Below are 224,840 nucleotides of genomic sequence, written 5' to 3'. Positions count from 1 at the left end.
CGTCTGGGCAGCCTTAGAAATCCATCCCGCGCCCCCCCCCCCCTCTCCCTCGGCCGCCTCCTCCCCTCGAGTGGCGACAGCTGCCGGGTCCCTGGTGCGAGGAGCGGGTACAATCACTCAAAGTACATCCATGGAAGGGAGCACACAAGGGGAAGCTACAAGGGTCCTCCCCCCGCTGACCGCCGCGACGGTTATCCGCTGCAGCGTCTCACGGCGCCTATTTTTTTTGGGGGGGGGGGGCTGAGCTGGTGCCTCTCTCTTTTTTTTTTTTTAAAGTTACGCGGCGTCCACGGGTGTCCCTTTCTTGTCGTCTTCCTGAGCGGACCTCCGCCAAGGCTCGGCTGGCTCGGTCGACTTTTGGGAGAGAGCGTCCGCGTGCGTCCGCGCTGCAGCTCGGCTCCGACTGCACTGCCGCCACCCCAGCAGCCGGCGCGCACTCGCAGCCACAACAACAATGGTCCGAGTGGCTGGGGGAGGGCGCGTGTGTGTGGGCGGGGGGTGAACTTCTGCCCCCCCTTCTCCCCTCGATGCACTCCCCCCTCATCGTCTTCAAATCAAGAAAAACAAAAACGCCTAAAACACCTTGTGAACTCATCTTTTATATCCAACACCCCCACCCCCCACAATTATTTTGACTTTTGATTAGTTTTTTCATCTAGCCACATCCGTCGTAAATCGGGTTATCAAAACATTACCCATTTATGGCGCCTTAATTGGCCTTTTATGCAAATATGCCATCGAGGGGGGGGCGCCTCCAATGAAGTGGCTTTATTGAGTGAATCTTTTGCGAATTTTTAATTACAGGCGAGGAGGAGTAATCACATTAGCACCCCCCTCCCCTTTTGCTTTTTTTTTTGAATGTGCAACAATTGCTTTTAAAAAAAATGTCGTTTAGTCAAACATTTTTTTTGGGACAATGCGGGATAAAAAAACGATGTGGATGATGGTGCTCAAGTTCTTACATAGTTGGGGAGGGACATCTAAGTTCATCAGCGGGCGTTGTTTTAACCGTGTGCCACCCCCGCCATTAGAAAAATTCCAAAAACGGTTCAATGCTAGCTCGCCACAAGTCAGCGCAAGCTAGTTGTTGGTCTTTGTGCATTTCCGGCGGGAATCTTTCAACGCGTTCCCTTGGAACGTATTTTGAAACACTTGTCGCATTTTACTCCGCAGGCTCTGGAAGCCGCAATGCATCATGGGGCATCGTTCCTTCTCATCGCCGACAGACGCTCGTCCCGGAGACAAGACGATGGTCATAAATCCCTCGCCGCCATTACGACGTGTCCTCGTTTGGAGTACGTCTCAAAGGTCAGTGGATAAAAAAAAAAAAAAATGGCATGTTGTGTTCGGGACAGCAACGCAACACACGTTTGTGTATGACAAACACGAGAAGCCGCCCGAGCGTGATCCGTGCCAGTGGCCATTAAGCGGGGGGCGGGGGGGGGCCTTATCTGCTTTATGACTTCCTTTATTTGTGTACTTTGACTTTCACCATAAAGCGCCGTCTGACCCCGAGTGGTCCACCAAGGCCAAAGCCCGAAATTGATGTCAACACTCAAGCAAAACTGCGCGCATGGCGTCTTTCCCTTTCCGCCGAGTTATTTGGCGCCCCCGTGCAAAGTGGGAGTGCCCCCCCCCCCCACAACCCCTTTCCCGTCCTGAAGTGGAGTTTGTTTGTCGGAGCGTGGCAGGCACTCACTCGCTTGCGTTGTGTAACCGCCGTTTGAATCGGGGTCGGGACCTTTGGACCCTTATGATTCATGTACACCAAGATATATACGCCGGCCAAAATTGGTGAGTTGCAGGCACTTTGAGGGCCCCCCCACCCCCGCCGGCCCCCCCCAAAAAAGACGATAGGAAGCACACGAGTCCTTCGATTGATTTTTGGTGCCGCGTGACAGGTCATCTGCCCTCATTAAATCTGTCGAATGCAAATGGCGTCAAAAAGCTTCTGAAAGAAGATGCGGGGGGGGGGGCGCTGGGGGGGCTTTAAATGTGAAAGGGACCTGATGTTGCCCTCATGCGCTCCCTCATGCTGTGACGGCGACTAATGAGCGAGCAGCCACACCTCACGTATTCTTCCTGACCTTTCGCCCACCTCACTTTCCCCCCCCCACGTCACCTCCACCCAGTCATCAAGAACACCCCTCACCCCAACCTACCCCCCACCCGCTCAGTTTGTTATCAGTTGTTAGGCACCAGCCATTGCTGCTCCCCCCCACTCCGAGACCATTAGCATAAGTATGTGAGTTATCATTCCTATCTGGGCCCCCGGGGGTCAGGGGGGGGGTGGATCAGCGGGAGTGGAACCGGCCCGTGTTACCGATGGCATCAGATAAAAGCGAAGGGACGCCGCAGGAATCTGATTCTACCGCAGCCCCCGTTGGGGCTAACCCCCAAATATTCTGATTGGGGGGGGGGGGTCTTCATTGTCACACACCTGAAATCATGTGGCTCCGACCAATCAGTGGAAACTCGGAGAAGGAAATGTTCAAGGCTATTTTCTTTGACGTCGATATCCGAGCGCTATTTTATATCGACTTTTTTAAGTCAAGTTGTAAAGTTGTATTTTTTTGGTGGGGGTGGGGGGCAGTTCACGGAATTAATGTGAAGCTTTGCGTTAATCATTAGATGGCAACAAAAGGGCCGAGCTGCCGGTACGGGACTTTGTGATGCAAACTCGGGCGGGGATGGGTGTGGGGTGTGGGGGGGTGTGGGGGGGGCGCTTCCAAAGAAGAGTGATCGGTCCGATTCGGTGAGTCGGGGGTGCTGCTGTGAAAACGCGTCGGCTTGATGCGGTCCTGGCAAGACCAACGCATGTTGAGCAGAACCGCAAAATAAGTTGAGCGAGTTATCGAGAAAGTCACCGGGCCCCCCCCCCCCCAAATCAATGACAATCAAGGCGTGATATAACAGCTCAACGAGAAGGCCGCCTTCTATCACTTTGGCCTTAGCCAGTGTGTGCTGAACATATTGGCAGGTGTGTGTGTGCGTGTGTGTGTGTGGGGGGGGTCCCCCTCCCCCCCCCCCCCCCCACCACATCACATACAGAAGAGTGAACCCTGTTTGAACCTCGCTGCTTTCATGAATCTCCCTCGCCCACTTTGCGAATGATTTGTTTGGTCCGCCTTTGAGGAACGTGGCCCGGGTGGCACGCTTGAACTCTGCTCACCTGTCGTGCGACACCGGCAAAACCAGGGGGTGTTTATCATACCCGGCGGGGAAGCCGGCCGCCGTCGGCCATGCGGGGGTCATGAGTGACGTGTCCTCACCGGCACATTCTGAGAAAAAGTCATTAATTTGTCAACTTTTGGGAATTTTCCGGGGGAAAAAAACGCCCACACCCGAACCAAAAATGGCCGACTTCCTGTTCAATTTCATTCAGAGGCTTTTTTTGTTGGTCATGCATTAATGGACATGTCCGCAGAATGTTGTTTTGATCGGGGGAACTACTTTTAGGGGTGATTTTTTTTTCCAAACAAGAAAATGCACCCCAAATTTCATTTCCCAACCAAAATTGGCAAATTTCCTGTTCAGTTTTCCGCACGGGTCCTTGAGATATTATGATGATGATTAAAAAAAAATTTTTTTTGCATCTTGTTACGATAAACCACCCAAATTTGTTTCGATTGGTCAAACTAGTTTTAGTTTAGTTTTAGACCACCCAATTTTCATTTTTAATTAGCCGAACTTTCCGTTTACCATCAATTTTCGAAAATTTTCATGACCATACGGCCACCTGCCAAAACATCCTCATTTTCCGACATATTAAGGCCCCCAAAAGCTACGAAGAACACCCATTTTTTTTTCTCCTCGTCTCCAAAGTGCCAATTAATCGCCGCTCGGAGTGCGACGTTCCAGATAGTTGGCAGCGGCGGGGCGCGACCGGAGCAGATTAGTGCCCTCCAAACACGGCGTGACGTGCGCAGGATGTCCATCGAGAGGCATGTTTGGTTAAAGTCAACGCTGAGCCGTGAGTGAATGCAGACGCCCGCTCGCACTGCGCCACAGGAAATCCTGTTAACGGGTTACACATGCGGAGCCGCAGCGTTAGTCATCATTACACTTCGATAAACACCCGAGAGAGGACGGAAAGAGTTTGGCGGAACGACTCTTCACCTCCTGACGTGATTCATCGTAGCGCCTTTCTTATTTTTTTTTTTTTAGGACCGCGCTACCGCAGCCAATTTTTTTTTTCACCCGCAAACAAATCGTTTGATTGGATTTTGTTCCATAACACATCTATTCTCGCATCGAATGAGTTTGTTGACATTGATTATAATGACTTTACGAACAAATCTCAAATCTATCGATGTATATATACGATCAAATGCTCAGTGCGAGCATGTTCAGCAAAAATGATGTCAAGATCAACAACAACAACAAAAAAAAGTCTTATCTCATTTTTTGTCATGGGGCAGCGGGGGGGGGGGTAATATAGGCTGAAAGAGTTCCAAAATATACGGGAGTTAAATCAGCTTGATTTTAAGATATCTCATTTTTGGAACAGCACAGAGTCCTTCCTTTGGGGGAAACTGAGCCCAATCCCAACTAAGACCTTCACGCATGCCTTCGGCAGCCATCGAAGGCACAAAAGCTTTCCACTATAAAGGAACATCCCTCGCCATTGGTTCGCGGAAGCAACCCCTCGATCATGATCAAGAACAGGACAGTCCTCAGACCAACGGACTCAGTCCCAGAGGACTTGGTCCACGCTTTACGTCCACGGAATGGATTCCACCTGCCCCCGAGATTGCGGCAGACTCTGAGCTCTGGGAGGGGTTTGGGACGGATCCAAAATCATCAGGTCAAAGCGCACAAGCGGTTAGAAGGGACGGGGCCTCAGGGGTTGATGGCTGGGTTAAGAGGTGACGAAGCTCCGGGGATGAAGGGAGGCTTGAAGACGGAGAGGCCGCGGTGGAAAAAAAAAATCAAAGGGGGGGGAGCTGGAGGCCTGCCTGAAAGCGGCTGGCCTCCAGTGTCCCGTCCTGTCGGCCAATGAGACTTCAGCCTGATATCCGTCCATCCAGCCAGCCACCGTTCCTGAACAGGAGTCTATCCCAAACGACTTCATTTGAAAGGCGGACGAGACTTTGGACCGGTTGCCGGTGCATCCGTCCGTGACCTGATCTGCTTCTCCTCAGGAGGGTCGCGGGCGTGCCAGAGCCCATCCCAGCATTGCTTCCTACGAACCAAGACTCGGTCTGTTCTTACCATTCCCTACCCGCGAATCTCTTCTTGCTCCCACCGGTTCAAAGTACGAAACCTTCCAAATCCTCCAAAGGGGACGAATCGCTAATACAGCAGCCGAGAATACTTTTCATTGGGAAGGACTTTCACCTCCAAGCATTGCTGATCGATTCCATTCCTTCATTCTAAGCTTTTCTCTGGCCAAATCTTTCCCAGTAATCCCTTAGATCAGGGCACCAGCACCCCCCCCCCCCACCCCACTTATCCCTGCTCTGCTTATTAGATCAGGGGCCCCTGTCAAGGAGAAGCAAGGATCTGGGGGCCTCATTGTTTGGCCCCTGATTAAGAGCTTCTCACAGTGGAGGATCAGGCTGAAGGAGTGGGAGTCGAGGCCATCTCTTTCTTTGTCCGGAGGGAGGCGGGGGGTGCGGGGGGTCTTACTGGCCACATTGTTGCTAGTCTTCTTCTAAAGGTGGACTGGATTTGGTGTGGGATGGGGGCAAGGGGGACGTGGGGGACAATGAGACCTTAGACGATGAGGGCTTTAAACCTTAAGCTTGTACTTTCAGGGCCAGGGTGATGTCCCAATCCATCTTTAGATGTGAAGTGAGCAGCTTTGGGAGACAATGGCCGTCTAAATGCGGCAACGGGTTAATTATCTCCTCGCTATGGTGACTGAAAGTCCCTACCAAACTGCTTTTAAAAAAAAAGTGCATTTGTAGTTCTTTGGCCCATTAATTCGAGCAACAGAAAAGTCAATTAAGTCCCTCTGTGACTTAATTGATGCCATCATGTCTGAATTCCACCTCCGTAGTTTAGAATCAAGCTACCCACTGAAGTGGGACATGTTTACTCGTAGTGCCGTCAGAGATCTCTGAGGCTTTTGTCAGCCGCTGCCGAAATCAAGTTGAGGTGGCCCATCAGGTTCCTGCGGATGTCCTCATCGCTCCTCCGCCGTCCTTGCCCCAAATGGCCCCCCTTTTCAATCTCAATTGTTTTGTCTTCTCCAGACTGGCCACCTACCCTGGTCCCCGTTGAAAGACGGACTGGTCAGTGCCAAACTTGATTTCCGTTAATGGCTTCTTCTTGAGTCCGAGGACACTGTTGACTTTTGTCTGTTCCTTTGACTTCTCCACAGGCTGTCGTTGGGTTTTCTTCAGCGACTATTTTGACAAACCTCGGAATGTATCAGAATTTCCTTCGTGTTCCGTTATTGGCCGATATTTCTGGGGTGGATGTTTTCATGGTCCGCCATGTCCAGCGGACTTCCAAAAAGACTGCAATGTCGGCGCGTATAACGGTAAAGGGAGACGTCGGTGGCGGGCGCGGGGAATACGGCATTCCAAAGGGATTTGAGAGCCTGCATGGGAAAAACCAAACGGAGGTGTTAATCTCAACCGAGTGACCCCTCCCCCCCAAGCCACCCTCCTCTTCGTGTCCCATCAGCCTCCAAAGGGATCCTCTTAATCCCGCAGTCTCCCCACATGGACCAGGTCTTTCTTCAGCGTCGGTATTTGCACAAAGGCCCCGATCAAAGCCGGTCAATGCGGAATGCGAGAAGACATGTTTTGTTTTTTTTTAGGAGTGGATGGGAGTGACGACGATTGGCCGGCCATCAAATAATATGCGCAGGAATGTTATTGTGCTTCCGCGCGATAGTAAAAACAGGCTTTGCTGCTAATGCCTCAATGTTGTCGGAGGATGTCTTTCAGTGTCTTTGCCGGCCGATAAGCGAGCGGCCGGTCCGTTCGCTGCGGTTCCCGCAGGTTAGCGTTTTCTATGCTAACCTGTTTGGAACAGATTTCTGCATCGGGCCAAAAAGGGGGATCTCCTTCCTCAGTTTTGCCCAATTGAAGACGAGTCAACGGTGGCGCAGCACTATAATTGCGATTTCATCCGCGATTGTCCGCATTTGACGGGTGCGGCTCCATTCAATTCGTCGGCGGCGTGTCAAAAGCAATTGTCAAAGGTCCCTCGGCGGGATTCCCGCCTCTGCTCTCCTCCTGAGAGGCGTCTGCTGTCAAGACTGCTCGGATGATTTTTCCGCTCGGTGTCCGGGGGTGTCCGCATCTGTGGCTAATTTGCACAACAAAAAAAAAAGAATAATAATAAAAGAAGGGCCTCCAGCAGCTCTGACTTAATTAGAAGCCATCTTCAGCTGCGTACAAGCTACGCTAACAAGTGTTTGCCTTCGCGTGAAGTGAGAGAATATGAGGCATGTCGGGAGCAATCTTTCTAGTGGAAAATAGCGAAATAAATGATGGTGTTGGCCACCCGGGGGGGGGGGGGGGGGGTGTCGGGGGTGGTGTGCCGTGGTCAGGCTCCTTGGTTTCGGGGGAAAGGGGGAGGGGACGGGGGCCTGATTTGGTGGTAAAAAGTGATCAGATCTTTCCGGAGTCCCTCAGATCAACAGGGCTCTGAAATCAGCCCACTCACATTTGCCCGCGTATGCGTGCACGTCGTCCAACGGCGCAGTGCCGCTCGCTGTCATCCTGAGTGTCAAGCTCTGCTGAAAGGACTGACACTCACTCGCACGCAAACCAAGAAAATAAATTGCGCAAGGCCACGCGATAGGCCGGTCAGGTGACACGGTGGTCATATGATTTCATAAAGCGTCTCCTGATTCCAAAGTCTGCAACAACATTCCAGTCGTCGTAAGTCTTAAAGCCACATAGCGACTATTCTGTGCTATGTGCTGCGTTAAGACCCATCGTGTGTTGCCCAATCGACTCTGAAAACACTCATTGGCCCCCAAACGGTGACTGTTGGACCCGTTTGAAACGATTTCAGTGGGCTGCACAAACACCCGTAATGGCTTTGACTTTAAACGATTATCCTGGATGATTATCCCGCGTTCAGAGTCATTTTCCGGGTCGGCAGCGGAGGTCGCGCGCGCAGGAATCAGATGTTAGCAGCCGCAAAAGCTCGATCGGCGACGTTTCAAGTCGCGTTCTAAACGGTCTCGTCAAAGAACAAAGCTGGGGCACATGGTGGGTATCTTCACTTCTCCCCAATTTCATTTCATCCTGGCATGACTTCCCCAATCAAGGACTTTGTTGTTCACTCGCCGGCGCCCCCTCTGGTCCGTGACCCGACCCCGTGAAAATCAAGTGGCCTGCCCAGTGTACACAGGCAGGCTTTTGTGGCTTTATTTGGGGGGGTGGTGGGGGGAGTAGCTTTTGTCTTGAGAGAGATAAAGCGGGGAGGGGGTCTGCCACACATACACACACACACACACACACACACACACATACTGATAACGCATAAACCTTTGATGTCAGTCCTGCAGGGAAGAAGATGGAAGAAGGAGATGGGGGGGGGGGCTGTTGCAAGATTACAGGAATAGCTTCAGGGACTGAAAGTTTTTGTGATGGGTTACACACACACACATACACACACACACACACACACACACACACACACACACAAACATGCACCTCCAAAGTCCGTCCCCTCTTCTCATGTCATACCTTCATCCATCCATCCTTCCATTTCAACTTTTTTCCTTTCCGTCCTTCCTCTGTCGTCTGTCCCTTCTTTCCTTTCTTTTACGCCTGTCTTGATTGCTCGCTTGAAAATTGTCTTCTTTTTTTTTATGTAATTGATTCCAATGTAAATTCTTCGAGCAAAAGTGTCCATGTGTGTGTGTGTGTGTGTGTGTGTGTGTGTGTGTGTATGCCGCGTGCGCACGTGCGAATATACTTCCTGCAGGATGTTATGCCGTGACCCCCCCGAGGATGAATCTAGAGTGTGGAGGCTCTTCGGTGCATCCTGATGCTAACAAGTATGTGTGTGTGTGTGTGCGTGTTTGTGCGTGTGTGTGTGTGTGTGTTTGTGTGTGAGACCGCACAATGCACATAACCCTTCATTCATGTCCAGAATCCCGCTTCACTCTTCCACTGGCTGTTGGCATCCCCCGCCCCCTCCCGGCAGGAAAAATAAACTTGACCCCTGGCATCCGGGCGCGACGTGACCTCTGAACCCCCCACTTCCCCCCCCCCCTCCTCTCCGACGAGGCCTGGGCGCAATGAGCTCCTCATTCCATCCATCGCGCTTCCTCCTCGAGGAATTCCTCAAATGTTCTCGGAGGCAAGCGGGCACACGCCGCGCGTCTCAGGTCAGTGGGCCGCCCCTCAACCGCTTCGCCGGCGAATGCCGCGCCTTTTTTTTCGTGTCTGTTCGCAATCGCCGCGCGGTGGCGCCTTGAGATAAAAGTTCAGCCGACTTTGGGGTATTTTGCGAGACGGTTCAGCGTCGAGGCTTCCGCTTCTTTTTTGCTACAGCCTCCCATGACTTACCTCCGTTTAGCTTAATGCTAACAAACAATGAAAAAGGCCATAGACAGGCTAACGGATTGTTATGAGGCTTTCGGCAACGCAGACTCGTAAGCGGCGTCAGCGGGTTGGAACGTAGTGACGGAATGACGCCTATGCGCGGACGTGGTCACCCACGGAAATGTTCATGGAAGTCAGCTTGCTGGTACCTAGCAAAAGCCCAACGTCCCAAACTATTTGAGAGGAACTTAAAAAAAAAAAAAAAAAATTTAAGCTAGTTGCATATTATTCCCCTTGCAGGCTTCCAAACAGAAGTTAGCTTGTCTGGCGTATTTTGTACAAAGTGAAGATTAATTTCCTCGAGCTCAGATGTACGGGTGGTGCCGCCACATGGTCTCGCGTTGGGTCCCATCCAACCACAAAACACACACACACACACTTTTCAGTGGCTGCCCTTTAATCCGCCGCACAGGCACAAATCCGCCCTCTGAGGCGACTCGGGATGAAAATAGGCTGCAATCAGTGAGCGGCTCTGAAGTCGTCCTCCAAGAAAAATATTTGGCCCTTTTTTTTTTTCTTCGCTTGTTTACGATGGAGACGGCGAGATGTGCCACCTGCACTTACGGCATCTTGATTTGCTCTTTTTGACCCCCCCCCCCCCCCACCCCTCAATAGGAGACTTGTCTTCAGAGCCTGCCCGATTTCAAACGATCCACTCGTTAGCTTTTGGCGGCTAACGTTAGCGTTTTGCCAAACTAGCAGCGGCTACAACGTCCCCTTTTTAACTCGCGTGGGCGATGAAATAAGATTGACAAAAGGAAGACGTGGCTTCTTGACTGCCCGCTTCCACTTCACGTATCAAGTCAACGTAACTGGGGACAGAAAAGAAGGCCGAAAATCGATTCCGAAATATGCGTCGATCGAGGAGGGAGATTTTGGACTTGGGAATGACGCTGACGGTCCGACACAAGGACGTCTGACTCTTAATTTACAGCCCTAATAAATCCCCACCCTCTTTAACCTCTGACCCTCCAAAGCAGCCAGGCAGTGTCCCAAAATCTTAATCACTCTTGCCCCCCCCCCCTCCCGAGCACCCCTCTGTGTATCCTGGTGGGGGCTTGGGAGAGAAAGTGGCAAGAGAGCACGCACACAGCTCGTATTCTTCTGCCGTGAAAGCCAATGGCCGCCTTTGTCATCACCCGACGGCCCCCTTCGGCGCGGGTCATCGGATGGTCAGGGAGACGGCCCCCCCGTGGCTCAGTCAGGCAGACTTGCGCGTTGGGCCGCACGGTAAAAGCGGTGAAAACGTTTGGAACCTCTTTCTTGGCAAATGTTTCAAATCCTTGCCGGGGGAGCGCGCGTCAGCCCGGCCCGTCGAGCGGCTCGTCATGCTGACTTCCGGGTCGTGTGTCGGCGTCGGGGCAGATTTATGTCGCCTGGCCCGGGTGATAACTCAGGTCAGACATGGGAGGTGGGGGGGGGGAGTCGGTTGGATGGGGCTTGCGGTCGGCTTGCATTTTTTTTCCCTCTCATTTGAATTCAAATGCCACGAGTCCGAAAATTCAAAATGGCATCGTTTAAAATAATAAGAAGAAGAAACAAATCGATCCATTGAGAAGACTGTGTGAAAGGGGCGTGGCCTAGTGAGTGACATCAAGACCCGCGGTCGGGTTGGCCTTCAAGCGAGCATCTGGCCGTGAGTCTCGCAGCCCCTGGCAAGTGTGGGCATTTTCTATTTGTCGGATTCAACTGTTTATCTCCCCCCCCCCCCCAAAAAAAAACGCTGACCGCGCACAGGCCAGGCCATCACAGTACCCTCATCGCTCCATTTTCTTACCACTTTAAATATCGGTCCCCCCCCAAAAAATTGACCCAAACGCGTACGTTGGGTGGATTGGACCTGCGATGCATTCAAGGGCAAACGGGACAAAAGGACGCCTGTGCTTACGAGCGCCGCGTCCAAGAGACACCGGCGCAGGAATGCCAGGCTGTAAAGACAACACACAAAGACAGACTCTCTTAAAAAAAAATAAAGTAAAAAAAAGACGTTTGGAGGGGGCGGGGCTGAGAAATACGGAAATCACCGCGAGAACCAATAACAAACTTAAAAAGTCCAGTTTGTTTTTGTCATCGACTGACTGATACAAATAACCCCATTTTTCCCCCGCCCCCCCCTCCCTTTTGAGTTCAAAGCATTCTCGCTTCCAGATGAATCCCGATAACGGCGGCGCTGATTAAAACGCTGAAACGCTGCGGCCTGTAATTGGGCGTCGTGAAGCGGGGGAACGTGCGTCAAACGGCCTTATCGCCATCCGACAACTGCGGCCCAGATTTCGTCTCTCGCCAAACAAAGTGGAACGCGCCGCATGTTTACACGCCGTCAATCAGTCCAAGGGACAGATAAGGCTTTCTCGGGGCTCCCCATCGCCCCAACACTCAGAATGTGTGTTTTTTTTAAATGAAAAGCGCACTTTAAGATCGCAGATTTTTAAAATGATCCGTAACAATGAATAATTCACAGTTAAAATGTCATTATGTCATCCGAGGATTTTACTGAATAATAATTCTTAATTTTTTATTGTTTTTTTTTTCTTCTTTTGGATTTGCCATCTCTGCTGAGCACAATTAATGCGTGGCATCGTGATAAAAGAGCTTCCAAATGTTGTGGTGGGGGCAACCGCAATGTTCAACGACTAAAACAAAAAAATAACAAGCCCAAAAAAACATTCATGTCGTTTTTAATACACACGCGGGCGCCTTTTCGTCAACATTTGCATTTACACGACCTCAGACCTCAGGCTCCCGTCCGTCTGTCTGTCTGGCGGCACCGTGGGGGGGGTGAGAGACAGCGTGGCGAGGGCCCCGGTGACCGCGAGGATTCATGCTGCAAGCACAGCTCCACGTCAGCCCACGGACAGGCAAAATATCATGCAGAGAGACGCGTAGACAGGCAGACGGACAGACAGGTGGACGCGCATAAAATGTCCCCAATGAGTGCAAACAGAGTTCTCGGGATCCCTCTTATAGTGTCTAAAATAATAAACATTTTTTTTGGAGTGTAAAAATTCAATTGTTAATCCCTCCTATCGCCACCAAAAGATGTTTCAGTAAGAAAAACAGTGCTTTGTAGGATTATACAATCGTAAATAACGATTATTGTACATTTTCAATGCCTATTGACGTCGAGCTTGACTTCTAGTTGGGTATCTTTGCCACTAGGGGGCAGTATAATAAGACACGCACATACATAAGGACGCGAAGAGTAGAAATCCGCCAATAATTGATGGCCATTCACTCACATTTAATATCTATTTTTTTTTCAAGGAGCAGCGCCATACTGCAGATAAAGACTCACCACAAAAATAATAATGGAAGGTTTCCTCGAATAAGTGAATCGGCTTGTGCCGTTTTAACACGTTGTGTTTATTTTTACCCTCAAAGGCCACCATACTGTGAGATATAAGCGCCGAGGTGAAGCGGCAGTGCATTCTGGGACTTGTATTCATCACGTGGGGGGTATGTTGACGGTAATGGCCTTAAACATGGTCTCTAAATATGAACGCGCTGCCAAAAGGACGATGATATTTGTTTAAAATGTAAAAACGGCACCGCATTATTTGGCAGTCAAATACAGTGGACGGTAGCCGGTGAAAAGCCGAGAGGGGCCATTTGCATTCAGCGGACAACCAACAGATGACCTCAGCAAGACACCCCCCCGATGGTAAGCGAGCCTTCACTTTGAGAGCATTTTCAGATAACGACACTACAGTGCTGCCTTCGTGACCACACTTGGAACTCACAACACTTTTACGTCAAATCATATTCAAAAGAGATGAAAATTAATCTGAAAAAAAAGCACTGCCAAGTATTGTGATTTATATAAAGATACATTTATTCTATAATGAAATTGAATGTAAAGAATCCAACAGTTTTTGCATCATGATTTCATAATGTATTATTATTATTATTATTGACATTGTGTTGCTCCTTCTTGGTGTCTACATCTCGGCCACCATGCAGCGATATAACACTTCAACAAAACAAAGAAAATGGCCGTTTCTTGTCCATTCATAAGATGATTTTTTTATGGCTTCAAATAACTTTGTAAATTGGGGAGGTGGGGGGACAGCGACGACACCACCGTGTGAGGCCTCTCTTTGTTCCGCGCGGTTGGAAAATGCGCAGTGCGTATTTTTAAAACGGATCCTGGTTTGTTTGAGCAGGAGGTGAAAGTAGCCAAGCTGCAGGCAGCCCGCTTGTTTGGGCCGCCAATGCAACGGAAGCTCTTGTCAATAAAGGGAAAGTCGTGAGGCTATGACACTGATTAACGGTGGAGCGGCCAGGCCAGACCTCACCACCGCACCAAATAATCATAATTCCTTTCAGGATGGCACAGCTTGAAAAACAGGAGGCGTATTTGGACCCTTGTGGCTTTGGTGCATCATACAGGCCGCAAAAAACATCCTAATTAAAGACTCGGATGAAGCTCCCCGTGTGTTCTTGGCTTGTTGAGTACGAAAGCTAACGGACACCAATTGCAACCCATGTGCAAGTGTCACATGGAAACAAGAATACCAAATTTGGCAACAAAAGATGAAGTCAAATTGGATTTTGTAGGTCTTGGGCAAGAACTGATTTTTGATTGTTTGTTTCCTTTTGAATCACGAGCACTGCAAAAATGCCAAACGCCTTAAGAAACCCCCCAAAAACTGTCAAAACACATGTCCGGAAGTAATCATTCCCGTGAAAAAAAATGTATTCCCCCTTCTGTCAACTGATGACAAAAGCTTTCTTCAAATCCTAAACGGTCAACAGGAAACAATCTTCCTGGATCTCCGTTGAGGTTTCTCGCAGTCGCGGGTCACGTCAAATTGACACGTAAGCTTTGAATAAGGGATGCGGCACCCCTTTGCCCCAATGGGTGGCGGCGTGTCATCTGGCTGACGGACAGAGACGTCAAGTCATCAACGGGGACGCCGTCAAAGAGACAAAAAGAGAAGAGGCTTGGACTTGGGTCAGTGGGCGGAGCCTCTTGCGTGAGGGGTGAAATTTGGCATTCTTTTTTGACAGCTTCACACTCGAGAAAGAGTCTCGGAGTGGACCGGAGACACAATCTGCTGAATTGGTCGACGCCTGCGGGGACCCGCCGGGCCGATTGACAACTCAATGAGACCTGCAGCGGCGGCGTAGCCCCTCCCTTCGCATGGACATGAGACCCTTCTATTCGACAAAGGAAAAACCCACAATGCTGGAATAACTTCAAACCGAGAGACGAGACGTCTGGAATCTGTGCAGCGGCAAATGAAATCTCAACACAACACTCTCACTTTCGGCCTCCAACAGGGATAAAAGTTTCTGCTTTGGGGGCTGCATCCGGCCGGCAAAGGTGGTCTTGATTTGCTACAGTGAAATCTCAAGACGGACAAGTCATTTTGGATGGAAAGGCCATAGCTCCGACTCTTAATGTGTCATGTGGTGTTCCACAGGGCTCAATTCTGGGGCCTCTGCTATTCTCGCTGTATTCTTTGGCGTTCGACTCAGAAAACGGACGTTGCTTCAGATGAAGCGAGCTTGAAAATATCTCATTCATGTGCTTTGAAGCAGGCCGGTGTAACTTTCCATCGACTCGATAGCATTTTTTTTCTTTCTTTCTTGGTTTGACCTAAAATGACTCCGTGCAAGCCACATCTCACGTCTCAAATCCCTAATCCCGCGCGCAGGCGGCACCGAGGTCCTGCGGAATGCGGGAGGTGGGGGAGGGCGACCCACCCCGGGCACCGGGCTAAACGCGGGCGCAGTGAGAAAATGAAGACCCCCGCGCCCCCTCGAAAGCAGCAGGAATGTGTCATTAAGCGTAGATTTGGGACTCTTTTCACCCCCTCCAGCGAGGGGGTCACCCTCCCTGGCCCTTCGCCAGCCGGCAGCGCCTCTCCTTCACCTTTTCTCGTTTTCAATCGTGCTTGTAAAGCTCCTCGCCACTTCCTCTCGCTTTCATTGCCACTCCTTACACACCTTTTTTGTGGGAATTCCCCTTTTGAGGCCCCAAAAGAAGTGATTAAATACTGTTTAGATGTTATCTTGAAGCAAGACTTATTTTTTATGATTAGCCACAATTATTTATTTAAATTCGGAAATAAGCTATAAGTTAAAGTTATTTATGTAGTCCAATAGATAAAAAATAATACTAAATGCGTTTAGATGAGTAAAACGGTGTATTCGTCATTTAATAAATGCCTAATGCCTCGCTGAGCGTCGAGTCAGGTGTTCCCGTATGCATCCTACGGCCACTAGGGGGCCCCCTCGTCACACTGGCGAAACGTGCTGCCGTGCCTTAGCTGCGATGAGAGACTTTATGAGCTCAGCTCAGCATTCCCGTAAAAAAAACTTGTCGAAAAGTCACATGTCTCGTCGATTTACTGTGGAAGCAAATGACGGAATGAGACGATGGAATGAGTGAAAGTTGAGCGAGAGAGAGAAAGAACTACAGCGAGAGAGTGGTCCCACGCTGGCCGGGACAGCTGACAGCTGGGTTCAGCTGAGGTCAGAGGGCACGCATAAGCGGTGGGGGAATGAAGCAGAATCTAAAACAACAGGAAGACACGCACGCGCACGCACACACACACACACTGTGTAGTCATCAATGACATGTCCCGTCCACTTGCTTCCACAACAACCGCAATGGCCAAAGTGGCAAAAAAGTCATCACACTCACAACTTTAAGACCCTGTTGAGTCAATTCAAGTTGTTAGTTTCTGTACAAAGTAAAGTAGTAGAAACCACCCTCTGTGTGGGAGATTTTGGGGGCGGGGGGGCAGTCATAACTCACTCAGGGAAGGAAATATACACACCTTGCCGAAAGTGTTTGTATTTTCTTTATTTGACACGCGAATAAAATACGTTTAAAATGTGTTTGGATTAATAATCCGGTTTAAAAAATGAAGACATTTTGCGACCGCCCTCAAAAAGTCCACAGTATCTCACTAGAGGTGCTGTGGCTCCCTCTAGAGTCAATGTGCGGTAAATGCAAACTCGGGACCAAAGAAGACGACACAGATTCTATACTGTAGAACTAACACTGTAGAATCTCTGGAGTAGTTACAGAGGTTACGTTGACATTAAGGAGCCATTATTGATGGGTTCTGCTTTCATTTCAGGTGAGATAGTTCTGACGACATGATGCAGACAAATGTTTGGAGGTTACAAGAGCGCATTTCTAATTTCATTCTTACTAATGAAATGCGCATGTTTTGCCTCTCTCGGGCTGAGTGGTACATCCATGCGCTACACACTGTAGCACTTTTGCCGTAGGGGCAGAAAACGGCGTGAAGACGTCGCGGAGAAATCAATGTATTCAACGTAGGCCCACTTAGCGAGTGGCAACACAAGATGGCCACCGGTGGCCTCACTTCTTGCAAAAGTGTTGTTAGCCATAATATAGAAGTCTGTGGCATTAGAGTGATCAGTTTTTTTGTGATGGGCAGACACTGATTGATATATACCAATCACGTACGTTTCCATGAAAGTCGGACCATCCCCATTCCGACTTTTAATCTAACGTATTGAGCTAATTCTAGCGTTCAAGCAAAGTAGCAAACAAATATGCTTTGCATTTGACCAATCCTGCGAGCCACCTTTAGTTATTAGCTAGCGTGATGACCAGCAACCTCTGCCAGCCCGCTTTGACCTCAAGAACAAGTCCAGTAAGCTGAGGCCTGCACAAAGGGCGACTCGCCTGCAGCTGCGGGGGTCTACCAAGAGGGGGGCGCTGATGCACCCAGCACACTCCCCCATGTGACGGTGGTGTGGGCCCTTTCTTATCCGCCTGTGCGCGGCGGCGGCGGATACTTTTCTACCTTCTTCTGTCTTGCCCTACCTTTCTCGTTTCTCGTCGCAAATGCCCCCCCCCCCATAAAATGTCTCAAAACGTGCGCATTTCGTCACGGCGGCGGCGAATAACCACAGTTGCTGGCGGCGCGGACGACGTTTCACTCGTGTCGTCGTGTTTTTGTTTTTTTTCCCCACCCCACCGAGGTTCGAGTTTGAGAGGGGGAAGGTTGCCATTTTGCGCTATTCATTGTCGCGCGCGCGTGGATTCCCCATGAATTCACGTTAGTTGCAGGGTTACATTTTGTCAGGACAACCCCACCACAAGAGCCCCGCCGTAAAAACCCACGCGCGGCAACTCTTCGTGGGCCTATTTCGTCCCTTGTCGTTCCCATCTCCGCCTCCACCGCCACCTCTCGTGAGAGTGTCTGTGGAGGACTCCATTTTGAAAGGTTGTGGAGCCACTGAACTCAAGTCCCCGTCACGGGAAAAGAAAAGGGAGGCGAAACACCATCTGGCCCCACGCGTGTTTTCTTCTTGAGTGAGAATCTTGATAGTTTTTTTGTTTTTGGCGTAGGTAGAACATGACGGCGAGGTGGAAGTTCGGCGCGTGACGTCACAGCCGCCGCCGACTGCGAGTGATTGACGGCTCGTTATGGCGAGGTGGCCACATGTGGGAAGGGGCACTTCTAAGGCAGGAAATGGACGTTTAAGCCAGATAAAATCCACGTTTACGGTATAAAGTTGTGTACAGATAGAAAATGGGGCTATATTGCCCTTGCGGGAGCATATATTAGAGGGGAGGTGTTGGAGGAAGAGGAGGGGGGGTGGAAGAAGAGGCGGAGGAGGGGAGGGGGTGAGTGCTCCTCGGGATCCGGGCCTAGCAGTGCCGCCGCCGGGACTGTGCTGTCGCTCTCATCTGCTGTCAAAAATCCGGGAATTGCCTCATTTGGGGGGCACAATGGAGGCGGCGGGGCTCGCGTGGAAGCTGCTCGACGGGGGAATGGTAAGAATCTCGTCACGGATGCCGCGTTCGGCGGCGTTTTGTGTGATTTTTTTTTTTTTTTTACGTGCCTCTCAAACCATACTGATGCGCGTGCACACAGACACAAGCCTACCGTATTTGTGTGCGCGTGCGCGTGTATTACTGGTGTCGACCTCTGTTGCATGTTTTGTTCTATTTTGACAACGCACACTGCACACACAGTGTCAAACGCGCATTTGTACACGCAGTGTGACGCGCACACGCACGACGAGGGCCATTTTAATACCTCTGTGAGTGTGTGTCCTCATGCAGCAACACACGCACACTATACTAGTCATACAAATGCATGCATGACAGGATCTTCATCACATCCCGGAATGGCTACAAGAGCCACAAAAAGATGTCTCCCAAGATGTCAGCCATTCCAGTTGTCATTTGGCACACAATGATGGCTTTTCTAGCAATGTTCACCCAAAGGCAAGGCTTCCCAAGCCGCGCACCGCCAAGGAAAACAAGACGATCTCATCGGCAGTGCCACAGTTTCATCCTCGAATTAGCCATTTCAAATAGATTGTATATTTTCATATTGTTTTCATTAAAAAAAAAATATTTTAACCTTATAGTTGTTTTTAAGACAGGCGCCCCCTTCGAGATCATTGACGCAACCCCTCGGAGACCGTAGTGTAAACTGCTTTTTAATTGAAACATGTAAATAATTTTCTTTTGCGAATGTATCAAACAGACATTTCTCAAGATCCCGAGTAGACGTTAAAAATCGATTTTATACAGTATATATACACACAGTTTTCTTGTTTGTTTTTTACTAGGGATCTCAGCTTACTTTGGACAGTAGGCAGGGTAGACCCAGAAGTGGTTCCCAGGGCACACATCGACTAATGACCATTCGCACTCACAATCATACTTTGGGACAATTTAGAGCATTCAATTACCGTATTTTCACGACTATTCGACGCATCGTACTAATGGCCGCAGTCTCATTAATGCGTGACATTTCTGTATTTTACACATACACAGGACGCATCGTACGAATAGCCGCAGTTTTACAGTGGTAAAACATACGCCAGCTTAAACAAGCACGCTAAAAACACGTTAGCTTGAAGCATACGGTAGCATGCCAAAACATACAAATAAGATAAAAACACGTTTTTAAAAAGGCAACGAAAGCAGAACTGAGTTCGGGTGTATTTTATTTAGCCATCGTACAATGTTCTCACGTTTTTCGATCAATCATCACCTAGAAATCCATCAAAGTCCTCATCCTCTGTATCAGAAGCAGAGGACTGCACATCTCAGTTGTCATTGAATGCATCACATGCTAGTGTGAGTTGCTACGCATTGCCGAGCGGAAAGAGTAGCAACAGCAAAGTCAACATTTCCCTCGTGTGAAGCTTTCCCACATTTGAAAGTAAAGAACAGAGAGAAACATGGTGGCAGCGCGTGTGTGTAGAAAGAATTGAACAATTGTGCAAGTACCGTAATCCGTCAAAAACGCCGCGTTCCCTCTCGTTGTTGCGAATTGTGGCGTAACTCGCCAAGCGCTGCCTCTCACTCTTTGTAAAGTTGTGTTTGCCACCGATCATCCATTGTTCCCATGCCGTTTGCAACTTTACTTTGAACGCCCGGTTGATGCCAATGTCCAGTGGTTGGAGTTCTTTAGTCAAGCCTCCGGGAATAACGGCAAGCTCAGAGTTCATTTGCTTGACTTGTTTTTTCACCGCTGCTGTGAGATGGGCACGCATGCCAAAAGCATAACCGGTGGCTTTAAGTTTGAACTGAGCTTCGTAGGCGTGTCTTTTTGTCGAATTTATTTTCAGGGGTTCTTAGAAACCAAAACCGGAGTTGTTTTGCAACAATGCACATTGCCACACGCTATACAAGTGTTGGTACTGGCTTGAGGCGTCCACTTACACGCCCACCCTTCACCATTGGCGGACTAGCTTGTCTGTCCTCTCTCTCCCTCTCTCTCTCTCTCTCCCTCTCCATATATGTATATATACACGCCCACCCTTCCCTGATTGGCCGACTTCTTTCACAGTCACTTCCGCCTTTTCTCTATATAAACAGCGTGTCGGCTGTCAGTCAGATTTTGGAACTCAGCGCATATAAAGGACGCTCCGCACCATAAGGCGTCCTGTCCATTTTGGAGAAAATTTAAGACTTTTAATGGCGCCTTATAGTCGTGAAAATACGGTAACTGAACCCTAGCAGGCAAGTAGCAGGACAAGCAAACTCCACACAGGAATCGAATCCATGACCTCTGCTCTGTGAAGTGGTCATTTGAGCGACGTGCTGCCGAAAGTTTAAATTATTCATGTCAACTGTTTTTCATTTATAAATTGCCAAACCATCGTTTTTCGTCCTCCGCAAACTCCAGGCAGGCATAGGCTGCAGTTTTTGACTCAAGATCCAAATTTGTCACCTGAATTGGATTCATTTTTGTATTGCGTAGGTTATAAAAGTGGCAAACCACCATTGTATTTTAAATTGTACCGACCCCACACCACAATTTTCCGCTTAAGAGCCAAACTAGTCTTTTGAAATGAATGATAGACAATGTTTACCAAGTATTTGCGGAAAGTAGGGACCCCAGGCCCTTCCATTTATCGTGAGAATCCTTAAATAATTAACCCTTAGCCAAAAAGGTTTGTGATTTAGCACCAGAGCGCTTTCGCTCCCATTAGAAAATGTTATGACCTCTTACCCCTCACTTCAACATAGTTCCTTGGTCCTAAGATGGCATAAAGCAATATTGGGGGACAAATAAAAAAGACAATAGACAATTACCCCCTTGGTGAATAGTGAGGATATCCCCCCCCCCCCAAAAAAAATAAATCTGAATGCCCAACTGGACATACAGTATGCGGAGGTTCATTGAATTTCCATCACCCCATTGAGTGACAAAGAATACAGGAGACATTGGTTTACTACAACAAACAGGCCCTTTGTCTGCATTACTACCAAAGGTATAAATCATAAACAGGAGTGTAGCCAGAGATTTTTTTTTTTTGGAAGCGGGGGGGTACATTATACCAATGACATACTAATGACATTGTTCCTGTTCCAGGGAGACAGCATGCCAGCATGAGTGGGCTACATGCAGGCCCAAGCCGGGAGTCCAGCCGCCCGATAAGCCCCGCCCGTGACCTGTCCCGCTACTCCCGATCCGACTACAATAAAGATCTCGGCGCAACCATGTCCGCCGCCGCCTCCTCCCTACAGCACGCGTCCATTTACGGCTTTGCGCAGAGGGACCCATCGCCCCCCTCGTCCACCTACAGCCCCCTGAGGAGGCTGCAGCATCTCACCACCATGGTGAGCCAGCCCGACTTGGTTTTGCCCGCCCGGCCAGGTAAGAGCTGGGAGTGGGCCGCCTCGGATCCAAACGAGTCGGAGCGGGACTCCTGGGTGGACTGTGCCGGCAGGGATTACTGCGATGCTACTTTTGCGAAACAAGGCGAGGTCCAAAGTGGCAGCGCTAACCAGGAGCCGGCAGCCAGCTGTAGCAGTCCCAGCGTGTCGGAGAGGAAGACGGACAGTTGTTTCTCCTGCCCGCCCAGCCCGGCCTTCTCTCTCGATAGCAACAGCCCCTTTGCAAATGGCCTCCTTCATTTTGAATCCTCTTTGTTCGAGGACGAGGAGCACCACAACTGTGACAAAGAGCAGCAGCAGCAGCAGCAGCAGCAGGAGGAGACGACGTACTTTGCCGTCACAGACTCGCGGGATAAACGCAAGAGCCCAGAGAAAGAGCTTCAGTCTGCCACTGTGGATTTGCAATCCGAATCCAAGGACGCAAATGTCCCATCAGCAAAAGTCATCACCCGATCCCAGTCGTCGGGTTTTCGCCGAAGGTACTGGGATGTTTCCGACGACGAGTGGGAGAGCGACACGGATCTCTTCCTTTTTGGCGATAGCCCCTCCAGGAATTTAATGGCAAGTCTTATTCCAATTACATGAGGGTATAGCGGGTCCTTGGTTTGCATCCGAATTGGGGCGCCGCAGCGCAACTTGAATTTAATGCGAGGTGGAATATCGTGTATCGCGAATCTCAAGCATTCGCAAATGAATTACTCGCCTCCACATTATTTTTAGACTCCTTTATAAACCACTATCGCTAGGTACAAAGTCGCGTCTGGTTAGCTGACCTGAGGTATGACGGGGTGGAGGAGCTCAGGGGGAGGTAAGGTGAGGTGAAACCATTTTAAGATTTAAAAACAAATGAAAGACGCTTAAAATGAACCCGAGCGAGTACAGAGCCTCTAATGGGAGGCCGGAATTGGAACTCTGTGCTCCCTCCTATGATCTGCACTTTGGAGCTCCTGCATTTTGGACCAATTAGAGTCGCTCGAGGAAGGACTGGTGAACTCCAAAGTAAAGTGAACCAAAATTACAGTTCATATTTTTCTGAAAATCGCTTGAAGAAATAAAATGAAAAGATGTAGAGTAAGTAGCGCGGTCAACTGTTAGCATGACTTCTTGTGACACCGCTCGACACACTCAAGATGGCTCTCTCTTTTTTAAATATTGTCGACAGCAGAGCGACATGAAACGAAGCGCCGTGCCACCTGTCAAGTTTCTGGAGGGCGAGGTCATTTGGGCAAAGTTCAACCGACGGCCGTGGTGGCCGTGCGAGGTGATTGTTGACCCCGCCCAGGGAGTCTATCACAAGGTTAAAGGTGCGCCAATAACACTGTTGGCTGGATGCAAATGTCTCGTGGTTTTGTCGCTAACCGATGATTGTGACTACCTTTAGAGCCCAGCGATCGGCCCTGTCGACTCTACCACATCAGGACTTTCGGGGACCAGGAGGAGCAAGCCTGGGTGGAGGACAAATCGACTCATATTTTTCACGGAGGCTTTCAGTTTGAGCAGCTCGCGCAAATGCGCAGGAAGGGGAAGCAAAGAGGGCCGAACCACAAATACACCGTAATTCCCTTCTTTGCGTTGAATTGATTGCTGCATGTAATAATCGGATGTTGATCTGGATCTTCAATGACTTTGTGTTTCCGCAGATCGCCAAACGCTATGAAGCGTCTTGGAAATTGAGTGTGGCTGAAGCGGAAACTATTCTCCAGCAAAGGCCCAACATAGACTCTTTAACCATGGACACTAGCTTCCAAGACAGTTCACCGATGATGACCAAGCCCTGTCCACCTATTTCCCCATCTTCCCCGGCTGCCTCTAATCTTCTGGAAAAGTCGCACGCAATCAGCGGATCGATATCTTGCCAGACATCATCCCCAGTAGAAAATAAGCAAGGCACTTTAAAGAAGTCTTCCGACAAGAGGGAAGACTTCAACTCCTCAAATAAGCAGTCTAAAAAGGTCCGACATCACAACCCCAACCAATCACATAAGAATGTAGAGTGCCCTTATTCGGACCTTGAGTCGGTCCCTAAGATTTTGTGTCCAAAAGCACTTGAACGCCAAACCACGTGGACTCAGTCACCTGCTAATCTCGCCAAGGAAGAAAAGAGACAACCGGAGACGCAAAGTGGTCTTTGGTTTAGTAAATCGGGCAAAGACAGACGACCAAAATCTGTTACTCCAGAACGGTCAGATCGTACGCTTGTCACCAATGTACTCGGCAAGAAAAAGACTTTGGCTGTGACTAAAAACTTGACGGCTCAAGGGGATAATGCCTCCTCGGCCGGACAAGGTGACCAGGGTGGATTGGTAAATCCCGAACCAAAGCTTGTGTCTGAGCAGTCATGGCAGTTGGACTCTAAAAACAGTGTAGCTAGCGACCCCGCCGAAAGTAGTCCTGAGCTGTTCTCTCAACATCAGCTGTCGATCGATTCTTCTGACCCTCTTGGATTGTCACACCTGCAAGAGTCGGTGGTCTTCGCTGAACCTTTTCAATCTTCAGAAAACAACCAGTCTGTGGCTCCTTTTGACTCAGAAGAATTGGTACAGAAGCAGGCGTTCACCGATTTTTCTGACTCTCGGGCATTGTCACAAAAACAAGAGTCAATGTTATCTTCTGACCCTGCAGGACTGTCTCAAAAGCAGAAATCTGTGGATTCCTCTTACCCTCTAGGCATATCACAAAACCGCGAGTCTCGGAATTGTTCTGACCCTCGAGCATCTTCTCACAAGCGCAAATTAGTGGTTTTATCAGACTCCCGAGGATTGTCCCAAAAGTGCAAATCAGTTGATTCTTCTGACGCTGAAGGGTCATCACAAAAACATAAATCTGTGGATTCCTGTTACCCTCAAGGATCATCAAAAAAGCTGAAATTTGTGGCCCCTTCTGACCCTCAAGGAGTGTCCCAAAAGAAGGAGTTAGTCGATTCTTTGGAACCTCGAGGATCATCCAAAAAACAGAAGTCAGTGGATTGTTTCAGTACTGAAGCATTGTCACAGAAGGACTCCAGGGATTCTCCTGAGCCCCAAATGTTCCCACCAAAGCAGAGGTGTGTGGACTTTGCATACCCAAGGCAGAAGGATGTGGATGTTTCTGATCGACTGTCTCACAAGCAGAAATCGGTGGATTCTTCTGACCTTCTAGGATTGTCACCACAGCGGGAGTCCAAGGGTTGTTCTGACCTTCCAGTATCATCGCAAAAGCAGAAGTTGGTAGATTCTTCATCTTCTCAAAGATTGCCACAGGATTCTTCCATTCCTGCAACATTGTCACAAAAGCAGAAGTCCACGAATTCCTCAAATCTTCAAAGATCATCGCAAAAGATGGAGTCTATGCATGGGTCTGATTCTCGAGGACCATCGCAACAGCAGACGTTTGTGGATTCTTATGACTGTCAAGGAGTGTCACAAAAACAGGAGACTAAGGATTCTTCTGACCCTCAAAGGGTGTCCCAAAAGCAAAAGTCGGTCGAATATTTTAAGCCACAAGGATTGTCAAAAAGCGGCGCATGGCATTCTTTTCACCACCAAACATTGTCACAAAAGCAGAAGTTATTTGATTCTTCTAACCCCCGAGAATCGTCCCAGAAGAAGTCAATGGATTCTTTTTGCTCGAAAGAACCCTCACAAAAGCAGGAATCCAGAGATGCATCAGACCCCCAAAGATCATCACAAAAGGAGAAGTCGGTGAATTCTTTTCAACCCCAAGGAGCATCACAAAAGCCAAAGTTGGTGGATTTTTCAGTACCTCAACTATTGTCACAAAAACGGAAATCAGGGGATTCTCCTGGCCCTCGAGGTACGTCACAAAAGCAGAAGTCCAGGCATTCGCCTGATCATCGAGGATCATCACAAAAGCCGAATTCCAGAGATTCTTCTGACTCCTGCGGACTGTCAAAAAAGCAGGAGTTCAAGGCTTCCTCTGACCATCGGGTATTGTCACAAAAGCAAGCGTCCAAGTATTCTTCTGACCACCGAGTTTCATCACAAAAGCTGAAGCCAAAGGATTCTTCTAAACCTCAAGGATCGTCGCAAAAACAGGAGTCCAGGGATTCTTCTGACCCTCAAGTTTCATCCGAACAGCTGAAGTTGGTGGACATTTCTTACCATGGTGGGTCAGTACAGAAGCAGGTGTCCATGAATTCACCCGACCACCAAGGATCCTCACAAAAGCTGAAAGCTTTTGACTCCTGTGGATTGTCAAAAAAGCCAGACTCCACGGCTTCTTCTGACCAACGACGATTATCTCAAAAGCAGAAGTGCAAGTATTCTTCTGACCCTGAAATTTCGTCACAAAAGCTGAAGTTAATGGATTCTTCTGAACCTCGAGGATCATCACAAAGGCACGAGTCCAGGAAGTCTTCTGACCCTCAGGTTTCATCTGAAAAGCTGAAGCCGGTGGAATCTTCTGACACTCGTGGGGCATCACAGAAGCACGGGCCCAAGGATGCCCCTGATCAAGGATCATCACAAAAGTCGCATTCCATGGATTCTTGTGACTCCCGTGGACTGTCAAAAATTCAGGAGTCCACAGGTTCTTCTGGCCAACGAGGACTGTCACAAAAGCAAGAGTCCAAGTATTCTTCGGATCCTCGAGTTTCATCTCAAAAGGTGAAGTCAAAGGATTCTTCTCAACCTCGAGGAATGTCACAGGGTCAGGAGTCCAGGATGTCTTCTGCTCTTCAAGTTTTGTCAGAAAAGCTGAAGTCGGTGCATACTTCTGACTCGTGCGGGTCATCATGGAAGGAAATGTCCAGGGACCCTCGTGGAACATCCCATAAGCAGAAGTCATTGGATTCATTTGAGCTCCGAAGATCATCACATAAACATAAGTTATTGGATTCTTCTCACCCTCCAGTATCCTCTCAAAAACTGTACTCTATGGACTCCTCTGACCCTCAGGCATCATCGCAAGTGTCTGTTGATTCCTGCAGGTCCTCTAAGAAGTGTGGTTCCTTGAAGGCTCGGCAAATTATCCTTAATTCTAAACACTCTGCCAAACGGTCTACTCCTCAAAGCGACGCACAAGTCAAGAAGTTCAAGAAGAGGGCCGGTGTAAAGCACAGCAGTCAAAGTGATCAGTGTAAAAGAGAGGCTCCATGCGGTTTGTACCAGATGGAAGAAAGAGAAAGTAATACCAAGGCTAAGTCCAGTTTAAGTGAAGTATCAACAGACCTTCAAAAAGCTTTGATCGCTATGTGCAAGCTACCATTCATTAAGTTGATGCGCGGCGACATAAATATTCAGAATTATTGGAAGTCTAAAATTGCTTTTAGTTACAACGACAAAACTGGGTGTCCGAACGGTAATGCACTCCAAAGAACCACGGCTCACTCCTCGTCGAAGTCAGACTCGACCCACGCAGCAGAAACTATCTCTAACGACGGTGTAGACAAAAAAGTTTCCCAAAACAGCGGAGACGATACCGTTTCTGGGAACGTTGAAGACGAGAGGCTTTCTGGAAATTGTGAAGTCAAAATCATGCCCAGAGATGGTGAAGACAAAAGTGTGTCTAGAAACGGCGAGGTCCAAAGTGTTTCTAGAAAGAGTGACGACGAAGGGATTTTCAGAAAAAATGACGAGAAAGGCGTGTCCAGACACGGTGAAGAAAAAAATCTTTCCCGAATTGGCAAAAACAGGAAAATTGAGGACAACAGTGTTTCGAGAAAAACGGTGGACCAAGTTGCCCCCAACAGTGAACACAAAGCTGTTTCCAGGCTCACTGAAGACAAACATGTTTTCAGAAAAACCGAGGACAAAATCGCGGGCCGAAAAAACGAGGACAAAATATTTTCCACAAGTAACGGACACGACCCCGTTTTCAGAAGAAAAGAGGGAAGAAATGCATCTGGAAGTGCTGACGACAAAGGCGTGTCTACAAATTGTGAAAACAAAAGTGTGTCCAGAAATTTCGGAGATAAAAGTGCGTCTCAAAATAGCGGGGACAAAATAGTTTCCAGAATCGGTGAAGGCAAAACTGTTTTCCGAAAAAGCGAAGACAAAAGTGTTTCAAGAAATCCTGATGCCAAAAGTGTTTCGGGACGTTGTGAAGACGGAAACGCATTTGAAAATGTTTCAGGAAAATGCGATGAGGCAATTGTTTCCAGAAAGTCCAGGAATGATCCCGCCGGCTCTTCCGACTCCCGTCCGGCAGAGACTGAAGCAAAGTGTCCCACTGGTGCCCCCAAAGGTACCACAATTTCTTGCGATCTTTCAGAAGGTTCACAGCAACGTGACACTTGCGCCTCGAGCTCGCCGCCCGTCACAACCCCCGAGCCCTCTCGGTACGATAGAAATTCAGTATCTGGCACTGGTCGGGTGTCCCGAGAGCCATCATCCCCCAAGACCAATGCCCTTAAATCAAAGCACATCCCCGATAAATTACCCGACGTCCTACCACAAGAACAGCCCGCCCATCTCCCAGCTAGCAATCGGCTGATGACCGGAGCCCTGAAAACCATGAAGGTTCTGCAAAAGCTGAAGCACAGAAAAGCCAAAAAGAAAGCCGCTCAGAATGAAGTCTTGGGTCACGGCCAAAACCAGGCCGACCCGGATCACCGTGCTAAGAACTCCGCTTGGAACAAAGAAAGCGATTTGGACGTTTGCACTAAAGTCAAACCGGTCGAGTCTGGATATAGCGCCACTTGTTCCGACGATCGGGACGCGGTATCCAGTTGTCGTGGCCCTCGTTTGCTGTTGCATGACTGCACTGAAGTCAAGAGTGAAGAGGAAGTCCTTTCGGTATCTTCAACCCCACCGATGGACTTCATACCACTCACCTCCAACGTCAGGACAAAGGTGGTGGACCGAAGGACCTCCTCGCCTTCCCCTCCCTCGCCGTTTTCCTTCATGAATGCTTTGAAAAACGCCAAAGAGGTGTCCTTCCAATCTTTGACCAACGAGGCCAACGGCAAAGTGCTCACCTTCAAACCAGACCTGAATTACAAGTTCAGCACTTTTCTTATGATGATGAAAGACATGCATGACACTCGAGAGCGTGACGGGGCCCCCTTAGAACTGGAAATTGGACCACCGAGTGCCCACGTCAAGCAGGAGCCCATGGTCATGCCTGGGGCGGCCGCACCCGCCGGCCTTGAACAAGACGTTGTGAATGGTGATCCAGATTTTAGCCCGTGCGTGGACGCAAGTCGAAGTCACATGTCCAAGCGGCCTTACAAGAGAAGAAGCAGCTCCGCTTGGATGAAGAGCAAAAACGGCCGCAAAGTGCCGCCAAGTCGTCCCGCCGGGTCTGGACCCGGGTACCCGGGCGTGGGGTCCTTGCTTGGAATTGACTTTTCCTCTGTCCTGGATTACTCCGCAAAAGTCCGGTCCCTGTTGGATATGCAGGCCTCCCCCTGGGAGGGCCAGCCCGCCAGCGACGGAGGATTGTTGACGTGGGGCGGAGATTTTGAACAGATGAATGGCTTTGCTTCCAACTGCACCCAAGCCAAGGCCGGAGAAGGCGACGGCGAGTCCTCTGGTAAGTCGTGACCGTCTAGATCGGGGTAGGCAACTCCAGACCTGGACGGCCGGTATTCTGGATGTTTGATGAGATGTATCTATCAATATATCTCGCAGTCTTGTAAAATTCTGGAGCGATGTATGTGAAAATTGCAGTCCGTGTTTCATAAATGTAAATGGTTTTACGTCTTTTAGCCAATAAACGAGTACGCAAGCCAAGCAAAAGGCTCCTTGAATGGACGGAAGAGTACGACCACATATTTTCTTCAAGGAAGAAAACCAAAAAGCCTCTTCAGACAATTACCATGGTAAGGAAAGAAAAAATATATATATTCTATATATCATGACTACATAACTGTACAAATGAACATGAAATATGCCGCCGCGTTAGGCCAACCGAGCACTTTCACCCCAACCACCCGTACTGGACAAACGCGTCCTGGAGCCGCCATCGTTGAGCACGCTTCCGGAAATGCAGACGCCGCCTCCGGAGGAAATCACCCTGACCACAGAACTCCAAATCCCCAGCGCTGAAAACGCATCGCCGCAGGAAGCGCAGCCGCTTTCCATCGACACCTTGACTCCGCCCCCCGAGGCTGAAGCGGAACCGCCGCCGATTGAAGACCTGGCTGGAGACGACTGTGAGATGACGATGCGCCTTGGTCACAGTCATAATCATCTCTCATACTTTTTTGGGGGGGGTTTCTGTGACCTTTGATTTTTCAGGCAACGCTGCTTTGCTGCAAAAGAAGCGAAAGAGGAAACCTACTCCGAAGATCCTGGAATATTGTCTTGAAGCCGAGGCCTCCGTGGGCCCGAAGAAGAAGGTACGAGAGCCGCAAAGCTCTGGGAAATAATTTATTACATGTCGCTGCTATCCAATGACATGGTGTTTTTTTGGGGGGCGTGGGGGGGTTCTGTAACGGATTATAGTTATTTTTTTAGCAGCGGGATTTTGACCGCATGATGCTGGTCCATGACTTTTTGTTTTTGTCGCAGATCAAAATTGTGAAGAACTCCTATGAAGATCCTCAAACAGGTCAGTGAAGAAGCCAACCCCCCCCCCCCCCCCCCCGACCCCCCCACACCCTTTCATAGCTTGGTGGTAAAACTGCTTGAGCTCAACCGGGGTCTGTCTGACAGCGCTTCCAGATCCTGACCCTCCTGCTTTGAAACCAATGAGCCCGGCGGTTCCCACGCCATCGCCGGCGGCGACCCACCCGACTCCACCCAGCCCTCCCGGTCCCCCCGTGCTGGCACCGGCGGTGTCCGAGCGGGCGGATGACAAGGTTGCAGACGTCCACCTTCCTCAAGCGGACGACGGGTTCAAGTACACCACAGAGTCCGAGGTATTGCCAGTCACGTTCGCGTGACTAGGACTCAGTGAGGGGGAGTCACGCTCCTCCTGCGGACGTTGTATCGGTCTGTCGTGGTAAAGAAGGAGCTGAGCCAAAGGGCGAAGCTCTCAATTTACCGGTCGATCTACCGAAGAACGAGATCCCGGTTACAAGCGTCCGAAATTAGTTTTCTCCGCAGGGTGTCCGGGCTCTCCCTTAGAGATAAGGTGAGAAGCTCGGTCATCCGGGAGGGTCTCAGAGTCGAGCCGCTTCTCCATATCGAGAGGAGCCAGATGAGGTGGCTTGGGCATCTTATTCGGATGCCTCCTAAGCGCCTCCCCGGTGAGGTGTTCCGGTCATGTCCCACCGGGAGGAGACCCCGAGGAAGACCCAGGACACGCTGGAGAGACTATGTCACCCAGCTTACCTGGGAACGACTCGGGATCCCCCGGGGAGAGCTGGAAGAAGTAGCTAGGGAGAGGGAAGTCTGGGCTTCCCTGCTAAACCTGTTGCCCCCGCGACCCGGCCCCGGATAAGCGGTTGATAATGGATGGATTCGCGTGACTACAAAATGTGACGATGTCTTGGTAAAAGGGACTTTGTTTTTGTCCCCAGGGTGAAACCTCCACATTGGACCAGAGCTTCTCCTCCACTCGAGATGACTCGTCGCCGTGCGACGATGCGCTCGGACAAGGCCGGAGGATCATCGGGGACCGAGGGGGCCCCGCCTCCTTGAAGGAGAACGTCTGTCAGGTGAGCTCACGTTCGCGCTCGTACACTAATTTTTAGTGGACAATCTCGGGAAGTTGCACTTTAACTCCACCGTTGAGACTCGCAAGTTAGTTATCTGACTTTTTTGCGATTTGTATCCTTTTCCGAGGATTGAAAAGCGCACGGGAGCAGGCTTGAGTTGAAAATAGCAAGTGTGTCGCCTTGGTGTGTCTTCTTTGTTGTCAGGTGTGCGAGAAGACAGGGGAGCTGCTTCTCTGCGAGGGTCAATGCTGTGGCGCCTTTCACTTATCCTGCATCTCCCTGGCCGAGGCCCCCAGAGGGAAATTTGTGTGCCCGGAATGCAAGTCGGGTAAGAACAATGGATTGGCTTCAACAGGATCACTTTTTTTAGAGCCTCGGTGTGGTATCGAAACTGCTATTTGAACACAAACGGTGGCGCAACCGCACACGCAGTCGGACAATATAGCATGCATATATTCCTTATCCTCCTGTGAAAAACAAGTAGTATTACTGCATCCTACGGGAGTCCCTTAGTTGTGAAAAAACTCTTCTTCGGTTGTGCCTCTATGGACAGTACTGGCAGTACCGTCCCCTGGTGGTCACAAGAGCTGGATTCATGTCATTTTAAAGATGGCAGATCGCAAAGCCTGGCGTGAGCGGTGTCCATTTTGTCGCGCAGGCGTCCACACCTGCTTTGTGTGCAAGAAGCGCAGCGAGGACGTGCGGCGCTGCATGATCCCCGTGTGCGGCAAGTTCTACCACGGCGAGTGTATCGCCACCTACGGGCCCACCGCGCCCGTCAGCCGCGGGTTCCGCTGCTCCATCCACGTCTGCCTCACCTGCTTCATCGCCAACCCCGCCAGTCCCTCCATCTCCAAAGGTGAGTGGCCAGGTCGCGTTCCGAGCCACCTCGTCGACCCCCCCCCACCCACGGTTTACAGGTGTCGTTTGGGTTCGGCCAGGTCGTCTGGTGCGTTGCGTGCGCTGCCCGGTGGCTTATCACGCCAACGACCTGTGCATGGTGGCCGGCTGCGTGGTCCTCTCCAGCAATAGCATCATCTGCCCCAACCACTTCACGCCGCGGCGCGGTGTCAAGAACCACGAGCACGTGAACGTCAGCTGGTGCTTTGTGTGCACCGAAGGTAACCGCAAACGCCTCTCTGCAATTTGGAACGTCGTCTCATCTGTATCGCCCAAGCTTTTGGTCAGCTTTCTAAAATTGCGTCCCGCAGGGGGCAGCCTGCTGTGCTGCGAGTCGTGCCCGGCCGCCTTCCACCGAGAGTGTCTGAACATGGAGATGCCCAAAGGCAGCTGGTACTGCAACGATTGCAAAGCCGGCAAGAAGCCTCGCTACAAGGACATCCTGTGGGTCAAGGTGGGACGCTACAGGTCAGTAACGGAGAACGTTTCCGTCCCCCGCGTTCTGAGCACGGGTCGTACCCGTTTTGTAATTTGCGATGAATCTCGACTCCAATTCAACTGGCCAGATGGTGGCCCGCCGAGGTCAGCCACCCCAAAAGCATCCCGGACAACATCCTGCGCATGAGGCACGACGTGGGCGAGTTCCCGGTCCACTTCTTTGGCTCCAACGACTACCTGTGGACCTACCAGGCGCGCGTCTTTCCTTATATGGACGTGGATGCCAACAGCAAGGAGAAGATGGGCAAAGGCGTGGACGCCACTTACAAGAAAGGTCAGAAAATGACACCCAGGGGCGTACGTCCGGACACCTTCTGACGGCTTCCCCAACCTGCTCGCCCCGCAGCTCTGGAGGAGGCGGCGGCGCGCTTCCGCGAGCTTCAGGCCGAGAAGGAGCTCCGCCAGCTGCAAGAGGACAGAAAGAACGACAGGAAGCCGCCGCCGTACAAACACATCAAGGTCAGGTCGTCGTATGGGACGTATGGGGGGGGGGGCGCTTTAAATGTTCATTTGTAAGATCATCACGGGTCTTGACTCCGCCTCCTGCAGGTGAACCGGCCAATAGGGAAGGTCCAGATCGTCACGGCCGACCTGTCGGAGATCCCGCGCTGCAACTGCAAGGCGGCGGACGAGAGCCCGTGCGGCGTGGACTCGGAGTGCATCAACCGCATGCTGCTCTACGAATGTCACCCGCAGGTACCAAGAAAAAGCACGGCGGCGGGTGGCCGTGCGCTTGGCGTTTTCAGGACCGCCCCCTTTGTTGACTCGCTCGCAGGTTTGCCCGGCCGGCGAGCGCTGCCTCAACCAGACGTTCAGCAGGCGTCAGTACAGCCAGGTGGAGATCTTCAGGACGCTGTCTCGAGGTTGGGGCCTCCGATGCGTCCACGATATCAAGAAGGTACAAAAAGAACCCCCCCCCCCCAAAATGGCCGCCGCACGCACGGCTGGACGGGTTTCCGCACGTTTGCCAACAGGGTCAGTTTGTGAGCGAATACGTCGGGGAGGTGATCGACGAGGAGGAGTGCCGGAGCAGGATCAGACACGCCCAGGAGCACGACATCTGCAACTTCTACATGCTCACTCTGGACAAGGTGCGGGGGGGGAACTCGAAACCATTCGAATATGACAATCGGAATTCTTTCAACGGATGTCTTTGCGACTCGTTAGGATCGCATCATCGACGCCGGTCCGAAGGGCAACGAGGCTCGCTTCATGAACCACTGCTGCCAGCCCAACTGCGAGACGCAGAAGTGGACGGTGAGCGGCGACACGCGCGTCGGACTCTTCGCCTTGGTGGACATCGCTGCCGGTAGGCTGCCCCGCAAGAAGAAGAAGAAGAAAAACTAAATCTAAAGCTCTGGAAGAACTCTGGCGGCATGTTTCTGTGCTCAGGCACGGAACTGACTTTCAACTACAACCTGGAATGTTTGGGCAACGGCAAGACGGTGTGCAAGTGCGGCGCGCCCAACTGCAGCGGCTTTCTCGGTGTGAGGCCCAAGGTACGCTTCCGTCTTGGACCGATTGGTCTTTTCTGTTAATCGAAGGATTTAACTCATTCGGTAGCAGCCGATTCCGGTCCAAGTCTGAAAAGACGTTTAAAAACGTCTTTGGCAGCGAATGAGTTAAGTGACACGCTCGATTGTCGGGAACGCTCTCGTCCAATCAGAACAACCCGCCGTCGGACGACAAAGGGCGCAAGCCCAAGCGCCGCGGCCACGGCCGGCGGAAGAAGAAGGTGGTGGTGACCAAAGAGCGCGAGGACGAGTGTTTCAGCTGCGGCGACGGCGGCCAGATGGTCTCCTGCAAGAAGCCCGGCTGCCCCAAGGTCTACCACGCCGACTGCCTCAACCTCACCAGGAGGCCCGCCGGTCAGTATTCGCCGGTCACGATTGATGCGATCTCGTGCTTGCGCTCGACCGAGAAGACGGAAGGATTTGAGCCCGGCGTCACGTCCGCCGTCTCGAGAATTGATTTACAGTTTGATAGGCAACATTAAAAACAAACGCCGTGCCGAGGATTTTCAAGGAACAGCAAGTGGGGAGATGAGCTTAGCCGCCCGAAGGAGGCTCTGCTTTTGTCTCGGCCCTTTGCGATTCTCGGCCAGGCGCAGGCAGTGCTGTGGTGGCCGTTATGTGCACCACGGGGGTGTGGGGGGGGGGGGTATTGCGTTCTTGTCAACAAGTATTGTCAATCGTAAGGTAGGTGACTATTTATGTGCAGACGGTCGACTTTGGCGCCGTCACAGAAAGTTGTTTGTTTGTTCATTGATTACCCCCCCCCCCCCCCCCAGGCCGCTGGGAGTGTCCGCGCCACCAGTGCGACATCTGCGGCAAGGAGGCGCTGTCCTTCTGCGAGATGTGTCCCAGCTCCTTCTGCGGGCAGCACCGCGAGGGCCTGCTCTTCATCTCCAAGCTGGACGGCAAGCTGTGCTGCACCGAGCACGACCCGTGCGGACCCCACCCGCTGGAGCCGGGCGAGATCCGCGAATACGACCCCCAGCCACCCCGGGCCTTGACGTCATGCCTGGGAATGGCCGTCATCACGCCCTCGTCGGCCGCGCCCGGCGTCCCCGCCTCTGCCGGCGCGCGCCCCGCCCCCGCCCTCGCCAGGCTCCAGGACGTCGGCCAGGACCCCTTTCCCGCTTTTGCCATCCCGGTGCCCATCACCATTCCCGTTTCGGCGCCCGCCGCCTCGCCCCCTGCGGTCGGCGGCGGCAGCGGCGCCTTCGACCTCCCGCAGTACTCGCCCATCTCCTCCTACGAGGAGGACAGAGACGTACTGGAGGAGGACGAGGATGAGGAGGAGATGATGGATGAGGAGGATGAGGAAGAGGCTCTGGAATATCTTGAGATCAGAGATGACGATGATGAAGAGGAGGAAGAGGAAGAAGAAGAAGAGGAGTGACGCAGTGGTTTGTTCATATCGACTTTATTGAATCTCACTCGCGAGTTCCGTGACAGGAAGCACTTGTGACGCAAGCTCCGGACCCTTTTGCGCACACTCACCGGTGACGACAAAAGTTCAACGGGCGCGGTGGAGCGCCATGACTTCATTTCCGGCGTCTTTGGGTGCTCGCCGGCCATAACATTAGGTACACCGCCGGAGAGTCAATATGAGAGCTGTCGCCACCATTTTCTAGAAGCTTGGTCTTCTAGAAAGACGAGATTTCGCCCATCTTGTGACTTCTTTGGGCAGTTACAAACGTTTTGAACCGTTTTTTTTTTCCTTCTCTTTTGTGTCGTCGTCGTGCTAATTCGATTGAAAGAAGTGACGCAGCAGCGGCACAAATGAACAAAATGACGATCAAAGCAAATACCTCTTGCACTCACTTTTGCACTAAGTGGAGGTACGCATACTTGGTTTTGAACGACTCGTAATGTTCAGTTTCGTAAAAAAAAAAAAAAAAAAAACAAGCCTACGTATAATCGGATACATTTCTAGTTAGCTTAAACTACTGCGAACTTATTTGCGAGTTTCAGAATTCTCATATTCATCAGAAGTTGCTCATTTTTAGATTGTATGACACATCACATTAAAAAGAAGAACATTACAATCGTTTGAACGTGCTTCTATGCATTTGCTGGGAGCGCTAAACGTTTTTTTTTTTTTTTTCGGTGTGCGACAACATATTTATTTCATGTTTAAAGGCACTTTTAAAATTTTTTTTTCTTTTTTTTAAGCCAGCTCTCATATCGAATCTCCCGGGTCCACTTCATAATCCACTTGAGTAGCAGTCAACCTCCCCGTCAGCCTCGATCGGAGCCTCCTTTGCCGCGTCCCGTTTTACTGTACGCTTGTTGCTTCCTCAGACGCCGTCGCCCGGCGGACATTTTGGACCTGCGGACCAATGGCGGGGAGTGACGCGCCTCCGACGGTGCTTTGGGAGAAACGCAAAGGTGACGAATTGTGTAGGCCTCACCGGTGGTGCGCTTGAGTCGGAAAGACATTTCTTGAAGGGTGGGGGGGGGCATGACACATGGACTAAAGTATTGGGACGCAGCCCTCCATCAGTTAATGGTTCATTGGCTGGAATGAGATGCCTTTCAGTTCGCTTTTTTTTTTTTTTTGGTCCTCATTTTGACTTGACACACTGGATGGGTTGGCAGCCCATCGCAGTGCACAACTGCGAACGATTTAGTCTTCAGTTAAATCGAGCAGAAAGGTCCCAAGCCACAATTTAAAGCCAGTATGTTTGGCACAATAAACTAGGGCTGTCCCATTCAAATTTTTTTTCTTTTTTTTCTCCAGACTGATATCACACTTTGTGTACTTGGCGATCCCCTCCAGTATTTTGGCTGTTATCAAATTTTAGTTATCACAGTGACACAAAATAGCAAACAGCCTTTGTGGTGCAGATGATGATTCGCCGACGTATCAAACTGCCACAGTATATAGCGCCATCTACTGCTGAGGAGGACTTAGTAAATGCCTTTTTTCCCCCCTTTTAAGCTAAAATATGGGGCAGCCAATATCATCAAAAAAAAAAAATTGGTTCGATACTGATCAAGAGGCAGCCTTGACCGGTCACCGGTTAATTGCTGGGCAAAGCTGACTCTGTGAGAGAAGCGGGGTCGTCAGGCTTCACATTCACGTTGATGTCGAATTTCAAATATTCACGGAACCTTTTTCGATCTAGCCTTGAATCTGAACAAGACATTGTCAACAATTGGGTGCTTCCAACTTCCGATTTTGTTGGGTTTCTCGTGTCCCGATGCTTTGGTCCAGATGAGAAACTGCCATCAAGACGCGTAAAAGGGGCGGGGGCAAAAAAAACAACAAAAAAAATGGTCTTAACACTGAAGGGATGGCACTAAGTCGCAGTGTGTAAGCTGTAGTCATTTATTTATATTACTGTAAATGTGACGCACAACCGCCACCATGTTGCTTGTGTGTGTGTGTGTGTGTGTGTGTGTGCGCGCGAGAGATGGTTCTGCCTTAAAGTGTCTTCTCCCTCGAGCTATTTTGAAGGAATGAATTAGGCGCCACCTGACTAACACGTCTCATTCTAGCCCGTTCCGTCCGTCTGTCTCGCCGCCTTCCATACACACAAATCTACAAAAAAAAAAATATACAGTAAATATATAAATATATATATATAGAGAGAAATGTTGTGAGATAAGCACTTTGTACTGGCCTCATTTTTGTTTTGTTTTTTTCTGCTCCAACATGAAGCCAAAATAAAAAACGTAGAACTGCGCATGGCCAACTCCCGTTTTTAATCATGTCTTATGTTCATATTGTCCATTTTGATGTGTGAAGTGATTCTCGTGGGGACAACGTTCGCATTTGAGCATGTATTCCCTTTGTTTAATTTAATTGTAAAATATTTCAATCTTTTGGGGGGGAAAAAAAAAGTTTGACATTTTGCTTTCAAATGTAGATCGTTAAAAATACTACAATTGTGACTCATGTTGTGATGCTAATTTTAAACACCCCCAAAAGCGAGGTTCTCAGTGGCCCTGAAACAAAAGTCTAACCTAAAAAAAAAATTTAAAAAAAGGACATTTCCTGTCAAATTGTCAAGAGTCAAGGTGTGTGTGTGAAACAACCAATTTTTTTTATTTAGAATCGAAATGTCCAGTAGTTTCCATTCATAGTCCGTGAATTGCACATGATTTCCACTTTATTTTGTATATTCCACGTTTGCATCCAAGAGCTGAGGATGAGTCACGAAACATCATTTGATGAAGCTTCGCGATTCCCCCTGAATGCGTTATGATACGAAACTCGGACAGCTCAGATTTTAAAAGAAAAACATTCGAGCGGTTGTTTGAAGCGTAATCCGACACTGTGGTAATAAATAGGTGCGCAAACGCGAAGGCTAAATATCATTCCCAGGTGTCAGTTTGGACCATTTTGAAATCCTTTTTTTCTTTCCCCATCAGCTGACCGCATTGTCCACTTGAGGCAACCCGAGCGAAAAGAAAAAATGTTCACTTTCTCAGTGGGGGGTGGGGGGGGGGGCGGGGCTCTGACCGTGCAAATTAAGGGGCCAATCATGTCCTCCGGCGGTACAAGATATTGTGCGACAGATTCACTTGCCGGTGGTCTTTTGTGCAGGCGCCATTCATGGGCAGTCCGGACACGACAAGGGGGGTGGGGGTGGGGGGGACTTTAAACCAAAGTGAAAAGGTAAGCAGCCCTGCATGAATGCACAGGAAATATAATCCACTTTTTTCTTTGGGGGGGTGGCTTGTGTATCACATTTGACACTTTTGGGGCGGGGGGGGGAACAGGGGTCTGAGTCACCATGGTAACAAAATCCGTACTCGCTACTGGCACAGTTTGTGGGGTGGGCGACCAGCACGGGGTGACGCCGCGCCAACAAAACAAATTGACGTCGTTTATTGAGTGTGCTCTAATTTTTGATCCTTTTGGCTATTTTTGGTGGAAACGAGCCAAAAACATCGACCCCGCCCCAACCCAAAAGAAAAAAAAAAAAGTGACAGCAGCTCAGTTGTCTTCACCCAGCACAGGCGTGGCGATCCCCTTCCGGATGAAATGTTTGTTCCTAAATTGAAGCCTTCGCTTGGCACAAACGCCTCCGAATGATTTGTTCATGGCGCAAAAGAAAAAAAAAAAGAAATGTCCATTTGCTGTCGTTTTCTTTTTCTCGCTTCTCTTCCGCCGGCGTCCCGTGTTCAGCTGCGGCGCGTTCCTCCATTCGCCGGTGCGGCATCAGTTGCCGTTGCAGCACGAGTAGAAGTAGGATTCTTTCTTCTGGCCCAGGTTCACTCCGCTTTCTTCTGCCAAAACACAGGTCAGGTTTGGGATTTTTTTTTTCTTTCTTTTCAACGTGAAAAAAAAAAGTCCAAACGGATCAAACGCGGTTTTGAGTTCAGTGAAAAACAGGCGAGCTAAAAGCTGCAAATAAAAGGCATGTCGGTTTTGTTTTTTTTATGGTGCTTATCCGTCCGTTAGCGACGGTGAAAACTCACCCGTCATATACTGGAAAGTGGCGTTGTTGTAGTCCTCGGCCACCTTGTGGAACAGCTCGTCTGTGGCGGTAAGAGGCGTCGATGATTTCAATTCGACTCTCCACGCGACTATTCGTGCAGTTGACAGACGATGACTAAATCGACGCGAGCGCGTCTCCACTCACCCACGTTGCTTCCCGTTTTACTGGAGGTCTCAAAATGCTGCGCTCCGATCTCTGCAAAGAAACAAAATGAGTCATTCAGGGAACGTTTTGCAATCGGGACATTTGACTCCTTGTTTGGTTTGTCGAGCCCCAAAGTCATTTTTTTTTGTCATTTCAGCCCTATTGCAAACCGAAACTGCGGGGATGACTTCAGTGGTCACCTTCAGCAAAGTCCTGAGTGTCGTGATAGTCGATCTGACGAAGACTTCGGTCTCCTTGGATCAGGTCGCTTTTGGTGCCGCACAGGTAGATCTTGCAGTGCTGGAGACGGTTAAAAAAAAACGGTAAAACGCAGTACGAGCACGTCAGCCTCTGAAAAGCTGGCGTACCTCTTCGCAGTTTTGCAGTTCTTTCACCCAAAAACGAGCTCGCTCGAAGCTGCTGCTGTCGGTCAGATCTAAAAATGAGCAAAAGACGCAAATGAAAGACGATAAAATGCATTTTGTTTTGACTGACTTCAATGTTTCATAGCCCCTCCCCCGCCCGCCCCAGAAAAACTACCAAAAAAAAAGGTTAAAATGAATGAAAATACAAAAAAAAAATTATATTCAATGATCGGGTCCAAGTATGAACATAAAAATAATATTTATGGAATACCGTTCATTAAAGTTGACACGCAGGAATCCGTTTAAAAAAAATGGACTTGATTTTTAATTTTTTAATTCAACTAAATGAATCTCATCCGGCGGACATCCAACACAAAATGGCTACCAGCACACCCGCGCGATTTACCGTAGCAGACGACGGCCGCCCGGGCTCCTCTGTAGTAGATTCTGCTCATGGCTTCGTAGCGTTCGGACCCGGCCGTGTCCTGGTAGTGCCAGAGACCAAAAAAACAATTTTTAAATCCCTCCTTATGATTAGAACGATTTAAATAAAAGCACCGCGGCAGGCCGCAATGGTTCAAGATTGTTCGGTACCCCTGACTCACCCATATTCCCAAGGTGATCACTTTCTCTCCCACCTGGATTGGTTTGGCCACAAAAGCGGCGCCGATAGTCTGCACAGAGATCAAATTTTATCCAATTTGTTCTCATATTGCGAGTGCATATCGGCAACAAAATCTCAAATGGTGTTTTTTGCGGTGAATCTCACGTTCTGATAGGGTCCGACCAGGAAGCGGTGATGGACGTATCTCTCCACCAGGCTGGTCTTGCCTACGCTCTCCTTGCCCAACATCACCACCTTGGCATCCACGCGCATGCCACTCATATTCCCCCCCAAAAATTGTATGTGTGTGTGTGTGGGGTGGGGGGTGGGGTGACAAAATTGGGAGGAAGGAAGAAAAAGCTGGCCTGGGAAAAGGGAAAAAAAATGCAGCACACTATTTGTCATCCTAATACATTCTGGGATGGAATTGTACAAAACAAGCAGATTTGTGTGAACATTTAACTTTAATCTTGAACATAAATTCTTCAACTAAAAACCACTTTATGAACGTGAAATGATAGCTTTCGTCTTGAGAAGATAAGACCGCTTCGGGAATGCTGTAAACAACTTTTTTTTCTGATATAATCCAACTTTCACTTCCTTGCGTCATATTTATGTATTTAGTTGTATGTTTTCATCATTTCCGGGTGGCTTTATACTCATTTGAAACAAACTACTCCGTGTATGCTGTCCATTTTATTTAACTGGCTAAAAAAAATAAAATAAATCAAATCTATACATGATTCAATTCTAGTGGCTATGGGTAAAATTGGAGATCTTACTTGGCAGCGAGCAGGACTCAACACGTCTCCATCAACAACAACAGCAAGAGAAAGCCGAAAAACGTCAAATGGACATCGGCGGCGACGAATTGTTTTGAACGGGCGACAAAGGGGCAGTGAAGGCGCTTGTCATCTCTGTCCGGCACGAGTGAGCTAAAGCTAAGCTAAGCCGGCTGCTATTGGCGAACGTGCCCTCCCATGTTGCGCAATGGCAGAAAACGCCAAAGCTCCAAAAGGTTCCAGAAAGACGACATGAGCATAGTTTCCAATTGATCAAACCGGAGCTCTTATGAAATGGTGGATGAGCGTTCTAAAAGAAGAACCGAGCGACGCATTCGGGAAGCTGGTTGGGGTGGGGGACGGGGGGAATTCAGCTTTGTTTTTTTTGGGGGGTGGGAACTACCCACAAACGTCACTGCGGCTTGTATGAGGACGGAAGAAACAAGCGTGCACTCCAGTTATTTTTAGTTTGTGAAACTGAAAGTCTCTTTTGGAATCAGATTATTATATTCGTTATTAAATAATAATCATGATAATCCGCGTTATATTGTATATTATATGTTGAATAAATCCAGCTATTTTACCATAGGAAAAATATTCACGTCTATATGAATTGCATGAAAGTACGTTTGACGCTTTGTTGACCGCGTTTGGTTTACCCAACACACACACACGTCCAAAATCAATTAAATTTGTTTGAGTGTACGTATTTGATGTAAGTTAGTGTAATGTGATTGGATGAGCTCGATAAGGCGTCACAGATCCGTGCTCTTTGATTGGCTAAAAGCTCTTCACTTCTCCCACTCTTCCAGACACGCCCACACAGCGAAAAACACGGCCAGACTCAAACATGGCTGAAGTAGATGAGCCCGAAACCACTTCAGACGGAATCTTACAGGAGATTTTCACGTCCCCTTTGAACCTGACCCTGCTCGCTTTGTGTCTTTACCTGCTGTACAAAATCTTCCGCGGCGACAAGCCGCCGGACGCTGGCCCGGCGGAGCAACAGCTGCCCAAACTGAAGAAGCGAGACTTCACCCTGGACGAGTTGAAGCCTTACGATGGGCTGCGCAGTCCCAGAATCCTCATGGCTGTCAATGGCAAAGTCTTCGACGTGACCAGGGGGAGCAAGTTCTACGGGCCGGGTTAGCGCCAACTTTCACAAAAGCCGAATGGCCTTATCGCTGCTATTTTGTCGTCTGATGTTTCGTAGTGCGGCGAACAACGAGATGAAATTTCGTGTCGACTTGACAAATCATATTAAGTGCGTTGCGATACTACACGTTGTCTTTGTTTTGGTTTGTTTGGGCCGCAACTCGACCGACGACTTGATGGCACTCGGTGCGGAGTCGGGTTCTCCAAAATATTAGGAACGGCGCTCAGCGTGCTTTCATGCCAAGTTGCGCTACTTGACAATTCCCCCCAAACCTGAAAATTCGCACCCGCCTTTACCTCATCTGAGCTTTGCAACCTCTGCTCCGTGTAACCTCTGACCAGCATTGACATCACACCGCTGTCATGCACCGACTCTTTTTTTTTTCTTCGTTCGTTGCAGTACACGCCCAGCCAAAGAATCACTTAATGAATAATAAAGATAAAGTGTGGAAGGAGGCATGTTTTGACATTTTAGAACTTTTGGAAAGCTTAATTTACTGTAGAAAAGTTTTCATTTCACTTTATGAGACTTGTTGCTGATTGGTGGAGCTTAATTTTTTTTAATGATTTTTTTTTGTTTTTACGCCAATATTTTCCATTCTATTGCCAATGAACGTCTGTTCTCCCTTGACTTCAAGAAATTGCTATCGGCAGGGGTCCGATTTCGCGAGTTAAACAAAGCAAGCGGACCTTTTTCACTCATAGTGGCAGCACTTCAAACACTTGGCAATCAATGTGCAGATCCGTGCACTTGGCGCATGCAGCCCACACACACATTGTGTTCCCGACGCTGCAATCAAGTATGTGTGTGCACCACTTACAGTACCTCCGCATCCAAGAAAACTCAATCCACCCTAAAAAAAAAAAGAGGAGAGTTTTTCCACTCACAAAGGCAGCACTTCATACACTCGCTGTGTACATTAAATGAGCCCAAAATCAGACAGACTGACTTGCAGACACATTCTTAGAATTGTTTGCGGTTGTTTCGTTCTACGTGTCTCGGTCCAATGTCCATCCTACGTTTCCCCCTAGACGGTCCGTACGGCGTTTTCGCCGGCAGGGACGCGTCCCGAGGCCTGGCCACCTTCTGCCTGGGTCAGGAGGCCCTGAAAGACGAGCACGACGACTTGTCCGACCTGAGCGCCGCGCAGCAGGAGAGCCTCTCCGAGTGGGAGGCGCAGTTCACGTGTGAGTGCCCGCAAGGATCTCGCCGTCTTCACGTAGCAACCCTTTTTTTTTTTAAATTTTCTTCCGGTGAAGCTGCTATTGACTGTCAAAGCTGTACGGGGGACATTTCAAAACATCTGTCCCGTTTTCTGCCCTTCCAGTTAAATACGACTACATCGGCAAGCTGTTGAAGCCCGGCGAGGAGCCGACGGAGTACACAGACGACGAAGAAGGGAAGGACAAGAAAGCGGACTAAAGAACGCCACACGCGCGTGCTCGTCGGGCGGTAAAGGACGCGGGATGCCTTCATGCTAAATCTTCGCCAAAGGTTCCCTTAGGTTGCGTCATGGCGACCGCGTCTTTCTGCTGCCTCGAGGTGTCGTCGGCGTCGAGCGATATACAAATCATATTTTTGCAACCCCGGATGTCAAAATAAGTTTGTGGTGATTAAGGCGGCACACGCGATTGGGGGGGGGGGGGGGGGGGGTTAAATCAAAATGAATGTAAGTTGTGAAGCGAAGATTTTTTTTTTTTAAAGAGATGGACCAAGTACTCCTTCCTTATAAAATGATGCTTCTCTCTTTCCACTGTCATTCCCGTTCAAATACGCCACACTACGATCCATTCCGTTAAACTGCTTTATCCTCACATGGGTCACGAGGGGGTCGGGGGGGCTGCTGAAGCCTATGCTTGGTTGTCTTCGGGCAGGCGGCTGGGGGACACCCTGAACCGCTTGCCAGCCAATCACAGGACGCACAGAGACCAACAACCATCTGCGCTCACACTCGCACCGCGGGACAATTGCGGGAATTAAGCCCGGTTACCTCTACACAGTGAGCTCGATGCACTAACCACTCGACCACCGGACCGCCTTGAATCGAGGTCACAACTGTCATTTGCTAAGCTTTGTACATGCGGACTGAATGTGGTAATACTGTCAGTCTGGAAATGATATCCGCTTAAGAAATAAAGCTTTGGGAGGGGGAAAAAAGCAATTTCTCTTTTTTTTGTCCTCTATTGTTGACTTGTGATACCCAAAAAATGTATAACACATTTTTTATGTAAAAAAATTAGCACAATGTAATATTTTACTTTCTTGTGAAGTGAGTTGAACGGCAGCTGAGGCAAACAATTCACTGCTAATCCCTCAAACAATCATGAAATGATCATTGAAATCACATCAGATCACAATGTGTAACGATGTAATAAAAGAAGCAAGTCGCACTTGTAACATGACTTAGTACATTGAAAAATAAAAGTTGCAGTATTCAGCGTTACTACCGCATCTGTATCGCAACCACAGCTATCGAAATATGTAATTCAGAATCCTCCGCAAAAAGTTATGTGTCAGAAGTGGGATTCGAACCCACGCCTCCATTCAGAGACCAGAATACCCGTTTGACGGAAGGAGGTTCATCCTTGAGTCTGGCGCCTTAGACCACTCGGCCATCCTGACACTGACAATCAAGTCGTTCATTATTGTAGTTTTATACTTTAATTAACCGAAGTAGCAAACACCCGAGATAATTTTTTAACATTCGTTCATGTTTTTAATGTCCACAGGCGTACATTTTTTTTGCTGCATTCGTCTTTTGCACATGTTCCACGAGACGACAACGAAACCGACTGCGCATGCTCACATTACATCACTTCCGCCACACACACAAAAAAAACCCCGACCTGCTTCATTTGCTCCGTTCAAGGGTATCTACAAGTATCGTCATGTACAGGTTCGCGAAGGCCGCCGTGAACATCAGCGGTAAGACGACCTGGAATTATCAAATACGTGTTGATGGGCTTTCAAGAAATCGTGCTCGCTATTAAGCGTCTGAGATTCCTTAGACGCGTCTCCGGCGGGTCACCCTGGCCAGCCTGCTAACATGCAAGCTAATGCTAACAACTCTGGTTTTCCATGTCTTTCAGCATTCATCGTTAATACGGGTTTTAAGAGCTTTAATATTGGAGTCAGATTGACAAGTCCTAAACTCAGGACCCACCCGTGTGTTAAAGTGGCCGTTCTCTTTCAAAGAAATCATAAATACTAACAAAAGTAAAACGCCATTATGTCAATGTGATCGTTTCACAATACAAATAAAATATTTTTGCTTATAGAAGATGTACAGCATGCCGCACAATTCCGAGGTTCTGTGTTCAAATCTCGCCTTACTTTTGGTGAAAACTGTTCAAAGATGACAAATGCTGTATTACAGGTCAGGCTGCACGCCAAATGAGGCACGGGTCCAGTGCTCCACAGGACTTCCACTCCAAGTATGGCACCGGTGTGTTGGTTGGTGGCATTGTCTTCTGCACAGCAGTGTGGTCATATGTAAGTGGACTTTGTCTGTTATTCGGGAAGGTGGCAAGAGTCCCCCAAAATGACTCTGCCGCCACGCTCGTTCTAGCCGGAATGGCAACTTCACCTGCGATACAACGCAACAATACTTCTGAAAAACACTATCACTTCTGTCTTCTTTTCATTGAAATCCACGACATTTAGTGCCATCCAGGTTTTGATTTCCTCCAGTCAGGATAAAAGTATCGTGAGAGCATGCTTTTTTTTTTTCCTTTTTCTTACAGGTGGTGACTCAGACGGGAATCACTTGGAATCTGTCCCCTGTTGGGAAGGTGATGCCCAAACCATGGAGGGAGGCTGATGAATAATACAAGAAAACATAAAAAGCCACCATGGTTGAGGTCCAAACAAAAATCTTGCAACTGTACAGATGAACAGTAAAGTTTGTTTCAATATTGTCCAAATAAATTAAATGTGATTCTAGATGTGTGTTGTTTTTTGTAATTTGTGTGCTTTATGCATAGAAAATATCATTTGCACCAATGCATTTCACTAATAATAATTTGAGCAGGAATTTTACTTTTTATTAATGATTTTTTTAAGATTGTTTGATAATGTTAAAGTAATTAGAACGTTTGCTCATGAATATAGAAAGTCTCATTTTAAAACCGTGTTTTGTTACTTGGTTTTCTCTATTGTGCCCACAACACTTAATCTTTTGGAAAAATATAACCCAAATATTGCAGTTGTATTTAACATTAGTCACTCTTTTTGGTACTATTATATATATATTTTACTAATATACACCAAAATAAATGTACAGTTTAGATGTGGAAGATGGACGAACTGAGTAAATGTCTTTAAAAACGCGCATACTCTTGTCTTGAAATCTCATTTAACGTAATCTGAAGCGAGTTTCTGCTTATAAGTGTGATGTTGTATAAATGACATCTTTGCTAGCCAATCAAACGCAAGGGGCCCTCTTTCCACGTTTCAGCCAATCATTTTAAGGGGGGCGTGTCTTCGCTCAACCTTATCCCGGCGCGCTGTTAAGGTCACCGCCGTCTTTCTGGAGCTCGCCAGCCACCCAGAAACCAGCGAAGCCGCCGAAGCGGAGGCGACACAGCGACGAACCAGCAGAAAGACGAGCAAAGATGTCTCTGTCGAACAAACTCACTCTGGACAAGGTGGACGTCAAGGGGAAGCGAGTCATCATGAGGTGAGTGCTTCACGGAAATTGGATTAGCTCGCTGTAGCTAACGCTTCGATATTTATATTTTGCTGTTATAATTGTATAACTACTACTGCAAGTAGTTTCATGATAATTCTTATCATTTCAATTTTGGGGGTGTCACGACAAGGTGGAGAAATAACGCGAGGGGCGTGATGGTCCATAATTGACGAAACCGGAAGTGTTTTTTTTCTCCCTTTTGTACTGACGTCATGTGCCAGTACACTGCTATTAATAGTGTTGCAAATTGCCACCAAGTACATTTAACCTCTCGAATATTTCAATTTTGCACCATTAAGTGTTTTTCTTTGTGCTCTCCTCAAATGTACGTGATAATGTGCACGCACAAACCAACTGCCATAAAACCACTACAGATCAATATATTTGGGGGGGGGGGGGTTCAGCTTGAAAACCTCATTCATCTCTAATCAAATCTTCAGTCAATTTCAGGGTGCCAACGATGCCAGTTATTTCCATCTTTTTGTAATGAGAACAAATATATTAAGAATTGTTTTTCGGATGATAAATAGTAGCATGATGCGGCTTGGGCGATGTTTAGTCAGTGTCCAGATCGAACATAATCATCATTGAGCTAAACTTTTTTTCATGAACCAAACGGGTCCGTTCGGTTGGTCCGTCGGCACACTTGAACCTGACACCTGTCCACTGCGGAAATGTCAAAGGTCCCAGTTGGCATAGGCCAAAGGTCACTGTCAGCTACGGTTTGTGATTTGACCGAATAGCGTGCTAGCGCCAAGCGTGTCACAGCCATTGCTTGCCCCGGCGAGCATTTCATTCGAAATGAGGGCCCGAATGAAAACGAGGCAATATGGGGAGGTTACCGTGGCAACAGTGGGCCGAGCACCCAAGAATCTGCTTGCCCCCCCCCCCCCCCCCTAAAACGAGCTAACGGCTGCCCATTTGTTAGGCCGGATCAGAAGACAACAATAACACGGCTCTCCGCCACTATCAAAAGTGCTGCGTTTGTAAGGCAGCGGATCATGAAATGCTCGCCTCGGGCTGCCAAAAAATGCCGCTGAAAAGCTGACTGCTGTGCTTCCGGACCAGACGTTGCTTTCACAGTACTGTACGGCATTGTCTGCACGCCGGTGTCGGCTTAGGGCGCATCAGGTGGGGAGGAGGGAACTTATGCAACGCTGGCGTACGAGGGAGGTGGCACGTTGGCTTATGCGGCCGTTGCTGCATCAGAGCAACTCTGCTCTCGTCTCGTTCATTCCGACGGTCAAATAATGAGGGGGGGGGGGGGGGGGATAGTCCCCTATGAGGAAGAGAATGGGCCACATTCACTCATTTGATCAGTTTACACTTGGCCTTAATAAGCTATACCTGATCATGGGTCCACCCCCTTTTCTTCTGCAAATAATTACAAGCGCATTCTGAAAATATTCCCGTTTATTGATTATTATCTTATTCCAGATCTTGTAACAAATCGTCTGAGTGATCTGAATCTCCTAAATACGAATAAGTGCACATTTTGCAATCAAATTCTGAGGTTCCAGTCAGTTGCGTTTCACTTGTCCATCTGCGCCCTCTAGTGGACAATATTAACAACACCCTTTGAGAGTGAATATTTGCAGTTTGTGTCCAATCCCCAAATAAAACTCCAAACGGTTTTCTTGTATGCATTTAGAAACCCCCACCTCATAAGGCCCATTTATTTTTCCTGTTGTTTTTTTTTTCTTTTCTTTTCTGCCAGGGTTGACTTCAACGTTCCCATGAAGGACAAGCACATCACCAACAACCAGAGGTACGCTTTGCATCCTCTGCATTTGCCGACTCGAGAGAGCTGACGTCCCTTCCCTCATCTCGCTTTAGGATCAAGGCTGCCGTTCCCAGCATCAAGCACTGCCTGGATCACGGCGCCAAGTCGGTGGTTCTCATGAGCCACCTGGGCCGCCCCGACGGCAACTTTGTGCCGGAGAAGTACTCGCTGGAGCCCGTCGCCGCCGAGCTCAAGTCCCTGTTGGGAAAGTGAGGGGCATTTCAGTGAAGGCAAAAGTCATGTCGGCGGTCAGCCACTTTACAAACCGCCCCCCCAACCCCCTTTCCTCCCCGTGCGCAGGGACGTGACCTTCCTGAAGGACTGCGTGGGCGCAGAGGTGGAGGCCGCCTGCGCCAACCCCGCCGCCGGCTCCGTCATCCTGCTGGAGAACCTCCGCTTCCACGTGGCCGAGGAGGGGAAGGGCAAGGACGCCGCTGGAAACAAGGTGAAGCTCACTGACGCGCGCGCAAAAAGATGCTCATGAATCAATAAGGTGAAATCAAAGATCGGGGCTTCCGGGGCCCGCTGCTGACATTTATTTTGAAGGTCACTGTTGCTTTTCCTGTCCCCCGAGAGGCGTGCTCGGTATGCACTCTTGCGTGGATTCATTTCTACCGTCCAAGCTTCTGTCCGGCATCGTTAGAAGCATCTACAGAGCGCGCAGTGCCTATAACCACAATAATGAATGTGTTACCCGGGTTATATCCCCCCCCCCCCCCCCCCCCAAAAATATGAGGGCCACACTAGGTGAAAATATGAAACTCACTCAAGAGACGTGGAGCGTTATCATTTAAATATTGCTGCTGCTTTATTGTGTGAAATGTTCTCATAAAGCCTTTACCCCCCCCCCCCCCCCCAAGTTAAAATACTTTCAGAATCATTCCACCCCCGGCCCCAAAAAGTTAAAAAAAAAACTCTTCTGACGTCAATACAAGCAGGAAGTGGTCCAAAAAGTCCCAAGTTGAATGGATGAAAGATTTGCAAAGTTCCAATCAAACATACAATTTATTTATGTATTAAATCGAGTTTTTCAGGTCATTTTTTTTTCTGAAAACATGTTTTTTTTTGGGTGGGGGGCGGTGGGGGGTACGTTTCATCGACATTGTGGGTTTTGATATGGAGAAAATTTGGCAAGCTATGAGGCATGAAGACTCTTAACATTAGTCGGCACTCCTTAGCCAATCAGAGTGCAGAACACAATGGGCTGTTTTAAAAACAAAAACAAACAAAAAAAAAACAATAAAACAACAAAGAAGGATGATTATGTTTTATTGTTATTTTTTTTCCCCTCCCCAACGTGATAGACGAAGGCTTCCCAGGAGCAGATCGACTCCTTCCGGGCGTCCCTGTCCAAACTGGGCGACGTCTACGTCAACGACGCCTTCGGCACGGCTCACAGAGCCCACAGGTGAGCCCCCCCCCGCACCGCTAATGATCGACGGCGACCGCATTTGACGCACCGTGGCCTCCCCCCCCCCCCCCCTCCAGCTCCATGGTGGGCGTCAACCTGCCCCAGAAGGCGGCCGGCTTCCTGATGAAGAAGGAGCTGGACTACTTCGCCATGGCTCTGGAGAAACCGCAGAGGCCCTTCCTGGCCATCCTGGGCGGGTGAGACCCGGCGCCCCCCCCCCGCCGTTTGCTTGCCTTCCGCTCGCATTGACTTTGCGGTCGCCTCGTTATCGGCGATGGGCTCAGAGTCCACTTGTTCTTGTTCTTGGGCGGTCCACGTGGAGGACATTCATCAACGAAAAATATCTTGGCTGGGGAGTCGATTAAAAAAAAAAAAAAGCACCAAGGATTGAGCTGTCTTGACATTTTAAGGCGAGCTCGGCTTTCATCCGTTTTGTTTTGTTTTGAAAGCGCCAAGGTGAAAGATAAGATCCAGCTGATCAACAACATGCTGGATAAGGTGGACGAGATGATCATCGGCGGCGGCATGGCCTTCACCTTCCTCAAAGTGCTCAACAACATGGAGGTGAGGGGACGGGGTGGGGGGGGGCCGGGGGGGGGGGGGCTCTTTCATTCTGGAGGCCCTCTTTCAAACCGATACACTTTAGTCCTTCCGACCGATGCGGAAGGACCTCTTGATGAACCTGGCCTTGCTCAACACACCCCCGGCAGCCTCCTAACAAAAGTGTTTCTCCCCTCCTGGCGCCAAGACTGTAATCTCAAGCGCAGTTCAGAAATCCGCAAACAATTTCACACCCCCACCAGTATTTGCTCAGCCAGATGACCCATTTCAACATCGGATGACAGAAAGGAGAAAAAAGCAGGATTTTATTTTAATTTTTTTTCTGCCTTCCTCCCCCCCAGATCGGCAACTCCCTGTACGACGAGGAGGGCGCCGGCATCGTCAAGGACCTGATGGCCAAGGCCGAGAAGAACGGCGTCAAGATCACGCTGCCCGTCGACTTTGTCACCGCCGACAAGTTCGACGAGAAGGCCGCCACGGGTGTCGCCACCGTCGCCGCCGGCATCCCCGCTGGCTGGATGGTGAGAGCCGAATTGGAATAGCAGACCCCCCCCCCCCCCCCACCACCACCACCCGCCCTCAATAAATGTGATTTAGGATTAGAAGAGAAAAAAATGGCCGCCTTTCACCATCCAATCCGTTAACCGTCTCCTCCTCCTCCAGGGCTTGGACTGCGGCCCCGAGAGCTCCAAGGCGTACGGCGAGGCCGTCGGCCGAGCCAAGCAGATTGTGTGGAACGGCCCGGTGGGCGTCTTCGAATGGGACAACTTTGCCAAGGGCACCAAGAACCTGATGGACAAGGTGGTGGAGGTCACCAAGTCGGGTTGCGTCACAATCATCGGTAAGAAGCGGCACCTAGTTCGGGGAACGTATCGCCACGGTTCCTGAAACCGCCCCGCAGTTGTCAATTGGCACGCGATTGTCTCTCCGATGTCCAGGTGGGGGCGACACCGCCACCTGCTGTGCCAAGTGGAACACTGAGGACAAGGTCAGCCACGTGAGCACAGGAGGCGGAGCCAGCCTGGAACTGCTGGAAGGTGAGTGAAGGACTTAAACCAGGGGTGTCCAAACTTTTTGCCAAGGGGGCTAGATTTTATGTGGTAAAATGTCGAGGGGCCGACCTTGGCTGACATTCTTTACATTGAACAACAATATTGTTCAGCAAATTTTAGTAAGCCAGTCTGTTTCACATTTCCATTTTTATTTTAATTTCAACAATCTTAAGAATTTCTTTTGGTTCATTTGAAACAGGAATTTGAAATATGACATATCAGTCAATATAAACACGGAGTGATGTCCTGTTAACTCGTGAGTGATGCCCTCTAGTGTCTAAATGCTATTACTCATTTAGTGAATGCTATTACTCATTTAGCCACTAGAGGGAAGCAGTACTCTATGAAACATCACTCACCAGTCTACGAGACCTCAGTCAATGCAACACGTGTTCCATTGCGCCCAAACTGCGGGCCAGACGGCACTGATTTTCTGACGGGGGCCGAGGGCCGGATGAAATTCGACCGCGGGCCGGATTTGGCCCCCGGGCCGGATATTGGACATGCCTGACTTAAACCATCAATTGAATCAGATCCACGTTTCTATTTATTAGCGTTTGTTTGTCCTCCCAATGCAATTGATCAATTCTCGTGCCGGTATGTTTTTTTTTTTTTTTTCCCCCCCAGGCAAAGTTCTTCCCGGAGTGGACGCCCTGAGCAACGTCTAAACTTCCTTCCCATCGACCCGCCGACGTGTGTGTGAGCGCACGCGTGCGTGTTTGTGAGACGGAAAGAGAGAGCATGTGAATGTGTGTATGCTGAGAGGTGAGTAGCAACTAAAACCAGACTGGTGTTCAACTTGTGCAACCCTACAAAAAAAAAGAAAAGAAAAAAAAAAGACGCACACAGCCAGCGAGGCTTTATTAAAAACTGTGACGAGTCGCACTTGTGCCTTATCGGGACACGACTCGGCAACTACTAGAGTAGAGGGATCATTAAGGTGGAGGTTGTTTTTTTTTTTTTTTTTTTGCTGTGATGAAAACTTGACATCACTCCAGACTTCAGAAAGTGCGTGTTACTCTCCTCCAGTCACCCCCCCCCCCCCCCCCCCGCTGCTAACTTGTGTGTATTCGCGGCATCACGACTGATACACGAGCAACGGTTCGTGTGGCGTTTGTGTACCTTCTGACCTCGGGTCGCTTATGGTCGCCAGTTCAAGTTAATAAATGTCCCTAAAACCATTGCGCTACTCTTGTGTTCCTTCGCAGCTTGCACAATGGCAACCCCAATTTTTTTGGTGGGGGTGGAGATGAAGTACAGCAAAACATTTGATTGTTTTCCAATATGTTGTCCTTTTAGTATACTTTTTAGGGGGGGGCGAGGGACGATCCTATTATTGGCAAACTAAAGTTCTGATAAACTATTCCTCACACAATTAAAAAAAAAAAAGACAATGAATGAAATTTACATGGCAGAAAAATCAGTTTTTTGGGGGTGCGGTTAATATTTTTTCATTTTTTTGAAGAATCCAGGCATGCAATACCAAGTTCGTCTTTATGTATTTAAAACAAAATAATAAAATCACCTGGTAGGTTTGAAAATGGCTTAATTTGTTCCAGCCTGCCCCCCCCCCCCCAAAAAAAGAAACAAACGTTCATAATACTTTTATTTGGTGTGCTAGAATACTGTAACTTATAAAAAAACAAAACATAGTCGTGACAATTAATTAAATAGAACGTAAAGACTCGTTTGATGAACAAAGCTGCATGATTTGTCGTCAATAAATAATTTTCAGCCCCACGAGGTGAAATCTGATCCTTTGCGGTGTCACGGGTGATGACCTCTCACGACAGGAAAGGGGGCGTGTCCCCTTCCGCTTCTTGTTGGTTCTCGTACAACAAATCTACTCCGAAAGAAACGGGGGGGGGGGGGGGGGCACTTGAAAATCAACGCGCACCCGCGCCGCCTTCGGCAAATTCTCTGCTTACCGTTCTCTAGCCCGCAGGCCTTTTGCACCAGGAAATCCGAATTTTCATAGTCGTCGGCGTCTGTGCGGTGAGGCGACACGGCGCGTTTTGTTAAGCGCGAGACCCGCCGGCTCGAGACCCGGCTCGCCTCAAAACCAAAGCCACCGTCTCCTTACCGTCGTCTGTCGGCGCCGCGTCGGCCACGTTTACGTAGTGAGGCTCGGTGGGATCGTCATCTGAAGGCGAGATCGTCTTAGCCTACGCCGGCTCAAATTGATTTCTCTCGTTTTTTTTTTTTTTTTTTTTTTTTGGATCACCCACCTCTGATCCTCGAAGCCATCTGCTCGTTTTCATACACCGTGGTGGGGAGCGGATCGCTGCAAAGACAAAACCTTTGGATCCATGAAATCACGACTTTTTAAAAAATATATACAGATGCTTATGTTAACATTTAATTTTTTTTTTATGAACCGATGGCACTATTTGAGGAGGAATGGTCAATTTTGTCGATGAGAAATCAATACTTACACATAAATATGTTCCCAAATCTTGGGCGGTGACCCCGCTATCGCGTATAGAGCTGCGAGCGTAAAGATTGCATCAGTTGATACGTTGGCGACCGTGGACGTCTTGCAAAGTGTACATTGAATAGTCAGAAATTGTACAAAACTGACCTGGACATGCGCCCTCACTAGAAAATACAAATGACGACTGTTAAGGCAGAGCTCGCAGTTTTTTGTTTTTTTTTTGCGATTGAATGGAGAAAAAAAAAAGGGCCTACTTTGAGGAAAGGGTCATTTGATTGGCTTTCATGACTGAGGAATAAAAGGACAAATTGTTAGAATGTGCCAAAAATAAATGAAAATCTGTCAATTGATCCAACAATTGTTATGCATTTTCTACATGCTAGCTGCGGGAGGATTTATTTACCCGTTTTGGATCGCGTGACAGCAAATCTGCTTCCCCCACGCTGGCTGTCAAAAATGTCAAACCAAAAAAAAAAAAAAAATGTCATAGTCTAAATGCGGCATACGATTTTTAGAATGTCACAAAAGCTGATACTCACAACGTGTGCGGGTTGTATATTTGAGCTTCTTCGTGTATGGTCTCTGTGGGAAAAATAAATCGATTAAAAAAGGGCTTGAGTGCCATTTGTTGCCAAAAAGTAAATAAATAATGACAACAAAACATTTTTTTTAAGGAAAATTACCCCAACTCTAATTTGTTTTAAGTCCATCAGAAGAAAAAGAGAAATACAATTTGAAATTAAATATTAATGAATTATTAATATTTGAAATCTAATGAAGAAGGACGCACAAATTTCAAGTAAAAGCAGCCTAACTATCTCTATGTTGTCCCATTTCGTAAAATGGATTTCAGCGCAGTTGATTTTAGTTCTCGTTTTCGCATTTCGCCGAGACCCATCTGGAAAACCGTGTGGGGCCCCGGCAATGATCCTTGTGGCACGCCACTGATCCTAAATGCCGTTCAAAAATGTGGAATTGTCATTCGTCGAAGACGATATCGGTCAAAACGGTTCGACGCACTGATGATGGAATTGAAATGAATGTACTTGGAATCCTGATGCCACCAAAACAAAATCCAGTTCGGGGAACTTACTCGGCTTCCTCTTGCATCTCAGACACAGAAGGCTCAGCAAACTGAGCGAGGCCAGCGACGCGGTCGTCGCAATCGCACACTGCACGATGGAATTTCCCAGCATATCTGAAAGCAGCACTTGTTCAAACTTAGAACACATCAAAAACGGCATCTGCAATTGGGTTGTTGGGTTTTTTTTTCTTCATTTTTTTTTATCCTGATAAAGTCACACATCTGCAGCTCCAGGAAGTGGTTGGTCAAAGCGACTAGAGTTTGCGGGCGCACATCTGAAAGCAAAAGCGAATTCTTGTTCTGGATTATTAATTGAACAATTTCTGTTGCGTTTGAGAGCGATGTGAAATCGCTGTTGACGTTTAAACTGCCTTGTTTGTGTAATTGGCAATAAATCAATACAATTAATATAGTACATGACAAAAGCCAAGAAAACTGGCTAAAATAAAAACCAGAGTATCGCCATAATTAAAACATGATGTGTTTTTTTTTCTATTTCAAACAATGATATTCATTTAAAATTCATGATCAAAAACAAAAACGTCTGTTGACAATTCTCACAAATGAGTTTGGTAACGTTCATCAGATAAAACCTCTCCGGCAATGTCAGTTTTGTTCATTTGAAGACATTTAGGTGGGAATATCCTAATTTGGAGCACAGGATATGGAAAAGCAAGGAGCCTGGCCAGATCCCTGAGGTGCGCCATGTAAGGTGATCATATTAGGATCCAATGCTGGCTTTTGAACATTCATTGGCGTTTCTTGAGAACAATTAAGAATTCAAATATTTTTCCAACAGCCCAACCATGCCCGATTTTTGTTCGCCCGATATTCCGTTTCTCTATCGAGCAAAAAGATCCTTCCATTTGATTTATAATTTGTACTGCTGTAACAGGAAATGGAAGTGAAGCACAATGGCGCTTTTTAATTTCCGTAAGTATTTTTGTGTCTTCTTGTTTTCATCACATGATGTTTTTGCTTCAAAGGTTAAAAGCCAAAGACACGTCCACGCTGCGATACAATCCAAGGCACAAAAAGCGATCTAAAATCCTTCCTCAACTCACCCAAATCCAAATGATGACAACAGCATTGGCAAGCGCGTCGCCGCCGCGTTACCTTGCGAGGTCCGGCTGCTTCCTGCGTCGGCTGGAGTCAACATGAGCGGTGAAGCGTGCGCGTTGGCTTCCTTTTTACAACAATTCGCCACATCCGTCACACCCTCAAGATACACGAGAGACCTCACGGCGACCTAAAAAGTTTTTGCAATTTCAGGTGGGCACGCAAGACATGTCAAATCATGATTGAAAGTCAAAATGTCAACACACCAACACACCAATTTGTGGTTTTCAGTGCCCATGAATTGAACTTGACTGAAAGGTGGCTGATTGATACTTGGTTAAATTTTTTTTGTGGTAAATTCAGTTAATCGGAGATGATTTGGAGATGGACACACGTGTCTGTGTAAGGCCCCACATTTGGGCAAAATAGCAGAACAAGTGAAGTGCTGTGAATATTGTGTGTCAGGTGTTTTTTTGGAGATGCCGACTCTCATTTTTGGCAAGCCCTCCTTGAAAATAACCCTCAGTTGAATTCGCATTGAAACAAACCTGCCTGTCAATCAAAAATAGTTATACGCCGAATTTCTTCATACAATTCGAAATTGAGGTCATGCCATCCTCTACTACTAGCTAGTATATTTTGGCAAGGTACCTAGATTTTCACTTGAGTACGTTGACATTTTTTTCCAGAAGTTGTAACAGTAAAAAAGCCATTCTTAAGTTGCCGGAGTAGTTTAAATTAATTGTTATACATTTATTCTGGAAATGTCTGAGTTGTAACTCATGCTCTTTCGACGCGATAATTTGCAGGCTAGTTAGGCCATTTTAAAATTGTATTTTGTTTTTTTACATTCAGCCAAACATTTTAATTCGCATAATAATGGTTGTTCTGTTTATCGTTGTCATTAAAAACGATTGTCGCGACGCTTGTTTTGGTGTGAAAATAAAGCAGAACTGTACTGTATTTTTTTAAAAACGGATTAGCTGGTCGTACCCGCGACGTGACGTCATGACGTCACACAACAGGCTCGTTTTCGAGTTAGCAACAATTTTCCCCAAAAGACTTTCGCATATTGTTGAGCGTTGGAGTCAAAATACAGACACCACGACCCGGTGTGGTACTTTAAACGCATTCCAAAAATAAAAATAATAATAATAATTCCAGGAATCTCTGCGTCGACTCTCCCACGCTCTCGACGTCATGACGTAGGCTCTTAGCCAACGTCGTAGTAGGTAGGAGCGAAAACAGTTCGAAGGATACACGCCCCCCCCTGTCAAGCTAGCGGCGCCTTAACATATTTTGAAATAAACGGAACCCGGATGTGGAAAGATATCGATTGGGCACCGTATGAAGGAGCGGAGTGTTAGTGAAGCCTCTTGGCTGACTTGTCATCGCTCGCCGTTTTGTTGATGCTCGGCAGCGGTTTTCCGCGCGCATGCAACAGAATGGCGCGAGCAGCTCCAACGGCTCGGGTGTCGGCGGCGGAGAGCGAGAGTCTCCGTCCCGAAGCCCCCTGCTACCGGCGGCGACGACTCGGGTGAGACGGTTTATCCAGGAGCGGCGCACCCTGCCGCTGCCCAAAGTCATGGTGGTCTTCTCGACCGTGGGTGACGCCGAGAAAGCCAGCGATGCCATGGCCGACGATGACTCGCGGAAGCCGGCCTCCCCAGCCGTGGCGGCGACGGCAGCGGCGAACGTCTGCCGGGGCAAGCCGTCTCGCTACCCGCTGGACGCCAGACAGGAGCAGGAGGTAGGCCGAAGGTCCGACATTGACCCAAAACGGTTTGTTTTCATTTAATTGCAAGCAGTACCGAATAGGGATAACACGTGACGTCATAACCAAGCGCCAAACTTGGATTGTTTGGCGGACCGCTGCGTTGTGATTGGCCAAGGTTGGGTCACGTGGCGAGCTATGGACTTCATCCTGAATCCAGACCTAAACACGGCAGAATAATCCCTCTGTCAGGTTTAATTTAATATAAAATAATATAATATATATATATATTTAATATAAAGGGCCTTGCTCGGAACATTAACACATAACAAGGTTAATGGACATAAAAATAGGTTCGAATTGCCTATATTCCTCATTCAAACCATAAACGTACTGCACACTACAAAGCCAGACGAGTTTAATATTGGACAAATGTCAAGTTTCCCGAGGTGATCTCTCTGAACGTGGGGGGCTCCCTCTTCACCACCCGGCTGTCCACGCTGCGCCGCTACGACGACACCATGCTGGCCGCCATGTTCAGCGGGCGCCACCACATCCCGCGCGACGCAGACGGACGCTTCTTCATCGACCGCGACGGCGCCTACTTTGGGTGAGTTGCGCCGACGCGATTGTGCGCGTCACATTTCAACGCTTCGCGTTGTCCGCGAAGGGACATCCTGAACTTCCTGCGTGAGGGCGAGCTGCCCCAGCGCGAGCGCGTCAGGGCGGTGCACCGCGAGGCGCAGTACTACTCCATCCCAACCCTGCTGGAGCTCCTGGAGGACACGCAGCCGCTCACCGGAGAGAAAGTGCGGCAGGCCTTTCTCGACCTGCTGCCCTACTACAAAGGTAAGCACGGAGGCCCGCCCGTGACGCGACTACTTTTGTCCCCCAAAGCAATTGAGTCGAAGGAGCGCCGTGTGTGCTCCGGCAGACAATCTGGAGCGCATCGTGGAGATTGCCAAGCTGCGCGCCACGCAGAAGAAGGCGCGCTTCGCCAAGCTGAAGGTGTGCGTCTACAAGGAGGAGATGCCCATCACGCCGTACGAGCGTCCGCTCTTCAACTCGCTGCGCTCGGAGCGCGCCGAGGGCGAGGCCAAGCTCTTTGAGCACCACTGCGACGTGGACGTCTCCTTCGGGCCCTGGGAGGCGGTGGCCGACGTCTACGACCTGCTGCACTGCATCGTGGGCGACCTGGCGCACCGCGGCATCGCCGCCGAGCAGCAGTGCATCGGCGTGTGTGACAAGCACCTCATCAACCACTACTACTGCAAGAGGCCCATCTACGAGTTCAAGATCACCTGGTGGTGAAAGGCGGGCCCCCCCAACCCCCCCCCCCCCCCCTCCCCATTTCCGGGCCCCTTTTGGGAGCCCTCGCGTCCTTTCCGCTCAAGGCACGCTCGCGTTTTACCGCTGGCCGATGGGACTCCAAAGAGTCCCTCCTTTAACATGGCTGAAAGCCGCAAAGGTCACGGGTCACACACGACCTTAGCATTTCTGCTCCCTCGCCATCCAAGCCGTACTCCGCGTTGGCCCTGCGGTCCAGGAGGACGAGCCACCCGATCGAAACGGGCCCATTTCGGTGAGATTGACAAAACCAATCTGCTATAATTCCATTTGGAAGTATAATTTGGGGGGGGGGGGGGGGAAGATTATTCCTCCCTGTAAAAAGACAACATTAGCCTTGAGCCAGAGGGGAATTTTGATTTTCTTGAATCATTTTTGAGTTGGAGTCTCAGCGCCGTCCCCCAAGAAGGTCCCTACTTGTTCGTTCCACGTGGGACGGTCATATGACGACATTGTTTTCTGGATTCCTTGTTGCATTATGCACGTTTTCCCCCCCGCGGGGAGTGTGAATGTGCTGAACTCCTGTTTCCGCGCCGTTTCCCGCTTGGATATATCAACACGGCAGTCCGGCCCGCTTTCGACGGCAAACTCGCCTTGATCCATTGCAGACTCAATGAATCGTGAATGTCGTGATTGCTGTGCCCATCCCTGCTATTGCAATTTCCGCCATCGAACTTATTTCAAGCATTCCGCTCGTTGGAACGTAGCACTTGACGCTAAGCTAACGGGACCCCCCCCCCCCCCCCCCGGTGTCCTTGTACCTGATGAAGTCTGAGCACCTTGCGATTGTAGCCGAGAAAGTGTATCTTTTGTAGCTCACTGCGTAGACGCTATAGAAAGTCCCACTTTAGTTTTGGTTGTCTTCGTAGCACTACGTTGTGTTGTTTCTATCATGGATCATCAGGAAAAAAAAAACCTGTTGGCTTCTAGGAAGCTGTCGTTTTTTTTTTTTTTTTTTCTTTGCTTTGTATTTATTGTACTATTTTATGACAGACACTAATTGAAGTAAATCTATAAATATGTATATATATATAAAATATAAGAATCCCTTGTGCTTAAAATGGCCATCTTTTTATTTGCACACCGCAAATTTTCTTTTGAAATGAATGGCAATGCCAGGAATCCGTTTCAGACACACGCCCTCCTCCAAAAGAACCCCCCCCCCCTCCCCCCAATTTTTTTTTTCACTTTTTACCAGTAAAATAGTACCTGCTCACTTCTGCGTTCTTGAACAAACTGCTGTGGAACAGGCGAATTTGGACCAAATCATCGGCTAATTATTAGCTATATTATAAGCGATAAAAATCTGCCATTTTTTTTCTTGTAATATTTATTTAGTTATTTTTTACGGATTAACACATTACAATATAGGGAAAAAATAATACCACCCCCCAAAAAAAGAAAAAAAAATCTTAACCGATTACTCTTTGTTGTAAATTGAAACCAATACAATAAGACAGTATTGTAAAGCAGTCAAAGCAGTTTGGTTTCTAATTTTTATCGTCGTTAGCACGAAGGGACACAGAAAAACAAAAGGTGTTTTATTCATTATGTATTTTTTTCTAATTCATCTGCCTATTATTCACCTGTGGGAATTTAAGAATCAGATTCAGAATCGGCATTGGACTGGAAAAAAAAAAAATTAGACCGAATACAAATGGAGACCAATCTTTTCAGATTTATATTGCTTCAAATGTTTTCAATTTCCTTCCACTTTCCAATTTATTATTTTTTTTTTCTTTTGCCACAAGCAAGTTTCTGACAAACAGGTGGCAAAAGTAGAAGGGGTAGGCCTGTTTTTTATTTTAATTTTTTTTTTTAAAGCGGCACGCACATCTCTCACTTTCCTCGCATTTACCTTTGCCCGCTATTCTTTGCCTTTCCCTGTCCCCTGACGTTCAGAGTGTCTGTCGCCCACCCGGGAGGAGGGCCACGGTCGCCGGTCCTGCTGCTGGAGGAGGAGGAGAAGGAGAAGGGGGAGGAGGAGGAGGAGGGCGGTGGGAGGAGGCTGGCGGGCCAACCAGCTCTCGCTTCTTCTTCTTCGCAGCGGCAGCAAGCAGGAAGGATGGAGGCAGAGGAAAAAGGCCGTTTCTAAGCCGTCCGCTCACAAGCTCGCCGCCGGTCCGGGAAAGGAAGCGAATGGGAAGCATCCGGGCCGCCCGTTTGCTGCAGGTGAGCATCTTGGAAGCCATTCGTCCGATGAGAACGCGTGGGGGTGCGGAAAGGGTACGGATGGACGCTAGGAAGGAAGGGGGGTGGGGGTTGCATAACAAGACGAGGATGCTATTAATGCTACCGACGTTAGTTAGGAGGGATGGTGGGAGGCAGGCGGGGAGAGGGGGGTTGGGGGGGGGGGGGTGAAGACAAATGTTGCCGGCTGTGCAGGGCAGGCCCGCCGCGGCCTGCGTGCGCCGCTTTCTACGCACGGCGCAAATATTCAGCGGACCTCGGAGCGTTCGTCGTCTGAGCAGTCATAGAGCGGGTCGCCTCCATCTCCATGACAACAGCCTCTTCCTGTACAAGCCCCCCCACCCCCGCCCCCGACTTGCCGCCTCGGAATAGTTTTGCCCGTTTTGTAACGCGAGCTCCATTGTTGACAAGCGTGTTTTAAAGAGACACGCAAGTGAAAAGGGATGAGAAGGTGTTCAAGAAGGAGCTCGCGTGCGATTACCTGCGGAAAGCACCCGTGGGGTCGAGGACGGGTCATGGGGGGCTGGGGGGGGGGGGGGGGGGGGGAATCTGGAAACGGTTAAGACTCCCGTGCCTGGAAACTGAAATTGGACAACGGCGTAAAAAGGGATGCCGCCTTTGTAAACATAGCCAACAGAGGTCACGCAAAAGGTCAGAGGTCGCGCCGGCGAGATCCAAAAGGAGGACGCGCAACGTTTTTGTTGATTCGCCAGCCGTTGAACGATTTTAGACAGGCCGTCGCTACATTTTGGAAATATCTGCGGCGCGGAGTTTGATGGAGATCATTCCGAATCGTCATATGTTACTGTCACGTCATGCCGGCGCCGTATGGCTCCCGTTCGCATGGCGGACCAGGCCCTCCGATCTCTCATTTCATTTGAAAAAGCGATCCAGGGAGAAACATTGACGTTAGGATGAGCCTGCGTCGGCCATTGTGGCGCGCACCTGCTTAAACAATCCCATTTTCTGTTTGCTCAAGCCCATTCCCCAAACAATGGTCGCCAAGCAACGGCCGCCAGATGCTCCGTCGGGCTTTAGGATTTTTTTTTTTTTTTTAATGACGCCACAAAATGACACCCCCCGTTGTGATGGCCGGCCGTCAATTTATAGAAATGGCGCCAAAGACAAGCGGCAAAAATGGACGCTAACGTGAGCAATGCTGTGCTAACTCTCTCGTACCTTTTCCCATCGAAAACTATGCTGATCTTCTTCTAAAGCTGCTACGGCTAACATCATAGCAGTAGCGAGAACGGATTTCACTCAGCCTGACAAATCTAAATCCGTTGGATTTAGATTTAGATTCATTGGATTTAATCCAATATTGACGTATCGACGAGTTATATGAGACATCTTGTGGTTTGCTTTAGCGTTCGCCGCTAGCAGTTAGCCTTTATCGAGCGACAGCGTGCTCATTGCCGTTAGCTCCTTGTCAGTCCACGATCCCATGGATGTGATTTATTTGGCCAAAAAGCTTTTCCTAGTTAGCTCGCTTTCGGGAAGATCTCGTGAAGATCGCGTCTGAATTAAGAAGAAGAAAACATTTGAAGGAAATTCGCGCTCGCTTTATTGTGCCGTGTTCACTGGCTACTACCTTCATTCAAGTTATTTGCCATCTACCGTTTTTTTTTTTTTCTTTTTTAAGGCTGAAAAAGCAAATGAATCTTGATTTGAACTTCTACTTTTCACTCGGATGCCAATTTTACCATTCGGTATGCTTGGCTTTACGGTATGTGGCTCTTAAGGAGTCTCTTTGGACTACTTTTTGCTTCACTGCTAATATTTGCTCTCCTTTAAGAGTACACGACTCAAAAAAATGTAATCGATTGCCAAAATGGACCATCCAATGCTACGAATTACCCCACCCCCCACCCCACCCCGATTGAAAATAACAAGACCCATGTTATCCAATGCTGCAGCCTGTTCCAGAACATTCCCGCTATATTGTGAGCACTTGATAGACAGAGCCGCCCGTTGCCATGGATACCGGCGCTGCTCAAGCTCCAAATATTCCCTTGCGAATGGAGTGCGCAACGGCTTCAACGCGCTCGTTTGTTCTGCCGGTAAATCCGCCGATGGGGTCGAAAGGCTCATGGGGGATGGGGAGGGTGGGGGGGGGGGACAAGAAAAATATCACAGTCAAGTCAGGGGTGCAAATTCAGTTTTCCGACAGATCCTACAGAGGTGGCAAAAGTTTTTGCAGTCTCTTTTGAGTATAAGTACAGATCCTTACTTACGTAAAAATGACTTGACTTGAATGAAATTTCAATCGTGTAAATACCTGTTTGATATCTTGGTACAACAAAAACAGTATATCATTTCCCTTGTTTATTATTCATTCATTCATTCATCTTCCGAGCCGCTTGATCCTCACGAGGGTCGCAGGGGGTGCTGGAGCCTATCCCAGCCGTCTTCGGGCAGTAGGCGGGGGACACCCTGAATCGGTTGCCAGCCAATCGCAGGGCACACAGAGACGAACAACCATTCGCACTCACACTCACACCTAGGGACAATTTGGAGTGTTCAATCAGGCTGCCATGCATATTTTTGGAATGTGGGAGGAAACCGGAGCACCCGGAGAAAACCCACGCAGGCCCGGGGAGAACATGCAAACTCCACACAGGGAGGCCGGAGCTGGAATCGAACCCGGTACCTCTGCACTGTGAAGCCCACGTGCTAACCACTGGACTACCGGGCCGCCCCCCCTCGTTTATTAAATTTCTTTTTTTTTTTTTTTAACCAAAATAAAGTTTTGCTGAAGTCACTCAGTAGACAAAAAAATTATTAAAAAAAACAAAAAATATACAGTTATTTTTTTGTGTGTGGTGGGGCCAGAACAACTTAATGGAATTTTTAAAAAAATTAAAAAAAATATGTGATATATACGGTGAACTCCAAAAATCACCGATTCCTTCCAAAAAGTCGCATCAAAATAGGCAAATTTTTCAGCTGCCGACCCGCAAATACGCAACGTGCAAGTCAACGTGCCAGCGTAGTCGCCGTAACGTGGAGAAAAATGTCGCCGGGTACGGGAAGGTTTTTTTTTTTTTTTTTTTGCCACCGACGGCGTTTGCGTCTCTCCGCAGCCTTGAATCCGTCCGGGAATCCTCATGGAGCAGGACGTGGAGAGCCCGGCCCTCGGCAAAAGCTCCGAGGTCCACAAGGCTGGCGGCAAGGATCCGCCCAAAGAGCCGCCGGCGGCGGCGGAGCGCGGCCGCAAGGTCCAGCGCTACGTGCAGAAAGACGGCAAGTGCAACGTCCGCCACGGCAACGTGCGGGAGACCTACCGCTACCTGACGGACATCTTCACCACCCTGGTGGACCTCAAGTGGCACTTCAACATCTTCATCTTCGTGCTGGTCTACACGGTGACGTGGCTCTTCTTCGGCTTCATGTGGTGGCTCATCGCGTACCTGCGCGGCGACCTGGACCACCTCGCCGACAACCTCTGGACTCCCTGCGTCAACAATCTCAACGGCTTCGTGTCGGCCTTCCTGTTCTCCATCGAGACGGAAACCACCATCGGCTACGGCTACCGGGTCATTACGGACAAGTGCCCCGAGGGGATCCTCCTGCTCCTGATTCAGTCGGTGCTGGGCTCCATCGTCAACGCCTTCATGGTGGGCTGCATGTTCGTCAAGATCTCGCAACCCAAGAAGCGCGCCGAGACGCTGGTGTTTTCCACCAACGCCGTCGTCTCCATGAGAGACGGCCGCCTGTGCCTGATGTTCCGGGTGGGCGACCTGCGCAACTCGCACATCGTGGAGGCCTCCATCCGGGCCAAGCTGATCAAGTCCAAGCAGACCAAGGAGGGCGAGTTCATCGCCCTCAACCAGACGGACATCAACGTGGGCTACAACACGGGCGACGACCGGCTCTTCCTCGTCTCGCCGCTCATCATCTGCCACGAGATCAACCGGAACAGTCCCTTTTGGGAGATCTCCCCGGACCACCTGGCCAAGGAGGAGCTGGAGATTGTTGTCATTTTGGAGGGCATGGTCGAGGCCACGGGTAAGTCGGGGCGTCCCTGGGGGGGGACGGATAGACGGGACGGACGCCGCGCGCGGTCGCCGCCAACCCTTGCCGCTGTTCGCAGGCATGACGTGCCAGGCGCGCAGCTCGTACGTGAGCAGCGAGATCAAGTGGGGCTACCGCTTCACGCCCGTGCTCACGCTGGAGGACGGCTTCTACGAGGTGGACTACAACAGCTTCCACGACATCTACGAGACCAACACGCCCGCCTGCAGCGCCCGGCAGCTGGCCGACATGAGCGGCCGCGCCCGCCTGCCTCTCACCTGGTCCATGGGCAGCAAGCTGAGCCAGCAGGGCCTGGCCCCCGAGGCCCAGCGCCGAGACTCGCGGACCGAGCGCAACGGAGACGTCGCCAACGCCGAGAGCGAGTCCAAAGTGTAGCTCTCCTGCTCCTGGTTCCTGTTCCTGTTCCGCACGGACACCGCACACGCGCGCTTTGGCCGGCAGTGAGAGAAAAAAAAAAAACCCGAGACGGTGTGTCGCGGTCTCACCCACCGCCAGATCCTTCTTTATTTTTTCTATTCCAATCTTCCCATAGGGACGTTTTCATATCAAGTATTTTTGTACATAATCGGACATGTTTCGGACTCCTCCTGGTTTCTCGGGTTTGCCGTGTGAATATTCGACGCTAACGCGCTGGTTTAGCTTAGCCCTGTACATAATCAATGCCTTACTTCGGCCTTGTCTGACGCCAGCAAACTTCTGTCTCCGAGCATTCAAAAACGGTGTGTTTGCGCCGTTCAAAAAAAAAAAATTGATCATAAAACAACGGTCGCCATTTTGACACGCGCCATAAAACAACGGTCGCCATTTTGACGCGCCTGAACGATTTGCTCCCGGAATCGATGTTTCCGTTTCAGTGGCACGTGTTGCCGGAAACAAACGTGACGTTTGCAAGGCTTTCACTGTCCACCCACCATCCAGCTTTTATCTTTTTGATTTTCCTTCCAGAAATGTACACGAATGCAGCTGCACAATCGAAGGAGGTCCAAAGACATCATTTCACGTTTTCAAAAATGTCAATCTCTCTCTCTCTCTCTCTTACAAAATGAAAAATACAGAAACATTAAAAATAGAGATGTACTTTTTAATGAATTTTTAAAAAGCGGCTACCCCGGCACTTTTTACTTGTCAACTGCGCCCTTTTGTCCACGTCGTTCGCACGCTGCGTCCTCCGAAGGTCGCAGTTTCGGACGGATGACGTCACTTCTGGCACAGCTCGACCGCGTGTGGAACACTTCGCTCGGTCCTTCCACGTCTCCTCGTACAAGTTCCGCGGCTGAAAACGCTGCGGACGTGACGTCACGCGGTCGAGGAAAAAGAACGCAGGCTTCGGAGGACGCAGCCTGTGAATTTGGACACAAAGCCTCTCTGGCCCCGTCGAAAGCTGCTTTGTGGTTCCGCGGCCTCGCACGCGACACTTCCTGCGGAAAGCCATGACTTTCAACTGCCCTTTAAAAGTACAAACCACGACGCTTTTTCACTTCTTTTGCACATCGGAGTAAGAGAGACAATCACTGTTGCAGTAAAAGCCCCGAAGCCTGAAACCACTCACACACTCAAGTCACACGTCACCTAACAGAATAAAAACAACTATAATAAATAAACTGTTAATTGCAGTTCTGTTTTTGTAAGGCTGCGTTTTTCCAAGTTAATATCGTTTGACGTTTTAATAAAAAAACAGCATTTCATTTAGCGTCAACGAGAATACTGCAGTTTCATGCCAATGTAAAGTCAAGCGCGGCACGTTGACGCGTTGAAATAATATGACGAGTAAAATTTCCATATTTATTTTGCAGTCACTCGAAGGGTGTTTTTTTCGAATACAAAGTAAGTATTCCCACTTATAGACATCTGTCAAAAGGAAATTCCTTCACCCAAAATATAAAACTGCGTTAAAAATTCGACTATGATATTACATTAACAATCGCGTATGGCTTCCGGGTTCGGCTTCCGGGTTCACGAACCCGGAAGAGCCATACGGAAGCCCGCAGGAGCGCAAACTCAAGAAAATCGCGCGGAGTAACTCTGTCTGCGACGCTATTTACTCTCACTGGATCCAAAACGGTGACATGTAAGTGACTCTATTGGCATGAGTGTTACTGGAATCGCGAACGATTTTCTGTTTCATGCATTTACATTTAGGTACTGAAGATCGTGGCATCCAAACGGTCTAAATTGTAATGCAACGCATCCGATTAGTTGCTCAAACTGAATTGCTTGTGGCTGGACGGTCAGTCCAGTAAACAAACATTTCCTGCAACGCTTTATCTGTTATCGTGCTAAAAAACCTTCCGTTAACTATAACGCTAATTAGAGAAGGCGCCAAATATGGGCATAGAGGACTTTGAAACGTTCCGTGGCTGGCTTCAAAAGTTTGTTGCACGACATCAATTCATGGAGCAATGCTGCGTTGTGTGGTGATCGAGGGGAGGTCAAGTTCGACATAGTGAATGGGTGGAAAGAAAAGCCACCAAGGTCTGTAACTAGTCTCATTTTGGAGCAAATAGTCCTAATTTTGTGACGCGTCTTGTTATATACTGTATTTGATTCATATACCTGTACTGTATGCTGCAGTTTTAGTGTTCTTAACAGTTTTTGGACCATATATTTTGTGCATTTTATTGCTTGTGTTGTTACACGTGTATTTTGTTAACATACCTGCATGTTCATAAAGGATATGTACCATAGTTTTTTTTCCCCCCACATAGGGAAATTGTGTTCCTGTATAAGGAAAGATTGGACAACGCAAATATGGTTCCTCACTAGAGAATACTTACCTGTATATATATTATATTTGAGCAATAACTCTCTGTCTCTTTCTCTCTCTCTGTATATATATACGGATATATTATATTTGCATTTAAAAATAATAAACACCCGCCTTTAAAAATGTTGAGTGCATTTAGAAACGGAAACAAAATATATAAACTCATGAAAATACTATGTAAGTAAACAGCAAACATTTCTCTCAATGAGAAAGTGTACTTAATCAGGTGGCCTTTATGGAGTGATACTAAAAAAATATTTTAACATGCAGAAGTTGAATAAAAGTCCAAAATGTCATCTGTTTATTTAAAAAAAAAAAGAAATAGCAGCGTTGACTCGATGCCACGTTCAAGTTTTGTATAGTTTGGAGTGAGGCTACGGAACATGGAGTGGAGTTCATCACAAAAGCTTACAAAGATAAATACATGGAATGCGTGGACTTGTGTCAAGTTTGTAGCGCATTAGTCAGCCAAAACTTGGGCCGCCAGATCTTTGGGGGGGGCAGTGGGCATCGTCCGTGACGGCGGGCCGACTCGGTGTCAGCGGCTGTTTCTGGAGGGCGTCCCGCACCTCCCGCCGCACGCTCTCGGACCACGCCGGCAGCTCGGCGTGCAGCTTGCGGGCCGCCTCCATCAGCGCCTCTTGGCGGGCGTCCAGATCCGACAGGAGGTCCAGGTTGCGCCGGAGCCGGGCCAGCGCCGGGTCGGTGGCCGCCGGATCCGAGTCGGCGGCGAGGCGGCTCCGGTCCAACTGCGGCGAGGCCTGGCCCGACATGTAGGACTGGAACTCCTCCGGGGTGAGGTTGAGGGATTGGGCGTCCAGCTTCTCGATGAAGGCCGCCGCGCAGCACTGGACGCAAAAAAAAAAAAAAAAAAACAAGACAAAGACGCACGTTGAGGAGAATCTCACCTTTGGCCGCCATCTTTGGGGAGTGGGTTGCATCATCTTTGTGGCTATTCGGTTTAATAGTCCGATATGTCTGTGGCCTTTTTTTTTTTTTTTTTTCTTTTTACATCCTGTCCACCAACCAGGTTGGTGAAGTAGTAGCCGTCCTCGCCGGTCATCAGCCTGCTGGGGTTGCAGAAGCGCGTGATGTACTGGATGTTGGACTGCAGTCTGGGCGGGTTGGCCTTGAGCACGACGTAGATGAGCGCCGGCAGGAAGTCGTCGGCCGACGCCGGCTCGCGCTTGGTGCCGCCGATGGCGGCGAAGATGTGCTTGCTGCAGCGCGTCACGCACGCCAGCTTGTCGCGGGGAACCTTCTTCGAATCCATCTCGATGATGTCTGGAGCGGGTGGGGGGGTGGTTGGAGACTTTAGCGAGGGGGGAAGGTGTTCCAAAAAGGAAGGCGTTTTTTTTTTTTTTTTTTTTGCAGATACTGAAAATTGAGCTCTTTGATCTTTGAGACGACTTTTTTTTTGCAGATATTGAAAATTGAGCTCTTTGATCTTTGAGACGACTTTTTTTTTTGCAGATATTGAAAATTGAGCTCTTTGATCTGAGACGACTTTTTTTTTTTGCAGATATTTGAAATTGAGCTCTTTGATCTTTCAGACTCCTTTTTTTTTGTTGCAGATACTGAAAATTGAGCTCTTTGATCTTTGAGACGACTTTTTTTTTGCAGATACTGAAAATTGAGCTCTTTGATCTTTCAGACTTTTTTTTTGCAGATATTGAAAATTGAGGTCTTTGATCTTTCAGACGACTTTTTTTGCAGATATTGAAAATTGAGCTCTTTGATCTTTGAGACACTTTTTTTTGCAGATACTGAAAATTGAGCTCTTTGATCTTTCAGACGACTTTTTTTTTTTTGCAGATACTGAAAATTGAGCTCTTTGATCTTTCAGAAGACTTTTTTTGCCAGATATTGAAAATTGAGCTCTTTGATCTTTGAGACGACTTTTTTTGCCAGATATTTGAAAATTGAGCTCTTTGATCTTTCAGACGACTTTTTTTTTTGCAGATACTGAAAATTGAGCTCTTTGATCTTTCAGACTCCTTTTTTTTTTTTTTTTTTTTTTAAAGACCGATACCAGTACAAGTACCTTTTGAGTACTCTCCGATACCGAGTACTAGTACTCGCTTTCATTTTACACAATGATTAAAAAAAAAAAAAAAGGTGTCCAAAGACCTTTCTTTCTGGTGGAGATGGGATCGGCCATTTTGTCAATCTGCCGCAGTACAGCGGCCAACTACTATTCCGGCTCATTTGCGTAAACAAGGGGGGAGGAAGGGGGTGGGGCAATATATTGCAAAAGAAAGGGATGAAAAGCGGCCACGGGTACCCGTGATGGCTTGGACCACGCTCTCGGAGACTTCGGGGATCTCCTCGTCCACGGGCACGCAAAGCATCTGGATGTTGACCCAGTGGAGGGCTCTGCAAGGCCGAGCGCAAACCGGCGTCCAGTTGAGCCGCATAAACGTCGGCGAAGCACGCAAGACGGGCGACGCGCACCTGATGCGGTTCTGCATGGACAAGTCCTTCTTCTCGTCGTCGGTGCTTTCCGGGCAGAAGACGCTTTTGTACAGACGGGACATGATGTACTTTTCCACCTGGTCCATCACCTGCTCCACCGACTCGGACGAACCTGGGGGAACGCCACAATCCCGCCTCCCTCACTTTTTTTTTTTTTTAATGGATGAGAAGTGGTCCGGGACTCTCCCCACCTTTAAAGTGACTCGTCAAGCGGTCGGCCAAACCCTGATAGAAGTCCTGAACGCACTCCGACACTTCTTCTGCGTTCAGGTCCTGAAACCAAAGCGGTTGGTGCGTGACGGCATTATTTCCTGCGCGGAATGCGTTTGCAGCATGTCGGCCTCTGAGGAAGGACTTTTTTTTCCCCCCCCCGAAGCGATCACCTTCTTGCCGGACATGCCGAGCAGGAAGCTGCGACACTGCTTGTGGATCTCTCGGCCGGGCCGCTGCATGCTCTTCAGGAAGTCCGCAAAGTCCTTGGACGCCTGGTCTGAGTCGAAGCTGGCGTGGCGACTCGCGGACGGGCTGCTCGTCTTCACCTCCGGCGAGTCTGATGATGATGAGGTGAAAAAAAAAAATAATTGCGTTGGTTCGAGACTTTAAACTCCGATTTGTGGACCGAGCGTTGTGCCTTCTTGCAATCTTCTCGTCGTTGTTGCACTGCGTACTGAATTTGAACGTTCTCCTTACAATTGTACCTTTCTTGGAAGAGGTGCGCGACGAAGGGCTGAAGAACTTCTTGACGGTCGTGACCTTGCGCGTCTTCTCGTTGGTTTTCTTCTCCTCAAACTTGGAAAAGGGTCCCAGCGAGGACTGGGACGAAGGCGGAGGCGGCGTGGACTGGGCCTGGGCTGGAGCGCCATGACTGCTGGCGAAGGCGGCCGCTTCCTCCTCTCGCTGCAACCTGGCGAAATGACAAGAGCGTGATTTTCTCCGCTTTCGGACAACTGCTCCTCAAACAACACGCAGCCCCGAAAATGAACAGCTCACCTTGAATTAATAAAAGGTGAAGTTAAAAAAAAAACAATTAACTGGACCACACACACACCCACGCGCACGTATTACTTTTCGGCCAAGGCCCAGTCATCCTGGATCTGCTTCTGGCGCACCCGTTGGTACTCCTCCCTCCAGCACTTGGAGCACAGGCCTTGCCAGGCGGTGTTGCCGTAGTAACCGCATCCCTTCTTGCATAGCAGCTCCGATTGGTCCACGTGGATGCCGCGACGCTCCGTCTTCTGACTCATGCTGCGAAAAAGAAAATTATTATTATTATGGGGAATTTTTTTGTTGGGAGTTTTTTTCTTTTTTTGGAGAGGGGGGGGGTAACTTGAAATCCCACGAGCATGCAAATGAGGGGGAAACTGAATGCACAACCTGATCTGGAGTCAAACACGCTACCATAGCGCCACAGAGTCCTGTCATTTATTTGTCCAAGCACAATCCAGAAAAACCTCACAGCCATGCCACAAATTGCAAGAAATCCTGCATTAATGCCTCAAGATGATGGCAAAAGACTACTTTTGTCTCGGAAAAAAAACAATATATATATATATACAGTGTTGTATACACACGCGGGCACGAACGATGAACAACGTTAAAGCGGGGGAACTTTAGTTTCACATTTTTCTCCCAACAGATGCTGCCGTTAAGTGACAGGACGCCCCGTTGTTCACAGCGTTGCTATAATACGCTGTGATGTACTGAGCAGCATTCTTTCCCCAATGCCATTTTTGTATCTACAAGCATTATTATGGTTTAATTACACCGTTGGTGGCATGTCGCTAACGTTAGCCCCATGCAGCAGCTAAACCGTGTAGGACCACCATTAAGAGAACTGCATCGCGTGCGATTTAAACTCAAGTTACTTACTGCAAAAACGTCCATGTGAAGTGCTCACCTGTTTTGTTTTTTTTTGTTTTTTTTTTTTAACGCACAAATGTAGAAGACCTTCTTTTCTTTCAGCTACGATAGCGGGCAACTGTGCGACGAGTAGCTTTTTCGAGGTTCTTGTGGTATGGTCGCAAGTTTAAAGAATGGTCCAAAAAATAAAATCGCAGGCTCTTTTTAATGAGAAATATAGCAGGAGGCGCGCCATTGTACTGTACTTATTTTATTGGGTCCATCGGCTTTCAGACAAGGGGGCGGAGGGGGGAATTTGAGCGTGACGTCACCGGTCGCCGGAAAGCGTTAGGACCATGGTGTCACGTGATTGTCGGCATTTGTCGGGTGTCTTTTCGTTTGGATTTTTTTTTTCCTCTTCTGCGGTTTGACGAAAGAAATATGAATAATTCTACAGTACAGCCAGGATAAAGTCTCAACGTCAAGAAAACAACGCGTTAAAAAAAAATGCCGTGTACATTTCAATGTATTTTTTCTGTAACGTCGACGTTTATCGCTAATGATACCACGAATCTACAATTCTAAAATTACGAAGGATTTTCTTTTGAAAGAAAATACACTTTATTCCCATTTTCCTTAAAAAAAATCCCCAAGATGGCAGTCAGTACACGCATGCGCAGTACTAGAGACTACGAAAACGAAGCACTTGATCATTCGTTTGTGTGTTTTTAACCCAAAACTCTGGCGATAAGAAACTACAAGTATGAATTGGCAATTTTTTTAAAAAATGCTGAATTTTTCCAAGGAAAGTAATGCTTTCCACAGTTAGCGTTCTCCTTTCGAACAACATGGCAAGTCTGTGCATTATCTCTTAAAACAAAGCAAATCGTTACTGGTTGTGTGTTTTTCTGACCTTTTTACGTTTACAATATCAAAACTACACCATCGCTGCAATTCATTTTGTCGCAAGTTGGCTGTTTGCGTTGGTTTCAAAAGGGTTTTGTCTCCATAGTTAGCCTACACCCTGAGAAAGGCATCTTCCAATGTGCCTTGTGGCTAGCTGCGAGTGTGTGCCCATCACAGAGAAAAGGCAAAAGAGTGAGGGGGGAAAAACAGTATTCGGGCACTTCCCACCACTGTTTGCCGCTGGACTTGTGTGGCGTTCCAATGGCCGACTGGTTGAGCTGACGTCACTGACTGTAAGTAAACACACACAAGGTCAGTAATACCGTGGACTAAAACAAGCGTGTTATTACACACAGGCAGTCAGCCATGATCCTGCTGGAACCCGGTCTGTGTCTTCCCTCACAGGCGACCGTCCAGGAACTCTTTGCGGCGGCCCGTGACGCCAACATGGTCCCGAACATCTCCCTGGACCCGGTCCTCAACTCCTTCCTGTCTCTGGACTCGTCGGCCGCGCTGCAGCACCAGTACTCGTCGCTGCAGAGGAGCCTAAGCGAGGAGCAGCGGGCGGCGTTGGGCCTCCATCTTAACCGAGAGCTGGGAGGCGCCAGGGTCACGCACGGCGGCGTCGGTGTGGTCGCACTGGCTTTGTCATTGCTGTTGGACCACGTTGCCCAACAGGTCGTTTTTGTTGTATTATGACAAAGGTTTTTTTGTGAGATGACAACACGTTGCATAACTTTAAGGTCATTGTTTTGTAAGATTGTGACTTTCCTTTTCGGATGTAATGCTAATTCACACATTTTGTTTATTTGTCTATTTCTGTTGAGACTACTAAGCTGTATTTTTTATTCCTTTAATAGGTGAGGGGCAACAGTTCAGGACATCCTGGCCAATGGCCTCTGACAAAACCGCCCAAAAAGATTTTTGGCCTCGCAATCTCTTCGCGAATCGGCCGTATTGCGCACAACTACCTGCGCTCGATCCCGGGCCTGGCCAACGACCAGGACACGATGGCCGAGACCACGGAGATCTACGATACCTGTCTGAAACTGGAAATGCTGGACCATTACCAGAGGATGACCAAGAAGAAGAGGATGAGTTCAGTGTCCATGCAGCAGTGGTTGACTGGAGCCGCACTTCATCTCCATATGAGGATACACCAGGTCAGTCAACATTTTGGGAAAATGTATTTCCTGCCTTGTTTTATTTTATTTTATTTTTTTGCACTTTGCACCGGGGGGTCTCATATCGATTGCAATTTAGCTTTTTGTTTGCGCAGGTTCGTCTTCATTCTGTGCCAATTGGGTCAGTGGAGTCTCTTCGGTTGTCCTACAAGACGGCGTTAAACCGCCTGGTGCAAGGTTACACCATCTACCTCCACAGGAACATTTGGGAGAGTGCAGCATCTGCACCGCGGCGTGGCAGTAACGGTACCTGCTCCAGTGGGTGGCCCTTTAACGTCAGCCAGGCAGAGACGTTCAACGAGACGAGCCACGGCGGAGCTTGTAGAACCGATGAAGTGGCTTCCAAAAAGGGGCTCTTGGTCATTGAGCCGGGCAGAAATGTCAGTCACAACGTGCTGCATCACCCCTGCGAATCTCCGGCCATCCAGCGAGCTTTGGTGATGCGCATCATAAACGCGCAAGACCTGGAGCACAGCAGAAGCTTTTTCTTGCACTCCAAAAAAGTCTTCCAGCAACTGCTCGCACAGGAGGATGCTTTTGAGCTCAGTCCAATCTAGATGGGTTTGGAACTTTTTTTTTTTTTTTTAATATGTAATGTTTGGAAGATTGGCCACAGAGCCCAATCACAATATTTTTTTTTTGTGTCCATCGTACAGTTAATTCAACTTACATAGCACCCTTTTTGTAGCATTATATAATAAGATAAAAGAGGCAAAGATCGGCAACAAAGCAATAGTCCTTTAATAACAACGGCACATAACTGTTCAAAAAAGGTTCATCACAATTATATCGAGTAATAACTAAATATTGTACAACGCAAGTGTCATATGCAACAACAACAAAAAGAATCACTGCCCACTTACATTTTTGTGTGCTATACAAGTTAAGTCAATCCTTTATTACACACAAATATATATTTAAGCCGAATGTAAACGTTCATCAAACTCTGCATGATGTTACTGTGACTTACAATAGTACGAAATATACATTTTAGGAATAAAACTCGTTTTAGATGAACATTTGGGGCTGCTGCTCTACTGTATTTTTGTTCCGTTTGCTGTATCTTTTCGCTGAGACTGATGTTTTTTTTAATCGCATATGAATTTGAAATGTTACACTGTCCAACGTGCTTACTAATATTGAGAAAATTGAATGACAGGAACAATGAATCCCTTTTTTAATCAGCGTTTATCTGTGACGTGTGTTGTTTTGAAGATGTCAACGTGTAAAGGAGAAAATGAAGACAAAATACATCTCAAATAAGTATTATTCTGTACTTTTTAAAACCGCTTTTGTCAAGAATATAAAATGACATGATATTTTACTCGGTTCGGGGGAAAAAAAGGAACCGCTCTGCTCTAATTGCTTGATCGATACCCCGTCAGGTTCACTTTGAAATTGAACCCAAGCTCGCCGCGTGTGACTTGTGGACGTTCCTTGGCACAAGTCGTCAATTTGTCTCAAGGAGGAGGGCGAAGGTGTGTTTTATTTTGGAAAAACTTTTTCAACGTGTTCTGTTTATTTCCCGGCGTAGGTTTCGTTCTCCCAGAAGCAGATCGGCTTTGCCCCTGCTTTGGTTGTTTTGGGATCTGGGCAGATCGTCGACGACCGAAGTGGTAAGAAAGACGCGAGAGCGATTGAGTCAAACTGTGCGAGCTTGATTTTCTTGCCTGAATTTTGTACGACAACGTACCAGAACCCCAAACCCCCCACCACAGATTTCAGGTGCTTCTCTTGTGTTTTCGAGCGAGGCATTAGCCGCCCACAACACGTACAGGCTGTGGAGTTAGCTCAGTTTGGGTGTTAAATGCCAAAGCTAACGACTCCTAGCTAAACTGCCACATTTTCTAGTTTTCCTGACAATGCGGGCGAACACGTCATTTGGTTATTTGCGTCTCGTATCGACGCGCTTTTCAATCCGAGATGGGCGTGAGATCGATACTATTTCAGTTTTGTTTCATCGGAAATCGAGAGACGGTTGGCCTCTCATTATACATACTGTAATCTCGAGTCATTAGCCTCGTTAGTTCCATTCAACTCTGTCCATCACGTTGGTTACGAGTAGAACGAGAAGTGCATGAACTGGAGTAAATACAGTAATTCGCCTGGAGTAGCGCCCCCCCCCCCCAAATAATCTACATTTCGTAAAGGTGAGACGCGAATACACGGTCATTTTCAGTCCTTTTCAGTAAAAGCGGAATATTGGGAATAGAAACCGAAACGCAAAAACTTAGTTGATATGCCTTTAAAACGCGGTGAATTGAGCCATTTTTCAGATTTGCTAAATGTGGATTATTATTTTAAATCTTAACACGGTAGACACTTTCTTTTCAAATCCTAACAAAAAACAATCAGGCTTCCTTCCAAGGTCATCAGCAGGTTTGAAGCAGTCTAAGGAAAATTTATACAAGTAAAATGGCTTCCTATGGTTTTCTACAGGAGCTAACATTTTCAAAATAACTGAAAATGTTACATTGCAATTGAACACAGATGATTAAAGATGATCTTTTGTCGGCCATAACATTTAAGACAAACAAGAAAGCTTCTGCCGATATTCGTCAAAATGGCAAATATTCGCGCCAGTCATCGGCCAGGCCGATAATTTCTCCATCCCCGATGACACGGCAGTCATCCGGGATGGATTTTTTATTTTTTTAATGCAAGCATAGTTTCTGTAATTCATATTTGTTGTATTATAGGTAAATACTCAAAGGCGTGACATTTATTATTCATGCTCAAGTTGCTCACTGTAAACAGTCAAAACTTTGACTTTTATTCAGTTGCACTGTACATTAATTTTTCCTAAACGCCTTAAACCCGACCATGATGTTGTTACAGGTATGGCGGCCATTTCTGACTTGGATTCCGAGGACACGGACTGCGTTGGTGACTGGGTCAAAAACCGCACATTTTTTCAGTTTGTGCGCTGACGAGCATCAGGTCAATGTGTTTATTTGTTTGTTGAGGCTAATCCCTCTTATTGTTTCTTCAATTCTTTTTAGGTGCCAAAATTGCTTTCCCGTCATCTTCCCATCTCCATCAATGAAGGTAAATCTGAAAAAGGGCAAACGTATCGCAGCTGTGGATTTTGTCTTGTCCGTGCGGCGTGATATACTCAACACTTGGTCGTGAGGCGGCTGGGACGATATGTATTGTGCGTGCGTGTGTGTGTGTGTGTCTTCTTAGACTTTGACTCCTGGCTCAAAATCCCAGTCCATGTCAAAAAAGAGGCGGATATTCATATGAGATTTGCCAGCTTTTGGTCGCCCATCCTGCTGAAAGTTGATGCCATGAGCGTCCCCTTCCACTGGGCTACGCACATCGGCCTACTCAACGCACAGTAAGTCAGTTGATGACCAGCTTTCTTGACTCAAGTGTCAGCCTTTGTGAAAATAAAACGTCCACATTGAACACTTATTTGATTTTTAAACAAAACATAAAACATTTTGTACAATAAGAAAGGTGAAGCAAAAAAATTCTTCTTCTAATTTAATTTTTTTTCCTAGCAAGTCATAATGTTCCCGTTGAGCTATTCGTAGAACACACTGGCGGGTGACTCATGTTGACCTTGGGACTAACTAGTACACGCTGGCACCTGCGCACGTATAAGATAAGGTCATCTTTATTTGTCTCACCGTGGAGAAATTCCCAATTGACGGCAGCAAGATTGTGAAATGGACAAAAAGTATATAAAATAAATATAAATTTTAAATAGAGGCATATTAAAAATGGGTGAGTGGGGTTTAGGAATCATTATTATTGAAGGGCGGCCCGGTAGTCCAGTGGTTAGCACGTCGGCTTCACAGTGCAGGGGTCCTGGGTTCGATTCCACCTCCGGCCTCCCTGTGTGGAGTTTGCATGTTCTCCCCGGGCCTGCGTGGGTTTTCTCTGGGTGCTCCGGTTTCCTCCCACATTCCAAAAACATGCGTGGCAGGCTGATTGAACACTCTAAATTGTCCCTAGGTGTGAGTGTGAGTGCGAATGGTTGTTCGTCTCTGTGTGCCCTGCGATTGGCTGGCGACCGATTCAGGGTGTCCCCCGCCTACTGCCTGAAGACAGCTGGGATAGGCTCAAGCACCCCCCGCGACCCTAGTGAGGATCAAGCGGCTCGGAAGATGAATGAATGAATGAATGAATATTATTATTGAATTTTGTAAAATGGTACCATGCCAAGGTGCCCGTGTAACTGTGTGTGTGTGTGTGTGCGTGTGTGTGTGTGTTTCTCCCTCGTGAAGTGACCCTACCTTTGTGAGTCTGGAGACTCTACGCAAGATCGACACCATAGAGGCGGTTCTGAGAGCTCTGGAGGCTGCAGCTGTAAGTCCAATCTTTTTGATGTCTCAGATGGTGTCCTGTTATTGAAATTTTATTTCCCCCCCCCCCCCCCCCCAAAAAAAAATGGTATATCATTCGGTCCCTAGTTATGACTCTGAATGTGGCGTTGACCTTCTTGAGCTGCGGACTGATTGTGTTGCATTGGCCAGGCCCTCGGAAAAGATAAGAATGGCGTCTCTCTCAAGCGGGGATTTATCTTTTGCGTTCTTGTTTTTCAGTATTTGCCGGACCAATTGGCTCGTCTCACCTCGATCCATAACAGCTTTTACGAGGTAAGTCTGAGGCCGCGCGTGTGTTGTTGCCACTCGATAATCCGCGCGCATCTTCGGGCATCGCTGAACATCCAAGTTGTTTGTCCATCGTTCCACTTGCGAGAGCTTCCGCTGTTGCGGCAGAGCCTTTCTGAACGCTTCTGTGTGCACTCAGCAATCGCCGGAGGCTCTCGAAGACGCGGTGGAGTGGCTGGAGCAGTCGGGAAAGCCCGACATGCGCTCCCGTGTCCAGGCCTTGGCCCACCAGCACCTTCGCCACACCGCTCTGGGCTTCATCTTCCACCAATGTAAGCCGGCTACGCTAAACGCTATTCGCTCTCTGCGTCGGTGTCAAAATCTCTCGTCTTTCCGCATATTGCCGTATTTCCGTCGTCCGGTTTCAACAAACGCGCTCTTTGTCTCTTTTCAGACGTGTTTTATATTCATATGATGGGGGTGAGCGTGCGTGAGACGATGATGGAGTTGAACCCGATGCCCCATGAGGACGCTCAAGCGGTAAGACTTGATGGCAGGTTGCAGATGCAGAGAATTACTTACGCCCGCGTGTGCTTTGCTTCACCTTTTGGAGCCGCGGAATCAACATTTGCTCTGCAGAGTCACGATTGTTCTTGGCGGATGCAGCACTTTTCCGCAGATTCCTGAAAGGAAGACTTCATTTCAAAAATTTATTTTAGTTTGTCGGCCGCTTGTATCCCGGATACAATGAGTTTTCTCCGCAGGGTGTCCGGGCTCTCCCTTAGAGATAAGGTGAGAAGCTCAGTCATCCGGGAGGGGCTCAGAGTCTAGCCGCTTCTCCTCCACATCGAGAGGAGCCAGATGAGGTGGCTTGGGCATCTGATTCGGATGCCTCCTGAGCGCCTCCCCGGTGAGGTGTTCCGGTCATGTCCCACCGGGAGGAGACCCCGAGGAAGACCCAGGACACGCTGGAGAGACTATGTCACCCAGCTTGCCTGGGAACGACTCGGGATCCCCCGGGGAGAGCTGGAAGAAGTAGCTAGGGAGAGGGAAGTCTGGGCTTCCCTGCTAAAGCTGTTGCCCCCGCGACCCGGCCCCGGATAAGCGGTAGAAGATGGATGGATGGATAGTTGTTCGTTTTTTTTTTTTTTTCTCGCCTGCGCTGAGTTAAATGTCGCCGTTTTGCCCAAATCTTTCCTGTCCAATTCCAGTGAGTTGACTTTCCGATGCTTTACCAGCGCACCGATTGTGACGTGCTTTTCATCCAGGCAAGTGAATACCACAAGAAAGTCGGGAACGACCTCTTTCAGGAGGAGAAATACCAAGGAGCGGCGTTTGAATATACCATAGCCGTCAGATTCAAGTATGTTTTCTCAGCCTCCTTCCGCCCACACAAGGCTGCGTGACTCTAAATACCCCCCCCCCCCCCCCCCGTGCCCCCACAGCCCTGGAAATCACATCGCCTTCAGCAATCGGGCACTTTGTCACACCCGCCGTCAGAACTACCTGTAAGTACACGTCTCATCCTTCTCCTCTCAACATTGGGGTGAACGTGGCGACATTTTATTCCGGCAATTGGTGTTGATTTTCACACCGGCACAAATTCCACTCGGAGCGAGCGCAGTCGTTTCCGTACGTGGTCTTTCCAGCGAGTCGCCTCTTCGTTCGGCCCGTCCCGAGCTCGCTGCGGAAGTTGCGTTTCAAGACCCGGCGGGGAAAGGCAAAGCCTGTCTGTGAAATTTGGAATGAACGAGTAGCGAGAACACGGCAGCAGACCGCACGCAATCGAAGCCACAGGGTGTCAAAGTCGAGGCCCGGGGGCCACATCTGGCCCGCCGCCTCATTGTATGTTGCCCCGCGAAAGCAAATCAAGCATGTCAAGTTCCATGATGCAACATTTCAAATTGCCATATGTAGTCCACAATAAAACTCCGATATTCTTGATTTCTGTTTGTAAAAGGAGTTCTTCATCAAGTTGTTGCGCGCCGTGCATGCAATATGCGGAGGTGACCTTAAAATGTGACCCCCTAACCTATCGTTATTTGATGATGATGTTTAAAAAAAAATTATTTTTTTTTTTACAGTGACGCTGCTGTGGATGCAAAGCGGGCCACTCTGATAGAACCATCCTACACCAAGGTCCGTTTGTCCTCCCCCAGCATATGCTTCATGCATGTTGGTTTTGAATCTCACTCTCGACAGTAGCAGGCCTACGGCCGCGTCATGTTGCACACGCTTCGATTCCCAGGGCCACTATCGCTACTGCGAGGCTTTGTTCCTGTTGGGTGAAGTCCAGTGGGCCGCCAGGGCCAACAAAGAGGCGCGGTTTCTGTGCGCCAAAGACCGGGCGGGAATCAAAGACCTGGAGCAGCAAAATCTGAAGTTTGTGAGCAAAAACCCAAAAGGCGGCGGCAAAGGCAAGAAAGGTGCGCTTGTCTGACGGAGTGATTATTCACAAGCGCGTCTTCCCAAACTCATCCTTTCGTTTCGCCTTTCAGCAAAACAAAGAGCAGCCGAAACCATTAAGAAAACTCCAAATTCAACGTAAGAGCATGTTGACCTAAACTCGAGATTTTTTTTTTTTATTAAATAAACGTGTGCATAGCTCTAAAAACACGTGACAATGGCGAGGCACTTTTACTCGCCCTTTTTTTTTTTCCCCTTCCAGTAAACCAGAGGACACCAACAATCCGACCGTTGTCGAGACGCAGCGGCCGTCAAGAGAAAGCGACGGCAATGGCAGGAGTAATAATCATCGTATTAATGTTGGCAACGGGGTGTGCAAGGTATGCAAACGGCCACTGACGCGCCCATTCGGTGCGCAAGCTTCTTTGTGTTGAGCTGTGCAGGGAAAAACTTACTGTGGATTTTCTTTCTCTTCTTGTAGGTGAACAAGCAGAAGCGAGCAGGTGTGTCTCACTTTCGTCATCTGGAGTCGACATTTCCTTTGTTTTGTGTTTGTCCGTTTCTAGGGTTGGGACGCTTATTTTTCCCATGCGTCATAACATTTGTCGAATGATTTACGACCGTGACTCGAACAACAGGGAAATGAACAAGCAATACACATATCCACAACTGCAAGGATCATTTGAAATATGACATATCAGTCAATATAAACACCGAGTGATGTCTCGTGGAGTGCTACTGCCCTCTAGTGTCTAAATGCTATTACTCATTTAGTGAATGCTATTACTCATTTAGCCACTAGAGGGAAGCAGTACTCTATGAAACATCACTCACCAGTCTACGAGACCTCAGTCAATGCAACACGTGTTCCATTGCGCCCAACCTGCGGGCCAGACGGCACTGATTTTATGACAGGGGCCGAGGGCCGGATGAAATTCGACCGCGGGCCGGATTTGGCCCCCGGGCCGGACTTTGGACATGCCTGATCTAAGCGGAGATCCGTCTTAAACGCGCACGCCTCCGATTGACTCGCGTTTGTGTCCGCAGAAGCCGAGGACGGGACGGCCGGCGCCAAAGAGTCGCCCAAAACTTCAAAGAAGAAATCCACGGCCAGTAAGGACGTAAGGAAGTTTGCTTGTTCTCGAGCGCGACTTGGAATCAAAAGTTCGGACTTGTCAGTGCAGTACTCGGCGTCTACGTGTTTTTTTTTTTCGGTTTAGAACTGGGACATCTCCCTCGACCGAAGCCAATCCCCCCGATTTTTGAGTGACGCGTTGAAGACGGCCCACACTTCCCTGCTCAAACAGTGCTATTACAACGCCGACACCTTCTTCAGACAGGCGGCAAGCCTGGCCGACTCCTTTACGTCGGACCAAAAGAAGGCACTTCTGCGCCGCCGCTGACATTTAATTCTACAATTCCTTTGAATCATTTGTAAAATGTGTTTTGTTTTTTTTTTTGGTTGTAAATCACCAGATCATCGGGTTCTCTTCGCTGGATATGCAGCTGGTGCTTTACGGCCGCGTGTCCGCCCTGACGGAAATTGGCAAGCCTCAGGTGACGTACAACGCAGAGTCATCAGTAACGGTGATCCCTGAATACGGCCCCCCGGGCCCCTCCGCATTTTGCCCTCGGCCCCCACCTGGACAATACCAGAAATGCATTCTCATCCCCCCCCCCCCCCCCCCCAGTCTGACCACATGATCGAGACTCGTACATGCATAGAATGTAACATTCCACCCTTCTGCAGTCTGTGCCCCATCTGACCGCCCCCCCCCCCCCCCAAAAAAAGAATCCTGGACACACCCCTGTCAAAGCGGAATGAGGTCACAGAAAAAAAATGGTTATCATTTATTGACGCTACAAGTGTGTGTCAAACGTGAGGCTGATGACCTGAAGTGACCTTGATGATTGTTTTGTCGTTCTTTTGCCAATGCGCATCTTCTTTTTACGCTTCCACATGTGTTCATTCATTTGTTTTATTTTTTATTTTTTGGTCTCTGCGCAACAGGAGTTTGCCGAAGCACGAAAACTCCTGGAGGAGATCAAATCATACAAGGAGAGGGGTTTTGGCTGTCTGCTTTCCTACGCCCGCGGGAGGATTTACCTGAAAGAGAAAAAGTACAGTCGCCGTCGGCGCAACGGGTCTACGTCGGTCTGGGCGCGGCGAGCGTTTCAACTCCAGTCGACGCTCCCGTTTAGGTTTGCGGCGGCGCTGGAACAGTTTGAAGATGCCCTGCAGATGGTGAGGAATCGGATCACGATGGGGAAACTCACCTGGCCGCAGACCACAGATATTGTTCGAGAAACCGATCCGGACCTTTTTCAAGTAAGATTACAGCAAAGTGTCGCTCTGGTGACAATTTTGGAGGGATTCCGCCACTTCACATCATCTTTTTTTTTTTTTTTTAGGAAATTCTGGAGGATTCCATATACACGTGCAAATTCCCTCCTCCACCCGATGGCACCTGTCGATACGAGGACTGCCTCGCCCCATCCAAAAATATCTACATCACCGACCCGGACTTTAAAGTAAGTCGACGTCAATACGAAGCCGCGGCTTCTGGAGCGGGAATAAATTGCGCCCCCTCCACCCGCAGGGCTTTGTGGAGTTCAAGTGCAGCCAGAAGTGCCTGATTGAATACCACAGCGCCTGCTGGAAAGCCTTCAAGCCGCCGTCCTTTGACAAGTGCGAAAAGGTAACATCCCGGCACCTTTTTGCCCCCCGGAGGACATTTTCCCTGAAGGTATCCATCTACTTTCTTTTTTTTTTTTTTTTTTTTCTGCGCGGCGCGTAGCCGTGTCCGACTCCCGACTGCTCGGGTATCATCGATTCCATTAAAGTTATTGACGCAACGGGCCTGATAAAACGCGTGCAGGCCGCCAACGCGAGGGCGGAGAGCCCGAAGAAAGTCAAAGGAGAAGCGAAGGAGAAGCCTCCTTCGTGGTGAGCCTACTCGGCTCTCATCGAGTCACCTTTTGACGTTGAATGCAAAAGACGAACGGAAAAGCTTGCGTTTGCAAACCAGGGTGAAGAAATTGAAGGAGAAGAACCACGGGAAAAAAGAGGAGAATACCAAGACTGAGCAGACCGCGCAAAACGAGGCCAGCGTCAGTGATCGGTTTCCGCTGCCCAAAACCGTCACCGCGGCGCAGACGCAACAGAAGGGTACCATCGCGCATCGCGGCCTCGCTTTTTTTTTTACAATCAACACTCGCCAAGAAAATGAAAATGCCAAGAGACCGCTCAAGTATGGACTTTTGAATCGCATCTCATAAAAGCGGTTTCTTCCCTTCCAGCCTGGTTGCTGTACCAAGATCGAGTCCTGGTGCAGGTCAGTCAGATGATGCAGCTGCTGCGGCAGGAAAAGGCTCTGGCCGCGTCGGACGTGAGCCGCTGCCTGAAGCCCTGGCTGGAGCTGGACTCGGCGCGGGGCAACCGGCTGGCCGCCAAGATGCTGGACTGGAAGCGGGAGCGCCTGCAGACGCTGGATCAGGCCGTGGAGCTGCTGCTCCAGAGGAGGAATCGCGTTTGGGCGCGCGCCTTGGTCCAGATGCTTTCAAACACTTTGAATATTAACGCCGACCTCGGCCGCTGGGCGGGGCGGCTGGACGATGCAGGTCAGAACGCTTTGGTCACCGGCTGATGTGAAAATGCTCTTTTGGTCACGGAAGCAAGTGTATTTTATATTTAAAAGAAAGAAGGAAAGAAAGAAAACTGGGATTCAAAGGCTGTTTTTGTCCTGTCTTGAAGATCTAAAGGCGGCCAAGTCGTTCGTCGAACGCAATGCAGACCGCCTGGATGAACTGGACCTAAGCCCGCTGTTGACCTTTGCCCCTTTGAAAGAGATTATTTCTGACCACGACCCCCCTGGCGCCAACTTGACTTCGAGCGACTTGACTCAATATGTCAAACGGGCTCCGCCGCACCAAATGAGACTTTTTATCTGGACTCTCGAGGAGCATAAAGATGTTTACATCTCGTTAAATAATGTACTTGATGAATATTTTGTTAATATGATTGGTACGTATTTCCGCCTCACGCTTTTCTTCATGATTTTCTTTTTTTTTTTTTTCCTTTTGCCCCAATCGTCATCACGACGTGACCTTCAACTCCCTTGTTTTTGTTTTTCTCTCCCTCAGACGGACACTGTTCTGTTCTAAAGAAATCCGGTAATCAAAATGTAAGCGACGCGGGAGCCGTTCCTTTTCGTCACCCGCGTGTCGCCGGTGACCAAACAGTTTTTGCCGCGTCGAGTAACACGCTTTGCCTCTTTCAGAGTTTTCCTGCGGGCGGTAAGAGCCGAGGACGAAGAAAAAAAAAAGAGCCGCAGGTTAGTCCTTTAGTCTTGTGTGTGTGGTTGGAAAGATTTTTCAAACTCCTCGACATTTGTCACTCCAAACTGCTCTTCTTTAGGTTCTTCCATTTTTTTGCGGGTGGGAAAATGACGCGGCGGATGAGCGGGACCAAGAAAATCCGATGTAAGCGGCATGGCCGGCCGGCGCCGTCCGGTCGGGGATGGCATAATCGCTTCCCTAACGAAGCCCGTCGTTTTCGTCCGCAGATATTTCCCCGACCCCAACGAGCCCTTTAGCATTCCCCAACACCTTCGAGAGCCGATCGCCCAGTTTGAGGAACAGTATTACGGCACGGGACGCGCCAGGGAGTCTCGACGGATTCTGGACAACAATCCGGATCTCAGCGTGGAAAATTTGTATGAGTGAGTACAAGTCTCAGGTGGTCAACGGCCATTTTTCAAAATTCATCTTGAAATTTCTTTCAAGCGTGCGGGTCCAGAGTTGTGCAACAAACGGCGAAAATCCGTGACTAATTGAGGTCAGGGATGCACCGATCGCAATTTTCTGGCCGATCACCGATCCTCAAAAAGCCAAACCTGCGCCGTCCGACTTTTGCGGTCCCCGATTCTATTTATTTATCCGTCACAAGCAGCGCACACTGTCAATTTTCAATTCTGCTTTATTGCAAAGCATTGAGCGATACGTGTGAAGCGGTACAAACCAAGTACCTACAGTAGTTCTCTCCAATCAAAACGAAAACTTTTTCAGACCTCCGATGTGTTTTGCGAAACCGCGAATATGTGCCGGTTCACCGTACGAGCAATTCAAAGCCCAACTCATAAGGTTCCCCCCCCCCCCCCCCCCTTGTAGCTATTTTGCGCAGGTTCTGGAAGAACACGGCCCCCTGCCGGCCGACGACCCGCTGCTGCGAGGCGAAATCCAAAACTTCCCGCCCGTGGCTCGGGCCAAGATCCAACAGGCGGGCGGCTTGGAGCGCTTCCTGCTGCAATGCCTTCGCTTCAGCAACATCGGCGGCCGCGTGGCTCTGGCCAAGTGGACCCGCTCGGACCGCCCGCAGCCTCCGCGCGTATTTTCATCCGGCTCAAATCTTCGTAACGCCAATCCTTACGTAACTTTCCATATGGACGAACTCCTCCCACCGACCGGCAAAGACCCCGTCAATCACCCGGGCCGCGGCAAGCTTTCACTCAACCCCTTTCCATCCCTTGATCTTTCTGCTGGCCAGGTGGACGAGGCCTCCGAAACGTATTCCGATACAAGCGATTTAAGTTTAACAGCGGCCGACGCCATTTTGAAGAAACACGCAGAAGTGCAGGTAAGACGCCAGCACTCTCGTGGATGAACTTCTACCAATCGACCATTGTATGATATTCAGTGGACTACGGAAGCACGTAACGCACACAACACTCTGCGCTTTGTTTTCCGTCCTCCCTCAGACATATCGAGCAGTCAAGGACTGCGTCGCGGTGAACACGGAACCTTTGCAGCCTTACGAGAGCCTCCAGGTCGGTTCTTGTGTCCGAGTTTTACTCTCCAGATGCCGAACTGCACGTTTGTTCAACAAGCAATCGTCTTCCAGGGTGATATCAACAAAAAGGTCAAGCGGATTCAAGAAATGGGGGAGCAGATAAGCAAAATGGCCCAAGACCGCGAGTTGGTGGATCAGAAGCACCGGATGACTTTGGCGTCCTTGGAGAAAGACATCCAGGAGATCAGTACAAACATAAAAGTGAGCTCCAGGACGCAGTATGGAACCGGCAGATCTGGCTCATGTCTCAAATACCGCCACGTTGTCCTCCCCCCCCTGTCAAGATTACGGACAAAGAGATGAGCCTGTTCCAGCAGAAGCTTGAAGAGGAGGTGAAGAGGGACCAGAAGGAGAAGAAAGCCAACCAGGAGGTGCTGAAGGCCCTCAAGATTGAGACGGAAAAGCTGGTGGAGGAAAGGGCCAGGTTCGTATGCAAATCCACGCAAACCTCCCATCTCGACCAAGCCCGAGGGCCGCAAATCGCCCCCAGGGCCATAGTTTGGACTTCCACGATCTAAACGGCGTTCCTCTTTGATCATGTGCAGCTATGACGAGAAGTTGAGCAGGTTCTTGGACCTGAGGTACGTCTCGTTCAAGCGCCGTACGACCAATGAGAAGTCTTGAACGGGATGCAAATAAGAAAAGAAAAATCCATCTTAAAGCAATCAGTCAGCAGCCGAGAAGATGAGTCTGGAGGATGAGATCAAGCGCTGCAGAAACTCCATCGCCGCCGCGCACAGAAGGTGCCGCAGCGCCCAAGTAAGCCGTTTTGAACTCCTTTTGTAACTTTGCGCAGTTTGAGAGCACCAGCCGGCAACCTCTCATCTTTGGAGTCGAGAAAGAAAACAAAAAGGTCATCCTGATTTTTTTATTTTTTTTGCTCCACCAGTTGTCCATGTTGGAGAGCAGTCGCGATCGGCGCCTGTACGGCCTGCGCGCTCGGTTGGCTGACGCCAAGACTCTGCAGCTCAAGCTGGACAAATACGCGCAACAGTAAGTGAAAAGGAGCAGCAGCAAAGACTTGAAATGTATGACGAGGGCTGTTTTAGGCTTAACTTGGAAGTGCTTCTGGACCCTTCACTGGCAGATATCCCTCCCTGGAAGCCAGCAGACAAAACATGGGAGGCAAAGTCCAAGAGCTGGAGCAGAAAATTGCTGCTTTGGAGGTATGCCAATGGCTCAAATGCTCAACGGAAGGTCAAATATTGCGCTGCCGTTTGTAGTGTACGAAGCCCCGTTACCTTCCCCAAAAAGTCACAAATCCAAGAGAACTTGGTCCTCACTGACACTTAAATGTACCCTCAGATACAGTACAAGGAGCAGGTGGAGCAAGTCAAACGTGGCCGAGAGGTCAAAGAGCTGCTTGGGAGTCACCAGGCCGATCTTCAAGTTTCTCTGGTAAGACGACCAACGAGAACGTTTGATGAGCACTTGGAGGATTTCCAGCTTGGAAATGGTCTCGACTCCGCCCTCTTCTGTAAAACGTTGCAGCTGTCTTCCGATGTGGCCACGTTGAGCGTCGTTCTCCCGCCTCCGCCGCAGTCGAGCGCAGCTGCCGCGCAGGCCGCGGCCGCGGCGACTTCGAACGTAGCCGGACCCGCGCAGGCCGCTGGAAACACCGTGCTCGACAAGGCCGTGGAGAGCCTCGGCACCATCTTCCCCGAATACAGCAGGTGAAAACAAAATGGTGGCCAGAATCATTGGTGCGATGCTAATTGGGGAACAGAACAAAATAAAATACGAACATCGGCAGTAACATTTTCCATTTGTCGTTTCGTGTATGAATAAAATCACACCGGCCGGCCCAATTTTATTTTTTTTTTCCTCCCCCAAGGTCGGACTTGATGACGTTTTTTAAGGATCTGCGGTCATCCAATGGTGGCAGTCTGAGCAAGATGAGCTTGCAGGACGTGCTGAGTGCAGCGAGCCAGCTGATCCTGGACCAGAAGGTCGAGCATATCAAAGTCGAGCTTTCGTGCCTCGATTTCATCACATTGACAATAGTCGTGTCCTCTCAGGAGGCGATCGCGTCCGGGGCTGCGGCTGCGGCCGCGCCACCTCCGGGAGAGCCCTCTTCCATCTGGCAAAAGTCACGGCACCAAACGCCGTTCGGCACCGATGCGGTAAGATCAAATATTTCACGTGTGAATGACTCAAGTTTGCCTCGACGTCTTATGGCGCTGTAAGTGTGTGATTGCAGCTGAACTTGGAGGACCCTTGCGCCATCTGTCATGAAGAAATGAGTCCACCCCACTGCTTGGTTTTGGAGTGCAGACACGCCTTCCATGAGAAAGTGAGTCGGACTGAGCCGCGTGTTTTGTGTTAGCGCGGAGCGTAAAAACGCCATTTGAGGTCGGCGTATCGCTCTGAACACGCGTTGCGGTGTTTGTGTTCAGTGCATCGCATCGTGGCTGAAGGATAGTAACACGTGTCCCAACTGCCGGAAGCAAACCCTGTTCAAAGACTTCCCCGTGCTACCCGGTAGGAGGCGCCAGGCCCCGTGATGTCCTCTCTCATTTTAATTTGCCCTTTTTATGTAGACGTTCTTAGCTATGACTGATAAAAGTCAAGTTGATGTTTTCCTGGCAGTCATGACACTTCAAAGCTGAACTAATTGAGGGGGAGGCCAACTGTTTTTTTCCCCCCCCATGGCCTTAAAAACACCCATCACAAAATCACTGGAAATCAATAAACAAACGCTTGAAAGTGTTTGAAAAGTTTATCCCAATCAACTGCGCCGACGCTTGTGGGGCCGGCGGGATACTCGATGTCATCGTTTGCCTTTGTTGGGACTGTCGCCACTACCAACATGGCCGCCACTACCAACATGGTCGCCACTACCAACATGGCCGCCACGGAGGCACCGCCGTGGGCCCGCGTCAGTGACTACTTGTCGCTCATCTCCATTGGTTGCGCCACAGCGCCGTCTACTGGCGCTCAGGTTATCGACAGGAGAAGCTTGGTCATACAGCTCGTTTCCTTAGAGGTACACGACAGCAATTGCAGATAGTAAAACATCTGTCCAGTTTTCACTCCCACGTACTTGTCCGCCCATAAAAGTCCCATCCCCAACGGACGTGGGCATAAACGAACATCAATAAATATTATCAACGATACGGATCAGGAAAAAAAGTACATGATACATGTGTTGACAGCGCTACCTCGACTTACAAGCTGAAACCATTCCGCGGCCGAGCACTCGATTCGATGCGTCCGTCCAATCAATTTTCCCCCATTTGAATAAACGTTCACGCTCGCAACGCAGAGCAAATACTAAAACGGAAGTCGCCCGCGATGCCTCGTCATCTCAAAACAAATGGGTGGGGGTCGGCTTGCATGAGAAAAGCATCCACACTATGTACACGTGCGCTGTGGGGGACTGTTGGGGAGCGACTCCTGAAAGACGGCGAGGAATGCGGGGGTCACGTGGAGCGAGAGCACAGCTTGGCCACGGACGAGAAGAAGCCGAGGCCCTTGCTGACTTTGGGCTGTTCCCTGACGGCGGTGAGTTGGGTCAGGAGGTGCTTGAAGACGGCGTCGTCGAAAGACGCCTCGTCCAACGTCACGGCCTCCACCAGTTTGCTCGGCGAGCCGAAGTGGGCCAGGAGCTTCTTGACGACGGGCGTGATCACCTCCTCCAGGTTCTCCATGGTCTCGATGTTGTCCATGTGATGCGGGCCGATCTCCTCAGCGGCCCTGCACGACAGATGATCCACGACCAGCATCAGCGCGTCCATCTTCAGAGAGCGCTTGCACTTCCGAGGCAGGCGCTGGCCCAGCTGCGTGGCCAGCGCCGAGGCCAGGAGGCGGGTCAGCTTCACGTTGAAGGACGCCGTGCGATCCCACCTGGGAGAAAGATTGGCGGACGGCCCCGGGGCGGCCGTGTGCGCCGAGGGCGGCGAGTCGGAAGCCGCCGGGGCGCTCTTCTGGATTCTCCCTCCGTCTTTGGGAAGCGTCTTCTCGCTCACTCGCTGGCTCCTCGGCGGCTCTTCCTGGTCTTCGTCGGAGTTGAGGGCGGTGACCACCAGCTGGTTGATCTCGCTGACGGCACCGGAGACTTCGTCGGCGTACGTCTCGCCGTCCTCCGTCTCCATCCAGAGGAGCAGCTGCTGCAGGAACCTCCAGGCCGCGTCCTCCGTCATGGCGTACAGGACCTCGGGGGAGAACTTCTGCCCGCCGTCCCAGTTCTTCTTCCCCCGCCGGCCCCACAGCACCGAGTCCATGAAAGGCGTGTTGGAGCGGCTGGAGGGCACCTCGTACACTTCGCTCTGACAGGACATGAGGTACTCGTACAGGCGAGAGGAGAGCTCTTGGGAGAAGCCCCGGAGCTTCTCGTCCATGTAGCGCTTGATTTTGGCCTCGCGGACCTCCGGCTCCATCTGGCTCAGGTCGTCGAACATCTTGGCCACCCGGTCCTGGATGGCCTCGAACTCAAACGCGGGATTCTGCGACGGCCTGACGTGTAAAGTGCTGGATCGGAAAGCGCCCCCCCCTTTGCTGTCTTTGGGGGACTTGGGGTAGTCCGGCCGCAGGGACACCAGACAGGCCTCTTGGTTTTTGAAGGCGCGTTTGAGTCCTCCCAGCATGCGGGCGAACTGCAAGCGCGCAAACTTGAAGAAGCGGAACCTGCGCAGTATGTTGTGGCCGTCCGGGCTGGCCGTCTCCAGCGACTTGAAGAAATTCTTGACTTTGTTGGAGATGAGCTTCAGGTTGAGATGGAAGCGCGTCAGGCGGCTTTCCACGCGGTCCCCGGAGCCGCGGAAGGGCTCCTGGATGATGCTTCTGGTGATGTCCAACGCAGTCAGCTGAGCGCTTTGCGTGAGCCCCGAGTCGAGGCTCTCGGTCGCCACGTACAAGTGCTCCGAGCGTTGGCTCACCGTCTCGACGTCGACGGGCTTTTCCTTGGGTTTTTCGCCCTGGCTAGCGCGGGACCACTTCAGTAGGATCCCGCTGACGGCGTCCGTCATGTCGCCGGCCTTCAAGGCGGAGCGCCCGCACAGCACCACGCACGGCGTGCGGGCCCGGGCGAACACCTGCCTCAGATACTCCACCGCTTTGCGGAAGATGGAGGCCAGGTTGCCCACGCTGGACATGGTGCTGCGGATGAAGAGGACGGGGTCCGACGGCCACTCGGCGGCGCTCCGGGCCACGGACAAGGCCGACGTCACCCGGTGCTTCACCTCCGACTCCACCAGTGTGGTGAGCTCCCCGGCGCCCTCGTAATTCTGCGGCGGGAGGTCCAGGGCGGCCGCAAAGGTCTCGGTCAGGCACTCGCTCAGCTTCGGACTGCACCGGTCGATGGCATTGCTCACCTGCAGTGGGGGGGGGGAGTCGTGACGGTCAGTAAATTTTTCAGGCGTCTCTCATTCGGGCCATTTTTTTTAGTCGTACTCCCTCCATTTGAAAACGTTCTACGCCTTTGTTTAGAAAGCCCCGCCCCCTTTTTCAACTTCCACAAATGAAGAAACGACACCCCCAAAAATAGAGAAAGGTCGTGTGAGTTTTTCCACCCATTGTCGTCATGTTGCGGAGTACGCTTACTTTGTTTCTGTATTCTAGGTAGAATTTTCAACTCTGGAACTGACACAACTTATTTGTGCTCTAGAAGGGAACTGAGGACTGGTTTTTATCAAACCTTTAGCAACTTTGAGCGGTCATTTTACTTTTGTACAGATCAGACTAAGCCATTTTCTTCATAGAAGTATATTTACTTGCACTTGAATACAGAAACATTCCTTACTAAGTACTGGGGAGTTGACTACTTTGACCAGTCTTTTATAGGCTAGTATCTGTACGGACCTGAGCCTGAGACGCGTGTCCTCGCAGGTGCTCGCTGATGGCGGGCTGCAGTTGCCGCACCACCTCGGAGGAGATCCTCTGGATCACGTCGCTGATGGTATCGGCCAAAACGGCCTTGGTCTCCGAATCCGGAGTTCCGGCCACCAGCAAAGCCCACTGGGCCGCGGAGATGAGATTGAAGCGGGACTTGACCAGCTCTAGAATGGCATCCACCTTGAGTAAACGATCCGGCTCCATCTCGGGGTCGCTTCGGTCGGCAGGAAAGTGACGTCACTTATTTGGGTCCACTACATTTAGACTGCGCAGAACCATCTATACAAACTCACGCAAACACTAGTGGTTCCGTCAAATTGCCCCCCCGGTGAAGTGTCGGCCTTGATCTTTGTACAAAAGGTGACGTCACTGGCGAACTCGCGACGTCTGGCTGTGGTCGCCCATGACCAGTGGTGACGTCACATCGTGTAAGACTTTACTTCCTGCGTTGTAGTCCTCTTGTGTTTCCTCAACTACTAATTTAGGAGAAACATGTCACCTCTCTTATGAGTTTTGATCTACATCATACTTTTTAAAGTATTGTGTTACACGAAAGAAATACTCACGATAAACTTTTTCCAGCGTTTCTCAGGGTTTTTTTGTCCCCCCCCCCCCCCCTCCAAGGACCCCTCTCTCGTCATCCTTACGGCAATTTACAGAACTCCCATGTGTACCACTAAATGCCAACAAAACAAGAAAGTTGCCCATTTAAAAGAAAAGTCACAAAGTTGCAATAAATTCATGTTTTTTTAGAGGAGGGGGCTTATCAAAGAAAATTGCTCTGTTTCTTGTAAAATTATGACAACATAAAGGGACTTATTTCGGGGGTTAAATTGTAATATGAGTCAATTTTAACGTGAATTTCGAAAATATTCATTTAGCCACTTAAGATGTGTATGTATGTATGGATATGTATGCATATACTGTATATTGATTTATTGTAACAAAAAAAATCTAATGCTTGTAAGGTAACTAAATAACGCATTTCAAAATAAAAGTACAAAAACAATTTTTTTCTCTATTTGTTGAGAAAATCTTCTCCCTTTCAAAAGACAACATAGCATAATTATTATCAGGTAGAATGGTTCGGAAACAAGATGCAAATAGCGCCCACTATCATAAATGAGATTAAAATTCCTTTACGTTGAAAACGTCACCTGAAAAGTCTCTGGGAGACTTGCCTCGTTTCCGTTTATATCCCGGAAGTAAGCACGTAAGCTATCTAACTAACCAAAAACGCCGAACAAGTCAAGTTCTTCAGCATGAAATTTTTACCCTCTAACAACTGGGTTGGCGTGTGACGACCGGAGATGAGCGTCACGTTGGACATACGACTAAAAAGGGCCAACAAAGTTTATCATGAGGGTGTAAGTACGTGGATCGTGAAGTGATGCTAATGGGCTATGCTAAGTTTGACTGAGGAGGAGGCGCTTCCTCCTTATCTCATGACTTGCGCCTCATTTACTTTTCTTCACACTCAAACGAGCTTTTTCCTCCCAGAACCTGCGCACGTGTGTGTATTTCTATCTATCTATCTATCTATCTATCTATCTATCTATCTATCTATCTATCTATCTATCTATCTATCTATCTATCTATCTATCTATCTATCTATCTAATCTATAGCTAGCTAGCTAGCTAGCTATCCATCTATCTATCTATAAAGTTCTTCTTTTGTATATAATACACGTGTACCCCTTTATTAATTTGAGACTCCTAATCAGTAATCGATCGGATTCTGTCTTCACAAGTGACACAAGCAGTAGGTACGGTGTTTGTCTCTCATCGTGGCAGGAGTCTGTCGCCGGCATTATCGTGCTGTCATGCAAGGAGGCGATGCAGCATCATGGAATCTCCCTGAGCATGGAGGGCCTGGTCAACCTGCAGCTGAGCTCCAAGAGCGTGGGTGTCTTTGAGGCCTTCTACAACTCAGTCAAGGTAAGTCGAAAAGAGATCAATAATGTTCATAGAGCTGAGGTCAGAAAATACCGACCTCGCATTTCTTGTCGTACTGTCTTTGTTAGGGCACTGGAGCTCAAGGATCTCCACTTGTTTGCCTTTCTGTGACTTTTCCAGTCCCTACTGTGAAACTTTTTTACAGTTGCAACACACTCAACAGAGAGTCACAGAAAGGCACAGAAGTGGACGTCCACAGACGTCGGTCATGTACTCTAAAGTTGAACGATTTTAATCATCGCTCACTCGATTTGATTGCAAGTTCAACTGACTGCATTTGACGTTGCTTCTGCAGCCCATCTCGCTGATCAGCTGCAACGTTGAGGTGGCCAAGGCCGGCAAGATCCCAGGAGGCAAGACCGAGATCCCTTTCGAGTTACCCCTCAATGCCAAAGGCAACAAAGCTCTGTACGAGACCTACCACGGGGTCTTCATCAACATCCAGGTTAGCGCACAACACAAGCACGTGGGCCGTTTTCCCGTCTGCCTCGCTTCTCGCCGTTTCTCTACATTAGTCCATAATAGTCCTTCGTATTAATTCTAACGTAGCCCAAATGTTGGTGGTTGCATGCAGTACACTCTCCGCTGTGACTTGAAGCGCTCCCTGCTGGCCAAAGACCTCAGCAGGACCTGCGAGTTCATCGTGCACTGTCAGGTTGGGAAAACGCACTCAACTCGAGTTGTTCCATGAGCACGCTGGTTATCTCTAAAGTTTTATTTCTAACCATCTTTTAGCCCCAGAAAGTAAACGTCGGCACCAACCCGGTCAACTTCACCATCACCCCCGACACCCTGCAGAACCTCCGCGAGGTGGCGCCCAAAAACCTTTTGATTGAATTGCCGTCGAGACTCCAACGCAATCACTCACGCCTCGTCTCGGTCCTCAGCGGAGTTTGCTGCCGAGGTTTTTCATCCGAGGCCACCTGGACAACACCACCTGCGCCGTAAGCCGCCCGCTGACCGGCGAGGTGGTGGTGGAGAGTTCCGACGTTGCCGTCAAGAGCATCGAGCTCCAGCTGATTCGAGTGGAGACCTGTGGTAAGGACCTTTTTGCTACGTTCTTTTTAGTTTCATTGGAATGTTTTATTTTTTTGTCAGTAAACTGGAAGAACGCCATCTCGCGGATGGACGAATCAACAAGAGGTCCGAGGGACCGAAACCCGCCCCCACTAATTAATTTCTGACATTAGGAGAAAGGCGCCAATACTACAAAGCAATCAAATAAAAATGTTCAACGTTCAGTATTTTGTGAGTTATTTTTTTTTTTTTTAATTTGGAGACGCCCGTCGCGAATGTCTTGTCCAGGCTGCGCCGAAGGCTACGCCCGAGACGCCACCGAGATCCAGAACATCCAGATCGGCGAGGGCGACGTGTGCCGCGGGCTGCCCGTTCCCATCTACATGGTGTTCCCCAGGCTCTTCACCTGTCCCACCCTGGAGACCACCAACTTCAAAGTGGGTCAGTAGACCTTTTTCGCATTTTGACATGCGACTCATTCCCCTGCCCGCCGTTTTCAAAGTAGAGGTCCCCCCGCATTCATGCGCTTGCCAAAAACGCATGTTTCTGAGCAAAAAGCGGAGAGAAAATGAAACAAAAGCAAAGGATTGGCAGGTAATTTATTCACAGATATACGAGTACGAAAAACACTGGCAGTGGCGCTGACTCACCACCTAGCTTGAGTTGCACATCATGCGTCCTATTTATTAGAATTATTTTTTTTAAACATCATTCAACCCCATGACCCGCATCACCTTTGACACTCACGGGTACGGAGGCTCCAGTATCAGCGGCCACCTAGTGGTGGATGTGCCTCGCCCAGTTTTCTAGTTTTCACATCAATTAATAACAAAAACGAATACATATTTTCACCACATAAATGAATGCACAAAATATGACACAACTCTTGATTATGTAAATAACTCGGTGGGCTGCACTTTGCCCACCCCTGGGGTGGAGTAGCTACTCCACTTACATATGGAAATACAAGAGAGAAGAATTAAAAATAAAAAATCCATGCGATCACGTCGCAAGCGTTCATCATGACGCCGGGTTATCTCGCGGGTTCATACGATGAGCTAAGACGCGCGTTTTCCTCGCAGAGTTTGAAGTCAACGTCGTCATCGTGCTCCACGACGACCACCTGATCAGCGAGAACTTCCCTCTGAAGCTGTGCAGGGTCTAGAGTCCGGAGGAGTCGGCGTACGGGTGAATAAAAGAGTTGGAAGAATCAAGGTTTGATTCTTTTTATTCCACCCAAAAGTGTCGTTTTGCCCCGTCGAGGTCACCGCAGCGCCACTGTATCGCTACATGTCGGAAAAGGCGAGCGGGGCAACTCCAGCTCCCAACGGAGTCCCTGTCTGTAGCTGAGCCAGTCCCAAGATTCATCCGGCACCTTCGGTTCGGAACCCGGGCGCCGGATGTCGCAGTTGGTGGCGGTCGGGTCACGCGATCTACCCGAGCGATACGCCCGATGGGGCGGGGGGATCAGCGACATGGATAGCAGCACATGATGGATGACAAGCGGCTGGGGGGCCCATCCCGGGGGGCTTTGAGTTGCAGCGTGAGATGCTTCACGACCACGTCGTCAAAAGACGCCTCGTCCAACGTCACGGCCTCCACCAGTTTATCGGGCGTGCCGAACTCGGCCAGCAGATTTTTCACCACGGGTACGATGACCTCCTCCACGTTGGCCAGCGTCTCGATGTCGTCCACGTGGCCCGGGCCGATCTCCTGCAGCGCCCTGGACGACAGGTGCTGCACCACCAGCATCAGGGCGTCGGGCTTCAGGGAGCGCTTGCACTTCCTGGGCAGGCGCTGGCCCAGCTGCGTTGCCAGCGTGAAGGCCAAGACCTCGCTCAAGTCCTTCAAGGACAGGGGTTCCGAGTCGGAAGAGGCCGAGGTCCTGGCGCGGCTTTCGCGGACGTTTGAGGAAAATCTCCGCCCGTCGTCCTTGGCCGCCTCGTCCGAGCTCCTTTCGGAGAACTCGTCTTCCGGCTCGTCGCCCGTGTTGAGCGCCGTGACCACCAGCTGGTTGATCTCGCCGACGGCGCCCGACACTTCGTCGGCGTACGTCTCGCCGTCCTCCGTCTCCAGCCAGAGGAGCAGGTGCTGCAGGAACCTCCAGGCCGCGTCCTCCGTCATGGCGTACAGGACCTCGGGGGAGAACTTCTGCCCGCCGTCCCAGTTCTTCTTCCCCCGCCGGCCCCACAGCACCGAGTCCACGAAAGGCGTGTTGGAGCGGCTGGAGGGCACCTCGTACACTTCGCTCTGACAGGACATGATGTACTCGTACAGGCGAGAGGTGAGATCCTGAGAGAAGCTCCGCAGCTTCTCGTCCATGTAGCGCTGGATTTTGGCGGCGCGGGCTTCCGGTTCCAGCTTGCTGAGGTCTTCGAACAGCTTGGCCACCATCTCTTGGATGGCCTCGAACTCCAGCTTGGGATGCTGCGACGGCCTGACGTGCAAAGTGCTGGACCTGAAGGTGCCTTTGGAGTCCCCTCTCGGGGACCTTTGCTGCTCCACCTTGAGGCACACCAGACAGCCCTCTTGGTTCTTGAAGGCGCGCTTGAGTCCTCCCAGCATGCGGGCAAACTGCATGCGCGCAAACTTAAAGAAGCGCGTCTTGCGCATGGCCAGGCTGCCGCGCTCGCCGGCCGTCTCCTGCGAGTTAAAGAAATTCTTGACTTTGTTGGAGATGAGCTTCAGGTTGAGGTTGAAGCGCGTCAGCCTTTCCGCGCGGTCTCCGGAGCCGCCGAAGGGCTCCTGGATGATGCTTCTGGTGATGTCCAACGCAGTCAGCTGAGCGCTTTGCGTGAGCCCCGACTCGAGGCTCTCGGTCGCCACGTACAAGTGCTCCGAGCGTTGGCTCACCGTCTCGACGTCGATGGGCTTTTCCTTGACTTTTTCGCCCCGACTGGCACCGGACCACTTGAGTAGGATCCCGCTCACGGCGTCCGTCATGTCGCCGGCCTTCAAGGCGGAGCGCCCGCACAGCACCACGCACGGCGTGCGGGCCCGAGCGAACACCTGCCTCAGATACTCCACCGCTTTGCGGAAGATGGAGGCCAGGTTGCCCACGCTGGACATGGTGCCCCGGATGAAGAGGGTAGGGTCCGACGGCCACTCGCTGGTGTTCCGGGCCACGGACAAGGCCGACGTCACCCGGTGCTTCACCTCCGACTCCACCAGAGTGGTGAGCTCCCCCGCGCCCTCGTACTTCTGCGGCGGGAGGTCCAGGGCGGCCGCAAAGGTCTCGGTCAGGCACTCGCTCAGCTTCGGACTGCACCGGTCGATGGCCTTAATCACCTAAAGTGGCGGCAAGTCGTATTAGTGATTTTTTTTGTATTTTAGATCTGATCATGATGTTTCTGCAATGCAAAGTCGGCAATGTACCGCTTGTATAATTGGGCGTGTTCACCATGCTCTGAAAATTTAGCCGTTCATGTCCCCCGAACGCCCCGAAGAAAAAAAACGCGACAGCCGATGCGGCCGTACACCGCATTAAACTGGTCTGCGGAGGTCCCATCCTGGATGGATGCCGTTTTCCAAAGGGGAGGCGCACTTGGAACTTTGGTCTGAAATTAAAACTTTCAGCTCAAACGATGTTGGTATATTAAGATATTTTGTGATGTTTTCTTTAATCAATGTATATCTTCTCAGAGATAAACTCTTGAACTCGCTTTTGAATGAATTCAAGTGAGATAAACTCTTGAACTCGCTTTTAAATGATTGCAAGTGAGAAACTCTTGAACTCGCTTTGAAATGATTGCAAGTGAGATAAAATCTTGAACTCGCTTTGAAATGATTGCAAGTGAGATAAAATCTTGAACTCGCTTTGGAATGATTGCAAGTGAGATACTCTTGAACTCGCTTTTAAATGATTGCAAGTGAGATAAACTCTTGAACTCGCTTTGGAATGATTGCAAGTGATAAACTCTTGAACTCGCTTTGGAATGATTGCAAGTGAGATAAACTCTTGAACTCGCTTTGGAATGATTGCAAGTGAGATAAACTCTTGAACTCGCTTTGAAATGATTGCAAGTGAGAAACTCTTGAACTCGCTTTGAAATGATTGCAAGTGAGATAAACTCTTGAACTCGCTGCATAACTTACTTGCCTAAGCGACTTCATAGTTTGCTTTGCTATGTTCCTGAATTGTCGAAACTTGTTTGCAAAAGAGCGAACAAGGCAAGATGTTCTCGTGGAATGCCACTTGGTTACACAACAGTGTGGCGTAGGGGGAGGTGAGAATGGCCACTCACCCCTCCCGATGCACACACTTTAGAGGATAAAAGGAGGGGAGCGATGCTCCTTTAGCAGAGTCTGCTGCGGGTAGCGTACGGACGCCCAGCTCGTATTGAAGCTCACTCTGCTGAGGATGTTGGCTCTCCATCCTACTGGCATACGGTAAGAGTATATCATCTTTAGCTTCATTCAACTTGTTTGGACTGTGTTATCATTTCTGTGTGGGACCAATAAAGTGCCTATTGTTGGTAGCAAGAAGTGTCTTGTCGTTATTTCTGAGTGCCTATCTCCAACGATCCTATTTAAATTGACACTCACACCGATTGAGTGTCAGAAGTGTTTCAAAACAGATGTCAAGAGTGTGCTGGAAAATGACGGTGCCGACATTAAGGGTGAGCTTGCATTTTTTCCGATTTTAAATCAATTTTCCTTCTGTTGAATCCGTTTGTACGACCTGGCAGACTTTGCAAAGAAACGACCATGTCTTTTTTTTTTCTCGATTCCTACCCGAGAACAGATTCCCAGTCCTTCTTTTCCACCGATCCTGACCGGCGTCTGAGACTCTTGTCCTCGCAGGTGATCGGTGATGGCGGGCAGCAGGTGCCTCACCACGTCGGAGGAGATCCTCTGGATCACGTCGCCGATGGTGTCGGCGATGATGGCCTTGGTCTCCGAGTCGGGGGTTCCCGCCACGAGGAGAGCCCACTGGGCCGCCGAGATCTGCTCAAAGCTGGCTTTCACCAGCTCCAGGATGACTTCCTTCGGGAAAATTTCGGCCTCCATCTCGAGGTGGCTTGGACGCAATTTCACGCGTCGGACGACGTCATCGATTTTGACGACGCCTGACGACTGATGACTGAAACGTCAAAAATCTCAATGGGGCTGAGGGTTTGTGAGGCAAAAACACAGTTTTGCTGACACTCAGAATTTCCTCATTGAATGTGACTGAGAGTCCAAGGTCAATTCTAGAGGGGGGGGAAGAAAAAAAAACAATAGGAAAAGTCACATTTATGCGGAGTACCGTAATTGCTTTGATGGGCTCATTTTAGTTCTTTCAATCCCACGGCGATAGTGGTCAACGATTCTATATATAAGTGGTTAGCGTATTTAAAAAAAAAAAAAGTACAGCTCATCCAGTCTTCTAAACCTTTATTAATAACAGTCCATAACATTCGCGGTTCTTCAGAACGCGAAGATTGCTGACCCAGTCCTTTCTTTGCATACTCCCTTAATGTCCAGTTGAGTCATGATGTCTGATTTCTTGGAGCACCGCAACTTTTTCTGCGCGTTCAAAGGCATGTCGGGGTGCCCCCCTGTGCTCAACAAAACATTCCATCTCCCATGTTTCTTCAAATTGGCTTTTTCTCGTCACCGATCTTTCTCTTCAGGGTCGGTTTTGAGAAAAACGGCACTGGGACTGGGGACTGGGTGCCGCAATATCTTTCTTTTCCTTTCACATGCCGTCATTTAAGAATTTGTTTCGCCACAAGCTGTCATGGGCCTGAGCTGGGGAGCACTGAGGCCCCTAATGTACAAGATATGATCACATCTACTGCGAGCATTTTATCAGTGGTCATCAGAAACAGTAACTGAATACAACATCAAGTCAACGTCTTCATCATCTGCTGTAGCTTTTTGTCTATGCTGGTTGTTACCTACATGTTAGCATTTTAAAGAATGCCATTAGTAATTTGGTTTTATTTTTTTGCGGTTTTTCTCCTACATTTTATATTTAAACATCTCACTAAATTCTAGTCCCGCTACCAAAGTAATATTCCTGCAACATTTCTTCATAATCATACGTTCATTGAGTTGTGAACTTGTAAATGTCAGTGTGACTCACCTGTGTAGGCAAAAAAAAAAGGAGAAAAAAAACTGCGATTCTTTACAGCGTTGTAAGCATTCAAATAGATGACAAATAACAAATGGAGTATTTGTGTAACTTTTGCAGGAGCCGAGTAACAAGAAGGACTCACAACACAGGAGCTCGAGTCGCGCACTCGCATTCACAGTGTGACGTCACGGCGACACATGGGCCACCACAGACAGACGTTGGGCGCGCGCCAGTGACGTCATCTTTTGTACAAAGATCTAAAGCCGACGCCGCACGTGTGAGCGCGATTTTGTGGACCCCAGCCTGTGACGTCACCACCCGGGCTCCGAAGCGACCCTGAAAGATGGACGCCGCGAAGTTTTGTTCGAGGTGTACCCCGTCGACCAGCAGGTAGGGAGGCCATCATGCTCATTTCCGCCCAAACCGATTGGGGGAGTTTTCGTGAGAGGTAACGCTATGTCTATTAGTCTGTACTCTGTTACAATGAAACGTACTCAAGTAGGTTCACAAAATGATTTGTTGAAAAAAAAGAAGTCCAAATTGAACTGCTGTATTTCTGTAATTTTCATGTCGACCGCAAATAAGACGACGTTTACACCGTTCAGCCAAAGTGCCGCTGAAGTCCTGTTTCGATCTTGTCAACTGTCAAAACAAATGAAATTGATGACGTTTCCTAGTGCATGTTTCAAGATGTTCGATGTCCAAACAAATCAAGGAGACACCATTTGGGCCGTTTGGCTAGTCGCAGTCCCATCTCGGTCCTGTCGTCATCATTGGCTAGTTTCAAACTTTTCAAACAAATCAAAATGTTTATCCTGTTTGGCTAGTTGCAGTTCCCCATATGTCCTGTAGGTGTCAGTAGTGTACACTTCAAATACATGTAGCGGTACATTGTCAAAACCGATCACATTTTGCGCAAAATCTAAATCTAAAATTAAAATCAAGCCTAATAAAACTACCCAGCGCTATGAAATGGTGGTAATCTTTGACCTCAGCTAACTCAGCACTTCCCCAAAGTAAAATTTGGTTTACCTTTTAGCAACGTCACTCTTAAAATGAGCGAGGATGAGGAATTAGACGGGTGAGGGAGGGGGAACACGACAACTTTCTGGTCGGGTCGCGCCACTGGACATAAAGCAGCCAAACGTAACGACAGCCAACAGCACCCAAAATTGACTTGAATGTGTCATTCTGTTTATATACGGTACATTATGTCAGTGAAAAGATGAGTCGTGTTTCGGAGTCTTGAGTGTTCATAGCAAACAGTTTCGGTTCTTGTCACAAGAAGAGCGTGAAGTTGACAACGAAAGAGAAAACAAATACGACAAACATTTTTTGTAGTGAAAGCCTTAAAACGGATCACATTTTACTTCGGTACATGTTAAATTTCAGTTTGTACCCCGCCCCCAAAAACAAAATCACAAATGACATTATTAGCATGTGCTAACTAATGCTGCCAAAACTAAGCTGCCTTCACTGTGGCCGAGTAGCTACAAATCATAGCGACAGCCTGCATTATTTTCATTTGACAACTACCTAAATGTCTCTCCCCGTATTCGTATTTCTACTGCTACGCGTGAATATCAATTTCGTAGCTTAGCATGGTTTGGAATGTTCCTTTTCATATTTTCAAAACATTTGTAGGACTTTGGATGAGGAGTCCCAAACCCGAGCGTAACATTTTCCCGCTTGCAGACCCGAATCAACGCAGCACAGCTACTCCTTCTTGTAGTTCTCCTCCAGCTTGAGCTTTTCCGCGTTTTTGAGGGACGCGGCGTCGCTGCTGACCTGAACTTTGTCAAAGAAGTTGAAGTCCGCCACGTATCTCCCGCCGGCCGTGGCGAAAATCACCGGCTTGAACTCGTAGCCCCAGAGGATCTCGGCGGGCACGTAGGACGTCCTGCTCTGCGTCGTCGCCGCCGTGGACTCCATGGTGGCGTTGAGCGTCACCAGCAGCTCCATCTCGCGGCTTTGCAGATTTTCGGCGCTGAGCCCGGCCAAGGGGCTGCGCTCATCCAGGACGTGGTAGAAAGTGAGCGGGAGGATGAGGAACGGGCAATCGCTGCTGGAGTCCACGTAGAAGTTCACCGAAGTCTGGTGGACTTGGGTCTTCTCGCCCTCCTGGGTGACGTTGGCGTGTAAGAGCTTGCCGCTGAGCTGGCACTGGATGAGCGGACTCTTGCGCATGTTGGCGACCTGAATCATGAGGCGCAGTTGCCCCTGCCGGCGGCACACCACCGCGCAGCGGCTGAACTTGATGGTCTCGGCTCGCTTCTTGGGGCGCGCCAACTTGGCCAGGAAGGCCCCCGTGACGAAGATCTCGGCCAGCCCGGTGATGACCAGCTGGGCCACCAAGGTAAAGATGGCCAGCGGGCAGTCCTCGGTGATGTAGCGGAAGCCGTAACCGATGGTGGTCTGCGATTCCAGGGAGAAGAGGAAGGCCCCCGTGAAGGTCTTGACGTTCTCCAGGCAGGGAGTGTGGTTGGAGCTGAGGCTGGCCTCAAAGTCGCCATTGCCCATGCTGATCAAGTAGAAGAACACGCCGAAGATGAACCACGTCATGATGAAGGTGGAGGCGAACAAGGTGAGCTTGTAGCGCCACTTCATGTCCACCACCGTGGTCCAGATGTCGTGCAGGTACAGCTTGACCATGCCCTCCACGTTGTTGATGCGCACGTTGTTGTGGCCGTCTTTGGACACGATGCGCCGACGGACTTCCGCTTTCCTCGCCGCCATCGCGCTGCGGGTTTAGATGCCTGCCGCCTCTCTTTTAGGACGAACTGGAAAAAAAAAAAGAACCCCGCAAAAACTGCGTTAAGAATTGGCTTGTTGTCGTGCCGGTCACTGTTGTCCACTCGGAACAAATTGACAAGTCGATAACGATGCCGTTTGACTTGTTCCACTTCTGTCCTGTAGGTGTCAGTAGAATGCATTTTCCACTTGAACCGACTAAACAAATCTTACTAAAAAGTGAAAAAGCAGAAAAGATGGCGCGAACTGTATGCACTGTAAATTATTAGACGATAAGCGACTGTAGAGTTTGACCTGAAGAAATAGTCAATTAGTTCCAGCTGTCTTCACTCGAGGGTTAAAAATTAAACTGTAGAAATATAATACAAAGTGGGAATGGTTTTTTTTCCATTTTACAGTATTTGCCCCGCTACATTTTTTTAATCATCTGCGAAAATGCTAATCAGCGCAGTTCTACTTCCAAATAAAAAAAAACTTATTTGGAAAAAAAAAAGACTGCTGTTGAGTGCCACCCCCACCCCCTCTAAAACTCATTAAAACCAATTGCAATTAAATTACTTTCCAAAATGGTTTGGCCCTGTTGTCGAACCGCCTCAATATCGTCACGCTTAGCCGCTGCGATGTGCTTTTTTTTTCCGGATATTTAAAAAACAAAACAATTAATAAATCGCACAATTTTGAAAAAGGGACGCCTCCCAGAAACACCTTGGGTCAAAGATTGCCCTTTTTTATTGGATGGGGGTGGAGGGTGTTGTTGAAAGGTAATTTTAGTGTTGTAAACCATTGCAGGAGATCATAGTCCGAGAATTCGTGGCCTTTCTCACCTTTTGAACGCGTCTTCTTCTTTTGAGTCCTCCCGTGCGTAATGACGCTCGTCCGTCAACATCGCCGCTCGGTTGTCGTCGTCGTCGTCCAAGGAGCTTCTTTCTCCTTTTGTCCCGCCTCGCCAGGTGAACTTTAGCACACTGTAGAAATGATCCAGTAATTCCTCCTCCTCCCGCCCCTCCTCTCTTGTATCTGTCCACCTGGATGGGGGGGGGGGCAAAAAAAATAATAAAAGCCCCTCCGGACAGACGTGATATTTTGTCTTTTTTTTTTTTTGTACGCTTGTTGTGGCTTTAAACATCGGCCCAGATTTACGTCAGTCCGACTCCGAAGGTCACCAAGTAAATGCTAAATAGTGGTGCTGCAATTAAAAACGTTATTCTTCAAAGGTTCCGAGTGGGCTGTGTGAGCCAAAAACAAGTTTGAACCTGGAGGATGTTCTATATATTTTTTTTCAGATCGGAATCGTTCCACTTTGAAATATTGAGACCAGTTTCGGATCGTCATTTATTGGCGAGATTTATATTGGAGGGAAATCGCACATTTACAGTACTGACAAGTTCATTCAAACGTTTGTAGGATGACAGCAAAAAAAAGTAATTGCAGTTGAGCCGTCCCCTATCCGATCACAACGGAATCGTTCCACTTTCAAATCGAATCGTCCTCTGAACGGAAGATTGCCGTGTGCCTTTTGCTTTTATTTTATTTTTTTAAGGGAAGATACACAGGAATGTTCAGGGAGATTTCCGCAGCGTCTCAATACGTTTGTTATAGTCATTTCTTTTATTACGTTATTAAAGTTGAGTTTTAGCTTTTAGCAATTTTTTTTTTTTTCCAAAAGTCTTTTTTTGGTGGTTAGTCATGCTAAAATGTTTCTTATAACATTGCCTGACGGTCAGTCAAAACATTTATGATGGAGACAGTTTGGCCCGGGCTCATATAAATTGCATTTTAAATGAGTTGTTATGGGAAGAAAGTAAAAAAAAAAAAAAAAAGATTGTGTTTTAACTGTCAAATGCCAGATGGAGAAAAACGAAACGCAACGCTTGATTTCACGTCACTTGTGTTCCTGTCGTCCCACTTGATGACCTTGAATGGCGAGCTTTGTTATTAACCACCTTGTTCTTGGCTACATTCCTTCAGGTTATATACGTGTGTGTGTGTGTGTGTGTGGTACACACAAAGGCTTAACACTGCCCCGTTTCCGTGTTGCTTATCAAAGCCACAGTGGCATTGTACTCTGCATACTTTCAAATAAAATAGTCCGCTTCCTTATGAGGCCTCTTGGTATTCATAAAACAGAAGGCAAACTCCAAAGCAGTTAATTAAAAAAAAAAAAAAAGCAGCAGCACTGCAGTACAGTTCAACTCAATTTATTTGCATTTAATCTTGAAGTGTGCATTTCAAAATGGCAACCACTTTTCATGGAATAGCCCCCCCCCCCAAAAAAAAAAGTTTTAATTAACTCCCGTGTGTCATTTCCAACTCTAAAGCGATCCATGTCACAATCAGATACTTGCCGAGGTTATAAATATACACAGAAGACTCGGCGAAATACATTCCCGGTTCATGTTCATTCGAAACCGATTGATTGGCGATCAAGAAACGGTTAACGTTCAAGAGCATTTCCGGTCGGCGATTGGGGAATACTGATACCATTGGCGCCCTCGCGCGGCCGTTTGCGACATTGCGCATTAGCGGAGGGCTTCTTGAGGTTGCGCGTTGGCGGCGGCTCGCAGGATTCCGCGCAGCACTTTGTAGTGGGCGAGGGGCTGGTTCTCCTTGGGGGGGTAGCAGGGGCCCATCTCGGTGGCGTACGCGTACGGAAAGCGCAGCACCCAAAGGCCGTCGGCTGGCAAGACCACGTCCGTCTGCTCGGGATGGAACACGGGGCAGGGCGGCGGACCGGGCTGCACCTGCCAAAGACATTCAGGAGAATTTGTCATTTGGCGCTCAGGGACGTCCACTTTTTATGCGTACAGAAACATTGTAGGGATGCTTTTTTATTCAGGAGCCCCCCCCCCAAAAAAGTTACAAAGTTTGGAGGTTGATTGTATTCTCTGTGCTTCTCCCTTGAAGATGGGTCCGGCGTTTACCTGCGGGTTGAGGGTGACCTCCAGCGGAGCGTCGGGCACCACGACGAAAAGCCGCATCAGCTGAGCAAAGTGCGGCTTGACCCCCCGCCCCTGCGAGGGCGACGGCACGTACAGCGGCATGTCGCCGTTGAGCACCCTGCCGGCGGGCTCCTTGGCGCCGGCCGGTCCCAGCGCCTTGACGATCTTGTCGGGCCCCGAGCCGATGAAGCGCCGCCCTCGGCCGTCCTCGTACTCGAAGCCCACGTAGGCCCGCGCCGTGTCGTCCCGCCGCCGGCCGCGCCCGGGCCCGCCCGCGCCCCCCCGCTTTCCCGCCGGCATTTTGTTGGGAGCCGGCCAGGAGGACGCGCCCCCGTCCAGAGGCTCGGCCGGGTCGTCCTCGCAGCGGGAGCGGATCACCAAGTCCCACGGCAGCAGGAAGGAGGCGCCGGGGAGGAAGCCGGGCTGCTCCAGCCCCTTGTGGCAGTTGTACGACTTGGCCGGACCCAGTTTGACCAGCGACCAGCTGGAGAATTTCGGCAGGAGGCCTTTGGGGCAGCCCGAGTGCATCATTCCCGGGAGGTACTCCACGGTGGAGGGCTGGCGGTCGGCCAGGCTGGGACGCTTCTGCTGGACTTGGCCGTCCGGGGGGGCGCCGGCGGCGGCGGCCGAGTCCGCGTAAGGGCCCGAGCTGTCGGTGGACTGGCCCAGGCTGAGCGCCAGGCTCAGGCTGGTGTCGCCGGGCGTGTGGCTGTGGGCGGCGCCGGGCTCCTTCAGGCGATCGGCGTCGGCCTCGCACGGCGGACGCTGCGCCCGGTTGCTGGCGGGGGCCGGGTCGGGGGTGCTCGGCTGGAAGATCGGGAAGTCGATCCGCTCCAGCTTCCCGCAGCATTTCTCCTCCAGGGCCTGCGCGACCACAAAAACCATGGGAGGTAAGAGCCATTTGCACAACCAAGAACTGGGGGGGAATGCGACATTTGTTGCTGTCCAACAAAAAGCCTAATTTGTGTTTCTGCACCCCCCCCCCAAAAAAAATTACGCATTCTCTACTCTTTTCAAATTCACATTGAAAATTAAAAGCGCTAAATGAAAACCAAATTTGCAGATGTGTATAATGAACTGATCGATGAAAAGCGTACATTTTTAAAATGTTATCATATAATTAGACGTTTTCAACGATACTTTCTCATCGGAAACATCTCCGTTGGCCACTCCAGACCTGGTAAAACTCGAAGTTTGCCGCCTGGACGTCAAAGGGGTCCTCGCGGGGAGCCTGCTTCCTTCCGCAGTTGCAGGAGCCGGTGGAGCGCCCCCTACTGTTGTGGTTGAGAATGGGCGGGTTGTGATCCATGTCGGTTGGCTCTCCTGGCAAAAGTTCAAAATTGCTGTTGCATCAGGACCGAAACCTGAAGTGAAGAGAGCCCCCCCCCCCCCCCCCCCACTTACCCGGTTGCGGCAGAAGGTGAAACTTGTGAACGCAGTGCTGGTCGGAGAGGCTGCGCTCCTCGCACAGCTGGTGCCCGTTGCTCCAGAACTTGTAGCAGTCCTCGTGGAGCTGCAGGGCGTAGCGCTGGAAGGCCACGCCGCGCGCGTGCTGACTGTAGACGCGCAGCGCCTGCGCCAGCTGGTTCTTGTGCACCGCCGTGGTGTAGTTGTGCGGCAGGTTGGCCTGGTAGGCGCTGTGGGCCACAGGCAGCGCCTTCTGGCAGCGGTTCTCCGAGAACTTGGCGTCGGCATCCAGAAACCCGTCCAGCACCTTCAGCTGGACCTGAACCTTGGCCGCCAGCTCGGCCGCGTCGTCGTCGTTGCCGTCGTCGTCGCCGCCCGCCAGCGCCCGGTGGAGCTTTAGCGCCACCTGTGCCGGTTTCGGGGAGTTAAAAAACATTTTCAATTGAGTCGGAAAGGTTTCTGGTCGGGCCCGGTCGATTTATTTGGCCAGCTGATTTATCCATTTTTTTGGAACGGGGGGGGGGGGCACGTTTATATCTGACCTGTGCCCACTTGGAGTAGGATGGCAGCTCAAAGTGGCACGGTTGCGGGTTCCGTCCCACGCTGTCGTCGAAACCCTTTTTGGTCAGAACCAGCTCCACGTGCTGCCACAGAAACTCCTTCAAGCTGCAGTCGGCCGGCGCCGCGGCGCCCCCCGCGGCGCCCGACTGCTCCGCCGCGCCCTGCCGGGCCGAGCGCCGCGTCTGTTGGTAGCGGCGAGGGCCCGACACCAGCGCGCCCGAGTCCTGCTCGCACAGGATGCAATTGGAGCGCAGCTGGCTCAGCAAGGCGCCGGCGGGGTCCTCGTCCGAGGCGGGCAGCACGTAGACGAAGGCCTGGTTGGCGGGCACGGTGAACAGGCAGTTGCCGCTCTGGTTGGTCAGCACGCGACTTTTGCGGAAGATGCGGTAGATTTGGTCCTCCAGAGCGTGTTGCAGGCGCCGCCGGGGCGAGTGCTTTTTGGGCTTGTCCGGGTGGATGCTCGCCTCGGAGCCGTTGGGCACCTGGGGAGGAACGCGTCGAGAAAAGTTAGCGGTTTTTTGTTTTTTTTTCTTTTATGGCAAGAAAAAAGTCCATCTTGTAATGTGCAGGCTGAACATTTTATGGCATGTGTATGCACATGGCGGATGGACCTTGAGCGTTCCGCTCATCTGGAAGACGAAGAGGAGCCGAGGCGGGCACGGCCTGCAGTTGACCTTCCACTCCTTGGACACCGGGCAGTCCTTGACGGCGGCCCGGAGGAGGGGCAGCGCCTTCTGCCTCAGGGCGTCCAGGGCTCGGAAGAGCCGGTCGTAGGTGACGTCGAACGTGTGGTTGGGGTGGACGAGCAGCAGGACGTGACATACGGAGAATAAGTAGAGCAGGCCGAGGCAGTGCTGCCGCTCCAGGCCCTTCCAGAAGTCGTGCGCTTCGGCGTGGCCGCCGCCCGCGCTCGCGGATCGGCAAGCCCGCAGCAGCAGCTGGCGGCCGTCGCACACGGAGGTGAGCAGCAGATACAAGACGCGGTTGTCCGGGTTGTACAGCGCCTGGATGCCGCCGCATCCGCTGCCCCCGTCGTCCGCTCCGCCGAACGCGGAGAAGACGTGTTTGTCCGCCAGGATGTTGACGAGCGACTCTTTGAGGGCGCCCAGCTGCATGTTGCTTTTGCCGAAGATTCCGACCACGCACACGCCGTCGTCCCGGTGATCGGCGTCCTCCGAGACCCCCGCGCGGAGGAGCGCCTCCAAGCTCACGGCGGCTGCCGTGTTGCCCGCCTTCATTTTGTTTTGGACCGACCAAAACCAAAACAAAAACAGCGAGGGGGCATCAAAATAGTGACACACACCGACACCACTTCCGGGTTCCAGAGCTAAAATGTCCGACTGGATACAAAGGAGACAAAGACGAACACGGTTCCTAGACGCGTAAATTAACTACACGGTTTATGTAACATGTTTCGACTACGACGACGGTAATGTCATCAAAAGGTTTTCGCTAATAGTATGTCATCAGCAACCACGGAGATTGGAGTGTCCTTATTTTTGAGACGAAACAAAACTGATAAATGTTCGTATGTATTTCTTACATTTCTTTCTTTCTGGACCAGATTGTTATTATTATTATTATTATAACTATTTTTAACCAGAAATGTATTACTTGTTGTATTCTCTGCGTCCGTGGACATTACTAAAAATAATAATAATACTGTACCAAGAATGGCAAATGTGCGTGCGCGTTCTCGCACATTTGCGCGATAACGTCACCCGTGACGTCACGTCCTTCCGATCCGACGAAATCCCAGCAAGCGGGGCGCGCTCCCACTCGGTTGGTGAATGGGGCCAGTCCGACACTTCGCCAAATCTGTTCGCTAACGCCTCCCTTGTCTCGTCGCCCCACACGCCGGTAGTATACCCTCCGCCATCGGGCGCCAGCTAGCGCGGAAGCTCGCCCCCCCCCCCGCCCCGAAAAACAAAATAGCAGCGTCGACTTCGGGCCAGCGTATTGCCGCCTTGTGTTTCCAGCCGAGCGAAGCGAAGCGACGGGCGGAGCTGCGAGTGCGAGCGTGTCCAGGAATGAGCAATGATGGCCGGCTGTGCAGCAGAGGAGAAAACCTTCCGACGGTTCCTGGAACTCTTCCTCCGGGAGATGAGCCCTCCTCTGCAGGACAGCGACCCGCTGCCCTGCCGCCCCTTGACCGACTTGGTGTGCGAGGACGAGGTGGAGGGGGAATGCCTCGATTTGTGTCTGCAGCACCTCTACAAATAGTTAAGTGGACACTTTTCTGCTTGATATACGTGCATGTTGATCGTTTTTAAGGGTGAAGCCGAGGAAAAGGGGCCGGGGGCGACCCGGGCTGGGTGTAGTTCACATGCCCGCTAACCTCCCAACCGCGCTGGGTGTGTCCCCTCCCCCCAAAAGTTGCATAATGTTTTTTAAAAAATTTTTAAAAGAAAATATTCGTTCAGTCGCTCACGTTATTGTCAGCCGTGCTGCAGAGCCAATTGAGGGGGGGGGGGGAACCCAACGGTGAACCCCCGGTTTTGCGTAACATGCCGACGTCATTGCACAAGAGAAGGGGGGTGGGGGAGGAAGACCATCATCTTCTCAGAGGCTATAAATAACCCCGTCGTTTCTGTTATTTGGCAAATTCCACACAGGAAAAACTCAACACAAGATGCATTCTTGATGCACTTCTTACATAATGCACTGTGCAGTTCAAACTGGATTAAACTGCGCGCGCGCGTGCGTGTGTGTGTGTGCGCGCGCACACTTGGCAAAAAATGGCAGTGCAAAAAAAAAAAAAAAGTGAGAAAATGAGATGTTGGCCTCGTTTCGAATCCAAATTAGGTGCCGGTGTAGAAGTGTGCTGGCAAGGCAAGCACTCATCTAGGGCACCCGCACCGCACTCGTGTCCGCCCCTCTTTTAAACACCTCGTGGGCATGTGGAGGTGCTCTGGGGTACTCCAGCGGTGTTGAAGAGCATGTGCGTCAGGGGTTAATAATGAAAGGGGGACGAGTGGGTGCTTTGCAACATCCATCCATTTATTTTTTTTTCGATGGCAATTGTCCTCATTAGAGTCGCACCTAAGATGGAGTCGATGCCAGTTGAGGTTTTGGCCAGAGAAGTGTAATCAGCCCCCGGGGACTTGGCGCTAGTAGATCACGGGACGCACACTCCGAACTGAAAGCTAACCTGCCGGTCGTGAAGAAACAAGCGAGGAATCTGTGAGAGCCCAGTTGAGAGAATTGACACCGCAGTCAGTCGGACGGACGGACGTGCGAAATTGTCTGTTCCAACGATTTGGAGTTTGGCAGTCTCGGGTGTTGTGGAGCAAATTGGACGCATCCTGCGCAGGCTGTTTGAGTTCATCCGAAGTTGTCCGCGTGAATGGCGTCTGTATCTGCTCTGGCAACAAAATTGCAGTGATGCTAGGAAGACCTCCGTTTTTTTTTTCTACATTTGAAAAAAACAAGAGTTGAGCAAGCGTCATTTCCCGCATTTTATTGAAATCAACTGCTGATTTTAATTCCATCCGCTACCAAAACGACAGCCGGCGATTTGAGCTTCGAGCCCAGAACGGCACGCATGCTAACCGCTAGCACAGCATCTCCTAATCCGCTGTAACATCCTTTTTTTCCCCCTCCCGTCAAGGCTATCACGTTAGCGTTTGGGCTTCGACATTGCGCGGAAGAGACGTTGAAGGCAGGCGGGCCGTTTCCTTCCTGAGCAGCGCCGCCGCGTTCTTATTGTGTCGAACCCCAAAGCGCGACTCCACCTTCTTCGCTTCCTCCGTCGAAGCGACGACAGCCCCGGGCTCGTTTGGGGCCACGGCACGGCGGCCGGGTCGACTTCCTGTTCCCGCTTCTGCGGTCGTGCATCACAAATAGTGTTGCGGATGAACTGCATACTTTTTGGCCTGTTTTGCTGCCACTTCTCTTGCCATCCCCCACTCGCGCTTTCAAGTCAATCCGGGCAGGAGGAAGTGGGGGCGGGGGGGCAAACAAAGGTGGATTGCCGGTGATTTGAGCTTTCCGGTGATGGGCATCTGAGAAATGATTTTCAAAAGCACACTTGACGGGGGGGGATTTGGGGGGGGGGTCCTCGTTTAGCTCTCCAAATCCTTTCCAAAGTGCCAAAAAAACACTCGAGTCCGTCAACACGTCCGTCGGCGGCGTGCCGGGAGGAAGCCGCCAAGCAACGCGCATGCCGACGCGTCCGCTTTGACTCAACCTTGCATCGCCGTCGATAGTTGCCACGGCAACAGCGCGGCCGCCCTCTCGGGAAGAACAATTATAGGTCAGCCGAGCGCCTCGCTAATGGCCTTGGATGTAAACTTAGCCGCGAGTCGTGAGTTGCACATTCTGTGCTTCTGCATTTTTTTGGGGGGGGGGGGGGGGGCTCGGCTAGTCTTGTTTCCGCTTTTTCTTTTCTAACTTCTCCATCGCCAACGACAAAATCCGTTTGAGTCGAGCAGCCGTCTCGGTTGTTTTCCCTCCGCCCTCCCCCGCTTTGTTGCCGTTCCCCGGTGACTCTTTAGCGTGAAAACGCAACCGGCCTACGTGGACGTCTGACGGCTAGCGCCGCGAGTCGCCGGCAGCGGGTCTGCTGATTCATCCGACGCGTCATTAGTTTGTCTCCGGGCTGAACGGCTAATAATAGAGTTCTGCGAGAGGAGAGTTCAGCGGTTCAATGGATGCGGAGGCCGGCTGATGGGTGTGACGTTGACGCAACTGCGTGGAAATCGCTCCGGTTAGCTTCCAAAGTCAATCTCTGGTTATGGCAAGAGGATATGTTCCAAGCATCGGATGCTGCCACACAGTAGATGCTCTTCGTTAGCCCGTCTATGGCGTTTCGCATTGTGCGCTAGCATTAAGCTAGCAGAGTTGATTTTTTTTAAAACTTTTTTTTTTGGTCCCATCGTTTAAAGACTGTTGCGAAGTGGCTTTCGTGGTGGAAGCGCCGACGGGCTCGCTTAGTGAGGATTTCCTCGGGCGCTCGGACGCTCTCGCGCCAAGTATTGATGTCTACCTGATCTATTCGCTCCGGAGGCTGTTTGGACAATGAGCAAAGGTTTTGTTGTTGTTTTTATTCAAGCGGGATTTGAAGAGCGAGTATGGCAAAGAAGTGACCCCCTTTTCGAGATGAACTCGTTTCAGACTCGAGCGGGGCGGGGGGGCGTGTGGCCTTCAAATAAAGTCCCGGATTTCGTTTTTCACCGAGACGTAATTCAAAAGAGTTTTGCTCTTTGTTTTTTTTTGTTTTTTCTTTTCCTTGTGGGCTTTGCTGTGTTTCTGCAGAGAAGCTAATTCAAATAGAAAATTCTTTCTTTACAAACTGCAAATTCACGCTTTGGCATTCCTCAATTTGCATAATTAACTAATTAATTAATTTGCAGATTAACTCCTCTTTTTTTCTTTTGTGCCATCTGGTAGCATCTTGTTCTTTATGTTTCGTTGAGACATCCGTAATGCTCTGCCATCATCTTGTGCCACCTTTTTTGGTGGGGAAAAAAGTTGATTATTTTTGTTTTTAAACTAAACTCGGTTCACGCATACCTAAGTAGCACAACAACAAAAACAAAAAAAGCGTCCGTTTACACTTCTTTCCCTAGTCTGCGCATAAACCAGCAGTACATTCCCGTACTTGGAATGTGAGGACTCAATCACCCCCCCCCCCTTCACAATGCCATCTGCGTGTGTGTCTGTCTGCTGGCTTTTCACTTTTTAATCAGAGCGCTAAGAGGCCGGGAGATTTGATCCCCGAGAGAGTGTATCTGCTCCCAGGCGGCTGTGGGCCTTTCTGGAGCAACTTTTTGCCCCCCAAAAAAACCCAAAAACCTAAACTGAAGCCCCCCTTTCCTTTTCCTTAGCTATTATTCGGGACGGAGATTGAGAAGATTCCATCGCCAACTTCATTTTCCTCAGTTTTTGTCTTTAGTCACGTGCCCGCAGCCACTTGACTTACTTGACCAGTGAGATTCATTCCATGGCCCGGTGATGAAGTGCTGCCTTTGTGGGTGAAAATGAGATTCGTGCTTTGCTGTTTTGGTGGGGGCGGCTTCCATGCAAGTGCGCTCTCTCTCTCTCTCTCTCTCTCTCTCTCTCTCTCATTGTTTCGACATGAACAGGAATGGCAATCCGCCGTTTTATTTCTTAAATTGATCATTTTTGTGAATCCTCTAAATCCGTTGGGAAGATTTTAGGGGGTGGGGGGGTCAGGTACCTTATCGTCGAGTTTTCACGAGCTCTCCCGATCAGTCTTTCCATCTTCCGATTGTAAACAGCCCTATGATTGGACATGTATGATGTCTTACTCGTTGTGATTGGTCGCCCCGTCCAGGCCACGCCCCCTTCCGCTTTTTTCATCACTAGCCATTGCCAAATTCCTTTTTTTTTTTTTAAAAAAAACTATCAATCTACCAAAACGGTTGACATACTCGATAAGAAACTCCATGTTGGATTGCTGGGGCGCTAAGTGGGATGAAGGCTAAGTGGTCTTTTCCAGCCGTGACTCACGCGGCGTTTCTAAAGGCGGCGCCTTCATTAATTCCCACTCTGGAGAGTCGGCCCCATTTTTGGCAACACGGTGACCTTCATTTAAAAAAAAAAAGTGTGCAGTGTCCTCCTTTTCTTCCAGCTGCTGGGACGGCCCACGCTTAAGAGCCAGCTCGCCCCCCCAACCCCCCTGTCCCCCCCACGCCCACCCCCCGCACCGCACTGCACTCAAAACGGTCATAATTCAAATGGTGAGTCATGCTCGACGTGGCTGGCAGGTGGCATGAATGCAAAGCAACCCCTGCGTGTCTTCAACACGAGCCTGCAATCCTTCCGTTTTGCCCTTGAAGCGGCTGAGTGGTGGTGGTGTGGGGGGGGGGGGTGCACTCCCTCCCTCCCTCGAACAACTTTTCCCTGTACTGATCAAGTACATGTATTGGCATTCACATGTAGAGTATTAAAGTAGAAAATTAGATGACACCCACCTCCTATAAGTCAAGTTCATTGTCAAGACTTGAAAGATCTGCTGAAGTCCAATAAGGAAGTGCCCCCCCCCCCACCCCCAGAACTGAACATATTTGCGGCGCATGTGGCCATAAAACAGCAAAAACAAAAAAACGAGCAAAATGATGTTTTGTGTGGAGGACTAAAGAGGCGCCGTTTAAGCGGCGGGCTTGATGGGAGCTATTCTGAGCCCCCCCCCACTCGACCCAAGTGCCGCCGGGATGACGCAACGTGCTTCCGCTTCGTATAAGTGGCTAACTTATTGTGCCAAAGAAAAACATTTTTCAGTTCAGTCGCAGATCTGCCGGTGGTCTACGCTTGTGATCACACAAGAGTGACGTTCTTGAGCGTTTTCCGATGATTGTCCGAGGCGGGCGACGGTTGACGATGGGCCACCTCTTGTGCTGCGTGCCTCTCGCCCAGCCGCAAGATGCTTGGAATGGCCGCCTTGTCGACTGGGCTACGTTACGTCACTAAATAGCACAAGGTAGCATCAATGATAAATGAGTCACTTTCGCTCTTCGAAATGGACTTTCTCGCTCACTCTCTCTCTTGTATGCACCTCAAGACATCCATATACACACACACACACACACACACACACACACACACACACGCACACACACGCACGCACGCACACACACACTTTAGAATGAAAAACTTGTGAGGACTGGCCTAAATGTCCTCACGTGTCAAAAATGTCCTCACTACGTTGGTCTTATAATCACAGTGGTCCTCACAATAATAGTCATACAAACACACACACACACACACACACACACAGACGAAAATTGACAATACAGCTCTTGCTTTGTGTAACGCGTATGTCATATTGTTCTTATCAATACCCAAATGACATTCTGTTGAGTAATTGCTTAGACATGATTTTACGTTGATGGCTTCTGATTGGCTGTAGAAAAAGGAAAACAGGAAGTTGTTTGAGTTGTGTGTGTTCTCGATGGTGCTGCGGTGCAGACATCCTTTCCGTAAAGCCATTTCTCCTTTTGGCGTTTGGTCAAGTCGAGCCATGTGAGGGGGGGTGGAGGTGGGGGTGGGGGGTGCCTAATGTTGTGGCCCACACTTGCCGCATCTGCCTTGCGAGATTCCAAAGCAGCGCGTGGCTTCTGTGCGCATGTACAAATGAATTCCTCCAACAGCCGTCTTTAAGGAGTCGCTCTTGCAAAAGATGAACTGGCCCTCTGCGAATTATGTAACCCCCCCTCCCCACCCCCCCATTTGAGAATAGCGTGTTCTCTCAACCCGGCGTCTGCCCCACGCACGCAAACAACAAACGGCTCTTTGTTTTTCTTTTCAAAATTCGCCTTTTGATTGATTGGAGAGAAAGGGAGATGGAGGGGTGGGGTGGGGGTGGGGTGGGGTGGGGGACGCTTTTAGCTCATGAAGAAGAAAAACAACACCGGCCTGGTGTTATGAGGATGGCCGACATGGGTGACCGTCTGTCAATTGGCTCTGTTGCCGTGGCAACAACCTTGATGCTCCGTTGCAGGGTAAAAAAAAACAAAAACACGACCACCGCATCCGTGAGTCATCGGCGAACACGTACTTGCAGCCTCCTGAATGCGGCACAAAGCATCACAGGAGTGCTGGAAGTTTAATCGGCGAGGGAATGACGACGTTCTTCAAAAGCGGCGCTGGGAACGTATGACTGGCGACATTTGACGCAGCCCTGCGTGCAATTTGGGAAAAAAAGAGACTGAAATAAAAATATTAAGCATATATTTGGACACATTGTGGACTTGTTTAAATTAGAAATCCTGTGTGGAACCAGGGTAACAGTGCTAATGCTACTAGACTAGTTAAACTGATGTGCTAACCATGCCAGCCGAGCTAAATGCGCTTGCTAACTTTGGTAGCCGGTGTTGAGTCATTCTCAAACTTGGCTATTCCTCGGTCAACTTGGGATAACTTCTCCATATGCTCACATTGCCAGACTACCCGAGAAAACTCACACGCTAACTCCGCTAGCTCATTTAAATCCATGTGCTACCTTTGTTAACCTCTGACTTATTTTGCTAACTTCTCAAGCGCGGTAAACTCGCGCTAACTTCCCTAACCGAGAAAAACCCTTGGCAGACTTTGATCACTTCAGTAAACTCGCGTGAAGAGAAAGCGTTCATTAAACGTCGGCACACTTTATTTAGCCTGTGGCTCACACTACTTGAGCCCTTTCTTCCTGCTAGTTTGAATCCCGCAATGCTGTGCCTTTCATTTTGGCCTGTAGCCCAAAAGCCGATGTCGATGTACTTGTCAGTGTGCGATCTTTGCTAGCTGCCTGGGTTATCTCAGGGGCTAACTGTGCTAGCATCTGTCAACTCCATGTGCTAGCTTCACTCCATGTAATATGCTAACAGCGCTCTCGTGTCCGTCTGCCATCTTGGTCACGCTTGATAATGAGACGCAAATAGCCCCCCCCCCCCACTTGCTTCCCTCTGCTATTTAATCCAATGTTTGCCTTTCATGCCAGCGCTCTTATTTACTCTTCTAAGCAGAGGGTATGTTTTCCCCGCGTTCACATTTCTTCCCACGTCGAGATGCGCATCTGGTTTTCGGTGTGCGCTCGGGGGGGGGCTCGTGAGATTAAGCCGCTTCTTCTAATCCTCCTACGCACCACATGACTCGACCGTGATGCGCCAGCTCGGCCGAGCTCTCATTGGTGCGCCGCCTTTGTCTCCTCGGGGACCACCGCGTGCCAATCGGAGCTCCTCGCCTCGGCATCCGCCCCCTCCGTCGAGTAGGGGCGGTGGGGGGGTTCTATGAATGGAGACAATGCTGGAGGAGACCCCCCCCCCCCCCCCCCCCCCCCGCCATACTCCCATCTTGACTTTCCTCTAGTGTGACTTCCTTCAAGGTGCTTGTTCGGTTTTGAGTTCCACCAGATGACCCGCTTTCCTGTAACAACTCCGCAAATTCTCCCCAAAATGTCGTCAGTTCTAACTTTAGACTTTATTTTTAATTTTATTATTGTGATTTACAATGCCAAACATGTACAGTGATACACTTTTTTTTTTAGGGGGGGGGGGTTACCTGAGGTGGTCACCTGCATGTTTGCATTCAACCCGACAACCTCCCGCATTCCGCGCTGCCCATCCCCGAATATATATCGCAAAATTTCAACTGTGCGGTCTTGCTCTCGTTCCAAAATTCACAGTAACTGCCCGTGCTCGCTGGCGGCAGCCTTGGCCAGGGCGACGTCGGACAGCATCCTACAGAGCGACCTGACCATCCATCACCTCATCAAGAGCGTGGAAGACGGAGTCGGACCCTTACCCCGTGAGTCCGAGCGCGTGTGCTTGTAATTGAACAAGAATGGCTCTAAGATGGAGCTCTGAGGCACACCGGGCCATTACTTTTGGTGAGAGATTTGGCTCGCATACAAAATATTTGCCTTCCAAGTTCAAATTTTAAAAGAGGTTGACCGTTTCGCTCTTGCCCTCTCTCTCTCTCTCTCTCTCTCTCTCGCTTAACTACGAACTTCTCTAATCAGCCTCTCGGAAAAAGTAAAGCAGCTCCCGGCGGGGTTTTGACGTTCACAAGTGTGTCACGCACTTGCTTTGGAAACGGGGACTTTTCTAAATTGGCTACCAGGGAAGTGTGATGCACACTTTTTTGAAGTCTGCTTTCTGATGTTTTGTAGCATTTTTGTGAGATTTTGTTTTTCTTTAAAGTTGAACTGCAATACTATGGAACCGAAATGCAGAAAGGGGGCAATTTCGATCGGGACAATTGCGGCGTTTGGCTCAGGCGGGATCCCCTTTGGCCGTTTGCAGAGATCGAGGCGGTCAAGTTGGCGCGGCTCATCTTCAAACGACTCTTTGAGACGTGCGGCGCGTGGACCAAGGAGCTGCCTTACCGCCGCCGCCCGCAGCCCTACTACGAGACGTCCATCCACGCCATCAAGAACATGCGGCGCAAGATGGAGGACAGGCACCTCATCATCCCCGACTTCAACACACTTTTCAACATTCAGGTAAGCGCAGCGCCACAGACCCCCCCCACCCCCCCAACCCCCCGCCCCCTTAAGTGCCTCCGTTTGGCCGCTTGCCTTAAAAGCTTTCTTAACTATTTTTTTTCCCGAGGTTTAAGGTCTTTGAACTGGGAAGGTTTATCAAAGCGAGTGAGTCATGCTTTCGGTTACGTAAGGGATGGGGAAAGGACTTATGCCAGGAGGGGGGGGGGGTTACCTATGAGTGTTCACTTCACCTTCATAAGATGAACTTAAGTTACTCGCATTCAGGATTCACATTTAGATGCGGTTGGACGAGATCTCGAGGACTCCAAGAAACGTCTCTGCCAAAACCAGAGCGACAGAATTTCATGTTCATAAAGTAAATCTAGCCTGAGAGACCCACACCAAAATGACTCTAAAATGGCCGCTCTGATCCAAAATGGCCGACTTCATGTGTGTTTTCGGGCCTTATTGTGGCTCCATCCCCAATCGACACGTTGACTAAATTTCACGTTGCCCCATCGAAGCCGCTTTCCCTTCGTGAACGTCGTCTTTGGTGTCTTCAGGATCAAGAAGAACAAGCGTTCTTCGCCGTGTTTGACGGACACGGCGGCGTGGACGCCGCCATTTACGCCGCCAACCATCTCCACGTCAACCTGGCTCGCCAGGACTCTCTAAGCCAAGACCCCGGCGAGGCCCTCCGCCGCGCCTTCAAAATCACCGACGAGCACTTTGTCAGGAAAGCCTCGCGGGAGGTAACCGTCCGCCGCCACGCAGTTTTTTTTTTTCTCTCTCTCGCCTCGAAAACCAGCGAATGAACTTGAAAACCCCGCGCGCTGATTCCGGCAGAACCTGCGCTGCGGCACGACGGGCGTGGTGACGTTCCTGCGCGGCCGGACGTTGCACGTCGCCTGGCTGGGAGACTCGCAGGTTATCCTGGTCCGCCGGGGAGAAGTGGTGGAGTTGATGAAACCGCACAAACCCGACAGAGAGGTAGCGGGAATGATTGGCGATGTCGCGGTATAAAAACCGAACCCCCCGCCCCCGTTTGACTTTGTTTCTCCAAATGGCCGCAGGATGAGAAGCAAAGGATCGAAGCCCTGGGAGGCTGCGTGATCTGGTTCGGGACGTGGAGGGTGAACGGCAGTCTGTCGGTATCCAGAGCCATAGGTAAGCTTGTCGGTCCGGCGCCGGCGCTCAAACGGGATTTGAAAGTCTCACCGGCATCGGGTTTCCCTCGCCAGGCGACTCGGAGCACAAGCCCTACATCTGCGGGGACGCCGACCACGCCGCCTTCCCGCTGGACGGCTCCGAGGACTACCTGCTCCTGGCCTGCGACGGCTTCTGGGACACGGTGAGTCCGGACGAGGCGGTGCGCGTGGTGAGCGACCACCTCCAGGAGAACGCCGGCGACACCGCCATGGTGGCGCACAAGCTGGTGGCCTCGGCCCGCGACGCCGGCTCCAGCGACAACATCACCGTCATCGCCGTTTTCCTGCGAGATCCGCGCACCCCGCCGGCGCCCACCGGCGCCGAGGAGGACGAGGACGAGGGCGCCGCCGAGGCCCGGCCGGAAGAGGAGCCCGCCGCCGAGGCGGAGGAGCAACCTGAAGAAGGAGAGGAAAAGGAGGACGAGGAAGAGGAGGAGGAGGCGGCCAGGGCGGAGCGAGGCGGCGAGGGGGGCAGCGCGGCGGACAACGAGGGGAAAAGCCGCGGCGGGTGGCCCCTGCAGCAGTGCTCGGCCCCCGCCGACCTGGGCTACGAAGACCGCACGGACTCCTTCACGGACAGAACCAGCCTGGGCCTCATGGGGCCCGCACTGGGGGGCCGCATCCCTTCCCTCCGCCGCTGGCGCTTCCTGGAGAAACGCCCGCTGAGGAGCAGTTCCCGCCTCACCTTCACGGACCCGCCGGGGGCCCGGACCGCCTCGCCGTTCGGCCGGGTGCCCGGGCCCAGCCGCAGATGCGGCGACCTCAGGTGGCGCCGTCGATTTGCCGAGCCGCCGGCTTCGATGCCCCTTTACGCCATCTGGAAGCCCGGCGCGGCCGTGCCCCGGCTTCCCCGCACCGCCGCCATCTGACGCCTCGGCGCGGAACCGCCACCTTCCCGGGTCACTTCCTCCTATCCAACGCAGTTTTTGTTCGGTTTCTTTCTGGATACTTTAGATAGTTGTGGCTCCTGCGTTCGTAAACGTGACGATTGACTGGTTGTGTCTGTCCGGTGGGGGGGTGGAGCTAATTAAAAAAAAACAAAAACAAAGTAAATATCAGCCAGCCCGCCAAACATAAGCTGCGCTCCAAAGTATACCACATCATCGTAAAGCTACAAAATGTTCACATTGATGGTTCTGTTTTTCACAGTCGCCATCTTAACCATCAATTCATAAATATCCTTACAGCGGTGGTGGGTGGGGGGGGGGGGCTTGAGTGTTTCCCGTTTAGCATGTTGCGACGTGAAACTAGTTTCCGGGACTTCATCCGACCTCAAACCGACCCAGGCGCCACAGAGACCGCTGACCCCTCTGTCGTTCCGCCGTTGACCCGGTCCGTTATCCGCCCGCGGCTTGTCTACAGATCGGAGCACTTAAAGGACGGATTACTAGAGATTAGTCCTTACTTGATTAGACGCTGTATCATGCTTTCCCCGATGTGGATTTGGCCCCCCTGCGTTAATGGGTTTTTGAGCGAGGACAAAGGGCGATTTAGGTACGCGTTCCCTCGGCAGCGTAACACAGCGCAGGCACTTTGACGGCTACAGAACACGAAGCCTTCTTCGCCCGAAAACTTACAAATACAGCACCGTCGAGTCCGGATCGTCTTTGGTATCGTATCGGTGCCACTTCCCCAGAAAAGTTGTCTTCAACTAGCATGGCGACTGCCTACCAAATAGCCAGCTCACTAACAACATACCTGTATAGCGATTTTAATGTGAGCAAAATAATCCAGGTTCATATTTTTAGTTTCCAATAATACCATGAAAAGTTGTCTGAAGCTAGCATACAAACCGGAAACCTGCTAGCCAGCTAGCAATTTAGCCAGCTTGCTGGAGGTAGAGCAATTTAAAAAGAAACGGTCATAAGAGTTCTTTTTGTTTGTTTCCCGTGTTAGCATGAACAATTATCTTATTCAAGAGGGACAATAAGATGATCGCAATTCAAATGTCAACAAAGTGGTCCGATATTGTTTATTTTCCGATGATGAAGTTGTCTTAAGCTAGCAGAACAACTGGAAACTGGAAAGCTAGCCAATTAGCTGGAGATGCCAAGTGGTCCAAGTGTATTTTATTTTGGTTTTGGATGATACCTGGAGATGTTGACTTAAACGTGCTCTATGACTGGCAACGGACAAGCCTCTTTTTTGGGGGGGGGGGGTTTGTTTCTAACGATCCTAAGCTAGCTAGCACAACAGTTTTATTTTTGATCTGTACATAAAACGACGGTATTAATATGTTCTCTGCGATGCTAAACCAGCCCTAACGTCGATTGCAGCGTGATCCGCAGCTCCACAAAACAAAGAACAAAGCGCATGTGATCCTCCGCATAGATTCAAAAGCGGACACTTTCTTCATGTTACACGACAGCCTTATGCCAAATTAGCGCTAATTCAAGTTCATGACGTTCTAAATTCCTACTGCAACTGAATTTAATGAACGATGATGGACTTTGTATTAGGCGTATTTTTTTTTTCTTCCTAAGATGCTTATTTGACTTCATACATAGCCTAAGGTTAGGAATACTACGTAGTGTAGCGCTTGCTTCGTTGATGAAGTAATCCATAAATTTTCCACCTTTCGGAGGGTAGTATCGTAAGTTTGTCTCTTCCTGTAAAGACGTACAGTACATAAAGTCAAATCGGTGAAGATTCCGCCTTCCGAAGACTGTCGGCGTTTAGTGCAGCCACATTTAATGCACAGAACAACGACAACAAATAGCTAGCTCGTTGTGATCACCAGCTTTATTGTATCCGCCTTACGCCACATTTTGCCAATCAGGTTACAGTAGAGGCCACTCACAAAAACGTGCTGAGATCGGGCCTTGCCACTTGTCTGCCTTTCTATGACTCTCCAGTCTCTGCTGAAACCTGCTAATGGCACGATCAACCCCTCACTTCAGGATTTTGGCCTGTCTTACTGCCACTTCTCTTCCATCTTACCCCTCTGTCCCGCTGGAAAAGACTCGTTCAAGAGAAGCGGCAGGAAAACGTGGCAAAATTATAGGAGGAGATTGCTTAATTTGAATTTTGGAACAAAATGGTGTGATTTTCAGGCTTGTTTTTTTATCACAACAGCACCATCTGCTGGAGCTAATGGCAATTATTACTGAGTATTTGTTTTGAGAGCAATCGTGATTTTCCTCCGATTTTGGACTTGGACCAACTTCGGTGCAACTGACATCTTTAATTTCATTCTTTCAAATCCCATTTCGGTGTCGTCCTGGTTGCCTGAATGAAAATGTCACAACAAAACAAACAAACATTTGCTGCAAGAGCGGTCTATGTCCAAATGTGCTTACCTCATTTTTTTTCTATTTGTTTGCAAATGGTGAAACTTGTTTTCATGGGATCAACTGATGTATCAGTTAAAGTGCTGAGTACAACAATGGGCTGCCCCGTATATGTCAAAAATGGAACCTGATCTGAAAGAGAGGCCTTTGCTCTCGTCATCCGAAAATGGAGTTAGCCCACTCATCGGTCCATCATTTTATTTGCCTTTCCTAAATGTGCATTGTGTCTGCGTACACAAAAGCTTTTTTTTTCTTCTCTCAATCTCTCTATTTCTCTCTCTCTCTCTCTTTCTGTAAGCAATAATGTGTTGGGGACAAAAAAAAAAGTTCTCCAGGGGGCTCGTCTGTGGACAATACGTGGAAGACGAACCCCCTCGTGACCATGTGCAGTTTACGTTGAAAGAAAGTACTTACAAGAAATAATTTGTACGTGTATGATGTGTGCTCCTCTAGTATGTGTATGTATATAAATATGATACAGGCACACATACATGAATGCATAAAGTAAATATAATACCTGTACTGTAACGGATGACTAACCATCATGTATATAAAGACTAGAACAACTCAACGCTGCCAGTCTTCATTTTTTAAATAAATGAATGAAGAGAAATGAACCGATGGTCACCTGAACTAACCCTACTTTGAAATCCTACTTTCAAGCTGGAACCCCATAGTAAGGCGTTTTTGACCCCAAAAAAACGACCATGTATAGTAAGGCTTTTTTTAGCCGAAAAAAAACGACCATGTATAGTAAGGTGTTTTTAGCCGATAAAAACCACCATGTATAGTAAGGTGTTTTTAGCCGATAAAAACGACCATGTATAGTAAGGCGTTTTTAACCGAAAAAAACCACCATGTATAGTAAGGCGTTTTTAACCGAAAAAAACCACCATGTATAGTAAGGCGTTTTTAGCTGAAAAAAAACGACCATGTAAAGTAAGGCGTTTTTAACCGAAAATAACCACCATGTATAGTAAGGCGTTTTTAACCGAAAAAAACCACCATGTATAGTAAGGCGTTTTTAACCGAAAAAAACCACCATGTATAGTAAGGCGTTTTTAGCTGAAAAAAAACGACCATGTAAAGTAAGGCGTTTTTAACCGAAAATAACGACCATGTATAGTAAGGCGTTTTTGACCCGAAAAAAAACGTCCATGTATAGTAAGGCATTTTTAGCCGAAAAAAACGACCATGTATAGTAAGGCGTTTTTAGCCGATAAAAACGACCATGTATAGTAAGGCGTTTTTAACCGAAAAAAACCACCATGTATAGTAAGGCGTTTTTAACCGAAAAAAACCACCATGTATAGTAAGGCGTTTTTAGCTGAAAAAAAACGACCATGTAAAGTAAGGCGTTTTTAACCGAAAATAACCACCATGTATAGTAAGGCGTCGTTTTTAACCGAAAAAAACCACCATGTATAGTAAGGCGTTTTTAACCGAAAAAAACCACCATGTAAGGCGTTTTTAGCTGAAAAAAAACGACCATGTAAAGTAAGGCGTTTTTAACCGAAAATAACGACCATGTATAGTAAGGCGTTTTTGACCCGAAAAAAAACGTCCATGTATAGTAAGGCATTTTTTGCCGAAAAAAACGACCATGTATAGTAAGGCGTTTTTAGCCGATAAAAACGACCATGTATAGTAAGGCGTTTTTAACCGAAAATAACGACCATGTATAGTAAGGCGTTTTTGACCCGAAAAAAACGACCATGTATAGTAAGGCGTTTTTAGCCGAAAAAAACGACCATGTATAGTAAGACGTTTTTAGCCGAAAAAAAAACGACCATGTATAGTAAGGCATTTTTAGCCGAAAAAAAACGACCATGTATAGTAAGGCTTTTTGACCCGAAAAAAACGACCATGTAAGGCGTTTTTAGCCGAAAAAAACGACCATGTATAGTAAGGCGTTTTTAGCCGATAAAAACGACCATGTATAGTAAGGCGTTTTTAACCGAAAAAAACATCCATGTATAGTAAGGCGTTTTTAGCCGAAAAAAACGACCATGTATAGTAAGGCGTTTTTAGCCGATAAAAACGACCATGTATAGTAAGGCGTTTTTAACCGAAAAAAACGACCATGTATAGTAAGGCGTTTTTAGCTGAAAAAAACGACCATGTAAAGTAAGGCGTTAACCGAAAAAAAACGACCATGTATAGTAAGGCATTTTTAGCCGAAAAAAAAACGACCATGTATAGTAAGGCTTTTTGACCCGAAAAAAACGACCATGTAAGGCGTTTTTAGCCGAAAAAAACGACCATGTATAGTAAGGCGTTTTTAGCCGATAAAAACGACCATGTATAGTAAGGCGTTTTTAACCGAAAAAAACATCCATGTATAGTAAGGCGTTTTTAGCCGAAAAAAACGACCATGTATAGTAAGGCGTTTTTAGCCGATAAAAACGACCATGCATAGTAAGGCGTTTTTAACCGAAAAAAACGACCATGTATAGTAAGGCGTTTTTAGCTGAAAAAAACGACCATGTAAAGTAAGGCGTTAACCGAAAAAAAAACGACCATGTATAGTAAGGCTTTTTGACCCGAAAAAAACATCCATGTATAGTAAGGCGTTTTTAGCCGAAAAAAAAACGACCATGTATAGTAAGGCATTTTTAGCCGAAAAAAACCGACCATGTATAGTAAGGCTTTTTGACCCGAAAAAAACGACCATGTAAGGCGTTTTTAGCCGAAAAAAACGACCATGTATAGTAAGGCGTTTTTAGCCGATAAAAACGACCATGTATAGTAAGGCGTTTTTGACCCGAAAAAAACATCCATGTATAGTAAGGCGTTTTTAGCCGAAAAAAAAACGACCATGTATAGTAAGGCATTTTTAGCCGAAAAAAACCGACCATGTATAGTAAGGCTTTTTGACCCGAAAAAAACGACCATGTAAGGCGTTTTTAGCCGAAAAAAACGACCATGTATAGTAAGGCGTTTTTAGCCGATAAAAACGACCATGTATAGTAAGGCGTTTTTAACCGAAAAAAACATCCATGTATAGTAAGGCGTTTTTAGCCGAAAAAAACGACCATGTATAGTAAGGCGTTTTTAGCCGATAAAAACGACCATGTACTGTATAGTAAGGCGTTTTTAACCGAAAAAAACGACCATGTATAGTAAGGCGTTTTTAGCCGAAAAAAACGACCATGTATAGTAAGGCTTTTTTTAGCCGAAAAAAACGACCATGTATAGTAAGGCTTTTTTTAGCCGAAAAAAAACGACCATGTATAGTAAGGCGTTTTTTGCAGAAAAAAACGACCATGTATAGTAAGGCGTTTTTAGCCGAAAAAAACGGCCAACGAACCAAAACTTCGGCTAAAAACGCCTTACTATACATGGTCGTTTTTTTCACGCTAAAAACGCCTTACTATACTATGTCGTTTTTTTCGGGCTAAAACCGCCTTACTATACATGGTCGTTTTTTTTTGGCTAAAAACGCCTTACTATACATGGTCGTTTTTTCGGGCTAAAAAAGCCTTACTATACATGGTCGTTTTTTTTCGCCTAAAAACGAATTCAAGAGGCACAATAAGATAATCACAATTCAAATGTCAACAAAGTGGTCCGATATTGTTTATTTTCCGATGATGAAGTTGTCTTAAACTAGCAGAACAACTGGAAAGCGGCTAGCCAATTAGCTGGAGATGCCAAGTGGTCCAAGTGTATTATTTTGGTTTTGGACCATCTATACTATAACATAGTATAGATGGTCGTTTTTTTTCGGCTAAAAACGCCTTACTCTACATGGTTGTTGTTTTTTTCCGCCTAAAAACGTCTTACTATACATGGTCGTTTTTTTCGGACAAAACGCCTTACTATACATGGTCGTTTTTTTTCGGTTAAAAACGCCTTACTACATATGGTCGTTTTTTTCAGCTAAAAAAGCCTTACTATACATGGTTGTTTTTTAGGGCTAAAAAGCCTTACTATACATGGTCGTTTTTTTTCGCCTAAAAACGCCTTACTATACATGGTCGTTTTTTTTTTTCGGTTAAAAACGCCTTACTTTACATGGTCGTTTTTTTCAGCTAAAAAAGCCTTACTATACATGGTCGTTTTTTTCGGGTCAAAAACGCCTTACTATACATGGTCGTTTTTTAGGGCTAAAAAGCCTTACTATACATGGTCGTTTTTTTTCGCCTAAAAACGCCTTACTATACATGGTCGTTTTTTTCGCCTAAAAACGCCTTACTATACATGGTCGTTTTTTAAGCTAAAACATATTTTCTCTTGAATAAAGTGACATAATTTTCTCAACAAAAAATCTTGAAAATATATTTCACATGACATTAAATTAGATTACACTGTATTATTTTTGTAAAATACTGTACTGCGTTCTTTTTAAATGAACATGCGTGTGCCATACTCAGTCCTCTAGGAAGCGCTCTACCGCAGGAAGCTATTTGGGGCGAAGAGTAAAAGAAGACGAAGAAGAAGACCTATCATATTATTTGTAACAACCCCGTCCCTGGTCACATAATGTGGTGTATTTAAAAAGGCTAGCCTTAATTTTGTTTTAGTAAGTGCGTAAAATGCTGCCAAATCGCTGCTAACATTGACAGACGCTCGTTCGCCACCGCGAGCGTGTTATTAGCTCCTTGCCGGTTGCCTTTTTCTTGCAACTTACGAACATGAGCGACGACGAAGCTTCGGTCCGCAAGGACGCCTCGAAGGCCATCCTACTCACCAAGGACGGCCAGCGCTACATCGTGGGCGACAGCCGCTCGGTGGACAGCCGCGACGTGATCACGCTCATCCCCATGGAGGCAACCGATCTCATGGACCTGGACGACGCCGACGAGGAGAGCGACGTGCTGGACGCGTCCGACCCGCGGGACGGCGCCGGGAGCCCGGAGGAGCTGAACGACGACGAGGCGTCGGAGGGCGACGGCACAGCGCCGAAGCAGTGCACCTACGACGGCTGCACTGAGACCACCACGCAAGTGGCCAAGCAGCGCAAGCCGTGGATGTGCAAGAAGCACCGCAACAAGATGTACAAGGACAAGTACAAGAAGAAGAAAAGCGACCAGGCCATGTCGACCAACAAAATAGACGTCAGTCCCCCACGCTACAGTGAAACCCCCGCCTACTCGCGGATTTTTTGGAGAATGATTTTCATTTATTTTTTTTTGGGAGGGGTGCGAATCTCAATCCCGTGCTTTTCGTACGTAAAGCTTATTGATACGTGTCAAATATACGCATATTTTTAGGTATTTGTCCTTTTCTTCAGCCGACTGCTATAGTTGAACGCATGGAATTTGTGGGATATCAAACTATGTTTAGCACAACCGTGCTCGTGATTCAAGTCATTCCTTTCTGAAATCCTCTTTTTATTTCGAGTTGTTTATTATCTGTCAAACTAATGTTTATTGTTTGGTTTCAGGACAACTGTGAAGAGCGTCCTGTGTCTGTCAACAAGCAGCGTTTAGGGGTGATGGGAGACCGGCCAGCCAGACCCTCCCTCATTGAGCAGGTGCTCAACCAAAAAAGACTGGTATGTCATCATCACCATAACCACAACACACAGTGAACACCCTGTTGATATTCCATCCTTGCACTATAGCGCATATTGATCATACAAAAAAAAAAGAACTTATTTGATTGATAGTGTGTTATAACACTATAGTTTGCTATTTTTCGTATTGATACGCTGTGCTGTTGTCCACCAGTCACTGCTGAGGAGTCCCGAGGTGATTCACTTCTTGCAGCAGCAGCAGCGCATCCTGGCCGTGCAGAGTCGAAGTCTGGCGCTGCAGCACAACTTGAGCGGCTGTTGACGCTCCTAACACTCAGTCACGCTATTATTTATTGTCTTTACAGTTAAAAGGTTTGTGGTGCATTTTGTTGTTGTTGTTGTTGATGATTTCACTCACGGACAAAGAAAACAAAACAAAAATGTTTTCTGGTCACAAGCTCTGTCACCCCCGCGGCGAACGAAATAATATTTCACTTCGTGAAACTCTTGATTTGCATCTAGCAGCTTTGTGTTACCAATTTGTATTTATAGACATATCTCGAGCCTGATAATAATCTCCTGTAAAAAAAATAAATAATAAAACATCAAATCCATTTTAGCCTCGAAAAAAACATTTAATATAAGTACAACCAAACATTGGTCGGGACGGTAGAATAATATTAAAAGACAAATTGAACTCACAAAGAAGCGCTACGTAGTCTTGAAGTGCCGTAGGGATGCACAAGAAAACAACAAAGCCAACATACAGAAGCCAAATGAAAGTCAGTCTCACAGTAAACAAGGACCACATCCTGGAAACTTCCGGAGGGGCTTGCGTCCTCATCACAAACGCCGCCTTCCGCAGCCACCCGCCCGTTTTCTACGACACAGACGAGATGGGGTTGTGCGGTGAGCCCATTTGGGTGAGGACCTTGTCAAGCCATTGCAGGGGACCATGTAGATGCACTTCGATCCAGCAGGGGGTGCTGGTCACATCCTGGCGGTGGTACTCAGCCCCCCAACCCTAGACAAAAAAAAAAAAAAAAAGCTTTGTCACTTCACTGGAATCAAAGCACCGTTTTCAACCATCTGGTGATGAATATTCAAACGTAGCTTTTTTTTTTTTTTACTTTTGGCATCTTGTCCCCTGTACCACATTTACGTCGCTTGGCCGGACTCCTAAAATAAAGGTTCCGTCCGAACGGGCCTTTTAAATTGCGGCGAGCGCGTCTTACCTTGACAAAGCTCATGCGGATGGTGCACATCTTGGTGAGCTCGTAGACCACCTCGAAGCCGTGGTTGACGGACTGGGCGAGCAGCTGCGCAAAGAGCTGGTTGTTGAAGATCTTCAGGCTGCAGCCGCTGGGGATCTTGCAAACGGTGGTGGCGTGGAAGCCGTGCTGGAAGTTGCAGTTGCGGCTCTGCACGAACACGCTGCTGTCGCTCAGGCACTCGGCGTACACCTCGCCACCCACGTAATACAAGTGCAAGCCTAGGAGAGCCGGGGGGGGGGGGGGGGGGGGTTGATTTATGACCTCAGATTTATGACCTTTATGACCTCAGGGGACTGCGATGGTTCACGGCAAACTGACCTTTGCCGATGTGTCGCCGCGTGTGCTCGATGGTGGAGTTGCGGTTGACGTTGGACAGCAGGCCGAGGCAGAAGCGGTTTTTGTTGTTGGACGGGTCGGTGAAGCCGTCCACCAGGACGCTGCGTGACGACGCGTGGAAAGTCTCGCCCACCCGGTTGTTCAGCTCGTAGTAGGCGATGGAGCACCAGTACTCGGGCTCCTCGTAGCACACGGGACGCAAATCTGGAGGACGGACGGAAAGTGTCGGAACGTCCGGAGATCGGTCACGCTCGAAGAAGCCGGACTTGCCTCTATGCGGCGCGGAGAAGGTGAGCTTGGTGCTTTCCGTGGAGTTGCCCGGCTTCACGTCCTCCTGTGGGTTCGACTCCATCATGCTGTACGGTGGAGGGGGAGTTTCTGATGGGCGGGCAAACAACATGAAATCCCAAAGTCCCGTGCTAATCGTCAGGTTCAAATACGCAATCACACAAAAGACCCCAAGTTGGGATTCAAACCCGGAACCTTTTTGCTGCGAGGGGCTAATGCGACGTATCATACCGTCATCACAGGACAATTTGGAGTCCAACCCGTTTAGGCAGCAAATGATCCGGCCGGCGTCTTACCTGCAATGTGGTACGGGCTACCCGGCTCAGTGGAGCTGCAGGGGGAGTCGGGGTAGCCCTGCGAGGCGGGCGAGCGTCCGTGAGATGAGGAGGACGGCGACGAGGACGAAAAGGAGGACGAGGAGCCTGGCAGCGGCGGGAAAGACTCCGGGTAGGTGGCGTTCTGCGGCATCAGCGGCTCGTTGTGCAGAGATGCATTGCGGAACTTGGCCAGCAGGCTGTGCTGCGGGTTGAACTCGCTGTGGCGCGGCACCAGGACGGGCGGCAACACTGGCGGCAAAAGAGGGATGAAAGAAAATGGCACTCGAGGATCCGAGCTCGACTTTTTCCAAAAAAAAAAAAAAAAGACGTAGCAATAGAAACCCCTTTTGACTGCCACGGCTGCCCGTCGAGGCAGATTTACTCTTACCCGGCGTTTCCACACGCCGGTAGTGGTATGGATTGACACAGATGTCCTTCTGCTTGGAGCCGAAGGGAAACTCGCAACAGTCGAGCGCCTTGAGTTCGTGGTGCGACTGCAGGTCCGGCCAGCGCCACACGCGGCAGTAGATGACGTGCGGCAGGCCCTTGCGGTGCGACACCTGCAGCCTCCCGTCGAGTGAGCGCGGGATGGTCACGCACTTGCCTGACAAGGGGGGAAATAACGATGACAACACAGGGATGAGGGTGACGCTTCCTGTTTGGAAACAAGGTCAGGTTACGCCAGTGATCGAGATCCAACACACACAAAAAAAGTTGGTTTGTCACAAATCAATCAGGGGCCATAAATCGACCGAATATCAAAACGTCAAAGTTATACGGGTGGCCATAAATCATCAAAAAAAAAAAAAAACGACTGTCACTTGAATCATTTTTTTTACGCACTGGATTTCATTGAATGAGGTGGCCACTCACTGGGCTGTCCGGGGCAACTGAGGGCCCGCTCCAGCTCCTCCATGGCGCCTTTCTTCTTCTTGAGCTTCTTCACCAGAGAGTCCACGGCTTTCTCTGCCCACTTCTCCTCCTCGTCGCCCTGCTTCCAGCCCAGCAGACGTTTCACCGCCGGGCTGGTGAAGGAGAAGAGTGACGTGATGGACGTGGATGAGTTCATGGTCCCTTATTGTTCCTGACACTTGGAATGGAGATGATTCTGGTCTAGGGTTGCCGCATCTGTTGAGAGAAGTGAGAAGATAATGGTGCCACTTGTTGATTTGTGCTCTTACTAAATTCTAAAACAGTTTTCGTTTCTAGTTGATTCACGGGTGTCATTCAGGGGTGAAAAGGTTAACAGTCATGATCCGTGCTGGATGCAATGTTATATCGATTTTTTTTTAAATTAGTGACTTTCTTCTGTCATTTTTAAAAAATTATGACCTTATTTATTTCCATTTTATTCTTGAGGTACTGAACACACTGACTTCCCGTTTTTTTTTTTAATTAGCTACTAATTTTGACTCAGTCACACCAGCGCTAGTTAACCACTATTGGTTTTTCACAAAACATTCATTCCGATGTCATGTGGAACATACCAACTCCTGGCTTTACTACTGTGAGCAACTTATTGTTTATTGCTATACAAGATTGAAAACACGTCCACAACTGTTACCAGATAAACACTCACCCTTTTTTGACCTGCGCCAAGATGTAGTGATGAAAAGCGCCGTACTGTCCAAATGATTCTGCCAAGTCCGGTACGCCTGTCAAGAAAGGTGAGAAGATGCTGGTGGTGAGGAGTGAGAAGATTTTCCAGGCAGGAGGACAAGGAGGAAGGTCCTCTTGTGGCTTCTCTCTTTCTCTTGTGAAAGACGCCCAGGAGCCAAACTGTCTGGCCAGAACACATCACAGGACAGGAGGAGGAGGAGGAGGGCTGTGTGTGTGTGTGTGTGTGTGTGTGTTTACTTTTCGGTTTGTCCACATATAATCTGCTCACAATGATGCTGCATCACACCGGAAGTCGACAGGTCACACAAGTCAAACATATCGCATGATGACATAAAATAATAGAAAAAGGGGGAAAATGCTATTCTTTTATTTGTACACACGAGAGCCTAGTAAACGCACACTCAAGCACAACTGCTTTATGGAGGCCGGCGTCACACAGTCTGCCCGCTCAGATAGTCCAATTACCTAATGCTTTATCACCAGGAACCCCCCCCAACCCCCACCAACCCCCTTCCTCCTCCGCCTCTTCTTCTTCTTCCTCACGCCCACTCCTCGACAAAAAAGTAAACAAGGCAGATTCCGCTTACTACTGAACTGAACGCAACGCTCACTCAAGTGTCATTCATAAACAACAAGCACCATTTCTTAATCAGGATTCAAACTAATTGTGAATCACCCTGTTCATTATAACCCAAAATTACAAATGGCATTAAACGTTAAAGTCATCCAAATTTAAATTTCAACATAAAGGCCACCCCTTTTAATGATGAGTATGTGATTAATAACAATGTCTCACCTTCACGTTTGCATTCGTAGTAGCTGGTCGTAGTAGTCCACGCGGTGAGTCGCGACTGAAGCCAGCGAGAAGGTGCGCGTTAGTACTGCGTGGGCGCGCATTTGAGTGGAGGGCATCCGTTGTGGCTGTTTCAAAACAAAAGTTACAGCATTTAAACAGAGACGTACTATGTCAGTCAATCTGACCCATCAGGTGTTGATTAAAAAAAGAAAACAAGCGTCTGTGAGACAGCTTTTGGTGAATGTTGCCATATTTTGACATCACAATGGAGCTAATTTACAACGCACAACAAGCTTCGCCAATGACATGGTGAGAGAAAGAGACACTTTGACAAGCAGGTGACGCACTAGCACGCCCAAGCCAAGCGCGAAGTAGAGCTGCTGTGGTACCCACATATTAGCGTTAGCTAAAGTGTTAGCATCGTTAGCGCTAATAATAATGTGAAATAAACTTACTAATAAAGTTAGACCAAGTTGTTTACATGAGGGTGGAGCGTATTTGTCCATTTCATGCGCTATGTCAAGTGTATTGCATTTACTTGATGACGCAGTGCTACGCACACACACCCACATAACTTGAGATTTGTTTGAAAGTTGCTTATGCTTCACACTTAAAGTGACGTTTACTCCCACCTCCGCCAGCGTGAAAACCCAAACCAGGATACTTGACATAGCAGGTTATTGTTGTGAAGGGCGGAACCGCCCAGTACGTTAATATTGCACACTTGTCACCGCAGGTCGGAGGCGGGCCGGCCCGCTGGAGTCTGAAGGGCTCCTGCAGGCTCCAGCCGGAGCGCCACTCGGCAGCCACGGCGGCGTCAGGCTGGCTGGAACCGCAGCGCCGGCGCTCCGGATCCCTCCGCCGCCTTCCCACCTGACAAACATGTTTGTATGTGTGCGCGTCAAGTCCTTGACGCATCACGCCTTTATTTTACGGCAAATTCGGTTAACAAGAAATTAAATCTAAAGAAACGCGCGTTGTCACATTAAAGTCATTGAAAGTGAAAGTTACTTCGTTACCTTAAGTGGGGAGGTCGGCAAGGCGGGCGGAAGGATACAGAACGAGGCCGTGCCGCGGCGGTCTGGTCCGGTTAATGACGCAAGCCTGGCTGGCGACGCTCAGTCTGCAAGTTTGACATTTTCACAGTTTACAGCAACTGCCGCGGAGCATCACACCGCCGCCAGGAGGAGGGGAAAGCATCGTGTCCCCTTTTTTTGCACAGCGGTTCGTCTGGTGTGACAGCGGAGTGGCCGTCGTCCTCCACGCCGTAAAGAGGCTGCGGTCGGCCGGCCTGGTGTCGCGACCAAAGTCCGCTGTTGAGCTGGTTCAAAGTCTGAGAAGATAGTTGACCAATTGAACCGACAGAAGCCTATTGTTTCCTCAATGGTTATACTCCTAACGTCAACAAAAATACAATTAAAAAATTTTAAATGTCATACTTCAGTGTCAGATTTTACACATATCAGTGCGTGTTGAATTAAGGAAAGTGGCGGGGAACTTTAAACTGTACATGCCACAAATGTGTGTACAGTATTTTTATTGAAGGGAGGGGATGACAGTCATGTGGGATTTGAAACCGTCCCTACAACCGTCTGTGTAACAACCATATTTGCACAGGTTCCATAGAAACACACTCCGTGTTGGTCTTAAAAGGCTCACAAGTTCATCACAAAACAGTAACACATGTAAATAAGTATTTGTATGGGAGCAAAGACAGTGTTCAAAGGGGAGTTTGAAATAGTCCCGAGAACTATCTGTCTCCTCATCACATTTCCACAGGTTTTCACATAAATATGCATCTGTTGGTGTTTGGGAGGTCATGGGGGAAATCTTGAAGCAGTCAAATTTTAAAAAACGCATTAGAATGATCAATCGTAACTAGAGGGTACCTTTACACAGGTGTGAGATCTGCACCTGCATAATTAGACTTTATTGAACGGTGCTTGTTGTTGTTTTTTTTCTTCTTTCTTCCTTCTACCTACATTCTTGCTGCTGGAGGCTGTAAATTTCCCCAATGTGGGACAAATAAAGGATATCTTACTCTTTTTTTCCCCCTGGAAACATTAAGAATGAAGCATCCATTTATTAATGCTAGACAGGGCATTGAAAAGATCTGCAGTTCATAATTTGATAAAGACATGATAATAGTCTGTGTGCATGGAAATTGAACACAATATAAAAGCTCCTCTCAGTAAACCCATTCAAAAAAAGTCAAACGGTTCAAAATTTGCTCCACTTTGACTGAGGTCTCCGTCCCGGCTGAAGAAAAACAGCCTCAAGCATGGTGCTGCCACCGTTTGGTTTCACCGTTAAATTGTGAAATGAGTTATCTTGGGCTCTTATATATATATATATCGGGACTTGGAATATCTACTGCAATTACTACAACTAAAACAAATTCCAATCTGTGTTCAGAGTTGCAGATCCAAAAGGTCCCCAGGCCTCTCGAAGGTACTGCACTGCACATGCAGGTTCTTCTTTAAGGCCTCGATAAACATGCATAGGTCAAATGATTACAAACGTATGTTAAATACAAGTACAGCTTTTTTTCCCCCAATACTCACTAACCCCCCCCCCCCCAAAAAAATCATTTTGATAACAATGATGAATGAGACAATTGTCTGGTTATATGTTTCTGTTTTTAATTTTCATTAGTAACACCACTGGTTCCTGAACCGATCAAACATTAATATCCCACCCTTGCAGGGCCTACTCTAGGCCCTGGTAAATTACCTTAGAACTAAGTTTTGACAACACATCAAAGTTCTGGGTTAAAGTTCTTGCGGTTGGAATGTGTAATGAGTTACCAAATATGGTCCAATAAGTTGTCGCGTGTTATGTGAGTGGCGTTTTATTGTCATTCATGAAGATTAAGAATGAAGATGTTGACATACACTTACTGAGGAACGCCCAGCGGGCAGCATCAGGCGTGCCATGATGAGTGTAGATGTACACACAAACACACACACGGGAGAGCAGTACATAAATAGGGCACGAGGAGAGGTCTGGTCAGGGTCTCCTCGGCGGAGACGAGCGGCGTCGGTCTCCTCGTCCTCCCACTCGGTCTCTGGGGATGATGCGCAGCTCCGAGCCGTGCTTCAGGAACACATTGCCTGCAAGGGCACAGGAGAAAAAAATGTGAGGAAGACACAGCCGGGGCGACAGAAAACTGTGGTCGGGTGTCATGAGGCAGCACATTTGAATCATCCCGTTTCTATATAGTCAGACACATGTTCAAAATGTGACCCCACCCACCCCCAAAAAAATTCAAATGTCAACATTTCCATTGAGGTAAAATATTTTAATATGAATGCAACATATTTAAAATTAAATTTAAATGTAATTAGAAAACTATTACTTTTACAGTTAGGTCTTTTTTTATTTTTTTAACCTCACATACGCGCCGAATGAGTGATGAGCATATTCAGATCCGGGATCCTGAGCGACTTTACATGTTGCCTCCCTTTTCTCCGGCGACTCACACTTCTTCCCAAGCATGGATACTGAGCTCATCAAAGATTCATGCTATTTGTGAGTAGCGTATTATTGACCAATGAGTATCACCGCTCACCTGCTGTTTGTGCAGGGTTGATTCCTATTCCATCTGCAAGGAGAGAATGCAGCATGTCAATAATATAATACACATACACGCATATACACAAAATACAAAACACACTAACACACACACATATATATTCATTCGAACTCACCATTGGTGATGATGGCGCTGGTGGCTGATGGGACTTTGAACTGCACACAGGATAGTGACATGAAGACACATTTTCAAAACAGTGAACCTGATTATTACTTGTGATCAGTTCCAGAGCCACCCACAATAAATAAAAAATAAATACACAAGTGATATGCACTGTATTAAATACTTTTACGTTCTGCAACATATGAATGGGGATGGTGCCTTTGGAAATTTGGCTTCTGCCAAGATGTTCCTTTGTTGTTAATATGCAAAAAAAATACGTGAAAAAATGGTTCTGCTCATGTTGTATTACTTTTAGTGGGAATTAAAGTTGCACGTTGCTTTTTTCTTTTTTTTAAACAGTTGGTATAGTGGTTAAAAAGCCTGATTGGCCCTGTTCACGAAGCAGTCGTCTTACCTCCTCGGCGGCGAACTTCAAAACTGCTGTGAACGGCGTGCTCTCTGGAACGCTTAATCTGTTTTTTAAAAAAGTACCATATTACAATTGACTTTTTAAAGTTGAATTTGCGTGCACCTTATTATGGAACATTGGCTTGATTCTTTGCAAACAAATGTTACTCGCTGTGTCAAGAGTGCCTACCCACACCTCAAATTGATTTTTACTATACAGTAATTAGGCGAGTATCTGTGCTTCTACCTTAGTAAGTTTGCCAACTTGAGTCACTAGCATATGCTAGCACTAAACGCCGTGCTGCAAGCGACGACCTGCTCATGTGTAAACTCAAACAACGTCGGCGGAGTACAACGAAGAAAATGAGACAACGATTTTGAATAAAAAAAACGTTTAAAATCACATTTCAGATCGATTTTAGCAACTGAGATGTCAGTAAGTGTTGGGACGTACTCACACTTTGAAAGGGAGCCGTGGGTCCGACGTTAGCGTAATTTTAAACGTTACTTTAGACCTAGACAAACGAACAAGATTGGCACGGTTGTCCTCCCAGTTTTGTTCAATATTTATACGGTATGTCACAGGTAAACGAGTAAAAAAAACTTACATTTTTCAAGCGAGGCGACTCAACCTGTCATCTGTTTACGCACACCAGGAAGTCCAGAAGGACCCCGACAAACACGTCATCGATTTAGTTCAATTTTGACACATAAATATGCGGCTCTGTTATTTCACAACAATTACTTTTAACGAATGTAATAATAAAATGTATTCATTACACATGTGACGACTGGGTAAAAACCGCAGGTGATTAATAAGTTCCTTTTAAACAGGCATTCTCATCGTCCTACTAATTTGATTGTAAATGGCAACAGTGATGTCAAACAAGCGGATTTTATCCCCAAACCGCTGGATAGTTAATATTTGTCAACTGTGGGGAGCTATTAAAATCATGTCCTGTATGTCTGATTGGTTGTTTTCCCACAAGTTTGGTGGTTTCTTGTATATTAAATAAGAGACACAGGATGGGGGCATAGACTCAACTTGTCATCTGTTTACACACACCAGGAAGTCCAGAAGGACCCCCTACAAACACGTCATCGATTTAGTTCAATTTTGACACATAAATATGCGCCTCTGTTGTTTCACAACAATTACTTTTAACGAATGTAATAATAAAATGTATTCATTCACATGTGACGACTGGGTAAAACCCGCAGGTGATTAATAAGTTCCTTTTAAACAGGCATTCTCGTCGTCCAACTAATATTGATTGTAAACGGCAACAGTGATGTCAAACAAGCGGATGTTATCCCCAAACCGCTGGCTAGTTAATATTTGTCAACTGTGGGGAGCTATTAAAATCATGTCCTGCATGTCTGATTGGTTGTTTTCCCACAGGTTTGGTGGTTTCTTGTATATCAAATAAGAGACACAGGATGGGGGCATAGACTCAACTTGTCATCTGTTTACGCACACCAGGAAGTCCAGAAGGACCCCGACAAACACGTCATCGATTTAGTTCAATTTTGACACATAAATATGCGCCTCTGTTGTGTCACAACAATTACTTTTAACGAATGTAATAATAAAATGTATTCATTACACATGTGACGACCGGGTAAAAACCGCAGGTGATTAATAAAATCCTTTTAAACAAGCATTCTCATCATCCCACTAATATTGACTGTAAATGGCCTGGATAGTTAATATTTGTCAACTGTGGGGAGCTATTAAATCATGTCCTGCATGTCTGATTGGTTGTTTCCCCACAAGTGTGGTGGTTTCTTGTATATCAAATAAGAGGCACAGGATGGGGGCATAGGCTGCTGTTTTCTTCACATTTCATTTTTATCATGTACTACTGTCTTGGCATGATGACTTGAAAGCAAACGTGACGAGGCAGTAAACGTGCCAGTAAAAGTGAAGTCGCTTTTAAACCCGGTTGCAAACGACATACTGTAAATATAAATAAAGCTACTGTATCTATATAAATAAAGCTGCCTTGACTTTTCCTTTTACTAAATGAGCAAAAAGTGAACGCAAAAACTTTTCTTTATATTAGGAATTTAAGTTTTCCTTCAGCTGCAGGATTTTTTTGTATCCCATCAGTAAATTTGACCTCTAATTCCTTTACACAATCAAACTGCTAATCTTCCCAAATTGTCAATACCTGACACCTGAAGTGTGAGTCGTGTGCGTGACTTTAGTGAAATTTGAGTTAATGTGTTGTCAAACAAGTGACCTATGATCCTAAAGCCTCGTTAATGTTTTAAACAAATAAATGATTGAAAAAATACATATAATCTCCTCTCACCTGAAGTGCACGAAGGGGAGTGTCGTCTAGTGAGTTGAAAGAAATGCAAGTCTTGGCATAACTAAAACAAATGCCCTGAAGGCCTCAACGAGTGCCAGCATTATCTCCCATTCATGCAAACGACTTTGTGTACCGTCGGATAGTTCACACAGACACGGACCATGCAGCACTATGATAGCAGCGTGGCCTTCCTGGGAACGTGGGGTCGCTTCCAGCTGATGGTTTTTTTCTTGCTTTGCTCCACCATCTTGCCCAACGGGACTGGCTCCTTCTCGCTGGTGTTCATCACCGACACACCCCAGCATCGATGCCGGATCCCTAAGGCCAACCTCAGCCAGGAGTGGTGGGAGGTTGCAGTTCCACTGGAGGTAAGCTGCTCTTCTGGTTTTCTACCTGGTTTTCTACCCCCGCCCCCAAAAGAAAATCAATAACTGAAGCTAAAAAAAAAAAAAAAAAAAAAGGCCTCACAGTTCGAATGTTCGTCTCTTAACGTTTGAATAGAAATGAAATGAACGCTCATTTCTCAGCAGACAACATTCCGAGAACATTTGTGTTTTATGAATGCTTTATCTCTCAGAATGCATACAAGATACATGAATATTAATCTCTCAGCATTCCTATGAAAACCGAAGGAATTCTTGATATTTTGCACATTGTCTTACATCTGTCATTGGATGGTACCACCGCACAACGGAATTACGCAATTACGGAATGTCCTTACATACTTATTTGTCATGTCCTTGTTTATGATACTAGTGCAGCCTGTACTACCGGAGACAAATTCCTTGTGTGTTTGTTCTACATATATGGCCAATAAAGATGATTCCGATTCTGATTTACACAAAAAGGAATGTTAAGTTTTTGGCACAATGCTGTGGAATGAATGTTCTCACAACATTCACATAACACTACCCTTTGATTTCAGAGAGTACGGAAAACGTGTTGTGGATGAATCTCTCAGGATTTACAAAAATATAAGTACTCACTTCTCACACACGAAAAAAAATGTCTCGTGTTCTTCGTGTGTGTCCCTCTCGAGGTGGTGGACGGGGAGCCGCAGGCAAGCCGCTGTCGTCGCTACAGGTTGGACGTGCTTCGCAAGCTTTCAGCCGGGGGGCTGCTGCCGGGCCGGGACGTCAACCTGAGCAGTCTGGAACAGGAGGACTGCGTCGACGGATGGGTCTACGGCACCGAGGTCTACCAGTCCACCGTGGTCTCCCAGGTATTCTTCAGATTAAATTTGATGAAGATGATTTGGGGAACTTTAGTAGTTCATCGTGGTCTGTAGAGAGATGGAAAGAAAGAGGGATGAGTTGACATTGTAACTTTGTAAAAGCGTGAATGTAATCAAACATTTACCATTGAAAATGGGATTTTTAAAGATTAAAAAAACAACACTAACATTTTAAGGCCAAATTGTCGAGTTCTACACTCCACCATCAAAGTGATGGGCGGCGGGGAGGGGGAGGGGGGGATTAGCTCCTGATGACACTGTCAATCATGCACTTCCAGTTTGACTTGGTGTGCGCTGAGCGTTGGAAGCAACCCTTGACCGCCACCATTTTCTTCCTGGGGGTCCTGGTGGGATCCTTTTTCTCCGGATTGCTTGCTGACAGGTACCTGCTGGGGGGGAGGATCAAGAATTCCCAGAAACTCTACAAGGTGACGGTTTGCGATTTAGTTTAGTTTTTCTTTTTTTTTTTTTCCCTAGGTTTGGCCGAAAACCGGTGCTGTTCGCCACCATCGTAATTCAGGCCGTGTTCTCAGTGGCACAGATTGCAGCTCCGTCCTGGGAGGTGTTCTGCGTGCTTCTCTTCTGCAGCGGCCTCGGCAATATCTCCAACTATGTGTCCTGCTACGTGCTGGGTGGGTATGTTTTCTTTACAGTGCAACAGGAAGACTTTGACACAAGCAGAACTGTTTTGAAGTCTATTCTCTGAGCGACAGGAATTCAGTGACAGTCAGAGACCCGAGCATTCTGAATATGCTGCACCTGAGCTTGTTTAGAGAGCCAAATGAGCAGACTGTCAGTCGCCTAACCCGCTGAAGGCATACCTGTGGATTAGTCTTTTCGTCTTGTTTAGATTCCTTTATTTATTTGTTTTCTTCAGGTTTCTCAAGTTCGAAATCCAAAAGGCAAAAAAACACAAATTTTCTTCCGCTTGACACGAAAGGAAATTTTTTAAAAAGTTGTTTTTGTTGGAACAGGAACAGAAATCCTCACGGGCAACGCTCGGGTGGTTTACTCGTCGACGGGCGTGTGTCTGGGCTACACTTTGGGCTACATGACGCTGCCGCTCTTCGCCTACTTCCTACGGAGCTGGAAGACGCTGCTGCTAGCCATTGGGCTTCCCGGCCTCTTCTACATCCCCATGTGGTGGTAGGCACAAGGATATTCCAGGGACACAAGTCGACGACTTGCTATCTTGTTATTTTAGACACCGCGGTCTAAAAGCCATCGCATTTATCGCTGTCTTTAATATTTAGCTTAAAGTCCACCTACTGGTATGTTCTTTGTCGTCACAAATAAGAGCACGAGAGGGACAATTTAGAGCAAAAGGGACAATGTTGACAAAATAAGGAGTACAAATGATAGATATCGTAAAACAAATAGTCAGCAGTAAAATAAATACAAAAGTCATGTTTTTGACAGGATCCTCCCAGAATCTCCCATGTGGCTGCTGTCTCAAGGCCGGGTGACAGAAGCCGAGGCCATCGTGAGAAGAGCCGCCGAGATGAACAGAGTGGTCGCGCCGGAGAAGATCTTTGGCGATTCCGAGTGGAATGCAAGTTAAGCCATTGTGTCAATTCGCTTGCTGGACACTTCATTAGCGACACCGATTTGAAAGTTGTCCATCGTCCAAAAGACTGAGCTGAGCAGTTGAAAGATGCTAGCGGTAGTCGGCGCAGGGTAATCAGGCTAAGCGCTAGCAGCTACAAAGAAACCTGAAGCGGGAGAGAAATGAAGAACCCAAAGAAGAAAAATGTTGCGTGGTTGAAAGATGCTAGCGGTAGTCGGCGCAGGGTAATCAGGCTAAGCGCTAGCAGCTACAAAGAAACCTGAAGCGGGAGAGAAATGAAGAACCCAAAGAAGAAAAATGTTACGTGGTTGAAAGATGCTAGCTGCTGGGTGAGCCGCTAGCAGTCAAAATGGTCTCCAACGAAGGCCGTCAGTCTAGAAAATGTCTTGGCTCGTTAAGATGTGGGGAAACCGAATGCTAACCATTGTGTGTTGTAGGCAGATGAGGGGAGGCCAGTGGAGCGCTACACTGTTCTGGACCTGATGAAGAAAAGAAGCGTGGCGCTGATGACGGTCCTCTTGTGCTGGGTGTGGTAAGTTCACACCCATGAGAAAGGGGGCGAGGCGCACTTGCACGTCGACAGCGAGCTCTCTCGTCGGCAGGTTCACGCAGAGCATCTGCTACTACGGCTTGTCCTTGAACACATCGCAGCTCCACTCGGATCCGTACATCAGCTGCTTTCTTTCCGCTGTGGTGGAGGTGCCGGCGTACCTGAGCTGCAGTCTGGCCATCCGATTCCTGCCGCGACGCCTCGCTCTGGTGTGCGTCTTCCTCACAGTGGGCCTGGCGCTTTTCTTCATTCAGCTGGTGCCTCAGAGTGAGCGTCCGCACCAAAAGCCCGATAGTTGTGCTCAAAACCAGAAGCGGGAAAGGGGCGTAACTGAAAAGCAGCGGGGCTCCCTCGATCATCTTCGTTCAAAACAAGTAGTTCACCTTCAGTCCCCTCACGTCGGCCATTTTCCCGCATGGCTCTTGTTCGCCAGTATTGCTCCCCCAACCGCCTCAGTTCAAAACAAGGAGAATCAATCGTTTTGTCCGATTCCGTCTTTGGTCATCTTGTGCTGGGGTGTAGTTCAAATCCAGACAGGCTCCTTCAGCTATCCTGTGTAGGGTCTGGATAAAAACAAGTCCCACTTTCATCTTGTGCTCCCTCAAGCCATTTTGCGCCAAGTTCTACTTCCAAACCAACACAGTTCTTGCTTGGTCTGTTTGTCGTTGGCCTTTATTCTCAAGGCATCCTGGGTCTGGCTGTGGCCTTGGAGATGTTGGGCAAGTTTGGCGCCACGGCGGGAACGTCGCTGCTGTTCGCCTTCACGGCCGAGTTGTACCCGACGGGCCTGAGGAACACGGGCTCCGGAATCTGCGTCATGGTGTCGCGGACGGGAAGCTGCATTGCGCCCTTTCTTATACAGCTGAGTAAGCGCTTTTTCAGGAGAAGGGGGTTTCGTGTGACTTTGGCGTTTTTAATACGGCTTTTGTCACCGCTTTCATGTCGGTACGGCACAGACATCTACTTCAAGTATTTACCTTACATCACTTTGGGCACTCTGGCCATGCTCTCCATCGTGACGACGCTCTTCCTGCCGGAGAGTTTTAGGCGACCGCTTCCCGAGACCCTCGAACAGATGCAGAAGAGGCAAAGGTGGGTCTCATTTGCTACCGTAAAAGGGTCAAATCAATACGATGGACCGATGTCAGTTTAAATGTATTCAAGGAACGGTCACAATTTTCAATTGGATCCATTCATACTTTCAAGGCCTTACGGTTTATTTGGGTGAACGGTGGCGTGATATTTCCCTGTGCTGTCATGGACAGCTCAGATTGTGAAAGTTAATTCCCCACTCACCTTAAATGTATCCCTCTCCAGTCACTAACGTGTCCAACATTTTTTTTTATTCGAATAATGCAACGTGAACCGAGTCAGAGGTTACCTTGGCACAACCGAGCGCCTCGTCGTTCTCTTCTGCGTCCTTCGTCCGCCTTCCCCTAACGAACCTTGGTGTTGATTTCCCTGCCTGCAGCTTGACCTGTTTGTCAAGAGGAAAGACCTTCAAATCCACGGTCATCGAAAGCCGACTGTGAACCTCACTGGATTTTACCAACCAATTGTAGCATTGCATTGTGTGATGCATCGTGATGACTTGCACACGGTATGCATTTATTTGGCGTTTTATTTCTGCATTCACGGAAAAATAAAAGATGAGGAAAAGCATGTTTTATTTATTTTGTTTTTTTACAAAAAAATTGTAAACAATTAGAATTTAATGAGGATATTATCAGTCAAATAAGCTATTGTACACTGACATTTAAACAAATCATTAAAAAAAATTGTTATGACTTGGTCAGTTATTATAATTGAATCATTCTTAACATAAAAATGTATATCTTGCGTTACCGGGGAAGTGTTGCATGTGAGCAACTGTTTCCGGCAGGGGGCATTCCTTGGCTCCTGCGTCGCACGAGGCTGAGCAACTCCACGGCGGTGGGCGGGCAGGCCTGGAGGGTAGAAGGCGGGGACACCCAATCGCTTCCTATAGCACTAAGCAGAGCCAAGGTGAAAAGTGAGGCGACAGATGACCCGACAAGGCAAAAAAAAAAGTGCAGAAAGAGGCTCATGAAAATTGAGATGATTCCATGTTTTAATGTATTTTTATATTTTTATACACAAACATTACAAGTTGTTATCAAATGAAAAATAAACGCATGATACAATAATTATAATCAGAAAATGCATTTGTATAATTTGCCGGGAAAATCCGCAGCAATCGAGGTATTCACAATAGGCTTCCGGAGACGCTCGTGGAATCGAAGGTTTCTCGTCTGCAATCGCATAGATGAGTCACTCTGCAGGGGAGGGAAAGTGACAATTTGTTAGTAGAAGAACTCAATCAACTCTGCCGTATTCACAGGGCACTTTAAAACAACCGCCGCCGTGTACAAAAAACTGTACAGGTATATGGAGCAAAAAACAGTCAAACTAAACTCAAGTCTCATGAAGAGTTAAACCCCCAAAAGAATAAAAATGAGTTGGCTGTTGAGTCAGGGGAGGCTTTACCGCAGAAGATTGCATTTAACGACCACATCACATTCCAAAAACATGAACTCACTCGGAATTGTCCCAAGGGCATGATTGTAAAAGATTGTTTGTCAATGTGTACACACACACACACACATTCCTAAGGCATTTGAAGCATAATTCAGCATAATTAATTCAAGGCCTTGACCCGCAGAGTCCTCCTCTCGATGGTGTTTTGGTCGGCTCAATGTTGTTTTAGTTTCAATCAGAGTCACAGCATTGTTTGTATTATATGTTAAAGAACACGTTGTACACATTGTGTCTATTGACAGTTTGTTTTTGTAATGTCAGATAATCCCCAATGAGAAAAACAAGACATCCCACCTTTTCCTCTTTGGCATCTGTTCAAGAGTCTCAGGAAGCGGTCGCCCAAAACTCTCGGGCAGCAAGAGCGTGGCCAGGACTGACAGCATGGCCAGAGTGCCCAAGGTGATGTAAGGCAAATACTTGAAGTAGATGTCTGTGTGGTGTGACACAAAGGTGGTGAGAGCGATCCCGTCGTAATGTCAACGTCAAACTGAAGGTTGAGAAACCACCCTCACTCAGCTGTATGATAAAGGGCGCGATGCAGCTTCCCGTCCGCGACACCATGACGCAGATCCCGGATGCCGTGTTCCTCAGGCCCGTCGGGTACAACTCGGCCGTGAAGGCGAACAGCAGCGACGTTCCCGCCGTGGCGCCAAATTTACCCAACATCTCCAAGGCCACGGCCAAACCCAGGATACCTTAAGTTGAAGGGTGATGATGACAACAACCTTCCTGCTTTGGAACTACAACGCGATGCAAAATGGCTGACGCAGCCCGACGCAAGATGGCTGAAAGAGCACGAGCGGTTTTCAACAATACCTCAGTGCGATATGAATGTTGTTGTTTTGATCCAGACCCTGCGCAAGATGGCCGTAGGTGCCTTTCTGGATTTTAACTACACTTGAGCACGAGCTGACAAAGTGTGCTCAACATGTATCTGGCACAAAATGGCTGCCATCAAGCCATATCGGTTAAGACTGTTGAGGGAGCCCAACTACTTTTGAAATACGCCACCTTAACTCCTTCCGGTTTTGAGTTCAACTCTTTGGCTTTGGCGCGACACTTACTCCGAGGGACCAGCTGAATGGAGAAAAGCGCCAGGCCCATGGTGAGGAAGACCGCCGCCACGGCGAGCCGTCGCGGCAGGTAGCGGATGGCCAAACTGCAGCTCAGGTACGCCGGCACCTCCACCACGGCAGACAGGAAGCAGCTGATGTACGGATCCGAGTGCAGCTGCGACGTGTTCAGGGACAGGCCGAAGTAGCAGACGCTCAGCGAGAACCTGCCCACAAGCCAGTTTGCTCTCAAAACGCGGTTGTAACGGTCGCGCTCGTTTGATACGTGTGAACTCACCACACCCAGCAGAGAAGGATGAGCGTGATAGCGAGGCGTCTTTTCTTCACCAGCTCCAAAAGAGCGGAGGACTTTGCTGGCTTCTCCTCATCCGTCTACAATGTACAACGGGTGTTAGTCTGAATAGCCCCCAGCAACTGCAATTTGATGTTAGCATTTTTAGATTTAGCAGTTTTTTGTTTTTTTTGGTCATTGCTGCTCTTATCCAGTCTTTTAAATTGATGTGCCAAAGTAGCTGTTAGCTCCAAGCTGGTCGGCTTGTGAAAACGCTCCCACTTTCCACTAGCATCTTTCAAATGCTCAGCTGTTGAACTATTGGGCGTGGGGGGTCAGGGGGCGGGGCATATTTTAAAGTATCCAGTGAGCACAGTGACACAAAAGTCTAACTTGCATGCAACTTGACACCGCTGAAGATCTTCTCGGGTGCGACCACTCGGTTCATGATGGCGGCTTTTTTCACGATGGCCTCGGCTTCCGTCACTCGGCCTTGAGACAGCAACCACATTGGAGACTCTGGGAGGATCCTGTCGAATGCAAAAGTGGGAAGCACACACCAGGTTCATTTTTTTGTAATTCACACAAATCTGGCATTTGAGCAGGGGTGTGTAGACTTTTTATATCCACTCCAGATAGACCTCATGGACAGCAAGGGGATCGGAAAATGCTCAAAAGGCTTTCCTTGTAGTGTCGTACTATTGCCACCTCTGGAGTTTCATAAAAACCGTGACAGCAGGTCAATATTGTAATATTTTTTTTGTGTGTGTTGTGTGTGTGTGTGCCTACCACCACATGGGGATGTAGAAGAGGCCGGGAAGCCCAACGGCTAGCAGCAGCGTCTTCCAGCTCCGGAGGAAGTAGGCGAAGAGGGGCAGCGTCATGTAACCAAAGGCGAAGCCCAGACACACCCCCATCGAAGAGTAAAACACGCGAGCGTTGCCCGTGAGGATTTCTGTGCCTGTGACGGCAAAAACAACTTGAGTGTGGCAGGCAGTTTGGATTCTCAAGCATTGTGTGTGGGGGGGGGGGGGGGGGGGGTCGGGAGTTTTAAGAGAAAAAAAGTCAACCTTTGATGAACAAAGTAATACATTTTCCTGAAAAAAAAATGTGGTTGGTTTTTGAGTCATCTTGGTGGGGCAAAAAAAACTTGGACCACATGTTGTTAAATCACTGCTTTTGGAAAAAAAAAATTTTGGGCCCAATGTGACTATGGCCCCAGAGAATTGACTTCAAAGCAGCTCTGCTTGTGTGAAGTACAAGTATCTTCCTGTTGCACTGTAAAGAAAACATACCCACCCAGCACGTAACAGGACACATAGTTGGAGATATTGCCAAGGCCATTGCAGAAGAGAAGCACGCAGAACACCTCCCAGGACGGAGCTGCAATCTGTGCCACTGAGAACACGGCCTGAATTACGATGGTGGCGAACAGCACCGGTTTTCGGCCAAACCTAGGGAAAAAAAAGAAAAACTAAACTAAATCGCAAACCGTCACCTTGTAGAGTTTCTGGGAATTCTTGATCCTCCCCCCAGCAGGTACCTGTCAGCAAGCAATCCGGAGAAAAAGGATCCCACCAGGACCCCCAGGAAGAAAATGGTGGCGGTCAAGGGTTGCTTCCAACGCTCAGCGCACACCAAGTCAAACTGGAAGTGCATGATTGACAGTGTCACTCTTGCCAACATTTGAATTCCTTTCTGGATGAAAAACTGACCTGGGAGACCACGGTGGAGTGGTAGACCTCGGTGCTATAGACCCAGCCGTCTGCACAGTCCTCCTGCTCCAGACTACTCACGTTGACGTCGCGGCCCGGCAGCAGCCCGCCGGCTGAGAGGTTGCGCAGCACATCCAACCTGTAGCGACGACAGCGGCTTGCCTGCGGCTCCCCGTCCACCACCTCGAGAGGGACACACACGAAGACCACGAGACATTTTTTCTCATGTGTGAGTGCTGAGAAGTGAGTACCGGTACTTAGATTTTTGTAAATCCTGACTTTTCTGACTTTTTTTTGTTTTTTTTTTGTGAGTGCCGAGGGGTGAGCATTCACACACGCAATTTGACTTGTGCCAAATGGATAATGGACATTTTTCTATTCGAAACAACATCTGGCAAAATGCCGTACAAACCACACAATTTTTTTTCAATCCTGAAATGCAAACATTAAAAAAAAAAAAATTAAAAAGTGCTCTAGGGGCTGCTGGAGCCGATCCCAGCCGACTTCTGGCGGACGAAATCCTTTGTTCCCCCTTTTAGTTTCTTTAATGCAGAGAGATGACAACGCGCAGCGGTGTACCTCCAGTGGGATGGCCGCCTGCCGCCACTCTTGGCTGAGGTTGGCTTCAGGGATCCGGCATCGGTGCTGGGGCGTGTCCGTTACGAAGACCAGTGAAAAGGAGCCTGTACCATTTGGCAAGGCGGTGGAGCAGAGCAGAAAAAAAACCAAGAACTGGAAGCGACCCCACGTTCCCAGGAAGGCCACGCTGCCATCATAGTCCCACATCTTCCGGAAGCTGGAGGGGTAACTATCCAAAGGGAGAACTGAAGATGTGTAATGGCGAGATAACAATCAAGGCACTTTAAGTTGTCGCAAAAATTGTGAACGGGCCTGGACTAGTTACCATCTATGACGGCCCACCTGAAAGATCCGCCCCGGCTTCCTTCGTTCAGAACAGATGAGGGGACTGATTTTTAATGTCACGGCCAACAGGTTGAAAGTGCACATATCACAAATGAATCTTGGCTCGCACTTTAATACCCATTTCAGGTGCCGCGGGGGGAAAGGGAGGCAGTGGAAGCAACAAGGCCATCCCCACCCAGCGTCATTTTTTTTTGCATGTCTAGGTTTTATTAAATCACACGCTTTCCTGTTTGTTTATTGTACTGGAAGGTGCCCATCTGAGCATGCTTCTTATCGGTTGCATGAATACGTATACTGAATTTAAAATTTGGGTTTTCCCAAATACTCTTCTTACAGGGGGTCGGGAACCTTTTTGAGAGCCATAAAAGCAAAATATTTGGAAATGTATTTCAGGGAGAGCCATGGATGGATGGTTAGATAGATAGAGATAGATAGAGATAGAGATAGATAGAGATAGATAGAGATAGATAGAGATAGATAGATAGAATTTTAAAAGTGAGTTCAACAAAATGTCACAATGATAAGCCTCTGAATGTATTCTTTTAAATAACTTTGTTCGAATACTCACCTTTATTGTAAGTGGTTTTCCGTTCCTCACCATTGCTAAGAATCCAGCAAAACTAGCGGAATTACAGTTTGCCAGGTCCATACGCGGAGCTGCTGCTAGCTACCTTGCACCGTGCTCACTTGCTTGCACACTTCCTTTCTGCTGTCTCTCTCTCGCAGGGTATTTTGATGCTTGGCGCCTGTCAAAGTGCCATTTTCAATGCGAAGTTTCATCGATGCTAGAGTAATATTTTTCTTGTATTTGTGTGACATCATAGGGAGGGGAGGAGCCAGGTTGGGGGGAATATTGGCTCCGGGACTGATTGGAGGAGCGCATGGGCGTGAGTTGTGGCGAACAGCAACTCCTTTGAATGCGTGTTTATTACTTATTTTGTTATTAAAAATGATTAATAGTATCAGTGACTGCGAGCATGCTTCTTTCCGCTACTGAAGGGCATTGAGGTATTTTGTCATTGCAAATCAGACACACCGCACAACCTGTTCTCTCCACAAAGGCGAATCCTTCAGTCCATCCGTCCTGAAGTCTACCATACTCATATTTTTTTTCGCCATCTTATTCGTTTAAGATTAGTTTTTAGCTAATGACTGAGCGGCGTGATTCAAAGAAGGGGCGTTCACCCGTTTCCGGAACTACCGCCTACGGAGGCCAGTATTATCCAATCAAAATCGCTCTTGGAGCCAACTGCAGCCCTGAACAAGAAATAAACAGTTTAAAAAAATTAATCGATGGATGGATTAAACAAGCAAGAATATTTTGTTTTATCTGCGATCCAGATGCAATCATCAAAAGAGCCATAAGTTCCCGACCCCTTTATCTCCTAGAGCAGGGGTGGGCAAACTTTTTGGCTCTGGGGGCGCACGGGGATTTCTAAAAGTTGACAGGTGGGCCGGGTCAGCACAAGATACGGTTCATATCATTTCATATTTTAATGAGAACAGTGAAACAACAATTGTATATGTCCTCCATGAACGTCCAGGTAGGTTAATAACATACACGTGTGACAACACAAGCAACAAGTGCAACAATATATTGCCCAAAAACTGTAGAAGACAGTATAGGTATATAAAAAATGTACAAAATATTACAAAGGTAGGACTATTTGCTACAAAATGAGACGAGTAAGAGACCCGGTGGCTTTTTTCCCTCTCACTCACTGTCTCTAACTTTACCTCGCCTCGATCACCACACAATACACATGACAGCATTGCTCAGCTGATGTCGCGCAACGAACTTTTGAAGACAGCCTCGGGACGCTTCAAAGTCTTCGATGCTTAGTTAGCGTTATGGAACTCGCCTCCTCTCTTATTCGCGGTCCAGTTTGCGGCAAGTTTTTAACATGATAACAATCAAACCATTCTAGGAAATGTTCATTTATTCGAGCCACAAGCAATTCACTCCGAGCATGGAAATTGACAGAATCGGACCGAGTAAGAATCGCTTCCTTGTTTTTCAAAGTCTCGTAGATTTGAGTATTTCCAACTCCAGGCGTCTCCTGAATGTTTCAGTACTTTGTTACCCGCTTCGTTTAATCAGATACATATCACTTTACCTTCCACGGTCATTACTCTCTCCCTCTTTCTTCGTCTTCCACTCCCTCCCTCCCTGTGCTCTGCAACTTGAAGTAACTGCGCCACCTGGTGTTGAAATACCTGTCATTACAAGTCCGAACGAAATGAATGCAATCAAACCTTAATTGTGCACCAATCTTCAGCGGGCCGGATTAAAAACACCAACGGGCCGGATCCAGCCCGCAGGCCGTAGTTTGCCGAGCTCTATCCTAGAGTCTAGGAGATAATGACTTAAAAAAAATACATTTTATAAATTAGTGGTCAGAGGTGAACTTTACAGATGGGCTCAAGATTTTCTACAAGGACGGAAATTTGAAGTGGAAGTAGGAGAGACGTACTCAAGTGAATATTTTATAAATCAGTGATTCTGCAAGTGGGTGGGTTATAGGTGCAGGGTCAAGTGGTCCATGTAGGAAAACGCGAAACCAGGCTGAGCAGAGAGGTAGGCACTGGAAAAAGACAAAGAAGAACAATTGAGTGTGCAGACAAGTAGAAAAATGGCAAGCGCGTGAACGAGATATCACTCAATGCATGAATCATCCGGCAGCCGCTTGCAGATCAGCAGAGCTCTGAAACGCAGAAGGTAAGCGCTTATCAGCCGCAGCTGTGGGAGCACCCTCCGGCCCAGACTGATAATGAAAGGGAAGAGAGATAGAAGGTCCCCGGAAGTGGACTCTCCAATATAAAAGCACAGAAGGAAGAGGGTCTGTGACAACACATCACATGTGTATCGCTTTTGATGCAGACTTTGGCCACCACTGTATTTTAAACCACTGAAAAAAATTAAACGGGGAAGGAATTCCAAAGTTTTCTGTTTGACTCTGATATTTTGTATTCTGCCCCACACGGATGGTATGCACATAGTTTGCACTGAGCGACATTTTGCACGTTTTATTTCAGGATTCCTCGATAAATAAACGGTGTAAAGACATGTTTAAATCAGGTGGTAAAATGCCAACCGAATTACAAGTCCGCTCATCATCAATAATTGCAATGATTTCTATTGGGAGTATTTTTCACATTCACTGGACATCCATGCACTTCATGTATTATTATTATTATTATTGCTTTGGGTCTCTTCTTTGGTGCGTGCGTGTTGGTAGATGTTCTTTCGGCAGCACCTAGAGGAGAAAGAGAGAATGACACAATTAAAAATAAATAAATAACGAGAACGCGGCATTGACCAGATGTGGGCGAAGTGGACTTGGGCTCCGTCTTTAAATCTGGCACACTGATTTCTTGTCATATCTGTTGCATTCATTAATTTGACCTTTTTTCCCCCCAATTAAAATTGTTTAATTAAATCAAACAATGTAAACATTTGTACTTTTTTTCTGTTTTGAAATGTATTCATTCATTTTTAGTCATTCATCTCATTAAATTGGTTTATTGATTTCTGTGATGTAGAAAAATGAAACAAGATTTGAAATATAAATGATTTGACATACCCGGTATAACTTTTTAAAATATATACTTTGTTAGTTGTTTGTTTTTGCAATGATGAGCTTTCAATTATTGGTTATTAAAAAACGGAATTACATTAAAAAATAGTTTTACGAATACTTGAAAAATGTCAACCATTTCAGGTTTTTTTTTTTTTTTCAAAGTTACACACAGCCTGGCCCATCTGTTGCTTCAAAACAACTCAATTGTGGCTCTTGAGCATAAAAGTTGGCCATGGCCTGACATGATGGCGGTGGCGAGGCCGGTTTCCTGGCGACTGCTCACCCGGCGAAGGGCTGCATGTCTGCAGGGGTTTCCGGTAGGGGCATTCCGTAGCTTTCAGGCAGCAGAAGACTAAGCAACGACGCCATGGCGATTAGGATGCCCATCAGGATGTACGGCAGCGACGGCGAATAGCTTCCTGTGGCACCCGAGCACAGTCGAGGTGACAAATGAGGTGACAAACCATCCGACAGGACAAAAAGGTGAAGCGACAGAGAGAGAGAGAGAGAGACTGGGTGGGGGACGTGAACTCCAGCCGATTGCTTATCGACATGATTTACAATACAATATAATACCCAAAGTCGGGTAATACTTACTCAGGTAGATGATGTAGGGTGCAAGGATGCTGCCTATCCTTGCGACCATGGAGCAGGCGCCCATGGCCGTGTTCCTCAGCACGGTCGGGTAGAGCTCCACCGAATAAGCGTAGACGTGACTGAACGCCGCTGTCAAGCAGAACTTGCCCATCATCTCCAAAGACACTGCCACCCAGTGCAGATCTGCCGGCGGGAAGATAGCACTCGTCGCAATCCTGTTTTGGGCGTTTCTATAGTTAAAGGTGTCACCGAAGAGCAAAATACTAGCATTTCACATAAAGCTCATTTTCTCTGCTTTAAAGTCAGAGACCGGTGTTTTGGGGCAAGCTAACTCGTCTTCTACCGCTTTGCTGGAATGGAACGGAGAAAGTTAGAAACAAACTTTTCTTTCCTATTGGAAAGCTAGGTTCCGTTTATGTGATTTTTTTCGCGTGCGATATAGCTAAACCAAAATAGCTAACCATTCCTGGATCCAAAAGACAACAAGTCCATCCTGGCTTACTTATACCAAGCGCATTGGGTTGTGGATTTGAGCCAAAACCCTGGGTCAGGATTTTGTTACAAGGGGTTAATAAAAAAAATAAAATAAAAAATACGCAAATGATTTTCAACCCAATCTTGGGCGTGGCACAGCTGTCACCAACCTGCCTGAATGACCTGGTTTACCAGGAGGAAGAATCCTGCAGAGAAGAGCCAGCCGGCCATGGTGAGGCGGCGGGGGAAGCGGCGGAACATGAGCCACGTGATGATATAGGCAGGAATCTCCACAGCCGCCGACAGGAAACAGTTAAGGTAGGCGTCGCCGTGCAGGTTGGACGTGTTGAGGGACATGGCCAGGTAGCTCATAGTGATCGTGGCCCTGTGGGGGGAAATTGACACCGCTTCAGCCATAGTCAAACAGTTTTCTGTTTCTTTTCAGGGTGGCTTTTAAAAATACACGGTGGATTTGAACACAATTCGGTTCAGCTTTTGAGTCTCACAGCACCAGACAAGTCATTCGCCATGTGTGTGCGTGCGCGCGGATGTGTGTGCGTGCAACTCACCAGACATGCCATAGCACAGCTGACAACCAGCGCATGTTGCGAATGTGGAGCAAGTCACAGATGTTGTACGCCTTCATCTTTTCCGAGCCATCTTTCTACAGAACAATAAACATTTCACGCGCACACGCACACACACATTTTATATATACAGTGTATATATATATATACTAGCTGGTTCGCCACCCTCCGGGCGGCTCATCAGCTAGTTCCTGCGGAAGGCTGGTAAGGTGGGCCTTTGGCCCACAAAAGTGTTGTTGCTTGGTTCAACTTTTTGTTCATCTTCATTGCTTATCGCGAAAATAAAGAGATGTTTAGCTCTACTAAATAACTAACAATTTCATTGCAATGCTTGTGGGTAGACAACATTTTTTCGCTAAGATGCCCGCGCGATCGTAGTGAGCCACTGCCTGGGCGGCGCAGTGGCGGCGCGGTGAAGTAGGTACGTTTTGAAAAGGGACAGACGGAAGGACAGACCGCGTGCGGGACAACGCGCAATATATATATATATATATATATATATACTGTATATATATATAAAGAGAGAGAGATAGTATACATACAGTGTATACAATAAGTAGTCTCAATATTAGCAGAATAAAGTCCCCCCCCCCGAGATAAACTACTTCTAATGCATTACAATGAAAAAGTGATCATCTAAGAAGAAAATATTTTTTCAATTAGAAAGTAACTAAATTAGGAGAATAGTTATTTTTTTCAAAGAGAAAAGGCCCATCTTTAGAGAGGAGAGTTTAAAATTTAAATCACAATAAATCAACCAATGAACGATATTTTTGCAAAAAACAGACTAATTAAAAAAAAAAGATAAAGATTGTGAGTAGGAATGAGACTTTTTTTTTTCTTGTCATCACTTTTTCCTCGACAAGGAATGCTCTGATTGGGGGGTCAGAGAGTGTTCATTTTACCAGACATTCCAGTTCCAACAGGTCCCCCCGCCAGCTCCGCTGGCTCCCACATTTGAGCACACACACACACTCACACACACGCACACACACACGTGTGTGGCAGCGTGTAAATTAGTGTCAGCAGTTGGACATTGACCAGTGAACCAGATAATGGTCGGCAATTAAAAAAAAAAAAAAAAAAGGTCTAACAAGAGCAAAAACAGCTCCGGATCTGCTGGTTCGCTGATTGATAGTGACATGCTAAGATTGGGTGCATATGAAAAGTTTATAAAAGTAAATAAGAAAGAATAGTCAGCCTCAGTATTCTATGTAAAAAATGGCACTCCTATTTGATTATTTGTTTGGAAATTGCAAACAAATTAGGATTTTGACAGTCTTAAAAATATCACCGTCGAGTTTGTTATTTTTGCAGCGCTCATCTGAGCCACCTGCGGGTTGCTTTGGTCATAATTCGCAGGAATCAAGTTGTATTTTGAGAGGAAAAAATCAAAAGCTCATGAGAATAAAATTGAAGTTGATGGCAATAAAGACAGATTTTTCTAGAAAAAAAAAATCTTGAAGAAGAAGGTCATCACAAGGCCAATAAAAAAAACCGTCAACATCTTATAAGTACACTACAGTCATAATTTGAAATAATAATAAATTAGTCATTGGGGCTTTTTATAAAATAATGAAGGTTTTTCAACTTCCGACCAATGTACGCCACCGATCCCAATTTGAGGACTGATTTCCTCTCCTTGTCGGGCAAAAACACAAACCTGCAAAGGAGTGAAGATTTTTGTCGGCGCCTCGACTTTGTTGGACTTGGCGGCACGTTTCACAATGTCCTCGGCCTCGGCAATCCGTCCTTGAGACAGCAACCAGCGTGGGGACTCGGGGATGGACCTGCACGATCACAAAAAACCTTGGCGCATCGGGCGGCGAAATGGGCATCGGGATAGATAAAATGCCACCAGCACCTTACCACCAGAAAGTTAAGAGGAGGAGGCCGGGGGCGTTGATGCCCAGCAGCAGCATCCTCCAATCTCGCAGGAAGTAGGCGTGGAGCGGCAGCAGCATGTAGCCCAAGGCGAAGAATAAACATAAGCCCGCCGTGGTGAATAACAGGCGCGCTTGAGCACTGAGGAGCTCCGCACCTGCGAGGCAAAGCTTGCACCTCACTCACAAATAAAAGTCTTTTTTTTTTTTTACTTTATATATAAAAAAAAACAAAAAAACAAACAAAAGGCAACTATCCCACAGAGATTGCAACTTCTTTCTTTAAAAAAACAAAAAAAAAACTATTGAGAAAAAAAATAAAATAAAAAACAGTTCACAATTTGCGTGAGCGTTGGTTTGTGACGCGTACAGAGCACGAAGGCAGTCAGGTAGCTGGACATGGTGCACATGCCTCCGAGGAATTGCAGGACACAGAAAACCACCCAGGAGTGACTAAATCCCTGCAGGAAAACACACAGCTTGTGGCCAGCGATCGCGGCAAACAGCACAATCTTCCTGCCAAACCTGAAAGGGGAAACGGATTCATCAACCGGCTGCAATGCGTTGCAAAAAAAGGAGCCAGTGCGCAGTTGCTCCTTCCATACTGCGACGATGTAGAGTGGCGTTAGATGAAGACAATTCAGACAATGACGCGATTTTTTTTCTTCTTCAGATTTACGGGAAGAATTGTCTGTGGGTCAAGAGAGCCATACTTTTGCCTTCTCCGAGAGCTAAGAAGGAAGGACCTCTTAACATGTTCTCCTCTTTTAATTGGGGACCGCTATCACATGGTCAAATAATGACAAGAGCCGGTGAGTTATTCATCGGTTATTGATTATTTTGTATCGACGTGTGCATGTGTTAACCTGTCGGAGAGCTGCCCGGACAGGAAGGATCCGACGAGGTAGCCACAAAAGTAGAGCGACAACGTCAGCGGCTTCTTCCACTGCTGCCCGCACACGAGGTCCCACTGCGATACACGGGCACACACACACACACACACACACACACAACACATAACAATTCAAAGCGGCGCAGCCATTTTCCAACCACATAAGCCTGCGTCGGTGAAAAAGTTTCTTCATATATTTGTCGCCCATCTGGGGCGCCTGCTTCTTGATGGTCAATTGGGCAAATTCAGCAGTGGGAATTATTGTTATGAATTCACTAGTCATTGCCACAAAATGGCCGCTTCAATCAGAAATGGTGGACTTCACATTTTTGGTGGATTCGGAGCACCTGAAAATGTGGACATTTTGATGAAAAAAAAAATCTCACTCACTTCTGAGACGATGGTGGAGGTGTAGACGCTGCGGTCGTATTCCCAACCGTCTAGGCAGCCCTCTCGGGGCACGGCAGTCAGGTTGACATCGGAGGGCTGAAAGCCCGCCTCCGAGTAAGTCAGCAGAGCATCCAAGCGGTACCGGGAGCATTCCGCCGGGCGGCCGTCCTCCTCCAGGGGTATGCTGACGTTGCGCCACTCTGCCGTCAGGTTTACCCTGTGCGCGGGCACCAGACAGCGGTGGGCCGGCGTGTCGGCCACGAAGACCCCCATCGGGCTGGTAAAACCGTTGGGCACCATTGTGATGGCGAGCAGCAAGGAGAGGCGACGTTGGAAGGGTCCCCAGACCTTCAAGAACTCCGTCTTGGCCTCATAGTCATTCTCGTTGTCCATCCTGTACGTCGGCGACTGATTCTGGACTGGAGTCGATTTTGTTGTTTGGACTGGTCCACTCAAGTGAAACAATTTCAGCACTGCAGCACCACCCTCACACTCTGTGTACACACACGCACACACAAGTACTACATTAACTCAAGTCCACATTCAACTCCTGGACATTTATTGTTAGCACTGAAATGGAGCACGTGGAAATGACACAATCATTCACAAGACAACAAACCAAAGTGATTTTACGAGTCCCGTCGCCGGAATTTTTCAGAAGATTTTGCCACTCAACCTTAGTTCCTTTTACCAGCATGAAATTTGGCAGACTGTCACGAGCAGACCCACAACCAAAAGTCACAAGAAGCCATGCCCACAAATCGGAGACAATTTTCGTACGTACCGTCATTGGCGTCGGTGACATCGCTGGAATGTAGAGAAGTCAGCCCAAAAGCCGGATTCTCTCATTTGGCAGAGATCCTGTATCCATGATGACGAGCCCCACAAAAACCAGCAAAGTCCTTCCGCTCCTTCAACAATAACAAGCCATGGTTTACTCCCAAACTCAGGCAACTCGGGAAAGAGAAAGAGACCGCATTTAGAAGTGGAGAACGGGCACTGTACAAACACACCCAAAACCAATTGACAAAGGAAATTAACATTGCTAAGAGAAGCTATGCGGAGAGGCTGAAAAACCAGTTCTCTGCTAACGACTCCGCATCTGCGTGGAATGGCCTGAAAGCAATCACTAACTATAGAATGCCAACCCCCCCCCCCCCCCAAACAGTGAACAATAAGGCTCTTGCTAATCTCGTCGCAATGATTGTTTTTGTTTCCTTGTCCTATTTGTGTTTTGCGTTAGCAAGGTTGCATGTTAGCATGAACTTTGACGTGGTGGCCGGTTGAGAGTGGACCTAAAACACAGTTCTTTTGGCCGCTCGAAAGCTACTTAGCGCCATTTAGAGTACAAGCACGTGCACTTCTAAAGAGTATTTAAAAGTGTGGAATGTTTTGGGGAGCAAACAGTCGCCCACTGCTGTGCGACTGGCCATGGTGGTGGGACAGAGGCAGCGCAGATGGACCGGGCCACTTTTTGAAGCGTTTGATCATAGCTTAGTAAATCAAATCAGCCGGTCGAGGGGATGTGTCGGGCTGAATTATTTCCTCGGTCTCCTTCTATGAGTCCTGATTGTTTTTCCTCCCGCTAGATGAGAGCGGGTTCATCGTGAAAGGGGGGTTTTTAATGCTCTGCTGGGTGTGAGGGGACTCGCTGGACCACCGAGGGTCCGGCTCAGTGATTGAGAATCACCACAGCACACGCAGCGTTCAGCATGGGCGACTACAACGAAGACACGGCCTTCCTGGGCCAAACCGGACCTCACTTCTGGATGACTTTCATCCTTCTCAACACCATTTTCGTCTCCACCGGTTTCAACGGGCTCTACATCGTTTTCGTCGGGGCGGCCCCCGAGCACCGCTGCCTCGTGCCAGAGGTCAACCTCACGGCGGCGTGGCGGGACGCCATCATTCCCGTCACCGAGGCGCACGGACGCGAGGTACGTAGCCAGTGTCGGCGCTACAAGCTGGACGTGGTCCGGAACCTCTCGGCGGAGGGATACGCTCCCGGGACGGACGTCAACCTCACAGGCTTGGAGCAGGAGGCCTGCCTGGACGGCTGGAGCTACAACAGAGACATTTACCCGGACAACATTGTCACCGAGGTCAGAATGCCGTTCGCATGACAAAGATGTCCAAATGTGCGGGAAAAATTGATCGGATGTGTCTTTGCAGTGGGACTTGGTGTGTGACGACCAGTGGAAAGTTCCTTTTGCATCCTCTACTCTCTTCGTAGGGTATCTCGTGGGCTCGCTGATCTCAGGCCAGCTTTCTGACAGGTACCTCATCCTGACTGATCAGCTAAAAAAATTTAATTGCTTCAGGGATCGAAGATATTGTGCGCATGGTGCATGCCTGCATCCGTTACGCTCGTATCCACAAAAGAGATCCATCGCATGTCTGAGTTTGTTTGTGTGAACTTTTGTCTTGGAAAATTCCACTGACAATAACCGAGCTTTGAGCGAACGGCGACCGAGTACTTTTCCTTGGGGGATTTGTTGGAGAACTCCCCCTTTCTGTTCTCAACGCTGTCCTTTTCCAGCTGGATAAACTCCTATAGCGTACCCTCGCACCCCCACCCGCTTTCCCCGACATGTGAGGCAAAAGCAACGAGCCAGGCTTGTGGCCAGCTGCGGGGTCAGAGAGTGTGACGCGAGAGCGCAAACGGCAGGCAGCACATTCGAGTGGTTACGCTCTAGCAAAAAAAAAAAAAAAAAAGTCACGAGAACAAAAGACTTTCTGGTAAATCTTCCGGGACTTTGACCCAAGGACGTGACTTTTGGAATGGAACATGGTTTAATAGTCACTTTGCATGACAAATTAGTAGTTGGGAGTACATGTTTTGTTAAGTCATGACATCAAGGCGCCAAACCTTGAAGTTTCCATCGTTATTTCCTCTTTAGGTTTGGTAGAAAGAAGACCGTTTTTATCTCCTTAGGAGCTCAATCCATCTCAGTCCTGTTGCAGTCCTTCTCCCAGTCATGGAGGATGTTCTGCATCATGTTCCTGTTTGTCGGAGCTTCCCAGATTTCCATCTACATCTCTGCTTTCGTATTAGGTACGATCTCAACTCTCTCGCCTCGCGTCTTTTTGAATAAGCATCCATTTTTTGTTTCTCTTTCCCGGAACAGGAACGGAGGTTTTGAGCAAAACGCTTCGTGTGATGTTCACGACGCTCGGAGCGTTCCTCTTCTACGGCATCGGCTACATGATTCTTCCGTGGATTGCGTACAGCATCAGAGAGTGGAGAACCCTCCTCGCCGTTCTGGCGGCCACCTCTGTGGTCTACGTTCCTCTCTGGTGGTACGCTACCGGAGTCACTCAAGAAACATCCGGGATTTCGAGTCACGGACGGCGATTGCGTGTTTGCAGGTTCATCCCAGAGTCCCCCCGGTGGCTGATCACTCAGGGAAGAGTGACGGAGGCCGAAGCCATCGTCAGAGACGCTGCGCGGAAGAACAAAGTTGAGGCGCCGCTTGTTATCTTCAGAGGATCCGAGGTGGAGTTTGCGCGTGCCGTTTCACAAGTAGCGTCCGCGCTAAGTTTCTTTAGAAGTGCCACGTCGGGTAACCAGACAGGAGAGCAAAGATGATGACGAGTAGCGCTTACACATCGGGGAGGGCGGAAAGTGTCGCATAATAGCGGCACGGGCAAAAAGGCGGCTCGGTAGACAAGCGGCGACGATGCCGGTTGATGCATTTCGGGTTTTTCCTTGCGTCTCCAGTCACCGCCTCCGAGCAAGACGTACACCGTGCTCGACGTCCTGAGATCCAAGAACATGAGATGCATCACGCTGATGTGTCTTGTTCTGTGGTGAGCGCCATCACATGTAATCACTTGGACCTTGACTTAATTCGTTGCGCAAGCTGCTGAATGGTCCATCTTTGATCCCAAACAGGATGGCCATCAACGTGGGCTATTTTGGTTTATCCCTGAACACTTCCAACCTCAGCGGCGACCCCTTCATGAACTGCTTCTTGTCGGCAACCACCGAGGTCCCCGCCTACATTGTGTCCACGTGGCTGCTGAAGAGATGTCCCAGAAGGGCTTTGCTTTCCACCTTTCTGGCCATCGGTGGAGGAGTCCTGCTGCTCATCCAGTTCATACCGCCAAGTAAGTCCGATCAAATGTCTGTCACGCGGGGTGAGCCGCAGGCCGACTCGCATGGGCCACCCGCGGACCGCCTCTGTTGTGTGAATCCGCAAGCTAGATGGTTCCAGTGGGATATAATTACGCCACCCGAGGCTTTAAGATCATATATTGTCAGCCCCTCGGACATGTAGGCGTGTCCAGACACGAGAAAAAAATGCTTGGTGTTCGATTGACAGTTAACAGTCGAGCATTGGGGTCATTGTGAAGCCTCATTTGAAATACTGGGCAATATTTTTGAATCCTTCTCTTGGTGTCTGACAAATTCATAAGCTGTATTTATTTTCACTTTACAGTGAGTTAAAGATGGTTAGTCCAGTGGTTAGCACGTGGGCTTCACAGTGCAGAGGTACCGGGTTCGATTCCAGCTCCGGCCTCCCTGTGTGGAGTTTGCATGTTCTCCCCGGGCCTGCGTGGGTTTTCTCCGGGTGCTCCGGTTTCCTCCCACATTCCAAAAATATGCATGGCAGCCTGATTGAACACTCCAAATTGTCCCTAGGTGTGAGTGTGAGTGCGAATGGTTGTTCGTCTCTGTGTGCCCTGCGATTGGCTGGCAACCGATTCAGGGTGTCCCCCGCCTACTGCCCGGAGACAGCTGGGATAGGCTCCAGCACCCCCCGCGACCCTAGTGAGGATCAAGCGGCTCGAAAGATGAATGAATGAATGAATGAATATTTGGACGATTGTGTGTTTGGGGTAATAATTTGGGGGATTCTGGGTCTCTCTCTCTCTCTCCCAGGGCTTGAGTATGTGGCCTTAGCTCTGGAAATGACCGGAAAATTTGGCTTCACCATGGCGTTCGGCATCGTCTACATCTACACGGCAGAGCTCTACCCCACCGTGCTCAGGAACCTCGGCATGGGAATATGCTCGTCGGCCGCTCGCATCGGAAGCATCACGGCTCCCTATGTCATCTATTTAGGTACGTTGTGTTATCACGCGCCTGTCATTTTTTTTAGCTTTGTTGTGTTATTTTCTTTTTTTTTTTTAAATGCGTATTTTGTATTTTCCACTTGCAGGCACTTACAACAAGGCGTTGCCATACATCCTCATGGGAAGTCTCACCATCGGATCCTGTGTGGTCAACATCTTCCTTCCGGAGACCTTGAACAGAGACCTTCCGGAAACTCTGGAAGAGATGCAGGAATGGCAAGGGTACGGCTCATCTGCGAAAGAAACAAAAGATGTCGTGTTTAGGGACGATCCTCACCCCGCTGTCTTGTCTAGGTGGTGCTGTGGAACCAAAATCAAGAACTACGCGGAAAACGGAGGAAGTGGACACCCGCAAAAACAAAACTGAGCCAAAAATAAACTGCACAGTCTTACTGTGTAGCTTACCAAGTAGCATTTATTCACTCGGTGTGTCAGAAACTAAGGTTAACTTTTGAAATCTGAATTTTTGGGGGGGGGGGGGGGGGAGTAAGTTGGGGCTGCTTATTGGGATTTTGATGATTATCTGGTCGAACTTTCCATTTGCGTTTGACGTCAAAACACATGGAAACCTTACTGGTCTTTACATCAGGGGTGTCAAACTCAATTTTGTCGCGGGCCGCATTGTAGTTACCATTTCCCTTGGGGGGCGTTATGATGTGTTAATAAGTCAAGAATAATGGTTTATTCGACAATTGTTTAAGTAACTCCAATGAGGGGTTTGCTAGTATATCCTATCATGGAAGTTGTCATCTTTGATTTGCTTTCGCGGGCCACATAAAATGATGTGGCGGGCCAGATTTGTCCCCCGGGCCTTGAGTTTGACACCTGTGCTTTACATGGACATCAAACGAAAGTGCATAAATCTCAAATGTTTGCATAAATGTCAACTGTGTACAGTACCACGGTATCAAGACGATTTCCGGCCACCAGATGAGTTCACCGTCAAAATCCGACACGGCGGCTGCGGTCTGCGGTGCTGTACAAGTTCGATGGAGCCGAATGCGAGCTCGGCCATATGTCACAAGTTCGTGCAGGCCTACCTAAAAACATTAAAAGCGAAAGGCATTGTTGCTCAGGCTGGTGCAGACATAAAATTGCATGCACAATCAGCAACACTGAGTCAATGATCATCAAAAGAGAAGGCGGGTTTACCGTTAATTATTCGTGAACCTGCTAGGCAAACCCAGCCGAATGATTGAATTGCCAGATTAAAGTGAAGTGATTTGTAATTTGATGGCCAATCTTGTCAACCTTCGGTTGAAATTGCCGATATTTGTTTGAATTCTGGAGCACCATTAAAGGTTGGACTACTTACTACGTGTGGAACATGCAAATGTCCTCTGATTGTTCTGTTATCTCGGACGAGTGCAAAGTTGAAGTTTGTCGTCTTGGCATTAAACATTGTCCCATGAACATGAACCCAAAGAACTCCACTGCTGCACCTCATCACAAGTGACTTTTGTGTGTGTGTGTGTGGGGGGGTGTTTGGGTCTGGAATCACAAATTTGTCAGAAGTGAAAAAGCAATTTCTGACAGTGTGTCCAGGTGACGTGTTAATCATTAACACGTTATCCAAGAGGTGATCCATTCGCTCAAGATCGAGGTATTTTCTTCCCGTCTAAGTCGCGAGTGCACGTTTGACAGTTACTGTGTAACCACCCTCTGGCAGATCGGGCCATCTTCATTTCTTTTCTCGATTGTTCATTTTTGTTCATTTCATCAATGGCTGACTTGAAACTGCGAGACTACGACAGCATCACGTCCTTTCTGGGACCGTGGGGTGCCTTTCAGCGTCGGCTTTTCTTCGCCTTGGCCATCAGCATCTACCCCAATGGCTTCATTGGCATCTACATCGTATTTGTCGCAGACACGCCTTCTCACCAGTGCCGCATCCCTGAGAATGTCAACATCAGCCAGGCGTGGAGGAATGTGACGATCCCCATGGAGAAGGTGGATGGCGTGGCGAAGCCCGGGTCTTGCGCCAGGCTCAACTTGGAGATGGTCAAGAACTACTCCCAGAACGGCGTGGTCCCTAACGTCGGGGTTGATGTGGCCAACATTCCTCTAGAAGCCTGCTTAGATGGGTGGACATACAGCAAAGACATCTACCAGTCAACCATTGTTACAGAGGTGAGACAAAATTTCCCCAGTGTGGGACAAATAAAGGATATCTTAATCTTAGAAAAGCTCACTCTGCCTCTTTTGGAGGATTTTCTTTTTTTGTGGTGGGGGGCGACAGGTCTTTCGTTGTTTAACGCTATATTTGTAAAAAAAAAAGAAGCCAAATGTCGGTGTGTCTATTGTTATTCTACTGTTCAGTGGATACGTGAGCTCATGTTGCACATCTCAAAAGAAAACAGTGTAGACGGAGATTTGGAAAGTGGGACTTTCCCAAAAGCTCTGGCGACCCAACAAAAAAATAAAGTAAATAATGCTTGCAAAAAGGCAAAAAATATGTGAGATGGTGCCCTGCAAGCTCAATAAGCAAGAAGGGATGATTTTTTTTTTCCTGTGGAGAGTTTCTCAGTCATCCAACTCATGGTAATCCGCAAAAGTTGAATTGAGGCAACTGAAGTCTTCTTGGTTGTTGAATTAGCTTCACTTGTGATCTAAAAGGCTTCTTCGGTTCCAAATAGAAGTGGCATGAGATAATTCTGTACATTTACACATGAATGCTGAACGTTTGGATAGTCCAGTTTTACAAAGAACCCTGTTTGCATGTTAACGAGATGCAAAAAAAAAAAAAAAGTGTGGAAATATTTGCATTTTGGAAAAAATGCCCGTGTTGTTTTGGAAGTGGCCGAGGTGCGTTTGTTGTTGGAGTCCACTTGCATTGGGGGCCAAGTAGGTCAGTGAGCCACCAGTTTCAGCAGATTGAGCATGTGTGTGATAGTTCCACTTTGCAATGGAGCGACTGGACCAATATTAACGAGTCAGCAGATCGTTTCCACGACTTTTCAATACCGGCAAAGTTCGATTTCTTTGACATGTGCTCCGTTTCTTCATAGTGGGATCTGGTTTGTGAGAATGCACACAAAATCCCGTTGTCGTCCTCCATCCATTACCTGGGTGTACTGGTGGGGGCGTTTATTTCGGGCCAGGTGTCGGACAGGTGAGCAAAACCGCCATGTTTGCAGGGTGACGATGCATTCAAGTATTCAAGATTACCAGGAATTTTCTGTGTTTGCTATATGCAGATACGGAAGGAAGCCAGCGCTGTTCACCATGATGGTCCTGCAGACAGTAGCCATCACGGCGCAGTTATTCTCAAACAGTTGGGAGATTTTCACCTTCACCTTTTTCCTGGCGGGTGCTGGCGGCTTCTCCAATTACATCATCGCCTTCGTGCTGGGTATGTTTTGGAGACGGCTTTGAGGCTTTTTGATCGAAAAGAAGACACGTTGTGCATTTGTGGGGACTGAGAATCTCTGCAAAACAGGATATGATCACCCCAAAGCTTGACTGTCTTATCTCCACCATAACACCACACCATTGAGGGAGCACCCATAAAGTGTTAATCATCGTCAAGTTGGCAAATGACGTTGTCAACAAGCGTACCGGTAGCAGATTGTAGAATGCAGCAGTTGCCTGAAAGTGGATCTAGATCTTGGGGGCCAGGCTTCCAAGTCACGGGTGGTGAAATTAGGTGTGTGTTGGGGGGTGTGGGGGAATCATGTAAATGGCTGCGGAGAGCAGATACATAACATGTCAATCACGGTCACATTTTTTGGAACGAGAAAATATTCACTTGGCGGTTTAATTTCATAGTTGTTGGGTCGCCCGGCACTGATTTATTTTGGGGATTTATTTATTCATTCATTCATCTTCCAAGCCGCTTGATCCTCATTAGGGTCACGGGGGGTGCTTGAGCCTATCCCAGCTGTCTTGGGGCAGTAGGCGGGGGACACCCTGAATCGGTTGCCAGCCAATCGCAGGGCACACAGAAACGAACAACCATTCGCACTCACACTCACACCTAGGGACAATCCACGCATGTTTTTGGAATGTGGGAGGAAACCGGAGCACCCGTAGAAAACCCACGCAGGCCCGGGGAGAACATGTAAACTCCACACAGGGAGGCCGGAGCTGGAATCGAACCCTGTACCTCTGCACTGTGAAGCCCACGTGCTAACCACTGGACTACCGGGCCGCCCGGGATTTATCTATTTATTTATTTTTGCTATTAGCCACTACTTTTTATTTTGTTAATTAATTAATTATTTTGGGGGGTCTTTTCTTATTAGGAACAGAAATTCTGAGCCCCAAAGCCCGCGTGGTCTTCTGCTCCCTGGGGGTTTTCATGAGCTCGGCCATAGGATACATGCTCATGCCCCCCGTGGCCTACTTCCTACGCTCTTGGCGGCTGCTGCTGATCCCCATGGCCGCCAGCGGACTGATATATATACCCCTGTGGTGGTAAGGGCATGCAAAGGTGACCTCATGATGTAGCCTTCCACTGTGACGTAATACCCTTTCGCCGATGTCGACCGTTTCTGCAAGGTTCATACCCGAGTCGCCACGCTGGCTGCTCTCCCAGGGCCGAGTGGGGGAGGCCGAGACGATCCTGAAGGACGCTGCCAGGATGAACAAGGTTGCCATCCCGGAGGCCATTTTCACAGAGGCGGAGGTTAGACTTGAATGGTCCGTTTCAAAATATACACTGGTCACAAAAAATAGCGATGGTTATCGGAGGTTGGGGAGGTCAAAAGTGAGGGTGAACTTAACATGCACTTGTGAATGTTATTGTCCTTTTCGAGAATAGCAACTTGTGCAAAAAAAAAAAGTGCTGAAACATTGAATAAGTGGACATGTGCATTGAGAGAATGTGAGATTAAGTCCACTCGGGAAAGGTTCGCATGCGTTTTGGGCTTCTGTACTTTAATCGGAAAAACAATTCAAGAGTACGCACCTCTGGAGTTGTTCAAGTCCCATATTTTATTCCAGATTGAAGATGCGACGCTGAAGAAAGACGAGAAATACAACATTGGCTCCATCTTGCGCAGCTGCAACATATTCACCATCACTTTGCTGTGTTCACTTCTGTGGTATGCCCCTTTTTCTTTTGTCCATTCTCACCATGCCTGGAAAATGTTTCGGAAAGTCTGGCAAAGGCAAATCATAGCAAGCACATTTATAGGACATGCAGCAGGCACAATTCATGATCCTTGCGGAACGTGTAAATGATTTCGAAAAAGACTGATTGTAAATCACCGAGCATCTACTCATCATTTCATCCTGAACTTTAGCAGTGGTCTATAACGTTACATACCGGGCGCCACAGGTTCATCATCACCATCAGCTACTACGCTCTGATCCTCAACACGTCCAACCTTCACGGCGACCCGTACCTCAACACCTTCTTGTCAGCGGTGACGGAGGTTCCGGCATACCTGATCGCCCTGCTGCTGCTGCACTTTTGCTACCGCCGCCTGTGCCAGTCGTCTACGCTGCTGATGGGTGGCGTCATGATCCTGTGCGTGCACCTCATTCCCATAGGTAACGGCCACGCAAGAATTCGAAGCGTGGCAGTACGCGAAATCCTATTAGCAGATTTAAAGTGTACCGCCGGCGCCGCATTTCAAAGGGAGCAATAGTGCCAAGTTTGACAAACAACCGGTGTTGCCATTTTGTTTAGGAATAAAGTTGAGTTGAATTACGAACGCCATTCTGTGTGGCCGTGTTGTCAGATCTGCAGTGGGTGGCCGTGCTGCTCGAGATGCTGGGCAAATTCGGCGTGACATCAGCCTTTTGCATTGTGTACGCCGTCTCGTCCGAACTCTTCCCCACCGTCATTCGGAACACGGCCATGGGCTGCTGCTCGATGGCGGCTCGCGTCGGGACGATCATCTCGCCTTTCATCATCTACCTCGGTATGTACAGTGTTAACCCACCCGTTATTTCCATGGTGGCAAATAAACCCAAGTGAAAGAAAATGTGGATTTATCTTCCAATAGGACAATATTATAAGGCCCTGCCATACATTCTGATGGGATCTTTGGCCATTTCTGGGGCCTTCGTCTGTCTCCTGCTGCCGGAGTCATTTGGGAAGCCTTTGCCGGAGACCCTAACGCAAATGCAGACTATATGGAGGTGAGTTTTGAGTACTGATGCCATGCAGGACATGGAAATCAAACTTTTTTTTGTTGTTTTTACTATTTTCACAGACGAAAAGGTCAAGACAAAAAGGAAGCTGATACACAGGATTATCAGAGTAAAGAATCCAAGTTTTAGTGAATCAATTAGCACCGGGATCTGGATTTTTTACCTGTATTTTTGTACACTATATTATGACCTCCCCAGAACTCAAAGCAAAGATTTGCTTTTGCCCGTCTTGACAAAGAGAGGTTATTGTCAAGCGTAGTTGGGCTCTTGATGAAAAATTAAATTAAAAGGGTATTATATATAATTGCAAGTAATGTTTTGCGATGAAGTACATTTCAGAGTCTGTACATGTTCAAATGCCAAGTTATCCTGCTAGAAAAATAAATGACACCAAGATAAGTCAAAAGTCGATCTTGGTTTCATCGGACTATTTTCCCACATGCATTTGGGAGATTTCAAGTGTGTTGTAGCAGCATTTTAAAACCAGGGTTGAACTTTTTGACAATAATTTGAAGAGGACATAACCAAAAAAAAAAACCACCATACCAACAGTGAAGAAGCTTGGTAATGGCCCCATCATGCTTGACATCCATCCATTTTCAGCTGAGAGTGGGGTCTCAGTAGAGTAGTTCCAAAACGTACCGGTAGTGTCAGCACAAAACCTTCAGGCTTCTGTGAGAAAGAAAACATTTAAGCCAGGAAAAGCGTACTAGAACAAATGCATTTTTGTTGTTAAGAAGGGGCACTTTAAATGCTAGTAGGTGTGCATTAACTTGCATTTATCATGTGTTTTTCCTCTGGCAAAGATTGAGTTGTACCGGTTTTAAGGACACATTCATGGTGAAGAAAGTTTTGAAATGATTTATTTTTATTGAAAGTTTTATAATGGTTTTTTTTAAAATAAAAGTCTTGAATCAGTACTTCTAGTTTTACCTTTAACTTTTTTTACGCAAGTATCTGTAGTCCTACTACCTACCTAGGTACAAAGTGTGCCTTTTCCACCTTTTCACTTCCTCAGCACTTTACCTCAGTTTTACAACTGACTGGCAATGAGTTACATAACTCTTTGTTAAATAATGGTCTTAAAAGCTGCAACGTTGGTGGTACACGTGCGGCAAGTGGATCATAATTTGTGCTTTTAACATTCTTTTCAGTGGCACTGTCAGAGATGCGATGATTTAACAATGTGCTTATTATTGTGGCTGTACTTCGAAGTGATGGAAAAGTGCCCGTACTTGGATGTCAAGTCTCTTTCAAACGAAAGTCAAAAAATGAAATACGTGAAGTAACTTTAAAAGGTAATCTGAATTTAGTTAGTCGCTGGGTAGGGTAGTTGGTTCCAAGTATCTTGCCAAGTATACAAAACTGTGTACGCTTATCTTTTTGTGCCCAATTATGTACTATATAAAATTAAAATTTGTAGTCGAACGGCTATTAGAGGTGATTCATTATTCATATAAAGCTGTTTGGTCTACCTTTTTCACTCCAAGAACCGCCATCCATTTGGCGACCCGGCTTGGGTTTTATAAGCTTGTTTTTGGACAAAATGGACTTCCAGTGCCACTTTTGGGAAAAAATACATGTTTGCTAGCTTGCTGGTAGGAAATGAGCCAGCCATGGTTGATCCGACGTAGAAATGACAATTTTCCGCCTGACTGACTGCCCATTTACATTGTAAGAACTCATTCAATTTGTATTATATCGTTGTTTTTTCGAAGTTAGCTGTGCAGAATTAAAACTCGATAAGACTAAACTACTGAGGATAAGAAGTTAACAAATTGGATGGTTAGCTCATTGATACAAAAGGTACGCAGCGTATTTTTCGGTTTGTTACCGTTCTACGCTATCGCTACTCATCTGTCAATCACCGGCCTCCCCCGCTGTGATTGGCTACAGCTTGAAAACACAGTTTTGTAATTGTTACCGCCCATGTCGTGAAATGCTAATGTATCAAAGTTGAATATTTATATTTGTTGTTTGTGCATTGTTTTGTGTGTGTGTGTGTGTTTGTGTGTGTGTGTGTTTTTGTTTGTGTGTGATATTTTGACGTCGTCATAAACCGGATGTTTACGTTGCGAAAGAAAAGTGAAAGTAAGAGTTTTGCCTCCTTTCGGAAGCGTCGTCTTTTCCTAGGTAGTACAGTATTTTTATAGTTTTTTTCCTGACCTACAATTGAAATACTTGGCCAGAGGTGAGTTTTTCTCATGCATTTAATTTCAACATTACTGTTGACATTTTGGGGGAAAACTAGTGTTTGTGTTTGGTTTTTGTCCTACCATACGACGCCGTGTCGTAAAACAAAACATTTTAGGTTGAGTTGGAAGTTAAAGCTGTTGTATTATTATGCCCTGACACTGCATTGACACATAACTTGATTTTAAGTCACTGTCCCAGTTCACTACCTTAACAGTGTTTTTGTTATAAATACAGTACTGTAGTCGTTTTGTCACAATCAGCCGCTAGATGTGATCAAAAACAAGTCCATAAAAAACTAATTGTTCACTCCGATAGCTGAGAAATCTAAACTACAGTACAGTAAATCATAAGAGGAATGAATAAAACAAAATAGTCATACACGTGAAACAATACCAAAACTAACGAAGTTATGCGTTTTACAATTTTGTAAATGATGTATGTTGTGGTATACAAACATTCTTTTTTTTTTCAAACACTCAAAATGTTCAGAGGCATCTGTGCTATCCATACATATACAGTTTTTATTAGTTCTTTGGGATTTTTTTGCTCTTTATGGACAATAAAGGCAGCACTGTGCTATGACACTTCAAAGAAATCTATAAAAATAAAAACTGAATTGGAAGATGTCATATCATACAAGTAGAGCCTTGATAATGTCAAAGAATTACCGATATTTAAAAAATCTGGATGATTTTTTTTGGGGGGTGGAAATGCCGTTTTCATGAATATGTACAATTTCTAGTAAATGTTTTTACTCAGCCGCTGGGTAGCCAACATAACTTTATTTTTTGCAAAAGAAAAAAAAGTGTCTGGAGGTCCCAACCAAGCCCTACTAAAAACCCCGACTGGAATTATTAATGTAAAATGCATCGGTTTGAAGCCTCCTGCAAAAAGGCAAACTCATTTGCGATCCTCTGGCGCCACCTAAAGTTGCAAAATTGGAATGACCTCAACCCAACAATGCGGCATGCATACGTCTGTTCAAGCGAAAACAAAGCGATTGACATAAAAATCGCGTGAAATGCATGTTTACACATTAGGTTTACGATGCATTCAAAAATATGAATTATAATGGGTTTCTATGGTGCAAAATGTGTAAATTGTGGAAATTACGGAATCAAAACCTTTTATTTTTTGCTGCAATGCCTGAGAATTATCAGCCGGTGACATCATGAAATTTCGGCCATTTTAGAACCCCCCCCCCCATTACGTTTCAACTCTCTCGTGTTTTTCCGAATGCCTTTGCCTTTGATTCAAAGACGAGAATACGTCATAGTTTTGCATTTAACGTAAACGGTTCACTATGAGGGTTTTAATCCTGCATACTGTCTATCTGTCTGTGTCCACCAATCGTTGTTGCCTTCAGTAATAATCTGAAATTGCAGTTCTCGCAGACTGATGCACAAACAAATTTGGGTGTTCCATTCAGGTCCAGTGTAAAAATCATACTTTTCCTGACACAATTGATTTACTAACTAAATACCTGAAGTTGCTTGTTGCCTTCAGGGGAGTCTGCAAGCATCAATTTCTTCATTCAATTGATCTTCTATTCTAAACTTTGCTGTGTCCTTGATGTACAGTCTAAAATGTCCTTATCATATATCCTTTCCTTTTCAGTTGGATATTCAAGGGGCAGTCTGAAACCCCAACTTTCTTCCTACAACGAATCTTAACGAATATTAATCCATCTTTCTCTGATTTCACACGTTCAGGTGTGAAACGTTGTAACTGGACTAACCCTTTAGATGGCGCTATAGTTCTAAGAAAAGACCATGTCCTACTTAATCTAAAAGGAATGTGGTTCAAGGAAGTTTCTCTTGGCAGCGTCCTGTGATGTATCAACAACTCCAAAGTCGCATTTCTATGTGCTTTGAATGTTGTTGTTTTTTTGGGCACCTTATCTGGTGCATAATAAGCAGTGTGCTTGTGTAAATTGATGTAAGGGTACTGATACCCTCTTAAAATAAAACCTGGCTGTCAAAGTTAAACAGCCAAAAAAGATGGTGGCCTCAGGAACCCTATTTTGTGTTTGTGATTTACCCGTCAACTTTGTCACGCAAACATTCCATGATGCCGTTTAGGCGTGAAGGCTGCTGCTTAGCGAGGCCCGTTTGCGTGTCACAATCCCGTCATGCAAATATTTGGCCTCAGCACACAGTCATTTGTTTGTTGAAAATAGGATTATAAAACCAAGTAGGTGTGTTTGATTTGTTTGTATTTCTCGATTAAACAAAGATTAAAGATTAAAAAAGAGAAAAGATTTTTTTCTCTTTCTCCTTTCTTCTTTCTACATACATTCTTGCTGCTGGAGGCTGTAAATTTCCCCAGTGTGGGACGAATAAAGGATATCTTATCTTATCTTATCTTATCCTGTGAGCTCGCTTTTTAGAAAAAAGTCCATTGTGAGCCTCTTTGGAATTGAGATTGAATGAACACACTTGCACACACGCTGCAGACCAAAAAAAAAAACAGCTCAGTGGCAGATATGAACCAATTGATCCACAGTCGGATTTCCCAGCTGGAGTGAGCATTTCTTTGGAAATGGCTTTGGCGTTCTTGCTCTCTGGCGCCACCTTCTTGACAATATAATTACTGTCTATCGCAAGTCATGTGACTTCTCCGAATTCGACTGCAGTCTGAACCTTGCACGGTGCTGACGTCGTCGTCCCCCCCCCCGCCCCCCCGCGACTGTGTTACGTTGCGCATTCCCGACCCACCAGTGAAAGAAGACAGATGATGGTTAATAATAATGGTTTAATAATGTCATAAAATGGGTCCTAAATTTATAGAGTCATTCTGAAAAAAAAACGTATTTGGCGTCTGTAAACTGGTTCGACAGGTTGCCGTCCTGTCTTCTTTATTTCAAAAGAAAATGTTTTTGTTGAGGCTGTTACCAGCTTGCTCGCCGGCACGCCTTGGGTTGATTGCCCAGCGAGACAAGGCAGGGAGGAAAAAAAAAATCCCTTCGCCATCCTGTTTGAGCTGCAAACAGGCTCTGACCTGGTTCACAGGGCCAGATATGACGGCCTAGTGAATATTTCTTCAAGGTTTGTTTTGGGAATCTCTCAGTATCTATTATATAAACCCCCACCCAACCCCTTAATAAATCTGCCATTTTGTTGTGATTTTCAGATGTGTAACGTGTGTAGATTATTTGAAAAAGTACAAGCACTAGATGGAGAGTGTGAGCAGATAGTGAATGACTGTTCAATTAAAGAGGCTTCAAGCTCTTCCTTGCCGCTCCGAGTTGAAGTTGACTTTCCAACTAAACATAAAACAAAGACAATTAATTACACTTTGTGTGTTTAACCAAACCGCTCGTTTTGGAAGTTTGCTAGCTTAATGCTATCACACATCGTAAAACGCTATGAGTGAGCGAACGAGATTAGCGTCAACGTAGCCGTGAGCGAACGAGATTAGCGTCAACGTAGCCGTGCGTCGTCGTATTTTTGCAGCAGCGGTCCTTCAATTAGAATGACCTCAAACTTTTATCTTCAGGAGTAGCCATTTCATAATCACTTTTATGAACATGACAACGCAACCTGGGAACCTGACCTACTTTATGTATGTGTGGTGTGTTTGTACTGTATTTACGACAGATTTGAGGGCGGTAAGTTCACTCTCTACTTGAGTGCCATTCAACTCGTAAATATTGCTGTGTGGGAGTGTGTACGCGCGCTGTCAGCTGCATGAACACTTTATTTCCTGCGATAACCGCAGTGCGACCCGCATACTCAGAAGATCGTATAGAGTCCAGCAATACAAAGCCGTCTTTCTTTTTTTTTAATCACTGTAATTGGATGGAGCATTCGTGAATCCCTTGATACTCGAGTATTCCCAAAGTTAGCAAGCCAGAAGCTGCTGGGATCTTCTCTTCATGTTTGTAAGCACTTAAGGCAGCAGGCCATTTTTAGAGGTAACCCCCACCCCTCCCACCCCTCTCAGGAAGGAAGTGAATAACAGACCAAATCTGCAGTTGCTTTTTTTTTTTTTTTTTGTATACATTTACAGTCAACCCTCTTTAATGGTCGGGCTGAGGGCTCAAGCCCAGATGCGAATGGGAAAAATCAACAAAGAAATAAATGGCTGACTTTGACTGACCAATCCTGCTACGTTACACACAGACATGTGTATCAAGAGCGTTTTATGCGGACGTTTGTTTGTTGTGCTTGTGTAGTTTTCATGACTCGCTGCGTTCAAGATGATGTAACGTTACACAAACCTACAGACTCACTTTACCCAACCGAGTAGTGGGCTGGCACGATGTTGTCTATCACCCGCCCCCACCACCCACCCAAAGCCAGGCACCCCACCAGAAAGTGCTATTCACTCCCTTCGCCGTTGTGTGTGTGTGTGTGTCTTCATTCCAGCATGGCTTTCTGGATAAGGGCAAATAAGGGTGGGGGTGAATTGCAGCCATCACACAACTGTGTGCGTGTGTATGCGTGTGTGTGTGTGTGTGTGTGTGGACTCCCATATTTCTTGTCCCATGCAGCTGCTTAGGCCGTTCCGCGAAATCACCTGACTTTATATCACTCCTCCCTCCCACACAGACACATAAAAAGCATATCAGCTCTGCCTCACATGCACACACACACACAGACACTTGCACGTAGCATGTTTGCCATGCAGGCAACCTTGTAGGCATATGACATCACACATTGAAAATAGCACACTCTTGTTTGTCTTGGCAAGACCAGAATGCTTAAAAATTGAATTGCGTCCATTGTTCACACTGTCAATCTGAAATAAGGTCATGTTTTCAAAACGAGGGATGCAACATGGTTTTTCTTTTTTTTTTTTTTTTTTTCCAATCCGATGAATCGACAAAATACCCAACAGATGAATCGATTATTCAAATAGTGAAAAGTGTTTTATGAGAATTCAGGATGAATTGATACCCCCCCAAAAATAATGCAGTGCAATTTTCTGCTCGAAGAATTTAGTTTGAATTTTGTAAAAAAAAAAAAAAAAAAAAAACAGCAAAAAGTAGAGCCATGTAGTTAGCTGTGTTTTGCGAAAAGATTTTAAGATCAGATGTACTCTAAATACATTTAAATTTTAAGTTTTTTTTTTTTTAGTTTGCATAAAAAGAAATGCAATCCTATTTGCTGTCTTCCATGTAGAATTTTGTAAGGGATTCATACAAAAAAAAAGCTTTGTCATTTACTTATGTAACCTGTGACCTTTTCTATTTTTTGTACGGATTAAAAAAAAAATTCCGACAAAAAGTGAAGCAATGTCATTTTTTTTTTAAACCGTACAAAAAATAGAAAAGGTCACAGAATTTAAAAAAAATGGCATATCAGATGATTTTGTGATTTTTGTGTTGTTGCAGACTCTCCAAATTTTTTGAAGAGGGGCATCTATATTTTGAGAGAACTGTCTGGAGGAAAGCTTGCCGTCACAACGCCTCGCACGAGCTCTTGTGTCGCCGTGCCCTCTCCACAGCAGCTTTGCACATTTCTTGTAAAACAGCTGACCCTTCTCGCCGCTTACACCCACGCAGCCTTACGCAACACCCACGTAAATCTTGGCAGCAGCCGCAAACGCTTCGCTATTAAAGTTGCCATCACCTTGAGACACCTGATCGCCTGCGGCTAATCTTCTCTGGCCTCTGTGAAGTTTTGGGGCGTGACCGCCCTCGAAACAGGATGGCCGTTGACGAGGTGACTCATGAAACTGTGCCAGAGTATGCCAGGATTCTCACCAGGACCATTTTTTTTCCCACTACACCCCATTCAAGTTCTGGCTTTCGTCAACCCTTATTTTGGCGCTGCACGATAGTCGTCAAAGTGCTCTTGTGCCGCGCATGTCGCTCGTAAAGATAAATTAACAAAATTGTTATGCCGGGCGTGGCGAAAATCTCGCGGAAGGATTTGGTTTGCAACCCGTCGGAGCTTGTGATTAAGTTAATGTGCAACCACTCACAAATGCTTTGGATCAATAAAGCTTCGGCTCGTCACGTAGCATCAAACGACCGCCATTTTAGTCCTTTTTTTTGTTTTGTTTTGTTTTTTTTTTGCATGATGTAACACACTTGTCTGTGGCTTTTAAAGTAAAGCGGAGCCTTGAGATACGGGTGACCAGACTTAAAGAGTTTTTCAAGAAATGACATGAAACAGACTTTGCCTGTAGTCCACTAGCTAAATGCTAATGCTAACACTTGATGTAAAAATGTATTTATGGCCCTTTCATATATTCATTCATTCATTCATCTTCCGAGCCGCTTGATCCTCACTAGGGTCGCGGGGGGTGCTGGAGCCTATCCCAGCTGTCTTCGGGCAGTAGGCGGGGGACACCCTGAATCGGTTGCCAGCCAATCGCAGGGCACACAGAAACGAACAACCATTCGCACTCACACTCACACCTAGGGACAATTTAGAGTGTTCAATCAGCCTGCTATGCATATTTTTGGAATGTGGGAGGATACCGGAGCACCCGGAGAAAACTCGCGCAGGCCCGGGGAGAACATGCAAACTCCACACAGGGAGGCCGGAGCTGGAATCGAACCCGGTACCTCTGCACTGTGAAGCCAACGTGCTAACCACTGGACTACCGGGCCGCCCCCCTTTCATATATGAATGGCACATTTCTACAAGATACAGTACCCACGGTCATATATACTTTATCCTCTGCAAAGAGCTGGAGGGGCAGGGCTAACAAGTTGAGGGGGTCTCAAGGTCTCAGAAAAAAAAATCTTCACATGTACAGTACGAAGCTCTTTTAGGCGACTTTATTTAAGCTGTGAGGTTGCTGATTCGGATAGAGAACGCTTCCTGTCGCCAGTGTCAGACAAAGTGCAGGCGGTGACCTCTCGTCGCCACATCCGTACTCATCTCCGATTGTATTCACTGAGCATTTGTTCCATTTGAACTTAACGAGTGTGGACGATTGAGCACGTCAACGCTTGGATTCGTCTGCAAATGCAACAGAGCGCTTTCCGTGTCTCCTCGTCCAAAGTCCTTGAGCATATAGCAGGAAATGCCAGGATGCTGATTTTTGTCGAGTGGGGAAAAGGAGGAGCGGGGAACTGTGTTTGGAATGGAATTCAAATGTTTCACAATACTGTAGTGGAAAAAAAAAAAAAAAAAAGAAGCTGACTGTCAATATTGTGCGTGTGGAAAGCACCAAAAACGTTGCTCTTTTTCTTCACTTCTTTATTTTTAGATGAGTCCACTGTAAGCGACAGTAATTACTCAATTAGAGCGGGAACGGCTTTCACACTTCAGAACGCTATTGGATGAAAAATTGCAGGCAGGAAATTAAAAAAAAAAAAAAAACACGATAAGATTCATATTCACCCATTCATTCATTCATTCATCTTCCGAGCCGCTTGATCCTCACTAGGGTCGTGGGGGGTGCTGGAGCCTATCCCAGCTGTCTCCAGGCAGTAGGCGGGGGACACCCTGAATCGGTTGCCAGCCAATCGCAGGGCACACATAGACGAACAACCATCCGCGCTCACACTCACACCTAGGGACAATTTAGAGTGTTCAATCAGCCTGCCATGCATATTTTTGGAATGTGGGAGGAAACCGGAGCACCCGGAGAAAACCCACACAGGCCCGGGGAGAACATGCAAACTCCACACAGGGAGGCCGGAGCTGGAATCGAACCCGGTACCACTGCACTGTGAAGCCGACGTGCTAACCACTGGACTACCGGGGCGCTTCACCCATTCATCAAAAACTAAATGTAGTGGTTATTCACTTGTTAGAAGACAGTAATTGTTTGTTGCAAGCCTAGAAATATTATACAAATATTATATAAGGTGAATGTTTTAAAATAATGCAACATTTCAAGGGTAGGTTAATAAATATTGGAGGACAAAAAAAACACACACAAAAGAAAGTGATGTGGAAATATTAGACATAAATAGAGAACTGATGGGCAAAGAATGGATCATATCAGTTTTTTTCTTTTTTTTTTTAAAAACGCTGACTCGAGGGGGGAAGCACGATGTGATCTTCACACCATCCACAGGGAAAGCACCAAAAACAATTGCGCTTCTTCTTCACGTGTTTAATTTTACACGAGGCTCGGCTCATCATGGAAAACATCCAAAGGACGAAAAAAAAATGTCGAAGAAATACAAAATATTAGAAAGTGCACAAACACACGAGGCAAAAATACCAAAAAAATAACTCTTGATTACTTTTTGTATTTTGCTCGGTTTGACACGACTGGATGAGGAAACGTCGAAACGTCCTATGTTCTAGAGACACGGTTCTCTGATTTTTTTTATCTTTGTCTCACTACTATGTAAGTATTTCATCTTCTTTTTTTTTTTTTTTAACGACAGGGAAAATCTCTAGATGGCCCCGCAGGTATTCCAGGTGACGTGAGAAAAGGAGAGGAAGGTAAAGGTCGGCTGAGACACACACACAAAAAAAAATTTCATTGATTCACTGATTTTAAAACCTTTTCTTTTTTTTAAATTTTCGTTTGCAATTGTTGTTATTACGTATTTCAACTGGACAGCGTTCCCAATGCTAACGTCATTTACGTTCCATGTATATGATCAATAAAGAACAAAACGAAACGCACTCTCCGCGTGTATTTGTTTTACTTTTTATTAGAAAAAAACAACAGACAACAGACAACTATATACATGTATATTTACAACGGTTTGGAAACGTGTACGTTTGGGATTATTGAGCTAAAGTAAAATGCTTGGCTAGCACCGTCACAACAAAACAAATGCTGTACTGTTATGTCAGATAAAGTGGGTGAAAACTGCTCCGAGGTCAGACTGACCTGGCCACATTCTCAGAAATGGAGGCGGGGTTTCGACTTTTAGTCTACCGACGTCCCTTGATGTCATTCAGACGTTGCCCGTGGAGAAATCGAGAAAATAGTTGAAGGTGGAAGCAGCATAAAAGAATCAAAGAGCTTCGTGTGGCTCGAAGACGCAAAACCACATTTTGGTGCACCGGAGACACCAGTACAATCCAACCAATACAATTTTGATTTGAACATAAAACAATTCCTGAGAGTGTGCTCCGGTTTGTTTCTCAGTTGGGCGAGGGTCAAGGCAGGGCGGGGAGGATTCAAATCAACGACGAGAGGCCCATAGAGTCCAACGAGTGACCATTGTCCAGTCCCGGATAAAAGCTAGTGAATACGTGAAGGTCGTTCCAGGGGTTGTCCGCCGGCATGTTGAAGTCGGAGCTCAGCGTGGTGTAATGAGGTGGCAGTGGCAGTTCGTCCCCGTCGTCCGCTGTTCAAACAAGAGGGGGCGCACATACACGACCTTGAAGGACACATTCATATTCATAACCACAAGAGTTCTAACTCAAGAGATCCGGAGACCGAAATTTCCAAAGAGCGATTGAGGATGCCGGTTTCATTCATTACAGTGAACCGCGAAAATCAAAAGTAGCGGGTGATGCCTGCGCGTCGGTGTCTCGGTGTGAGCTGTGGCCGACAGCAGCTCCGTATGCGCTCGACTGTTTATCAACAAGTGTGTCCAAATCAATGGAGAGAAAAAAAAAATCGGTAGCGAATTTTAGAATACGTCAAAAGCACAAACGGGGGGGGGGGGGGGGGGGGCAGGAAGTTTTGTTTACCTGAAGACTCACTCCACTGGCTCCCCGGACTGGTGCACGGGCTCAGGAGCGCCTTGATGTCACAACTGGCCTTGAAAGTCTGCGCGTCTCGCTCCAGTTGCTGGCAAATCTGACAAAAAAAAAAAAAAAAAAAGCAACATCGGAGTTGAGCATTCTTGCGCCGTTTTGTCCGTGGCCGGACAGTTTTTGGACCGGTGGGGAAAAAACATGCCCGCTACTGTCTGCTGCTTACCTCTACTATGTCGTATTCAAACTCTGGAGGACAATCATCGGTTGTGGAGGGGCGAGGAGAGAGACAGAAGGTGAGATTAGCATACGCTTTCATTTTTTATTTTTATTTTTTTTAACATTCTGCTCAAAGGTAGAACCAATATGAATAGTTAGAAAGATGGAAGCACACGAGGAGAAGTCAGAGCGACTTACCGGAGCTGCGCTCGGGTGACACTTGGAATCTGTCTTCGAAGCTACAGGACAAGTCGTTGCCCAGCCCAAAGATCGGGATTTCCGAAAAGGACCCCGCCGCCCTCCATGGCTCCGGGTCGTCCGTCCGACTCCTCGTTCGCTCGCCTTGCGAGTCCATGCGCACGGTGCTGTCCACCACGTTCTCCTGAGCGGATGCCATGTCTTCATCCAGTCGAGATGAGTCGGGCGACGACTGGCTATCGCTGTAGTCGGCGTCCTCTGCCGTCATCCTGACCTGCGGGAAGGAGTCTGCGGTGAGAAATGTTGTCGAAAACTGCTGACGCCCGATAACTTGGGGCCCTATTCTGGGTTCAAAATAGGCAAGTGTATGTTCCTGTGAAAGTCTCAACGGTACGAGGACTTTCCGATGAGGGGTGTGCGTATGTGGTAAATATCCGGGTGTGGTAAGGAACAAGGTGGTTGACTTATGGTTCATTTTTTTACCCGTAATTTTTTTGGGAACAGTATCAACGGTGGCGGCCCGGTAGTCCAGTGGTTAGCACGTGGGCTTCACAGTGCAGAGGTACCGGGTTCGATTCCAGCTCCGGCCTCCCTGTGTGGAGTTTGCATGTTCTCCCCGGGCCTGCGTGGGTTTTCTCCGGGTGCTCCGGTTTCCTCCCACATTCCCAAAACATGCATGGCAGGCTGATTGGACGCACTAAATTGTCCCTCGGTGTGAGTGTGAGCGTGAATGGTTGTTCGTTTCTGTGTGCCCTGCGATTGGTTGGCAACCGATTCAGGGTGTCCCCCGCCTACTGCCCGGAGACAGCTGGGATAGGCTCCAGTACCCCCCGCGACCCTAGTGAGGATCAAGCAGTTAGGAAGATGTTCCTGTGAAAGTCTCAACGGTACGAGGACTTTCCGATGAGGGGTGTGCGTGTGTGGTAAATATCCGGGTGTGGTAAGGAACAAGGGTGTAGAGGAACAAGGTGGTTGACTTATGGTTCATTTTTTACCCGTATTTTTTTGGGAACAGTATCAACGGTATGAGGAATCAGAGGGGAGATCCTGATTGGCGTGTGGTAGCGAGGTTGTTGACTCATCTTGGGTCTTACAAAGTGCATCCAAAATAAGAGTAGACCAAGTCTGCGGGGAATCATTTGAAGACTGGGTCAAAACTGTGTTTGGAAGGCAACGGGGTAAGGGGGCAGGGGGGTCGCGGGGTCATGAGGAGGCTGAGGTGACATGTGGTAAATGTCCATATGGGCCAAAATGGATCCACCAAATAATGCCTGGGACGTTCGAACCATTGTTTGTGCAAAGGGTCATAAAATATGGTTGATAAAATCTTACCTGCTTTCTGGACTTTGCTTTGTCCCGCTTTACTGCAAGGGAACAACAAAAGGAGGTTAGGAATTTTATGCTTGAGTCGGAAACGAGGTTGAGGCGACGGCGTCACTCGGACCCACCTCTCTGTTTCTGCGGCAGCATCCGGAAGACTCGCATGGCCAACTGGCCCTTGTTGACGCTCTTGTCTTTCACTTCCTCGATGTCCGGCAACGAGTTCATGGCGCAACGGAAGTTGGCCTTCCAGGTCTTGGGGTCGCAGGTGTCACCCTTTGTGTATTTCCCTGCAAAAGGGTTTTCAACCCCCCCTTCTGGTCAGGCTTCAAATTCCACGGTGCCAGCCGACATGTGGGCGCAGGTCTCGGCTCACCTGTGTGGATGGCCCACTCCTTGAACAGGCACGCGTCCTTGTTCATGTCCCAGCCGTGGCGAGCAGCGTGCTTCCAAGGAATGGAGAACATGGTCTTCTCCTGGAATAGAAACACATTTAATCATGCTTATTTTTCATTTATTGTTTCTGTTCATCAAGTTTTTTTTTTTCTTCTGAGGATCATTGATCGGGTTTTGGTAAAGTCGCCGGATTTTGACGTCAGCGGCGTGGCTTCAGAATGCAGAGCGCCATCCATCCATCTGGTGGATGGTGGGACTTGTTGGTTGTCTCTAGTGCAGATTGCAATCTGCGTTTCACCTCAGGTGGAGATTTTTTTTTGTTTGACTTTCTAATGTCATCAGCATTAAAAATAGATTTTAAAAAATTATTTACAACTCCAGCTTTAAGTTGATCAATAATAGGGTTGGGCTGATATGGATTTTTTTTTTAGGCTGGTGTCGATTCTAATATTTGGGAGGATAAAATCCTGAGAACTGATTAACTAGCCGCTGAATTTAAAAAATATGTCATGATATTTACCTTACCTTAAAATATTCAACAATATAAATGCAAATTAGAGACAAAAGATTTGACTGTTTTACATTACTTAGTCTTTTTGGGTCTGATTAACTTTACGACTGATTTTTCTCTTTTTCCATTGTTGTAATCTCTTGATGTGTATCCAAATAATTTTACAAATTTTAAAATGGCTAATTTTTGCAAATACAATTTGATGCACAGCTGCCTTTGGGCTGTATTGGGCCCACTTTGAGCTCTTTGAAACCCATTAAAACTAGACAAACTACACACTACCGAAAATAAACATGAAATAAAAAATAGTTTATATAGTTTATCCTAACGTGACCGATATCTGATATGTTTGCACGGGCTGAAGAGGAGAATAGGAAGAAGGCTCACCTTATCCATCCAGGCAAGACCAGCAATGGATTTGGAGTCGATCATTTTCTCCAGCCATGGGCGCATCTTCATCCTGGACACCGGCATGTTGGGCCTAGAAAAAAATAACACCCAGGGAAATCATTTCAATGTGCATTTATATGATATAGGCTGTGCGAGCTGGAGTAAAGCGGCGAGATCCCCCGCATCCCACACACACTTGTGGATTTATTGCCCATCGCTCGACATGGCGAGAGTGCACCGGGAGGTCATGGCCGCGACGTGCAGAGTGTATGACTTCTTTACAAAGCGACAATTGAGATTTTGTTTTGTCTTAAACACATTCTCAACACTTCAAAGTCATGCAAGGCGCGAAAAGGTGCATTAGGACAGTCTTGACATACATTTAAATAACTATTAAATTACAACCGAGTGTCCACTTACAAGGTCTTCTGTGATCACTGACGATGATGGAAAAACAGTAAATACAGAAAATATAATCCCAAATTGTTTTTGTTTTTCCCCAGAAGTGTTTCTCCTGCACCTCCTTCTCCTGCTTCTTCTTCCAACCCTCTTCTTGTCTCAGACAAACAAAAGTGCCCTCCCGCAACAGCGAGTTTCTCTTTATAAAGCACAACCCAGGTTGGTAATCCCCGCCTGACTGCGCACTGCAAAAAGTGTCCGTACTCCGCTTCAAAAAAAAACTGGCACGTTAGATCGTGTTTATCGCATAAACAGCATGTAAAAGTCAATTATCCAACCTTCCTCACAGATGTTGTGTTATAAATCACCGATTTGCCTCAAAGTGGTGGCACAGCGTGGAAAAAAGGCAAATTCGTACCTGCATTAGTATCATTTTATGCCATAAAGCCAATTATACTCGTATTTTGGTGTTTAAAACATGTTTATTTGACTGTAAATACACCAAAGAGTGTAAATTGTAAAGTGTCCTTGGGTGTCTTGAAAGGCGCTTATAAATAAAATGTATTATTATTATTATTATAAAAGAAATAATTCTACAATGATACTGCAAACTTGCATATTCTTTTGTCCATTATCTTTTCTTTTTTTTTTTTTTTCATTTTAATTTGGCTGCGCGAGAACACTTTTTACAGTGTCACACGCATGCGCAATAACGCCCTACTCAGGCAGCCGCTCCGCTTTTCTATGAAGTCACGTGATTGAAAAGAAGAGGAAGTTGACTTCGGGCCAGGCGTGCGTGCCTTTTATTGGAATTTTGACCGCATTATAACTTTGAATTAGTAGTTGTTGATGCATTTTGGCAACATTATCCGGTTCAATTAAGAGCTATGTGTGGCATTGTTATGTCATGTTGTCGCGTGCGAAAATAGGCCCGCTCGATTACGTTTAAACTGATCCATAAATTGTTCCCCTTCAGATTATTCTGAGCGCATGGGGCTAATTTAATATATGTATATATTGATCTAGAAAGGTTCAGCTCTATGAGCCCAAAGCAAGCGTCATTAAATGAAATGGATCAAAATGAATTTCATCATCAAAAGTATATTTTTATAATACTAGGTCTCGTCATCGGGTGTACATTGTGACATTCCAAAATGTCTACTTGTTTTTTTTTTTAGACAGCATCAAAGTAGATTCCGCACTCAATGGCGTCATTAACGCCACTGTCATCATTCTTCTGGAAACAAGTCTGGCGAGGAGAAGAAGCCGGGCGCTTTCGCCGAAATGGTGTAGTGATTAAAGCGGCCGCTGGACGGAGCCACTGAAGATGAAGAAGAAGTGGCTTGTGTGAAGTGTCTGGGCGCGCGCACTTGTTCCCGGGTCCTCTAGGGACTTCCCGGTGCTCCCACGGGCGTTGCTGTGGGTTTGGAGGAGTTCCATGTGTAGTTTTTCAGGTGATTTCGGACAACCCTGACATCATGCCCCCGGTTTTTCCCACTGTGTTGTGGCCGTGTGCCCGCTCGAGAGGCAGAATCATGGAGTGGTAGAAATCAGGTGACTTTCCAGAAAATCCTAAATAAAGTGAATGATTTTACCAAAGACTATGTTTGTGTATGTGTTTGAGTTGATGCGCGAGAGTGTTTGAGTGCTTTTCGGCGAGTGTGTTGACGTGAAGGGGGTGGGGGGGGGGGGGTCATGTGCCGCAGCGTGGGCGAATGGATCCATAGGCGTGAGAACGGGAGGTGAGTGTGGATGTGTGATTTTGAGAATGAGGCAATATGAGTTCACGTAAGAGACTGTGCGTCGGTTACACACACACACGCACACGCACACACTTTTCAAATATGTTTCAAATGGTTGTAACTTTTCTAAAATGATACTTTTACATTACGGAAAGTCTTTCTATACTGATATGTCATATCTTTGTTTATCGTAGTTGCTTGTCACCACAATACTAGTGAAGCTCATACCACTGGTGACATTCGTGGTGTGTTTTACATACTTGGCCAGGAAAGATGATTCTGATTTAGATTTTTACTTCACGAATAGACAAAATAAAATTTTGGAATGAATGACAGATAAATACATACCAAATATGTATTAAATTCCTAAACCATCTTATTTGGATGTTAAATCCTAAATCAATAAAACAGATTGGTTTAATTGTTTACTCCAGGAAAAAAAAATCATGTTGTATAGACAAAATATTGCATTTTTACAAAGAAGAATCGTTTGAATGTTAATTTCCCGTTTACTGTATTAAAAACAAATTCAGTTTAATTTGACAAACTAAAAGATAATATTTCAAGAAACGAGCTATCCATCGAGACAGCCATCCATTTTCCGATTCGCTGATCCTCACAAGGGGGGTGCTGGAACCTATCCCAGCCGTCTTCGGGCAGTAGGTGTCACGGTTCTGTTTCATTCTGGCCAGCAGGTGGCATCAGCGGAGTTCTGTGCACACCTGCTGCCAATCTATGATTAGTAAACTGTATTTAAGGACCCCTCTGCTGTGCACCTGTTGTCGGAGTATAATAATAATAATAATAATAATAATAATAATAATAATAATAATAATAATAATAATATTATTAACAATAATAATAATAATAATAATAATAATACGTATTGCCTTTGACTTGTTGCTTCATTGCTCATAGACTGCTTTTGCTATAGACCTCGTCGTGTTTCGCTTTTGAATTCTCGCTTCCAAGTATTTTTGTAAGTACGGTTTTTATTTTGTGATTTGGCTTTCGCTTGCGTGTATTTGCTACATTGTTTTTTGTTGGCTTTCGCGGTTCTTATTTTCCTCCCTTGCCTTTTGTGCAAGCGCTTTTTGTTATTCGTTTTTGTGCCCTCTGGTCCTTGTTTTGACCAGCACTTTATGTTACTTCTTTGCCAGTGCGATTTTTTTGTCTATTAAACCCTTTTTGCTACAGAGACCTTGTTTGGTGTCTACACTTGTGGGATCCCACCTTTATTTCGGCTTGCCCGAAACGTGACAGTAGGCGGGGGACACCCTGAACCGGTTGTAGCTGGAATCGAGCCCGGTATCTCTGCACTGTGAGGTCGACACACTAACCACTGGCCTCCCGAGCCACCCCTAAATGAGCTACTTAGTCGTATATTAAGTCCCACAATATTTTTTCCATTTAATATAAACATTTATTTTACCCAATATTTGTTTTAATAATAATTCTACATCCAAAAAATTCACAAGCAAAAACATGTATTCAAGAATAATTTTTGTCACTGACATCTTCATCCTCCCTCTGACTTCCTGTCTCCATCCATACATCAGCCCACCTGGAGGGGTTACTTCAGTTCAGTGGGCGTGGCTTGCTGACCGTGACGCAGCGTTGCCCCATTTCAGTGACGTACCACCCCTTGCGCACGCCCCAGCCTTTTTACTCCATACAAATAAACGCTTCCAAACATCAAATGGTGCTTATTGTACATAACTTCAAACACGTCAATTTCACTCACTATGTATTTGATATCGAGAAAATAAGATGTATGGCCCAGCCTTGACTCCCCCCCCCCCCCCACACACACACACGCTAACACACCACTCCTCCCGCCCCTCTCCCCCTAATCTCCATAGTGCCGGTGCCTCCTTGCGGCAAGCAAGCCAGCATCCACTTCAGTCCACGGCCGCCGAACCCGGGACCCCCCCCCGCGTCCACATGAGACAGACATGCTCGCCTTCGTGCTGGTGTCCGGCTCGCTGTGGATCATTTTGGGTGAGTATTATCATCACCATCCTTTTGAATCATCAGAATTTGTCCTCCCCCCAGGTTCACCTTCATGTTTTTTTTTAGGGGTGGGGGCGCAAGATGACGCACGAGGCCGGCTGCCTTGCGTCATTCATTGCCTTTATTGTGCACTTAATTCATGTATTGTTCCTATATTTCGAACTAAAAGGACCAGAGTAATATAGGACGGATTTATGGTGAGATGCTAAGCTAACTGAGATGCTACTGGCATTGGGTGCATACGCCATGAAAGGCCAGTCGTGCTTATTTGCACGCAAAAAATGGATGGCTGCACCGTGGGGTGTGTGAAAATTGCACCAATTGGGTATTCGGCTCGTTTTAATGTCGTCCGCCATGCCTCATCGAGATGGAGGTGCTGGGGTGGAGAGGGGGGGGGGGTCGATTATGACGTGGGGGTCCAAGCTGATTGGACGACAGTGCGGGAGCTGTCCACGCGAGAGGTGCTGCTGGAAAAACAGGGGGAGGGGGAAAAGGTAAGAGAGGAAGGGGGCACTTTATTAGGGACCCGCACAGCACTTGGGACGTTTGGATCACTGCTCAAAATATTCGGAAGAGCGACTTGTTGTGAAAGTATTACTCTATGTATGTGTGCTTTCTTGTATTTCTTGTATCTGACTTGTCTTTTTTACGTTTTTCTTATTTTTTTATAGATATTGTTTATTTTCTTATAGATTTGAATTGTGTTATATTAGGTGTGTCTGAATATATTTGAGAATATTGTCCCACCCCCAAAAACATACAGCCAATTTATATATTGTCAAAGTTTGTCAAAAATATTTTTGCATTTTATTAAATCATTGTTTGTTTCTGTGTAGCTACTTTGAGTATCACAATTCTAAAAAAATAGTAATCACATAATCTAGGAAAAATGCGCCTTTTGCAGTTAAAAAAAGATACACCCATCCTTAAAATTACACGATACCTGTCACTGTATCCCGTCCCATGACCTGGTTGCTGTGGTGTGTTGTTAAAAATTCATGCTACTCTGCGCGTCACTGTACTCCTTTACATTTCAATTAAATACTGTATGTCCTACTGCTGTTGAAAACACAACCCCCCCCCCCCAAAAAAACTGGTCATATTCTCCGTTATTTGCTGAAAAACTTTGAACTGGGAAGTACGTTGAAGTGAGAGGCGGAGCTTCATATTGTCATGCCATATCCTTGTCAATGCTTACATATAATGAGAAACGGCATTGATGAACAAATGGAATCGATTTTACGGTCGTGATAAATCTGGAATCCGCTGTTTTTTTTTCATACACATGGAGCAGCAACACATTCAAAAATGCATCCAAAAAGTTTTTCCTTCTTCTCCCCACAAAAAGGGCTTGAAATATCTTGCAGTGTGAGCGCCTCTGCTCGTAAGTGCTTCCTCAGCATTTAAGACCTCATGGCGGAGTGGAACATAATGGCTGCCAGGTAAATAAACGCTGAATCAGGCTTGTTCTTCTGCGTTGTGTTTGAGATAATCATAAAAAAATTACTTTGATCACAATGTATTATTATTTTTTTTTTAAACAAATTTGGGAGTCATCTATCTGTAGCAACCATAACAGTAATGTAATTATATTTATTTATTTTTTTTCACTGCATTGACTACACACCACAGCAGTGCAATCGAGAAGGACGCGACCTCTGAATGCATGGGCACATGGCGATTACAGGAAATGATGCGTCCACTATTGATGATGTCACACTGTGCTTTTTAAAGCCTGACATCTGTTCACAACGCTGTCAAGTGGCGATAAAGCGAGCTGAAGAGTGACGGAAAGAGAGAGAGAGAGATCTAGGTTAGAAGCGTCCATCCCGTCTCAGCTCTAATAGGCTTTGACATCCTCAAGCTGGATGCTAATCGCAGGCAACAGACTTTCAATGGCCTGATGGGGCGGACCTTTCAGGACCTCGGCCCATGGTGCTTTCGGGACCTTGACAAAGAGGCCCGTAAGAAGTCCAAAAATTGACATTCTTTTTAAGCCTCTCATTGAGTCAGTAAAGAACAATTTGATGGCTACCAAGTAGTCCCTGAATGCAACCGAGTGCAACTCAAAAAATGTGCTTTCACCTCTTCATTAGGAACTATTTAGAATATTTCCAAGAGATCACCAAAGTTGTATTGGTGCCGTGGCACCAGCTGTAGCAACAAACCTTCTGGGCCATGTTCAAGAACTCCGCAACCTCTGCGTCTCCCCGCAGGGAGCGAGTGGAGTTACTACAGGACACTTAGTTTGATATTTCACATATGCAAAACAGCTGAGTAAACCTCCAATAACCACGACGCACTCTTTTGTTGGACCTTGAATGCAACATGATGCTGCTTGTGAGAAACATTGAACGCAACACCATGCCCGGACGTTAAAAACACCAACGCAACACGATCCTTCATGGTCAGCACTGAAATTCAACGCGTCAACAAAAAAAAAATGTGTATTGTTTCGTCAGCGGTTTCACTTTCTTGGGAGGATTTACTAAGTGAGGCTTCAGAACACGCCAAGTGAAAGATCATTGTCATCACGAATTGTTGGGTGTCACTATCGTGTTAGTTTGTGTGTGCGTAGGCGTGTGTTTGTGTGTGTGCGCACAGTCATGCTAGTAGATTGCGGATCACATCTATATTTAGATTTGTTCGCCAACTTTCTACCCAACCCTTTGACTGTCGCTGTTTGCCAAGGCTGATGAATCCTGTCGGCCTTTGTCGTCAGCGACATTGAATGCATCGCAGTGACTCTTTCTTGGAGTTGATTGCAGCACACCTCTGCTTCCTTGGACACTGAACGCAACACGCTGCAACCAAGTAAACCTTGAACGCAATCATCCATCCATTCTCCGAGCCCCTTATCCTGACAAAGATTTTTCTTAGACCCTGAACGCAACATAATGCTGCTCTTTTGATGACACAGCGATTCTCAGATGGACATTTAACCCGACACGGCTCTTTTGGCGCTTTCCACGATGGTGCTCACAAAACATTGCCGCCGTTTTATTTGAGAGTGAAGGCAACACAACTCAACATAATTTCCCGCAGCCTCGGTGGACATTGAACGCATCGTAGTGCTGCACGGTGGCGCTGAGGATTTTTACCCGTGGTCCCACAGAGCTGAGTTCGACGCTGATGGAGAAGATGCAAGCCCAGGAGATGCTGAGCGGCCTGAGGGTGCCAGACATGGGCGAGCTGGGCCACTTCTTCAGCTCGCTGCCGACCTCCACGCTGGTGGGCATCGGCGCCCTCACCGCTGTGTTGGCCTACTGGCTGGCCACCAGGCCCCGCCCCATTAAACCACCATGCAGCCTCCTGCATCAGTCCGAGGAGGTGCCGGTAAGACTACGCAGAATTATGGTTGAAAGTAATTACAGATATGGAAAGCACCGGGCGGGAGTTTTAATTAGCTGTGAGATTTGATGTGTCATGCATTTACACGAGCTGTCTTTGGTGTGTCTTTCAATGAAGCGTGAAGATGGGGGTCGCAGGTCCATGATGGGTGACAGTTCCAAGCTGCTCAGTCATTACCACGACGACGCTAGGACAATGTACGAGGTCTTCCAGCGAGGCCTCCATATATCAGGTAGACGAGGATGGCGGCGTTCAGTCAAAGCGACCGAGGTCGCAAATGCATGCAAGGTTTGGTTGCCGTGGTGACGACTGTCATCTCCTTCCTTGTAGGTGACGGGCCTTGCCTGGGCTCGCGACTTCCCAACCAGCCTTACAAATGGATGTCCTACAAAGAGGTGAAATGATGAAAGTGAAAGTCCGATATTTTGATTTTGAAGCAGAGATTTTGCTCTGGACATTTGATTTTGTCAAATTTTACATTTTTTTTCACACAAAAAAAATGTCCCTGCATCATTCGAAATTTGGCACGTGTCTCAATTAGGAATACCGTTGCACTTGAGGTTTCCCTAAGATAAGTCACATGACTTCCAGTTAGAGCTCGTTGCATCATTGCATCAGGGTGTGTCGTCTGATAACAACACCGTACTGTCATTGTGTTGTTGCGCTCCCGCAGGTCACGTCCCGGGCCGAGCATCTGGGATCGGGCCTGCTACACCAGGGCTGCAAGGCCAGTCCGGACCAGTTCATTGGAGTCTTTGCTCAGAACCGGCCCGAGGTTATCCTCCCCTTCCCACTAAGCCATAAAGCCCTAAAACACGTCATCAACGTTGCGGATCATGAATACAACCGAATAGCTTTATTGGCAATGTAACATGTGTCATGACATTTCTTGTGCCCACCACAAAGGAATCAACTAAAGATAATGCTTAAAAAATAGTCCACAGAAAACACAACAGACATAAAATGGTGGCTTAAAGGGGGTAAATACACTTCCATTAACATGGTAGTATTTGTCGTCAGGTTGGCAAGCAATTTTAGTGAAGTTTGATATCAAGTGTGCATATGTCAACAAATGAAACACTTAGCAATGATATTTCATGCTAACGAACCAAAACGCTACCAAAAACTGAAAACAGCCATGTAATCATTTGCCCCCCTATTGTGATCTGCACGCAATGTTTCATTGAAATGAGTTCATGTCATCAAATGTTGTCACATTTGTAATTGTCAAACTTGTCATCCATCACGTTTGACTGGTCTGCTAGGCTAAACAAACAGCGAATAGCGTGAGAGGCATTTTGTCAAACTTGATTGTTATCAGTCAAGTTTGACCCGAGTTAGCTCCTGAGAACAAATGGAACACTTAGCAAGCAGCCTCTTTATTCCACTTAATTATACTCGGTAACTAATGTAAGCTAATGTAAACAATGACTTGTTAGCAAGTTTGCATGTTAGCTCTATTTCCCTTGAGAGATTATAATTAGTACAATAATAATAATAAAATTGATTACAAATGTTAACATTCACTAACTGAACAATCAGGTCCCACTTTGTTATAATCCATCAAGTAAACAAAAGTAAGCCAGTAAATGTAGTGGTTTATTCTTAATAAGGTAACGTCAACAACTTGTTTTGGTACGTTGTCATTTGTCCGAAAACAAAATGAAGTCTTTCACTGCATTCATTTTGTATTGCAGTGGATCATCTCAGAGCTCGCATGCTACACGTACTCCATGGTGGTGGTGCCCCTCTACGACACGCTGGGTCCGGATGCCATACGCTTCATCATAAACACGGGTAAGCAAAATGGACGTGCACGTTACGACTGACTGACAAAAACAATTACAAATCTGGGATGCACTGGTGGCAAGATTCCGGATGAGGTATGCATCGATATGGTTTTGCTGCCAAGTGATTTTTTTTGATTGTGAGATGTCTGGCGGGAAAGTGGTTAAGATTGCACGATTGTCTGTGTCTAACGTGTTGTCTTGTATTATTTTGTCATTTTACGTTAACTTTTCTTTTGATTGCGGCGCGGGCACCCGCAGCGGCTCCTCTTGTTCTATGTTGTCTTGAGAGGGAAGAAATTTCATCTGACATTTGACAATAAAGTTGTACTTGACTTGACTTGATTTTCACAATTTAAAAAAAAAAGAAAGTTTTTTTACAAATCGTTATCAATTGAGCACCTGTTGAAAATATCTGAGTGGTACGCTGGTGTGCGATTTGTGTCCCCGCAGCCGACATCTCCACGGTTATCTGTGACAAGTTGGACAAGGCGCAAGTGCTGCTAGCTAACGTGGAGCGCGCGGAGACGCCGGCCCTGCGCCGCATCATCCTGATGGACGCCCTGGACGCCGCCCTGGTGGGGCGCGGACTCGGCTGCGGCGTGCACGTGCAGGCCATGGAGGAAGTGGAGGTAGCACACACACGACTGCCACGCTTTGCAAACGTTAGCGTTTGTCAGGCCGAATAGTTTCCGGTGGAAATTGTGTGACGTGAGATCAGGTCAATATGCACTCATTTGGTGGAAGTAGGACAGAATTAGCCGCGATAAGCATTTGTCAGAGCTCAACTCATTTTCTGCACAGCAGGACCTGCAGGTTGCGAGTTTGTCGGCTGAAGAACAATGACAGTTGACAGTCTAAGAAGCGTGACAAAAAAAATCAAAAACAATCACATCCTACATCATAGCATTTTTTTTGCTATTGTAACATCAGCGTCATTTAAACACAACAAACTGGTTTGTGACCTCTGCGCGCGTGTTTGCGTGAAACGATAACAAGAGAAAACACCGTTTTAAAACCAACACTTGCTTGTCTGTCCCTAAGGCGCTGGGCAGAGATCACCATCGAAAACCTTTAGTAAGTATGAATAACTGGGCGCGTTTGATCTCGCCAACCACGTTATGAGGTACATCTAATGAGTTACGATACAAGAAGAGAACCCAGGTTTTTGTCTCACAATTTATTTATTTACTTTTATTTTTATTTATTATATTTATTTTACTTTTAACAACTTTAAAAAAAAATTTTTGCATGACAACTTTGATTTTTATTACATTTGTATTTAATTTTTTTAATTAGCATTTATTTGATCATTTTTGACTTATTTTATTTTTATGCATGTCTGTTGTAATATCATTTAATTTTAATGAAACATTCAGATTGTTTTTTCATTTTGCTTTTTGTCCAAATGTTGACAAAACATTCATTCACCGCCCCCCCCCCCCAACTTGTGTATTGCTGTGCACAAAGAAGTGTCTCATTTTCTATTATTATAATGCCACGTTAGTGATCAAATCACGAATATGAAACAATGCCGTCACTGTTTTGTTTTGTTTTTTTTCCCCTGCATAGCCGCCCTCACCGCAAGACCTTTCTATCGTGTGCTTCACCAGTGGAACCACAGGTGATCCAAAAACACCACAACCCATTCACAAACCGTCACTCAGAAATATTCCAAATAATAATTGGAAAAATTCCAGCAGAAATTTGAAGTGTGCCTGCAAGTCTGGAACACGGATTCGTGCATTTTTTAAAAATTCATTTGATTTATTTTGTGAATGTGCACAACACAAGGAAAAGACACCGATTACATAAGCTATAAATTAATAACAGAAAATATACGGATGTGTATACACATGCATGAATACGATTTTCATACAGAGGCTGTCGTGAGCTTGCAGGGGTTCCTAATAAAGTGGCCCGCCCTATCTTGACCTTTCCCTGCTTATCTCTCCCGCTCAGGAAACCCCAAAGGGGTGATGCTCACCCACGGGAACGTGGTGGCCGACTTCTCGGGCTTCCTTAAAGTGACCGATGTGAGTCAACAGCATTTATTTCACTCTTTCAACTCTTCTTAAGACATTCCCCCCCCCCCCCCCCCCCCCGCATCCTGTTTTTCTTCTTCTTTTTAGAAAGTGATTTTCCCCAACCGGGACGATTGCCTCATTTCGTTCCTGCCGCTGGCTCACATGTTCGAGAGGCTCATCGAGGTAAGGAGTCTTCCTATGTGTGGTCTACCTCACACACACGGTGTTATCGCGCCCCCGCCTCACACATACTGTACTTCCGCCCAGCGAGCGTGGGTTGAAGGAAGTCCATATATGGTCACTTGCCACATGTTTGGCTCAGGCCTGAGGAACAAAAATGCTGCTCTCAGTTTATTTGTGTGTGTGTGTGTGTGTGTGTGTGTTTTCCATCTTTCTTTCACAATCACAACACAATTGTGGAAACCAAATCTATTTTTAAAAAATGATTCTTTCATGACTACAATCAAAAACATGTATTCCCAAAGTGTGTATTGAAATCATTTTTTACATAGTGAGGCTAGCAAGCTAACATGTTAGAAAGTGTACATGCAGTGGGATAAATAACATTTTTACTTGATCAAATTTACAAATTGCAATTTTTATAGGGACGGGGGGGTCATACCACAATGGGCTATTGAAAAAGAGTGACATTCACAAGCGCCACCATGCTAACTGTCATGTTTTGTTTCCCAGTCGGTGGTGTACTGCCACGGCGGGCGCATCGGCTTCTACCAGGGCGACATCCGCTTGCTGCCCGATGACATGAAGGCCTTGCGGCCCACCATTTTCCCCGTGGTGCCCCGCCTGCTCAACCGGATGTACGACAAGGTGCGTTGAGGAGGTTCCGTGCTGTTCAACCAGGGATTTAAAAAAAAAAAAAAAGTTTTAGTTAAAAAAATAAAATTCTGGTCTGCAGATCTTCAGCCAGGCCAACAGCCCTCTGAAGCGCTGGCTCCTCAACTTTGCCGCCAAGAGAAAAGGCGCCGAGGTTAGCAGCGGCATCATCCGCAGCGACAGCGTCTGGGACAAAATCTTCTTCAGTAAGATTCAGGTAACACTCAACTAAATAAATAAAAATCGCAGACTTAAAAAAAAAAAGTTGCAAAATGCCTTTCATCTCTGCAAACGTCAACAAGCACAAAGATAAGAACACTATGATGATGAATGGTGACAGAACTTGACTCTGTCTGTGTTGCAGGCCAGCCTGGGTGGGAGACTGAGGATGATCATAACAGGAGCAGCTCCCACATCGCCCGCTGTGTTGGGGTTCCTCCGAGCAGCTTTAGGATGTCAGGTTATAGCCCACTCCGCACCCCCCCTGATTTAGGCCTTCTGTCCCTGACCTTCCACCATGAGTTAGAACCTGTTCCACGGTCCATTTTATAGCATTGTTTCCGCAGTGCATGTGTAAAAAGAAGGCCGGCAAATACACAACAACTCTCCCCTGTAGGTGTACGAGGCGTACGGGCAGACGGAGTGCACGGCCGGCTGCACCTTCACCACGCCCGGCGACTGGACACCAGGTGCGCGCTCTTCGCGTATGCAACGGCTCACGATCCTTAGCCAAGGTCCAATAGGTTGGAAAAGCGCGCTAAAAGATTCGAATCGGCGCTGACGACATTATCAAACAAGTGCTGGATTGAGGTCGGTCGCAGCCGCCACCGAAGAACGGAAAGAGGGGTTTGGCCACTTTACACAGTCAACATGTCAAGGGTTGACGAAAACATTTTTTTTACGAATTCATCCGTAAGAGTGGTCACAGACAAGGAGTGTAATGACAATAAACATGGGAATGATTTTCATTACAATAAGTAAAGCATTCTATTTATTGCGAATTGATATATACAAGTATAGATTTATTAGAGCCTGATTATTGGCATAATTTCTTAAAATATTGTCATATTTTTGGGTGCGTTGGGATGCACTCTGCCATGTAAGCGTCAATGTTGTGACTTCACGGAAATGCTCTTGAGTTTGGTAGCAAAAAGTAGCCCAGCAGTACCCCCTGCTGGACAGTACTGGTATTACAGTAACAGTTGCCGTATGAAAACAAAAGATGCAGTGTGTGATAAAATGAGACTAATTTCGTCACATACTGTACTTGAATTTAAATAGTGCTTCTTTGTTGTTTTTGTAACTCTTTTTTTGTGTTTGTTATGGCGTTTAGGTCACGTCGGCGCGCCGCTGCCGTGCAACCTCATCAAACTGGTGGATGTTCCCGAGAAGAACTACTTTGCCGCCAAAGGGGAGGGCGAGGTGAGGGTCGTCGAAAAGAATTTTGAGGCTGACGAACCAAATGTTTTCATTAAGGTGTAACAGACGTTCGTAAATTTAAAGTTTCTTTGGCAAGATCTTCAGAAAGCTTAACATCCCAAAAAGTACAAAGAAATTCCCTTTTTCCCAATGCTCAGGTTTGCGTGAAGGGACCAAACGTGTTTAAGGGCTACCTCAAAGACCCCGAGAGGACCGCAGAGACGCTGGATCCGGACGGCTGGCTCCACACCGGCGACATCGGCAAATGGCTGCCCGTACGCCTGCCCCACATTTTAAACCGTCTCGATCGATTGCTAGCCGATTGATTACTCTTGGCCTGATTGCAGAACGGCACGCTGAAGATCGTGGACAGGAAGAAGCACATCTTCAAGCTGGCGCAGGGCGAGTACATCTCGCCCGAGAAGATCGAGAACATCTACATACGGAGCGAGCCCGTGGCCCAGCTTTACGTGCACGGAGACAGCCTACAGGTCACTTTACCACTTGAGATCTTACAGTCCCCTCCAAAAATGTCAAGTCCTTTTTTTTTTTGTCTACTGAAGACATGTTTCGGATCCTTATTTTCAATAATGACACATTTATGCTCCTTGTGTGCAGTCCTGCCTTGTGGGGATTATCGTGCCCGACCCAGAGGTCATGCCCACCTGGGCCAAGAAGAAAGGGATCTTAGGCACCTACAAGGACCTGTGTAAAAACACAGTAGGTGGCGTTAGTGTAGACAAATGGCAAGGTGGCATTTTTTGAAGGACCTCAAAAATGACAATTCCTGTGTTGATAGGAACTTAAAAAGGCCATCCTTGAGGATCTGGTGCGTTTGGGCAAGGCCAGCTCTCTGCATTCCTTTGAGCAGGTGAATAAAGATGATTTCACGCTGTATAGGGTGTGTCTCTACATGTATTTTCTACTCGACTGTCTTGAACCAGGTGAAGAACATCTACATCCACAGCGAGATGTTCTCCATCCAGAATGGCCTGCTGACGCCCACGCTGAAGGCCAAGCGGCCTGAGCTGAGGGAGTTCTTCAAGGAGAAGATCGATCAGCTCTATAGCACCATTTCCATGTGAGGGTAGACCTCCAAAACAACAACATTGCGCACTGGCGAACAAGCAGCAAAAAAACCCAACAAAAAAACCCCGTCACCCTTCACCCATCCAGATCGACCTCGACATGCAGTAGTTTCATTTAAATATCCAAGACATGGACTTTTTTTTTGTCTGTTCACTCAACCTCCTGCCTTAGCAGTAATGGTGGCCATTTTGAGGCGTACACCTACCACTCTTCTCTTTCTCATTGTTTTTTTTCTTTTTTTTTTGAAAGGCAAAACAGGACTTGGGGCAGTGCATGCAGTTGCCCCCTGGTGAAACTACAAAGCAACCTTTCACTTTTAATTAACCAGCCACTTGTTTTTAATTTTTTTTTTAAATCACACACGAATAATGTAGAAACTTTTCAAGATTGATTCTTGTCTCAAAGTGTAAAAATGAATGATGTATGTACATACATGAGGACAGCTTCGCTTTAGATGTAAGCTTATTTATTGACGACTCGAGTCAGCGGTTTAAATTGGATTTTTATTACTTTTATTCTTTTAATTGCCTCTGTGTAGTCGGACAAATTGGACGTATTTATTATTTTTCTCTGCAGTCGAATCAGCAGCATATCCTTGTAATTAAAACAATGATGACAATGACTAGGGGCAGGAGGGGGACCGGGTTCATGAAATAAAAGAACATTCTGGAATGGTTTTAAACCACTGTCTCACTTGTTTTCTCATGAACGGATGAAAATGGGTAATATATAGTTACAGGTTATGAACTAAATCTCAACTCAGAATATACCATTATTATTATTGATGAGTGATAATTAAAAGCAATTATATATAAATCAAATACATAATATTATACTAATGTATAATAATTGTATACTGTGGTAGATATAAAATGAATGTTAAATATATACATTATATTTGCATTAAAAAGCTATATTACATATATTATTATTAGCATTATTATTGTCAAAAACAAATACTCTAAATATTGCGATAATACACAAACATAAATACGACATAATCAATATATTCATGTCGCGGTATTGACAATCGTTGCATGTTACACTAGCGCGATTCGGTTGGTGTTCCAAATCCACTTCCGGCACGGGTTTACAAAGTAATACCTAATTGACAGGCCAGTTAAGGACAAGAAACGTATTGAATATTAGCACACCCACCCCACCCACACATACTTTTTTTTATTAATAACTGTATATGTTTATTATACGTGTTTTTTGGGGGGTTCTCAGCTACGCCGAGTCATGACTCCTACCGTCAGGAGGTTGACGTTAGCCATGAGTTGAGCTCAGCTAGCACCAACTTGACCGTTTAATTCAACGTGTCAGCTCATTATTTATTTGCTTCACAAAATGTTTAAAACGAGGCCCAGTTGTAAGGCAGACACGCCTTTAAAGGTACCTCAGAGACGGCGACATGGTAAGAAAAGCTCTGTCGCAAATTATACGACGAAATATCACCTGTAAATAAAATACATGTAATTGACCCCAAGCTAGGGCAAGTCGGCCATTTAAAATTTACGAAAAAATACCAGAACATGAGCCTGAAGGTAGCACCAGTGAAGGAAGTGGAAACGTACGGGTGAGTAATATGATTACGTTCGTATTAAATTTGTTGTCCTTTTTGTACCTATTCCATTTTTGTTGACCTAAAATTGGAACGATAGTAACTTTTACCCCACCCCTAACAAGTACTACACACGTTTGTATCATTGACGTTAAATCCTAAAATATAATCAGGTTCAGGGATGCATTTTGGACTCCATTTTGTACCTTTTCAGAAGGGTAAAAATGTAAAACTATGTCTTTCAGGCTCCATTTTCGACCGTTTTGCATCCAAAACAGTACCCGTATGTTCAATGAACTCTATTTTGAACCCCAACTAAAGAATTTTCCATATGTAAAAACAATAATTTTGATGACAAAATGCATGTGTTGGGCGGCTGTCTTGTTCGGTCTTGACAGGGGATTGATATGTTGTCTTTTTATCTCTGCAGACCAGCATTAGCCCTTTGCAATGCAAATCCCACTTTCAGCCAACCTCCACCAACAACGTCTGCCCTATTTCGCCCTCATCAGCAGCAGCTGAGAGGGTTGACCATTTCGCTTCGGGTTGTGCCGGCTGTCAGGTGAGTCCTTCCTCATGTCAAACTGGGCAGACAACGACATCAGTTGAGACCTCAAAGGACTCCTCAGACGACAGCGACATCTGGGACTCCTCAACCTCCAGCAAAATTCTTTCCCCAGAGACCTTCAGACATGACAGTTATAGTAAGTCTGAAGTCGCCCAAGTGACAAACGAAAAATTGCTTTCGTTGATTTAATCTTCCCCACTTATCCGCAGCTAGTTCGTTTGATTTCTTCACCGAGGAAGCCGCCATCCCCGTGCTGTTGGGCATCCGGCACTCCCAGGTGAAGAACTCTACCTTGCTGGGCAGCAGCCACGCAGCGAGTATCCACAATTACCAGGCTCCCAATGTCTCGACTGTCCTCGGTGAGTAACGCTTGCTCGCAGGAGACCTACACCGAGGCTTAGGCGAGTACAACTACAGTGACTATACAACTATACCACCAGTCTAGGTCTGAATAACTCTGAAGAAGATGTTATATTAAGGCGGATTACAGCCAGGAAAGCAATGTGTCTTCAATTCAGGAAGCATCCATTGTAGGGATTTGAAAATGTTCTTGGGTTATATCATGCCATTCTTCTGTTTTCAGACGCCACCTCCATTTTGGTCAACACAAACGACCAGATAAGGTGATGTACCCGTCTCCCCTTTCCCCGATTCACAATTAATTCACTAACATGCTCTTCTCAAACATGGTATCTAATTTGGGCAGTGACCATGGATCAACTACAGATGCTCCTCAAATTCATTCTGGTAAATGATGGTCATCATATTAACAACGGTAATCCACTCAGTCATTCATTTTGTCATTTTGAGTGAGTTTTGTATCATTTCAGTGATCCGCTCTGCAGACGAATGCTTGAATAGGAAGTCACGGAAAGTAAGAATCTCAGGCCAACAAAATTGCAAATTTCCCCAGCGTGGGACATATAAAGGTTATCTTATCTTATAAAACAAATGTTGCTTTTGGGGTACTGTTCTAAAATGCGGTGAGGGGGGGGGGAATGCACATTGTCTCTTGTAAAAGCAGGAGCAATAATGCGTGTACGATTTCACAAATCAACTTTGTTCGCATGTCTTCAGTCTCCCGTCCCCAGGAAGCTCGTTTCGTACAGGAAGGTGCTGCGCTTCAAAACTCCTCTGGTTACCGTGCAGAAGATTACACCGATGCCGTGTGAGAAGGAGGATTCCAAAAGGGACGACAAGGTCATGTTTTTCCGCTTTAATTCCTCCTCCAACAGGAAGGAGTTCTTTCAGCAAGTCCGAGAACGGCATGCGGAACTCACAGGTCTATTCGTACAACCATCCGTGCCGTGATGCCAAATATCTCGTTGCACTCGGATTGGCCCATTTCGAAAGGCAGCTGTTGGTGGGTGTAAAAAAAAATACAAAAAAAAAAACAGAAGAAAGAAAAGAAAAAATAGCCACTAGAGGTCAGACATGCAACTTCCTAACAGGAGTTTCTTGTTGCTGTTCCACATGCGTTATGTATTTGAATGTACGTACTGTAGTTTAGTTCGGTTTTATTCATTCCGGGCCAGTGGTTACGTTCAAAGAATTTAAAGCTACCTTGATTGTCAGAAAATTGATCATGAATAAACAAATTAATTGTCTCTATATGTCTCCTTTTCGTTCGTTGTCACGAAAGCTCTTCTCTGGTGGATTTATGTTAATTTAAAAAAAAACGATGACACGTTTACGTGTCCGAGGAATCCCGACAAAACATCAACACTGGAGGTGGTGGGGGACACACAAAGATGGACCACGTGGTGCGCGGGCCAAGAATAGCCAGCCAATCAGATAATTCCGTCGCTCGCTTGGCCAATCAAAAAAAGGAAGGGGTAGGTTAGTTGCCAAGCGGCTCCCGTGACTAATGCCTGTCATATGACTAAGACACCCATGGAGACAGTTGCAAGGAGAAAGACTCGTTCGTGAATTTGAAAAAAAAGAACAGGAAAACGGACTCATGTCTTTTCTTCCTCCCTCTTCGTTATAAGAATGCCTCCGACTCTCTTTCAGAAACTTTTCAACAAGAAGAGCGCTTTTTCACCGCCTCCGCAGAGATGTAACAAAGAGGAGCCAGCTTTCAGGTAGCTCATGTGGACGGCTATGTGCGTAACGAGGGCAGTAACGCCACTTATTCCCTCCCTAAACGTGTAAATGCTATCACGCTGTGTGGTACTCATTTTTGACAGGTTGGTTTTGGTTCAACGTCAATAACGTGTGCTAGTAAGTCGGCGACGCGTTTAAGCCAGTTTGGCGGGGTGGGTGGCAGCTAGCTGAGCTAACTCAAACGATATCGTGTTGGATGCCATTCAAGTCTTCCGTAAAATACTCGACGTGAGACCTAAATTAACTGTTGCTTTTGCCTCAAACACACCCCACTTGAGTGTGTGTGATGCGCGTGGCGCTTTTGTTGTCGTTTCTCACGATGCGCGACGACGTAAACTCGAATGGGTTCAAAGTGCACCTCGTGCTACTGTCTTGGGTGTCGACGTGCCCGTCGCGGCTGGCGTGCGTGACGTCATTACGTGTGAAGCGCAGGGCGGCGGTGCAAGATGCCACTAAAAAAGGGTACGGGACCGCCGGTTGTCGATGCAGTGTCATGGATGATTTTTAGACTGTGACGTCACATTATTTGTATTCGTCAGGCGCTCGCGAGTCGCGTGAGTCACGACAGTAGTTGAGGTTTAATTCTTGAAGCCTGAACACACTTTTAGTTGGTTTCTCTGTTGCATATTATAAGGCAAACGCCGCATAATCAGAATGGCATAATAGGACCTCAAACAGTAAAAACAATTTACTTCCAAGTTAACAGAGAAGGCTGCGAGCGTGTATGCGTGTGCGCCCACGGGTCCTGTCTCAGCTAAAATACCAGGGCCGAGTTTCTGTCCAAACCTAACCCTGGGGCGGGGGTCTTTTCAATTATTTTTTTGTGTGTCCTGTCATGATAGACCTGTAAAACCTGAGTCGGGGTCTAAATATTTTTACCTTTCCAAAGTTAGTACTGAGGGGTTGTGTTTGGAATCGCAGCAGGTTTTTCGGGCATGGCAGGCCTCCCGAGATGTAATTCTTTCTACTGTATTTAGCGTCCGGCAGTGGTCGCTGCCTCTCGGCCTTTGAGCAGTAAACCAACGAAGAAGGACAATTGATGAAGTCGAAGCTGAAAGAGTCAGAGACACTAAATACGCCAGTAACGATAATTTCACGTTGTCCGTCGCATGACACTGACTATTGGCTGCACTCGGGGGGACTAATCTGGTCTTAGATCGTTGCGACTTTTGTCGGCGTTATGCCACGGCAAACTGAGGCCGTCAGACGGCACGTCGTCTCTCGCTCAAGCCCTGCGGAATACCAGCCGGGGCGGTGGCTTGGCCGACCCCTGACTCCTCTCCCGTTTCTCTGATTAAAGCACATGACCCCAGGTGGCATACTACACGGATCATCCTTTGGATTCTGGTCCGAAATTTGCTCGCTAACTGCTGAGGAACATAAATCACATGAAACGGGGGTCATGCGATTAACATGACTTTTACCCCCCCACCCCCCCCAAAAAAAACCCTCACATCCGATTTATTTATAGCGTCCATTTTTTCTCTTGGAAGTTGGCATGCGAAAAGGCTCTGGTTTCGGAACAGCGTACATACTTGCATAACTCAGCGTGTCATGTGAGGCTTGCATCAATCACAGGCCTGTCAACTGCGGCCTGTGTTTGTGTGTGTGTGTGCGCGCGCATGTGTACAAGTCACAACACAAACAGGATATATTTTTGTGTGCGACTATGGAGGCTGTCAAATTGCTTTCAGAGTTATTTAAAGTGGTCATGCTCTGGGTTCTCTGAAGTGCAGGGTCATGATAAAGATGTATAAAATTGACCAAGGGTTATTTAAAATGGATGCCAAAGTTTCTGCACCGGTTCGGCTTCCTGGCCAACAGCGCCCAAAAAATTAATTCGTTGGAAGAGTGAGACTGTACTCACGATGATAAATGATTGAAACGGCAAAACTCCACGTTTGGTGTAACAACACAATTTATCGTGAAAGCTGTAAAACGTCGAATAAGCAGCATTTGAATTTTCCATTATCGGTGCTATCATTTTTAGCATCTGTGACAGTCCGTGGTTGTCTTTCGGCTTCTCTAAAGTGAACAAATATGGAAAGACAACAACGATGAAGAAGCTTCTTAGAGCATTGCAAGCGCTGCAAGAAGGAGAGATACCGACGCTCGTTCCTACCGACTGCTGTCAGGCTGATGAATAAAAAATAACAATCATAATAATAATAATAATAATTAAATGATGTGAAGGAAAATTGTAAATAGTACTGTGATTTATCCATTGTGTTCATATTGTATTTTATTGAAAGATGTTTGTTGTTTTTTTTTCTCTTTCTCCTTTCTTCTTTCTACGTACATTCTTGCTGCTGGAGGCTGTAAATTTCCCCAGTGTGGGACGAATAAAGGATATCTTATCTTATCTTATCTTATTGCATTGAACTGGTTCCCCGACGCTCATGTGATTGCAGGAATGCAGGTGTGCTTCATGGGAAAATGTCTTTCGACTACCGGCAGATATGCAGGTAGTCGGGTGCTCTGCTTTTTTTATCCTCGAGGCAAGTCGGTCTAATAGGGGAGAGTTCGACTCTGCAAGGGCGGGAAGTCCACAGTTGCATCGCAATGGCCTGGGATGGGCAAACTTGAGTGAATAAGGGCCACATTTGTTTTTTTTTTAAACGGACCCATGTGCCAAGTTCATAATTGAAGCTGAGATGGGTCCGGAGGAATGTCGCAGGAAGTATTTATGTAACAATCCGGGCAGCACAAATGCGCACTCACAAGTGCGGCAGCGGCGGCGTTTGCGTGAAAGCTCTTTGAGGTCAGTTAGCAGGCTGTTGCTGACGTCAGAGCAGTGGAGTCAAGCTGCCAAGTGAGCAGGCCCGGCACTTTCTTGGTCTGCGGATTTTGGAGTCATGGATTTTGCAATACAGGGGTTCTCAAATTTTTTTAGGTCCAGGGGAGATTTTTGTTTCCCAGACGAACCCATTATGGTAATTTGTAGAGCTACTTTATAAACCCCAAAACACTCCCCGACGTCCCCCCTGCCCCATCCCCGTTCGTAATGTTCCATTTTCTTTTCCTCCGTTACTGTACCTTTAATACAGAACAGCAAAAAAGCCACTTTTTGATGGGCAGCATGAAAGAGGCTGTAAACAAGGGAAAGGGAGGAGGAGAGCCAGTCAGCAGTATGTCGTTACACCGCCGCTCCATGCCTGCCGCTCGCGCTGCAATCACCTGACATGTCTCATGTTGTGTGAATCTAGTCGGCCGTTATTCTTAGAGGCTGAGCGAGCGCAGAGAGGCAGCTTAGAAGGGGGCCGAAGCGCCCACGGGAAACACTGGCACAGTCACAACGATGCCCAGGTAGGAGCTGCTAATAGCTGTGTTTTGTCTTGACTGTCAGACAGCCTGATTGACATGCTTGGCTCTACCATTTGGCTTGGATGTAGTTCATATCTGTGACGTGTGTGTGTGTGTGTGTGGGGGGGGGGGTTCAATCCATCAAGGTAAAGCAACTACTACATAGTTGACGGTGGTCCAAATCAAGATTTTTTTTTTGAGCCAACAGAGCAAGTAAGTGACGCTCATGAAGTCATGAGCCACTTTTATGAATGATTCGCCGCGTTGTGACAGTCACAAGTTCTCCGCCACATCACCGCTTCCTCACTTTCACATGCTGCCAGTTGTGCTTTTTATGTACTCTGGTGACCCCGTCTTGTTACTTTGTCACGGGTTGGCTGACGTGACCTTCGGATAAAATGTCAATTGCTTTCGCTCCATATTCCCGTTCCACCCGATTTCTCACATCTCTTGTGCAGACCTTGGAAATCGATTAGTTGGCCAGCCCTGCTTTGTCTACTCCCGTTACTGTTGAGTTAAAAAAAAAATAATTGTTGGCTGTTGTTTACAGCAGCTGACAGAATGTCTTTGTGTCATCTTTTGGCTCTGTCCTCTCACTGCCATCTTCAAAACAAAGGCGGCAGTCAACTCGCCATCCCCACATTGCGCAGAGAATCTGCCTGAATCTGTAAACAACCCATGTAACACTTGCCAGGATTTAGGAGGAAATCCTATGAAAAAAATGATGTCCTTACCCCACCAGAAATACAAATGTCGCTTTGCTAGCTCATGCTTGAAGTTGAAAAAGACTTTTGAGGTACTTTTTTTTTTCCTACCTCCAAAATTTGTTTTGTGCCAAGCGCCACTCTTGTTCAAACAGAATGGATTATTTACCAATCTATGTCAAACACGCAAACTCGTGGTAAACTCCACAAAGTAGCATCTGATTTATGATTCCTTGTAGCTAGGATTTGGAACAAGGGAAAGACATTAACCATTGCGCTAATTAATTCCATTCAGGTAACACTAGTAGCTCAAATTCTGGACAAGGGAGCGATGTTTGACAATCTGCTCCTAGCTAAGATTCAAAGCGATGGGATGGTTGTCATGTTTTCCGTGAACGCTAGCAGCTCACGTTTGGAACTCGCGATTGACATTTAGCATTTTGCTAACACGATGATAACATGATTCCGCTAATGGTAAGTAGAATTCGCAACTAGGGATCGACATGATATTTCACAAACGGAAAGCATTCCGCGAAGGGTATTCAACACGCGTGCGCAACTAGAAACTGGAACAAGGCTTGGGCATTTGCTCGAATGAATGTGGGCTTTGGTTAGCTATTGAGTCAAAGTGAAAGTGAACGTTATGTACGTTTGCGGCGACTCGAGCCAAACAGGCGGGGCCAACTTACACAGAGGCATGTGACTTGACTAAAATGCCCGTCTGGTGTGTTATCTTACACACAAGAGGTGGATACTGACCCGCGGGCGGGGGCCCCGTAACGTGTTATTTGAGCTCATGATGTGTGGGCCAAGTAGGCATTATGTCACACACTTAGCACTCTCAGCTCTTGGATCAGGAGGAGAAATGTATACAAATCTGGACCACCCAGCCCATCTGAAGTTTGCGCCTGCTCAAGAGTGGCCTCCACTGGGTTTGTCTCAACTACCAACATCTGGTTCATTTGTGCCTCACAGTCAACCGCCGAAGTCTACTCGGATTGTTGCCCACCCAAAAGAATCTTTTCCTGGAACAGTCATACTGAAGCTATCCTCTCAAAGTCTGCCCCAATAATTTTCCCTGTCTCAAAGTCTTCCGATCCAGACCGGGTTGCCCGAAGTCTACTGGGCTTGTTACATGCCCAAGAGGTGCCCCAACTGTGTGCACTCATGCTTCCTTCACCCACCCTGTCTCATTTCTATTTTTCCAGAGCTTACTTCACCCATTCAAAACTGTGGTTCCGTGTCCTGTGAGCTGTATTAGCTCGCGTGCGGGTGACAATCCTTATAGTGATATAAATCAACACCCATCCCTCATTCCAAACCCCAGTTCTACTGGTGCGAGCCGAATAGCATTCCCAACACGCGTCCCCGTTCCCCACAAACACACGGGGAATGTTGTCGTGTCGTTTTGGCCCATGGGCCCTTGCACCTAATTGAGGTTGCGCTGCCAAATTGTCCCCGTAGTGGTTTAATCCTCCCCGAGTGCAAGCGCGCTGTGTTAATGCGGCAGCGTAGCTACTCGGCAAGCCGCTGAGGTTAGAGCTTTGGCCGAGGCACGTCATCACATGACGGCGAGCTCGAGCGTTCCCGTCGACTCGCAAGTGGAAGCAAAGGTGAATGAGCACATGATTGGCTTTTGCAGAGAACAAGCACTCAACTCCGCCGCGCGAGGAGGCCTCGCTATGGCCACCGACTTTGTTTTGACAACCTCGAATAAAGATTGCGTGACGTGACCTGTCCTTTCCTCGGCACGTGTTTTGCAGTGGCAGCACTTTGTGTGTTTTGACCCCTCGTTTGAAAGCGTATACTTAATTCTAAATCCTAACCTTTGTTCGAAACCGTCACCAAGGCTTTAAACAAGATCCCGGGAGAGGGGGGGGGGGTTGGAACCATAATCGCTCACTGGAAACTGTCCTTTGAAAGCCTCGCTCTGAAAGGTTTTTGTGTTTTATTTGTGCTCTTTCTGAGTCAATCCACATAAGAACGCATTGTCTCATCATTTTCAAACGACTACTGCCGACGATTCTCGAGGTTTAACCGCGACAATCCCACACCGTTGATAAAAGCGCTATTTTTACGTCGCCTCCCGCTGTCATCTTTACAGCTGCTCCTAAATAACACGCACCGGGAAACACACACACACACCGAGTTTCCTCAAAAGCTCCCGGATTACCCGGACTATGCGGAAGGACAGCCACGCGCCAGACCGATTGTAGCTTGGCATCGTTTGTCTCGAAAGCACACATCCCCGTACTTCTCCGGATCAACCCCGGTTGGCGCCAGTCGCCTGGCAAACGCCCCCCCGCACGGGTAAAAACGGCTGCGAGTTTCAATAGTGGAGACTAATATGCCCCATATGTACGCTATCACTTGGGCGGTAGCAGCCAACGAAAATACATTGAAAGAGGACCTCAGAAAATAACCAATTGCATCGCAATATTGAAAGGAAAAAAAAAAGTGCAGTTCTGTTATTTTTCAAGGTCATTAAGGCCTACTTAATGAGCGCTCTTTGTCTGTCCATGTAGCTGGCCAGTCCCCCACTTGGAGCCCGGTCACATCCGGCTGATCGTATACCAGGACTGCGAGAGGCGTGGCCGCAACGTCCTCTTTGACTCCAATGCCAAGAAGAGGGGCACGGATGAGCCCCACCTTGCCGTGAGTCCTATGATTGGATTTGGGTGTGTTTTTGGCTTGTGCCGGTATCATTTATTTCTTTTTTTGGCAGGGGGGGGCGGGGGTATTGCAAAGAGGACATATCACATCAAATGTGTGCAGTGTGCCATGGACCTTTTGACTTTTTTTTTTTTGGTCATCATGTTGCTGTGGAAGATGGCAGTAATTGGCGAAATGACACGCCACCTTCATTTTGACTTGCCCAATCTATGCATGTGTGACTGGGCGTGTCATGGATTTTTTTTTTTTTTTTTGGGGTGGGGTTGTGTGTGATATTTATACTCTGCGTGTTGATTTCTATTGTGTTCAAGTGGTCTGTTTTACAGAGTAACTGAATGTAACTGAGGCCCTCCTCCGTTGCTAATGCAACCTCGGAATTGCAAGCTTGCTACTGTAAGGGGGGAAAGGGCAGGGTGAGGGACGACGAAGGTGGTGAGGGAGCGACGGGGAGAGAGAGAGAGAGCAGGAGGGGGGCGGCGGCGGCGGCGATGATCGTTGTGCTGCTTTTCTCGCTCGCTCACGAGTTCCCGCAAGAGTCATACGACTGGCTATCACATGCTGCTGGCTTCTGTGTACACAAATCACACACACACACACGCGCACACGCGCACACGCATTCCTCCCCGAACAAGCCGAGTCAAGAAGCACATGACACACAGGCTGCTTTCAGATAGGCTTTCGACGTGCATCCATGCTGCTTTGACTTGACGCCATTCTTTCTATTTGTTCTGCTGACTTCTATTGTGCAGGGTGGCGGTTCTCATGAACGACTGCCCCCAGAGGCGCTTTCGCCTTAATTCCTCGGCGCAACTCCGCAACACGTCCATTGTGCCACAGTGTGCGCCGGAGACTTCTTTGACTCTGTTGTTTCTTGTTGTCGTCGATTTCTACCGTGCATTCGCTTTAATTGTGTGACGTGGAAAAAGTGGAGTTTTTTTTTTTTTTTTTAACTCGCTTGCATCTAAAGACACGCACAATATGACATTTTCACCGATTTGAACTAGCGACATGGCCTCCCAACGTTATATTGCGATGTTTTTCGGGAATGTCACGATATCAAAATAATAACAAATGCAAATTTCACAGTAATGATCTCACCCGCTGCCTTTATGGTACCGCCACAGAGCACGGAGGGCCAGGTGAAGATGTTCGGCAAATGCTGCCGGCTTCGACCGACGGGGGGCAGCAGCAGCTCCCTGGACAGCTCCTCGTCCTCGTGCGCGTCAGAGACTTCCAGGGAAACCAAAGAGCAGGGACTCCGCTTCCAGGTAGTGCCATTACACTCATTGCCAAAGGAACGCCTCCGCAATCGTTTACACCGGCGTACGTTGACAGGGTTCAAGGTGTTCGTCCGACGTGGTTATGCTGGGGGAAATGATGTTTGGATCGGTGGCCATGAGCTACAAAGGCTCCACGCTGAAAATACACCAGATCAGGTAAGATGAAAGGATGCATTTTTGATGATGAGAGACTGTGCATCGTTATCTGCCTTACAAGCGTCCCCTCATTACGACAGGTCGCCGCCTCAGCTGATGCTGAGTAAGGTGTTCACAGCCTGGACGGGAGGCAGTGTGTACGGCAGCCTCAATACGTAAGTACACACACACACACACACACACACAAAAATGTCCTCACTCTGTTGGTTAAAAACTCATGCCGGTCCTCACAATGTCGTGAGTACAAGAACACCTCCCCCAGCGATGTAATAATGATCTAAATCACCGCCCATAGAATCTCTTGATTATTTGCTTCTTTCACAGGTTACAGGACAGTCTGGAGTTCATTACACAGGACAGCAGCAACACCCTGCGGCCCGATCACAACGCTCCTCCAAATAATCTCCTAGGGAACATAGGTAACCATAGCAACAACACACCAACAGCCCTCGCGTGGGCTGCAGGCACCATGAGGCGTGTTCATCTTGAGGAAAATGTGTTTTGGAGGAGGCCCCCCCCCCCACCCCCCTCCCCTTCTTTTAAATTCAGCCCCGAGGCCAGCTTCACATTGCAACATGAAATTTGGTTGTCATGTCTGTCAGGAGTAGAGCTACAAAAAAAAAGTCTCAAGAAAAAAAAACTCTCTCTTTTTCCGTTCTTTAGAAATCAAGCCGAAGTCTGTTTGACTAAAAACACGGGTTTCTGACCCAAAACATGCTTTTGTGAATTTTGACGATTTTTGTGACACCCCCCAGGCTTGTTGCCAGTCCGATGCAACTCCGCCATCTACTGGGATGTTTTAGTCATTACAGTGGTTTACAGGGCAGCGAATGAGCACTCATGACAGTATGAGGAACAATACTACGAAGAACTGTTGGCAAATCCTTGTGTGCCCTCCGTCTCTTACTTTTTCCAAATAATTAACTAAAACTATTCTACTTGTGCGAATCAAAACTGGGGCCTTACGAGTTGGTTGCGGTTTTCTGTCAGATGGCAGCCTTCCCGCAGGTCTTTGCGCTGTTTTGTTGTTCATGCTCGACTAAAAAGCTCCTTGTTGTAAGGTCTGCTGTGATTGACAGGAGGCCGGCAACTTTCCTCCTCCTATTCATTCACTAACAAGCATTTTAAAATGCATTATCTATTTATTTATTTCTTTGTCCGTTTTCCTCCCTCCCACCATTCCCGTCACCCCTCTCTGTCTGTCTGTCTCTCCTTTCCATCCCGTTGTTTGTGCTGCCCAGGATTTTCTCAGCTCTGCAGCCCTCGACGGGCCTTCTCTGAGCAAGGCCCGCTGCGTCTCATCAAAAGCGCGTCTTTCTTTTCAGGTTGGCGCTTACAAAGCAAAAAAAAAAACAAAACAAAACAAAAACCCAAGGCCAGCCGTGAATGCAACTTGCATGTTTTCCCTGCCGCTTCTGTCGTGTTTGCACACTTGATGGCCTTTTTTTGGGGGGGGTGCATATGTGCCTCCCATGAAAGCCTGCATGTGTTCTATCGCCACTGGGATGGACACAAGTGTGGATGGGTGTGTAATGGGGGTGAGAGGCAGCCTTTTGCTAACTGGCACGCTTGCACTAACCAGATGATTATGTGACTTTTTCTTGGTTGGGGTGGGGCGAAATTATTTTCTCTTCACTCGCCTGGAGCGCATCCACCCGAGCAATGCTTTGCGTACACGTTACGATTGGATTCCATACGCCAAGCAACACACTGCTGTGCTTGTTCTTTACTGCACGCGGTGTAAAATGCTTGATGATGGCAAGTAGTCGATATGATTCCATTCCAACATCACGTAGCGCCGGCTTTTTGCTGGTTGCGTCATCAGTCCCATTTCTGGATGATACGAGACGGGAAGTGCACTTTTCTTTCCCTTCTCCTTTATTGCATGTACTATGTGTGGAGTGTTGCATGATGCGTTGCCGTGGAAGTGATGACGCGGGTCCAGATTGTACAAGGCTGGATTGTACACCGCATGGCCAGAGATACAGTTTCAGCAACGTAGCGTATTGAATATGTTCAGAACTTGCTAAATTAATAGACATATTTAGAGCCTCGTATATGTTTTTAAATTTGGCATGAGGGGTGGGGGGGGGGAGGGGGGGGGGATTTGGTCAATCCTGTGGTTGAAATCCAGCCTTTGAAACTACTATTGAGGATGGCCTCTCCGATTGATTCTATTCTAATAGCCACCAATTTGAATTTTGTGCTGATTTATGATATTTTTGTCCCCCCCCCCTCCACCCCCCCTTTGTTTTCTCCCATTTCCTCTCACTCTCGAACCGTCCTCTCCTCTCCTCCTCCTCCTCCTCCTCTCGCCAGGCCACAGTCACCCCATGGATATGCCGGGCCGAGGGCTGTACGACGAACGGGACAGCGGCATCGCCCGATCGGGTACGTTCGCCGGGCGAAAAAAGAGGGCTGTAGGTCAAGAACGGTTACACAAACGTGACTATCTTTGGTCCTGCCGTGCCTAAGCTGTTAAATCGCTCACACTGTCGGCAAACACTCGTCTGTAAAGCTTTTTGTTTGGGTGGCACTGTGTGTGTGTGGGGTGGAGGCTTTTATTTATTTATTTATTTATTATGTTTTTTTTATGATTTTATGTCCTGTTTTTATATAATATCTCGTTTACTAATTTTTACATTGTATTTTCTTATTGTCTGTACAGTGTCCTTGGGTGGCACGAAAGGCGCTTTTAAATACAATTATTATTATTATTTATTTTTGGGCTCATTAAGAAACACAATGTATTCTTCTTCTTTTCTTCCTATAGCATCTCTGAGCAGTCTCTTGATCACGCCCTTCCCGTCGCCGAGCTCGTCCCTGACCAGTAGTTGCGCGTCCAGCTACCAGCGGCGGTGGCGGCGGAGTCAGACCACCAGCCTGGAGAACGGCGTCTTCCCGCGCTGGTGAGACCCGTTGAATGAATGAAACCATTGTGAAATGGCGTGGAAATTTGGAGTGGGAAATTTCCAAATCATCCCCGTGGTCCCCGCCAGGTCGGTGGAGGAGAGCTTCAACATGTCGGACGACAGCGGCGGGCAGAGCCTGGGGGTGGCCCGCAAGAAGAAAATAGCCATCGGCGTCATCTTCACGCTGTCCCCCAACACTGAGGAGAACAGCCGCTTTCAGGACTTCTTCTTCTCACACTTTCCGCTCTTTGAGAGCCACATGAACAAGCTCAAGGGTGCCATTGAACAGGTGAATACCATTTTTCTTTTTTTTTTTTCCCCCCTACTCAAAAATGTTTCTTTTTGGAATACATTATGAGGCATCGAGGGTACAGATGGAGCAAAAAAGGGACAACAAACATCAGCAACACTTTTTGCGCAACATGGGCATAAACAATGGAAAAAAGGTGCAAAAAGTATTTTTAAAAAAATAAGAAAAAGGATGCCACAAGCAATCACAAACGACAACAAGGACACCTCTTGGAGGAAAAAAAAAAAAGAAGCAAAAAGCAATGACGAAAGACCGCGGCCGACTTACCGTAATTCGGCCATAGTGATGAGTGCGTCCAGCTGTACCTAATGTTGTGTCCCGCGCCATCGAAATAAAAGCGTCAGCTGTCCTATCGCAGTGATTGACGTTCGGCCGTAACTCACAAATGTCATTTATTTGACGGCGTCACATTCCCGCAGCACTTTCGCTCAGCATTGTGCTCACATCACAATCCTCCCATCCCCACCTTCTCATAAATTCCAAAGTGTCATGTTTCTAAAATTGTGTGTGTGTGTGTGTGTGTGTTATGTCACCCTCTCCCAAGGCCATGAAGATGAGCCGGCGGTCAGCTGATCCCAGCCAGAGGGCCTTGGCCTACAGCCGCATGGTGGACGGGCTCAACGAATTCAGGTTAGCGCTCGTCAGTCGTCTGGCTGCGTTTTTTTTTTTTTTTTGTGGGGGGGGTTTCAAATATCTCTATTGATGTGCGCTGCTTGCAGTAACGATGTCGGTGCAAACCAAGTGAAGACAGTTTCTAAAAAGCACAGTCAATGTTGCCATCTTAGCATCGCTCCCAAACCCTCGAAAGACTATTAAAAAAAAAGAGAAAAAGGTCAAGAAAAAGGAACTAGCGACTTCACTTCCTGTTAAGAAACAAACTTTGAGCGGGATCCTTTTTTTACTGCCCAATTATATGTCGCCTCGTGATAGAAACGTTTTGCTCGCGGTGGATAACAAGTCTATTTGTAAATTCAGAAATCATTTTTTAAAAGTCCCATCCAAATATTGATTTACTTATTTGTTTGCTTGTTTTACAACGGGTCAAAATGACAGGAGCGATAAAAGTGGGCCTAGTCTGCGTGTTTGTGCCGAAAATACTTTGACTCTCTACGCACACGTGTTGTCCGATTTCTTTTCCGACGACAGTATTCAGTTTGTCCTGCAACATAGCAAAAGTGCTAATGTGAACCTAATCTGTATGTGAGTGTCTGTGCCACTCGCATTCTTTACAGGAGAACATCCGGGAGGGTGGGGGCTAAATTGGACCTCATCAGTTTTTTTTTTTTCCACATGGGGACATCGGGTCAGTTTGACCTGCAAAATAACAGGCCCGCTAAAGTGGACCTAATCTGTATCTGAGTGTCTGTACCACACACACTGTCACCTTTTTTTTTCTTTGCACTGGGACAATGGGTCAATTTGACCCGCAGTGAAAGAGGGGGGGGTTTACATTGGACCAAGTCTGATAAATGCTTTGACTTGGCATGCATGCACCCCCCCCCCCCCCTTGTTATGTCACCTTTGTACCATGGGTCAATTTGACCCGCAACATAACAGGAGAGTTAAAGTGGACCTTGTCTAGCCACACACACACAGGCAGCACGTCTTGAGGTCCCCTGCGTGTTGTAGTCATATGTCCGATGGCAACCGGCCCACCTGAGTGGCAACCCTATCATCTAGCGCACGCCGACGCATGCTGTCGAAGATAAGCCGTGCCCTTGGCAAAAGCGCAAAAGGCGGCTATGTCGGCTGAAGCGAGATACACCTGCGTCAGTAGTGCGACGCTAAAAGGGTAAACGTGTTACATATCAGAAGGCAGCTTCCTTCCCCATTTCGAGGATAAAAATCATTCTGCTTACTCTCTACGCAATTTCTTGAGGCGGGAAATGTTGTAGTTTTTTTTCACAATGTTAAAAAAAATAAACTCAGTAAGTACTTCCGCCCTGTGAGTCATGAAGTGACCAACGTGAATTAAGTTTTGCACATCATTTGTTAAGATGCACTTGTTGAGTTTCTGGTCAAAATAACACATTTAAAAATGGGTTTTAAAGGTGGGTTGAAAGTTATTTTGGTTGCAGACATTGGTTTTAATGACTTGCAAACACCGGGTGCCTTTTCTGCATTTCCACAATACATTTTCGGTTCCAGGACTAAAGTACTACGCCATAGCGTGATCTTCCATCCGCTTTAAATCAACCTCGAACAGTCGGTGGTTCTTGGCCACCTCTGTGTTTCCCAGCTTGACATTCCTCAGGACCGCAGAGATTCCCAGCATCGCGTCGCAACCCTGGCGTCCAGCCGAGACGTGCCTGACCCCCCCCCCCCCCCTCATCCCCCCCTCCCGGAAACTCCTGGCCTTCTTGCAGCGGGGCGAGTCGGACGGGGGTCTCCACAGCGAGATCTTGTTCTCAGACAATGACACATCTGTTCTCATCCCCCCCCCCCCACCCCTCCCTCCAGGATGACCATATGCGACCTGTACAGCATGCCCCGGGTGGCCGAGCCCGTGTGGCTGACCATGATGTCGGGCGCGTCGGAGAAGAACCACCTGTGCAGCCTCTTCATGCGAGAGTTCTCGATGCTGATGGAGCATGCCTCCAAGAACCAGTTGAGTGGCGCGCTTGATTTTTAACACTCGCAAATGACGGCGTTCAAAATTCACGACAAATGTTTTCGACACAAATTTTAATCCCTGAATGAAAATTCAAAGACCCCCACCTCCCCCTCCTTCTAATTTGAAGTTTACAAAACAATTACATGATCTTCTTTCTCACATTTCCGTTAACTCGTGCGGTATGTGACCGGCTGACCAACGTGTCAAAGTGGAGTCATGGGACAGGAAGGGAAGTAGACGCTTGTTTGGAAACGAGAAGTAAATCATGCCGTAAGAATGCGCGCGGGCGGGCGGGCGGGCGCGCATACTTTTAGTCACTGTCCGCTTTCGACCTTTTCAACTTGCGATCAAGCCCTCCTCGGGAACCCGTTGGCTTCCCTGTCTGCTCACCCGTCCCGTCTCGCAACGTTGGCAGGTTCCTCCCGGCGTTGCTGACGGCCATCTTGACCAACCACTTGGCTTGGGTGCCCACGGTTATGCCCAACGGCCAGCCCCCCATCAAGATCTTCCTAGAGAAGCACTCGTCGCCCAGCGTGGACATGCTGTCCAAGACGCACCCCTACAACCCGCTGTGGGCGCAGCTCGGTAAGAGACATTTGTCAGAATGTATCAATGTCATAAAACTACGAGAGTGAAGCCAACACACCTGCGCATTGTCCGCGCTCGGTGCCCCCGATGCAAGTAGACTGTATTGAACAACAAATACATGAATTGAATTGATGACAACTTTATTCTCAAATGACCTCATCTGAACTTTTTTTCTGACTCAGCCAAAGCAAAACTATCATTTGGGAAAACCTTAAATATCTTCTAGTTGGTCTCCTCGTGCTGAAACTCATTCCTGGATGTGCACCGTGATGTACAGTAAGTCTGCATCAAAAAGAGAATTTTTGACAAAAAGTGGATACTTGTGTTATAAAACAGAGTCAATTTTGGCACAAAATAGAACGGAAATATTGACTGTGTAGCGAATTTATGTTGCGCAATGTTGCTAATTCTTGTTAATGTGTTGCACCACGTTTTAAATGATGCCTCGACAATTTTGGTTCCAGGACTGTGATAAATTTGACAAAATATCGTGGTTTTGTTTTTACAAAATGTCGTGAATTTCTCGTTAAAACAAAATGGCTATTTTATTTTGTTCCAAAGCGTGGCTAATTACACTCCAAAATGTGACTTTTGTTGTTAATGTAGTGAGTATTATTGGTAATTAAGAAGAAAAAAAAAAAAGATGCCTGGCATGCTGCATGTTGGGTGTGTTCTGCAAGGAGATTGATGGGGACACCTAGTGGATAGGCGCAAGAACTGCAGTGCATTCACACACACACACAAAAAGTGACGTTGACATAGTTTTGTGCTGTGCGCAACTGAAGAAAAGAAGCTGAAAAGCGCGCCTCCTCGTGTGTTGTCAGGTGACCTGTACGGCGCCATCGGCTCTCCGGTGCGCCTGGCCCGCACGGTGGCGGTGGGCCGGCGTCAGGAGCTGGTGCAGCGCCTCCTTTACGTGCTGACGTACTTCATCCGCTGCTCGGAACTGCTGGAGACGCGCATGCTGGACAACGTCGAGGACGAGGCCATCGTCATGCCCGGCTCGCTCATCACCACCTCGCTGCGCAAGGGCGAGGTGGAGGAGTCGGACTACGTGCTGGTGACCGTTCACAAGTCCGCCGGCGACTACTTGGCGGAGAAGGAGGACGAGGGCGAGGACGACGGCAGGGACCCGAGCCAAGCGATTGGGACTCTGCGGGACGACGGTTGCCGGACTTCGGCGGAACCCGAGGGGCCTCACAGGGAGTCCCGCAGCCCGCTGACGGTTGAAGCCCGGTTGGAGACGGTGCTGCCCGTGGGCTCGTGCTCCCCGAGGGAACGTGGAGCGGACGAGGGCTCGGGGAGGGACCCTGTCGGAGACCCCCCTCTGGGCTTCCCCCCGGAGAAGAAACCTCCGGATAAGAACACCCCCCCCGGAACCACCATGTCGGGCCCCATGTCGCTCATCGTGACGGAGGAGCCGGCCACCAAGGTCACCTTCCTCATAGGAGACTCCATGTCGCCCGAGTCGGACACCGAGAGCCGGCGTAGGAAGGTGGAGGAGGACATGAATAAGCACAGAAAGCTCCACCATCTTCAGCCGCAGGACCCCCCCCCGCCTTTCGCGCGGGTGTCCAGCAAACTTCCCCAGTGGAACCCCGACGCTCCGGATTACAGCCAGTTCGACGAGTACTTCTGTCCAGAGAACCCGGTGGAGACGAGGACAATAGACGACGTGGCCAAACGGGAGGAGGCCGCCGGCACCGTGGCCGGTCTTCGCAAAGACCTCCTGGACCCCTCGGGGGCAGGCCGCGGCGTTCGGGACGGCGCGGAGAACGCGAGCGACTCGGCGGACGCGCAGAGGAGGTGCAGGTGCGCCTCGACGGACTCGTGTGACAAGGGACTCGTCCTGTCCGTGCCCGTCCTCCACTGGGATGGAGGCGGCGAGGACCAAAAGTGCAAGGTGGCGCCCCTCAACGACTGGGAGATCCCGCGCAACGAGAGCTCGGACAGCGCCCTGGGCGACAGCGAGAGCGAGGAGACGGAGGACTGGCAGGAGGAGGTGATGGTTCCCTTCCCAAGGTGAAGTACCCCTTTTATATTGATTTACATTTTTTCTTCGTGTATAGCAAAGCGATTTGACCCGAATGACTGGTTCTCTCTACCATGTGCTGACATGGGATCATTTCCATTGCTCAAATTCCACATCAATGATCCAAAATCCAAACTGAAAAGATCTGTTTGTACCGGCAGCTCCAAGCTGGTGGAGAACTACTCCAAGCCAACCATCGCCAACTTTGGCCGCTCCCTTTTCGGCGGCTACTGCCCCACCTACGTGCCGGACTTTGTACTGCACGGGATGCCCAGCGACGACAAGCTCCGGCAGAGCCTCTTGGCTGAACTCACGCACGCCGTCCAGGTAACGAGAATACCTTTTACTACCGCAAAATGGGGCCCGCGAACGGTTTGAATTCCTACCGCATTTAGGCGTACATGTGGTATTTGTTTATTTCGCCCATCGCTTGTACCCTAAAAGTGAAAAGTTGAACCCCTTCAGGAAAGAAGCGGTCTAATGATATCCGGTGTTTTTGTACGCAGCATCCGGTGTTGGACGAGCCCATCGCCGAGGCCGTTTGCATCGTGGCCGACACGGACAAGTGGACGGTGCAGGTGGCCAGCAGTCAGAGAAGAGCCACCGACGTGGGCAAGCTGGGCAAGGAGGTGCTGGTGTCCAGCCTGGTGTCGGGACTGCTGCACTCCACGCAGCAGCTCTACAAGCTCAACATGTCCCCCAACTTTGTACGCACGCACGCACGCATCAAATGACCGTAGACACCAGCTCCCAATTTCCATTTTGGGAATTTTGTCCAAATTGAAATCTCGAGGCGGAACACGAGATTTGTGGAAGGAATGAAGCAAACGTTGTCTTTTGTGAGACTTCAGATAGTCTTGCGAAACTTCGGCAGATCTCGTGTGACATGAGAAAAATGTTACAGGGCTGTGGAAAGATTTTAGGAAAGTATCTTGTGAAACTTCAGAAAAGTGCAAAGAGTGAGACTTCAAAGAATCTCGGCAGATTTCAGGAAAAAAAAAAACTACAATTTTTTTTTTTTAGCTCGAGTCTTCTAAAATGTTGAGCTTCAAGAAAATCTTGGAGACTTTAGCCAATCTGAAACGACGGGAATTTGAGAATTGAGAAAAACTTGCAAAACTCACCACTCAAAAAGACATTTTAATCTATATTGAGTCTCGATTTTTGACGGCCCACATTGTGACGGCTCTCCTTCATCCTCAGTGCATCATGCACCTGGAGGACCGCCTGCAGGAGATCTACTTCAAGAGCAAGATGCTGGCTGAGTACCTGAAGGGTCAGAAGAGAGTCCACGTCAAAGAACTGGGCATGGTCTTGGGGTGAGCACCCATTATATATATATATATATATCATTATTGTTACTGTTATTGTTTTCATGAGATGGGGACTGGTGTATTTTTGGATCAGATGATGTGTGATGCCATTTGTTTATTTCAGAATCGAATCGAGTGACCTCCCGCTTCTTGCCGCCGTGGCCAGCACGCACTCGCCCTACGTGGCCCAGATATTGCTGTGAGGAGGAGGGAACGCGTCCCGGCTTCCTTTTTCCTCCTTTTTTTCTTTTGTGGACCTCAGTTTGCTGCTGACAGGTGCAGTACTCCCAACGCACCACAGGAGGGTGCAGTTGGGTAAGAAAGGAAGAACCTCTTGTTTGAATGTTGTAGTTTTTTGTTTTGTTTTGTTTTCACACACCAAGCCAAAGACTTCACTTCGAAAGGAGTGTTAGGACCACACTGAAAAGAAGCGAAATAATACACCTCAAGAGTGAAATCAGAATCTAATGGGAACTAAGACATCTATTTTGATGACAAATAAGATGCATATTTTCAGGGGGGTTGAAAAATCGTCATCTTACAAAGAATATTAACCTACTGATTGTATAAAAAGGAGACTTTCCCTCCTTAAATTTCCACTTTATTCTTGTGAGATTAGTTTTTTTTCCCTCCTCTAAAATAAAACAATAGTCAAATGTACGTTATTTTTTAAAAATATGAAACTTGTTCCACACACACAAAAATCTCAAATTTACAACTTTATTATTAATTAGGAACTTTATTTTTCTTGAAAATATCATTTTTTTACTTCAATCTTGTCGGATTGAGAATTGGCCGTTTCATTTCGAAAAAAATATTCTTTTCACTGTTGGCCTTCACATTCCTTGGTACTTGATTTTTAACTTTTAATGCCGAGAAAGATGCTTTGAGGTATTTTCTATTCAATTTTGTGCTTTTTCTGTGCAATCTCAAAACAAGCCAGCCGTGCTCAAATTTTTCTAAAAAAAGAATGCCATTTTTCTTTTTTTACAAGCCAAACTTGCCCCAACTATTCTTACTCAAATATATACCAAGACAAACCGGTTCCGAAAATTTCCAAACGCTACCTCTGATCTTATGCACGATTCACAAAAGTACCCTGAGGTCATGTAATGAAAAAAAAAACCCAAAACCCTGAAGTCAACATGTGACTACCCCCCCCCCCACCATTCCCTACTCCCCACTCTCCGTGCCAAGGAATCAGCACTGTGTCTATTTTACAACCAAAACATAAAATGCTGAATATTGTCACCCTTTTCTACCATGTTCACGGTGAGGAGTAACTGCGAGAAAATGTAGGAAAATTCACAAAGGGTTGTTTTTCTTTTTCTTATTTTTTTTTCTTTTTTTT

The 224,840-nt window shown here is 47.7% G+C and overlaps 27 protein-coding genes, 6 long non-coding RNA genes and 1 other non-coding gene across 45 annotated transcripts; 23 read left to right on the top strand and 11 right to left on the bottom strand.

Annotated features, from left to right (window-relative positions):
• Window positions 1-9,230: 9,230 nt before the first annotated feature.
• Window positions 9,231-13,305, top strand: LOC127588040 (uncharacterized). Its single transcript, XR_007958948.1, has 3 exons — window positions 9,231-9,307; window positions 12,906-12,991; window positions 13,089-13,305. It is a non-coding gene; the product is annotated as an uncharacterized LOC127588040 (long non-coding RNA).
• A 4,207-nt stretch (window positions 13,306-17,512) lies between these two features.
• On the top strand, window positions 17,513-22,263 carry LOC127588018 (uncharacterized). Its single transcript, XM_052046506.1, has 2 exons — window positions 17,513-18,294; window positions 21,359-22,263. The coding sequence occupies exon 2, from the start codon at window positions 21,376-21,378 to the stop codon at window positions 22,246-22,248; it is 873 nt and encodes a 290-aa protein (XP_051902466.1). The 5' UTR covers window positions 17,513-18,294; window positions 21,359-21,375; the 3' UTR covers window positions 22,249-22,263.
• Window positions 22,264-22,820: 557 nt separating this feature from the next.
• Window positions 22,821-37,585, top strand: LOC127587982 (uncharacterized). Its single transcript, XM_052046462.1, has 22 exons — window positions 22,821-22,967; window positions 23,045-23,217; window positions 23,304-29,136; window positions 29,313-29,425; window positions 29,509-29,758; window positions 29,844-29,944; window positions 30,117-30,156; window positions 30,261-30,466; window positions 31,070-31,207; window positions 31,412-31,535; window positions 31,866-32,066; window positions 32,149-32,328; window positions 32,419-32,575; window positions 32,674-32,879; window positions 32,952-33,064; window positions 33,155-33,301; window positions 33,381-33,503; window positions 33,580-33,696; window positions 33,773-33,914; window positions 33,998-34,104; window positions 34,272-34,473; window positions 34,896-37,585. The coding sequence occupies exons 1-22, from the start codon at window positions 22,835-22,837 to the stop codon at window positions 35,507-35,509; spliced, it is 9,420 nt and encodes a 3,139-aa protein (XP_051902422.1). The 5' UTR covers window positions 22,821-22,834; the 3' UTR covers window positions 35,510-37,585.
• A 986-nt stretch (window positions 37,586-38,571) lies between these two features.
• Window positions 38,572-41,818, bottom strand: LOC127588026 (ras-related protein Rab-24-like). Of its 2 annotated transcripts, none has more exons than XM_052046519.1 (9): window positions 41,459-41,818; window positions 40,842-41,041; window positions 40,678-40,746; window positions 40,479-40,557; window positions 40,076-40,143; window positions 39,908-40,007; window positions 39,708-39,758; window positions 39,544-39,603; window positions 38,572-39,351 (listed from the first exon to the last, which is right to left on the bottom strand). In XM_052046519.1, exons 2-9 carry the CDS (start codon window positions 40,956-40,958, stop codon window positions 39,284-39,286), a joined length of 612 nt encoding a protein of 203 aa, XP_051902479.1. In that variant the 5' UTR covers window positions 40,959-41,041; window positions 41,459-41,818; the 3' UTR covers window positions 38,572-39,283. The 2 variants fall into 2 exon arrangements, with proteins under 2 accessions (XP_051902479.1, XP_051902480.1); XM_052046520.1 differs by having other exon boundaries at window positions 38,572-39,348.
• Window positions 41,819-42,271: 453 nt separating this feature from the next.
• Window positions 42,272-44,317, top strand: LOC127588031 (membrane-associated progesterone receptor component 1-like). The gene is made up of 3 exons (XM_052046523.1): window positions 42,272-42,603; window positions 43,646-43,801; window positions 43,942-44,317. The coding sequence occupies exons 1-3, from the start codon at window positions 42,309-42,311 to the stop codon at window positions 44,034-44,036; spliced, it is 546 nt and encodes a 181-aa protein (XP_051902483.1). The 5' UTR covers window positions 42,272-42,308; the 3' UTR covers window positions 44,037-44,317.
• Window positions 44,318-45,125: 808 nt separating this feature from the next.
• On the bottom strand, window positions 45,126-45,236 carry trnal-caa (transfer RNA leucine (anticodon CAA)). The gene is made up of 2 exons: window positions 45,199-45,236; window positions 45,126-45,171 (listed from the first exon to the last, which is right to left on the bottom strand). It is a non-coding gene; the product is annotated as a tRNA-Leu (tRNA).
• A 169-nt stretch (window positions 45,237-45,405) lies between these two features.
• Window positions 45,406-46,556, top strand: LOC127588034 (cytochrome c oxidase subunit 7B, mitochondrial-like). The gene is made up of 3 exons (XM_052046528.1): window positions 45,406-45,539; window positions 45,991-46,106; window positions 46,358-46,556. Exons 1-3 carry the CDS (start codon window positions 45,413-45,415, stop codon window positions 46,439-46,441), a joined length of 327 nt encoding a protein of 108 aa, XP_051902488.1. The 5' UTR covers window positions 45,406-45,412; the 3' UTR covers window positions 46,442-46,556.
• Window positions 46,557-47,142: 586 nt separating this feature from the next.
• Window positions 47,143-53,343, top strand: LOC127588000 (phosphoglycerate kinase 1). Its single transcript, XM_052046485.1, has 11 exons — window positions 47,143-47,292; window positions 49,022-49,072; window positions 49,141-49,296; window positions 49,388-49,532; window positions 50,392-50,495; window positions 50,576-50,695; window positions 50,948-51,062; window positions 51,401-51,580; window positions 51,723-51,900; window positions 51,998-52,096; window positions 52,739-53,343. Exons 1-11 carry the CDS (start codon window positions 47,228-47,230, stop codon window positions 52,777-52,779), a joined length of 1,254 nt encoding a protein of 417 aa, XP_051902445.1. The 5' UTR covers window positions 47,143-47,227; the 3' UTR covers window positions 52,780-53,343.
• Window positions 53,344-58,014: 4,671 nt separating this feature from the next.
• Window positions 58,015-59,747, top strand: LOC127588008 (BTB/POZ domain-containing protein KCTD7-like). Its single transcript, XM_052046495.1, has 4 exons — window positions 58,015-58,438; window positions 58,843-59,012; window positions 59,073-59,251; window positions 59,337-59,747. Exons 1-4 carry the CDS (start codon window positions 58,124-58,126, stop codon window positions 59,711-59,713), a joined length of 1,041 nt encoding a protein of 346 aa, XP_051902455.1. The 5' UTR covers window positions 58,015-58,123; the 3' UTR covers window positions 59,714-59,747.
• Window positions 59,748-59,803: 56 nt separating this feature from the next.
• Window positions 59,804-67,587, top strand: LOC127587995 (G protein-activated inward rectifier potassium channel 2-like). 3 transcript variants are annotated; one of them, XM_052046480.1, is made up of 4 exons: window positions 59,804-59,984; window positions 61,652-61,921; window positions 65,023-65,947; window positions 66,033-67,587. In XM_052046480.1, exons 1-4 carry the CDS (start codon window positions 59,852-59,854, stop codon window positions 66,598-66,600), a joined length of 1,896 nt encoding a protein of 631 aa, XP_051902440.1. In that variant the 5' UTR covers window positions 59,804-59,851; the 3' UTR covers window positions 66,601-67,587. The 3 variants fall into 3 exon arrangements, 2 of the variants coding, with proteins under 2 accessions (XP_051902440.1, XP_051902441.1); XR_007958935.1 differs by lacking the exon at window positions 59,804-59,984 and having other exon boundaries at window positions 61,799-61,921; window positions 66,033-66,414; window positions 66,920-67,587; XM_052046481.1 differs by lacking the exon at window positions 59,804-59,984 and having other exon boundaries at window positions 61,799-61,921; window positions 66,033-66,486.
• A 1,427-nt stretch (window positions 67,588-69,014) lies between these two features.
• Window positions 69,015-72,492, bottom strand: LOC127587999 (rab5 GDP/GTP exchange factor-like). Its single transcript, XM_052046484.1, has 8 exons — window positions 72,279-72,492; window positions 71,912-72,117; window positions 71,597-71,763; window positions 71,405-71,486; window positions 71,193-71,325; window positions 71,023-71,114; window positions 69,766-70,022; window positions 69,015-69,586 (listed from the first exon to the last, which is right to left on the bottom strand). The coding sequence occupies exons 1-8, from the start codon at window positions 72,455-72,457 to the stop codon at window positions 69,203-69,205; spliced, it is 1,500 nt and encodes a 499-aa protein (XP_051902444.1). The 5' UTR covers window positions 72,458-72,492; the 3' UTR covers window positions 69,015-69,202.
• A 913-nt stretch (window positions 72,493-73,405) lies between these two features.
• Window positions 73,406-76,159, top strand: LOC127587888 (uncharacterized). The gene is made up of 4 exons (XM_052046359.1): window positions 73,406-74,270; window positions 74,364-74,636; window positions 74,819-75,121; window positions 75,238-76,159. Exons 2-4 carry the CDS (start codon window positions 74,406-74,408, stop codon window positions 75,697-75,699), a joined length of 996 nt encoding a protein of 331 aa, XP_051902319.1. The 5' UTR covers window positions 73,406-74,270; window positions 74,364-74,405; the 3' UTR covers window positions 75,700-76,159.
• Window positions 76,160-76,606: 447 nt separating this feature from the next.
• On the top strand, window positions 76,607-90,686 carry LOC127588827 (E3 ubiquitin-protein ligase TTC3-like). The gene is made up of 45 exons (XM_052047692.1): window positions 76,607-76,624; window positions 76,698-76,758; window positions 77,981-78,063; window positions 78,145-78,190; window positions 78,329-78,482; window positions 79,378-79,459; window positions 79,696-79,749; window positions 79,904-80,036; window positions 80,159-80,244; window positions 80,973-81,067; window positions 81,150-81,212; window positions 81,789-81,843; window positions 81,953-82,130; window positions 82,203-82,248; window positions 82,373-82,490; window positions 82,592-82,613; window positions 83,158-83,231; window positions 83,331-83,508; window positions 83,561-83,667; window positions 84,122-84,231; window positions 84,313-84,439; window positions 84,523-84,642; window positions 84,711-84,809; window positions 84,909-85,057; window positions 85,140-85,279; window positions 85,411-85,731; window positions 85,865-86,134; window positions 86,254-86,294; window positions 86,391-86,444; window positions 86,528-86,592; window positions 86,676-86,831; window positions 87,280-87,745; window positions 87,867-87,935; window positions 88,010-88,159; window positions 88,243-88,422; window positions 88,457-88,539; window positions 88,621-88,717; window positions 88,848-88,951; window positions 89,046-89,124; window positions 89,264-89,356; window positions 89,450-89,631; window positions 89,793-89,907; window positions 89,977-90,081; window positions 90,159-90,251; window positions 90,355-90,686. Exons 3-45 carry the CDS (start codon window positions 77,983-77,985, stop codon window positions 90,460-90,462), a joined length of 5,148 nt encoding a protein of 1,715 aa, XP_051903652.1. The 5' UTR covers window positions 76,607-76,624; window positions 76,698-76,758; window positions 77,981-77,982; the 3' UTR covers window positions 90,463-90,686.
• A 4,281-nt stretch (window positions 90,687-94,967) lies between these two features.
• On the top strand, window positions 94,968-97,977 carry LOC127587862 (vacuolar protein sorting-associated protein 26C-like). The gene is made up of 8 exons (XM_052046330.1): window positions 94,968-95,157; window positions 95,585-95,728; window positions 96,042-96,191; window positions 96,321-96,401; window positions 96,482-96,556; window positions 96,634-96,784; window positions 97,052-97,204; window positions 97,846-97,977. The coding sequence occupies exons 1-8, from the start codon at window positions 95,101-95,103 to the stop codon at window positions 97,926-97,928; spliced, it is 894 nt and encodes a 297-aa protein (XP_051902290.1). The 5' UTR covers window positions 94,968-95,100; the 3' UTR covers window positions 97,929-97,977.
• A 6,082-nt stretch (window positions 97,978-104,059) lies between these two features.
• On the bottom strand, window positions 104,060-106,543 carry LOC127587860 (ATP-sensitive inward rectifier potassium channel 15-like). 2 transcript variants are annotated; one of them, XM_052046329.1, is made up of 2 exons: window positions 106,400-106,534; window positions 104,060-105,604 (listed from the first exon to the last, which is right to left on the bottom strand). In XM_052046329.1, exon 2 carries the CDS (start codon window positions 105,558-105,560, stop codon window positions 104,541-104,543), a length of 1,020 nt encoding a protein of 339 aa, XP_051902289.1. In that variant the 5' UTR covers window positions 105,561-105,604; window positions 106,400-106,534; the 3' UTR covers window positions 104,060-104,540. The 2 variants fall into 2 exon arrangements, 1 of the variants encoding a protein (XP_051902289.1); XR_007958891.1 differs by lacking the exon at window positions 104,060-105,604 and adding an exon at window positions 105,645-105,734 and having other exon boundaries at window positions 106,400-106,543.
• A 1,214-nt stretch (window positions 106,544-107,757) lies between these two features.
• On the bottom strand, window positions 107,758-111,931 carry LOC127587859 (nonsense-mediated mRNA decay factor SMG8-like). Its single transcript, XM_052046328.1, has 6 exons — window positions 111,094-111,931; window positions 110,464-110,964; window positions 109,919-110,327; window positions 109,692-109,837; window positions 108,497-109,378; window positions 107,758-108,316 (listed from the first exon to the last, which is right to left on the bottom strand). The coding sequence occupies exons 1-6, from the start codon at window positions 111,718-111,720 to the stop codon at window positions 108,095-108,097; spliced, it is 2,787 nt and encodes a 928-aa protein (XP_051902288.1). The 5' UTR covers window positions 111,721-111,931; the 3' UTR covers window positions 107,758-108,094.
• A 272-nt stretch (window positions 111,932-112,203) lies between these two features.
• LOC127587899 (protein phosphatase 1E-like) lies at window positions 112,204-126,478 on the top strand. The gene is made up of 7 exons (XM_052046373.1): window positions 112,204-112,704; window positions 120,609-120,730; window positions 121,228-121,427; window positions 121,973-122,161; window positions 122,256-122,399; window positions 122,483-122,576; window positions 122,651-126,478. Exons 1-7 carry the CDS (start codon window positions 112,520-112,522, stop codon window positions 123,484-123,486), a joined length of 1,770 nt encoding a protein of 589 aa, XP_051902333.1. The 5' UTR covers window positions 112,204-112,519; the 3' UTR covers window positions 123,487-126,478.
• A 962-nt stretch (window positions 126,479-127,440) lies between these two features.
• On the top strand, window positions 127,441-129,058 carry LOC127588060 (uncharacterized). Its single transcript, XR_007958960.1, has 2 exons — window positions 127,441-127,997; window positions 128,915-129,058. It is a non-coding gene; the product is annotated as an uncharacterized LOC127588060 (long non-coding RNA).
• A 1,276-nt stretch (window positions 129,059-130,334) lies between these two features.
• LOC127587914 (regulatory factor X-associated protein-like) lies at window positions 130,335-132,453 on the top strand. Of its 2 annotated transcripts, none has more exons than XR_007958910.1 (3): window positions 130,335-131,077; window positions 131,297-131,407; window positions 131,583-132,453. XR_007958910.1 is itself a non-coding variant. In XM_052046387.1 (3 exons), exons 1-3 carry the CDS (start codon window positions 130,545-130,547, stop codon window positions 131,688-131,690), a joined length of 642 nt encoding a protein of 213 aa, XP_051902347.1. In that variant the 5' UTR covers window positions 130,335-130,544; the 3' UTR covers window positions 131,691-132,453. The 2 variants fall into 2 exon arrangements, 1 of the variants encoding a protein (XP_051902347.1); XM_052046387.1 differs by having other exon boundaries at window positions 130,335-130,967.
• On the bottom strand, window positions 131,755-134,730 carry LOC127587913 (mothers against decapentaplegic homolog 9-like). The gene is made up of 6 exons (XM_052046386.1): window positions 134,457-134,730; window positions 133,972-134,187; window positions 133,563-133,832; window positions 132,961-133,356; window positions 132,604-132,860; window positions 131,755-132,392 (listed from the first exon to the last, which is right to left on the bottom strand). The coding sequence occupies exons 1-6, from the start codon at window positions 134,650-134,652 to the stop codon at window positions 132,249-132,251; spliced, it is 1,479 nt and encodes a 492-aa protein (XP_051902346.1). The 5' UTR covers window positions 134,653-134,730; the 3' UTR covers window positions 131,755-132,248.
• A 235-nt stretch (window positions 134,731-134,965) lies between these two features.
• On the bottom strand, window positions 134,966-136,642 carry LOC127587915 (uncharacterized). Its single transcript, XR_007958911.1, has 3 exons — window positions 136,455-136,642; window positions 136,000-136,124; window positions 134,966-135,366 (listed from the first exon to the last, which is right to left on the bottom strand). It is a non-coding gene; the product is annotated as an uncharacterized LOC127587915 (long non-coding RNA).
• LOC127587916 (uncharacterized) lies at window positions 136,151-137,241 on the top strand. The gene is made up of 3 exons (XR_007958912.1): window positions 136,151-136,308; window positions 136,736-136,887; window positions 137,153-137,241. It is a non-coding gene; the product is annotated as an uncharacterized LOC127587916 (long non-coding RNA).
• Window positions 137,242-138,834: 1,593 nt separating this feature from the next.
• LOC127587965 (ubiquitin-fold modifier 1) lies at window positions 138,835-141,632 on the bottom strand. Of its 2 annotated transcripts, none has more exons than XM_052046444.1 (7): window positions 141,564-141,632; window positions 140,713-140,736; window positions 140,563-140,619; window positions 140,112-140,169; window positions 139,710-139,749; window positions 139,571-139,603; window positions 138,835-139,112 (listed from the first exon to the last, which is right to left on the bottom strand). In XM_052046444.1, coding segments are annotated over exons 2-7 (294 nt in total). In that variant the 5' UTR covers window positions 140,715-140,736; window positions 141,564-141,632; the 3' UTR covers window positions 138,835-139,008. The 2 variants fall into 2 exon arrangements, with proteins under 2 accessions (XP_051902404.1, XP_051902405.1); XM_052046445.1 differs by lacking the exon at window positions 141,564-141,632 and adding an exon at window positions 141,150-141,192.
• Window positions 141,633-142,555: 923 nt separating this feature from the next.
• Window positions 142,556-147,374, top strand: LOC127587928 (solute carrier family 22 member 4-like). The gene is made up of 11 exons (XM_052046397.1): window positions 142,556-142,790; window positions 143,462-143,644; window positions 143,935-144,038; window positions 144,134-144,288; window positions 144,631-144,802; window positions 145,076-145,212; window positions 145,665-145,755; window positions 145,826-146,040; window positions 146,457-146,639; window positions 146,730-146,865; window positions 147,245-147,374. Exons 1-11 carry the CDS (start codon window positions 142,584-142,586, stop codon window positions 147,303-147,305), a joined length of 1,644 nt encoding a protein of 547 aa, XP_051902357.1. The 5' UTR covers window positions 142,556-142,583; the 3' UTR covers window positions 147,306-147,374.
• A 473-nt stretch (window positions 147,375-147,847) lies between these two features.
• Window positions 147,848-152,333, bottom strand: LOC127587929 (solute carrier family 22 member 4-like). Its single transcript, XM_052046399.1, has 11 exons — window positions 151,968-152,333; window positions 151,389-151,571; window positions 151,217-151,320; window positions 150,973-151,127; window positions 150,463-150,634; window positions 150,071-150,203; window positions 149,680-149,774; window positions 149,394-149,608; window positions 148,842-149,024; window positions 148,624-148,759; window positions 147,848-148,067 (listed from the first exon to the last, which is right to left on the bottom strand). Exons 1-11 carry the CDS (start codon window positions 152,172-152,174, stop codon window positions 147,998-148,000), a joined length of 1,653 nt encoding a protein of 550 aa, XP_051902359.1. The 5' UTR covers window positions 152,175-152,333; the 3' UTR covers window positions 147,848-147,997.
• A 3,157-nt stretch (window positions 152,334-155,490) lies between these two features.
• LOC127588826 (solute carrier family 22 member 5-like) lies at window positions 155,491-166,019 on the bottom strand. Its single transcript, XM_052047691.1, has 11 exons — window positions 165,928-166,019; window positions 160,717-161,210; window positions 160,301-160,404; window positions 159,805-159,959; window positions 159,421-159,592; window positions 159,215-159,341; window positions 157,534-157,628; window positions 157,135-157,349; window positions 156,491-156,673; window positions 156,177-156,312; window positions 155,491-155,569 (listed from the first exon to the last, which is right to left on the bottom strand). The coding sequence occupies exons 2-11, from the start codon at window positions 161,107-161,109 to the stop codon at window positions 155,491-155,493; spliced, it is 1,659 nt and encodes a 552-aa protein (XP_051903651.1). The 5' UTR covers window positions 161,110-161,210; window positions 165,928-166,019.
• Window positions 162,155-166,188, top strand: LOC127587753 (solute carrier family 22 member 5-like). Of its 2 annotated transcripts, XM_052046180.1 has the most exons (10): window positions 162,155-162,818; window positions 162,889-162,992; window positions 163,617-163,771; window positions 163,845-164,016; window positions 164,086-164,212; window positions 164,438-164,526; window positions 164,612-164,826; window positions 165,602-165,784; window positions 165,882-166,017; window positions 166,090-166,188. In XM_052046180.1, exons 1-10 carry the CDS (start codon window positions 162,429-162,431, stop codon window positions 166,160-166,162), a joined length of 1,644 nt encoding a protein of 547 aa, XP_051902140.1. In that variant the 5' UTR covers window positions 162,155-162,428; the 3' UTR covers window positions 166,163-166,188. The 2 variants fall into 2 exon arrangements, with proteins under 2 accessions (XP_051902140.1, XP_051902139.1); XM_052046179.1 differs by having other exon boundaries at window positions 163,845-164,212.
• Window positions 166,189-167,276: 1,088 nt separating this feature from the next.
• Window positions 167,277-172,163, top strand: LOC127587754 (solute carrier family 22 member 4-like). The gene is made up of 10 exons (XM_052046181.1): window positions 167,277-167,925; window positions 168,804-168,907; window positions 168,993-169,147; window positions 170,040-170,211; window positions 170,296-170,422; window positions 170,740-170,840; window positions 171,077-171,291; window positions 171,483-171,665; window positions 171,750-171,885; window positions 171,960-172,163. The coding sequence occupies exons 1-10, from the start codon at window positions 167,518-167,520 to the stop codon at window positions 172,024-172,026; spliced, it is 1,668 nt and encodes a 555-aa protein (XP_051902141.1). The 5' UTR covers window positions 167,277-167,517; the 3' UTR covers window positions 172,027-172,163.
• Window positions 172,164-173,907: 1,744 nt separating this feature from the next.
• On the top strand, window positions 173,908-181,378 carry LOC127587756 (uncharacterized). The gene is made up of 2 exons (XR_007958842.1): window positions 173,908-174,088; window positions 179,432-181,378. It is a non-coding gene; the product is annotated as an uncharacterized LOC127587756 (long non-coding RNA).
• Window positions 181,379-182,660: 1,282 nt separating this feature from the next.
• irf1b (interferon regulatory factor 1b) lies at window positions 182,661-187,286 on the bottom strand. 2 transcript variants are annotated; one of them, XM_052046182.1, is made up of 9 exons: window positions 187,126-187,286; window positions 186,703-186,796; window positions 185,785-185,884; window positions 185,537-185,698; window positions 185,421-185,452; window positions 184,089-184,362; window positions 183,898-183,920; window positions 183,666-183,774; window positions 182,661-183,316 (listed from the first exon to the last, which is right to left on the bottom strand). In XM_052046182.1, exons 2-9 carry the CDS (start codon window positions 186,787-186,789, stop codon window positions 183,147-183,149), a joined length of 957 nt encoding a protein of 318 aa, XP_051902142.1. In that variant the 5' UTR covers window positions 186,790-186,796; window positions 187,126-187,286; the 3' UTR covers window positions 182,661-183,146. The 2 variants fall into 2 exon arrangements, with proteins under 2 accessions (XP_051902142.1, XP_051902143.1); XM_052046183.1 differs by having other exon boundaries at window positions 183,123-183,349.
• LOC127587757 (uncharacterized) lies at window positions 187,207-188,703 on the top strand. The gene is made up of 2 exons (XR_007958843.1): window positions 187,207-187,323; window positions 188,283-188,703. It is a non-coding gene; the product is annotated as an uncharacterized LOC127587757 (long non-coding RNA).
• A 1,983-nt stretch (window positions 188,704-190,686) lies between these two features.
• On the top strand, window positions 190,687-202,048 carry LOC127587952 (long-chain-fatty-acid--CoA ligase 6-like). Of its 2 annotated transcripts, XM_052046428.1 has the most exons (22): window positions 190,711-190,847; window positions 192,227-192,301; window positions 193,975-194,195; window positions 194,328-194,442; window positions 194,541-194,605; window positions 194,884-194,985; window positions 195,908-196,007; window positions 196,451-196,629; window positions 197,042-197,074; window positions 197,570-197,621; window positions 197,960-198,033; window positions 198,130-198,207; window positions 198,718-198,852; window positions 198,941-199,075; window positions 199,223-199,318; window positions 199,475-199,547; window positions 200,192-200,280; window positions 200,436-200,552; window positions 200,625-200,768; window positions 200,896-200,997; window positions 201,077-201,148; window positions 201,222-202,048. In XM_052046428.1, the coding sequence occupies exons 3-22, from the start codon at window positions 193,992-193,994 to the stop codon at window positions 201,360-201,362; spliced, it is 2,106 nt and encodes a 701-aa protein (XP_051902388.1). In that variant the 5' UTR covers window positions 190,711-190,847; window positions 192,227-192,301; window positions 193,975-193,991; the 3' UTR covers window positions 201,363-202,048. The 2 variants fall into 2 exon arrangements, with proteins under 2 accessions (XP_051902387.1, XP_051902388.1); XM_052046427.1 differs by lacking the exon at window positions 192,227-192,301 and having other exon boundaries at window positions 190,687-190,847.
• Window positions 202,049-203,289: 1,241 nt separating this feature from the next.
• LOC127588825 (uncharacterized) lies at window positions 203,290-205,210 on the top strand. Its single transcript, XM_052047690.1, has 7 exons — window positions 203,290-203,313; window positions 203,361-203,634; window positions 203,708-203,857; window positions 204,082-204,121; window positions 204,205-204,245; window positions 204,329-204,372; window positions 204,576-205,210. The coding sequence occupies exons 1-7, from the start codon at window positions 203,290-203,292 to the stop codon at window positions 204,807-204,809; spliced, it is 807 nt and encodes a 268-aa protein (XP_051903650.1). The 3' UTR covers window positions 204,810-205,210.
• A 130-nt stretch (window positions 205,211-205,340) lies between these two features.
• fnip1 (folliculin interacting protein 1) lies at window positions 205,341-224,621 on the top strand. Of its 3 annotated transcripts, none has more exons than XM_052047327.1 (18): window positions 205,341-205,582; window positions 212,137-212,266; window positions 213,409-213,552; window positions 213,620-213,720; window positions 213,801-213,875; window positions 214,045-214,139; window positions 214,962-215,045; window positions 216,040-216,111; window positions 216,494-216,629; window positions 216,720-216,921; window positions 217,487-217,572; window positions 219,403-219,549; window positions 219,972-220,141; window positions 220,969-222,166; window positions 222,338-222,503; window positions 222,683-222,883; window positions 223,380-223,495; window positions 223,614-224,621. In XM_052047327.1, the coding sequence occupies exons 1-18, from the start codon at window positions 205,491-205,493 to the stop codon at window positions 223,690-223,692; spliced, it is 3,294 nt and encodes a 1,097-aa protein (XP_051903287.1). In that variant the 5' UTR covers window positions 205,341-205,490; the 3' UTR covers window positions 223,693-224,621. The 3 variants fall into 3 exon arrangements, with proteins under 3 accessions (XP_051903287.1, XP_051903288.1, XP_051903289.1); XM_052047329.1 differs by lacking the exon at window positions 205,341-205,582 and adding an exon at window positions 208,648-208,910; XM_052047328.1 differs by lacking the exon at window positions 214,962-215,045.
• The last annotated feature ends 219 nt before the right edge of the window (window positions 224,622-224,840 follow it).

This window comes from Hippocampus zosterae, chromosome 16 (genome assembly GCF_025434085.1).
Source record: "Hippocampus zosterae strain Florida chromosome 16, ASM2543408v3, whole genome shotgun sequence".
Taxonomy (NCBI): Eukaryota; Metazoa; Chordata; class Actinopteri; order Syngnathiformes; family Syngnathidae; genus Hippocampus; species Hippocampus zosterae.
This window is presented reverse-complemented; position numbering and strand designations above follow the sequence as displayed.

Excerpts from the sequence above, each read along its gene's own strand:
- LOC127588018 (XM_052046506.1), top strand. The coding sequence starts at position 21,376 with ATGAGTGGGCTACATGCAGGCCCAAGCCGGGAGTCCAGCCGCCCGATA.
- LOC127587982 (XM_052046462.1), top strand. The coding sequence starts at position 22,835 with ATGAAACGAAGCGCCGTGCCACCTGTCAAGTTTCTGGAGGGCGAGGTC. Across the intron at positions 22,968-23,044 it reads AGTCTATCACAAGGTTAAAG|AGCCCAGCGATCGGCCCTGT; the intron begins GTGCGCCAATAA and ends GACTACCTTTAG. Across the intron at positions 32,329-32,418 it reads GTGCTTTGTGTGCACCGAAG|GGGGCAGCCTGCTGTGCTGC; the intron begins GTAACCGCAAAC and ends TGCGTCCCGCAG.
- LOC127588026 (XM_052046519.1), bottom strand. The coding sequence starts at position 40,958 with ATGAGTGGCATGCGCGTGGATGCCAAGGTGGTGATGTTGGGCAAGGAG. Across the intron at positions 40,558-40,677 it reads TGATCACCTTGGGAATATGG|GACACGGCCGGGTCCGAACG; the intron begins GTGAGTCAGGGG and ends TGGCACTACCAG. Across the intron at positions 39,352-39,543 it reads CACTTTCCAGTATATGACGG|AAGAAAGCGGAGTGAACCTG; the intron begins GTGAGTTTTCAC and ends GTGTTTTGGCAG.
- LOC127588031 (XM_052046523.1), top strand. The coding sequence starts at position 42,309 with ATGGCTGAAGTAGATGAGCCCGAAACCACTTCAGACGGAATCTTACAG. Across the intron at positions 42,604-43,645 it reads GAGCAAGTTCTACGGGCCGG|ACGGTCCGTACGGCGTTTTC; the intron begins GTTAGCGCCAAC and ends GTTTCCCCCTAG. Across the intron at positions 43,802-43,941 it reads GTGGGAGGCGCAGTTCACGT|TTAAATACGACTACATCGGC; the intron begins GTGAGTGCCCGC and ends CTGCCCTTCCAG.
- LOC127588034 (XM_052046528.1), top strand. The coding sequence starts at position 45,413 with ATGCTCACATTACATCACTTCCGCCACACACACAAAAAAAACCCCGAC. Across the intron at positions 45,540-45,990 it reads GGCCGCCGTGAACATCAGCG|GTCAGGCTGCACGCCAAATG; the intron begins GTAAGACGACCT and ends GCTGTATTACAG. Across the intron at positions 46,107-46,357 it reads GCACAGCAGTGTGGTCATAT|GTGGTGACTCAGACGGGAAT; the intron begins GTAAGTGGACTT and ends TTTTTCTTACAG.
- LOC127588000 (XM_052046485.1), top strand. The coding sequence starts at position 47,228 with ATGTCTCTGTCGAACAAACTCACTCTGGACAAGGTGGACGTCAAGGGG. Across the intron at positions 49,297-49,387 it reads CTCAAGTCCCTGTTGGGAAA|GGACGTGACCTTCCTGAAGG; the intron begins GTGAGGGGCATT and ends CCCCGTGCGCAG. Across the intron at positions 50,696-50,947 it reads TTCCTGGCCATCCTGGGCGG|CGCCAAGGTGAAAGATAAGA; the intron begins GTGAGACCCGGC and ends TTGTTTTGAAAG.
- LOC127588008 (XM_052046495.1), top strand. The coding sequence starts at position 58,124 with ATGCAACAGAATGGCGCGAGCAGCTCCAACGGCTCGGGTGTCGGCGGC. Across the intron at positions 58,439-58,842 it reads ACGCCAGACAGGAGCAGGAG|TTTCCCGAGGTGATCTCTCT; the intron begins GTAGGCCGAAGG and ends ACAAATGTCAAG. Across the intron at positions 59,252-59,336 it reads CCTGCTGCCCTACTACAAAG|ACAATCTGGAGCGCATCGTG; the intron begins GTAAGCACGGAG and ends GTGCTCCGGCAG.
- LOC127587995 (XM_052046480.1), top strand. The coding sequence starts at position 59,852 with ATGGCTGAAAGCCGCAAAGGTCACGGGTCACACACGACCTTAGCATTT. Across the intron at positions 59,985-61,651 it reads ATCGAAACGGGCCCATTTCG|AGTGTCTGTCGCCCACCCGG; the intron begins GTGAGATTGACA and ends CCTGACGTTCAG. Across the intron at positions 65,948-66,032 it reads GGGCATGGTCGAGGCCACGG|GCATGACGTGCCAGGCGCGC; the intron begins GTAAGTCGGGGC and ends CGCTGTTCGCAG.
- LOC127587999 (XM_052046484.1), bottom strand. The coding sequence starts at position 72,457 with ATGAGTCAGAAGACGGAGCGTCGCGGCATCCACGTGGACCAATCGGAG. Across the intron at positions 71,764-71,911 it reads GCGCACCTCTTCCAAGAAAG|ACTCGCCGGAGGTGAAGACG; the intron begins GTACAATTGTAA and ends CATCATCATCAG. Across the intron at positions 71,487-71,596 it reads TCGGCATGTCCGGCAAGAAG|GACCTGAACGCAGAAGAAGT; the intron begins GTGATCGCTTCG and ends CTTTGGTTTCAG.
- LOC127587888 (XM_052046359.1), top strand. The coding sequence starts at position 74,406 with ATGGTCCCGAACATCTCCCTGGACCCGGTCCTCAACTCCTTCCTGTCT. Across the intron at positions 74,637-74,818 it reads TGGACCACGTTGCCCAACAG|GTGAGGGGCAACAGTTCAGG; the intron begins GTCGTTTTTGTT and ends TTCCTTTAATAG. Across the intron at positions 75,122-75,237 it reads TCCATATGAGGATACACCAG|GTTCGTCTTCATTCTGTGCC; the intron begins GTCAGTCAACAT and ends TTGTTTGCGCAG.
- LOC127588827 (XM_052047692.1), top strand. The coding sequence starts at position 77,983 with ATGGCGGCCATTTCTGACTTGGATTCCGAGGACACGGACTGCGTTGGT. Across the intron at positions 78,064-78,144 it reads ACCGCACATTTTTTCAGTTT|GTGCCAAAATTGCTTTCCCG; the intron begins GTGCGCTGACGA and ends AATTCTTTTTAG. Across the intron at positions 86,832-87,279 it reads AGCGTGGAAAATTTGTATGA|CTATTTTGCGCAGGTTCTGG; the intron begins GTGAGTACAAGT and ends CCCCCCTTGTAG.
- LOC127587862 (XM_052046330.1), top strand. The coding sequence starts at position 95,101 with ATGAGCGTCACGTTGGACATACGACTAAAAAGGGCCAACAAAGTTTAT. Across the intron at positions 96,402-96,481 it reads AGTTCATCGTGCACTGTCAG|CCCCAGAAAGTAAACGTCGG; the intron begins GTTGGGAAAACG and ends ACCATCTTTTAG. Across the intron at positions 96,557-96,633 it reads CCCTGCAGAACCTCCGCGAG|CGGAGTTTGCTGCCGAGGTT; the intron begins GTGGCGCCCAAA and ends CTCGGTCCTCAG.
- LOC127587860 (XM_052046329.1), bottom strand. The coding sequence starts at position 105,560 with ATGGCGGCGAGGAAAGCGGAAGTCCGTCGGCGCATCGTGTCCAAAGAC.
- LOC127587859 (XM_052046328.1), bottom strand. The coding sequence starts at position 111,720 with ATGAAGGCGGGCAACACGGCAGCCGCCGTGAGCTTGGAGGCGCTCCTC. Across the intron at positions 110,965-111,093 it reads AGATGAGCGGAACGCTCAAG|GTGCCCAACGGCTCCGAGGC; the intron begins GTCCATCCGCCA and ends GTTCCTCCCCAG. Across the intron at positions 110,328-110,463 it reads CCTACTCCAAGTGGGCACAG|GTGGCGCTAAAGCTCCACCG; the intron begins GTCAGATATAAA and ends AAACCGGCACAG.
- LOC127587899 (XM_052046373.1), top strand. The coding sequence starts at position 112,520 with ATGATGGCCGGCTGTGCAGCAGAGGAGAAAACCTTCCGACGGTTCCTG. Across the intron at positions 120,731-121,227 it reads CGGAGTCGGACCCTTACCCC|AGATCGAGGCGGTCAAGTTG; the intron begins GTGAGTCCGAGC and ends GGCCGTTTGCAG. Across the intron at positions 122,577-122,650 it reads GTCGGTATCCAGAGCCATAG|GCGACTCGGAGCACAAGCCC; the intron begins GTAAGCTTGTCG and ends TTCCCTCGCCAG.
- LOC127587914 (XM_052046387.1), top strand. The coding sequence starts at position 130,545 with ATGAGCGACGACGAAGCTTCGGTCCGCAAGGACGCCTCGAAGGCCATC. Across the intron at positions 130,968-131,296 it reads TGTCGACCAACAAAATAGAC|GACAACTGTGAAGAGCGTCC; the intron begins GTCAGTCCCCCA and ends GTTTGGTTTCAG. Across the intron at positions 131,408-131,582 it reads TGCTCAACCAAAAAAGACTG|TCACTGCTGAGGAGTCCCGA; the intron begins GTATGTCATCAT and ends GTTGTCCACCAG.
- LOC127587913 (XM_052046386.1), bottom strand. The coding sequence starts at position 134,652 with ATGAACTCATCCACGTCCATCACGTCACTCTTCTCCTTCACCAGCCCG. Across the intron at positions 134,188-134,456 it reads CAGTTGCCCCGGACAGCCCA|GCAAGTGCGTGACCATCCCG; the intron begins GTGAGTGGCCAC and ends CCCCCTTGTCAG. Across the intron at positions 133,357-133,562 it reads TAGCCCGTACCACATTGCAG|AAACTCCCCCTCCACCGTAC; the intron begins GTAAGACGCCGG and ends CCCGCCCATCAG.
- LOC127587965 (XM_052046444.1), bottom strand. Across the intron at positions 140,170-140,562 it reads CCACGGCTCCCTTTCAAAGT|ATTAAGCGTTCCAGAGAGCA; the intron begins GTGAGTACGTCC and ends TTTAAAAAACAG. Across the intron at positions 139,113-139,570 it reads CAACCCTGCACAAACAGCAG|GCAATGTGTTCCTGAAGCAC; the intron begins GTGAGCGGTGAT and ends GTGCCCTTGCAG.
- LOC127587928 (XM_052046397.1), top strand. The coding sequence starts at position 142,584 with ATGCAGCACTATGATAGCAGCGTGGCCTTCCTGGGAACGTGGGGTCGC. Across the intron at positions 144,803-145,075 it reads TTCTACATCCCCATGTGGTG|GATCCTCCCAGAATCTCCCA; the intron begins GTAGGCACAAGG and ends TGTTTTTGACAG. Across the intron at positions 146,041-146,456 it reads CATTCAGCTGGTGCCTCAGA|GCATCCTGGGTCTGGCTGTG; the intron begins GTGAGCGTCCGC and ends TTTATTCTCAAG.
- LOC127587929 (XM_052046399.1), bottom strand. The coding sequence starts at position 152,174 with ATGTGGGACTATGATGGCAGCGTGGCCTTCCTGGGAACGTGGGGTCGC. Across the intron at positions 150,635-150,972 it reads TGTGTCCTGTTACGTGCTGG|GCACAGAAATCCTCACGGGC; the intron begins GTGGGTATGTTT and ends TTGCCGTCACAG. Across the intron at positions 149,025-149,393 it reads CATTCAGCTGGTCCCTCGGA|GTATCCTGGGTTTGGCCGTG; the intron begins GTAAGTGTCGCG and ends CTTCAACTTAAG.
- LOC127588826 (XM_052047691.1), bottom strand. The coding sequence starts at position 161,109 with ATGGACAACGAGAATGACTATGAGGCCAAGACGGAGTTCTTGAAGGTC. Across the intron at positions 157,629-159,214 it reads AAATCTTCACTCCTTTGCAG|AAAGATGGCTCGGAAAAGAT; the intron begins GTTTGTGTTTTT and ends ATTGTTCTGTAG. Across the intron at positions 156,674-157,134 it reads AAACCAGGTCATTCAGGCAG|ATCTGCACTGGGTGGCAGTG; the intron begins GTTGGTGACAGC and ends TCCCGCCGGCAG.
- LOC127587753 (XM_052046179.1), top strand. The coding sequence starts at position 162,429 with ATGGGCGACTACAACGAAGACACGGCCTTCCTGGGCCAAACCGGACCT. Across the intron at positions 163,772-163,844 it reads CATCTCTGCTTTCGTATTAG|GAACGGAGGTTTTGAGCAAA; the intron begins GTACGATCTCAA and ends TTCCCGGAACAG. Across the intron at positions 164,527-164,611 it reads CTGATGTGTCTTGTTCTGTG|GATGGCCATCAACGTGGGCT; the intron begins GTGAGCGCCATC and ends GATCCCAAACAG.
- LOC127587754 (XM_052046181.1), top strand. The coding sequence starts at position 167,518 with ATGGCTGACTTGAAACTGCGAGACTACGACAGCATCACGTCCTTTCTG. Across the intron at positions 167,926-168,803 it reads AGTCAACCATTGTTACAGAG|TGGGATCTGGTTTGTGAGAA; the intron begins GTGAGACAAAAT and ends GTTTCTTCATAG. Across the intron at positions 171,292-171,482 it reads CGTGCACCTCATTCCCATAG|ATCTGCAGTGGGTGGCCGTG; the intron begins GTAACGGCCACG and ends CCGTGTTGTCAG.
- irf1b (XM_052046182.1), bottom strand. The coding sequence starts at position 186,789 with ATGCCGGTGTCCAGGATGAAGATGCGCCCATGGCTGGAGAAAATGATC. Across the intron at positions 185,885-186,702 it reads GTCTTGCCTGGATGGATAAG|GAGAAGACCATGTTCTCCAT; the intron begins GTGAGCCTTCTT and ends TTTCTATTCCAG. Across the intron at positions 183,317-183,665 it reads CCAGTGGAGTGAGTCTTCAG|CGGACGACGGGGACGAACTG; the intron begins GTAAACAAAACT and ends TTGTTTGAACAG.
- LOC127587952 (XM_052046427.1), top strand. The coding sequence starts at position 190,802 with ATGCTCGCCTTCGTGCTGGTGTCCGGCTCGCTGTGGATCATTTTGG. Across the intron at positions 198,853-198,940 it reads TCAACCGGATGTACGACAAG|ATCTTCAGCCAGGCCAACAG; the intron begins GTGCGTTGAGGA and ends TCTGGTCTGCAG. Across the intron at positions 199,319-199,474 it reads GAGCAGCTTTAGGATGTCAG|GTGTACGAGGCGTACGGGCA; the intron begins GTTATAGCCCAC and ends TCTCCCCTGTAG.
- LOC127588825 (XM_052047690.1), top strand. The coding sequence starts at position 203,290 with ATGCATGTGTTGGGCGGCTGTCTT. Across the intron at positions 203,858-204,081 it reads CAATGTCTCGACTGTCCTCG|ACGCCACCTCCATTTTGGTC; the intron begins GTGAGTAACGCT and ends TTCTGTTTTCAG. Across the intron at positions 204,122-204,204 it reads AACACAAACGACCAGATAAG|TGACCATGGATCAACTACAG; the intron begins GTGATGTACCCG and ends TAATTTGGGCAG.
- fnip1 (XM_052047327.1), top strand. The coding sequence starts at position 205,491 with ATGCCTCCGACTCTCTTTCAGAAACTTTTCAACAAGAAGAGCGCTTTT. Across the intron at positions 216,922-217,486 it reads TCAAGGGTGCCATTGAACAG|GCCATGAAGATGAGCCGGCG; the intron begins GTGAATACCATT and ends CCCTCTCCCAAG. Across the intron at positions 222,884-223,379 it reads TCAACATGTCCCCCAACTTT|TGCATCATGCACCTGGAGGA; the intron begins GTACGCACGCAC and ends CTTCATCCTCAG.